We start from the raw sequence: 288358 nt of genomic DNA, 5'->3' as shown, positions 1-288358 counted from the left end.
CAACTTCAGCAGAGACTCCCTCACCCTACTCCTTACTGTCCTAGCACAGTGAGGGCCATCCTTGCAGCTGCCGTCAAGCTTCAGGCACTGATATCTAGAGGTAAGATTGAGGAAGCAGTGATCTGGATAGTGCTTAATTCTCTCCAGAAACCTGATTTTAGGATGAAGGTCCCCAGTTGACTCTGCCTACTGTTGCAGCATTTCCCTTTTTACTTTTTCCCTGTCACTTCCCTGTATCTGTCCTTCTTTAGCTCAGTTTTACACGGCCTCCAATTTACAGGTGCTCCACAAACTGAAAATAGGGTGCTCTACAAGGACCCTCTTGATGTCCTCTGGGGTAGGCCAAAAGTTAAATTAGTCTCACTGATTTGTGGGGAAAGGACAGACCAATTTACCAGAGGTTCTGCTAGGCTGGGAATTTAGATGAAGGGACTCCATGTGGGAACTAGTCCTGATAGCCTGCCTATGATAGTCAACTGTGGTCATAGAAACTGAAGATCTTTTGTTTTTTTATTGAATGTAAATCATTAACATCATCATTAATATTATGGGCCTAACATTATGAGTTTGGTGGGCGGCGGAGGCTGCCTGCCAAACTCTTACCTCCTAAAGGAAGCCTGTGTGGCCTGAACCCTGCCTGCCCTTTTTTGAGTTGTGGCGGTGCAGTGGAATGCGTGACGGGCTGACATGTGCATCCCTGCACTGCCCATGCCAAGTGCATGGGCAGTGCAGGGGCCCCAAGGGCCCCCCCTGACTCCTCCATTCCGCTAACCTTTCCATGGAAGTGTAAACCAACTGCAAGGACCACCAGGCTGCAGATTGGCGGTAATCTGACAGTGTCGGCGGATGGACCGTGGTGGCTCCGTCATGGTCATAATGCCGCGGATGGACCGCCACTTTGGCAGTTTGAGAAGATGATTCAGATAATTACAATGTTTTGAAGGCAGCACTCTTGGATGGACACTATAGGATTAAGTTCAAAGAAACCAGAAAAGAGTCTTCACAAGATTGGATAGACGTTGTGGACTGTTGAGTGAAGGCTTTAGAAGGTTCGTTAAATGGCAGCAAGGTGTCTGATTATCAGGGTCTATATTATTTAATCCTGAGAGAGCATATTCTTAATAATTGTGTATCTGATTTGTTGCACCAGTACTTGGTAGACTCAGATCTGACCTCTCCCCAAGAATTGGGAAAGAAGGCAGACAAATGGGTGAGAACAAGGGTGAGCAGAAAAGCTCAAACAGGGGGTGACAAGAAGACAGATAGTAAGTCTCATGATAAGGGTGGGTACAAAGATAAAAAGTCAGAGACTTCATCCGGTCCCCAAAAATCATCTGGGGGCGGGCCCAAATCCTCCTCAAACCAACAGGAAAAGCCATAGTGTTAACTATTCTTAGACCTGACAGCCTTAGGGTGGTCACCCCTAACTTTTTGCTTGCCTCCCTGCACTTTTTGGATAGTGTTTTTGCACGTTTTAGGACTCTGCACACTTTACCACTGCTAACCAGTGCTAAAGTGTATATGCTGCTCCCTTTAAACATGATGACATTGTATCATACCAAATTGGATTATTTAATGTACTTATAAGTCCCTAGTAAAGTGTGCTATATGTGCCCAGGACCTGTAGATTAAATGCTACTAGTGAGCCTGCAGCACTGATTGTGCCACTCACATAAGTAGCTACTTAACCATGTCTCAGGCCTACCATTGCAAGGCCTGCATATGAAGTTCCACTGCCAATTCAACTTGGCATTTAAAAGTACTTACCAAGCCTAAAACGTCCCTTTTTCTACATATAAATCACCCCGAAGGTAGGCACTAGGAACTCCATAGGGCAGGGTGCTGTGGAGACAAGAGGCAGGACATGTACCTGTGTAGTCCTAAATTTGTTTTTGCACTGCTGTGAGGCTTGCTCCTTTCATAGGCTAACATTAGGGCTACCCTCCTATACTGTTTGAGTGGTAGCTGCTGATCTGAAAGGAGTAGGAAGATCATATTTAGTATGGACGGAAGGGTAATACACAATCCTGCTGACTTGCGAAGTTGGATTTAATATTACTATTTTAGAAATGCCACTTTTAGAAAGTGAGCATTTCTCTGCACTTAAATCTTTCTGTTCCTTACAATCCACGTCTGGCTGGGTTTAGTTGACAGCGCCTTGTGCATTCACTCAGACACACCCCAAACACATGATACTCAGCCTCACTTGCATACATCTGCATTTTGAATGGGTCTTCCTGGGCTGGGCGGGTGGACGGCCTGCTCTCACACAAAGGACTGCCACACCCCCTACTGGGACCCTGGCAGACAGGATTGAACTGAAAGGGGACCTGGTGCACTTCTAAGCCACTCTTTGAAGTCTCCCCCACTTCAAAGGCACATTTGGGTATAAAAACAGGGCTCCTGCCCTATCACCTCAGACACTTCCTGGAGAAGAAACCTGAACCAGAACCTGCACCCTGACAAGAAGAACTACTGGCTGCCTAAAGGACTCACCTGACTGCTTTCCGAAGAGGACTGCTGTCTTGATGTTGCCCTGCTGTCTTGCTGCTCTCTTGCCCTGCTGCAGAAGTGCTCTCGAAGGGCTTGGATAGAGCTTTCCTCCTGTTCCCTGAAGTCTCAGGACCAAAAAGACTTAGGGCCTCATTACGACCCTGGCGGGCGGCGGAGGCCGCCCGCCAGGATGCCGCCCTCCATAATACCGCTCCGCGGTCAGAAGACCGCGGAGGGTATTATGAGTTTTTCCCTGGGCTGGCGGGCGGTCTCCAAAAGACCGCCCGCCAGCCCAGGGAAAAACTCCCTTCCCACGAGGATGCCGGCTCGTAATCGAGCCGGCGGAGTGGGAAGGTGCGACGGGTGCTACTGCACCCGTCGCGTATTTCACTGTCTGCTATGCAGACAGTGAAATACAAGCGGGGCCCTCTTACGGGGGCCCCACGACAATCCTTACCGCCATCCTGTTCCTGGCGGGCGAGCCGCCAGGAACAGGATGGCGGTAAGGATTGTCGGAATCCCCTCGGCGGCGCAGCGAGCTGCGCCGCCTTGGAGGATTCTTAGGGGCAGTGGAAAACCGGCGGGAGACCGCCGGTTTTCCCTTTCTGACCGCGGTCAAAGCGCCGCGGTCAGAATGCCCAAGGGAGCACCGCCGGCCTGTCGGCGGTGCTCCCTCCCCCGTTGGCCCTGGCGGTTCTCTACCGCCAGGGTCATAATGAGGCCCTTAATCTCTACAAGAATAACTCCAAGTGCAGCGCAAATCTATGCACAGCCTGCCAGAATCGACGCACAGCCTGCATCGTAGTGAAAACTTCACTGCATGCAGAACTGGAATGACGCAGCCCGACTTCGCAACAAGAAGATCGACGCAGTGCCAGGGTAGCGCCCAGATATTCGACACACGGCCCAGTGGATCGATGCACAGCCGAGCCGGAACAACGCAGCCTGACTTCCAGAGAGGAATCGACGCAGCACCTGCCATGCAGTAGAAATTTCTACGCAACGTCCACCGGATCGACGCAGCCCCTGTGACTTCATCCTGTCAGCACCGGATTTTAATGCATCATCCCCGGGGAGTCCCAAAACCCCGCAACCCGAAGAGGATCCAAGACCCAGTGCCGGAAATCAATGCAAAGCCTTCCCGGCATGAAAAATTAACGACGCATCACCGTGTGCGCCAGAGAAATCAACGCACACCTCTGTGTTCCACGCATCTCCTCCTCTGGGTTCTTTGTAGAGATTTTGAACGCAAACCAGGTACTTTGAGCTTGCAAGAGACATTTATTGCTTTTAAGAGACTAAAAACATTTTATATCATTTTTACAGTGATATCCCAAAATATACTTATTGCATCTTAATCGTTTTGACCTGCATTTATCCAGATAAATATTATATATTTTTCTAAACACTGTGTAGTGTATTTTTGTGGTGTTCTACTGTGTTATTGCATGATTTATTGCACAAATACTTTACACATTACCTTCTAAATAAAGCCAGACTGTTAAGTGCCAAGCTACCAGAGGGTGGGCATAGGATAATTTGGATTCTGTGTGACTTACCCTGACCAGAGTGAGGGTCCTTGCTTGGACAGGGGGTAACCTGACTGCCAACCAAAGACCCTATTTCTAACATTGGTGATCAGTGGTGAGGATAGGACTTGTATTTGTACAGTGTCATAAAATAGCTAAGTGTTCTGTACCTACCCACAGTTGAAGGTCAACTTGATTTTTTATCTTTTTCAGCAAATTTGTTTCTACCTGACATTTTTTTAACTCAAATCCTCAATCAACATGTCTCTGGTTGGGTCCCAAGCTTGAGATGGAGATTTTGACCTAGCCATGCTGGAGACATATACTGTCAAACAGTTTAAGGGGTTCTGCAAGGAAATGGGAATACCTACCCAAAAGGCCTCCAGAAAGGAGGAATTCCAAATGGCGCAGAGGGCCTGGCAGAAGCCCATTCTGATGAGAATGTTGAGGAGGAGAGTCCAGAGGATGGCCCCTCAGAGGTTTTTTTGCCATTAGTGGAGGATGTTACCACTGTGATTGTGCTTCCTGCCAAACCAGGGAACAGTGTCTCTGATCAGGGCCTGACAACAGAGGAAAGGAGAGAAGAGAGAGAATTCCAATTACAAATGGCAACGTTAAAAACTGAAGCTCAACAGGAGGAGAGGAGAGCAGAGGAAAAGCAAAAGCAGCTGAGAGAGCCTTGGCTGAAAATAAACTTTTGTTGGCTCATGAACTGAGTCTCAAGGTGCTGGAGATCAAGGCAAGACAGTCTGAGTCCAGCAGTGATGGTGGCAGCATACATACAGGACCTGTTGGGGAGAAAAAGGTTCATATACCCAAAAGTGTGGTGCCCAGTTATGTGGTGGGAGATGACTCTGATCAGTGGTTGGCTGCCTATGGAGTTGCACTAAGGGCTCATGGGATCTCTGAGGAGCAAGGGGGCAGCATTGTGGTTTTATGTACCAGCAGTGGGGAGGGAAACACTCCTTACACTAGATCCACATGATCAAAATGTATATGAATCCATTAAAGCCACTTTACTGGCCAAGTTTGGGCTGACTCCTGAAAAATATCGTCAGAGGTTTAGGACAGCACCAAACTTTCCACACAGATTTGGGTAGACTGTTTTGATTTCTCTAATAAGGCACTGGATGGATGGGCGCGGGGCAGCAAAGTAAATGATTACAAAGGATTATATGATTTGGTTCTGAGAGAGCATGTGCTTGGTATATATTTTACAGAGTTGCGCCAGAACTTGGTAGTTAGTAAGCTGACTGATCCCAGGAAGCTTGCTGAGGAGGCGGACCTCTGGGTTAGCACCAGTGTCCAGAAAGGTATCTGGGGAGGACACCCACAAAGGTGGTCAGGGTTCCCACCAGAAGAAAGAGGAGGGAGAAAAACTTAAAGATAAGGAACTCTCAAAAGGCCCCCAAAACAATTCCCAAAGGGGGGTGGTAACCAGTCCACATCACACACATCACACACAGTGACACACAGAAGTGCCAAAGCGCCATTAGTGATTGTTTATGTGCAGGAAGGGACACCTTCCCGCACATAAACAATCACACCCCTCAACACAGATATCCTTGCATGATGGTGCAAGGATGCCTGCGTTGGCGCTGTCAGCTAAATGTAGCGCAAGCACAGGGGGAAACGCAGGAGTGCGCTGTATTCCCTTAAATACGGTGCAGCCCTGCTTTTCTAAAGTGACGCAGCACAGCGCTGCCAATTTCGACTCAGCACCGTGCTGTGCCACTTTTCTTTAGATCTGACCCTGGTCCTTGAAGTACATGAAACAGCCACAGACGTGACCTTCCCGTTTATTGGAATGACCTTTGCTCCTTGAGATCCCACTCAGCCCTTCTATCCTACAGTGGTGACATACCTGGGAATTCCCAGATGTTTTCAGGCTTAAACAGTAGTGTTCAATATCTGCCTACGTGCCTAGCTCAGGCCAGGTAAAAACATGTCACTCAATGACTGAAATCTTCCTGTATTGTGGGTCATATCATCCCATACCTTACTGAAGCCCCAGGCTGCAGCTTGGTTGTCTGCATCTGGCAGAAGGTTGAGACTCATCCATGGAGTCTCCTTTGCCTCCACCACCACCAAGTGACTGCTCGGGAGGACTATTCAGCAGCTCCTTGCTCAGCAAAAGACCGTAAGGGGCTGATTTAAAAAAAGTGGCACTGCACCCAGTGCAGCGCCACTTTCTGTGTGCCCGTTTAGCGCCTCCCTACTAATTAAATTGTTTTAAATGACTAATTGATGATGGTTTCAGAAGCTTCAAAACATGAATGGTTTAAGACCTTAATGAAACTCCAGATTAGAGAGTCTGAGCAGAGAATATCCGTATAGGTCTGGGAAGAGATGGCTTACCTGTTCATTGGAGCACACGTAATCACAAGAAAAGATTTAGCAAGCATTTCATATGTTATGTTGTTATGTTACGTTATGTATGTAATGTTAGGATAGATGTATATGTATAGCACACAACTGACGTAGGAAGGTATACTGAAGCAGAAGCTGGATGGGCTCAGACAGGGTTGGGGCTAAGCTGAGAGCCAGGGCTTTTGCATCATGTGGAAAATGAGGCTATGATATGTTGGCCTAGGTCATTCCAGGCTTTAGTAGCAGGATTGGAGAATGCACAACAACTGCATATGGGGTTGTGTGTGCAAGATATGTGTGTGCATAGGGTTCGGAGGAGCTGAGGTGTCTAGTGGGTTTATGGATGTTTATGTGGTTTTCAATGTATGTGGGGTCAAAGTTGTGTAATACTTTGTATGTGTGAGGAGTTAGAAGAGTGATTGCTTGTGGATTGGGAGCCAGCAGATCAATTTGAGGTGCGGGGTGATGTGAATGCAGGGTGTAAGGTGCCCCTGGCCACAGAGTTATGTATGGTATGACGTTTTCTGGTCATTTGAGAGTTGATTCCAACATACAGTGTGTTGCTATAGTCCAGTAGTCCAGTTTACTGGTGAGGAGGTCTTGGGTGATGGTTCTGAGAGTTGGTAGGGAACCATTTGGAGATCTTCACTGAGCACTTTGAGTGTGTTAAAGCAGGAGACTGCATTAACTTGGCCAGTCATAATGAGTTGGTTGTTGATTAATATTCTGAGGATCTTTGTGTCACGGTTTTAAAGTTCAATTGGCAAGCTATTGGCATTGCCAAAGCTGGTTTGTAAAGCATTATTAAGAAAATTTAAATAAATCAAGCGGAGCAAACACTTTTCGTTAGGCATCTTTAAACTGAACATTGCATTTCATTTTTTCAATCTTTATAAACTTATTTTATTCCTCATATTGCATGCAACAGACTCGGACTAGAATTTAAGAAGCATATTACATATTTGATCTAGATTAAAAAGAACAATGAGAACTAATAACAGGTACTTAAAATAGCATAAAAGCTGTCAGAGGAAGTGTCAAAATTTAAAGGAAAAATGCTTCAATTTCCTTGCCAAATGTCTATGAACAGGAACAAATGCTCTATCTATTTGGAGCCTGCAACAGCCTAGGAAGCAGGTCTATGGGCCTCTGGGAAATGGGTATTTTTCCTGTAACTCTTCTCCCTCAAGCACCAGCTGAGATAGTGTAGCAACCTGTCTCTCTTACGTGTGCCATAAATGCAGCCTGTCACGGTGTCTTTTCCTCAGGATCTGCACGCTGCTGAACAAGAAGGTCCACCTCCCGGCGTCACCAACTCAGAAAGCTTTAATAGCACAGAGTTATGATGAATCCAGGTGGGGGAAAGGGAATTAGGGTAGGGAACAGCTGGGAGAGAGATCTGAAAAGGAAAAGGTTAGAACAAACATGCATATACTCATTAAAGAAAATCTAATTCACCATTAGAGCCTTTGTGTACATGTATCTCCATAACACCAGATTGAAACTCTTTGTGATTGTGCAATAGCCCCCTCTGTAAATTAAAACACCAGAATGAACTGAGACCTCCGAGTCCCAAGAAGACCAGAGCTTTAGACCACGGACAATCTCTTAAATATCAATCATAGAACCACTTATGCATTGATAAAACTCTAAACTTTAGATCTCAGTTTAGAAGACTCGTAAACACTTAAAGAAGTCTTTTCACATAATATAAAACACCTTAATATGTATCTTACATATCATGCATCCTAAAACAATGGAACTGTGATTTCTTTATCTTTGAAACCCTTTTTCGATAAATGTTCTCCTGTACATGAAAAGCGTTTTAAGTATTGAGCCAAGGGCGCTTTACTTTCTGTGAACTGAAGTGCTTTCAAATATTGTGGCCAAAGCGCCTTTTTCTCCTCTGGAACTGAAGTGCTATGCCATTGCGTGTTTTTTCCTTTTGATTGGAGCGCTATGTCAATGCTTGTTATTATTGTGAACTGAAGCGATTTATCAATAGCGCGTTGCTGCCGTGAATTGAAGCGCTTTTACTTGAGCGCGTTGTTGCCGTGAACTGAAGTGCTTTACTGAGCGTGATGCTGCTGTGCACTGTAGCGCTTCAATCAAATGGCCTAAAACGCCATGCTCATTAGGCTAGGGAATGCTGAAAGTTATGGAGAAACAACTCCCTTCTGACTTGGGCTCTTCACAACGTTACCGCCCACGAGTACGACCTACTCATGTCTGAATTCCAAATGGAATAACAGGAACGTTCGAGTTTCTGCCAAGCTGCCTTTGAAGAAATTCTGCTTTGCTCCAGAGGAAGGTCCCTTGAGGTCTGACTGCATCGAAGTCTTCAAAATAGTGAGCCATGAGCCTGGGTGTGGCTGGGCTTTATAGGCCAGCCACACCCCAAGATGGCTGCTGCCTCTAAAGACATGGGAAATGTAGTCCCTTCATAGAATAGCACTGATAAGTGCATCTTGACCACCAATGGCCTGAACCTGCAGCTATGTGAGCTTTACCACAGGGCAAACGATGCTGCTGGCCATTCTTGGAAGAAGCGGGGATGACCAGTGGTGCGCATAAAGCGCCACAAATCCGCGCAGCGGACCTTCGGGTGGAACCTGGACCGCACACAGCCTTGATCCTGACGCTGCCTTTGTTTGCCAAGGCCTGGGCTTTAATACAACATGTGAAAATGAGGATATAAAAAAACAACAATATACTGGGAAGAACACATGGAGGCAGGAGGCAGGATTGTGTGGATGAAACAGCATGTGGGAGAGAGAGAAACAAACTCTTATGGAGTACTGACAGAAACACATAACTCCCTGATGTGAACTGTGGGAGGGTATAGTCTTCCAGTCAAAAGGATTGTAAATATGGTATGCTTCAGGTAAAGGGCAAAAACAAAAACACAGGAAAAGCCATTAAAGAAGAAGCAACAAATGAAAAGCAATGGACTGGTTGAAAATTATTAGTATTCTACCGAATAAATCTTAGATAAGTGACATCTAGAAGCTGCCTCAAGGTGAAACCAAAAAATGCATATATAGTAAGGACCTGGGGCTCTATCCGTTTGTGGATTTTCTTTCAAGTATTTGAATGTCAGCCACTATTCATGACTTATAGAGACAGTGGTATAACAGATCATTAGGCGCTGTGTCAAAAACAGTAGAAAGAGACTTTACATAGGTTGACAAATGCAATAGAAAATTACTTTACATTCTTCTTATACACATTTTTAGTTTCGGAGGTGCTAGTGAGATTTAGGGTCTGATTTAGATCTTGGCAGTGTTACCGCCAAGCCGCGTTCGCAGTGGACCCGAAAAGAATGTCAAGTCGACAATATTCCGCCCAACGTGTATAGATGTTAAAGCTCTGCAAGAGGGCTGGAGATGGATTTCTGATGGAGGGAGACTGTGGCAGGACCCAATGGACATCATACAATGCCAGGGGCTATGGAACAGAAATAAGTGATATACACACACACACACATACAAACTATAGCTTTGCCATATGTGTCCCCTTACACTACACAACACCTTAAATGTGCACCATCATTCATTACAATTTAAGCACAAACTGTCCATGCCATGAAAAGACATTGACATACATTCATGCCACAACAGACACACACCATTGACACTGCAGCCACACACAACACAACTGCACACTCAGCTATACAAACACACTCACACAAATGCACAACTGCACACATCACAGCAATGTCCACCACACAACAGCCCTCGCCTGAATATGTCACACAGCAACACAACATACACAACAATATCGTTCTCACATGTAAGAGACACACACATACTGACACAACCCCACCACTGCAACAGCTCCCTCCACCTCAACCAGCCAATCCACATCCACATACACATACTGACTCACATAAACAACAGATAACACAAACCTACCAGTACAGGTCCCCTTGCAATGGGGACACAGTTGTCAAGTGAGATTGCACCGCCATTGTGTTGCTAGCATTCATTTGGCAAGTGTGTCCCCAGCCATGTGTGACTCACTTGTGATCTTAACAAATGCATGTCACAGTGACTTAACATTACTGTGACATGCGAATGCCTTCAGTGGTCCCAACCTCCCAGGAAGTGCCCCCCCCCACTGAACCCTGGCAATGCAGCATCCCTACCTGTGAGTCCAGCAACATGGGAGGTTGTGCTTTCTCCATGGGACCATCGAAGCAGTGCTGGCAGGTGGTGTCCAGGTGTGTCCACTCATAAACAGAGGTAGAAAGGTAGGCAAAAGGCATGTTTTTACCATCTTTACCCCTAATCTGCCAACTCAGATATAGAGGCAGGACCGCCACATTTTGCTTGGCGGTAAGGCACATACAAATCTGCATGGTGGAAAGGGTGGATGGGCTCCCACTGGCATCCACTTTTCCATCTCCCACTGCCAACACAGGCAGAGTTTCTGGGTGAAGGTGATAGTTCAAATGCAGGCTTTGGGCTATGGGACCTCCAACATCTAAATACAACGGGCGGACCGTTGAGGCAATGGACAGGCTTTAGGTTGAAAAGTCGACGACGCAACCATTTCTGCCAACATTTAAATCAGGCACTTAGTTGTATTGCTTACATTTCTAATTTTCTGCTTACTATTTAGTTATGTGTGGATGAAAATACATTTGCTTTTTAATAGATAAAACACATGCTGCCTTTTAATTTATCAAGTGGGGTTGAGCCATGGCAAACTTCCTAACCATCCACACCATCCCTAAAAAACCCTTGAACTGCTCGACTTTGCTAGTCTCTGGCTTAAGACCGAATGGATGTGCTCGGTGCTCAGTGTAGGTCCAATAATAAGGTGCTCACCACACAACATCACAGGTGAAAGAGTCTTCTTGGCACAGCTGGTGCCCAGTAAGCCCTGATTTTGCTGCTGAGATCCCCACACTGACCTACACAATTGTAATAGCCCACTTTCCTAGAAGAAGCTAGACCTGTAACAATTTCCTGCTATGGCATCTCAAACTCCAATAACTCTGTTTTTTTCTTTTGAAACCAAAATAATGTAGCACATTTTTCATTATGTGGCAGGAGCCACAGGGCTGTTACTTCTTCACACACTGTGATGTTCTGCTATCTTAGGGTATGTGCATTTGAAAAGCACACTAGCACCTGTGAATGCATCTTGATGCTGAGAAGGTGTGTGCGCCAAACCCTGCATGTGATTGTTTGGTTAAGTGAAAAGCTGGATCTTTAGCTTCTTAATGAATTCTAGACGAGAGGAGACAGGGGCTCTAATGTGGTGTGTATATGAATTGTATGCATGTGAGTACAGGCCATGCACAGTGGAGGTATCTGGGTGGTTGGTGGAAGGAGATGCAACTATTCATGTAAGCGGGCCAAGGTCAGTAGTAATTTGAAAGTGTGTGTGTGAATATGAGGATTTGGAAGTATTGCATGGTACGGCTGTTCAGCCTTTTCCACATAAAACACTTGCAAACACTGTCTTGGGTCCAGACAGGATTGTTTGTAAAATATTGACCCTGGGTCACTGTGGCTTCGAACGGCAAGGTCTAAGCAAAGGGAATAGTGTAAATCAATTAACAGCAGCCAAAAAACGTAAGGCAGCCACATTGATTTATAAAAATGAATTATATTTTTATGATTTGTTTAGTGTCCAAGTTGAGCAAAATCTACTGGAGATTTCAGGATATACAGATTTATAGCACAAACTGTGGGTGCTGTGTGGTTCACAGGAGTGCCTTTACAGTTACTCCTCAGTCCATATGTTGTGTGGGTTGACTTTGGCCACAGAGGTTGGGGCCCCTCACACTCCTCTGTGAGACAGTAGAAGACCAGCTGGCCTACCAGTCTCTGTCCACAGCGGTCCCAGTGATATCCCTTGGTGGAGGCCTGTGTCCCTCTTGGGGGATCAATCTGGACTCAAATGACACTCCTGGGTCTAGCTGACTCAGGTGCAACATTGGGCCTTGGAGTAGCAGTCTCTTGGGATGCTCAATGGCAGTAAGCAGAGATTCTCCTTGAGTGGCTACTGAATTGCCGAGTTCGGCTACTTCAGCTTTGTTGACCCAGGTGATGGTTACGGGGGGGGTCAGACGACTGACCCTTGGAGCCACTTATTTGACCTTGGGCTGGGAAGCTACTTTTCCCCAAGACAAAAGCCACATGGCACAGTTCTTTCTTTGCTAGCTCAATTTGCGGGAGGTGCAGTCCAGCAGATGTTACAGCCTCTCTTTGCCAAGTCTGGGTGTCACCAGGACAGTCCTTTTTCTGTCCTCTTTGCAGTTCCAAGATGATCTAGAGTTCAGGGTGCAAAGGGTGCCATATTATTCCTGGGGCATCATGTGGTCACTAGCCAATGGGCTACCAGCCCCCTCCTTCTGGCTATTTGTGACACCTAGCAATCCCAGAGTGCACTATTCTGCCGACTGTCAAGATTTCACATCCCTCCCTCATAGAGGTGTGCCTACATGTGAACTACAAGCCCATGAGAAATCAGTTTGGGCACTGGTCTCTCCTCTCTGTTCCTGCCGCCAACCTGCCTACTTGATTAAAGGAGAGAGTGTGATCACCATTTGGCCACCAAAGATGTCCTCGCATCTGAAGCTCACCTTTTGGGTTAACATCCTGAGTGATTGCGAGGGGGAGGCAACAACTCACTATGAAGCATGCTGTTATTTTTCCTAATTCTGGGAGTCGTTCACACTATTTCACAGGAGGGCAGTAAGCTGTCTGGTGGCCAGTAACCATGTGAGACCACTGGACAATCTAGGTCACAGAGTGGCAAATTTCTAAAAGTTGCATTATTTTGATAGTTACATTAAAATCGACTTGGGTATCAAGTTGGTTTGATGCCATGAATATTTGATAACTTACAATACCCATGTAAGTGGTTTCATTCAGAGGTTAGCCAGATGGAGTGGTCAGCCCATAATCCTGTCTTAGCCAATGGTTCTACTTCTTCTCCCACAGCAAAATGACAAATAGGGAAGTGTTGTTGTCAGGCCATATTTCTAAAATATAAATACATATCCTACTTAGATATATACAGCTCCCTGTCTCGGGGCTCAATACAGAGGTGCAACAAAGGCCCCCGTAGCCCTCACGGTATGGGGGAGCCCCCCTCAGCATAGCACCTGGCCTGAGTGAGTCTGGAGGGGGTCTCCCTCCATGTTCTGTGTAGGGGGGGCCCTTCTATTTTTGTTATGCCACCGGCTCTATAGGCCTTCCTTTGGGGAGATTTACATATTTTGTTAAAGGAAGCGGGAGTTTTGCCAGGGGTTTGAATAACAAAGTTCAAATTAGCAGTGTTACCACTACCCTTCTAGTCTGCATTAGCATGCCAGGAGCCATTTTGTACTTTCTCGCACACAGGGTGGCACAATCAGTGCTGCAGCCCTGGATCGACACTGTGCCTTGCATGCCCTTGGTACCCTGGGTACCATTTATTAGGGACTTATAAGTAAGTGTCTGCCAATTTGGGTAGCCAGTTCCACATACACTGTGTGAGGGGTTAGAACACTGGCATCAAGGTCTGGTAATTTGGTAATTTGTTTTTTCAGACAGCCTCTACACATGGAGGGTGGAGGCAGTGGCGTAGCGTGGGTTGTCAGCACCCGGAGCAGGGTTGTCAGCACCCGGGGCAAGGCAAGTAATTTGCGCCCCCTAACCCGTGGATTTTAGCACTCGAGTCCCCCCCCCAGATGTTGCGCCCGGTGCGGCCGGCCACCCCTTCACCCCCCACGCTACGCCACTGGGTGGAGGTGTCACAGAGGTACATCTATATATTGAATGGTCTTCCTGGGCTGAGAGAAGGGGAGGCGGGCACACTTGCATCTGTAAAAGGCTGTGCCCTGGCCTCACACAAAGGGCCTGTTTACCCCCAACTGATGTCTGGATCCTGTGCTGAAGGAGAGGGGGGACGCTCCTAGATCCAGATGTAACTGGTTGGAACCTCCTCTCCCCATCTTTGTTAATAATCGGCAAAACTGAGTATAAGTACAGGGGGTTTTCCCATTAAAATCAGACACTGAAGAGACGTAAGCGTATGGACACAGAATGCTGCTGGAGGGACTCACCAGGAATTACCTTGGACTGCTGCTGCTGTGCTAACATGTGACCTGCTGGGTCACTAGGAGGAAGTGTCACTGTCTGCATCCTCTTTGTGCTGGCCTGTTGCTGGGCCCTGCCGCAATGTGCTCCACCTTGGTGTCCCCAAAGGGTGGGTGCTGTGGCCACTGCCCTCGGCAGCTCTGAGCTGCCCAGCGCGTGGACATGTTGTGGCTTTAAGCACTTGGAGAGCACTTTTCTTCATACATCTAGCGCCTTGAGAGCACCTTCCTTTCATTTCGTGAAGCACCTGGAGAGCACCTTCCCTTTGCAGAATTTAGCACCTTCAGAAGTGCCTTTTGTTTTATTTGAACACGTTGGTAGTGCTTTCGCTGTGTTGCCACTGAGAAATCACCGTCGTGACCCGGGCGTTACAAAAACCTGAACGCATCAAAAGAGTGCTGTGTCCTGTGCCCCTGGGGCACCGCCAGGTGAAAACTGGACCAAGCACTCTCCTAACATTGACCCCGGGGCGAAGCATGCTTTGAGATTTGGCCCCAACCTACAATGTATAGTACTGCGGACTTGCTAGTGTTTGTTAAGCAGCTACCAAGCATCTCTACATGTAGATGCAAATATTTTCCTTGCCAGACTTGCAAGCACATTTTCTTGTAATATTCTTAGTTTGTTGTTGTGACAATGGAAATCCTTTACCAAGGATGTCAATTTCAGTCCTGCACAGGGAGAAAGCTCCAGAGCTTGATGCAAAGCCACAGTAAACTGGACTTTAGAAACATCTCATAGCACCAGGGGCATGCATGGTCAATCCTGTGGCGCAAGAATGTCATAAAGGTGAGACCCCTGCATCACTCCATTTCTCCGGTGCCCCTAGAACTGCAGCAATGCACCTGTCTGAAGTCTGCATCAGTGTGAGCTGGCAGCATCCATGGTAACCAAGGGGATCTAAATGAGGACACGGAATGGGGATTTCAGATCCAAATAGAATTGGGACTATTGGCCGTGGAATAAATGAGACCGATTTGGATTTCGAGGAAAAGGAACAGAGTAAGGGAAAGATACATTTTGAATCCAGGCATGTCTCATCACACAGAAGTCTGGAGGGGGTGAGAGTGTGGTCTGTAGAAAACAATGGTAGAAAGGTAAAACATACATTACCAACAAGTGTTCCCTTGTCATGTGATTAGTGTTGATTCCAAAACGGGGTTGAATATTTTGAGTGGAGATAAAAGTAGCGACAGCGTGATTGGACTGAGGCATGAACACACATGGACCTTGCTGTGAGGACATGTACTTTTGTTTGAAGAGACATGAGAAGAGTGGCTTTCCATATCTGCCCCTTTCAGCATGTGGCGTGCATTAGACTTGGCTTCCTTGGGGTGATCTTACCCCAGACTTTTTGCATTTACCTCCTGTTTTGTTGCTGTATCTTTTGGATGGCCTTAGGACTCTGAGCACTTTACCACTGCTAATCAGTGCTAAAGTGCTTGTGCTTCTCCAGTAAAACATGGTAACACTGGTGTATCCACAATTGACATAATTAATTTACCTGTAAGTCCCTTCTAAAGGGCTATAGCAATTACTCAGGTCTAGCAAATTAAATACTACTAGTAGGCCTACATCAGTGATTGTGCTACCCACTTAATTAGCTCAGTGAACATGACTCAGTCCTGACACTGCAGAGCCTGTTTGTGCAGTCTCACTGCCACCCCGACGTGGCAGCTAAAACCTCTTGTCAAGCCCAGAACTTACATATAGGTTACCCCTAAAGTAGGCCCTAGGGAGCCCATTGGGTAGGGGGCTATGTAAGCAAAAGGCAGGACATGTACTAGTAAGTTTTTCATTTCCTAGTAATGAAAAAACCTAAAGTTGTTTTTCAGTACTGTGAGTCCCGCCCCTCTCATAGGCCAGCATTGGGAATTCCTTATAATACCTTTAAACTATAATTTCTAATCTGAGAGGAGTAGCTGACTCAGGTTTACCACCATTTGAATGGCAATAATAAATCCTCTTTACGGGTAAAATCAGATTTATTATTACTATGTTAGAAAAGCCACTTTTACAAAGTGGGCATTTCTCTGCACTGACTGCCCTGTGTGCCCGGAGCCTATTTCCAGCACACGTCTACCCTGAGCTGAGTGACAGCTACCTTTGTGCATTCTGTTGGGATACCCGCAGCACAGGCTAATCAACTGCATCTGCATGCATCTGCATACTCATCTTTCTAAGGGGCGAGGTGGGGAAGGGCTTACACCTCAAAGGGTAGTGACAAGAGTCCAGACAAAGGCGGGTGATCACCTTACACTGATAGTCTGGAGCTGAGGCTGACCTGGAAAGGAGACCTGTACACTTTACAAGAACTCTGTGACGTCAACCCCCATATCAAAGGCACTTTCTAGTATTAGTTCCGGATCTATGACACACTCAAATCAGTACACTTCTGGACCCAAGGAAACTCTGTTGGAGTAAAGACTGTTGTGTGTCAGGACTGCCACTCTGCCAGGATTGACTCCTCCCAGGAACTGCTGCCTTGCTGTTGGAAAATGGGCTATTGGTAAGGGCAGGTACGTACCTACACTTACCAAGAGGCCACTAACGTCCACTTAGGGTCAGTTAGGTCTCCATAAATTAAACCCAGCTCAACCCTTGGTAGCTTGGCAACGAGCGAACAGGCTTAACTTAGCAGACACATGCATAAAGCATTTCGAAATCACAAGAAACTAAATAAGTAAAACACAATAAAAATCCAACACCAGTTTATAAAAATAGATTGTATTTGTATCTTTAAAATGACACCAAAGCGATTAAAATTGGATAAGGGGAACCAGAGATATGAATTTTTCAAATAATTAATGCTTTTTAGCACTTAGAAATGAATAGCGCCAATCTGGTCACCTGGCCACACCTCGACCAGGGCAACATCAAAGTTTGAGGACGACTGCGATGGATCCCTGCTCGGCTACAGCTTGCGTGAGGCTTCTGTCAAAAGTTTACCTTCAGACTTAGTCGTTTTCTTGAGGATTTTCTTCAGCGGGACCAAGTCGCCAATCCAATCCGACCTCCTGGAACTCTTCCTCGGATATGCATCACGGTAGCCCTTGCTGGAGATTTTTACCTTCAAACTTAGTTATTTTTTCGAGATGAAAATCCTTCAACCGGGGCAAACCTGAATCTTGATCCCACATCCCTGGAGCCCTCTCCTGATACACTGCCTGGGAGTTCCAGGTCAACTTCCTATGTTCAGACTTAGTCACTTTTTTTGAGATTTTCTTCACCGGGACAAACCTGCACGTCAGGCCAGGTCACGGTTGAGACAAGCCAGCTAGAGTTGCCATGGTGGCTCGGTCCCTTTATTGAGCTTTTTTCCAAAAGTTCTCCAAAGTTCTCCAAACTTCTGGATCTTCTGCCAGATGTTCCTTTAAGGTTCTTTTGAGGTCCACAGCTCACCACAAGGCTCCAGAAGCTTTGAGATGCTCCTTGAGGGTGCAAACTACAACTTACAGAAGGAAACTTGCGCAAACTCCTGTTTGGCCACTGGACAGTGGTCAACTGGTCAGTTTCTTCAGGAGCTGGTGCAGGAGACTCTGGTTAGTAATGTTTTACCTGTAGCAAACAGGGAGTCCCTCCTTGAACCAGTTGAAGCTGGGAAAAGTCCTTCTTGTGGTGAAGCCCAAGTGTGCGGTTGGTGCAGTCCTCCAGAGCGCAGTGTCAAGGTGCAGGCCAGGGGTCCAGAAGGGCAGTCCTTCTTCTCCTGTAGATCCTCGTTGTAGGGATCTGGTAGGGATCTGAAGTGTGGGTGCAGCTCTGCCATATTTATCCTTGCTCCTGGGTGAAAAACAGGGGAGTATGTTCTCCAATCAGGTGCAGGGTCCTTCCCCCTGTGATGACCACTTCCTGGGAAGTGTGGCAAAAATCAATCCCAGGGAGCAACATTCCTCAAAAATCCATTATGGCTGAAACTGATTTTTGGAGGTTACATTTGGCTGAGCCCACCCACTGGGGTGGCTAAAAATCATAAACACACCCCTCTCCTGCTCTCTCGTAATCTAATCAAGGGTGCACCTAATTATCTGGGTTTGCAGGATGTGATGGAGGTGCTGAGGTGCTCCAAATGTCCTCCCCTGCCTTTGAAGACTGGTTTGGCAGCCCTCCCCCTTCCTGCTTCCCCATCTGCTGAGGGAAGATCTCCTCCCCCAGGCACCTCTCTTTGTGTTGAGCCAGGCCATTTCAGACCTCATCAAGGCAGTCTGGCCAGGATGCCAGAGACTGGCCAATCAGAGAAAAGCAACAAATCACTGCAGGGCTGAAGTTCGCAACTTTTCAGTTCAAGTTTAAAAGTCTTTACAAGAACAAGTTATATTAAATCCAGCAATTGTAAGTTATGGGATTTATTATAACAATTAATATGATGCCAAACGTTAGATATCTGTCAGTTAAGGAGACTCTATAAATTAAAATAAGTGTCCTATTTTAGCCTATGGAGGCCATTCACTACAGTGTGGGGGAAACAAATTTGGCTGTTTTATCTCACCAGGGCTTATGAAACTATTTTTATAAGGTCCCTGCTTAGGGGTGACTTATATGTAAAAATAAGGTAGTTTAAGACTTTGGAACTACTTTTAATTCTAAAGTCGAATTTGCATGTACCTTTAATTTAAAAGTAGCCAGCAAGGCAGGCCTGCCTTTAAAATGACACTGGGCACCTCCACAGTGCACCTATGGAAGCACACCTATGCTGGGGTCCCTAAACCTACATGCCCTTCCATGTACTACGGACTTATTAGTAGGTTGACTTATCCAATTATATTTAGTCGATTTGCATACTCATTTATACAGAGAACAGGCCCTGGGACTGGTTAGCAGAACCCAGGGCACCATCAGAGTCAGGAAAACACCAGCAAAAAGTGAAAAATGGGGGCAAAAAAATCAGGGGGTCTCTGCACCACACCTGCCTTGCTCTGCCACCCTGCGGCCTTGTGATCTCTGCCCAGTATCCCAAGACTCATCCACCAAACCCGAGTCACTCCGAGCGGCTTCTGCTTTACTGTGCTGCTCGCTTTCTCCACCTACTTCGAGTGGCGTTGCTGAATGTTGCTGCTCGCTTTCTTCCATCACCCGGAACGGATCTGCTGACCCTCGCCGGCCGCTTTCATCAATTACATGAAGCACCTTTATTAGACGTTGACGCTTTCTTTCTTCATTCACCTGGAGTGACTCTCCTAACCCTCCCTCTCCAAAGTTGTTAACATAACAAAACAGTTTTGACACAACATTTATATTTGCTCTGTTTTGTTTGATCTGCATTAAACCTGACATTCAAAGAGAACATTCAACATTTCTTGGTAAATTAAGACTTTTTGTCCCACCTTAGAAAGGGCTTTCTCTTGATGAATCAACACAAATTTGAAACTGAGCTTTTACAAGTAGGTAAAGAAATAATTGTATCCACCCCTCTAAATCAGGAGATAGGACCTCTTACAACAGAATTTAGATGGATATCTCTATCAATGCGGTGGTGATCTCATTATGGGAAAGTAAAAGGAAAATTATTACATTTTATCATTCTGTATAAAAATTATTAAAACTATTCTAATATATAATGTGCATGCAAAATGATTTTAACAGCAAACAAATAAAACAAAATGTTACAGCACATTATCTCATTAAATTAAATGTGAGTTTAATTACCAGACCAGTTCAGTAAAAAAATGTAGTGTGTATTTACTTAAAATAATTACAAAGAATACATTTCTGAGTAAAATCAATTAATCAAAGTGCTAAGTGCAGGTGCCCAATGTTCACATACAATACCTAATAAAAGCCCGCTGTTGGCAGAATCCACTCAGTAGCTGAAACAATCCAAACACAGTCTGCAAGGGCTAGTAGGCGATATCCATTAGAGTAAAAGGAATACAAGTTGTGAGCATTACCAGTAAGCTTGTTCCTATTAAACCAACAAATGTGTTCTCATTGCCAATGTAGGGGCAGACCATTCTACTGTAGTCTATGCGTAATGGTCTCCCATTCAAGCTAAAGTACTTTACAGAGGCCGAATGACCCTTAATAAATTATCTAACGTAATAAGCTAAAATGTTCAAAGGTGCAGTGAACAAGTGGAAAGTTACAATAACATCTCTTCTATGATAGGCCGAGCTGGCATTGCAATTACCAAAGATTATGGCAGTGCTTAACATTAGTTGGGAGACCCCCATACTTTGTGATTCAGGACTGGCCTTGACTGAGACTAGATTGATTGATTAAGCAGTTGTCTGAGTGCATCTCCCCAGTGCCCAGGGTGCCATGGTATTAAAGCCGATGTAAGATCCATCCTGACATATAGGCCAGAAAGACTAGTTTGAGAAAAAGTCTCCTTTGGTAGTCAAGGGCCGAGCACCTGCATATTGTAACCATGATCTGGACTTATAATTGCATAGCCTGTAGTCTCTGTTATCTCCTAGACCCCCCAAAACTGGAATACATTTTATTTCAGGAACACTAGTAGTCTCATGTAAATGGTCTGCCTTTGTGTTTCAGCCTTTATGGCTTCTGTAAAATAGGGCTGTGGTTTCCCCCAACAGATAAGAATCGTACAGCAATCTGTAGAGTATTATGGGGGTGGGTTTCAAAAGTTTTTTTCTTGCTAAGTCCAACATAAAGGCCTCACTTAAAAGGCTCTCTGTTCTCCTTTTGCTGGCATTTCATCCTAGCTAGGAGCTAACTGGATCATAAAACCTAGATGCTAATGTAATGGAGGTAAAAAAAGATCTCAGCTTGTTATCACTTCACAAGTGCGTAGGAGAAACTATGATCTGGAGGCAGGGTGCACTGTGAGAATGTAAGATCTATTGCCATGTCACTAATTACACTACTAAACTAAAATACTTTGGACATTTAATTACTTTGTCGCTCTACTCATCCCACAATGAGGTAGGGGCCAGAGCGCATTATATCAGAAACTCATATTATATAATGAAACATAGATGTGTATAAATCAATTTATAAGCAACGCAAATACGACAATGTGGGCTACAAGGTGCAGGAGTCACATATTGTCTGCTTAGGAGAAACACACAGTCTAGATTTGACATATAATGCAGTGTTTGGAGTTGTCTATAGCAAGAAGACATTATTTTAAAAAAAAAACCTTTTTAGCAAGCTCAGAATATTAACAAAATTGAAAAAACTGTGAGGATCTCATGGTTCATCATTTATAGCTTACTTAGAAATTTCAAGTATCAAAAGATGTGTGCTTTGGATAAGGCACATTAACCTCCTGCGTTACTTTATGATGAGTCAAAATGGTGACTAAACAAAACACAGATGTCTGCAGTGGGTGCATCAATTACTAGATGTAGCATGGAGCTGACCGTTATGAAGGAGGATACCCAGCTAAGAGTAAGTCCTTGGATGCCAAACGCGTACAAGTGCCTGATATGAATGGGGTGTAAGACCGTGTCATGAGAAGAAGGAGAACTGCTATGTCTCCTCTGTCAAGGCTCATGCAGCTGTCATTTGTGGCAGTGATGAGTGCTGTTTCCATACTGTAGCTGACCTGAATCTAGAATGCATAGTGTTGATGGGCTGGTGGTCCTTTGCCAGGTATAGTAGGAGGGAGATGGATCTGTAGTTAGAAAGTGCGTCTGGGTCAGCAGATGTATCTTGAGCAGAAGCACGATGGTGGTATGTTTCCAGGTGCCTGGTATCATTTCTGGGTTGATGGAGGCCTTGAAGATGAGTGTTAGTGCTTCCTTGATCTATATGCATCCTTATCTGAAGGTGTGGGGGGGCTGGAGCCAGTTATAACCTGGGAGTAGATGGTCAGAATGTTACCAACAATTTCAGCAGTAGTGTTGGTGGGCCACAAGGTCAGGATTTGCTCATTGACTGTAAGGAGACGTTGCGATAGTGGTGGGCTTCATTGGCAACAGCAGTCCGGCTTTGGAACCAAGCACTGCGCAATTTTTTGTTGTGGCAAGGAATTAATCTTCCCCTTCCCTCCCCTCCCCTTCCCTCCTTATACTCTTCGCTTTGGCCCATCCCACAAAAAAGTCTCTGCACACATTTACCATATGCTTAAAGCTCCACCCAAGTTGCAGGGAAAACACATTGCCATAGGGCCTTATACATGCATTTGATTGAACTAGAGAAATAACTTATACATAACTTAAGATTGTTAGGAATCACATGATGCCTCTACATTATGTACTCTGTCAATGAGTGATTGAGGGAAGGACCCTTTTTGGCTTTCTTGCATCCGATACCATGTCTGGTATCTGATGTAATTTCGACTGAAAGTGCACTGGGTTCCTGCTAACCAGGTCTCCGATGACAGATCTCTTTCCCCTAAAATTGCACAGTTGTTTCTCCAAATGGCAAAACCTTTAGCACACTCTGTAAGTCTGTAATAAACGGCACCTCTGGTACCTAGGGTCTGGGGTACTATAGATGGTCCCTAAAGGCTGAAGCACAAATTGTGCCACCTTAATGGACCCCTCAGCAAGAACATGACAGGCTGCTATTGCAAGCTGCATGTTTTGGTGCAGATAAAAGTGAAAACCTGACATGGCACGCAGCCTGCGTGCTATGTCCTCTAATACTACACATAATATATGTAAGTCACCCCTCTTGCATGCCTTCAGCCCTAAAGTGTATTATATTACATGTGAGGGAATATCTGCACACGAAGATATGCCCCTCATATCTCTTTGTCGATTCCCAGACATAGTAAGTGACCAAGGAAGCCACTTTAAACACATGTGCTGGACACTGCGAGTTGCCCAGCCATACCATGGTTTCACTGAAGATAGAAATTTTTGGTATCAAAGATTTTGTATTTGTGAACCCACCTAGGTCTAGTCCCCCTAAAGGTGGGCAAAACATTGGCTGCCATCTAGAACCCTTGTAACACCCCTAAATTGAGTTTTTAGGTGGCCCCTCTGAACCCCGGAACTCTGACCCTGAAGACCTAAGAAGAAAAGGGCAAAGAAGAGAAAAAGAAGAAGCAGCTGACCTGGTACCAACCCCGCTGGCATGTCTGCACTCCTCGATGGAATCTGCACCAGAAGATGCCTCATCCTGCATCTTCTGGAAATCTGTGAGGACTGCCTGCCTTTGAAAAAGACTCAGGTGTCCTGTGAGCGGCGGACATGCTCCCCAACCAACTATACAGAAAGGAATCTGCAGCCTCCAAAACGACAAAGACCCGACAGCTGAAGACACCACTGCACCCGCCATCACTGACCCAAATGGGAGTGTGCCTCCAGTGTCAGCAAGGTCCCGCAGTTCTCCAGAGTCTGATTCCATTGTGACTTCCTGAAGTCACCAACAGCCTCTGCAAGCAGGCCACCTCTCCTGCAACTTCTGTGGTGAAAGAAACCTGATGCCTCAAACAGCCACTGCACCTATTGCTGTCAGCCCGAATTGAAGTGGACCCCTAGTGTCAATGATGCCCCCCAACTCTCCTGAGCACACGTCAACTGTGATTTCAACCACTCAACCACAAAAACTCTCAGACAAGGAAACCTATACCAAAGTACTCCCCTGCATCCATCACCCCTGGGCCTCGGTGAAGAGGGCCAAAGTTACATCTATACCCCAGAGCACCCCATGTTTGCTACTTACCTGTTGGTTGTCCCTGATAGGCCCCCCAGCCAGAGCCTGCAACCTTAATCCATAGGGAGCAATCCCCTTTGAAATACATTGATTACCTGACTCCATACTGCACCTCTGTACCTGGCTGCCCCAGTGCTTCTCGGAGTGAACTGTTGGTGTGGTCCTGACCCTTGCCCAGTATTTACCTACGTCGACACAATTGGGTCCGTTAGTCAACGTAAAGTGTTTGCTAAATGTGTTTTCTCTGCAAAGGTTAACATGGAAGAATTTTGAAATTGCACTGTCGATATTTGCAAGTGAAAATAATTTATACTTAAAAACGTACATACCTTATAACCAAAGTCTTGGGTTCAAAATCTATATAAAAAGAAGTGTTATTTTTCTAATTTATTCTTTGAGTGTGTCTAATTTATTGCCTCTGTGAGTACAACAAATGCTTAACTCTACCCTCTGATAAGCCTAACTGCTCGCCCGCTCTACCACTGAATAGAGCATTAGTCCTGTCTACTCTTGACTCTTCAAACCAATTGGACCCTTGGAGGATGTGCTTCTTTTTAGAGCGTCATATAGAGAGACAGCTTCCTACACACAAAGAAAGGCCTCTCGCGAACCTGCAGTAAACGCAGTGGTAAGTCTCTAGTTGGGATTCTAGGTGGACCCTGGCCATGTCAGTGAGACTACTGAGGCAATTACAGTCTTTAAGGGTGGGGTGGATGTAGCTGCCCTGGCTATGTGGCCCAGTAACCCGGAAAGATATAGACAATTGCAACATATTCATGAGATTAGGGCTAAAGCATGAGAGACACTGGTGCCAGTGTCACCATGGAGATGGAGCATCTTGTGTCCTCAGATCAATACTTGATTGTTAGACATATTCAGTTTTCAATGCTGATAATCAAGCTGAGGTGCAGCCCATGGTGATTGTATATTTAGAACGGGGAGGGGTTACTGTCCAGAAGAAGGTGGTGGTATCTCCTGCAATTTCTGTACAATGTCTGCTGGGCAGTGATCTGGGCTCATTAGCATGGGCTGAGGTCAAAAGAAAGACAGACGCAGCTAAGCTGGAATACCTGAATGAGTTGCATCAAAGCCAGAGCATAAAGCAAAGCCCAGGGTGAAAAAATAGAGTTGGAGTCTAGAAAAATGCCCGAACCTATCCAGAGAAAGGGCAAGAAGTCTGGGAAACCAATTTCTAAGCTGATGCCTGATCAGGTCCCGCCTCTTCAGGGAAAGCACTTCAGATGGGAATAAGCCCCAGGAGCTTAAATCTTACACAGCAGCACTCTTGGGCCCCAGGGGACCTTCTAGGGCAGATCTGTACCAGGGGCAGAGGACCTGTCCCACTCTTGAAGGCCTGAGGCAGCAGCCTGCTGATCAGGTGAAGGGAAATATCAGTGGCTCCCACGGGATCTATTGGGAGGAGGGACTCCTTCTCACTGATCCCAGAGACCCCGAACCTGGTGCCACCAGGGGTTGGTAGTGCCTCAGCACTTTAGAGAGTTTCTTACTACCTTGGTCCATGATATCCCCCTAGTTGTGCATCTTAGCCAGGCTAAAATATAGAGTAGGTTGGTGAACCACTTCTACTGGCCAGGTATGTCCCAGAAGGTGAAGGAGTTTTGTAACTTCTTTTGTAACTTCTATGCCACTTGTCAAGCCAGTGGCAAGACAATTGGCCACCCAAAGGCCCCCTTAATTCTACTTCTAGTAGCTTCGGGAGCAAATCAGGACAACCGTGAAGAAGATTTTGCTCAAGTTAAGAAATAATTAGTTTGAGGCCTAAGCAGATTAATGATGGAAAAGAGAATAAGAATTGCGAGGAAAAAGGATGGGATACTTGGGATTTAAAGGTGAGTGAAGAAGAGGGAAATAATACACAAGGACCAGAGTCATCAAAGTGTAGGCTCACTAATGCACGGTCATCGGTGAAACATTCAGTGGAATTGAACCTTCTACTAGACTCAAATAATTGAGATTGTCTCTTTATGACAGAAATCTGCATCCCACTTTTTCAGCAACAGAGCTGGGCTTTATTTGTCTGTTAGGCTTTAAAGAAATTCACTAACCAAGGATCAGAAAGAGAGGGGGAGGACCATCAGTCGTCTTCAACCCCTTTGCTGCCAGGCATTTTCCCCCTCCTGTGCCGAGCCTTTTTTTGGCTATTTGGAGCAGTTTGCGCTTAGGGCCTCATAACATTTTGTTCTCATAAGCTACCCACGCCAAATTTGCGTCCTTTTTTTGCAACATCCTAGGTATTCTAGAGGTACCCAGACTTTGTGGGTTCCCCAGAAGGAGGCCAAGAAATTAGCCAAAATACAGTGAAAATTTAGTTTTTTTCAAAAAAATGGGAAAAAGGGGATGCAGAAGAAGGCTTTTGGTTTTTTCCCTGAAAAGGGCATCAACAAAGGGTTTGTGGTGCTAAAATCACCAGCTTCCCAGCTTTCAGGAACAGGCAGACTTGAATCAGAAAACCCAATTTTTCAACCCAATTTTGGCATTTTACTGGGACATACCCCATTTTTACGATTTTTTGTGCTTTCAGCCTCCTTCCAGTCAGTGACAGAACTGGGCATGAAACCAATGCTGGATCCCAGAAACCACAACATTTCTGGAAAGTAGACAAAATTCTGAATTCAGCAAGGGGTAATTTGTGTAGATCCTAAAAGGGTTTCCTACAGAAAATAACTGAAAAAGAAAAATATTGAAATTGAGGTGAAAAAAACATCAATTTTTCCCTACGTTTTACTCTGTAACTTTTTCCTCTAATTGCAGATTTTCGAAAGCAATATACCGTTACGTCTGCTGGACTCTTCTGGTTGCGGGGATATATAGGGCTTGTAGGTTCATCAAGAACTCTAGGTACCCAGAGCCAATAAATGACCTGCACCCTGCAGTGGGTTTTCATTCTATGCCGGGTATACAGCAATTCATTTGCTGAAATATAAAGAGTAAAAAATAGCTATCAAAAAAACCTTTGTATTTCCGAAATGGGCACAAGATAAGGTGTTGAGAAGCAGTGGTTATTTGCACATCTCTGAATTCCGGGGTGCCCATACTAGCATGTGAATTACAGGACATTTCTCAAATAGACGTCTTTTTTACACACTGTCTTACATTTGGAAGGGAAAAATGTAGTGAAAGACAAGGGACAATAACACTTGTTTTGATATTCTATGTTCCCCCAAGTCTCCCGATAAAAATGATACCTCACTTGTGTGGGTAGGCCTAGCGCCCGTGACAGGATATGCCCCAAAACACAACGTGGACACATCACAGAAAACAGAGCTGTTTTTAGCAAAGTACTTACCTGTAGATTTTGGCCTCTAGCTCAGCCAGCACCTAAGGAAACCTACCAAACATGTGCATTTCTGAAAACTAGAGACCTAGGGGAATCCAAGATGGGGTGACTTGTGTGGCTCGGACCAGGTTCTGTTACCCAGAATCCTTTGCAAACCTCAAAATGTGGCTAAAAAAACACATGTTCCTCACATTTCTGTGGCAGAAAGTTCTGGAATCTGAGAGGAGCCACACATTTCCTTCCACCCAGCGTTCCCCCAAGTCTCCCGATAAAAATGATACCTCACTTGTGTGGGTAGGCCTAGCGGCCGCGACAGGAGACACCCCAAAACGCAACGTGGACAAATCCCATTTTTTTAAAGAAAACAGAGCTGTTTTTTGCAAAGTGCCTACCTGTAGATTTTGGCCTCTAGCTCAGCCGGCACCTTGGGAAACCTACCAAACCTGTGCATTTCTGAAAACTAAAGACCTAGGGGAATCCAAGATGGGGTGACTTGTGTGGCTCGGACCAGGTTCTGTTACCCAGAATCCTTTGCAAACCTCAAAATTTGGCTAAAAAAAACACATGTTCCTCACATTTCTGTGGCAGAAAGTTCTGGAATCTGAGAGGAGCCACAAATTTCCTTCCACCCAGCGTTCCTCCAAGTCTCCCGATAAAAATGATACCTTACTTGTGTGGGTAGGCCTAGCGCCCGCGACAGTAAACGCTCCAAAGCGCAACGTGGACACATCCAAATTTTTGAAAGAAAAAAGAGGTGTTTTTTGCAAAGTGCCTACCTGTAGATTTTGGCCTCTAGCTCAGCCGGCACCTAGGGAAACTTACAAAACCTGTGCATTTCTGAAAACTAGAGACCTAGGGGAATCCAAGATGGGGTGACTTGTGTGGCTCGGACCAGTTTCTGTTACCCAGAATCCTTTACAAACCTCAAAATTTGGCTAAAAAAACACATGTTCCTCACATTTCTGTGGCAGAAAGTTCTGGTATCTGAGAGGAGCCACAAATGTGCTTCCACCCAGCATTGCCCCAAGTCTCCCGATAAAAATGATACCTCACTTGTGTGGGTAGGCCTAGCACCCGCGACAGGAAACGTCCCAAAGCGCAACGAGGACACATCCAAATTTTTGAAAGAAAACAGAGGTGTTTTTTGCAAAGTGCCTACCTGTAGATTTTGGCCTCTAGCTCAGCCGGCACCTTGGGAAACCTACCAAACCTGTGCATTTCTGAAAACTAGAGACCTAGGGTAATCCAAGATGGGGTGACTTGTGCGGCTCGTACCAGGTTCTGTTACCCAGAATCCTTTGCAAACCTCAAAATTTGGCTAAAAAAACACATGTTCCTCACATTTCTGTGGCAGAAAGTTCTGGAATCTGAGAGGAGCCACAAATTTCCTTCCACCCAGCGTTCCCCAAAGTCTCCCGATAAAAATGATACCTCACTTGTGTGGGTAGGCCTAGCGGCCGCAACAGGAAACACCCCAAAGCGCAACGTGGACACATCAAAATTTTTGAAAGAAAACAGAGGTGTTTTTTGCAAAGTGCACACCTGTAGATTTTGGCCTCTAGCTCAGACGGCACTTAGGGAAACCTACCAAACCTGTGCATTTCTGAAAACTAGAGACCTAGGGGAATCCAAGATGGGGTGTCTTGTGTTGCTCGGACCAGGTTCTGTTACCCAGAATCCTTTGCAAACCTCAATATGTGGCTAAAAAAACACATGTTCCTCACATTTGTGTGGCAGAAAGTTCTGGAATCTGAGAGGAGCCACAAATTTCCTTCCACCCAGCGGTCCCCCCAAGTCTCCCGATAAAAATGATACCTCACTTGTGTGGGTAGGCCTAGCGCCCGCAACAGGAAACGCCCCAAAGCGCAACGTGGACACATCCAATTTTTTTAAATAAAACAGAGGTGTTTTTTGCAAAGTGCCTACCTGTAGATTTTGGCCTCTAGCTCAGCCGGCACCTAGGGAAACCTACCAAACATGTGCATTTCTGAAAACTAGAGACCAAGGGGAATCCAAGATGGGGTGACTTGTGTGGCTCGGACCAGGTTCTGTTACCCAGAATCCTTTGCAAACCTCAACATTTGGCTAAAAAAACACATGTTCCTCACATTTCTGTGGCAGAAAGTTCTGGAATCTGAGAGGAGCCACAAATTTCCTTCCACCCAGCGTTCCCCCAAGTCTCCCGATAAAAATGATACCTCACTTGTGTGGGTAGGCCTAGCGCCCGCAACAGGAAACGCCCCAAAGCGCAACATGGACACATCCAATTTTTTTCAATAAAACAGAGGTGTTTTTTGCAAAGTGCCTACCTGTAGATTTTGGCCTCTAGCTCAGCCGGCACCTAAGGAAACCTACCAAACATGTGCATTTCTGAAAACCAGAGACCTAGGGGAATCCAAGATGGGGTGACTTGTGTGGCTCGGACCAGGTTCTGTTACCCAGAATCCTTTGCAAACCTCAGAATTTGGCTAAACAAAACACATGTTCCTCACATTTCTGTGGCAGAAAGTTCTGGAATCTGAGAGGAGCCACACATTTCCTTCCACCCAGCGTTCCCCCAAGTCTCCCGATAAAAATGATACCTCACTTGTGTGGGTAGGCCTAGCGGCCGCGACAGGGGACAACCCAAAACGCAACGTGGACAAATCCCATTTTTTTAAAGAAAACAGAGCTGTTTTTTGCAAAGTGCCTACCTGTAGATTTTGGCCTCTAGCTCAGCCGGCACCTTGGGAAACCTACCAAACCTGAGCATTTCTGAAAACTAGAGACCTAGGGGAATCCAAGATGGGGTGACTTGTGTGGCTCGGACCAGGTTCTGTTACCCAGAATCCTTTGCAAACCTCAAAATTTGGCTAAAAAAAACACATGTTCCTCACATTTCTGTGGCAGAAAGTTCTGGAATCTGAGAGAAGCTACAAATTTCCTTCCACCCAGCGTTCCTCCAAGTCTCCCGATAAAAATGATACCTCACTTGTGTGGGTAGGCCTAGCACCCACGACAGGAAACGCCCCAAAGCGCAACGTGGACACATCCAAATTTTTGAAAGAAAACAGAGGTGTTTTTTGCAAAGTGCCTAACTGTAGATTTTGGCCTCTAGCTCAGCCGGCACCTAAGGAAACCTACCAAACATGTGCATTTCTGAAAACCAGAGACCTAGGGGAATCCAAGATGGGGTGACTTGTGTGGCTCGGACCAGGTTCTGTTACCCAGAATCCTTTGCAAACCTCAGAATTTGGCTAAACAAAACACATGTTCCTCACATTTCTGTGGCAGAAAGTTCTGGAATCTGAGAGGAGCCACACATTTCCTTCCACCCAGCGTTCCCCCAAGTCTCCCGATAAAAATGATACCTCACTTGTGTGGGTAGGCCTAGCGGCCGCGACAGGGGACAACCCAAAACGCAACGTGGACAAATCCCATTTTTTTAAAGAAAACAGAGCTGTTTTTTGCAAAGTGCCTACCTGTAGATTTTGGCCTCTAGCTCAGCCGGCACCTTGGGAAACCTACCAAACCTGAGCATTTCTGAAAACTAGAGACCTAGGGGAATCCAAGATGGGGTGACTTGTGTGGCTCGGACCAGGTTCTGTTACCCAGAATCCTTTGCAAACCTCAAAATTTGGCTAAAAAAACCACATGTTCCTCACATTTCTGTGGCAGAAAGTTCTGGAATCTGAGAGAAGCTACAAATTTCCTTCCACCCAGCGTTCCTCCAAGTCTCCCGATAAAAATTATACCTCACTTGTGTGGGTAGGCCTAGCACCCACGACAGGAAACGCCCCAAAGCGCAACGTGGACACATCCAAATTTTTGAAAGAAAACAGAGGTGTTTTTTGCAAAGTGCCTAACTGTAGATTTTGGCCTCTAGCTCAGCCGGCACCTAGGGAAACTTACAAAACCTGTGCATTTCTGAAAACTAGAGACCTAGGGGAATCCAAGATGGGGTGACTTGTGTGGCTCGGACCAGGTTCTGTTACCCAGAATCCTTTGCAAACCTCAAAATTTGGCTAAAAAAACACATGTTCCTCACATTTCTGTGGCAGAAAGTTCTGGAATCTGAGAGGAGCCACAAATGTCCTTCCACCCAGCGTTCCCCCAAGTCTCCCGATAAAAATGATACCTCACTTGTGTGGGTAGGCCTAGCGCCAGCGACAGGAAACGCCCCAAAGCGCAACGAGGAAACATCCAAATTTTTGAAAGAAAACAGAGGTGTTTTTGCAAAGTGCCTACCTGTAGATTTTGGCCTCTAGCTCAGCCGGCACCTTGGGAAACCTACCAAACCTGTGCATTTCTGAAAACTAGAGACCTAGGGTAATCCAAGATGGGGTGACTTGTGTGGCTCGGACCAGGTTCTGTTACCCAGAATCCTTTGCAAACCTCAAAATGTGGCTAAAAAAACACATGTTCCTCACATTTCTGTGGCAGAAAGTTCTGGAATCTGAGAGGAGCCACAAATTTCCTTCCACCCAGCGTTCCCCAAAGTCTCCCGATAAAAATGATACCTCACTTGTGTGGGTAGGCCTAGCGGCCGCAACAGGAAACGCCCCAAAGCGCAACGTGGACACATCCAAATTTTTGAAAGAAAACAGAGGTGTTTTTTGCAAAGTGCCTACCTGTAGATTTTGGCCTCTAGCTCAGCCGGCACTTAGTGAAACCTACCAAACCTGTGCATTTCTGAAAACTAGAGACCTGGGGGAATCCAAGATGGGGTGTCTTGTGTTGCTCGGACCAGGTTCTGTTACCCAGAATCCTTTGCAAACCTCAATATTTGGCTAAAAAAACACATGTTCCTCACATTTGTGTGGCAGAAAGTTCTGGAATCTGAGAGGAGCCACAAATTTCCTTCCACCCAACGTTCCCCCAAGTCTCCTGATAAAAATGATACCTCACTTGTATGGGTAGGCTTAGCGCCCGCAACAGGAAACGCCCCAAAGCGCAACGTGGACACATCCAATTTTTTTAAATAAAACAGAGGTGTTTTTTGCAAAGTGCCTACCTGTAGATTTTGGCCTCTAGCTCAGCCGGCACCTAGGGAAACCTACCAAACATGTGCCCTTCTGAAAACTAGAGCCCAAGGGGAATCCAAGATGGGGTGACTTGTGTGGCTCGGACCAGGTTCTGTTACCCAGAATCCTTTGCAAACCTCAAAATTTGGCTAAAAAAAAACACATGTTCCTCACATTTCTGTGGCAGAAAGTTCTGGAATCTGAGAGGAGCCACAAATTTCCTTCCACCCAGCGTTCCCCCAAGTCTCCCGATAAAAATGATACCTCACTTGTGTGGGTAGGCCTAGCGCCCGCGACAGGAAACGCTCCAAAGCGCAACGTGGCCAATTGCCCGTGCTGGCCACTCTGTCAAAGTTTGTGAAGAAGGTGTCAGGATCCTCGGATTCTTGGTAACGCTGGAGTACACTACTTGGCACATTGGGGTGCACTTCTGTATGGGCAATTGTATCTGTGAGTTTGCCCACTGCAGTCTTGTGTACTAACTGGTTGTTCGCCATAATTGTCGCCTGACTCTTCAGAGCCATTTGTAACGCCTCACGTTCCTCTCTTGCTTCTTTCATCTGCTGCTCCCATACCAGTTGGAGGTGTCGCTGCCCTTCGGCCAGCTGGGCTATCACATCGGCCAAGGTGGTCTTTTCCTCCATGGTGGTTCTTTCAATCCCACTTCTGACACCATTTGTGATGCTCTCGGGGTATAGTGAATGCTCAGGAGTCAGTTTTCGTGGACTTTATTCTCAAATAGGCTTGGTACAATCTCTCTCTTTCTCTGTTCTCTGTTCCTGCATTTTGGTTCTGTCCCAGTTCTCTTCCTTCTGGTCTCTGCGGGGTTGTTGGAGGGTTCCTCCTTCTCAGTCTTCTCCTTGACTTTTATCGTCTCACAGGTTTCCCGGGAAAACGCATGTGGAGAGACAGAAAAACACCATGGTAAGTACTGTGTTGTGCGTTTTCTGTCGTCTAGCCCTTTCCTGTCTTCCCTTTTCTGTCTTGTCTTTTCCTGTTTCCTGCTCTCTGTTTTTCCGCCTCCTCTTCTTCTGATCAGATTCCCCTTCTCTTTTCTTCCTTCCCCTGTTCTTCAATTGTCTCTGCTTTCCGTCCCCGTCTCTAGTTCCTGTCATTCTTTACTGCCTAGGAAGCCTCTTCTTCCTATTCTTCTCCTTTTTCTCTGTTCCCGTACCCCCAGTTCTCCTGACTTTCTCCTGTATAAGCTCTTCATCACGATATGTGCTCACTGCCTGGGACTCTTGTGTATTATCGCAACTATTCCGTTTTGTGATAAGGTGCCACAGCGTAACGGTGAGCGGTGCAAAACAAACTATATTAGGTGCAAATACAAGTGCCCGATCCCCTCTCCCCCTCCTCCCCCTTCTTTCCCCTTCTTTTCCCTTCGTTTCCCTCCCGCTTCTTTCACTCCACCGGCCCCACGCACCTGGTAGAGCCACGCTTCTCCAGAAGCGTGGCGGGAATGAGCGTGTCGTCTCCCCGGGGTTTGTTGCTGTAGCGTCCGAGGTCGTTGACGGGGTTCCTCCTGGTTCTGCACGTCCCTGAATCCGGCCACCGGTCTCCCACCCTCTCCAGGTTAGTCTGCTCGTCTTATTCTTGTCCTCAAGTGTCCTCGGTGTCTGCTAGGTCTCCTTCTACATTTTCCCCTAACGCGCCTTCAATTACTGGTGCTGCCGTATTTGTCCTCAGATTGACCCACGAAGGAACGATATTCAGCCAATCACGGGGAATGAGGTCAGGAGAGTCGGGGTTAGCAGGGGCAGAGTCAGTAAAAGTCCCGTTCCTGTGCGGGCGAGACACATTCAGCCCGTCACACCCTCATTGGTTGTTGTGAATCAGAGTCTGTATATATGGCAAGAGCCTATTGGCCAAGACCTTACTCAGAATTTTGAAATCTGTATTAAGCATGGAAAGGGGCCGAAAGTCCTTCACCCCTGCATACCAATCAGTAGTGTTAGGAAGGGAGACCACCAGAACTTCCCTAATCATCACAGGGAGAAGGCCTGCTCATAAGCTTCTGCATACAGTGCTACCAAACTTGGAGCCAAAATGTTTACCATCAATTTATTAAAAAAATGGGGAAGGCCCTCCGTCCCAGGGGTATTACCAGTCGCCAAGTCTTTAATTGACAGTTTCACTTCTCCCTCCGTCACTTCCTCACCCAGCAGGGTGTTGGCCTCTTCATTGAGGACCCTCAGTTCCATCCCAGATCCCAGCCAAGAAGTCATTCAGCGTATCCGGCAATGAAGTTTCCGGGGGGCATACAGTGCCAGGTAGTTGTCACAAAACTCTGCGTTTATTCTTAGGGGTGAATATATCAATGAACTGTCAGACAGAGTGATCCCAGTAATTGGGGTCCCCGCTGAGTGAGGGCAGACCAGCCAGGCCAGTAACCGTCCATAGCTAGCTTCCTCCTCATATACCCATGTACATATACCCTGTGTGGTCATGACATATAGGTTTCTCAAGGGCTACTGCGTATTCCTCATGAACGTCCGATAAATGGCATATGGCCTCAGGGTCATGACCCTGCTCATTGTTCAGAGCATACAGTTGATCTTCGAGACGTTGGAGGTCTCCTTCCAGTGCTCATGTAACGCCTGTCGTCTGACCCATGCAAGAGCCACATACCACCACCTTGAGGGCCTCCCATCCAACCCCCCGCTGTGATGTCGATTCCTCATTACAGGATCAATACTTCGCCACTGTCATGGATAATACATCTCTAAAACTGACATCCTCCAGTGCCATCGGTTGGAGGCACCATGTTAGGATAGAGGCCGGGGCTCTGCCATATGCAGATGTATCAAAAGCGGGCTGTGGTCCGAGAATGTATGGCCAAGGTACTATGAGTGCCTTATCTGCCCACAGATTGACCCATTGCGTACAAACCTATCTATTCTAGTGTGAACCTGGTGGACATGGGAGTAATAGGAATAATCTCGATGCAGCAGGTGATGAGCACTCCACACATCCTCCAAGACCCTGCTAGTCAGCCATGCGGCCAACCACGCAGCTATTCTAATTGAGAGCGCTCCTTGCACCGGCAGAGAGGAACAGTCGAGATCTATATCTAGGACCCCATTAAAGTCACCCTCAATGAGGTATGACCCCCATGGGAAGTCAGCCATGTGTGTGGATAGGGTGTGAAGATAAGCCACCTGGTCTTGATTGGGATGTACACCGACCCCAACACGATGGGTTTACCATGTAGGTGACCTTCCACAAAGACAAACCACCCTGCGTCGTCCACTACCACCCTCATTGCGTCCAGGGGCACCCTGCTCTAACCCATATCAGTGTACCCCAGGCATACGCAAAGTAGGCAGTCCCAAACAGTTGCCCTCTCCAATGCCAGCGGAGACACTCGGCTTCTGTCTGCATCTCTTGCAGCATTGCAATATGTGCTCTGTGACATTTCAAACATGACAGAATTTTATGACGTTTAGCCATGTGCAGGCATTGTAAAACATTACTTGTTCATCGCTGGCAGCCAAAACCCCCAGCAGTACTGCCACTTCTGTCACACTCTGCTGATCAACAGGCACAATCCCACCAGAGATCACTGAGGACATAACAAATAAACAAAACCCCAACTCCCCTGCCAAGGACAGTCCAGCAACAGCCGGCCACCCAAACAGTGCATAATAGCCATAATAGGTGACATACGATGTTGCCTCTACGAAGAGGAGGAGGCAGGGATGGGGGAGGGCACTAGTTGAGACATCATCTCTCAGTCCGGCCCAACCTTTCAGAACTGAGAACATCGTGTAGAATTAGTGGCAGCTTCAAACGATTCAGTGAAGTTCATTTAAATGACGTCTTTAGACGATTGTGTCGTCACATGGGGAGATCTTCTGGTGTGCTTGTCCGAGAGTCAGAGTTCGACAGGTGGGTGTCTGAATCATGATACTGATCTTTTCTTTCTCCTACTCCCACTGAATATTTAGTATCTGTTTATGAGGCAGCAGCACGAAGCGATAGCTTCTTTACCTCTTCTGACTGGGTTGGCGAACGCCAGGTGAGCAGTGGTTGGTGGGCCTGGCTCCAGGATCTTCTCCTTCTCTTGCGGCGCTAGGCTGTCATAACCACCTCTTCTTGGGACCCAGCCATACCCGATCTGTGCGTTCCAGCCATGTCCATGCTTCCTCAGGGTCTTGGCAGAAGTGGGCAGTCCCATCTACCATGAGTTTCAACCAGAACAGAAAGAGTATGCATAGGATATCTTCCTCTCTGAGCACCCCCTTCACTGCCGAAAAGGTGGCCCTTCTGGCGTGCCCGGCCACCATAATGTTTGGGAACAGACTTGCCTGGCCCCCCTCCACTTTGAAGGGTCCAACCACGTCGTCCCTCTTCAGCAGCAGGTCTCAATCACGGTATTGGGGAAGCTTGGCCACAACGGGCCTAGGCGGCCTACCAGGAGGTGGTCTTCATGCCGGGACATGGTGTGCCCTCTCTAGGGCAAAAAAGGCCGTGAGGCTATTCTCGTCCACAAAGGCATGCAGCCAAGGCTTCAGGATTTCTCCCCTCCACTCCTTCTGTCAATCTGACAATGCGGACGTTGTTGATACGACTGCGCCCATTCGCATCTTCCGCCCTTCGTTCAAGGCGGTCCACTCCGTCCTCTGGCACAATAGGAGTAGCCGCCCCTGTTGCCTGGTCATCCTGCATGCCCAGAAGGCTTGTCCCATATGGTCCTGCGACTTGGGCTTCGATTTGCCCATGGCAAACTCCAGTGGTATTCACCTGGTTCATGCGTTGTGTCTCTCCCCCCAACCTTCTACATCAGGGGCCACTAAAGGGACCACAAGCGGGTCTCCCAAGTATCTTCTAGCTGCCACCCCACCCAGAGCGTCTCAGCTCTACAGCCCCAACACTGTCCCACTGAGTCAAGCAGATTCCACTTCTGGTCTCGGGCCCGGCCAGCCCTGCCAAGTTCCTTCCTTCGTAAGAGGGCCAAATGTGTTCGTCCATTCCATTTCTTGTGCTTGTCGCCCCTCTACCAGGTCAGCCGGGCTAGGCCCACCGCTGTCCTTACACTGGTAAGTCATGCTGCCCAGCCGCGCAGACCCCAACATTCGTCTTTGTAATGGGGCCTCCTGCGTTCCGCAGCATGCCGGTCTCCCCTCTTTGTCACTGCCTCCTGCAGCCATGTCACCTGCTCAATTCAGTGAGGCCAGCTCTGTTTCTCCAGCGGGAGTGCCCGGGGTTCCTATGGCTCTCTGAGGGCCTCACATCGGTGGCCCCACCTCACTCCTCCAGGCCTCTTCTGCGCTGATACCAGTGCGTGTTCCTCGGCCCCGGGCCCCATCTCCTTCACTGAAGGCCTCGTGCCGTGCACCGGTCTCCCGACTGGGAAGACCAAGCCGCGATGGGGAGGAGAAAGCAACTTAGGGCCTCACAGTCATTCTCCTGTACTTGTGGCTCCTGGGCGCTTGCGGTCCCATAGGCCCCCACCTCTGCTCTCCTCCTGCAGGGCCGTACCTTCCTTGCCCACAGGCAGCGATGGTAGAGGGGTGTCAGAGGTTTGCTACAACAAGTGCTTGACCACTGAGCTCCGAACTTCGGCCGCTGCTATCAAATTTAGAATTAATATAGCAGGATGGTGCGGAGCAGTGAAATTACACGTCCACCATGTTGGATCTCGTGGCCACGCCCCCGTGCAGGTTGTTGATAATATCGAATAATGCTCATATCCTTGAATACATATACCTGATGGGCTGTGCATTATGGGCAACCTATTGTTGGTAAGATGTTCTACACACATTCTTTTTAGATTTGTTTCCTGTTCCAGTCCTGGATTGTATTTAGATCTGAGGTGCCCAGCTGTAAATTGACACAGCGCTCTCTTGCGGAAGAGAAAAACAACGCATCGCTGGCCTGACCAGAAAGGAAATGATGCACACCCTCACTTGTGAGCAAGGAATTGACGCATCCCTGACTTTTCCGGCTAATGCTCGCCAATGCGGCTTTAGCTTTAACACAAACCAGGTACTTTGTATAAAATCAATCTTTTCATTGTTTTCTATAGAGTAAGACTCTTATTCTTTTAAAAATTAATAGCTTGACTTGTGTTGGATTTTTGTCATTTTAGTCTTGTTTGATTTAGATAAATATTTCCTATTTTTCTAAACTGGTGTGGTGTCCATTTTGTAGTGTTTCACTGTATTACTGTGGGTATTGGTACAAATACTTTACACATTGCTTCTAAGATAAACCTGACTGCTTGTGCCAAGCTACCAAGGGGGTAAGCAGGGGTTATCTAAGTGTGTTTCTTCATTGCCCTGACTAGAGTGAGGGTCCATGCATGGACAGAGAGCAAACTGGCTGCCAACCAGAGACCCCATTCCTTACATTTAGGAATCCTAGAAGCTTGTGCAAACTAAGAACAGGCTGCAGGTCTTTCTTCCATAGCGCAGGTTGTTGATAATAGTGAATAATGGTCACATCCTTGAAAGCTTACACCTGACGGGATGTGCATCAAGCACAATCTATTGTTGGTTAAATGTTCTATACACATTATTTTTCCATTTTTTTTTCTGTTCCAGCCCTGGATTGTATTTGCCCAATAGCCAGATTACTTATTAAGAACATTTAAAGTACTAGTACAATAAAGCAAATAAATAAAAAGCATAACTAAATGCAATTACCTCTATTGACTGATCCCTTATGCATGGATTGAGAATCCGATTGGGTAAAACACAAATAAAACAGAAAGGTCTCCTTAGTATGTCAACTGAGCAAAATATAAGGGCAAATGCACTGCCTGGAGTGTTGAAGGTGTTAGTAGAATTGAAGGGTAGAATAGCCAATGTAGACTCAACAGAAGCCTGAAAGGGATGGATGCATATCTTTGGTTGTGAACCACAAGGCAAAATGGACTTGAATTCCAACTATGTATAATCCATAGATTATTTTGATACTGGGAGCCCAAGACTACACTTCACATAGCTTTTAATGTTTAGTAGTCTGCTTGTTCAGTTCCCATAGTGTTGCGCTGTTGACCACTATTTTATCTCTGTGATGGCTTATAAAGAACCCATGTGTCTCCTTAATACAGGTCAGTAGCCAACTTGTAGTGTTGCTAAAAGGAGAGAGCAGAACTGCACATATCCATTTAGGTGCAGCCCTGCTGCTCTCTTTCTCAGTGCTGGTGCTCTTTGAGGCTGCGTAGCACACACACACACATTTGCACAAAAGTACAAAGATGTTTGTTTAATATCTAGCATAAGTATTATAATGGAAGGTTGCCCTTCCTCTACAGAGTGCTATTCTTACGCATACTTTAACATTTTTTGCACATTAGACATGTGCTGTAGGGAAAGGTCCGGAACAATGACTCTGGAACAATGCTTACGTTGTTAACACAAGTGGAACCAGGCTTGTGTTAACAACAACCCCCTTTTTCTCTTGTTTTTGGGGGTGGGGGCAGGGAAGTTTGGTTTTTGGGTGTTGGGGATCGGGGTAGTTTGGCTTTTGGCAGTAGGGGTATCGGAGTAGTTTGGTTTTTGGGGGTGGGGGAATCAGGGTAGTTTGGTTTGTGGAGGATCATGGGATTGGGGTAGTTAGGTTTTTGGGGGCGGTGGTGGGGGAGTGGGGTAGTTTGTTTTTTTGGTGGTGGGGGTGTTGGGGTTGGGGTAGTTTGGTTTTGGGGTTGGGGTGTCAAAGTAGTTTGGTTTTGGGGTGGGGGTTGTGGTAGTTTGGTTCTTGGGAGGTGGGGGGTCGGGGTAGTTTTGTTTTTGGCAGGGTGGAGGGCTCGGGTAGTTAGGTTTTTAGGGTATGGGGGGCCGGGGTACTTTTGTTTCTGGGGGTGGGGGATGGGGTAGTTTTGTTTTTAGGGGCAGGGTGGGGGAGCAGTTGTTTTTAGGGTGGCAAGGGGAGGTCAGGGAAGGGTTTATGGCTCAGGGCGGGTGGGAGGTATCCTGTGTAGTGTTGTTTTATGGGTGGGGGGTTGGATAATTTTAGTATTAGGAGTGGGGTACTTCTGGGCCTTAGGACAGGTGGGGGTCACATGCTAGAACCACACATGCCGCTCCAACACATGCCTTTACCAGACATTGGCCCTCATTTCAACATTGGCGGTAAAAGCCGCTTATCGCCATGCAGAAGACCGCCAACACACCACTGCAGCCGTGGAAATCCGCCACACGACCCACAGCTCGGAATTCGCCAAAATTCAGACACCCACACAAGTCCGCCACACCAAAGGTCAGAGATAAACTGGCGAAAACAAAACCTCCACCATTACGCCAACAGAAATACGCCCACACTATCACGACACACAAATCCACGCACTTTTACAAAACACAGCCACATTGGACAATTCGAAATACACACACCTGATACACATACACACACCACTCCCACACACTCAATACAAAATAAAACACACACCCACATCACCCAAAAACCCCTATGACCAGAATCACCGAGAGAAGGCCAGAGAGAGACACCACAAACAACTACCAAGCATCCACAGGCACACAATACCATCACCCACATAACTTCCACGCACCTCACACAACACACCACTAAATATCACCACACTTATCACTACACACACCACCCCACACATCACCCACACTACCCCATGGCACGGCAAAGACACCCCAGGTTCTCTGAGGAGGAGCTCAGGGTCATGGTGGAGGAAATCGTCCGGGTAGAGCCACAGCTATTCGGAGCACAGGTGCAGCACACCTCCATAGCTAGGAAGATGGAGCTATGGTGAAGAATAGTGGACAGGGTCAATGCAGTGGGACAGCACCCAAGAAATAGGGATGACATCAGGAAGAGGTGGAACGACCTACGGGGTAAGGTGCGTTCCGTGGTCTCAAGACACCATCTTGCGGTTGAGCGGACTGGCGGCGGATCCCCACCTCCTCCCCCACAACTAACAACATGGGAGGAGCAAGTCTTGGTGATTCTGCACTCTGAGGGCCTCGCAGGAGTAGATGGAGGAATGGACTCTGGTAAGTGAAATCTTAACTATTACATCCCTCACCCTACCAGCATGCTATCACATACCCCCAACTTCGCCCTCACCCCCATCACTCCAATTCCTCACAAATGGCCCAATATCACAAACCACACATCCCAACACCAAGCCCTGCATGCAACAACAAAGCATGAACACCCATCACCAATGCATGGCCACTGCACATACCTATGCACCCCCCTAAACCACCATCACACAAGGTCCCACACAAGAATGCAAGCACTGGGGTACACGGTCACCCACCTATTGCACACCATGGCACACACAGATGTAATAAACCTCCTTTTATACCCTTGCAGGACCCCTACCCAACGTCACCGGACAGGAGGGTCCACACATGTCCACACCACCAACAGAAAAGGCCCACAGTGTCCAACTGGATCTAGATGACCAGCCCGGCCCATCGGGGACCTCGGGTCAATCGGTTCCCCTCACACAGTCACAGGCCACCACAGAGCTTTCCCCCTCTGGAAACACCAGCACAGCACCCACCCAGTGGGCCCACACCTCTGTCCCCAGGACACGTCAAGCAGCAGTGTGTCCACCACTACAGGGAACCCAGGCTAACCCACCACCCCAACAACAACAGGGACCTGGGGGCAGTGGTAGTGGGCACACCATTCAGGGGACAGAGGCCCAGGGAAACAGGGGAACTGGGAGGGCTGCTGTGCTACAGGGGAAGGACAGGCCAAGGGAACCCACTCTCCACGAGGGCCTCTCCAACATCATGGGAGCCTACCACCACTCCCAGGAGACAATGGCAACAGTACTGGCCAAGTTTCAGGAGACCCAGCGCCTGCAGGAGAAACAGTATTTGGGCTTCAGGGAGGAACTCAGATCCATCAATTCCACCCTGGGCACCATCGTAGGGGTGCTGAAGGAAGTACTCAAGACCAGGAGGGACACTGTGGCACAACAAGGGGCCCCTGACACTAGCCTGGATGATGAACTGCCCACCACCTTCGCCGGCGCTAGTGGACAGGACGCCCCACCACAGGACCACCACACCAGCACCCAACCACCTGCAGAGGGAGAACCACCCCGCAAACGGTCCCTGAGATCTAGGACAAAGACAGAGAATGATGCCAAGACCCCTGTCAAGAAATGAGACCACCCTGATTGTCATCCTTTTGTCCCTCTTTGTCACCCTATCCATCCTCAAACTGCCCCAGCTCCACTTCCTATACTCATTTGTGCAATACACCTGGGAGACTAACAGACTGGACTCTGCCATAGACATTCCTCCACCATCACCCCTCACCATTTTACAACCCCCTCCAATATTGAGCACTTAAATAAACACCCTTGAAGCACAATCTGGAGTCAGTCTGTGATTTCGAAATAGTGTATTAGCAATTACAGTGACAAAATGCTCTTTCAATGGTAATGTCAACATACCTCTGTTACACAGCTCTAGTCCAGGAGGAAACACAGCAGATATCACACAGTGGGACCCACATCTGTTTAATCGTAAGGGAAAGTGACAACTCAGTGACCATACACTGGGTGAATACGACAGACAGTAGAGAGGTAGTAGTGTTAAAGTACATGTAGTAGGCAGGTTTGTATTCTTACCGAGTTCCTGTTGTCCTGTGGGATGGCAGATAGCTGACATCAGGTCTGGCTCCAGCTGGGCACACAGTTCCAGGAGTGTGGCACGATCAAGCCTGTTGGTGATGATCACATGTCTTTCCTCCATTGTCGACAGGTCCACCAGCGGTCTGTACACCGGAGGATGCCACCATCTCCTCACATGTCCCGGCAGACAGTGCCTATGAAGGACAACAGTGAGCACAGAGTCAACCAACTCAGAGGTACGTACCCACAGCTTACACAGAACACGAATCATAATCCGAAATTTGGCCTATATGAGTGTTGGGGCAAGGCCTAGGTATGTGTGACGCAGTTAAAAATTAAGCCATGTGGGCCCCTGAAATGGCGGCTGCCTGACCTATAAAGTGGGACAATGGGATGTGATGTAACTGTGCTGGCATTGGACACGTCGCGGTAGGCGGACGAAGACCTCGGTGCAATTCTGCATTGGTTAACATTGGACCCTATGGGTCCCAGGAGCCAATGACGATGTACGCCGGTGGTGACAGTACGCACTGCCGCGGACGTGACCGCCATTTTCTATCTGTTGAATCACTCGATACCTGATCTTCGACAGGAGAGGACCTACACTGCAAGTGCTGCTCTGACCTCGGTCTGGAAGAGACAATGGCGTGTGCGTCTGGGGAAAGGGCCCCTGCCTTCACATCGGAGGAGTTGGAGAAACTCATGGATGGGGTCCTCCCCCAGTACATGCTACTCTACGATCCTCAGACAAACAGGTAAGTACACTGGGAGCATGCTGTATGGGCTATGCCTGTGTGGAGTGGGGTGGATGAAAGATGGGGGGGATTGAGGCGTGCATGAAACTATGGTGAGTGCATGTGCCACATGGCAATGGTAGGGATGGGGGCCAATGACTGTGACGGTGAAGTTGGTAATAACTTTTCTTTTCCCCATGTACAATTGATGTAGGTCAGCGTCCACCAGAAAAAAGATATTTGGCGTGCCATCGCCAAGGAAGTCCAGACCCTGGGGGTCCACCACAGACGGAGCACCCACTGCCGTAAGAGATGGGAGGACATTCGCCGCTGGAGCAAGAAGACGGTGGAGGCCCAGCTGGGGATGGCCTCCCAACGTGGGAGGGGTGCCCGTCGCACCATGACCCCCCTGATGTTCAGGATCCTGGCGGTGGCATACCCGGAGTTGGATGGGCGCTTGAGGGTATCACAGCAGCCACAAGGGGGTGAGTACACGCTCATTCTGATGATTTTGCACGCAGTGGAAGTGTCTGGGTGGGGGAGGTGGGCTGTGGATTTCCCTAGGCCAGGGCGAGTGTGCTAGTTAGGTCCCCTTGTTATGGCACACCCTGTGGCACCCCACCCCACCTGTGTACAGTGCCAAGTTCACCTAGTCAGGCTCCTGTGTCATCCATGTGTGCAGATGTCGGCCCTAGCCTTGTAGGCCATGTCCCAGGGATTGAACAGTGGAGCCCAAGAGTGCGGCATAGTGCAGGGGGCTTCTGTGTCTGTTGTGTCCGCCAACGGTAGCAGTAATGCATGCACTCAACATGTCTTTCTTCTGTCCCCCCCCCCTTTTTGTGGTCTCCCTGTTCTTGTGTGCATTAGCATCATCAGGCGGAGGAGCAGTGGCACCGGAGCAGGAGTGAGCTGCATCCCACATGGCACTGGAGGGGGACACTACGGACTCGGAGTTCACCAGTGGGACGGAGGGCGAGGGGAGCTCCTCTGACGAGAGCTCCCTTGTGGTGGCGGCAACATCTGTACCCCCCCGTCTACAGATACAGCCACCACCCCCTCTACCATCACTGCCCTCCCAGCAGCCCCTCAGCCTTTGCCCCGTGTTCGCTCACCCAGGAGGGTGGGCATCACCTTCGCCCCAGGCACCTCAGGCCCTGCCACAGTCACCCCTGCTGCCCTCAGTGAGGAGGCCATTGACCTCCTCAGTCCCTCACTGTCAGGCAGTTAACCATTTTGAATGCCATCCAGGGTGTAGAAAGGCAGTTGCAACAAACAAATGCATTCCTGGAGGGCATTCATTCTAGTCAGGCGGCCCTTCAGCGAGCTTTTCAGACTCTGGCCTCAGCACTGATGGCAACCATTGTCCCTGTGTCTAGCCTCCCCGCTCCAACTTCCTCCACCCAGACCCAATCCCCTCTACCTCAGCCTATCCCAAGCACACCTTCAGACCAGCATGCACACACCTCAACACACAAGGAAAGCTCTGGCAAACATAAGCACCACACATCCCACAGGCACTTACGCCTCCACTGTGTCCCCCTCTTCCTCGTCTCCCTCCTCCCTCCCAGTCTCCTCTCCACTCACACCTGCATGCACTACATCTACAGCCACTACTTCCATCACCAGCACACACACCACCACATCCCGCTCACGTGCAGTCAACACCCCCAATACCATGCACACGCCCCCTGTGTCCTCTCCCAGTGTGTCTGTGACGCCCCCTCCCAAGATACACAAATGCAGGCACACACCCACCCAACAGCCATCCACCTCATGACAGCCTCCAGCGCATGCACCTTCACCCAAAGTCACCAAACAAACACCTACTACAACCACAACCTCTTCCTCCACTCCCAAACTCCCTCCAGCTACCCGTCCCAGTGTTCCCAAGAAACTTTTCCTGTCCAACCTTGACCTCTTTCCCTGACCTCCCCCACCCCGTCCGTCTCCTAGGGCCCGACTCTCCAGGTCCCATCATAGCACCTGAGCCACAACATCTCTGAGACCAGTGGTGCCAGTAGTCACTGGAATATGGAGTGCACCGGCCACCAGGGCAGCCAGTGTGGCACGGAGCCCCAGTACGGACAGTCCCCCACCTGTCAAGCATCAAAAGTTGGCCAGTGCCTGGCGGGAGAGGGGGAAGACTCCAGCCACCAAAGCCGCTCCCAGGGGTACAGGTGTGAGTGTGGAGTCAGCTGCCACACCTTCCAAGGTTGGGAAGGCCAACAAGAAAGTCAGCAAGTTTGGGAAGAGCAGCACGGCGGAGAAGACCGCCATCATCCCCGCTGGCCAGGAGGCCACCGCCAGCACCAGCCCTGCTGCCCAGGAGGCCAGCACCAGCCCTGCTGCCCAGGAGGCCACTGCCAGCACCAGCCCTGCTGCCCAGGAGGCCACCGCCAGCACCAGCCCTGCTGCTCAGGACAGGACCGCCAGCACCAGCCCCGCTGGGACCGACAGGACTGCCAGCACCAGCCTCACTGGGCCATGAAGGACCACCAGCACCAGCCCTGCTGGGCCAGACAGGTCCGCCAGCAGCTGAGTCACTGGGCCATGAAGGACCACCAGCACCAGCCCCGCTGGGCCAGACAAGACCACCAGCAGCTAAGTCACTGCAAAGGACCCCTCCGCCACAAGCACCGCTCAACAGGGCACTGCCGCCACAAGCACCGCTGAACATGGCACTGCCGCCACAAGCACCGCTGAACAGGGCACCGCCGCCACAAGCACCGCTGAACAGGGCACCGCCGCAACAAGCACTGCTGCCAATGACACCGCCGCAACAAGCACCGCTGGCTCATGACCGCCAAGGGCACTGACGCTACTGAGTCCGTCACGAGCAGGATGAAGCACTCTGGGCACAAAGCCCCCTCCAGAACCAGTGGAGTATCACATCCACTACCTCTATCCTTGGCAGGATGAAGCACTCTGGGCACAAAGCCCCCTCCAAAACCAGTGGAGACAAACATCCACTACCTCTGTCCTTGGCAGGATGAAGCACTCTGGGCACAAAGACCCCTCCAGAACCAGTGGAGTATCACATCTACTACCTGTGTCCTTGGCAGGATGAAGCACTCTGGGCACAATGTCCCCTCCAGAACCAGTGGAGACTGTTATCCATTTGAGAGACTGTGGCTTTGCACTCCCCAGGATGGAACAGTGGGCAAACCACCCACTGTAGAGACTTGAGAGACTGTGGCTTTGCACTCCCCAGGATTGCACAGTGGGCAACCCACCCACTGTAGAGACTTGAGAGACTGTGGCTTTGCACTCCCCAGGATGGAACAGTGGGCAAACCACCCACTGTAGAGACTTGAGAGACTGTGGCTTTGCACTCCCCAGGATCGAACAGTGGGCATGTGGCCCCCTTGTGGACTTGGCGTCGTGCACTCAGCCGGCTGAGGTACCCCCCTTTCCCTTCCCCCTGAGGTGCCTTTTTTATAACTATCTGATGCCCCTGCAGTGTTCTCTCCATCATGTTCGGGGATTGAGTGTGGGCCTTGCCCATACCGTGTGGGCCCAGTGTTCCACGGACTTCAATGGAGCACTATCTGGACTACTATTCTTGGTGTATATTTTGTTTATAGTGTATATCTATATATATTTTTGCGTACTGGATTTTAATATGTTACAATGGTTACACTAATTTCCTTTTGTCCTTGCATTCTTCCCGGGGGGGGGAGGGGGGGGTGTAACGGTTATGTATCATGCTGTATTAGTGTGTGTGTTGTCGTGGCTGAGGGTGGGGGTGGGGGTGTTGCGTGCTGCGTGTGTGTGTCACTCTCTTTTCCTTCCCCCCTCCCTGTGTCGTAGGTGCAGTACTCACTGTGGTCTTCGCCGCCAGCGTTCGTGCTCCTGGTAGAGGAGCAAGAAGATAAGGGCTGGCAGGATGTGGAGTTCGGGTTCCATGGCGTCCTGATTCCTCATGGGGTGTGTAGAGATGAGCGTTTTCCCTTCTAAGTCCTGTTTCCGCTGTGTTTTTGTTCACGGTGAATCCGCCCCGGAAAAGGTGGCAGATTGGTAGGTTGTGATACTGTGGGCGGTACATTGTCTTCCGCCTGTCTTTTGGCGGTGACCGCCAAGCTGTTTGTTTGTACCACCGTGTCGGTCTGAGTGTTAAAGTTGCTGTCTTTATTGGCGGTTTCCGCCACGGTCGTGATTCCATTTTTTTTCCGCCGGCCTGTTGGCGGTCTTACCGCCGCTTTAACACCGATCGCCAGGGTTGTAATGACCACCATGGTTTTATAATGAAAAATCATTGTAAAGGAATGCGTGGTAAAGGCATTTGTGGTACCAACACGGTCGTTCTTCTGACCGTGTTGTCCAGGCATGCATGGTTCCAGAATTCATTGTTCCATCATATATTCAGTGCTGTACAATGCAGCTCACATCTAATCTGTGAAAAGTCTAAAGAAATAAAGCATTTTTAATAAATAATGCTTGCACAAAACCCTGTCTTATAATCTTAGTAAATAGAGCAGTGTATCAACAGCCATGGGTGGTAGCATGGAGAGGTCCGTGTACCACCGTTGGGCTGACCCCTTGATGCAAAGTAAATACAAGTAACAAAAAGTGGTGCAAAGAGCTTTGAATTACTTTAAGGCTACAGGTTTTAGTCTATAAAGTAAAAAGGTTTTCAAGACTTTGCACAGGTTGTGCCATTTTGTATGATTGTGAACTGGAATAAATCATTTATAAATCTACCTCTTAGTTTCAAGTGTTTGTCTTGCTGAATGTTTTAATGCACTTCAAATTACTATTCATACCTTCCTAAATGTTGCTGGGACAGCTAGGGCATCTGCAAAGGATAGAGCGGTGAGTTGTTTTGTGGGTCTACCAGACCTAAACATAACGCACTTGACATTCTTTGAAGCCCACCTAGTATAAGGTCTATGACAATCTTAAACACTAGTGTGAATAAAGAGTCACCTTGTTTAATCCCAGATGTCATTGCTATTTATGATTCATTGTTTTTCCCTTGACGTATGTCCCTGGCTCTTTATAAGGGAGTTTTTGTTTGGTCTCCAGTACATGACAGAACTCACTCACTTTTCATTTCCATGTAACAATTCCATTTCAGTACTATGAAATCACATGTAAAACACATGTGAGTGGTGATTTACCATGTGGTCCCAGAGTTATCTGTAAAAGTCCTTAGGGTTTAACACATCCATTTATCATCTGCTCTGAACAAGTGTTAAATGTATATTTCAGCGTCTAGGTGAGGGGGGATGTCAGAACCAGGTAAGCGAAAAGGCAGGCAATGGGAAAAAGGGTTGGCTGTGGCTGCAGCCAAAACCTCTTGTGATTTTTTACTGATACTCTACAGATTCCAGTAACTCTTGAATCACTACAGAACTGCCACCAAACTCTGTTATTGCCTGTCATATTTTACTGTCACAATGACCACTGGCTTATGTCTGTGCTATACATTGGCTTAATAATGTATGGCACAGACACAAATGTAACTGAATTGTACCTTGCTTTCTTGTGCTTTCACAAACAATAAAGTGCTTCACCCATGCACCGTTGGATGTCCAATCTTGAAATGTGGTCATTGGTATATGTATATATAGGTTTATGTGTTTGTGAAGATGTGGCATATGATATACAGGAGCAGTTCCGTTTGAGTATATCAGAGAGAGGGGACTCACACTTTAGGCCCAAGTACTTGTTTATTCCACATATGACTAGAGATACCATTTTGTTGTTCTCAGAATCTGGCATTAAAGATTTAAAACATCTTAGCAAAAAGGATATATCTTACAAAGGGAAGAAAAAGAAGGAAGGTGAAATTAATTACCTCTTTTCGAATTTATGAGAAAACAAGGATTTTTGTGCTGAGTAACTGGAAGAGGCTCATAGTCATTAGAATGATGTAACTTGTTCCAAAAGGATTGCTATGACTGAATATACAACAATTAAGTTAGAACATCACTGAGTGACTGGTATGAGGAAGAAATGACAACTGATGGTTAATGAACTTTTCTATAAAATGTTTTTTCATGGTTACTTATTTTTTTACCTCATACCTGAAATACATAAGAGTTCAACAGGAGCATCAGAAAGACCCGTCATATCAGCACAGGGCAGTCTGCAGAAGGAATGAGGAATGCCATCACATTTATAAGATTCAACAGACTCCCTAAGTGATATGTTAATTGTGACATTTTACATTATATCACTCTATACAGTATAGCTCATACAGATGGGCTTAGGGTCATCACATATTTTTGAAGAGCAAAACCTAATAGATGTTATAACTAAAATGCAATGCTGTTCAAAATTATTGAGCATCATTTGGCCTTGAATATATTTCTCTTTAATGGGGAGATTTTAGAGGAACAACATAGGACAGCGATGGGTACCTGCATCGCCCCCAGCTATGCAAATTTGCATATTTGCTTGTGGGAAGAGCAGGTGATCAATGAAAAGTTTGAATCACGGTCCTCACACATATGGCCTCATTTTGAGTTTGGCAGACGGGAGAGCCTGTCGGCCAAACTCCCAACAGGGTGGCTGCTGCCATAGTAGCTACCACTCCACCTGACCTATTAGGTGTTTGCCGCTGGGCTGATGGGTGGAAACCGCCTAGCGGTAAACAGGGGGCAACATTGTCTCCAGCTCGAAATCGAGCCGGCAGCAATGCTGTTGCCTAAAGGGTGCACCAGCACCCTCACATTGAACATTGCGAGGGTGCTGGTCAGGGGGACCCCTGCACAGACCATGCCAAGTGCATGGGCAGTGTAGGGGCCCACCTGTGGCCCAGTACCTGTTCTCCACCAGCCTCCTCATGGCAGTGAATCTGCCATAAAAGGCTGGCTGGGAACAAGGCCGTAATCCACAGGGCAGTACTGCATGAAGCACTGCCCTGGCCGATTACGACCTCCATCCGCCATCAACCCGTTAGAATCACCAATCCTGGCAGAGATGGTGGAACCCTGATGGCTTGACTGCCTGGGTCTTAATGTGGCATTCCGACCGTAATGAGGCCCATAATGTTATGGGTGAAATTAATAGATTATTTATTTAGCATCTGGAAAGGTGATGAGTACAATGTGGAAAACAATGTGGAGGCGGTAAGTGAGACATATGTGAATTTGTCATTTACAAGTAAAATTAGTGTCTCAGAAAGTGAATTTTTGGATGCTAGATTGGCTGTAGAAAATAGCAACTCACATCCACCCTGTACAGAAAACCATCTTTAGGTGCAAGCATATTACATGTGCATAGTTACCATCCCGAAACTTTAAAAAAAAAAAAGCATACCTTATAGTGAATATCTTAAAGCCTGGAGAATTTGTAATACGGAAAATGCATATAAAGAGGCAACTAAGGATAAGTCTAATAGGTTTAGGGAGAGGGAATACAGTGAATGCATATTGACAACAGCGCAGAACAGAGACCAAAAATTCACTCAATTCAAAAATTCACTCATGAAGATATATTAACCCCTACGGCGCCCTGTACGAGGTGATCTCGTCCAAGGCACCGGTTCCCGGGTGCCTTGGACGAAATCACTTCGTCCTGCACTCGGGAACTGGGGGAAGCACTAGCGCTCCCCCCATGTGCCCCCTTAACCACCCCCCCAAGGCAGTGATGAAAGGGGAAGCCCTTCCCCTTCCACCCCTGACCCCCCCCACTCCCCCTGTGACGTCAGCGCGCATCGCGTGCTGACAATCACAGAGGGCCTCCTCCCATTGCGCTGGAAGCTCAGCTTCCAGCGTGATCGAAAGAGAAATGCAAAGCATTTCTCTTTCACGTGGGGGAGGCCCACAGAGGCTTCAAAGGGGAGGAAAGGAATTTCCTTCCCTTTGAAGTCTCTCTGAGCGTTTCAAAAGCCGGATTGCTTGCAATCCGGCTTTTGAAACGCCCACTAGACACCAGGGATTTTCTTTTTTTTGTGAAACTGACATAAGGGAGCGCTCCCTTGGGCCAGGGTCGCTCCGGGGGGGGGGGGCATCTTTTTGGAAGGCCCCTGGGGGCAAATTATATTTATGCCATTTCTGCCCCCCTTGGGGGCAGATTGGCCTATTTTTATGAGGCCAATCTGCCCCCAAGGGGGGCGGAAACCACTAGACACCAGGGAGTTTTTTTTTTTTTTTTTAACGTGAATTTCACGCAAGGCAAGGGTCGCTCCCCTGGGGGGAAAATTTATTTTAGGCCATTTTGATTAGGCCGATCTGCCCCCAAGGGGGCAGAAACCACTAGGCACTGGGGATTTTTTTTTCTTTTTTTTTTCACACATGGGGAGTGACCCCGTAGGCAAGGGTCGCTCCTGGGTGGGGTTGGGGGGGGGCAAATTTATTTTAGGCCATTTCTGCCCTCCCTGGGTCAATTTTTCAGGGGGCAGAAACCACTAGGCACGGGGATTTTTTTTTGGCACCAATGTCACACAGGGGGAGCGACCCCATAGGCAAGGGTCGCTCCTGAGTGGGGGTTGGGGGGCAAACTTATTAATTTATTTTAGGCCATTTCTGCCCCCCCTGGAAACGCAATGAAAACGCACTGCAGGGTGCAGCTCATTTATTGGCTCTGGGTATCTAGGGTTCTTGATGAACCTACAAGCCCTATATATCCCCACAACCAGAAGAGTCCAGCAAACGTAACGGTATTATGCTTTCAAAAATCTGACATTGCAGGAAAAAGTTGCAGAGTAAAACGTAGAGAAAAATTGCTGTTTTTTTCCCCCCAATTTCAATATGTATCTTTTTCAGTTGTTATTTTCTGTAGGAAACCCCTGTAGGATCTACACAAATGACCCCTTGCTGAATTCAGAATTCTGTCTACTTTTCAGAAATGTTTAGGTTCCTGGGATCCAGCATTGGTTTCACTCCCATTTCTGTCACTGACTGGAAGGAGGCTGAAAGCACAAGAAATCGTAAAAATGGGGTATGTCCCGGTAAAATGCAAAATTAGTGTTGAAAAATTGGGTTTTCTGATTCAAGTCTGCCTGTTCCTGAAAGCTGGGAAGCTGGTGATTTTAGCACCACAAACCCTTTGTTGATGCCATTTTCAGGGGAAAAAACACAAGCCTTCTTCTGCAGCCACTTTTCCCCATTTAAAAAAAAAAAAACGAAATTTTCACTGTATTTTGGCTAATTTCTTGGCCTCCTTCAGGGGAACCCTCAAAGTCTGGGTACCTCTAGAATCCCTAGGATGTTGGAAAAAAAGGAGGCAAATGTGGCTTGGCTAGCTTATGTGGACAAAAAATTATGAGGGCCTAATCGCGAACTGCCCCAAATAGCCAAAAAAAGGCCTGGGACAGGAGGGGGAAAAGGCCTGGCAGCGAAGGGGTTAATCAGCAAATATGTAAACAAGAGATCAATCAATACTGAGAATAAAATTATATTTATCACCATGTATCACTCTGACCATCAACCAGTTAGAAAACATAGGGGTATAAAATTGTATTTATTCAAAAGTGATCCATTGGTGGATAAGAAAATCCCTGACAAACCTCTGAGTACATACAAGAGAGCATGATCATTCAGGGATGGATACGTGGAGAGTGACATCTGAGTCTGTGAACCCAGAAATGGATTCACTAAATGCAATACGCGTAAGGTGTTTACACATGGGGAAAATGGCACTTCCTGTTAGGACACCATCTGTCAAGGAAATGGAGATAAAATGTTTTACTTGTGACTGTGGCCCTCATTCTGACCCTGGCGGTCGGTGATAAAGCGGCGGCCAAGCCGCCAACAGGCCGGCGGTCCAAAATATGCAATTCTGACCCTGGCGGGAACCGCCAACACAGCCCGCCGCATTAACACTCCGCCCGCCACGGCGGTACAAACAAACAGCGCGGCGGTCCCCGCCAACAGCCAGGCGCCAGACAATGTACCGCCCACCCTATCACGACCCACCAATCCGCCACCTTTTCCGGGGCGGGAGCACCGCCGATAAAAACACGGCGGAAACAGACTACGAATGGGAAAACGCTCACCTCCACGCACTCCACGCGAGATTACGGCAGTATGGAACCAGAGTTGCAGGTCATCCCCGCACTCCTATACCTGCTCATATACCAGGAGCACGCCCGGCGGCGCGGAAGACATCGGTGAGTACTGCACCTACGACACAGGGGAGGGAAAAGATTACCGGCACACACCCACCCACCCATACCCACTACAACACACACATCAATGCATTCCCACAGATCACTGTCACAACCCACAAACCCCCCCCTCCGAAATAATGCAAAGACCAAAAGAAGAGATCATAAACGGGCAGATATATTGAAATATTGACACCAGTAATCCCATTAAATAAATAAACTATGTACAAAATATACACAGCTACTAAATGTAGTCCAACCACTGTCCGTGGACCACAGGGGTCCTGTGCAAAGGGGCAAGGCCCAGTCCCACGACAAGAACTCCACGGAGAGAACACTGCAGGGGCATCAGAAAGAAAATAGGACAGGCACCTCAGGGGGAAGGGAAGGGGGGGCACCTCAGCCACTTGAGTACACGACGCCAGATCCACGAGGGGACTCCATGACCACTGGGCCATCCTGGGGAGTGCAAAGCCACAGTCCATACAGTCCATACAGTGGGTGGCCTGCCCACTGGGCCATCCTGGGGAGTGCAAAGCCACAGTCCAAACAGTCCATACAGTGGGTGGCCTGCCCACTGGGCCATCCTGGGGAGTGCAAAGCCACAGTCCATACAGTCCATACAGTGGGTGGCCTGCCCACTGGGCCTTCCTGGGGAGTGCAAAGCCACAGTCCACACAGTCCATACAGTGGGTGGCCTGCCCACTGGGCCATCCTGGGGAGTGCAAAGCCACAGTCCAAACAGTCCATACAGTGGGTGGCCTGCCCACTGGGCCATCCTGGGGAGTGCAAAGCCACAGTCCATACAGTCCATACAGTGGGTGGCCTGCCCACTGGGCCATCCTGGGGAGTGCAAAGCCACAGTCCATACAGTCCATACAGTGGGTGGCCTGCCCACTGGGCCATCCTGGGGAGTGCAAAGCCACAGTCCATACAGTCCATAACAGACCCCACTGCCACTGGAGGAGGCATGTTGGCCAGAGGACATCCTGCAGCCCTGCCCGAGATAGATCCTGCCCTGCCACGTCTGCCAAAGGGCCAGCGGTTCTTGCCTGGAAGGGCCCAGTTCAGCGCCTCATGTCTTGAAGGGCCCAGTTCAGCAGGTCTTGCCATGAAGGGCCCAGTTCAGCGGTTCTTGAGACGGCGGGGCCCAGCGGAGCGGTGCTCGAGACGGCGGGGCCCAGCGGAGCGGTGCTCGAGACGGCGGGGCCCAGTTCAGCGGTTCTTGAGACGGCGGGGCCCAGTTCAGCGGTTCTTGAGACGGCGGGGCCCAGCGGAGCGGTGCTTGAGACAGCGGGCCCAGTTCAGCGGTTCTTGAGACGGTGGGGCCCAGTTCAGCGGTTCTTGAGACGGCGGGGCCCAGCGGAGCGGTGCTCGAGACGGCGGGGCCCAGTTCAGCGGTTCTTGAGACGGCGGGGCCCAGTTCAGCGGTTCTTGAGACGGCGGGGCCCAGTTCAGCGGTTCTTGAGACGGCGGGGCCCAGCGGAGCGGTGCTCGAGACGGCGGGGCCCAGCGGAGCGGTGCTTGAGACGGCGGGGCCCAGTTCAGCGGTTCTTGAGATGGCGGGGCCCAGCGGAGCGGTGCTTGAGACGGCGGGGCCCAGTTCAGCGGTTCTTGAGACGGCGGGGCCCAGCGGAGCGGTGCTTGAGACGGCGGGGCCCAGTTCAGCGGTTCTTGAGACGGCGGGGCCCAGTTCAGCGGTTCTTGAGACGGCGGGGCCCAGTTCAGCGGTTCTTGAGACGGCGGGGCCCAGCGGAGCGGTGCTCGAGACGGCGGGGCCCAGTTCAGCGGTTCTTGAGACGGCGGGGCCCAGCGGAGCGGTGCTTGAGACGGCGGCCGGTCTATGGCCAACTGCTCATTGCCTGGTGGTGCCCTCCTGGGCAGCGGGGATGGTGCTCCTTCAATGCCCACCTGGGCTGTGGGTGGTGGGGCCCTCCTGGCCAGCTGGGCTGGGTCCTCCCTGGGCAGCGGCTATGGGGGTGGTGGGCTCTCCCGGGGCAGCTGTGCCGGTTCCTCCCGGGGCAGCGGCTATGGGGGTTGTGGGCTCCTCCTGGGCAGCATGCCTGCTGCCTGACCTCTCCGACTTGCTGCCCTTGCACTCCTTAGTCGGGAGTCTGTGGCCCTTTCCTCCCTTTGGAGCTGTGGCTGGTGACTGTCTCTGGGTGGTGTCCGGGGGGGATGTAGAGGGCGGGCTCCTGCGGCGCCCCTTCCGCCTTCTGCTCCTCTTCCCAGGGGGTGGGCTGGCTGTCCCCTTGCTGCTGGGCGAAGATCCAGACATGCGGGCTGGCGGGCTCCAATACCCCTGCACCCTTGTCAAGGGGGCTGCAGGGCTGGTGGTGGCTGAGGTGCTCTTCTTACCCCGACGAGAAGGAGGGGGGGGCTCAGGGTCAGGAAAGAAGTTAGCAGTGGCGAGGAAGAGTTTCTTGGGACAATGGAGAGTGGGAGGTACAGTGGGAATGGTAGTGGAGGGAGAGGATGTGGTTGTAGGTGAGTCACGTTTGCTGTCTTTGGGTGCAGGTGCAGGAGGGATAGGCTGTCGTGAGGTGGATGGCTGTTGGGTGGGTGGGTGGCTGCGTTTGTGTGGTGTGGAAGAGGGGGTGACAGACACAGTGGGAGAGGACACAGGGGACGTGTAAATGGCAGTGGGGGTGGTGACTGCACGTGTGCGGACTGGAGTGGAGGGTGTGCTGGTGATGGAAACACTGGCTGATGGTGAGGTGAATGGAGGTGTGAGTGTAGACGTCACAGGGAGGGAGGAGGGAGACGAGGAGGTGGGGGTCACAGAGGTGGTAGTGACTGTTGGCATGTCTGCATCGGAATGTTGCGTGTGTGAATGTCTGCGTGATCTGTGGTGCTTATGTTTGGATGAGCTTCTCTTGGGTGTTGAGGTGTGTGCAGGCTGGTCTGATGGTGTGGGTGGGACAGGCAGAGGAACAGGAGACTGGGAGGAGGGAGTTAGTAGAGGGAGGCAGGAGACAGGGACAATGGCTGCCGTCAGTGCTGAGGCCAGAGCCTGGAACGATCGCTGATGGGCAGCCTGACCCGAATGAATGCCCTCCAGGTACGCATTGCTGCGATGAACCTCCCTCTCCACCCCCTGGATGGCATTCAAAAGGGTAGTCTGCCCAACAATGAGCGTTCGGAGGAGGTCAATGACCTCCTCACTGAGGGCAGCGGGGGTAACAGGGGCAGGGCCTGAGGTGCCTGGGGCGAAGGAGATGCCCGGCTTCCTGGCAGAGCGGGCACGGGGCGAACGCTGAGGGGCTGCTGGGAGGGCGGAGATGGTGCGCTGGGTGGCGGCTGTACCTGTAATGGCGGGGGGCACGGATGGTGCCACCCCCGCAAGGGAGCTCCCTTCCGAGGACGTGTCCGTGTCGCTGCAGGGTCCAGTCGTCCCCGTCGTGGAGCTCCCCTCGCCCTCCGTCTCACTGGTCCAGTCTGACTCTGTGGCATGGCCCTCCTGGGCCATGTGAGATGCAGCTCCCTCCTGCCCCAATGCCACTTCTCCTCCGCCTGATGATGCTGATGCACACAAGCACAGAAAGACAAACAAAAAGGGGGGGGGAGAGAGAAATAAAGGGATATTGAGTACATGGATCTCCGGTACAGTTAGCGGACATGACAGACACAGATGCCCCCTGCACTAAGTTGCGCACTTGGGGTCCGCTACGCATTCCGTGGAACATGCCCTACACGCCTAGAGTTGACAACTGCACCCATGGATGACACGACCCAGGGATGGCTGTACTGACAAACTACTGAGGGTGGTGGCTGGGGACACAGGGGCTTACGGGGGTGCCCAGCCTACAGATATCGCCCTGGCCTAGGGGGACCCACAGCCCTCCTCCCCCACCCAGACACCTCCACTGCGCGACAACAGAGTAGATAATGCTTGTACTCACCCCCTTGTGTCTGCTGTGCTGCCCTCACGCGCCCATCCAAATCAGGGTAGGCCACTGCCAGGATCCGGAACATCAGGGGGGTCAGTTGACGGCAGGCACCCCGCCTACGTTGGGAGGCCATCCCCAGCAGAGACTCGGCAGTCTTCTTGGTCCCGCGGCGGATGTCCTCCCACCTCTTGCGGCAGTGGGTGCCCCGTAGATGGTGGACCCCCAGGGTCCGGACTTCCTTGGCGATGGCATGCCAAATCCCGATCTTCTCATGGGCGCGGACCTATGTGACACGTACAGGGAGGGAGAAATACCACGTTCAAGTTTGTCTGCATTTTCCCTGCCAGTGGCCCAACGCCCCCCATCCCCGCCAGGCCCCCCGCCATGCCCCCCGCCAGGCCCAACATGCCCCCCATCCCCGCCAGGCCCCCCGCCATGCCCCCCGCCAGGCCCAACATGCCCCCATCCCCGCCAGGCCCCCCGCCATACCCCCCGCCAGGCCAAACATGCCCCACCATCCCCGCCAGGCCCCCCGCCATGCCCCCCGCCAGGCCCAACATGCCCCCCATCCCCGCCAGGCCCCCCGCCAGGCCCCCAAGCCAGCCAGTGGCCCCAAATCCAGATTGAATTAAACTCACTTGTTGGTCTGGAGGACCGTAGAGTAGCGCATACTGGGGGAGGACCCCATCCACAAGTTTCTCCAACTCCTCTCCAGTGAAGGCAGGGGCCCTTTCCCCAGGCGCAGCAGCCATTGTCCCTTCCAGACCGAGGTCACAGCAACACTTGCAGTATAGGTCCTCTCCTGTGAAAGTTCAAGTCGCAAGTGGATTAGTAGATAGAAAATGGCGGTCACGTCCGCGGCGGTGCGTACCGCGGCGGTGCGTCCCGCCACCGCCGGCGCCCTTCGCCATTGGCTCCTGAAACCCATAGGCTTCAATGTTAACCAATGCGGCTTCGCGCCGCGGTCTTCGCCCGCCGCCTGCCGCGGTGTGCCACGCCAGCGCATTGACCTCACATCCCACTGTCACACTTCACAGGTCAGGCAGCCGCCATTTCCAGGGCCCACATGGCTCTATTTCAACTGCGTCACACAGGCCTAGGCCTTGCATAGCCACTCAGACACGCCATTCACTGCATAGAGAATCGTTTACTGTGCTAGCTGTGAGTACGTACCTGTGGGTTGCTTGACTGTGTGCTCCATGTTGTCCTTCCTAGGCACCGTCCGCTGGGTTTGGCGAGGAGACGGATGAATCCTCCTGTGTACCGACCGCTGGTGGACCTGTCGACAATGGAAGAACGCCACATTATCCTGACCTACCGTCTTAACCGTGCCACTATACATGAACTGTGTGCCCAGCTGGAGCCCGACCTGATGTCCCCCATCCGCCAACCCACAGGGATTCCCCCTCTGGTGCAGGTCATGTCAGTACTCCATTTCTTGGCAAGTGGGTCATTTCAGACAACAGTGGGAATTGCTTCTGGGATGTCTCAGCCCATGTTTTCGAAGGTGTTATCCAGAGTGTTGTCTGCCCTGATGAAATCCGTGAGGAGCTACATCATTTTCCCTGAGGTGGGCGAATTGGCTACAGTGAAGGGTGATTTCTACGCTCTTGGACATATTCCCAATGTCATTGGTGCCATTGATGGGACCCATGTGGCTTTGGTTCCCCCAAGAGACAGGGAGCAGGTGTACAGGAACAGAAAAAGTTACCATTCAATGAACATCCAGGTGGTGTGTTTGGCTGACCAGTACATCTTGCATGTAAATGCCAAATTCCCAGGGTCAGTGCATGACGCCTACATCCTAAGGAATAGCAGCATCCCTTACGTGATGGAACAGCTAGAGAGACACCGTGTATGGCTAGTGGGGGACTCTGGGTACCCCAACCTGTCGTGGCTACTGACCCCAGTAAGGAATCCCCGGACAAGGGCAGAGGAACGGTACAATGAGGCCCATGGGCGTACTAGGAGGGTGATCGAACGCACCTTTGGCCTCCTGAAGGCCAGGTTTCGGTGCCTGCATATGACAGGTGGATCCCTAATGTACTCACCTAAGAAGGTGTGTCACATCATCGTGGCCTGCTGCATGCTTCACAACCTGGCTTTGCGCCGCCAGGTGCCTTTCCTGCAGGAGGATGGTCGAGACGGTGGTGTTGTGGCAGCTGTGGAACCTGAGGAGAGTGACGAGGAGGAAGACGACGGGGCTGAAACAGACAACAGGGACAGAATCATTGAACAGTACTTCCAATAGGACACAGGTAACAATTCAAAGATAATTTAGTAAATGTGAACTACTCTCCTGCATCTCTGCTGCCTGTCTATTTGCCCCAGTGTATGATGACTGAGTTGTGGCTTTTCCCTCCCTATTTCAGATCTGGGGTCCCCACTACGAGTCCTGTGCTTCGTTTCCCCATGGACTACAGCTTTGTGGCAGCTGTTTGTTGACTTCACCATGTACAAGGACATATTTGCACTGTCATGTCAATTACAATATATTGAAATCACAGCCAGACTCCAGATAGTTTTGTGCAAAATAGGTGTTTATTGAAGTGCTCAAAATGGGATGGGTGGTTTCAAGTGGGTGGGGGCTATGGTGAAGGAATGTCCATGGCAGAGTCCAGAGTAACAGTCACACAGGTGCATTGTCCAGAGGCCTGTGGAGAGATGGAGCATGGGCAGTTCAAGGATGGACAGGGTGACAATGTGGGACAGTGGGATGACATCAGGTGGTATCCATTGCTGGCGGGGGTCTTGACATCCTACTCTGTCTTCTTGCGAGATCTCAGGGCCCTCTTGCGGGGTGGTTCTGCTCCTGCAGGAGGTGGGGGTCTGATGGGCTGCTGCTGTGCGGGGGCCTCCTGTCCACTAGCGCCGGCGGAGGTGGTTGGCTGTTCTTGGTCCAGGCTAGTGGCAGGGGCCCTTGGGTGTTGTTGAGTGTCCGCCCTGGTGTTGACGAGGTCCTGCAGCAGCCCTACCATGGTAACCAGGGTGGAGGTGAGGGCTCTGATGTCCTCCCTGTACCCCCGATAGTGTTCCTTCTGCAGTACCTGGATCTCCTGGAACCGGGCCAGTACCGTCGCCATCGTCTCCTGGGAGCGGTTGTATGCTCCCATGATGGTGGTGAGGACCTCGTGGAGAGTGGGTTCCCTGGGCCCGTCCCCCCCCTGTCGCACAGCTGCCCTCCGAGTTGCCCTGTTTCCCTGGGCCTCTGCCCCCTGGCCGGTGTGCCCACTACCACTGCCCCAAGGTCCCTGTTGTTGTTGGGGTGGTGGGTTATCCTGGGTGCCCTGTAGTGGTAGACACACCGCAGATTGACGCACCCTGGAGACAGAGGCATGGGCCCGCTGGGTGGTGTTCCCAGAGGGGTTTGGGTCTGTAGTGGCCTGGGCCTGTGTGAGGGGAACCGACTGTCCAGAGGTCCCCGATGGTCCGGGCTGGTCATCGGTGTCCAGGTCGACAGAGCTGCTGTCATCGCTGACGGCCTCTTGGGTGGGGGGTGTGGAGAAATCTGGGCCCTCCGCGGCGGTGTGTTGACGGTCGGGTCCTGCAGGGGTATAGAGGTATGGTTATAGTTTCAATGTGTGGCATATGGGTGTATCTATGGGTTCCCGTGTCCCCAAGTGCTGGCATTCGTGTGTGGGGGCTTTGGTGAGGGTGGCTTGTGGGGGGGATGTGTATATGCATTGGGCATGCTTTGGTGATGGGTGTCCATGCTTAGTGGACGCATGCAGGCCTAGGTTTTGGGATGTGTGGGTTGTGATGGTGAGACATTGGCGGGGAATAGGTGTGCTGGGGGTGGGGGTGAGGATGGTGGTGGGGGTGAGGATGGTGGTGGGGGTGAGGGTGGGGGTGAGGATGGTGGTGGGGGTGAGGATGGTGGTGGGGGTGAGGATGGTGGTGGGGGTGGGGGTGAGGGTGGGGTTCGAGGATGGGGGTGAGGGTTGGGGTATGATTTGGCATGCAGGTGGGGGGGAAGCAGTAGTGAAGCTTCAACTTACCAGTATCCATTCCTCCGCCGACTCCTGCGAGGCCGTCAGGATGCAGGATGTTCAAGACTTCCTCCTCCCATGATGTAAATTGTGGGGGTTGAGGTGGGGGTCCTCCGCCAGTCTTCTGCACGGCGATGTTGTGCCTGGATACCATGGAACGCACCTTCCCCCGTAGGTCGTTCCATCGCTTCCTGATTTCTTCCCGATTTCTGGGGTGCTGTCCCACAGCGTTGACCCTGTCGACAATCCTCTGCCATAGCTCCGTCCTCCGGGCAATGCTGGTGTATTGGACCTGTGTGCCGAACAGCTGGGGCTCTACCCGAACGATTTCCTCCACCATGACCCTGAGTTCTTCGTCTGTGAAGCGGGGTTGTCTTTGGGGTGCCATGGGGTGGTGTGTATGATGTGTGGGGTGGAGTATGTGTAGTTAAGTGTGTTGAGTGTGGTGGTGTGTGTTGTTTTGTGTGTGGATAGTTTGTGGGTGATGGTGTGGAGTGGCTGTGGCTGCTGGTTTGTGGATGGTGGTGTCTCGCTCTGGCCTTCTTTCAGAATTTTTTTGCGTAGGGGTTTGTGGGTGATGTGGGTGTGTGTTTTATATTGTATTGTGTGTGTGGGAGTGGTGTGTGTATGTGTATCAGGTGTGTGGGATTCAAATCGTCCAATGTGGCTGAGTTTTGTTCGTTTGTGTGTATTCTGACCGCGGCGGTGTGTCCCGCCAATGGAATACCGCGTTTGAATGACCGCCGCGTGGATTCGTGGGTCGTAATGGCATGGGCGTATTTCTGTTGGCGTGGCGGTGGAGGTTTTGTCACCTCCACTTTTCCGCCGACCGCTGGTCTGGCGGTCGGTTGTGGCTGTCGGATTTTCGGAGGTTTGCCTTCTGCGGGTCAGAATGACCGTGGCGGGTTTCCGCGACCGCGGCGGGATTATGGAGGATTTATGACCGGCGGTAAGTGCATTTTACCGCCGGGGTCAGAATGACCCCCTGTATTTGTTATTTACATGTTAAAATGTCTGTGTGACAAAGTATATGTGGACAGCACAATACTACAAGCACACAAGAGAATATAACAACACATTGGATCCACCAAAAATAGGAATGAAAGCTACCCAGTAAATAAGCATTTCTGAGAGGACTATTACAACCTGAAGCAGTGGAACAAATAACCTGCACAGACCCTCCACAAAAGTGGTGGGTCAGAAAAAAGGCTGCATCAAGCAACACTTCTGTTGCAAGAAAATGTGTGTACATGGGAATTGTCAAAAGCCACAGCTATCTTGGCATTATGTAATAGTTCAGAGCATTCTAATGCACACACTTCCAAACAATATAGCAAACATGTTTTTGCAGTTATTGCAAAAGAAATAGCATAAAAATGAGTATCAAAAATATATGATTCAGATACATAATTAGAGGTTGGTAGAACCCGTACAGTTTTACTCCAAGGAACTCTGCAATATTCCACAGAGTTACACCCAACCCTAGCCACTTCATTGACTCTGGCTTCAAATTAACACTTAAATCACCAATTGTTGTGCAAGACCAGTAAAAAGTTAGAGCTGAACAAACCTATCCTAAGAAACTCACTTATCCTTTGCTAAGGAGTTATGTTTAAGGGCCACTAGGAAGCAGACTCATCACACATGTATCCGAGATTAAGTCCCAATGTTTAATTGATGCACACCACTCTCTAAATGCTGGCAGATCCAGTAATGAGATACTTAGTTCAGCAAGAGAGAGCAGAGTCAGAAATAGCCTGTGCAATCACAGGAACATGTTTTTCTCATTATTCCTCACTCCATAAAGTGCATGTCTACCACTGTTATCATTTCATGATGCACTTATTTAATTGCAACAAGGATAGACTGGATAGCTCAGCAGGTATCTGCTCTGCTGTACGGTTCTGAGCAGAACCTACTCATCAAAAACTCAGTCCGACTGATTTGCCCACTACAGAGCTCTGTGTTATCTGGTAGACCATGAATTGTAGGCTCCTGCCTTAATAATCTGTGCCTGCCCCTTGTGGTGATTAGTTACAATTTAAGTATGTTCTACTAGGGATATATTTACTTCCTACAAAAGACATCTGTAACATGTAGGTGCTCATTCCAACCCCAGGTAATTGACAGTTTTAAGGGGTGAATGCACCAACTGTTGAGCCTTGTGGAGCAGCCTTACAGGCCACAGTCTACTATCCCTGTAAACTAACTCAGAGGATTATTATACCTGCTGTGGAGCCCTGCTTTGTGAGCAGCTCTGCTGAAAGGGGGAACTAGGTCATGGCAGGCACCATAATTAACTGGGTGGGGAGAGACTTTAGAAGATTCAAGTGTAGGACAAGGTGATCAATCGAGCATCTCCATTAAATACAGTGCTCGCACATAGCATTAAGCTTTTGTTTAACTCTGTATGATAAATAGTCACCAAACAAGACAATCTCAGCCCCCATTGGTGATCTCGGACCCTCAGTGATGTGCACCACTCTTACCTGCGTTAGATGTTTGCCCTCCTCTCCGCCGCTGATCTACTCATGTGGGGTCATCGCTAAACCCCAACAGGATCCTTTATCATTGCACCAACTGGAAGTGCCACCGCAGCATCGTTCTGATAGGACAATAAGGCTGTATCACTGGCAGAGACCACCCAAAACTAGGGGTGTGTACATTTCTATGGTGTTGTACGAGTAAATTCAGAAACTAACTATAAAGGTCCCTGAAAGCTTTGTCTTTTTCAGTGAATTTCTATGTTTTTTTTAACATTACATAATTGTAATTACTAGACGTTATTCCAACCCCCGCCAGGGGATTGGTCACAAGGCCTGGCTTTGCAGCCAAACCATTATAACCACCCAGCCCTGCGCCACGCATGGCCTTTGAGCGTGCACAGTGCAGGTTGGCCAAAAGTCCTGTCTCTGTCAGTGGATGTGTGAGTGGGTGTGTGAGTATCTGAGTAGGTCTGAAACTGGGTGTGTGAGTCTAAATTAGTGATTGTCTGAGTGACTGCATGACAGTCTGATACAATCTGTGAGTGAGTGAATGAGAGTCTCACTCACTCTGTGAGTCACTGCATCAGGACCTCATTGTGCCTCTCACTGTGTGGATCAGTGTCTGAGTACATCTATCCAGGCAAGAATGGGTGCCTCAGTACTACTGTAACTAAAGAAAATTAGCTATTTGACACTTCACAAATGTTTGCATTCGCTGTCATTAGCAAATTTGTCGCAGCGTTACACAGGAGTCCACGCAGAGCATTTGCGATTTATTTACAAATATTGCGTGGTGTCCCAAAAAATAGTTTTTTACATTTTAACTTTACCTACAAACACTTCTATATTAGGGGTCAGACTAACTCCACTCTCACCCATTTTTTCAATTTCTAAAACCACTTGTCAGCCTCAGGGACAATGATCTGGTACATAAAATGACATCTGCAACTTTCTGGTTCAGGTTACTGCCAGCCAATCAGAGAACTCCCTTTGTCACGCGTATTTGCGAATACTTCACTGTCTACGTGAAATAGTCACTAAGTAGCCAGAGATATACAAATCTGAATTTGCCTATATTTCTTAAAACCTACTGAAATAATTCACACCAAATAACCAAAACCATGATCTGCGTACCGACAGCGAGCTTTCTGCCAAATGTGGTGCCATTCCATCCAGTGGTTGGGCCTGTAGTTTGTCTAAAAATTCCTATTGAAAGAACATAGGAAACACAACCTTTTTTCAGCCCCCTTTTTCTTGGCCCTAGCTTGAAGCATCACCCCAAAACTTTCCATGTGCAAGAATCACTGTGACAATTGTTTTTAAAAAAAATTGTTAAGATTCTTAAAAATGGTGCCAAATATATAGGCAAGTCATAAAATGATTTTCCTATGGCAACAAGGTCCTAACTATATATATATATATATATTGCCAGTTACAGTTACAATCTAGTTTCTATATAAAAAAAACATTTAAGTGTTTGTTGACTTGCCTATATCTTTGGCACAGCTGGACAAATCTTAACAAAACATTCCAAAACAATTAGCCAGTTGGGATGATCCATCCGGTGGGGGGGGGGGGAGAAAAATTGGGGGCCCCAAAACACGTTTTCCCTATTCATTTTTCCAGCAATAGCGCCAAAAATACTGCACGACATTTCACCAAGTTTGGCAGAAAGATAGGTCCTGGTAGAGAAACAGTGTTTTTTTTGTTTTGGTGAAATTTCGTTCAGCAGTAAAAAATAAAGAAATGGGACCAGGGTACGAGCACCCTGACCCCTTAGCTCCAGTGGTAGGGTCCCATAGGGACCCCCCAGGGTAAAAAGCATTTTTTAAATTTATTTTACAGACAGCATAGCAGTGGACAAGTGGATCTGCCATAAAAAAAAAAGAAACACACTCTGCCGCGCTTCATTATTATAAAGCCCTGAGGTGGGCCAAGTACCAGGGGCATTTGCCTAAAAAAAGCAAGGGAGGCTCCTGGCACCCTCCCACTACCCTGGGTCTTCAGATAAATATGCAGAGGCACGAGGATCACCTCCTTCCCAGGGTGGCATCTGAATATGCGGGGGATGCGCCCCCCCACTAGCCCAGGGATGACCACCTTTCCAGCGCTTTATAAAATAGATAGGGAATGCTGAGCCCTGCCCCTGGGACCACCACCTCCCTGGGGCTTTGATTATAGTTTATGTGGGGGGCCCGAGGCCTCCCCACACACCAGGGCTTTGAATATAATATGTGCGGGTGGACCCACGGCTGCCCGCACCCCTGGGCTTCCACCTCCCAGAGGCATAGATAAAAAAATTTGGAAGGCGGTCTGTTTTGGACGCTCATTAGCCCTTCCCGGGGCTATCTTCACTTTGGGAGGGTGCTGCGTGACCCCCTTGAGGAGCCTCTGAAGGCCCTGGGGACCATCACCCCCAAAAGGTCCAGCTGCTGCTATGACCCGGGGTGCCCAACCCAAGACATCACTGTTTGCTCTGGTTTGGCTGCAACTTTGCAGCTGCATCCAAGCCACAGCAAACACTTTTGACAAGCAGGACCCCTTGTCAAAATTTGATTTAATCAATGTCCTCTGCATGCAGATACTCATTCAAGATTCAAGGAACAGAGATGAAATGCTTCGGGAAGCAGGGAGCTGAAGGTTTCCCCCGTGGTGCCAGATAACCGGTAAATGGCCTTTTCAATAACCAAAAAAATAATAATAAATATGTAGGGACAGCAGGGGAGCCCTTGAGGGACCAGGTAGCCCATAAAGGGGTTAAACATTTTTTAAATTAAAAAGCCACCAATAGCTTAGTGAGAAGGTTGCAATGAGCACTGGATATATATAGTCATTGAGAAAAACAAAAGTTACAGGGACAGTTACAGCTAGAGTTCTTTCTAGGAACTATAACAGCGCCCTAAGGTAACTTTAACTCATGCCCAGTGCCCAGTGCCATCATTGGCTCCACAATGTGGGCCTGGCTGCTCCATTCCAGCGTGTATTGCCCCACAGGGCTGTGGGTGTGATCTCCCACAAGAACTAAGGCCCATATTTATTCTTTTTTAGCGCCGCATTTGTGCCGCTTTTTGACACAAAAGCAGCACAAACTTACAAAATACAATAGTATTTTGTAAGTTTGCGCTGATTTTGCATCAACAAATGACAGAAATGCGGCGCTAAAAAAGTATATAAATATGGGCCTAAATAGTTGCCCTGGGGGAGAGATAGTCCCGGGGCTGGGGGTTTGTAAAGGATCCCCTTTATTATTTAAATTGACCCCCCGGGAGGTGGTGGTCCCCTACTCTGCAGTGCGTTTGGCAGCACCTCTAAGGCCCCAGCACCAGAGCTAAGGGGTCAAGGTTTCCCTACCCAGGCCCAGTACAAGATTGGGAGGAATTGGAAAGCCTTCACGTCCCTATATCTAATTTGGGATTTTCTTTAATTACTCCAAAACTAATAAACGGATTTACACAAAATAACAAACGAGTTGGTTTCTAGACCAAGAGCTAACTTTTCTGCCAAATTTGCTGTACTTCTGTCCAGTGGTTCGGGCGCTATTTCTGTTCAAAATCCCTATTGGAAAATGCATGAGGAAAAAGTGTTTTGTGACCGCCCTTTTTTCTCAACCCCCGCTTGACATTTCACCCCAAAACTTTCCAGAAGACTCTGTAATTAGCAATTGTATTTTTTGGGAACATTTTCTGAAGATTCAGTAAATGGCGCAAAACAAAATAAAAACATTTTCTATGGAAAACTAGATCCTAACTATAAGTACCTAGGAACTACCATAACTTGTGCCCTAAGGTAATCATAACTTGCACCCCCAATACGCAGTTTTTTTGTCAAAGATTTTACTGAAATATTACATTGATATTATCAATGATGTTATCAAAGATGCCATGAGTGTTATAATTTATGTTGTAATTAGCAGTGCATGACTAGGGTGCAAGTTATAGTTACCTTAGGGCACGAGTTATAGTTACTTGAAGTAATTCTAACTATAACTGGTACATTTTTATGGTTTTGTACGTTTAAAATGTGAGCCTAACTATAACATCCCTGTATCCTTTGGTTTTTTAAGTGAATTTCTATGTTTTCTTTAATTCTATTTCCTAACTATAACTTCCCTGTAATCTTAGTTTTTTTCAGTGCAACATTGCACCATGCATGGCCTTCGCCTGAGCACAGTGGAGGTTGCAAGATCTGGGCTGCAGCCATACTCTGTGGCCAACCCCCTAACCACCCAACCCCATGCTGTGCACAGCCTTTTGGCTGTGTGTGGCGGAAGTTGGCCATGGCTTCTCTGAGTGTTAGAATAGCTATGTGAGGGTGAATCTGGGGGCAAAAGAGGCTTTGAGAGTGTCTGTCTAGGTGTGAGAGAAAGTACATCAGTGTTTTAGTAGGTGCGTCACTGTGTGCACAGGTCTATGAGTGGGTGAATGAGGATGTCACTTGTTTTTGAGTGGGTGTGTGAGGGTCTGAGTGGCTCTGTGAGTGTGTGTATAACTGTTCAAGTAGGTCTGTGAGTGGGTGCTTGAGAGTCTGACTGGGACTGTGAGTGGGTGCATGAGGCTCTGTGTGAATCTATGTGTGTTTATGTAAGAGTCTGAGTGGGTCTCTGAGTGGGTGCATAAGTGTCTGAGAGAGCGTGTGAGTCGGAGAAAGAGATTGAAAGAGAGAAAGTCAGAGGGAGAGACACTTTTTAGGCTTTGATGTATGATCTACTTAGAATGGGATATTTTTGCAATTTGAAAAAAGAAAGTATTTGTTATTTTTAAAAAATCACCTTTCAGCATGAGCCTTAAATATTTTTGATTAAAAAAGAAATAAGGGAAACAAATTAACCTGGACTTGAACCCTGAACGCTCAGTGTGAAGGTTTGTGACCTTCACACTGACCTATTCATTTTTTTTCTTAATTCCTTTAAGGGCTATCTGGGATCATGTGAGAGCTTTCAAGGCCTCCCCCCAGCCCCGCTGCTGCAGCTTGCAGGTGGCTGCTTTTTACAGCAGCTTCCTGCTTGCTACAGCAAGCCTTTCATCTCTGGTATTTGCATGCATACCTGCATGCAGGGGACATAGAAGGAAGGTATGTTTTTTTTACAGTGGGGCATGTTTGACTGGTCCCGCTGTCAAAAACTGGAGTGTTTGCTGTGGCTTAGGTTCAGCTTCAAAGCTGCAGTCAAGCCACAGAAAACAGTTATGTCACAAGGGTGTTTATGCTGGAACATAGCAGAGTCGGCCCTGGAGGTGATAGTCCCCAGGGCCATCAGTGGCTCCTTGAGGAGGGCTGCGCATCGCCCCTCCAATTTGTTAGAAACCCCGGGCAGGTAGTGTTACCCGGGTCTTGCGGGTCCTAAAGGGACCCCTTTGCTTTTTAACTATTTGCCAAGGAGAGGTGGTTGTCCCCCTGCATACAGTTACAGCACTAGGCAGGTGGTAGTCCCAAGGCAAGCAGCCAGGCGGCCCCCCCATACATTATCTTCAGAATGTCCTTGGGACGTTGCCTGACCAGGGGTTTACAAAAGACGAAGCGCCACCCGCACGTCATATTTAAAAAGAAATACGTCATTTCCACTGACCCATCGTGACTCCAGGTCTAAAATAAAAAAAATCTTGATGGCCTCGGGGGGGGTGGGGGGGGGGAGATCGGTGGGGGGAGGCTGTGGGGCTGAGTCCCAACATGGCTGAACACACTTTCTTGTTGAAGTGGTGTTTCACAGGAGATCGGGAGGGGCCACAACTCCTTCGCATCTCTACATATACAAATGTAGATTTCCTCTCATTTCTCTAAACCTACTGAGCAAATGTACACAAAATAACAAAAAGCACTGTTATGGACCAAGAGCTACCTTTCTGTCAAATCTGGCTCTCACTGTTCAAAATCCCTATGGAAAAATGAATGGTGAAAATTAGTTTTGGGCCCCCCCCGTTTTTCTCAATCCCTGCTTGACAGATCACCCCAATACTTTCCAGACAGAACTTGTATATCTTCTGCAGTCCATTTATTTGAACATTGAGCACAAAATGGTGACTGTTTTTGTGATCTTTAATGTTGTATCACATGGTCCTTTATTTAATTTTGTGTTTCAGTTTAATATGTCTTAAACTTAAAATGCATTCAACATTTAACATCATGACCAGCCCAATTGATCTACATTTATATAGCATATCAGGCAATTTATTTTTAGTTGGGTATTGCGTGAAGGTATGTGTACATTTGATGAATGTGGAGGAAGAAAAATAACACATAGGTGTTTTTAAAAGATTGTTATTAAAATTATATGTACATCTCCTGCAATCCTTATATTTATTCAATGAACTTGTGCACATGTAAAAATGGCTGACACTTATGTGAGTTGTACCATCGTATGACACAGTCCTTGGTTTAATTTTGATAATAAAGGGCAGATTAAAGAAAAGTGGTGCTGCATCCAATGCAGTGCCACATTTCTTGCACCTCTTACTGCCCCCTAATGCCACCATGTATGCGCCTTATTTAACATACAGTGCACCATGGTGAAAGTTAAGAAACTAGCATCAACATTTTTGACCTAGTTTGGTGCTTTGTAGGATTAGCATAAAAATTTTTGACACTAATCCTGCAAAGCACTGTGAGGCCCATTATAAATAATGGTGTGCCTCCTTTAATGACCGCTCTGTGCAGGAATAAGAAATGCTGCAAAAAACGGTGCAAAGAAATCTTTTAGATTTCTTAGGGCCAGATGTAGCAAGGTTTTTGCGCCTCGCAAACGGCGAAAACGCCGTTTGCGAGGCGCAAAAGCCCTCACGCGATGCAGAAACGCATTTTGCGAGTCAGAACCCACTCGCAAAATGCGTTTCCGACTCGCAAATAGGAAGGGGTGTTCCCTTCCTATTTGTGACTCGAAATGCGATGTAAGTTGATTTCCGAATGTGAAAGAGGTCGCAAATCAACTCGCAGTTACCATCCACTTGAAGTGGATGGTAACTCATTCGCAAACGGGAAGGGGTCCCCATGGGACCCCTTCCCCTTTGTGAATGGCCAAAAACATATTTTTTCAGAGCAGGTAGTGGTCCTATGGATCACTGCCTGCTCTGAAAAAAAACGAAAAAAGGTTTCGGTATTTTTTTCCAAGTTTCCTTAAGGGAAAACGAGCTGCAGATGGAAAAAAAAAACCTGCTTTATTGAAAAGCAGTCACGGACATGGTGGTCTGCTGTCTCCAGCAGGCCACCATCCCCGTGAGTGCCCAGACTCGCAATGGGGTCGCAAACTGCGACCCACCTCATTAGTATTAATGAGGTGGGTCTTTGCGACCCCATTGCGAGTCACACAAGGTGTCTGAGACACCTTTCTGCATAGCAAATTGCGCCGTACCTACATCTGGCCCTTAGCTCCACTTTTCACCCCCACTTAACAGGGGAAAGCCCCCCTTGCATTCATTATGCCGGGTGCATAATGTGGTGCAAAAGGTGACAAAGTGGTGCAATGCATGCATAACACCACTTTGTAACTACAGCACAGCGTTTTTGCCATAATAGTGCCACATTAGTGTAAAAAAGTATGCTGATATGGCGATATATGGTGCTTGGCCCTTTTAAATCTGAGGCTTAGTTTTTGTACAAAATTCAAAGCAAACAAAGCACCCAACATCATGATCAGGGCTGATGTGAGGCAGAAACACATTGACTTAATGTGTCAGATGTAATATAGGAAGTTTCTGACCGAATTGTGCCTGGAGCTCCATCCATTTATTGCAGAGAGGTTTGAAGCAATCTAGAAGTGTGTGGGTGGACTCACTCTGACGCACACAAGCGGCACACCAACACATGCAGAGAGTTTGAGTATGTGTGTGTGTGTATATATATATATATATATATATATATATATATACAGATATAGATATATTTATATATATATATACACACACATATATGTATATATATATATACACACACACACACATATATATGTGTGTATATATATATATATATATATATATATATATACATATATAAATGCTACCTACTGGCAGACCCCAGTAGTTATAGTTAGGACTATGTTTCCATTGAAATCATGTTTTTCTACTTGCGTATATATTTTTTACACCGTTTGATGAATCTTCACAAAATCTTCAATAAAAAGTGTGCAGTGTTTCTTGTTGTGCATGGGACATTTCAGGGTGCTCAGTTAAGTGGGTGCTGACAGAAAGGGGGGATCAAAAAAGTGCATTTCCCATGTTAATTCCCATAGGGGCTTTGAACACGACTATAGACTAGACAAATGGACAGAATTACAATAAATTTGGCAGAAAGCTAGCTTTCAGGATGCAGATTACAATTGTAGTTATTTGATGTAATTCCATTCAGTAGTTTATGAAAAATTAAAAGAAAACCAAATTTGTATATCAAGCAGCGCAAAGGCTTTGCAAATCAACCTGATCTTGTGCAGAGATCCGATTGGCTGCCAACCCTTCAACCAGAAAGATTGAAGCTGAGTGCCAGAAAAAATATTTTAAAAAAAGAAAAGGTGTCAGGGTAGTGACACCCTGACCCCTTAACGTTAGTGCTGTCATTTCTGAGGGCCCACCAGGGCAAAAAAACTTGGCAGTGAATTTGCGACAGGGGTCACAAATTCACGGGAAAACAAGAGCTGTCTATGGCACTTGTTTTAGTAAAGCTCCTGGGTGGGCCAGGCCCCGAGGACATATAAAAAATAAAGGAGACAGGTACACAGGGCCCTTCCTCCTAGGGATTATTTATGACTTGGGACCACCATCTCCCCTCGGAAAAAATGTATTATATAATATAATTATATACAATTAATTATAGTAGGGGGTATCCTGCGGACTCCCCAGGGACTGCCACGTCCCCATTGCTAACAATCTATTATATGGAGGGGGTGCTGTACAGACCCTTCTCGCAGCCCCAGGGACTGCCATCTCTTCAGGGCTCACTTAAAGTAATTAAGGGGGTCCATTGCGGCCTCCTGGGGACCACCATCTCCCTGGGGCTAAATATAAATGTAGGCCACCTCGAGGAGCCAAAAATGGCCCTGGGGACCACCAACCACCAGGACTGGCTCTTGCTATGTCCCGGGGTACCTACCCCAAGTACATAGCTGTTTGCTCTGACTTGACTGGACCTTTGACAGCTCTCGCCACGTCACAGCAAACACAGCACCGCTCCCAATAAGTGAGAGCAGTCAAACAGCTCTTGCTTGCTAAGAGGAGAGGTTTCCTCTGTTGCCCTGCTCACAGACATGTGGGCATGTTTAGCAGCTCCCTGTCTGTGACAGCAATGCTGGCTCCCTCAGAAAGCTGGGAGGAGGGTGGGTCGCGGGAGCCTTCAGGCAGGCTCCTCCACAGTCACATTGAATATTGAGTGCCCTGCAGGGACACCCAGGACAGGTGACTGGGCTCTGGAAAATGGGGTCCTTGAGGCCGAGATCGGCCTGGGGAGGGCATTCGCATGGCCCTCCTTCCCCCTTAAATAGAGATGGGCCCCAGGGGATGGGGTCCCTGGTGCCAAAATCAGCCAGGGTATGGGGGCCGCATAGCCTTCAGCCCCCCAGGAAATTACAAGAAAGAACACAATTGTCACAGTCACATACAGATTGTACTCCAATAGATCAGAGACGCATTCACCTCCACATAGTATTTCATATCTTAATTCAATATGGAATTGCTGAGTAAATACTCTTGCTATGCCTTCACTAACCCAGCGGTTAGGATCATTTGTCCTTTCTAGAAGTGGAACTTCAATTTAAATTTGTAAGTGCTTCTTATTTAGGTTTGAACTTCTGTGAAAAGAGCTTTATGGCCTGAATGGAAGCTCACCTGCTCATTTATCCATCAAGAGTCCACGGCTTTGCACAAAATGCCTACCAAACTGGAGTATTTTCTACTGGTTAGTTAGTAAGTGCTACCTTTTTTGGATACATTTTCAGTGTACATTCTGAACTGCAGCTGCCTTTTGGACGAAAAGGATATGTCCCCAGCAACCTTGTTTGCATTTGGCAACGTTATTGTTCCTTGTGCACCTTTCTACAGAATTATGTGGTAACATGAACTCTCCTACAAGGCCAACAAGACTACATAAATGCCCCAGAAGGCCCTCCAGTGCATTCCCACCGATTTAGATGGCTTGTGCTTGATGGCAAGAAATATGAGGACATCTCTACAAATTAAAGAAGAGCTTACTTCTTATGGGTGAGAAGAAGGACTCTGGCTTGGTGGAGATTTACGTATTTTTAGTCTCATTGACACCTCTATATCACAGAGTTCTAGAGAAAGATGCAGGAGGAACAATCAAATTGCCAAATGCACACATGGTCACTGGTAATATTTCCTCATGGCCCATTACACAGCTGTTGTGTAAAATACACAGTGGACATTTACCCAACAAAGCAGAAAGAAGTGCACATGGGAGACATTTTGTGCAACACTGTGGGTTCTTTTTGAAAACAAGGAGAGGGAGATCCCTTTGTGGCCGAGTCACTCAAACAGCTACTGATACACCCACACAGCCACTCAGACACCCACTCACAGATGCACTCAGACACTCACACAGACACTCATGCACCCACTCACAGACCCACTCAGAGACTCATACACCCACTCACAGATCCACTCACAGACCCACTCAGAGACTCATACACCCACTCACAGATCCACACAGACACTCCCACTCACAGAGACACTCTCACACCCATTGTCACATCCAGAGGCTCCCTCTCACATCTATTCTCACACCCACTCTCACACCCACATAGATCCTCTCACATCCACTGTCACACTAAGCCACTGCCATACCCATTCTCACACCCAGAGATATCCTCTCTCACCTCTTCTCTCACAGAGGGTCAAGCCTTATGGTCAACCCCCACAGCACACGGCCAACGGCTGTGCTAGGTGTGGGCTGAGTAGTTATAGGGGGTTGGCCACAGGGCCTGGCCACAGGTGTCGTCCTGCAGCCAACCCCCAATGTGCACAGTTGAAGGCCGTGTGCGACAGTGGTTGGATTAATGTATAGTAACTAAAATTACTTTATGTTAAAAAACATAGAAACTCTTTGAAAAAACAAAGGTTACAGGGACGTTATAATTAGGAAATAGAACTAAGAAAAACATAGAAATTTCACTGAAGAAACCAAATGCTATAAGGACATTATTTTTAGGTTATGAATTTACTCTCACAAAACCAAAGAAATGTATCAGTTATAGTTAGAGTTATTTCAAGTAACTGTAACTTGCACCTTAAGGTAACTTGCACCCTCACCATGCACTGCTAACTATTCCAGATATTACAGCACGCATGATAACTTTTATAACATCAATAAAAATATCAATGAAACATTTGCTGTCAAATTATTGAGGAAAAAACTGTGCATGGTGGGGGAGTGAGTTCATTATATGTTTGAATACATTAGCAAGCTTTTCCCTCAGAATGAAATGGCTGCATTGGAGTTTTCACATCCCCAAAAAAGCTATCAGTGCAGTAATGACATACTGTACAAAAAGCAATTAACATCTCGATCATATCTTGTAGGAATTAAAACACATAGGGACAGATTACAAATAGGTCAGTGTATTTCAATCTGTGTGTACTACAACCCTCTGCGTGAGGGTCAAAATTATATATATATATCATTCAATAATTTTGAGATACATTAATACCATAACCTTAGTTACATTTCACCAAGTCAAACCTTTTGGTGCAATAATCAGCAAAATATAGATGTTGTTCCCCAAAAACCCTTAATATGTGCTATTTATCACACCTGATAATAAATGTACCCTGAGTTATGTTTTATGAGACAGCATCTTGTTTCTCAACGCATTCGTACTCAGGCAATGGGAAGATGAGATGGGATGAGGTATTTAGCGCACCCAGTAAACTACCCCAGCATGTGTTATTTTCTGGGTTTGGTAAATACCTTTTTTCCAGTTTTGACCCTGGTAATGTGACAAAACGTTATCTTCATTTTTTGTTCTCTGTGCACTTTCCCTTTTAAATTTCAGCATGCTTGACAAGCCGAAGAATGTGAGGGGAAAGCTGTCAGAGGTAGGGTAATACCCCCATGCAGTGCATGCCACACCCTGGGATCAAAATCACGAGATTAACTTACCAGTTATTCATAATTACTTTTTCTGTACACATTTTTGCTTGTGAAGGAATTGGACTTAAGCCCTGCACTTACAATGATGGCTTCAGTACAAATTGGTATTTATGCAATAAACCTGAATTACATCATACCATAAAATGTATTTTAGTACCTCTAATTGCACTCATTCACAAATAAAGGGTTCATCCACATCAAGTTTATCCTTTGTACAGAGCTCAGATATCACATGCCCAACTTTTCTGTGACAGCATAAAAGGCATGTCCGGAGCATGAGATGTACAAAACACCCAGGCGGATGCAGACACTCCATCACCCAACCCCTTACTCGTTTAGCACCATGAGAGCCATCCTTGCAGCTGTGACCATGCTCCAGGCACTGATAAATGGAGGTAAGACTGACATAACCTTCTATATTCATTAACTTTATTGTGTCCATGCATAAAGGTGCACATAGACATTAGGAAAGTAGTGATCAGGATAATGCTTAGTTCTCCCCAGAAATCTGCTGTAATGAGAAATACCCTCAGTTGACCCTACCTACTGTTACGTCATTTGCCTTTTTTCCCTTTTTTCCCTTTGTTCTTTTTTCCATATATTTGCCCTTCATTAGCTCAGATTGAGACACCCTTTTATCACAAGGGACCCCACTCAAACTAAATTGCTAGTGCTCTATAGGCACCCCCTTGGTGCTCTTCAAAGTAGGCTACAACGTAATCGTGACTCAATGACTTCTAGTCTTGAGTGAATGCTCCACTCTACTATTGGCTCCACCAGGCTGAACTTGGCAAAAGGTTTAAAATGCATACCTGTTCCCTGTGACAATGGAGTCCAATTACCTCATGTAAAGGGACCAGTTTTTCATTAACATTGTCTTGATTGTGTTTTCAATAATGATCTCAAACATTATAACTAGGGCTATGGAAAACTGAGCTCAATCATCTTCAGGGTACCTGTTGCCATGGTTACCATGAGATGATCACTATATATTTTTGCATTAACATTGATGGCGAGATGGAGAAAGGCTGCTGCCAAAGGAAAAGCATCAGATTTTGTACATTCACAACTCCTTTCCACATGAGTAGATACACACTTACATATGTTCATGAGAAAACACAGTTGTTAATTTATTTTAATTTTTCTCAATGAGTAAATCAACAAAATATCCATACAGAACTTGTACTTGGCCTTCTTTAAAGTAGCCTATGGTACATTTGTGTGCTTGTTATTGTTCGTATATAACACAAAGCAGAGAAGTTTCAAATGATCAAGACGAGCGGGAAGTCTAGTTCAGCTGGTTCAGTAGTTCCCATGTGGGTGGTCACAAAATTAACTTTTTTAAGGACCTTTTAGTATCTCCAGCTCAAAATGACAAGGGTGTAAGAAGGCTTCACTGGCAGGACCTTGGCACAAGTATTCTTGAATGTTAGCAAGCGGCTAGATTTGTAACTATTCAGCCATTGGTGATAATCATGAATCACAAAGATCTATCATTGTCAGGCTTTGCTTCTCAAAACTTGTGTTAGTGTGACCCAGTTCCTAAAGTGTTCCTTTGTGGCAAAACATATTCTGTTGTCTCATTTCGCCCAGAGGTGAAATATTGAAATTAGATTTCTGTGTTTGGCTCTTCGAATATCAAAGCTCCTCACTATAATGGATAAGTCATTTTTCATAAAATATGAAACCATCTATGGACAACTCTTTTTACCTCAGGCCTTATTTGTTCTTGGTCTGCAATAATATGAGACTTGCATCCTAATTCGCCTTCAGAGTTTATCCGAAAGGCTATTCAAAGCCAGACACAATCTGGAATACCTGGATCTAAACTCCTTTTCCTTCCTAGGCAAATTGCATTCAATTAGCTTGTGAAGCCAGGAGTTGTCTCGACTTTGACCAGACAAGAAAGTGAAATTTGTGCAGCATTACTGCTGAGCTTTGGCATACTGTGTTTACTATTTGAAAAAATGGTTCAGACTGAAGGTAAACTGACAAATCCAATCATTTTTCCATATTGTATGTTGTAAATAGATTTTTATGAGTGCTTCTCAAAATTGAACAAAAACGTGCTAATCAAGATTTTACATTTAAAACAGCTTTGATGTTCCCTCCCCAAGAAGGGTTCACAATTTAAAGGTAAGTTGCAGCTTAGGTGTCAGTTAGAAGTGTCACACCTCCTTTTCAATGGTGTACTTGGAAAAGTATAGTCACCTTGTAACTGAGGCTTGGTCAGTAGGTCTGAGTCAAGAAGAGGTCAGAATTGCTGTGATGATCCTGTGTCTTCCAATGCAGAGATCCCTTTCATTTCAGTATGAAAAAATGTTTTATTGAACATGCAACCAGGGCTGAACTATCATTCCACCAAATGCACATTTGTACCATTTTATTCTGTTCTGTAAATATGTCTTGATGTTTTAAAAACAAGGTTATGCAAAACAACATTTAGTGACAGTTTAGCTCAGAAGTTATTACAGGAATATCATAAACACTATGATCATTATCTTCATAAATCTATAGTTTTAGTCATTTTAATCACTTGTTTTTGAGTCTTCTTTACTTTCATATTAATAGAATGTTTGAGAGTCTTAAATACAAGCAGGGCTGATTCCAGTTTAGCCTCAGTTTTTACCTAGTGTGTTTGTACTTTAGTTCACAGACAGCATAATTGTCATCTTTTGAGGAGCTTGTGAACGTGGTATCCATGTATAAACACTCTTTAGATGGAGTTTTAGAAGTAGGTGCTTAAAATAAACAAGAGTTAAAGATGACGAAAATGCTTAGGGTCTTCTGAATCCCACTAATTGTGTGCAGTGAGATCTAGTGTACTAATATTCCCCATTGCAAAGTTATCTTTTTGCCCTTTTCACCCCCATTTTGTGTTGCTGACTGGTGCTGAAGGTATTTGACTCTGACTGTGCCCTGGGCTCTGTTCGCCTGACCCAGACCAGTACTATGTCAAAACACACAATTTATCACAACTTGTACAGAAAAGAAGTTTCTTTCTGTAAGCCAAAATCCAGCCTTCTGAAGGTACCCTCTGATTGGTCAGTGCTAACAGAATTAGCAGAGCTGCTTGATTAAGTGATAAGTGGCTGTCCAGGGGAGAGCATATCTGGTGAAGGGCAGCTCTGGGCCTACACAGAAATGCCAGAGCAGGAGAGGGGAATAAAACACACAGCCTACAAGGAAAGCAGGACAGGAGAAAATGAGAGATCACCTAACCCCCACCTTCTGGACCCCTCAGCCAGATAACAGGCTAAAGGAAGGACTTTGTAGATGTTAGGAGGAAGAGAGCTATGGAAATGAGCCAAGGAAATGGTTTAGTCAGCTCTTACTGATCTGCTGACATTTCAGCCATCATGGATTTTAGAATGCTTTCTGGGACAGGGATATGCCATCCTTTGGTTAAAGTGGTCATGCATCTGGGTGTCATTCTGCTTTCTATTGGTCGGGTGCCCCTTCCTGATGTCCAAGAGTTGGGAATACATATGTGAGAGGTACATAGCCTGAAACTACAAGAGGAAGAAGGACTTCCCTGCTGGAATCTGGAACTGCACCTTGGCCTGCACTTCTGAGTGAACTGTGCCTGCTGCACAATCTGGTACTGCAGCCCTGGGGACGGTGCCTTGCTTCAAGGAGGACCCGGGAGTGGACTCCCTGCAGATACAGGTTAACAGAGCTTCACCTATATTACCTTCAGCAAGGGTCCCCAGCCTGGAGTGCATCCAGTATACTTTTAAGATTTTGGCCAGGTTCATAGTGAAAAGTGTGGTCCAACTTTCCAAGGAACATCCAGGAGATTCTAGATAATTATATTTGTGTTTCGGGTCCTTTGTACCTGCAAGGAGGACTTCAGGAAACACCTCCTGAAGTTTGGTATAGTTTGGAGAATGTTGATAAAGGTGGCGGTTTGTGTTTCTAAGCACTAGGAAGTGTTTATTCTTTAACACTTCATATCTGTTTCCAAGGACCATCCAGGAGATTCCAGACAATTGGGTCTGTGTTTTGAACCCGTTGTACTTGCAAGAAGGACTTTGGGAAACACCTCCTAAAGTTTGGAGAATTTTGGTAAAGTTGGCTCTTTGAGTTTCTAAGCACTATAAAGTGTTTATTCTTTAAAAAATCTTATCTCTGGTTCCCTACATTGTTGTTTTGATGTCTGTTTACTCATAAAAATATAGCCTATTTTTATAGATCAGTGAGGGATTTTTATCGTGTGTTGTTTCTCACTTATTTACTGTATTGCTGTTTTTGAATGCTTCACACTCTTGTCTCCTAAGTTAGGCTTGTCTGCTCAGTTACAGGTTGAGCAAAGGACTGATTTACTGAGACCTTGACTGAACCTATATTTTGTTTGTGGCATATGGTCAATGTTAGGTTCATACTCATCATTATCAATATCTTTCCAACAATCCTCATTTGATTTAAACATAAACCCATGGTCAATACCCTATATAGTCCCGGGAAATGGACCATTGATTGGGAGGGAAGCTTCACCTCAATGCAGATCCAGATGTGCACCAGATTCAACCTTAACCAAAGAGGGATACAACGAGACGCATCCAAGGCTCAGGCTGCCCTGAATTGTGCCAGGCAAATGCTTGTTTTAGAAGAAACACAATGGCCCTCATTATGGCTTTGGCTGTCTTTTCACAAGACTGCTGAAGCCATGAGCACCAGAAGACCACCAGTGCTAGCAGTCTTCCGACCACCATATTACGAGTACTGAGGGATTTGGGCAGAAATCCGCCAGTAGTCGTGCTGGCGGTCGGAGGCGCAGGGGCGTTTCCAACACCGGCCCCACCCCACCAAAAGGACTATGCCAGCCGTGTTACGACATTTCATACGGCCTGGCTGTATCCTTAATGTGGGGCGCTGCCGGCGGTGGAAGAGCCAGTTCCCATTCCCTGCCAGGTGACCTCTTTGCTGGGCAAGGTAAGTTGATCATCTGACAGGGACGGGGGTGAGAAGGTGAGTGGCATTGTGTGTTCATGTATGAGTGGGTGTTGTCTGCATGTGTGAATGTAAGTGTGTATGCATGTTTGAATGTGTTTATGTGTAGGAAAGTACTACTTTTTGCCCTGGTCACCCTCATACATTTTGAGCAGACACTGGTTGTTACTGACTCTTGGCTGTGCCCTGTGTACTGCATACCAGTCCCAGGGCCAGTGCTCTGTGTAATGTGGACATGCAAATTAGGCTAATTATAATTGGCAATATTAACCTACCTATAAGTCCCTGGCATATGGTAGGGAATGTAGGTTTAGGGATCCCAGCATAGATAGTGCATCCATAGGTGCACTGCTGAGGTGTCCAGTGTCATTTTAAACACTGGCATGCCTCTCTGACTGCTTTTAAATTAAAGTTAGATGCAAATTCGACTTTGGAATTAAAAGTACTTCCAAAGTCTTTATGTAAAACTTATTTTTACATATAAATCACCCATAAGGTATGCCATATGTGCCCCTAGGGCTGGGTGCCATTTCAGTATAAGCAGGGACCTTATACAAATAGTTTTATAAGCCCTGGTGCATTTTCCCTTATTGTGGTGAATGGCTTCCATAGACTCGAACCATCATTTTAATGCATAAAGTCCCCTTAAGTAACAGATACCTCAAGTTTGGTATCAAATTAATTGTTATAATGAATCCCACAACTTCCAATTGTTGGATTTAATAAAATGTGTTCAGGTAAAGAGTTCTAAACTTTCCCTAAAGCGTTGCCAACTTCAGCCCTGTAGTGTTTTGCTGATTTGCTCTGATAGGCCAGCCTCTGGCAGCCTGGCCATGCTGCCTTGATGAGGTGTGAAGTGGCCCAAAGAGATGTGCCTGGGGGAGGAAATCATCCCTCAGCAGATGGGGAAGCAGGAAGGGGGGGCTGCCAAACTGGTCTTCAAAGGCAGGGAAGGACATTTGGAGCAGCCCAACACCTCTCTCACATCCTGAAAACCCAGACAATTAGGTGTCCCCATGCTTAGATTAGGAGAGGGCAGGAGAGGGTTGTGTTCAGGATTTGTAGCCACACCAGTAGCTTGGCTCAGCCAGGTGTAACCTCCAAAAATAACTTTCAGCCATGAAGGACTCCCTGTTTTTCACCCAGGAGCAATGATAAAACTGGCAAACCTGCACCCACACCTCAGATCCCTACAAGGAAGAACTACAGGAGAAGGACAGCCCTGCTGGACTTCTGACCTGCACCTTAACACTGCACTCTGGAGAATTGCACCAGCTGCACGCTTGGGCGTCACCACAAGAAGGACTTTGCCTGGCTTCAACTGGTTCAAGGAGGGACTTGTTTGCTACAGGTGAAAAATTGCTAACCAGAGTCCCCTGCACCAACTCCTGAAGAAACTGACCAGCTTACCACTGTCTAGTGGCCAATTTGGAGTTTGCGCCAGGTGCCTTGTAGTCCCCACCCTCAAGGAGCATCTCAGAGCTTCTGGAACATTGGGGTGAGCTGTGGACCTCAAAATAACCTCATAAGAACATCTGGAAGAAAATCCAGAAGTTTGGAGAACTTTTGGATAAAAGCGCCATAAAGGGACTGACCCACCGCGGCAACTCTAGTCGGCTTGCCTCAACCGTGACCCGATCTGACTTGCAGGTTCATCCCAGTGAAGAAAATCTGAACGTATGAAGTTGACTGGGACCTCCCAGACGGTGTATCTGAAGAGGGCTCCAAGGACGTTGGATCAAGATTCAGCTTTGCCCCGGTCAAGGATTTTTGTCTCGAAAAACCTTCTAAATCCAAAGGTAAAAATTTCCTCAGATGGCTCCCGCGACGCGTATCTGAAGAAGATATCCAGGAGGTCAGCTTGGACTGGCGACTTGGTCCTGCTTAAGAAAATCTCAAGAAAAATTACTAAGTCCTAAGCTTTTGACTGAGGCCTCCTGCTGGCTGTAGCCGAGCAAGTCTCCTTCATGGTCGTCCCTAAAATGTGACTTTGCTGTGGTCGAGGTACAGCCAGATGGCCAGATTGGTGCTATTCGTTTCTAAGCACAATAAAGCATCAGTTCTTAGAAAATTCATATCTCGGGTGGGTTACCTTTACCTTATTGTATTTGTTTTTTTTGTAATTTTTAGGCTAAAAATATATTTTTATAAATTGGTTTTGGATTTTTAAATTGTTCCCTGTGTTTTATTTAATTACTGTTTTTTGATATTTGAATGCAACAGTATGATTGTTGAAGTGAATGAGTGTTGGAATGTTTGTGAGAATGCATGTATGGATGCGTGTGAGTGAATACGTGTATGTATGCGTGTGAATGAATGCATGTATAGATACGTGTGAGTGATTGCGTATATGTATATATGTGAGTGAATGCATGTAGGTAAGTGTTGGTGAATGATTGTATGTGGGGTGCGTGTGGATGTGTGTGTGCGTGTCTGCTGGGAGGTGGGAACGGGGGTGCTGTTCTGGAAGGAGGTGGGGAGAGGGGTTCCTGGTATGGAAGAGGGTGTTGAGGTTATTGGGATTGCAGGTGGGGAGTTTGGGGAGTCATCTGCCAGTGACAGGAAAGAAATTCCTGCCACCGGTAGCCTTTCCACTAGGGTTTTTGTGGCGGTGCTACAGTTGCGGAAACCCTGGGGGAAAGCCGACTTGTGATGCCACCGGTGGTCTTCAGGGGACCGCCGGGACGGAGATGCTGATCTCTGGCCTGGTTGTCCAACTTCCCTGGCGGTACAAGTGAGGATGTGGCGGGTTGGCAGAGGCCAACCTTCCACACTCATAATGTGGCAGTCTTCACCGTCAGACTGCCAGGCTCAAAATGAGGGCCAATGTCTTTGACTCCACATAGCCTGCAAACTATTCCACAAAGACAAAAATTCTTGCTGTCACAGATAAGCGCACCACCTCTGAACCTCAAAAAATATTCTAATTATCTATTGAATTTGCTAGAATTAGTATAGTGCCTATACACAGCATAGTGTGGCACTTAGGGTTACAAATTGTGATAATGGTATTAGAATTTCTCCCTGTTGTTTTCCCTGTCATGGAAGGCATAGCTGCTTCTAATTGTTTGTCTTCTCTAATGTCACTATACAATTTAGTTTACATTAGATACCACATTTTTAAATCCCTGTTTTAAAATAAATATGTCAAAATACATGTTCTGTTTCTTTTTTGTTTTTGTTTTTTGACACACAGTAATGCACAATTTCATCAAGGAAGAAAAATCATGATCGATACATAGATATCCAAATGTCAATTACTGATGTTATTCATAAACCAGGCGGATAATAAAAAAGAAAAAGAAAATTCATTGATTGCTTAGCTTTCAGTCTATCTGTTCTCGGGGCCCTGAAGCCATAATAGCAAAGGTGCCCAGATTCTAGAGCCTCTATTTCTAGATGTGGCGCCCTTTATTCTATATAGACAGTATTCCAGATGATATACCAATAAAAGCCTTGTAATCCATTGATTCCAGGAAGGGGGGTAAGATTCCCACCAATCAGATGCCACACACCCGCGCAACACAGACCTTGCCAAAAAGAGAAAGTGTTGCGATTGATTCTTGTAGACAGACTCATCAACGCCCAACAGCACCAGCTGGGGTGTTAAATTAATATCCTGTTTCAGCAGTTTTTTTCAAGAATTCCGAAATATCATTAATGAGCCTAGACAATTTCCCACAGTTAATAAACATATGGCTGAGATTTGCCTCCGGACTCCCACACCGGGGACAGGTGCTGCCCTCTGTCCTACCCCAGCTAGCAATCTTAGTAGGTGTGTAATACAAGTTATATAAAACCTTGTAATGCTGAGCTTGCGGGCCGGCTGACAATAAAACATTTTGAGCCATGTCTAAAGACTCACGAACCGCAGACTCATTAGCACCTACCCGCCGCTCCCATTTCCTGACAAGCGCTCCCACACCATCCTTTACTAGATCTAGGAGAAGCAGGTACAGGTTTCTAATAGTGCAGCCTGTGGCTTTACCCACGGCGTCCAATAGTCTAATCCTTCCCCCACAAGGGTTGTGTTTAAAGGTGGTCAGTAGGAAATTCCTGATCTGCAAAAATGTACTGTCTAGGGCAAACTCTACTTTCAAATCCTCAAACGTTTTTAAGTGGCCACTCTCATGGAAAAAATCGCCCACTTTCTGGACCCTATGATTAGCCCATTTTATACAATGTCTGTCTTTAAAAATCTCTGGAAACATTGGCGTGTTCCAGAGATGTGTGTAGTAACAAATTCGACCCATACCTATCTTGCGCTTGGCCTGCACCCATACTTTAAAGGCAGCTCTGATCATTTTACATCTAACTTTCTTAAAGTAACTGGGTTCTAGTGTTCGTAAAAAAACTGCATCAGCCTTCTTTTCCCAAATCAGTGTATAAATAGAGGGGAGAGTGTCTTGCATGGTTCTGCCCATAAAACATAACGTCTGTGCATATTGTAATACGGCCGCCAAATAATATAATTTGAAGCTAGGAAGCGCCCACTCCCCTCTCTCCCTTGGGAGTATTGAAAAGCGGAGAGCCCAGTGTGTTTTAGTATAAGGCCATATAAAATTGTTACTAAATCCTTCCATTTGTTTAAACCAATCCTGCCCTATTTCTAGCGGTATAGTTCTAAAAAAGCAAAGCACTTTAGGCAGAAAGGTCATTTTAACCATGTCGCAGCGCCCCACCAACGAGAGTTGCAAGTTATGAATACGCCGCAGTTTCTTCTTAGCCTTTGCTAAAACCAAAGCCAGGTGTATTTCTACTATCTGATGTCAGCTGAACCCCTAAATACTGAACTTGGGTCATCTTGCGCTTGTCCTCAACAGTTGTCCAGCCATTAGCTAATATTTGACATTTGGTATTTATATATATATATATATTATATTAATATATTATTATATATATATATTTATATATTTGATATTTGTTCAGCAGATATCCGGACAGTCTTCCAAATCGCGCCGCCTCATATTCTATTTCCTTTAAAGCAGCCACAGGGTCAGTTGTGACAACCGCAATGTTATCCGCATAAGCCACGATTTTAGTATCGGCCCCTATCAGTTCCAGCGGTCTGATCAAACTGTTGCTTAATAATTTTCTGATCAATGGATCGATATATAAAGCAAACAGCAAGGGTGAGCACGGACACCCCTGTCTTGTACCTCTCTGAATGATACTGGGGGCTGGCTTTTACCCTGCTGCTTGCGTGTGCGCAATGGGATCATGATAAAGCTGCTAAACAGCCTTAATAAACTCAGGGGCAATATTATTTTTGCGCAAAATTGTCCATAAAAAGGACCACTGCACCCGATCAAATGCTTTCTCCGTGTCTAGCAATATTACTGCCATCAGAAGCTTAGCCACAGCCCTGGCATCCAATAATGTAATTACACGTCTGATATGATGGGCTGTGCCTTTCTCAGGGATAAACCTGTGCTGCCACGGAGATATTAAATTAGAAATCCCTGAGCTTAATCGACTAACAAGTACCTTTGCATAAATTTTGGCATCGCTATTGATTAAAGAAATCAGGCAATATGAGCCCGGTAGGTGCGATTCCTTGCCTTTTTTCAAAAAGACAATTATGTTAGCCTCTTCCCATGAGGTCGGCAGTAGGGACCCCTCCTGTACTCCCAGAAATAGGCTAAGAAGTTCCTTCCTTAGCTCCAAAAATATGATTTTATAAAATTCAAGGGGAATCTGATCTGAGCCTGCTGCTTCCCACTTGCAAGAGCATTGATTGCTGTGCCAATTTCCTTATCCGACAGAGGGGCTTCCAGCTCGCTTTTGTCTCCCTCCTGCAGCTGCCCCACCAAAATGTTAGCCATGTACTGAGATAGTTCCCCCTCCTGGGGATATGCTTCTTGTGAGTAGAGTTTTTGATAAAACCTTCTAAGCACTGCTAAAATTTCAGGGCCGCCGCTGACTAATTGCCCATCTTCATTCTCAAGTGCGCTAATGTTACCATGGGTTATCTTCTGCATTATTTTTAATGCCAGCTGCTTGCCAACTTTCTCGCTATATTCATAGAATTCCTGGTGATGAGATAGAAACTTGGCCGCAGCCATTTCCATATATATTTTTACAGCCTCTGCTTTTGTAACAGTTATCTCATTTAAAATAGCTGACATCTCTGCCTTGTTCACTGCCACCTCCCCCAGTGGTTGCTCAGCTGCAATCAGCTTTCTCTGTATTAGCTCTAATTGTTCAGTACACAGTCTCTCTTTTCTCTCTAAGTACCTCAACGTCTCTCCTCTAATGGCAGCTTTAAACATATCCCATACTATATATGCTGGAGGCAGTGCCTCGATTTATCTAAAAAAACTCCGGCATCCATGCCCTTATATGATGCACATACCTTGGGTCGGCTAGTAATGCTTTATCAAACGACCAAGACCTAGCCTGGGAACCTTCCTTCCCTAAACCCACCACCAAGACCAGCGGGTTATGGTCTGACATTATTCTAGGATATCTCTCAATCCTCAGCCACTCTTGCAGAGATGCTGACACAAAAAAATTATCTAACCTTACTGATTTCTTATGTGGAAAAGAGAAAAACATATGGCCTAATTATAGCGGCCTGCACCTCTGCCAGACATCAATCAGGCCATAATTTAATATTAATGTCTGAAGTGCCAAAAAAACTTTGATTTTCCTCCCCTGTTATGTCGTTTGCTCTCGAATGGGGGTTTTGCTATCCAAATGTATATTAAGATCGCCACATATTACTAGGTTGCCCAAGATGCAAGCTCCCTATTAACAAAATCCCAAACCTCCGGATCATCTACAATTGATCCATCAATTGAGCAGACTGTGAACTTTGACCCTCTGGCCAGACACTCCAGCAACACCACCTGACCCGTTTTATCCGTAAATTGTTTTAAAACCACCAGCGACCTAATGCGTGTAAGTATAGCTAACCCTCTAGTAGTTGTATTCTGATTTGTATACGCCATCAGCTTCCATCCCGGAAATTCCATTAAATGTTTCTGCCCGCCAGCAATATGTGTCTCCTGCATGCAGACAATGTCGGCTTTAAAGGCCTTAAAGCCTTCCTTTACCAGTTGCCATTTTTTTTACCATCATTGAGCCCGCAAACATTCACTGTAGTATACGCATTTTACATTCCTGACCCATATTATCCATCTTCTTCTGCACCCTACTTGTACCAACCACCTAGTTTTTCAAAGATTCTGTGTTGACATTACTGCCATCCTCCACACTGTGTGCCCCTTTACACTCTCCCCCCCCCACCCTGGTCAGCCCCACCCCCTCAAAAAAGATAAACCTCCCCCCCAGCCCACCCTCCAACCCCTACCCCAACAAATGAGATCGCCAGGCCGTTTGGTCCGTAAGATGGAAGTCGTCCACCCCCCTCAGCCCAGCCCACATATAAAACAAACATAACCCAAACTCATATCCACCACGACTGCCACCACCAACCACAGCGGCAGCAAAACAAAAAAAAGAAAACAAAAAGCACAACACAGACAGGCAAAGGGAAAGCCCCTAATTTCTGAGTTGATCAATCGACTTTCTTTTACAGGTCAGTTTATTCGACCCCCAAATACTAGCAGCAGAGCTGCATTCTGAATCAATGTCTGTTATTGGAGTCTCTTCATCTGATTCCTTTGACGGATCAGAAAGAGAGAAAAAACTCTCTGCAGTGTCCACTTGTCCAGTCTGGTGGACCCCCTCAGCTGGTGCTCAATACTTCCACCTTAGATTTTGGGGGGATCTTTTCCCCATCAATAATCTCTTGTAGTGCCTCATGTTGGTTTGAGCTGCTAATCCCTGCTCCCCTGGCGGCCTCCCCCAGGTCAACATTCCCCTCTGTCAACTGCAAGGGGTCTGTTCTGATAGCATCCTGCGGGGTCCAGATCACTGGTCCGCAAACCCCCATGTATTAGAGTCATACCTGTCCCCTGCTGGCTGTCTGCTCCCCTGGCCACCATCCCTGCAGGATCTTCCAAATCACCATTGCATCCTGAGAGCCCAGCTCATTAGTTGCGAGATTTCTTTTGGGGGGGCGTCTGCTTCACCCTCGCTGATTGACCATTGCAGGGACCTGTGCAGCATTATCCTGTGATTTCTTCATCGCTGGGGCGCTTTAGTGTACTCCTTTTCCTTGTGCGCTGACTCAGTCTTTGAGGGGGGCAGCAGACTGTTTCTTGTCTCTTCTCCCTGCGTTGATCTCCAGACTGGGCTTCCCCCGTACCATTCAGGGTGTCCTCGATGTCTTAGGTGCCATCAGGAACCAGCCAAGCACTTCCGCAGCTCCAGCGCGAATGCTAATGCCGCCACAAAATTAAAAAAACAGCGACCGGGGCGGAGAGGCCCGAGCGGCCGCAGGCCGATCCAAGCAGTACACGGCGACCCTGGCTGCACTCCGCCCTCCAGGGCGTCGTGCCATGCGAAGCTAGGAAAGCGCGGTTACAATGTCAGTTCCGCCTGCAAACATCCCCCGAAACGCGCCTGCCAAGAAACGGAGGCAGCCATGGTGTCATCGAGCAAGCGGGCCGAGGCTGAAAGGCTAGTCCGAATCAGCCGATTCTCCCGGCCACCATCTTGGATCCCACCCATTTTCTAATGATCTGTGAGAGTGTAACTTCTCAATAAAAGATCGTTTGGATTACCACTCTGTCCATGAACCCTTTATCAGACTGTGGGTAACTCAGGAAACACATTCACCATGCCTGTAGTAATGCTCAGTGAGTTGTGTGGGCATGCAGTTGAACTGGACTTCCTTACACCTGTCGCTCTAGAACACCAGGGGCCCGATGTACGACACCATTATACAGTCGCAAAAGGCAAATTTCACCTTTTGCAACCACATAATAGCCTATCCCAATGTACTATCCTTATTTTGTGGGCCGGCATGGAAATAGAGGCTCACAAAATATGGATTGCAACTTGCAATTAGGAAAGGGTGTCCCAAGGGCCTACCCTCCTGAATGCAGGGGAATGTATGAGTGTTTTGTTACCACAATTGCGATGGCAAAATAATCACAGTTATGACCAATTTTAAGTGGGTGAATCCCTGCGGAATCCCTTCTCCTTTGTGAATGGGTGCAAAAATATTTTTCGGAGCAGGCTGTGGTCCCACGGAGCACTGACTACTACGAAAAAATTAAACTGAAACATTTCATTTTTCTTTTTGAAATGCATCCCATTTTCCTTTCAGGAAAACAGGTTGCATTTAAAAAAAACAAAATAATAATAATAATTCTTTATTTAAAAAGCAGTCACAGACATGGTGGTCTGCTGTCCATCCCTGTAAGTGTCACCATTCCCAAGGGGGTCGCAAATTGTAATCTACTTCATGAATATTAATTGCGAGTGTGAGTTACATGTTGTGCATTTGGTTTTATGACTTGCAATTTGCGACACGCAAAACTTGAGGTTGTACATCTGGTCCTAGATTCACAACAGTTCAGGAAGAAAAATGTGGGGAAACCCAAATATTGGAAATCTGCCTTTTCCTAATGGTCTTTCCTGAAGATTCCCATGGGTAAAAATGTTAGCTGGTATTATGTGCATTATGACACTACCATTCAGTGCCACAGTGTGCACGCTCTGGCCCTAACCTGGTGTGTGACGATTTGGGTGTACTACATGACATGGTTGTGGGGCCGTAACATTCAGTACACTTACAAATACCATCCTGGGTTCAGCCAGACTCTTGTACTTAACCTTAAGCTCAACCCTGGGTAGGTGTGGCTGCGAGAAAAGGCTTGGCAAAGGAACTCTGTGTAAAGCATTTAACAGAACCAAACAACAAACTAAAGTAATAAGACACCAATTTATAAAGGTAGACCATATTTTAAAGAATTTTAGCGACCTTAATCATCAAAATCCATTGGAGGGTTAAAAAGATTTGAATTTGTATACGCCTATAACTTTTAGATCAGCAGCAAACAAGCATTGGCCAAAAGTTTGAAACAGTCAGTTCAACTACTCTGACCTGAGTTGCAAGGCCAAGTCCAGCAAGACAAAGGTGGAGGGGGACAGAAAGGATACTTTGGATAGTTACCTGGCCACCAGCAAGATTTAAATGTTAAAGGATGCCTGCCGTACACATCCAGGGAGTGGATGTGATGCTGAGGGATGCAGGCACAAAGATGCTCTTAGGATGCTCCAGTTGTGGTGCAGTCAATGGGAATGTCTTTGTGGTTGCTTCTCAGTCCACGGGTAAAGAGGGGCGAAGTTGGCAACAGAGAACTAGGTCCCTCGAATTCCTCTATGTTGCAGTAGCAGGCCAGGAAATGTTGGGCTACTGGTCTGCACCACAGTTAGGTAAAAGAAACTTTGGTGGAGGCTAGTGTCCCTCAGGTATGACTAATCCTGACTTTGACAGCCTTCCTGGATCAAGCAGACACGGGTGCAACTTTTGGCTCTCTTTGATTTGTGCTACTTAGTACCTAGCAGCTAGTAGCAGCAAAACTCCTGCTGTGGCTACCCACTTATTGGTTTGGGCTTCTTTAGCTCTTATGTCCCTGGAGCTGGTTTCAGGACATCAGCCAATGGATCCTTGTAATCACTGCTGTCCAAACTGTGATAGCTCAAAGTGCAGCAAATGACGTCCTTCTGATGTTGCAGCCTCTCTGTATGTGGGACCAATGGCAGCAGGGCAGTCCTTCTTTGATCCTCTCTCAATTCCAGTGTGAACTGAGGGTGAATGTGCCATATTTATCCCAGAACCTTTTCCTCAGGGGACCATGCATTCATTAGCTAATGGGTTACTGGGTCCCCTCTACCTAGTGATGAGGTTCTTGTGATGTGTGCAACACTATTTACCCTTTCAAGATGGAAAAACCCTTCCTCAGTCATCAACAGCTTGGTAGCCCACCCTATACTATTGGCTACCAGAGGGCTACATGCCCATGGCAAAACCTGTCTACATTCCGTCTACCGAAAGAAAAGGAGCTGCGGTTGTCATCCCTTCAAAGGTGCCTTTCCCTGTGAAGCTTGACCTTGGATTTGATTTATGTCCCAGAAGGACTGATCTATTTGAAAAATGACTTCCCCTACTTTGGACTGATCATGCACTGATTGCCTTTGATTTGATGGTGACTGACTTTGGTCACCCTAAACAGCAGAACGTGGGTGTCCGTAAAGTAAGGTCTTGGCATAAGCTGAAGCGGTATAAGTCTCTGTCAAGACCTATTTTTAATTTCGCAAACTCCTTTGAACCTGCAATGTCAGTAGAGACCCATTATATAGTCCATGAACCGAAGATCCTAAATACACTGAACATGATCATCCCATTTAACAACATAAAATGCCGTCGTAAACCCCTAGCACCTTGGTATTCATTGAAAACTCGAAAATGTGCCTGTAAGAAACTAGAACAGATATGGGCAGGGAGTATAATGAGTGAGAAGGAAGGTCTAAAAAAGAGAGAGAGTTAAAGCAGAACATTAAACTAATACAATTCTTGCCTCTACAAATGGCACAAAAAAGATGTTTCACCTTAGCTATGTTAGTTAATGTAAAGCACTTTTTTGCCTAAGGTGAGTAATCCTCTATCAGACAGCTTCGTACCCAGTTCTGAAAAGTTTTAAACTGGCCAGAGCACTTTGGAGGATCTCAGAAGAACACTTTTGATCCATTGTTGAATTAACCTCATCGGGCTCCCCTCTAGTTCGCATGTTACCTAGGATATGGAAATAGATGGGAGATGAGTTTATCCAACCGACACTACGGCTATGCAATCAGTCCATGGAAACAGGGGAGGTCCCTTCAATGTGGAAAAAGGCCGTTGTCCCTGCCTTTTAAAGAAATCCACAGCAGACCCTTTGACGCTGAGCAATTTTAGGCCTATTTCACTTCTCCCTTTTCCCATGAAAATATTGGAGTGTTATGTGAGTAAGATGCTCTCACGATACATGGAAATACAGTCCCTCTCAGAAGAGGAACTATTTGGATGCAAGCCAGGACATGGCACTGAGTCTGCCTTACTCCTTGCCATGGGCGAGTTATTCATGAGAGAAGACAAGGGTCAGTTGACAGTCTTTGTTATGCTAGACTTAGTTGCCTTTGACATGGTCAATCATAAAATTCTCCTTGAAAGACTAGCTGAAATTGGGGTAGTAGGACTGGTTTTGCAGTGGATGAAATCCTACCTATCTGATCGACCTCAGGCTGTTGCCTTGCCTCCCTACTGTTCGAAGTTCAAAAATCTACATCCAGGAGTCCCACAGGGCTCTGCTTTGAGCCCACTCCTGTTATTAATTGTATGAAGACACTATTCTGCCTGGTAAAGGCTCACAACGTCACACTAGTTAATAATGCAGATGACACGGTTGATTCTATCCATCAATCATGAACATCAAGATTTCATGGCAATCTTTCAAAACTGTATTTCAGATGTTGTGAAGTAGATGAACTCAAACTAACTTAAATTAAATGGCGACAAAACAGAATTCTTCTGCTGCTCGACTAATACAATCCTTATGGAGTGCCCCCACTCTTTTAGCCATTACCGACAAAAGAAGATTTGCATCCTTCTAGCACAGTTCGTCATTTGGGGATTCTATTTGATGATAAACTATCTTTGGAAGAGCACTTGTTTTGGTTTGCTAAGAGATCTTAGGAAGGTGCTACCACTTTGACCCAACAAAGTCTGATCCACCATCATGCGCAGTGTGATACTGAGCAGGCTGGATTATTGTAATGCCCTCCTGCTCAGTGCACCAGACTCTCTGGTCATCAAACTGCACAGAGTTCAAGTGGCTACAGCCAAACTAGCCCTAAATAGACCTCACAGGTCATTGGCAAATAAAGCATTGAGTGATCCTCACTGGCTCCCAATTAACTAGACGATTATTTTCAAAGCTCTGTGTATTGCATTTATAGCCTTATATGGTCTGCTTCCATTACAGCGTAAATTGAAGCGCTATACCCCTTGGAGCTACCTTCACTGGACCATTGCTTACTTGGTCACCATAAATACATTTCACAAGGTCAGACAAGGTGGTCGCTTCTTCACAATCAAGGCTACTCACATGTGGAATAAATTGCCCCTTAATCTCAGATCAGTCTTTTTTTTAGCTCTCAGCACGAGGATGCCAGTTTTTAGGGTGGCTTTGCAATTGGTTTGAATGGTAAAGTCGAACTGGTAGTGTAAACACTGTCCTTCTAGTCTGCAGTGGCAGGCTGGGAGCCATTTTGTACTTTGTCATACACAGACAGGCACAAACAGTGCTGCAACCCTGAGGACATTCTGCCTTACATGCCTGGGTACCTTGGGTACTGTTTTGTAGGGACTTATAAGTAAGTCAGTCCTTTGCCAAATGGTTGCATTCAATTCAAAATGCAATTTATATAGAGTAAGAACACTGGCACTGGGGTCTGGTTCGTTCTCCACAGTGCACTCTCAGAGTCAAACAAACAGCAGCATCACTCGAAAAATGTAGGGGTGAATATGCAACAAGAGGCACTTCTTTGCATGATCCCCCTCCAGACTAAAGGTGAGGAGCAACTCAACCCTTGTCTTTGTGATTCTCATCATCTAAGTGGCAAAACCTGGAAAGGCCATCTGCTTTGGCATGGTTGGCCAGGTCTATGTTCCACTGAAAAGTCTATACCCTGTAGGTAAATTGACAACCTCAACCATTTAGGATTCTCCCCTTTTATCTTCCTCAACCATTGAGGGTCATGTGGTCAGTTTAAACTGTGAAGTGAGTTCACAACAAGTGGGGTCTTAGCTCCAAACCACAGCAAAGGCATCCCTCTCAATGGCGCTCCAAAGCTGTGCTCTGTGGAGGGGTCACCTGCTGATAAAGGCAACTGATTGATCCTGACCCTCATCATTCAGCTGTGACAGTACTGCCCCAATCCCTTTTTCTGAAGCATCAGATTAGACTCCAAGGCCCTGATTTATACTTTTTATTGCAAAACTGCACTAACACAGTTTTGCACCAAAAAGTTTAGCATCGGCTTGCACCATTTCCGTGCACCAGCTGTACACCATATTAATGGAATGGTGCAAGCCAGTGCAAAGGGTAGGCTAGCGTAAAAAAAAAATTACGTTAGTCAGGGGGGCTGGCGGTATGGAAGAAGGTTTTGCACCCAAAAATGACGTTAGGCAGGTTAGAGTTAAAAAACAAATACTCTAACATGCCTAGAGTCATTTTCTGATGCAAAACCATCCATACCACATGACTCCTGTCCTAGAAAAGACAGGAGTCATGCCCACCACCCCAGTGGCCAGCACAGGGGACCAGGGTCCCGTGGGCAAGGCCATTGCACCTAATGCCATGTAGAGGGGGCAAATTTCAGGGTCCCCAATGGCACTTTAAGAACTCAAATAAAATACTTACCTGTACTTACCTGGGATGGGGTTCACAACCTCCGCTGTCCCCCTGGTGTGGGTGGGAGTGTCCCTGGGACCTAGGGAGGGCACCTGTGGGATTATTTCATGGTGTTCCACCATGGAAATAGGCCAACAAGTCCCATAACGCCTGCCCTGACCCAGGCATTAATTTTGACCCCTCCTCCCTCGTGCATGATTTTTGCATGGGAGGATAAATAAGGCGCTAGGGCCTTAAAGTAATTTTTTGCCCGGAAACGCCTACCTTGCATCTCATTGATGCAAGGTAGTTTTCCGCAGGACAACTAGACATGTCTAGCGCCAAAATATAAATATGGAGTTAAGTTTGTGACAGATTTGTGTAAAAAAAAAATTGTGCAAATCCGGCGCAAACAGAGTATAAATATTCCCCCAACTCTTTACTAAACTCAGGTGCCTTTAGGACAGGTGCAGAGCATGAAGCTTCCTTAAGGATGTCAAAGGCCTTTTGTCATATGTCAGTCCATATAAGTGTACTTGGCTTTGATTGAGTCTGAGTCTTTGGCACTTCCGAGGCCAGAATTGTGTGGATCTTGGGCTGGAGAGTTTGTACATGGCTTCCACCTACTTAGTGATCCAGATACACTACAGACCCTTGGCCTATCCAGCACTTACTTGCCTTGACTCAACTCTGCCTATTGAAGGGCTTGATACACTTCTTCAGTTGGACCAGGTGATCCATCCAGGTGGAACTAAAGACAGATATGCTGCACTAAAGCTTTCCAAGCCTGAACCCACTCTAGTCACCAATCTCTGGGAAATGGCATCACCTTGAGCACTCACATTGGCCTCCTTTGGTCGAAAAGAAAGACCTTTCCTTGGCTCCTTGTGTGAGGGCTGTCTGCCAATAACCTGAAGTCAGGCCAAAGGTGCTCTGCTATTTTGTAGCCCCCAACATATGAATGCACTCATCAGCTCTAGGTTTGGAGTGAGCATTTGTATTGGTGACCCAGTTCAGTCATCTGTGGTCCACACAGAATCTTAACTCTGGTTTTCCTCATTTTGGATTTGCTTTGGGCACCAGAGCCACTGTTCTAGTTCAAGAACTACTAGAGGGCTCAAACACGACCAACTCTAGAATCATAGCAACCTGAACTTTAATGCATGCATTGACATGGTCTGACAATCTGTAAATGTTACATTTGACAGATAAACTGTCACCTGTGCCCACATCATGGGTGCACCATGTTGTCAAACCTGGAGTCAATGAAAACAGTCTAGAAAACTGTCCAGGCAAGTTATAATAGTCTCTCTGTTATTGGCTTGTCAAAGTGGAGGAAAGAAATACTCCCTTCAATTAACCATCTTTGATATTGGTTGTCATCAGGTTGGGGTGAGGTTCACTTTCTTCCTCTTCTCTTCCATCTTTCACCATGAGCACAGTAACGTCTGCTCTATCATGATGTAACTTTTGCTTATTCACATGTATTACCTATGACGGTCCCTTGGGGTGCCAAAGTCCACCAAGTATGGGACTTTTCCCTTCTTTTCCAAGATAGAGGCTTTAACAACCAAACCAATTGTCCAGCCTGGTATTCTACCAGGAAATATTCTTGGTCATAGCAGTTTTTTACACGCTGCTAACTGGCCTCCAAACTTCTGTTGGTGTTTTTCATGTATTCCGGTCTAGTTCATAATCTTGTATGTTGTGTTTGGGTTTTCTGAGAGGTTTTCCCAACCTTCTCTGACCAAGAATAAAGGACCCCTGAAAGGGTGTCCAAAGAGTAACTCAAAGGGACTGAAACCTACTCCCTTCTGTGGAATCTACCTGTGAACGAACAGTAGGCAAGGGAGAGTAATATTCTATTTCCCCCTGAGTTTCTCTGGTAAACCCACATTCATACCTTTCATGCTCTTGTTAAACCTTTCAACAAGATCGATGGCCAGCAGCAGTAGGTGGGTGTAGAGGGACTAACATTATCAATCCACACCCTCTCAAAGGGGGTCCCAGCCACAGGCAGTGGTATTAGAGGAGCCTTAGGTTGCCACTTGGCTTCCCACTGGCCTGGCAGGTAAAACAGGAGTGACAAAATTCCTTCACTTATTCTGACATCTGAGGCCAATAAAAATGGTTAACTCAGCTGTTCCAGGGTTTAATCTGACCCACATGTCTACCTAAGGGGGTGTCATTGGCTATGTTAAGGAGAAAATATCATTACTGGTTGCCTTTAGTGTGGGTTCCCTTGTCTTACTGAACAGGATCCCTTTCTCCAAGTATACCTTATGGGTACCACTGACATCACCTTCTTCCTGTTTGACAGCCAGCTGTCTCAGGATCCCAAGAGTGGGGAAAATCTTCTGTTCCTGGCTCAAAACCTTGCTGGAGGGCCCACCTGTTCCTTGACATTTTGCCAAGACAGGCAAGTCTCTTGAGGCAGCACCTTCCTCTTTAGAGACTGGCCCTCCCCCGAGCGATAGGATCCTTCTGATTCTGATGACTTTTTGAAGAAGCCTTCCCAGGCTTCCTGACCTTCCTCTTGATACTAGGGTTTTGGTCCACTATTTCAGGATCCACAATCCCTTTCCTTTCCCTTAAGGCGTTCTGTGCTCTAATGGAGATGCAAACCAATGCAGAGAGACCCAGCATTGCTGCATCAGTCTTTCCACCTCTGCCCAGGTAGATGTTTCAAGGTCATTGCCCAATAGACACTCCACTGGGATGGCAGTGGGCACAGTTACTTTCTTAGGGCCAGTAACCCCTCCTAACCTAAAGAATACCACAACTATGTGATGTGACTTTGTAACATTGTGAGAGTTGACTATCTTATGCACCTCATCATGTAGGATCTTGGGGAAACCATCCTGGTCATAATCATGGTTATGCTAGCGCCCTAAAGGCCTGGACTTCCACCCCACTGGGTTTTGTCCACTGCCTGTACTTTATGATACTGGCTGGCCCGTGGGCCAAATTTTCAATTTCTTCACCACCCAGGGAAAGTAATGTAGCTTCAGTGTACCCCTTGCAATTCCAAGGGATAACTTCCACCATTATCCCTACACTGGTAATCCCCTTGGAAGTGTCACCAGTGGGTGACATTTTGATGCAGAGAGAACCAACCCTCTTGTGCCCTGTCAACCTACAGTCAAAGCAACCACCAGCCCAGGGTCATAGTGATTTCCCTGAGACCCCCTTGCTTTTGCCCCCCTGGCTTCATCTAGGCACTCTTTGGTCTTCTTTAACTTTTTAAACTTGTCCCCATCTTCCTCCTGAAGGGGTCTGTCCTAATTTTGTTTTTCACCACCTTGGGAACATTTTGGGCACCCTAGTGCATACCCACTCAACAAGCATCTTCCCCAGCTCTTTAGGGCAAGATAGCTTGAAATCTACTAGAAGCTGGTGTAACTGTGTTGACCCCTTGTGTATGGCCCAAACTTTGTCTGAGCTCAATGAGTGCTGCCTTTGTTTGTGTAAGTCTCTGCCACCACATCCTCAGGTGCCAGCAGCATCTCTCTCCCTAATGTTGGAATGAGTTCCCACAATAAATAACTCACCCCTCTCATCCTAGGAGCCCTCTCATAGGATGCCAGGCACTTCCCTATGCCATCCCCCTCTGTGTACTTGAGAACAATATCCTTGGGCAACCTGGTATCATAAGCACCATCAGCAGTTACCTCTGTCACTCTGTTGCTGTCACCATTTTCCTGGGGTCTCATCCCCAGCATGATCCTTCTCTCTTCCAGTGTCAGTCTCTTCTATTTTATGGCCCATTTCCTCTCCCTAAGCTCCAGCTGGATCTCCTCAATTATGAAAATCTCCTCTCACCCCTAGACAGGGAGTCTTGCCTTGAACACATTTTGGGGACCAAACTCTCCAGGTCCCCACATGTTTCGAAGGGATCATGATTATCTTCCTACTCCCCACTCTCAGGGGCAATCTCATGTTTTATACGCCCTGTAAGGAAAAGCAGACAAAGTTGTGTTTCCCTATTGTAGTGCTGCTAGCCCCACAGGCTAACAGGGGAAGTGTTTATTAAACTCAATAAAGTGTAACTTTTGATTGGAGCTAGCTGGGCATGTCATTTAAAGTATCAACATAATGGCTACAGTAACTCCAACAACTTGAAAATGCTGGAATTATTATAACTATTAGAGAAAAGTATTTTATATCTTAGTACCCTGTAGCAGCCTACTTCTGATTGGTCAGCATTTTACAACCTGAGCCAAGCTGCTACCTTAGTAGGCATGACGAGGCCTGGGGCTGCAACAATACAGCCATCTGGTGGAAGGAGATTTGCTTCCTGGAAAAGCCAGGGGACAAAACTAAAGCAAGGCGATGCAAAGCCTCTCAAGGCTTTGCTACACAACTTAAAAAGAGCCGGCGGGAGTCGACTGAAAGCCTTGCAAAGCCTTACCACACAGCTTAATTGGTACCGACGCAACATGACACAGAACCTCACCTGGCACATGGCAACCCTCGCAGCCCCCTGGAACTGACACCGGATGACGCACAGACCTGCAGAGCAACACCGCGCAGACGGTGCGTCAAGGACATGAGATACAATACTCAGCAGTCCTAACTTGGCCCAGTGCTTGGCCTATGCTCCATCACAGTTGGTAGGAACTTGGTCTAGCGCAACCAGATGTCCTCAGTTGGTACTTTGCATCCTTTGGGACTATTTTTATCTAAGTCTTTAGAAAATCATGTCTTGTGTTTCCTATATTGTATTTTTGCTGTTTTGATGTTGTTAAAGATAAAAATATGCTAGAGTTTTATAGATTTGTGTTGGTTTTTTATGCTGTGTCTTTTCCTTATTTACTGAGGTAATGATATTAAATACCTGAAACATACCTGTCTCCTACGTTAAGCCTGCCTGCTCACTTGCTAAGCTACGAAGGGTTGAGACAGGATTCATTTACTAAGGCTTTACTGGACCTATTATAGATTGTTGTATTATTACTAGCGGAGGGTAAATATCCCCACCCACTAATAACATAAACAGCTAATAAAGAAAAAATGCAAAACTTTGAAAAAGCAGAAAGAATAAACTACTGCTTCGAAGCCAAAATGAATTTAAAAATTATTTGGCAGACTCATAATTCCTACATTACTTTCTGAATGCCACAAGCAAACAATGTTTCTAACGAAAATCTTGTTATTGTCAACCTATAGTCACATAAGACATCTTCCATGACTTCTCACATACTATCTTACAACAGTTATTCTCTTGTCATTCATAAAATCTGAAAGATAAGCTTAACTTCTGATGATAGGCCCTCTCTGATCTGTGCCAGGACTGAAACCCTTTCACTAATGAAGGTAGTCCATCACTTCATACCTTTGATCCCATCATTCCCCAGGGTGTCTCTTCTTCTTTGGGTACTACTAAGTCTGGATTCCCATTGAATTCCCATTGGATTCCAACCCACCTCAAATTCTTGCATTAGACTCAGATTTAATCCCAACTGCACTGTGTGATTTACTTCATCTCTCCCTTTCGTCAAGGGAGGTTCCAGTCTGTTGGAAATATGCCAGAGTTCTGTCTCTGCATTTAAGGTCTTGGGTATCTTCCGTCCTATCTCCTTATTACCAAGATCTTGAAGAAGGAAAATATAATACTCAACTATCTTCATGCTTGGAATCTTTGCTACATGTCTTCAACTCAAGCTTCAAACCATTATATAACTCAAAAGGATTTACACTTGCTGTGTAGGATGGTCTACGTATCACCTCACATTATCACCTCACATCATATCAGGGAGATTCAGACACCCTTGTCCCTCAGCAGCCTCTGAAACAATCTTGCACTGAATTCTAATCAATTGGCTGTGTGAAAAGGTCGTGGTTGCTCCAGCACTGAAGTAGTTACAATTATTTCTGAGTAAGCAGACTCAGTCAGTCATGATCCCTCCACAACAAGGGATCCGAATACCTCAACCGTGGCCTCAGTTTCTACACGCCCACCCGTCAACTTCGCTCCGCCAACCTCGCACTCGCCGCCGTCCCTCGCATCCGCCGCACTACGGCAGGTGGGAAATCCTTCTCCTACCTGGCGGCCAAGACATGGAACTCCCTCCCCGCCAACCTCAGGACCACCCAGGACCACCTCGCATTCCAGAGGCAGCTCAAAACCTGGCTCTTCGAGCAGCAGTAACCCCCTGCCCCTAGCACCTTGACACCCTCACGGGTGAGTAGCGCGCTTTATAAATGTTATTGATTGATTGATTGATTGACTTATTGTTCTCTGGAGAAATTATTAACACATGGAGTTTACCTGGGCTCCTTGTTGGTGCCAGCTCCATTCCATCTCTATGTCTGATCTTTAGCCTCTCTCATCAGGTTTTCTGCTTTCCCTGATGACACTCAAATTGCTTTGTCACTTTGTGATGGAGTTGCCTCTACCCAGTATTATTTCTGCTCCTGTATGTTGGTAGTTGGTGGGTCAAGGAACCTTGAGATTATTATTTTTTTATCGCAATTTCTCTATCTATTCAGGTAAATAGTTCCACAGCTACATGCTTTTTTTTGCTTAAGATACTTTATTGGGCGCCAGTGCATTTTAAACAACATAAATACATAAGAGAGAACTGAGATTAATTCTGATTCAGATTGTTCGGAAAACTACAATATGAATCGTAAGAGGCTTCCATGCTCAATGTTGGGGGAAAACAGATGTGTGAGTAGCCTTAGTGTGCATTCAAGAACATAACTAGCTTGTGAGATTAAACTAAGAGGATGTAAGTCATTAATAGTAGGTGACTACGGCTCACCATTTATAAGTGTCGATGAGAGGGTGTGGGGTCGAATGCTTGTCGGAATGTTGGGCCCAAAACTGTTACCCTTCTGACATCAGACCAGACAGCTTTACTGGTGAGCTGATCCCCATAGTTGGGTCCAGGACAGCAACCTTTGAATTTAAAAAGTGGAAGTAACTTATATGCAGAAAAAGAAGGCCCACCCATCTGTGAGTGGAGAGATCTGTGTGTTCTGAATATAATTTTAAGCTCAACTGCCCCAGAACAAGTGTTATTAGCAGGAGAAAGTGTTATTATTGGTGATAATATGCAGGAAGAATGCCTGGTGTTCTTAGGAAATATTGGTACATTGAAAGAAGTGTCACAGAGAATAGTGTTAAAGGATAGGACTAGTCTCACGACACATAAAGTGAAAAATATCTCCATTAATTGTGAGGGAAGAAGTCAATTGAAAATCTGAGGAGGTTTTGCAGGCTGGCATCATTTAGCCTAGAGAGTCACCAGAGTGGTTGGCACCTCTTCTTGCAGGGGGGTGTGCCAATGGCAAGACCCGTCTCTACATTGACTTGAGGGATCTCAGTAGCAGATCATAGTAGATATAGTAATCATAGTAGAAATGATCATAAAGGAAATGATTGCCATGATGCGGGGAATTATATGATTTTGTGAATTGGTTTATCTTTGGCTTGTCACCAGCTGTATCCTGTGAGAAAGTAGCGTCTTTCTAGCATGGTTACCCCAATGTTTGGCCTGGTTGGCAGTGCGTTTGACTGTGTCACTGGGATCCTGCTAATCAGGACCCCAGTGCTTATGCTCTCTCCCCTTTAAAATTGGTTGTTGGATACTGCTAACACAGTTTTCCCCTCATAATTTGAATACTGGTGCCCCCTTATAAGTCCTTAGTATATGGTACCCAGGGTATGGGGGTGCCAGGGGATCCCTATGGGCTGCAGCATTTCTTTTGCCACCCATAGGGAGCTGATGCAAAGGCTTTGGCAGGAAAGCCATTGCAGCCTGTGTTGAACGGTGCATGCACCACTTCACAGCCGTTTACACTGCACCAGGTCACATATAAGTCACCCATATACTAGACCTTCCAACCCTGAAGGCTGGATGCAGAGTACCTGTGTGTGAGGGCACACCTGCGCTAGCAGAGGTGCCCCCACCTCGTCTAGGACCCTTTCCTCAGACTTTGTGAGTGCGGGGATGCCATTTTACATGTGCAATATACATAGGTCACTACCTATGTACAGCTTCACAATGGTAACTCCGAATATGGGTATGTTTGGTATCAAACATGTTGGAATCATACCCTGTGGCTTTTGGAAGCATTGGTTGAATGATTCCATGCACTCTAGGGGCTCCTTAGAGGACCCCTAGTACTGCCATTACAGCCTTCTGAGGATTCCCAGACAGCCCCAACTGCTGCCCCCTCACAGAGAGGTTTCTGCCCTCCTGTTGCTTGAGAAGCTCAAACCCAGGAAGGCAGAACAAAGGATTTCCTTTGGGAGAGGGATGTTACACCCTTTCCCCTTTTAAATAGGTGTTTCAGGCTGGGGAGGGGTAGCCTCCCAGAGGCTCTGGAAATGTTTTGAAGGGCACAGATAGTGCACTCCTTGCATAATCCAGTCTTCATCATTCAGGGACCCCCAGTCCCTGCTCCGGTGCAAAACTGGACAAAGGAAAGGAGAGTGACCACTCCCCTGTCCATCATCACCCCAGGGGTGGTGCTCAGAGCTCCTCCAGAGGGTCCCTGAACTGGAAAGAGCAAAGAGGACTTCTGCAACATTGTATCTTCAGCTCCTGCCAGCAACTGCAACTGTTTTCAGGTTGTGCATCCTCTGAGGACAGCCTGTCTTCAGCCTGCACCAGAAGAGCAAAGGAATCTCCCTGGAAGTGAAAGAGTCACATCCTTGCTTCAGCAGGCACCCCTTTGCAGCGAAGAACGGTGGATTGGGTCCCCTCTCCTGAAGAAATGCGTAGATCCAGCAACACGGGTGGTGGACTGAAGTGGTCCCGATGGTCCAGACGTCTAACTGTCCAACTTTAGTGGAGATAAGAGCTTGCCTCCCCACACAAGCAGTTCCTCCGTGCACTGCATGATTTGCAATTTCCAAGGCTTGTGTGCGACTTTCCACAAAGTTCTTCATGCACAGCACAGTTTAGGCCCCCAGCACTCATCCTGTGATGCACAGCTTCCTGAGCGGTTCTCCGGCGGCGTAAGATCCCTCTGTGTCATTCTGCATGAGCCTCCATTTGCACCTCCTTTGTCCCCATGCTGTGGGGCTCCTGTGCACGCTGCCTGGTCTTCTGAGGGCTCTCTGTGCTGCTAAAAGGTCCCTCTGCCTCCCCCTCTTGGGTAGAGGCCACCTGGTCCCTCCTGGTCCCGGGCAGCACCATTTTTGGCTTACTGCGAGCTTTGAGTGTGCCAAGGCTTGTTGGCAAAAGCCAGCAATTGAAACCAGACTGCATTCATCCTTCCGGCGTAGGACATCATCTGCACCAACCAGAAACCTGCATCCATCTTCTTGGGTGCAGTACTAACTGTTCTTCTTCACCAGTGGTTCCTCTTTTGCACCTTCATCTGGGTTAGCAGGGGCTCCTGTTCTCCCTGGACTCTTCAGTGCTTCTTGGACTCGCTCCCCTTCTTCCTCAGGTCTTCAGGTCCAGGAATCCATCGTTGGTGTCTTGCATAATCGTCTTTTCCTTGTTCTCGGAAAGTTACTGTGATTTACTCCTGCCTTCCTGGGCCCTGGGGTGGGTTCTATCACTTACCTTTGGTGTTTTTTAATACTCCCGGCGCCCCTCTACACACTACACTTGCCTAGCTGGGAAACCGGGTTTCACATTCCACTTTTCTAGTATATGGTTTGTGTTCACCCTAGGCCCATTGCAATCTGTTGCGATTTTCACCATTTGCACTGTTTTCTAACTGTTTTTACAGCTATTTCTGCATTCTAGTGTATATACTGTGTATATTACTTACCTCCTAAGGGAGTATAGTCTCTAAGGTATTTTTAGCATTTTGTCACTAAAAATAAAGTACCTTTATTTTTGTATTTTCTTTCATGTGTATGAGTACTGTGTGACTACAGTGGTATTGCATGAGCTTTGTATGTCTCCTAGATATGCCTTGGCTGCTCCTCCACAGCCACCTCTAGAGAGCCCGGCATCTAGACACTGACTACACTACACTAATACGGGATAACTGGATCTGGTATCAGGTGTAAGTTCCTGTGGTACCCACTTCAAACCATGCCATCCTCCTACATATCCACACCATGATGGTAAGAAATTCATGGTCTATATAACACCAAGAGGTTGTTTCCAAAACGTATGTATGCTGTTAGCTCTAGCATTGATGGCTGCAATCTTCCTCCATATGATGTTTCAGCTACTTCAAGATTGCTGCATGACATCTTAGTTACTGGGATGGATAAAGCCGAACACAATTGGAGATGAGGAGAGGTAGTGGATGCACTACAAAAACATTTTAACTGCAGAGCATGTGATGTATAAATTAGCACTACAAAGCCTGATGTATCTAGGACAGTGATCAGCCTTGAGGGAAGTAAAACCAAACCAGACTTATTGAAGGCTTTAAAAAGGCACTCGGAGGTAGGAGTGAAGATTATTTGAGATCTTTTCTTGGGACAATAGCATATTATACAAGCTTTGCAAGGAGTTTTTAGAGAAAACAGGTAGTCATAGGGAGTTGTTGAAAAACAAGGGCAGGTTTAGCTAAGCACCACAATGCAAAATGAGTTTACTAGGATCAAGGAAGACGTTTGTTTAGCTAAACACTCCAATGTTATGATCCTGCAGCAAGGAACATTTTAACAACAAACCAAGCAAGTTTGAATCGGAGCCGTACCCTCCCAGATTAAGGGATCTGACACTCTCCACAGGGTCACCCCCAGACTTTTTGACGTGTTCCTTCCATATTTTTGCAGATTTTGTTTTTTCATTGGCTTTAGGTCACTATGCATTTTACAACTGCTAATGAGTGTTAAAGTGCTTGAGCTCTCTTCTTTAAATATGGTTAACTTGGCAAATACTCGATTGGCATTGTTTTACTTATATGTCCCTTGTAGAGTGTATACCTTATACCCAGGACCTGAAAAATTAAATGATACCAGAGTGCCTGCAGCACCTATAGTGCCACCCACTCAGGTAGCACCTTAACATTTGTCCCAGGCCTGCCACTGCAGCCTGAATGCAGTTCTAAACTGCCATGCTGACTTGGCATTCAAACTCCAGTGACAAGCCTTCAACTTTACTTTTATTACATATAGGTCACATTTATGGTGGCCCTAGGTAGCCCATATGGCAGGGTGCTGTGTAATTAAAAGTTTGGGCATGCACATTTAGAGTTTTACATGTCCTCGTAGTGAAACAACTCCTAAATTAGCTTTTCACTACTCTGAGGCCTATTCCTCATATTCCTATTCCTATTCCTTCCATAATGTGTAAAGAGAAACCCTTGTTAATGGTAAAGTTACATTCCTCTTTACAATTTGGAAAATGGAACTTTTTGAAACTTGACATTTTCCAGATGTTTAACCTGTATGTCTATAGCCCGTCTTTGGTCACTTGACTGGGTATAGCTGACATTAAGACTTTGTGAATTCCTTGCAGACACTCACACAATAGAGGTATCAGGTGCGCCTCAATGGACAAATGGTGGCAGGATGGGGGCGCAGAGTAGAGCACAGTCCCACTTGCAACTGAATGGCCTATGCTCTGCCTTCACACAAAGGGTCTATATTGTCACTGCAGCCAGCTTGAAGACAGGGTAGGGCACTTCACAGACCCTTCTCCCACATTGTAGACGATGGGAACTAGAGTATAAAAATAAGACCTTCAAATCTACTCTTCAATTCATCACTGAACCTGAGAAAGGACCCTCGGGGGACCTTCTCTTCTCTTTGCCAGACTGCTTCTGTGCCTGGAAGGACTGTTTTGATACCTGGAGCTTGCCTGCCGTCAACCCAACAAGGCCATCCCTGCTGCTGAACCCCACATTTTTTCCTATACCCTTTTACTAACAGAGTGACTCCAAGAGCTAGTTTGCTGGCCTTCTATTCAGAGCCATAGGACTATAAAAGGCTCCCATCATCTTGAACTTACACATGGGCATAGCCTGAGTGAGTTCTCAATCTCTGCCCGCCCACCAAGTGGTATCACAACAGTCCTAAACTGTTGGCTCTAGTGCTACAAGAGCCCAGATGGCCAAAATCCAAAACTGAGGACATACACAAATGTTGACATAAACTACTTCCCGAGGATTAGGAGGAGACCGGGACAAACCTTCTTGTCTATCTGCTTGAGGTGCATCATTGATTGATTTTGCAGCTTCCCCTACTATGTTCTTCGCTGCAGCAGCAAATCCTTTTCAGTGGTCCTTCAGCAAAGGGGCACAGACCTCATGGAGCAGTCTTCAGCTATAGCCCTCTGCCTTGTACAGCTGCAGATTTGCGACTTAGTCTGAACATAGTCATTTTCACTGCAGCTTCAACCCAAGGCCATCCGCTCCCCCGTCTGACACTTCCTGCAGCCTTGGTCTGCTCCTCTTTACCTACTCAGACATTTTTTCTCAGAATTCCTGAAGGTAACTGCTCACCAGGCCTAATGTACTTCTTGTATCAAAACTAAATGGAGCTTTGATCTTTTAGACACTAGGTTTTACACAACACCCATTAACATTAATAACTCTGGTTCTACTGATTGGTTTTTTGTTGTCTCAGTGTGAAATACTTACTAGAATTCACTGTATTTTGATAAATTAGCTTTGGATTTTTCTTGTGTTGTGATTTTACTTTATTACTTTTTGTGTGCTGCATAAATACTTTACACATTGCCTTTGAGTTAAGCCCGGCTGCATTTTGTGCCTGGGTATCCAGGATTAACCACAGGTTAATTTTCTGATTTGTTGTGGTTCACCCAGCAAAGGGTTGTGGATGTTGCTTGACAAGGGCTCACACCTCAGGCAACCAACAACCCAATGTCTCACACAGGGGTATAAAGGTGAGAAGGTGATTACTATAGTATTCTCCTCAGTGGCATTGACGAAAGCAGAACATCACTACTCTGTAATGGAAAAGTAAACCTCAGCAGTTGTATGAGGATTGGAACATTTTTTCCAATCCCTGTATAGAACAGATATGCTGATCAGATGTGATCGTAAGCCTTTCATGAGTGTTTTAACCACTGATTGGCTAACACATACTATGCCTGGGATTGTGTGGCTGTCAACCGAGTGTCATGTTCATCAAACTAAAATGGTCAACAGAAGGTGTGAAGGAGAATATTAGGAAAGTTCAGGACGTGAGCAGAAGTTATTTTGACAGTAACATTGTTGTTGATAAATTTGGGGAGATTGGGGAGTCTGTAAGAAACGAGAGGTTCCTTACACCTGTAAAAATGAGTGAAGTCTTTGGAAATTCTGTAAAATTGAGTGAGGGACTTTAGAATGTTGACCAAATGTAGAGTGTGACTTGGTCAGGGCCTTGCAGAGATGAAGTATCTTGACTAGTTAAGTGGGGAGGATATAGATGAGCGAGAGAAAGGTGGCGGTGTTTCTGGTGCACGTGGTTAAAGTATTAGATCTACCTCAGTAAGAAATGTCTTGCCTAGTACATGCAGATTTTGGATATCAAAGTCTGCATAGGGTTTTTTGATGTTGTTTTTACGTCTTCAATTAGCTACTGTGACTATGGGGCATATTTACAATGAATTGGCTAAGGGAAGCACTCGGGTCTTTTTGCGGAGCTGCCTATTCCTATTTGAAAGGGCAGGAATGCACCGTATTTGTGAGATAAGGAGCATTCCTCTCCCTTTAGCCAGCACGGGTGCACAATTTGATGCCTAGCGCCAGAACAGGCACCCTTGGACCATGTACAAGGGTGTCTACGTTGTTAGCAGGATTGTTTTTGTGCAGGAAAGGACACTTTCCTTCACAAAAACAACCCATGGAGGCTTTTTCCATCTTGTATAGGTGTACTGTATAATTCAGTACATAGAAAGAGGAAAAAACAAGGAGAAATAAAGATATTTCTCCTTTTTACACCCTTGGGGAGGTACACGGTTTTGACGCAGTCCCAGGTTTACAGATCCTTGTAATTCTGGGAATGCATTAAAACCTATAGGTGTTCCATAGAAATATCCACTACAACGCCCATGGATTGCCCTCCTGATGCAGTGTAAGGCACGGCAGCGACTTATGCTGCGTTGCCTTACACCATATCTACGAGGTCTTGAAAAGCCACACAAAGTGGCTGTGCGTGGCTTAGTAGATATGGGTCTGCACTCTGCGCTGCTGGAGTGTCACAAACAGTCCATGGTGCAAGGGTGCCTAGACTGATGCTAGGCAACCAAAACGACACCAGCGCAGGGGGAGGGGGCAGAAATGCACCATGTTTTGTAAATACAGAGCATACCCTTTCCCGCTGCAGCAATGCAGGTCAGCAAGTTAACTCAAAAACAAAAAATTTACATAACAAAGGAGGGACCCAATGAGTGTTGGAATGATCAGGCATTTAACTTGAAAGAACAGAAAAGTGCAGGTGTTCTCCTCAGAGGACACTTGACCTGCCACCGGCTCTATGAATGCTAAACACCTTAACACAGGGTTGTGTGTCAAAAAAGTACATCTCCTTGAGTTAGGCATAATATTGGGAAAACATTTTATTTTCTCCAAACTTTTCCAAATTTGATTGTTTGCTGTAATGTACAGAACATATAGGAACATTTTAAAAGTATGTTTGAGCATCAGATGTTATTCTGGAAGGGTGGTCTTCCTGTACAAACCTATTCTTGAGATCATGGTCGCACTTTTGCACTATGTTGCAGGCGTGTGTGTGTGTGACACAATGCAGCCAAAAGTATTCCAGGACAAAGGGGTGGGGGGAACAGAACCACATCTTAGTAGTTATGACACTGTTTTGCTCTGTCACTTCGCCACAAAGCAGCGCATCAACTTTGGTTGCTGCCCTTGGTTGTGTCAAATGTTAATAATACTAACCCACGTTCATTACTTGTCTCTGAGTCCGTCTGCCTTTACCTCGGTGATATAGGGCCAGATGTAGCAAACAGTTTGCACGTCGCAAACAGCGGTCCCCTTCCTAATTGCGAGTCGCAGTGCAATGCCAGGTGCTTTGTGACCACGAACGCGGTCGCAAACCAATCGCAGTTTCACCCTTCGTGAATGGAACTGCAAAAAAAAATCAGAGGCGGCAGTCGTCCTATGGACCACCGCCGGCTCTGAAAAAAAACGTTTCATTTTTTTTGTTTTGTAATGCATCTCATTTTCCTTTAAGGAAAACGGGCTGCATTACAAAAAAAAAAAATGCTTTATTTAAAAGCAGTCACAGACATGGTGGTCTGCTGTCTCCAGCAGGCCACAATCCCTGTGAGTGCCGCGAGACTCAAGGGGGTTGCAAATTGCGACCCACCTCATTAATATTAATGAGGTGGGCCTTTGCGACCCCCTTGCAAGTTGCAGATGGTGTCAGGGACACCATCCTACATTCTAATTTGCAAGTCGCTCTGACTCGCAATTTGCAAGTCGCAAAGTGGAATATACCTACATCTGGCCCATCGTTTCTGCCTGGCGCTATATGCCTCTGCCTATCCATTTCTCTGTTTCTGTTTAACTCTTTCTATCTCTTTCTGTTGTTATCTTTATTCTGCTGTTTTTTATTATCTTCAGTCCTTGTCTCTCCCTTATGTGCTCTGTTGTGTTTACGGTCCATCGCCCTTCTATGCACCAAAAACTGAAACTCGCTGCCACATTCAATCCCATCCCATCCTGTCCTTGATGTATGATTGTGCGTTACACTTTGTGCTGTTCAGCATCAGGACATTGTGAATGGCCCCACTCGAAGCGTACAGACATCTGTTATGGCCTGGCTTGACAGCTCAGCTGTCACCAGAAAAGCATGTGAGAATCACCAGGAGAGGGGTTTTGGCCCCGTCACATTTTGGGGGCCAGGAGAACATGTCCTGGTTGGGAAGCAATTGTGCACTTCCACAAAAAAGTGCTTTCTTCCACACAGCTGTGATGAATTTGTTTATTTATCCAGGTGCCTGACTGTGAACTTTCCAGGGGCACACACCACACACATGACAATGTAATGCTGAGAGAGTGTTTTAAATATTGAGATAATTTGTTGTGTTTTTCTGTGGAAGCAGCACAGATGAGATGAGGGCATGGATTTTTAGGTCTGACTTGACAGCACAAATGTCATCTGACTGTTTAACCTATACTAATATTATTTTACAGTTCTTTGCTTCCACACAAAGACATATCCATTCCCATGCTATCTACTCAGAATACTTCACATTACAATACAACATTTCTTCAAAGCCAGACCTATTGACATTGCCAATGCCTGTTTACACTTGCATCTCTCTGCTTAAATGAAAAACAAAATTGTGAACAGAACACTAGATTCTCTCTCTTTTCTGCAGATTGCCTATTTTGCGAGCAATGCTTTGCTGTACACACCAGTAGCTGCTCGGGTATCTTCACTCAGTGCCCTCCTGACGTCACTCACTGTGTTAAAGGTCTTGAGAACAGCACACTGGGTGAGTGCCACATATATGCAACATGTGTCCCCACTGGAAACCATTGTGGCCATGTGTGAGTTGGCTGCAAGCTCCCTGTCTGACCTCCAGAATAACCCTCCCTTGTGTGTGCACTTTCATCAACTTGTGATTGGCTAATATGTGCTGTTCGGTATGACTTCCTCAACATGCCAACCCAGTTTATCTTTCTTGACTCATTTCACAGTCATAATGTTCAAGCAATCTATGGCAGACAACAAGCACATCAAGGGCTCAGCTATAGAAAATATTTTAAATAAACATCAATTAAAAATCAGTGAAAGAACGTCATTGAGTAAGCATATTTGCGGGAGGGGCAAGGTGTGTCATGCCATGCACAAAAAAGTTCTGAAAACATTTTTTCCCTATTCAAAAATTGACATTTTTGTTACAGACAGAACCCTTTCCTGGCCTCATTAATTACAGGCAGGTCCTGGGTGCACCAGTTTCACCTGGATTACTTCAAGATGTCAGCTCTGACACTAAAGCTAAGATCTAGTTTATGTTAAATCTAAATCTTAATTTTTACCAACAGGGACCGATGTTATTCTATCTGTGTTTAAGGACTGCCTGAGTCCTTCCCAGAAACCAGACTGCGGCAGAGAGTTCTCCTTCAAAACTCCAACAGCCTTTTTCCGAATTAGCCGAACGTGCTGCGACTCCGACTTCTGCAATGCAGGGGATGTGCAGGGTACGTACAGTCTGTGACTCTGATATCTGTAACCGAGGGGATGTGCAGGGTATGTACAGTCTGTGACTCTGATATCTGTAACCGAGGGGATGTGCAGAGTATGTGCAGTCTGTGACTCTGATATCTGTAACAGAGGGATGTGCAGGGTATGTACAGCCTGTGACTCTGATATCTGTAACAGAGGGATGTGCAGGGTATGTACAGTCTGTGACTCTGATATCTGTAACAGAGGGGATGTGCAGGGTACGTACAGTCTGTGACTCTGACATCTGTAACCAAGGGGATGTGCAGAGTATGTGCAGTCTGTGACTCTGATATCTGTAACAGAGGGATGTGCAGGGTATGTACAGTCTGTGACTCTGATATCTGTAACAGAGGGGATGTGCAGGGTACGTACAGTCTGTGACTCTGACATCTGTAACCGAGGGGATGTGCAGGGGACGTGCAGTCTGTGACTCTGATATCTGTAACGGAGGGGATGTGCAGAGTATGTGCAGTCTGTGACTGTGATATCTGTAACAGAGGGATGTGCAGGGTATGTACAGTCTGTGACTCTGACATCTGTAACAGAGGGGGTGTGCAGGGTACGTACAGTCTGTGACTCTGATATCTGTAACAGAGGGGATGTTCAGGGTACGTACAGTCTGTGACTCTGATATCTGTAACACAGGGGATGTGCATGGTATGTACAGTCTGTGACTCTGATATCTGTAACACAGGGGATGTGCAGGGTATGTACAGTCTGTGACTCTGATATCTGTAACAGAGGGGATGTGCAGGGTATGTACAGTCTGTGACTCTGATATCTGTAACAGAGGGGATGTGCAGGGTACGTACAGTCTGTGACTCTGATATCTGTAACAGAGGGGATGTGCAGGGTATGTGCAGTCTGTGACTCTGATATCTGTAACAGGGGGATGTGCAGGGTATGTATAGTCTGTGACTCTAATATCTGTAACAGAGGGATGTGCAGGGTATGTACAGTCTGTGACTCTGACATCTGTAACCGAGGGGATGTGCAGGGTACGTGCAGTCTGTGACTCTGATATCTGTAACAGAGGGGATGTGAAGAGTATGTACAGTCTGTGACTCTGATATCTCTAACAGAGGGGATGTGCAGGGTATGTAAGTCTGTGACTCTGATACCTGTAACAGAGGGGATGTGCATGGTACGTACAGTCTGTGACTCTGATATCTGTAACAGAGGGGATGTGAAGAGTATGTACAGTCTGTGACTCTGATATCTCTAACAGAGGGGATGTGCAGGGTATGTAAGTCTGTGACTCTGATACCTGTAACAGAGGGGATGTGCATGGTACGTACAGTCTGTGACTCTGATATCTGTAACAGAGCGGATGTGCAGGGTATGTACAGTCTGTGACTCTGATATCTGTAACAGAGGGGATGTGCAGGGTACGTATAGTCTGTGACTCTGATATCTGTAACAGAGGGGATGTGCAGAGTATGTACAGTCTGTGACTCTGATATCTGTAACAGAGGGGATGTGCAGGGTATGTACAGTCTGTGACTCTGATATCTGTAACAGAGGGGATGTGCAGGGTATGTAAGTCAGTGACTCTGATGCCTGTAACACAGGGGATGTACAGGGTACGTACAGTCTGTGAATCTGATATCTGTAACAGAGGGGATGTGCCGGGTACGTACAGTCTGTGACTCTGATATCTGTAACAGAGGGGATGTGCAGGGTATGTACAGTCTTTGACTCTGATATCTGTAACAGAGGGGATGTGCAGGGTATGTATAGTCTGTGACTCTGATATCTGTAACAGAGGGGATGTGCAGGGTACGTACAGTCTGTGACTCTGATATCTGTAACAGAGGGGATGTGCAGGGTACGTACAGTCAGTGACTCTGATATCTGTAACAGAGGGGATGTGCAGGGTACATACAGTAAGTGACTCTGATATCTGTAACAGAGGGGATGTGCAGGGTATGTATAGTCTGTGACTCTGATATCTGTAACAGAGGGGATGTGCAGGGTACGTATAGTCTGTGACTCCGATATCTGTAACTGAGGAAATGTTCATGGTGCATACATTCTGTGACTCTGACATCTGCAGCAGAGGTACAGTAGCAGAGGGGTGTGCAGGGTATAGATAATCTGTAACTCCAACAAATATAATCGAGGTGTTGAACAGAGTATGACCATCTGTAACAGGGGGTATGTGTAGTCATGTGCAGTCTGTTATTCTGACTTCTGTAGCAGAGGAAATGTGCAGAGTGGGTATAGTATGAGGTGGGATGTAAAATGTAACACAGGGTATGTATAGAGCATGTGCAGTCTGAGACTTCCACATCTATAACAGAGGAACTGTTCCTGGTATGTACAGGCTGTGACTCTGACATCTGTAACAGAGGGGATGTGAAGAGTATGTACAGTCTGTGACTCTGATATCTGTAACAGAGGGGATGTGCAGGGTATGTACAGTCTGTGACTCTGACATCTGTAACCAAGGGGATGTGCAGAGTATGTGCAGTCTGTGACTCTGATATCTGTAACAGAGGGATGTGCAGGGTATGTACAGTGTGTGACTCTGATATCTGTAACCGAGGGGATGTGCAGGGTACGTATAGTCTGTGACTCTGATATCTGTAACAGAGGGGATGTGCAGAGTATGTACAGGCTGTGACTCTGATATCTGTAACAGAGGGGATGTATCTGTAACAGAGGGGATGTGCAGGGTATGTACAGTCTGTGACTCTGACATCTGTAACAGAGGGGGTGTTCAGGGTATGTACAGTCTGTGACTCTGATATCTGTAACAGAGGGGATGTGCAGGGTACGAACAGTCTGTGACTCTGATATCTGTAACAGGGGGATGTGCAGGGTACGTACAGTCTGTGACTCTGATATCTGTAACAGAGGGGATGTGCAGGGTATGTACAGTCTGTGACTCTGATATCTGTAACAGAGGGAGTGTGCAGGGTATGTACAGTCTGTGACTCTGATATCTGTAACAGAGGGGAGTGTGCAGGGTATGTACAGTCTGTGACTCTGATATCTGTAACAGAGGGGAGTGTGCAGGGTATGTGCAGTCTGTGACTCTGACTTCTGTAACAGAGGGAATGTGCAGAGTGGGTATAGTATGAGGTGGGATGTAAAATGTAACACAGGGTATGTATAGAGCATGTGCAGTCTGAGACTTCCACATCTATAACAGAGGAACTGTTCCTGGTATGTACAGGCTGTGACTCTGACATCTGTAACAGAGGGGGTGTGCAGGGTATGTACAGTGTGTGACTCTGACATCTGTAAAGGGGGCATTTGGTTTGTCACTGTGAAGTCTGGAGCGGAGGAACTGTTCCTGGTATGTACAGTCTGTGACTCTGATATCTGTAACAGAGGGGATGTGCAGGGTATGTACAGGCTGTGACTCTGATATCTATAACAGAGGAACTGTTCCTGGTATGTACAGGCTGTGACTCTGACATCTGTAAAGGGGGCATTTAGTTTGTCTCTGTGAAGTCTGGAGCGGTGGGACTGTGCAGAGTAGGTACGGTAACTGAGGGAATGTGCGGAGTACATGCACTCTTTGTCATCTGTAATGGAGGAAGTGTGCAGAGTGCATGCAGTCTGTGACACTGATATCTGTAACACAGGAGATGTGCATGTATGCACAGTCTGTAACAGAGCGGATGTGTGACGTACTTGCAGTCTGTAAAGCCTTCTGTATATGGTAGGATGCATGGGCACGTGCAGGATACGTACAGTCAGTGAAGGTGGTGAGCAGTTGTTGTGAAAGAAGCAGGATAGGGAGGGGTGAGGTCGAGAAGTGGTGGCAATACGGCGAGTGTGGTCAGATGAGTGGTGTTTGCTGTGAGTGTTGTGTGTGTTGCATGCAGAATTTGTGAGAGGGTGAAAGGTACAAGAGGCACTGGAGAAATCTCCTTTGTTATAGTCTGGCGAGGCTCGGTCTGCCGGCCAGGGAGGAGCAGCTGAGACTGAGTTTGTGGAGGTCATCGGAAGAGGTCCTGCCACTGGGCCCGGGCGGGGCACAGGCATCAAAACATGGGCTTGCCTTTGGCACACAGTTAGTGGAACCACGATGTGTCTGCTGCATGCATCCAATTTGCGTCTGTGCTGCGGCGGGTGAGATGCAGAGGATATTCGGGGTTATGGTTTGGGTTTGGCGGGTGACAAAAACCAGTAGAGAACCACCACACAGGAGAAGAGGCTGCAAAAACTGCTAAGTTTAGGGGGCAATGGAGAGAAAAAGTAGAGGAACTGGAAGAGAGGTGAGATGCAAAAGATGGAGAGAGAAAGTTCTTAGAAACCTTGCGGAAAATAAAAGGAGAGCCAACAAAATACATAAAAGACACAGAAGGGCAACCAGAAGGAATGAGTGACACCAGTAAGAGATTGCCCAGAAAGCAGCATAGAATGATTGGGAGGATCTCAAGGGGCATCACAGGATGAGAGAGAGTGGAAAAAAGACAACTGAAGGCTTCAAAATGTGAAAAGGTGAGAAAAGAAGACTTGAAAATGCAAAAAAGAGAGAGACAAAAGCCCAGTACAAGAAGGCAGCAAGGGGTGTGTGTAGTGAGAAAAAGTTAAATGTGCATAGAAAAGAGGTAGAAAGAAGAGATAAAAGGCTAAAGAGAGAGCAGGAGAGAGCGAGAGAAGCAAATGGGCAGAAAGAAAGAGAGGAGGAGGACAAGGTGTGGCGTCTTGGACAGCACTAAAACTGGGCCTGAACGGGCTATGCCTGGTCAGAGGACCAGGCACAGATACGGATGATGGTGCTAGGAAGGGGCGGGCAATGCCTGCTTCACGGCTGCTATGCAACTGCCATCTTGTAGGATTGGGGGAGTGGATTTTGTATTTTGTATTTGTATTTTTTGAGTATTTACAAAGCGTGTTTTTGAAAAAAGAAAAAAAAGAGCCATCAGAGTCTGAGGGGAGGGACAAGGCCAGAGCAGAGATAAAACGGCTAACAGGGAAACAACCAAATTTTCACCAGCCTTCTGAAAATGAGGAAGTTGCCCTCCTTTCTAATATCCCCGGGGAGTGAATTCCAGTGCTTAGCTGCTGCCACTGTGAACACTTTGGGGGTGATTTTAACCTTGGCGGACGGCGGAGGCCGTCCGCCAAGGTTCCGCCGCCAAATGACCGCACGGCGGTCAAAAGACCGCGGCGGCCATTCAAACATTTCCGCTGGGCCGGCGGGCGCTCTCCAAAAGAGCGCCCGCCGGCCCAGCGGAAATGCCCCTGCAACGAGGACGCCGGCTCAGAATTGAGCCGGCGTAGTTGCAGGGGTGCGACGGGTGCAGTTGCACCTGTCGCGTATTTCAGTGTCTGCAAAGCAGACACTGAAATACTTTGTGGGGCCCTCTTACGGGGGCCCCTGCAGTGCCCATGCCATTGGCATGGGCACTGCAGGGGCCCCCAGGGGCCCCGCGGCACCCCCTACCCCCATCCTGTTCATGGCGGGTTTCCCGGCATGAACAGGATGGCGGTAGGGGGTGTCTGAATCCCCATGGCGGCGGAGCGCGCTCCGCCGCCATGGAGGATTCAATGGGGCAGCGGTAAACCGGCGGGAGACCGCCGGTTTACCCTTTCTGACCGCGGCTGAACCGCCGCGGTCAGAATGCCCTCGGGAGCACCGCCAGCCTGTTGGCGGTGCTCCCGTGGTCGCTGACCCTGGCGGTCACCGGCCGCCAGGGTCAGAATGACCCCCTTTGTCTCCTCATCTCGCCCTACGAGTACGACAAACTCAGGTTTGCGTTTCTAGACCTCGGTTGCCGGCATGGATTGTACCACCGTAGTCTTCCAGCTAAATATTCTGCTCCACCTCCGTGCGCCACCTTAAAAGTAAGGCATAGCGTCTTAAATATTATCCGTTTCACAACCGGAGCCAGTGCAGTTGTTCAAGGCTCCTACTGGCGGAAGCTGAGCGCGATAGGTCAAAAACCAAGCTGTCCGTGTTATTTTGGATTAGTTGGAGCTTTCTCAGTGACAGTTTGTCTAAATCCAGCAATAGAGAGTTACAATAGTCCAGCTTGGACATAACTAAAGCCATAATAACCGTCACTCTTTCCTCCTGCTGCAAAAAAGTGAAAAATGTTCTCAATGTTCTCAAAGTTCAGTAACTTGCTCTAACCATGGCATTCACTTGAGGCTGTTTAGTAGCCGTGATAGGGATGGGAAGCTCTCCACATTCCATGGGCCACCAACGGGAGTTCCATAACTCACTACAAGCTCCGAACAGCACTATTTCATTTTCATTACTGTTAAGCTTCAGCCAGTTCAGCGCCATCCAGCCACTAATCTCACGCATACAGTTACAAAACCGGTCAGCCACTTCCTCCCAATTCTTTCTAGACACCGGTATGATCAATTGGGTGTCATCCGCATAGGAAGTGGGCATAAAACCGTATGAGCGGATTAATTTGGCCAGAGGGGCAACATAGATATTAAACAAAGTAGGACTGAGTGCTGAGCCCTGTTGGACTCCGCACGGTAAACAGAAGGCAGGAGCTTTAACACAGGCCCAGTTTACCGCGATGGATCTGTCTCCTAAAAAAGATTGAAGAATTTTAAGGGCAGAATCTCTAATCCCTGCTTGGTAGAGACGAGATACCATAATCTGAGGAGAGATGGCATCAAATGCTGCCGAAAGGTCTAACAGGACCAGAATAGCATCCTGCCCCTCATCCCGTAACCTGCGGGTAGTGTCAGATGTCGTTAGTAGCGCTGATTCAATACTGTGGGCCTTCCGAAAGCCATGTTGAGACCGGTCAAAGCAGCCTGAGTGATGCAGGAAGGTGGAAAGTTCATGGTTAAGATGCTTCTCAAGGATTTTAGCCAGCATGGGAAGCAGAGAAATAGGACATAGGTTAGTAAGGTCTTGGGATGCTTGGTCCAGTTTCTTTTTCAAGGGTATGACTGTAGCCTCTCTCCACGGAGACGGGAAGACCCCAGTAGATAGTACCTCCTGATAAACTGTGGCTAACTCCAGAGCGATCTGTAAGATATAAGGAGGGCATGGATCCTTGGGAGAGCCTGACTTAATTCCCATTAGAAGTGCTAGGACTACTGTGTGGGACTCAGCAAGTGGCAGGAAGAAGCAGACATGACAGGCCACAAGAAGGGGAAAAAGGATGCAAAGGAGAGCAACATTATAGGATGGAGGAGATGAATTAAGATTAATAATAACGTGGTAAAAGGACCTGAATCACAAAAGCAAATTACACATTTTAGTAGGTTTGCTCTTTTGGCTGTTCACAAAATCTGAGGGTAAGTTTTGAAGGAAATTTAACAAAAAAAACAGTATTATGTCCAGCAATATTTATGGCCAAACACTGGTGCTGCAAACCCATCCCTTAGAAAATAATGGAGGAAGGGAATTAATATAAAATCACGTACGAAATATTGTAAGTGAAATGATTTAAAATAGTCAGAAACATAAATACATGCCAATTAACGTTATTGTTGCATTGTTTTATTAAACTCAAAGAAAGTTTTTAAACGTATTTTATAATTGAATAATACATATTCTCTAATTTTATATATTCGAACATATTTATTTCTATTTTTAACTATTGTAAATAATTTAACTAAACAGCTTGAAACTCAACAGTACATTGCATCCTTTAGCATGGTTGATGTCTGAGTGTATTGTTACCCTTACCACTGACAGACTTAGAGAATACAATGTACCAGGCCCAGTGAGTTACTGAAAACACACACAATTCCACAGCACTCAATTGTAACAAATGCATTTTTGGGCAAACATAAAGTTGAAGAATCTGAGCTTCAAGAGATGGTTCTAACAATTCTGCAATTTCATGCAAAGTGAGGTGTCTAATGCTAATGTTATGAGAATAGGGGATTTAACCACAAATTTCCATGGACAGAATTGGGCTTCTCACTTTCTTTCCTGTGGTGCTTCAGTGCCTGCTGTAGACGAGACGCCCAATGGATATAAATGTGAAGAATGCTTTATTTACCAGTCCACTGATGAATGCTCGCCGACTGGAGAAGTTCAGTGCACTGGGAAGCAGAACACTTGTGGCAGCCTCTCTGGAACTATCCTCAGGCCTGGTGAGCTAGAAATATTTTTTTGTAATGTTGAGGTATATATCCGACTCCACCAAACTACTAGGTTCCCAACTATTTCTTCCCAAAGAAATGCTGTTCATGGTAATTAATTGGAACACTTAGGGGCATTTTTATTCTTGTTTTGCGCTGAATTTGCATCAATTGTTTTTGCTCAAATTCGGTGCAAAAATAACTCCATATTTATACTTTGGCACTAGACCCATCTGGGGCAAATGTATGGAGTTAAAGTCATTTTTTGGACGTGGAAACCTACTTTGCGTCAATGTGATGCAAAGTAGGCATTCCCGTGCAAAAAATGACTCTGTGGCCTTAGCGTCATATTTATCCACCTGTGCTAAAATCATGCACAGGAGGAAAGAAGGGTCAAAAAATAGTGCAAAGCTTGCTTTGCATCATTTTTTAATGCCTGGGTGTGGGCAGGCATTAGGGGACCTGTGTACCTATTTCCAGCCTACCCACACCAGAGGAACAGCGGAGGATGGGGGACCCCATCTCAGGTAAGTATAGGTAGGTGCAAGTAAGTATTATATTTTATTTTATATTTTAAAGTGCCATTGGGGGCCCTGAAATGCCCCCCCCCACCACCCACATAGCACTGGCTGCAATGGCCATACCCCGGGGATCCTGGTCCCCTTGTCCTGGCCATTGGGATGGTGGGAATGACTCCTGTCTTTTCTGAGACAGGAGTCATGTGGTATGGATGGTTTTGCATCAGAAAATGACTCTAGGCAGGTTAGAGTCATTTTTTTTTTACTCCAACCTGCCTAAAATATTTTTTGGGTGCAAAACCCCCTTCTTCCAAACCGCCAGCTCCACCCAACTAACGTAATTTTTTTAACGCTAGCCTACCTTTTGCACCGATTTGCACCATTCCATAAATATGGTGCCCGGCTGGTGCACAGAAATGGTGCAAGCCGGTGCTAAACTTTTTGGTGCAAAACTGCGTTAGTGCAGTTTTGCATCAAAAAGTATAAATCAGGACCTTAGAATCCACTGAATATCATCTGAGTGCACCGTTCATCTCGTTGGCCAACTATAACCTGGTATTTGATCAGATTGTCTAAATATCTCACTAATGTCCTCTCAAAAAGTCATTTTCGTTGGTGGTCATCTTCTTCTTTGTGCCAATTGAGCATAAAAAATGGGATTCAGATGCCCCTGGGTCCTCCTTCCAAATTTGTATGTATGTATCTATATATATTTGGCATTTGTATCATACAAACTTACACAAAAGGAAGAGGACATTTATAGAATCAAAAACAAACTAAACCTAGGCTTAAATTTGGAGTAACCACACTGTCTGGGAAACTGAGTCCAGGGGACCTTGAATGTGTGTGTTTCGCTACATGCTTTCTAAGCCTATAAAACGGCTGCTGCTCTGCACACAACAGGTCCGTCAGGCTCCTTTATAAGCTTGATCTTTGTTGCATTGGTTGGTGCTTGTGAATACATCCTAGTTCAGACTACATGCAAATTTGATAAAACATGTAATGGATACGGCTACCCCTTACTTTGAATAAAATGTCATCTTTTCATCACACCCTTCAGATTTGTCCTCTCAGATTTGTGCTGTAGGTCTCAATAGTAAGCCACCTGTTGTAATGTGAAAGATCAGTTCCTACTGCCGGAAGGCCACCTGCTTTAACAGTCTTATATGTAATATAAAAATACTATTCCATGACATGGCATAACATACTATGATACCCCAGTGTGGCACAGCAGGACATCACTTTGCTATCAATGGAACTTGAGGCTGTTAGAATGGGTAATTACAACCTGGGCGTCCAGTTCAGCCCCAGATGGCAAATGTGCTTTGTTGCATAAATATGGTGAACCACCTGGCAAACCTCCAAACATGCTGAAGCTGATGATGCATGTCACAACTTTATCTAATCTAAATAAGTAGATGCATCGTATGACTAATTGAACTGGGCTGGGACAAGCACATTCTGATGATTCCCTTAGTACTGTTGCAACAGCTGAGTTGATCAATCCAATGAGAGTTTCAATTGAATGTGAAAATCTTACTACCATGGGATGTCATAATTAGAGATAGGCAAAACATATGAGCACATTTCAAAAAGTCAGCCATGTTTTGTAAAATTTGCCTGGATCCAAATATCGCTCCACAAGTGAACTTAATTGAGGGGCATGTTGACCATTAAGAATTTTGTGTCACAAGTAGCGATATGAAGAAAAAATATCTAATTCCAATGACTTGAAAAATAAAAGTTCCTAGCCTTACTCATATTTTATCAATCAAGTCCCACCATCTACAAAATCAAAGGTGATTGAAAGCTTAAATACAATAGGAATAGCTGCCAAATATTTTTTGCAATCCAAAGGTATGATTCTTTGGCAGTGGAAAAGTGTATCACATCCATGCTGTATTAAGGGCCAGAGGTCAAATCTTCATCAGGTGATTCAGAATATAAGATGCAAATGTATGTTTCATACTTTGCCAAATTTCTGAAATGCCAATTAATACCCAACCTAAAAACAACATCTCCTAAGGAGTATAAATCCAGAGGTTTGCTTTCCACATTATTTTTAGCTGTTCTGCCTGTTGGGGGAAGAGATGATACGATATGTAAGTAAATGCCAAACAATATTATTCCCTCATTCTCTGCAATTCTTACCTTTCTTCCACGACTCATGCAATCCTACACTCCATCCCAAAGGAACGTATCACACAAGAACAACGCTCTCAGAAATAATGAGTTGCTATAGAAGGCAGTGAGTTGCAGGTGAGCTGGAAGGTGATAATCCAGCTTTACCAACAGTGGTGTTCTTCATCATGACAGTGTCCACAACTGTGTCCAACAATCACCACAAACTATTCTGTAATTCACTGTTGGTGAAACATCTGACATTCTGGCATCTCAAAAATGCAGGGCTGACTTTAAACTCTCCTAGGAAGACAAAGCCCATTCTGTTTCTTCCAAATTACCTGCAGGAGCCACAGGAAACACAAGTTCGATTGATGCTGCTGTATCCCCCACAAAAAGAGAGATGGGTATTTTTTATCCTTTCTTTGGAACACTGGTATCCTAGAGGATAACAATATGACGAATCACAAGGATGAAATGTTATCTGTGAACTCATATTTATGGACATACAATTGAAGTGTAGTTTTATTTTAAATACTATGTGGGAATGTCTAAACCTACCATCAGAGATAGTTCTATTTTCTGCCATGAATATGTTACAGGTCATAAAAGCACACTTCGGTCTTGGTAATCATTTGATTTAACTATGCAGAGTTTTCAAAATTCATTGAAAAAGAAAAAGGTAAAAAAGGGAATCCAAAAACAGAAAAATATAATTTATTAGATAATCGCAATCAATTAATGTGATGATTATTGTTAAAAGTGAAAAGCTCTAATTGTTATTAACAAGTCAGGCTGACAAGTCCTTGTCCTGTGCATTGCTCTTGATTCCCTCCATGAGATCATGTATGGACCTTCTGTAACACTCACAATCCATCATGGAATCCCTGGCCCTGCTACCTGGGCCAGGTGGCCTCCAACAATTAGTATTGTGGGTCAGTGGCCAACCTGGAACCTTGGGGACTGGGATGGTAGGTAGACTTCCTTCTTAAATGCAGAAAACATTAATATAACAGCAATGTTAATGACTGATATTGTGTGTGTTTTTCAACAGGTGAAGCTGGGAGACAGTATAGCTTCAAAGGATGCACTACCCGAGATTTCTGCAAACTTGGAATTTTCAACATGGCGGGATCACAAGCTTACAATTATCGTTTGAAGTGTTCACCTGCCCTGGAACCTTGAGAGCATTTTCCCTATAGCAGTTTAGTGATTGTCAGTAGCAACATTTCTAAAGCTTTAAAAGTACCTGAAATCCAGAGTATTAGCTTGTGAAGAGGAAAATCATAAGAATAGAGCAGATTAAATCCTGTCCGACTCTCTGAGACACAGTAGGCAATGTACTACATACTGTTCATGCTGTTTATGGACCAGTGGCCTCACTATTCAGCCTTCTTTGGTACCTGGGTACCGCAGAGGTTTTCCTCTCCTTGATGTATTACGTGATCCATCCCAGGCCCTGCAACCAACCAAAGATAATAGTTTGTGGTTGGAGAAGGAACTTCTCCTGATGTGCTACCAATGTTGATTTTATGAGCAACCTTGAAGGAAGCTGAAATCAATTGTTACCTCTGTATTAGAAATAACATCACATGATTTATTTTGAAAAACAAAGTGTGGCTACTGTAGATTTATATGACTCCATAATAAAAGTATAACCTGGTAATAAATGTATATAGATATATATATAAAAATTTCCTTATGAACAGATCTTTCTCTGAACAATCCAGAAAATGTGTATCCTATCATCTGGGAAGCAGCGCAACTATTTTAGCCAAATGTTGATAATCAGCCAGTGGGACCTGATGTTGAGTGCTTCCTTCTCTCTTTCCACCTTGACAGCAATCAGTGACCACTCTCTGGAGACTCCCACTTATTTAACTAGCTTCTAAGAGTGAGACTAATACTGCTTTGCTTCTGTTTCTTGGCTTTAGAGATGAGTACCTCCTATGATGTTAAATGATGCAGAATATCTGTCACTGTTGTGTTGAAGTCAAAACACAAGAACCCAGAGTTATTGGTTCATACCCTCAAGACCACTAATGCAACCTTCATTAACATTAAATCAATGTGGATGCCTTGAAAGATATTACAGTGATGTTGAATGGAGTACAGGCTGCACAAAAAATTAAGTTGGAGTCAAATTAATAGAGGATATGATGTTTGCCATGAGCTTAACTCCGTGAAAGTCCAAATCTGAAAAACTGAGTCTACTATTTGCTGATTGACATTTTGTCATTATTCCCAAAATTGACACATGTTAAATATCCTTACCATCATTGGGGAGAAGACAAGAATTTACTGGGGTGGTGGTGACGCAGATGCCTGGCAACTTCAGACAATATTCTCAGTTTACTTGTTCTGAAGATTCCATTAAGTTTCAGATCTTAAAAAAATGAAGGAGGTGAGATAATACAGATGACACAGAACATAAGTAACATCAGAATACCAGTAACTCTCCTGTGCAACATCTCCTTTGATAAATAAGTAATAGTGGTCACTTCTTCATAAACATCGGTATCTGTGGTAACAGGCAAAGGACCAGATGTACATTGATTGTTTTCAGGTTGCAAATGCCCAAAATCACAGAATAGGGCCACTTTCAACTGGACAAATGCCTTTTTTCTTTGTACCAAAGCTATATAGTGATTCGGTAACCTATTACTGAATCTCAAAATAGATTTGCAATTCGGTATTAGTAAGGGGCGTGTTCAGGGCATCCTTACTAATAGCAAATCTCAGTGGTACGTGTGAATGTTTTGCATCAGATATTTGGTTGCAAACATTCGCAAAACAGACGCATTTTACTACATACTTCAAGTAGATGGTAACCCATTCACAAATGTAAAGGGATCCCCTAGGGATACCTTTTTCTTTGTGAATGGTTGAGAAAGCATTTTTTTAAGAAAAAAAAGTTGCTTTATTTATTTATGCTCATCTGCTGTCTGCAGAAGGCGACAACACCTGTGGTTTTAGCTATTCCCAATGAGTCACAAATGGTGACGTACTGCATGAATAATGATGAAGTATGTCCATTGACAATCCATTGGGAGTCCATTGGGAATTGCAAACAGTGAGAAACACACTGTTGTACATCACTGTTTGTGATTTCCTAATAGCAAACCCCAAAAATTTGCTATTAGCAAATCGCAAACCAGAAATTGTGTACATCTAGCCCATAATCCTTTCTACTCAATAAGCAGTAATTCATTTAAGTGGGTTCTTCGAGATCACCAGCCCTCTCTGTAAAGCGTGGAACTTTTCAAGGGTTGCATTTTTTACAGAATGGTACGTATCTTGCATATGCAGCCCTAAGTGCCATTACTGTCCAGAATATAATTTGTACCCTCAAAACATGCAACTTTACTTTCCAGTTATCATCATCATAAATGCCTAAAATAATTAGCCGCTGTTTTCATCATGGATGTCCATAGTTTCTATCAAACTAATTTCCACCAAAATGGTGTCATCATTTCGGAAACACCAGCAACACAGCAACATGTATCTCAATATCTTTGCCTCCCCACATGTGTCCCTTGGCCTGTATGTCAACACAGGATTCTCCAAAAATGTGTGGTATCACTTGCTCTCATGTACTGCATTTAGCCTACCTTCTCAATAAACGTGTTCATGCATTAATGGGACAATTTCATGCTCACCAGTTTTTTGCCCCCATGCGTAACACTGTGTCTGTCATACCCCTCACCACACCCACACTTTTGAGGATCTGCACTGGCTTTAATTCCTAATGTACATAATATATCTATGTATTACTTGCAAGGACGTCTTCAGCAGCAGACACCTCAGCTCATACTGTTCATAATGGAGATCTACAAACATCTCTTCCTTTTCCCTTTGATTTGCATGGATGGATCAAGTTGAATCTTGATCCTCATTTTAAATCATGGATCCAGTAAGCCAAGTTCTCCCATTACCTCCCATTACCTGCTATAACCTCCATGTTACCTGCACAGGTCCAGTTGTGTCCTTCTATTACCTGAATGTTATCTGCACAAGTCCAGTTGTGTCCATGTCTTGTCTGAGCTCAGGTGCAAGCATTCATAGGTGAAGGGTCATCACCTGAAGTCTGGATCTTCTGCCAGATGATCTGAGCAACTGTTTATTGGTAAAGTCGTAATTTAAATTATGATTTTGAAAATTACACTTTTAGAAAGTTGGCATTCTCCTGCCGTTTAGGTGTAGGTTGGTCACATGACCGGGTGTAGTCCTACCGGGCAGTCACACATTAGATGGATCAGGTGTGCCTGTCATCTGTTGGCAGAATGGGAGGGGGCGGAGCTGGGCACAGCCCAACTTGCAACTGAAATGCCTGTGCTCTGCCTACATACAAAGGATTTATCACCACTGCATTGTCCCTGCAGTTCCCTTGGAGCCAGGGCAGAAGGAGAGAATGCTCAGGAAGGAGCAAGGTGCAGAAAATTCATGTTGGCTCGGGGTCACTTAACTTGGGTTGAGCGTGTGCAGGCCTTAGTGTAGGCCAATTGTCAGACTCAAAGGCCCATGACACATACCATTGGTCAAGGTGGCGCTGCACTGTATAGCAAATACTGTCGTCCTTGAACCAGGTGACTCAAAGCTGGCACAATGCTGAACGTGGCCCATCACCTGAGGCAGGTGACACTCAAAGACTCCAACCAGCATGCCACCACTGATCAAAGTGAGTTTGTTTCTCTAGCGGCACCACAGATGCAGCATTACCTATGAGACTCGATTCCACCAGTTTGTAAAAGAATGAAAAGACTGAGCACACATAATGATTTAAACTGCACTTTTATCCCTGCTATTTATGTTATTTCCTAGAGATGGATGGGGATACCCAGAGCTAAGAATAGAACTTGTGGATAGTGAGGACAATGAGGGTGTTAAACCTGATAGCCTTAAGGTGATCATCCTCCAACTTTTTGCCTGCCTCCCCCCACTTTTTTGACACTGTTTTTGCTGGTTTTAGGACTCTGTGCACTTTACCACTGCTAACCGGTGCTAAAGTGCATATGCTATCTCCCTTAAACAAGGTAACATTTGTTTATTCCCAATTGGCCTATTTGATTTACTTGTAAATGCCTAGTAAAGTGCACTATATGTGACTAGGGCTTGTAAATTGAATGCTACTAGTGACGCTCTAGCACTGGTTGTGCCACACACATAAGTAGCTGTAGAAAAGTAGCCTCTTTCTAACTTGGTTACCCCCACTTTTGGTCTGTTTGTCAGTGTAATTGACTAACTCTACTGGGATCCTGCTAACCAGGACCCCAGTAGTTATGCTCTCTACCCTAAATTTAGTTGTTGGTAACTGTTATCATTGTATTTCACCCACAATTGGCACACTGGTGCCCCTTTATAAGTCACTAGTATATGGTACCTAGGTACCCAGGGCATTGTGGTTCCAGAGGATCCCTATGGGCTGCAGCATATATTTTGCCACCCATAGGGAGTCCAAGCAAAGGGTTCATCATGACTGCCATTGCAGCCTACGTGAAAAGGTGGAAGCACCCTTTCACTGCCATTTTTCACTGCACCAGGTCACTTATAAGTCACCCCTATGGCAGGCCTTCCAGCCCAGAGTGCAGGGTTCAAAGTACCTGTGTGTGAGGTCACCCACTTCCAGTCCAGTTTTTGCCCACATGCGGTGAGTACCTTTGTGCACTCTATGGGCCAGATGTAGCAAAGGGTTTTACCCATTTTGTGTCTATGGGAAAATGTGTTCGTACATAATGCCCTATGACCAGGAACAAAGCCTGTCCTGGGTGGAGGCGCTTGACACCTCCCTCCTGCAGGAACTATAACACCTGGTGGTGAGCCTCAAAGGCTCAAGCCTGGTGTTACAACGCCCCAGGGCACTGCAGCTAGTGGAGATGCCCGCATCCCGGACACAGCCCCCACTTTTGGCAGCAAGTCCGGGGAGATAATGAGAAAAACAAGGAGGAGTCACCCCCTCAGCCAGGTCCACCCCTAAGGTGACCAGAGCTGATGTGACCCCCTCCTTATAAAATACTCCATATTGCTTTGGAGGATTTAGCCCAATAAATCTCCTTCCCAAAGGTAGGAGGCACAAGGAGTATGTAGCCACTCTCAGTGACAGTATCTATTGGCTACTGCCCTCTAGCCCTAACCACACCCCTACATTTAGTATTTATTGGCAATCCTGAACCCAGGAAATCAGATTCTTGACAACCCAACAAGAAGAAGGACTGCTGACCTGAAAACCTCACAGAGAAGAAGGAATAGGATAACTGTTTTGGCCCTAGCCCTACCAGCCTGTCTCCTGATTCAAAGAACCTGCAATAGCAATGCATCCTGCGGGCCCGGCGAACTCTGCCAACTCAGAGGACTGCCCTACAACTCCAAAGGACCAAAAACTCCTATGGACAGCGGCCCTGTCTAAAGCAAGAAGAAGAAACCATCTTTAAAGGGACTATCACCTCACTCAAGAAGCGTGAGTCACCACCACTCTGCACCTGACACCCCTGGCCTGTGTCCCAGGTGACTCCAACGATGTGTCCACCCTGAGCCGACCTCTCTTCACCCCCGACGACGACGCCTGCAGAGGGAATCCAGAGGACCCTGTGGTAGGCCGGCCTGGTTTATAGCGGGTACCTGATGGTACTTACACCTTGTGCCAGGTCCAGTTATCCCTTATTAGTAGATTCGTAGTGTTCTATCAGCTTAGGCTGATAGAGGTAGGTATAGTAGAGCAGCTTAGGCTGAACTAGGAGACATGCAAAGCTCCTACTATACCACTTATATCATATAGCACTATATCATCAGAAACACAGTAGGTATGTAAAATACACAACATATACACACAAACCAAAATCAGGTAAGTAAACAGTTAGACACGTAGTGCAAACACTGTAGAATACAATAGGATGCAATAGGCCTAGGGGCAACACAAACCATATATTAAGAATGTGGAATGCGAAGCACTTAGGGACCCCAGGCCTAGTGTAGTGTGTAGACGGTCGCAGGGAGTGTACGTAAACAGTAAGGGTGTCCAAGATACCCCACCCCAAGACCCTGAAAAGTAGTAGTAAATTTACACTACTTCCCCAGAAACACACTAAAGTTGTGATGGGAGATTCTGCAAAGACAACAACCGACTGTAAAGCATTGAAGATGGTTTCCTGGACCGGAGGACCTGTAAAGGAAGGGGACCAAGTCCAAGAGTCACGAAAGTGTTTTCTGGGGGGGCAGGAGCCCACTAAACCCCATTTGAAGGTGCAAAATGGCTGCCTCTGGATGGAAGAAGCTGAAGATTCTGCAACAACGGAAGATGCCAGGAACTTCTCCTTTGCCCAGAAGATGTCCAATGGCATGCTGGAGGATGCAGATTTGTTTCCACGAAAAAAGACCCCAAACAAGCCTTGCTAGCTGCAAAGGTTACAGTTGAAGAAAATGGGTGCTGCCCGGGCCCAGGAAGGACCAGGAGGTCGCCCCTTGGAAGAGGAGGCAGAGGAGGCGCTCAGCAATACAGAGAGCCCACACAGAAGCAGGCAGCACCCGCAGAAGCACTTGAACAGGGGTTCAAGAAATATGAGCATGGCTGTCATCTCAAAACTACAAAGGAAGGTCCAACGAAGCCTGTGGTCAACTCAGCAAGTTGAGCAATGCAGGACGGAGTGCTGGGGCCCTGGGCTGTGCTGTGCATGAAGGATTCCTTGCAAAAGTGCACAGAAACCCTAGCAGCTGCAGATCACACAGCACACAGGATTACTGTCTGGCGTGGGGAGGCAAGGACTGACCTCCACCAAATTTGGACAGATGGACCACTGGAATATCGGGGTTACTTGGTTCCAGCTCCTGTGTTCCAGGGACCACACTCATCAAGATGAGAGGGGACCCAGAGGACCGGTGAAGTAGAAGTTTGTTGCCTGTGTTAGCAGGGGAAGATTCTGTCGACCCACAGGAGATTTCTTCTTGGTTTCCAGTGCAGGGGTGAAGGCAGACAGCCCTCAGAGCATGCAATACCAGTAACCAGTAAACAGTTGAGAAAGCCATCAGGATTAGGCGCTACAATGTTGCTGGTAGTTGTCTTGATACTTTGTTGTGGTTTTGCAGTCAGCAGTCGATCCTTGGCAGAAGTTGAAGAGGGAGATGCAGAGGAACTCTGGTGAGTTCTTGCATTCATTATCTAAAGAGAAACCCACAGGAGAGACCCTAAATAGCCCTCAGAGGAGGATTGGCCACCTAACCAGGTAACCTGTCAGGAGGGGTCTCTGACTTTACCTGCTGGCACTGGCCACTCAGAGGCCTCCACTGTGCCCTCACACCTCTGCATTCAAGATGGCAGAGGTCTGGGACACACTGGAGGAGCTCTGAGCACCACCCCTGGGATGGTGATGGACAGGGGAGTGGTCACTCTCCTTTCCTTTGTCCAGTTTCGCACCAGAGCAGGGGCTGAGGGATCCCTGAACCGGTGTAGACTGGCTTTTGCCAGGAGGGCACCATCTCTGCCCTTCAAAGCATTTCCAAAGGCTGGGGGAGGCTAGTCCTCCCCAGCGCTTCACACCTATTTCCAAAGGGAGAGGGTGTAACACCCTCTCTCAGAGGAAATCCTTTGTCCTGCCTTCCTGGGACTGGGCTGCCCAGAGCCCAGGAGGGCAGAAGCTTGTCTGTGGGTTGGCAGCAGCAGTGGCTGCAGTGAAAACTCCAGAGAGCTTGTTTGGCAGTACCCGGAGTCCATGCTGGAGCCCTGGGGATGCATGGGATTGGCACCCCAATACCAGATTTGGCATGGGGTGACAATTCCATGATCTTAGACATGTTACATGGCCATATTCGGAGTTACCATTGTGAAGCTACATATGGGTATTGACCGATATGTAGTGCACATGTGTAATGGTGTCCCCACACTCACAAAGTCCAGGGAAATTGCCCTGAACTATGTGGGGGCACCTTGGCTACTGCCAGGGTGCCCTCACACTTAGTAATTTTGCACCTAACCTTCACCAAGTGAGGGTTAGACATATAGGTGACTTATAAGTTAGTTAAGTGCAGTGTAAAATGGCTGTGAAGTAATGTGGACGTTATTTCACTCAGGCTGCAGTGGCAGTCCTGTGTAAGAATTGTCTGAGCTCCCTATGGGTGGCAAAAGAAATGCTGCAGCCCATAGGGATCTCCTGGAACCCCAATACCCTGGGTACCACATACTAGGGAATTATAAGGGTGTTCCAGTGTGCCAATCAGAATTGGTAAAAATGGTCACTAGCCTGCAGTGACAAAAGACAGAGAGAGCATAAGCACTGAGGTGCTGGTTAGCAGAGCCTCAGTGACACAGTTAGGCAACATAAAGGGAACACATAAAGGCCACAAACTATGAGCACTGGGGTCCTGGCTAACAGGATCCCAGTGAGACAGGCAAAAACAAACTGACACCCAAGTAAAAATGGGGGTAACATGCCAGGCAAGATGGTACTTTCCTACAGACCCCCCCTGACAGCGACTGCCCGGTAACAAAGAAACCCGATGACTGGAAGAAGCACTGCACCCGCAGCCCCCAGGCCCGTGAAGAACCAACCACCGGTGCAGCAGTGACCAGCAGGTGGCCCTCACCCTTGCCCTGTCGGTGGCTGGCCCGAGAAGCCCCCCTGTGTCCTGCCATCATTGTAAGAGTGACCCCTCGGTCCCTCCATTGATTTCTATACAAAACCTGATGCCTTTTTGCCCACTGCACCTGGCTGCCCTTGTGCTGCTGAGGGTGTATTTTGTGTGCGTGCTTGGGACCCCCCCAGTGCTCTACAAAACACCCCTGGTCTGCTCCCCGAGGGCACAGGTACTTACCTGCTAGCAGACTGGAACCGGAGCACCCCTTGTCTCCATGGGCACTTATGTTATGCCCCTCTTTGACCTCCGCACCTGACCAGCCCTGTGTTGCTGGTGCTGGGTGTTTGGGGTTGACTTGAACCCCCTACAGTGGGCTGCCTGTGCCCCAGAGACTGAACTTGTAAGTGATTTACTAACCTCAAAAACTAACCTGTACTTACCTACCCAGGAACTGTTGAATTCTGCACTTCGACTTTTAAAAAAAGGTTATTGCCATTGTATGCCAAACTGTGTATGTTATGTAGGAGCACCAAACACATCAGCACTTTTGAACATATGCGTGTTGTGTGTGGTGATGTGTGTAGCCTGTATGGTTCATGCATGGTGTATGTGAATCACCAGATTAGTAGCAGCCAGTGAGATTTATTATGAATACCCCTAGACTAGAGCAGTAGCTGGGGTGGAGGAGGCATATACACTGAATTTGAGGGGATTGAACACAACGATTCTTTAGCTCTACAATGAGGATTTTTGTTTCCAAGGAACTGCTGATTAGTCTGAGAAGTGGCCACATGGTGCCATTTAGAATGCAACAGCCTTGATAAAAGGGACTTTTTTGGCTCAAGAAAAGTACAACTACAGATCCAAGGGCCCTCTACAGCTCTGATAGTTTGATTAGATTTTAGGCTTGGTAGTTTGGTGCTGGAACATGTCTGAACTATTATTTTACAAAGATACCAGTCCTGAATTGATGGTGCTGTCCAATCTAATCCATAATATCAATACAGAGAAGTCATGTAGCTATTGTGCACACAGTGGGAACCTAGCTAGAAACAAATCATGGGATTTTGCTCTCTGTTCTCATGACATCTTGTTTTCTGGCTAATTAAAGCGTTAGAGTCCTGCCGACAAATTCAGTATGAGTTGAATCACTGTTGACGAACTTAGTTTTCATATCAATTTGGTCCTCCTTATGTTGTATTACTTTTTAATGAACATTTTTTAAAAGTTCATGAACTAAACATGTAGGACCACTGAGCACATTGGCACTTTCAAAAAGCCTGTAAAAAAGTGTCCTTAATAAAATCAAAACTAAAAACAAGGACATTCAGGCAATATTAAAGAGGGATAACATTAGAATTCTGGGGCTTCCATAAAACACGGTTAAGAGCAAACCAAAGAGGTATGTGTGGACTATACTGTGTTAGATTTTTAATGGTGAATCAATACCAATGAGGACATGGGACATTTGCCCTCTACCCCGTGCCTGGGTGCCTCCCAGGCCAGTAATATCTAATTTACTAGCTAATTTGTTAAACTACAGAGACTGAGATCCTATCCTCAACATGACATGAGACAAAGGCAATATTAACTATAAAGGATCCCACCTGGCTTTCTACTGCGGCTTCACTCAAGCAGTTTTGGATGCCTGTCACAAGTTCATCCCTGTCAACAAGAAACTACAGTCCCTGGAAACAACATATGCCATGTGGTACCTGGGCAGACTGAAGTTCCAAATTGCTGGCAAAAATCATGCTGCAGCTGACCTCCAACTGGCAGACACATTACTAAATAAACACTTGCCTAAGTATAACACCCAAAAGATGGATGACACCAGTCACAGAGCCAACCGACGGATGAAGTAGAATTAAAGATCAATAACCTCCACAGTATCCATCTGCATTGCCACATTACCCAGTGCCGGAGGTTGCCACTTGGGTACTAACAGAAATTTGCCTAACACAAAAACTGCAGGGCACTATTCAACAAAGGTAATTTGCAAATTATTATGTCAACTTTCAGCTGCACTGTCACATAAATAGGATAATACCACAGTGTGAACCAGAAAGGAGGCACTCTCATGGTAAGTGTAATAAGACATTTGATACATGCACCACAAATGTAATAATGTGTGCACAAGCTCGGGAGCAGACTACGTATTATTAAAAGTTGCAGTGTGAAACAGGGGAATGAACTCAAAATGGAAAATAATAAACAGCAGCTCCCCAAGATATTCACTTAGTGGACATTGTTACAATGGGGAACATAGCTAAAGAGTTTAGGTCCAGTGTGAGTGTCTTTGGGGTTTACAGTGAAAGCAGCAAATATGGTGCCAACACAGAAGACGAGGGATGTAGTTTTAACTGACAACAACAGGCTTGAAATTTTTAATGTTTTGTTCTCTTGTTATGGGCTGAGGTGTGTGATACAACTACAGTCAATCACACCTATAGTGCCCGATTATAAACATATGTTCTTATGAAAATCGAATGTATTATCACTGTGTTGTGGTGTGTCTTGCAAAAAGTCACTGCACATAGCTGCATAATGGGCTGAGTTTTTTAAAGTCCTGTATTGCAGAATCCATGAATCAATCACTTGATCAGCAAAGATCTAGGAAATCTGGGAACTTGCTGTTGGTATGAATGGGCTGCTAGACTTCCATCCATATGGTCAGGTTGATGACTAGTAATAAACACTCATGTCCTTTTAGTTGGGGCTTCTTGTACCATGAACAGTTCCTGCTTGAAAGTTTACATCTGAGGGGATGTGCATCATGGAACAACCGTGGTTGGAAAATGTCCTATAAATACTATTTTTCCATTTGAATCCCTGTGCAGTGCCAGTTTGTGTTTGGCCAGTACCCAGATGACTCATTAAGGACATTTGAAGTATACATTCAATAAAGAAAATAAATAAAAACAGAACTGAATGCAATATCCTTTATTGACTGAACCACTATGCTTTCATGATTGGTCAGCCCAGTCCTCAGAAATTTCCTTTTTTGACCAGAGCATTGGGGTCTTATTATTGTGTGACCAAGCATCCCAGACTATGCCCCTCATTACGAGTCTGGCGGTCACTAGATTACCAGACTTGCAGATGACGGTCGGACTGCCACCAATGGCGTGGTCAGTGTGCCATACTTCAATCCTGGCGTTCGTGCCGCAGTGGGACCACCAGCTCCTCCAGGATCCTGGTGGTCTGGCTGTAGGTGGCAGTAATAATCCACCAGGGCAGTGCTGCAAGCAGCGGTGCCCTGGAGATTACAACCTTGTTCTCCGTCAGCCATTTCATGGCAGTAGCACCAACATGAAAAGGCTGGTGGAGAATGGGTGCAGGGGGCCATAGGTGGGCCCCTGAACTGCCCATGCACTTGACATGAGCAGTGCAGGGCCCTCCCTGACCAGCACCTCGCAATGTTCACTTTCTGCTTTGTTTTGCAGACCGTGAACACTACGAGGGTGCTGGTACACCCTCCATCCTACAGCACTTCGCTGTCTTGATTATGTGCTAGAGACAATGCTGTAGGCTGTTTCCCACTAGGCCAGTGGACAGAAACTAGGTCAGTGTGGTGTCTACCTCCCCATCGGAGGTTTGCGGGCGGTATAAACCATCTGCAGAACTCATAATCAGGCCCTATGTGTCATGAGTGTGATTGATAGTACTGCTTTGTGTGCTCACCAGAAGAAGGAACATCTTATGTTGGCTGTGTTCTTTTATTGGTTGCACCTGTATATAATTACTAGGCAATGTGCACAAGCTGTATGGACAAGTGCTGCAAACCATGTTCCCAAATAACCAAACATCTAAATGCTAGTTGCATGAAAAAAACTGTTTTAACCCACTGATAGAATTATTTGCATTCTAGATGTCCCTTCTTGACAAAACATGTCTGCTTTCATATCTGCTAATCATTGTAGGCTACAAGCAAATGTGTATTTTGAAGATAAATTTCTAAGTAAAGGAGTGGTTGTTAATTTACACTTGTGGACCATCATGGTCTCTACCACACATAACTTCTGATTGAAGATGGAGAGAGCAAATTTGAATGACATAACATTACTATATACAAGCTTGAACACTGCTCGTCATCGAATGCATTGTGCCTGATATTGCATCTTTTGCTGTGCTGAGCTGTATGTTAGTACTTTAAGTTTTCCTAAGAAAGGAGTATGGTGCCTAATGATGACAGTGGCACGTATGGAGTCCTTGGATTGCCCCTACCACTATATGTAAATAATGTATTGTGGTCAAACAGCCTGTCCAGGTGATCTTTCGGATATAATTGGAAAGACATATGAAATCAGGCAAGAACCTCATTGGATCTAAGTGCTTTACCAATTTTGAGGGAGTTCATTACTTTGATGATGTCAGCTTTGCTATTCTGTTTATTCAGCTCTGCTTGTGAGTCTGGGCTTATACTGGGAAGCTTGATGGTAGGTAGGTAAGCCTTTTATTCATGAGATGATAATATTTTGATTTCTTGATTTGAGGTACATGCTAGCATCTATCCAGCCTTGTTAAACTCACAGAGTTTCTTTACTTTTATGTTGTTGAGTCCACATGAGCTCTTCCACTAATTAATTTATTGTAATCATATTTTAGAGTTTTGAGGTAATTTAGGGCCACATGTACAAATCATTTTTCTGCAAATCGGCCCCGTTTGTGACTAAAAAAATCCTTTTTGGGATGTACAAGGCCCAAACTGCGATTCAGTGTTTTGTTACCGAATCGCAATTTGGGTTTGGCGATTCGGTATTAGGAAGGGGCGTGCTCAAGGTGTCCCTTCCTAATGCCGAATGGTATGTATGATTGTTTTGTGGCCATGAATGCAGTTGCAAAACAATTGCAGTTAGCACCAATTTCCCCTTTGTGAATGTATGCGAAAACGTTTTTGAAAAGCAGGTAGTAGTACCAAGGACCACTGGCTACTCTTCAAAAATGAAACTGAAATGTTCCTTCTCTTTCCTTTTAAACACAGCCTGTTTGCCTTTAAGCACAAGTGCGTTTAAAAAAAAGATGCTTTATTTAAAAGCAATCTCAGATATGATGATCTGCTGACACCAACAGGCCACCGTCTCTGTTTGTATATTTGCGACCCACTGAGAATCACAAAAGGAACTTAACAGAGTTTCTTACATTAGGATTTGCGATTTCCTAATTGTGATTCAGATGGAATCACAATTAGTAAATCGCAAATCCATATATTTGTATGTGTGTCCCTTAGTGTCAAGTGTATCATTTTGATTAATAAATGTTTCACATGTTTAATTTCAAATTCACGTTCATCTAGTTTCTTGCTCATTTCTTTGTTTTTGTTGGTCATGATACTTACAATAACAATGGTAGGCAATCTAATATTTATCAAACATTTATGTAGTCTGTATAGCCTTCAGAAAGTAAACATTTAATAAATTGGTAATAATGTTGCTTATAGTTTCTTGTATTTCATTTCTAATTATTTACATAGTTGCAAGGATGTATTGCTGAGTGAGAGTTACATTGACCTAAGTATGTTGATACTCATCTTGCCCTGCTGGGTTACACATAGAATGTGAGGATGCAAGCATGTAATATGATATGGTTGAATTCATTCTGTACATAGGGTCAAACAAGAGATCTTAATTGACTGTTATATAGACACTATAGTATAATAGATTAATTTATTTCACCTCAATTATGGGCAGCTATCCTCATGTTTAAGAGTCCCTTTGCATTACGGGGTCTTCTGAGGTTATTTCTAAGCTTAGAGTGACCTGCAAAGGATAAAGGAGATCAGAAGTATTTCCTGCTAGAAATTGTTTCTTTAGCTTCTTGAAATATTACTATTTTCCTTTTCATTTTATTGATTTGATTTTCTTCATTCATTCCAGTATCTTTTCTGTGTAGGCATACCTGAGCGTTCCAAGTACAATATGTCTTTGTGACTTTGAGAATTATGTCATTCTCTTTCTATTTAAAATGATTTCATCAAAGGTAATGCCTGAGTTCATGGAATTCCTATTTCCAAGAATGAGGACCTGCATTTTGTAAATTTTTCTGCATTTTTGGGGAGTCCAAACATCTTCAAGTTAAATTTTCTGTCTCTATCTTCAAGTTCAGTTGTTTCTCGTGTTAATGTGTTTAGATTTCTTGTTGCAAGATCTGTGTAGCTGTAGATTGTGGTCTTTAAATCTTCGTATTCATGTGCCTACTTCTCCTAATCTAGATGAAAGTTCTTCAAATAATTTCTTAGACACAATATTTCAACTTGTAGTTGATCAGAATTAGTTTTAGCACATTGTGATTGCTCAACAGGCACTGTAATATTAGGTCCATATTTGTGTTGATATTAGTGTTTGGTTCTTATTTGCTTTTGGATGCAGATTCCAGTGTTGGTGGGTCCAGTTTTGTTCTTTTTGGTGGTGCTTTCTGTTCTTTTTTTGGTTATTTCCCTTTTTTAACCTCAAGTTCTCAGGCATGTTTTTTATAAATGGATATATAAAGATTTTTGTTATATGGTTCAGCTGGCCCTAGGGGTAAGTGCAAAGAGATTGAAAGTCTAGGGGATAGCGAATCTTATATGTATTGCCAGTAACGTGATATTTTCCAGTAGAGGATCTTAGGCTTAAGAATATTGCTTCCAGGCCAGTACCTTATAGTAAAAGGATTTGTTCACTTGAGCCGTGCACTTGTTTGCTAGTGTCTATTCTTCTAAGTGTACTTTAGATTATAACTTGCAATGTAAAGGATGAAATGGAATGTGGTTGAGTCAAATGACTCCTATTCACAAACTGGTCCTTTCCACTGGTATGCAAGTGTTGTGTTAATAAAATAAGGGATCTCATAGCACCGCTGGCTCTTACTCCGTTGTTCGTGTTTGGGTGTTAGACTCCTTCTCAGTTTAGCCTGTGGTATGTCCTGGACTGTGTTTGGACTTGTGAGAAACTGGGGCTGATTGCAGAGGCCCCATAACTTTTTGCCCCCATTTTCCACTTTATGCTGGTGTTTTCCTGACTCTGATGGTGCCCTGGGTACTGCTAACCAGTCCCAGGGCCTGTGCTCTGTGTAAAATGGATATGCAAATTAGGCTAATTATAATTGGCTAAGTAAACCTACCTATAAGTCCCTAGTATATGGTAGGGCATGTAGGTTTAGGGACCACAGCATAGGTGGTGCACACCTAGGTGCATTGCTGAGGTGCCCAGTGTCATTTTAAAAGCAAGCCTGCCTTGCTGGCTGCTTTTAAATTAAAGTTATATGCAAATTCGACTTTGGAATTAAAGGTACTTCCAAAGTCTTAAACTACCTTATTTTTACATATAAGTCACCCCTAAGGTGTGCCCTATGTGCCCCTAGGGCTGGGTGCCATGTAACTATAAGCAGGGACTTTATAAAAATAGATTTATAAGCCCTGGTGAGGTAAAAACAGCCAAATTCGTTTTTCCCTCATTGAAGTAAATGGCCTTCATAGGCTAGAATGGGCAGACTTTATTTTAAATTTTAAAGTCTTCTTAAATGTTACATACCAAGAATTTGGTATCAAATTGATTGTTATAATAAATCCCACAACTTCCAGTTGTTGGATTTAATATAACTAGTGCAGGTACAAAGTTTAGACTTTACCTAAAAAGTTGCCAATTTCAGCTCTGCATTGTTTTTGCTCCTGTGCTCTGATTGGCCAGCCTGCAGCAGCTTCTGCCAGGCTACTTTAATGAGGTGTGAAGTGGCCTGACTTCACACAAAGGAATGTGCTTGGGGGAGAGAATCTCCCCTCAGCAGATGGTGAGGCAGGAAGGGGGAGGGCTGCCAAACTGGTCTTCAAAGGCAGAGAAGGACATTTGCAGCACCCAGCAATACCCCCACATCCTGCAACCCCAGACAATTAGGTGCCCCCTTGATTAGATTAGGAGAGGGCAGGAGAGGGGTGTGTTTATGATTTTTAGCCACACCAGTGGGTGGGCTCAGCCAGATCTCTCCTCCAAAAATCAGATTCATCCATTTTGGATTTTTAGAGACTGTTGCCTTCTGGGATGGATTTTTGCCACACTTCCCAGGAAGTGGTCATCACAGGGGGACGACCCTGTCCCTGATTGGAGAACCAGGGCCCCCCTGCTTTTCACCCAGGAGCAAGGATAAAACTGGCAGACCTGCACCCACGCCTCAGATCCCCACCAAATTTCAAGAAGAAAGAACTACAAGGAGAAGAAGGACTGCCCTGCTGGACCCCTGGCCTGCACCTGGACCCTGCACTCAGAAAGACTGCACCAGCTGCACACTTGGGCTTCACCACAAGAAGGACTTTGCCTGGCTTCCACTGGTTCAAGGAGGGACTCCCTGTTTGCTACAGGTGAAAAATTGCTAACCAGAGTCCCCTGCACCAACTCCTGAAAAAGTGACCAGCTGACCACTGCCCAGTGGCCAAAAAGGAGTTTGCGCCAGGTGCACTCTGGGAGTTGAAGTCCGCACTTCCCAAGGACCATCACAGAACTTCTGGACCCTTGGGGTGAGCTGTGGACCCCAAAAGAACCTTAAAAGAACATCTGGGTGAAGCCCCAGAAGTTTGGAAAAGATTGGAGAAATTTTAGAAAAAAGCTCCATAAAGTGACCGACTCGACGCGGAAATTCTAGCCGGCTTGCCTCAACCGCGACCCGGCCTGACTTCGTGGTTCGTCCCGGTCAAGAAAAACATCCGAAAAAAAGACTAAGTCCGAACGTAAAAAGTTGACCGGGACCTTCCAGCCATCGTATCCGAGAAGGGCTCCACGGACGTCGGATCAAGATCCAGGTTTACCCCGGTCGAAGGATTTTCATCTCGAAAAAACGACTAAGTCCGAAGGTAGAAATCACCACCGAGGAAACCGACTTCGCGTATCCGGACAAGGGCTCCAGGAGGTCGGATCCAACTGGCAGGTTCGTCCCGGTGAAGAAAAACATCGAAAAAGAGACTAAGTCAGAAGGTAACTTTTTAACCGAGGCCTCCCGCGACCTGTAGCCGAGCAGGGCTCCATCGCGGTCGGCCTGAAAGTTTGACTTTGTCCCGGTCCTGGTGCAACCAGATGACCCGATTGGCGCTTTTCGTTTCTGGGCGCTAGAAAATAATAATACTTTAAAAATTCATATCTCCGGTTCCCCTGAACCGATTTTAATCGTTTTTGTGTCATTTTAAAGATAAAAATATAAGCTATTTTTATAAATTGGTTTTGGATTTTTAAACTGTTTCCTGTGTTTTATTTAATTACTGTTTTGTGATATTTGAATGCTTTACACTTTGTCTCCTAAGTTAAGCCTTGACGCTCGATGCCAAGCTACCAAGGGTAGAGCTGGGATTAATTTACTGAGACCTAACTGTACCTATGTGGAGGTTAGTGGCTTGTTGCTAGGTGTAGGTACCTACCTGCCCTACCAATAACCCATTTTCCAACATAATTGGAAGCAGCGACGGGATCCTGTACTTGTGTTCAATATCACGTTACAGTTTTAGATAAAACAAATAAAAAATCCTTTAAATTGTCCTAGTGCAAAAATTGTTTTTAATTTTTAATTTAAATTTTTTTTTTTTTAAATTAATTTGGATTAATTTCAATTATTGAATTTTTGTAATTTTTCTAAATTCTTGTTTCCAATTTTTGCAAAAAGTTTTTGTTGACACAAAACTAGGGAACCATGGAGCTTGATCTGGCTAGCCTACCTACACTGACAGTAGTCCAGCTTAGGGGGTTGTGTGTTGAGAGAGGGTTGCCTGCAACCACTAATCTCAGGAAGGAAATCCTAATTAAATCCCTGACAGCATGGGCTGAGGCCCAAGAGGTAGAGACAGAGGAAGCTCCAGAGGAGGAAGAAAAAGAGGAAGATGCTAACTCTAACCATTCAGGGGAGGGAAAGCATCAGACCCCAAGTGAGGAAGAGGAGGAACGGTCCTCACTGGATACAGTCACTAGGGGCAGACCCAAAGCTAGTGGTAGGAAGAGGGTCCTTTCAGGAGGAGAGAACCCATCCATCAGGGAGAGAGAGCTGGAAGCCCAGCTAGCCTACATAGCTTTGGAGGCAGATAAGCTTGCCCTAGAAAAAAAGAAGTGGGCAAGCAAAGAAAAAAAAGATGGAAGCAGCGATAAAGAAGCTGAGGTGTCCATGGGTGGGGGAGTTTGCCCCAGATTACCCAAGGGGGTGGTCCCTGCTTATGTAGAGGGGGATGACATAGATAAGTGGCTGGGGGCCTTTGAGAGGGCACTCCAAATGAGAAGGGTTAGGCCTCAATACTGGGGTTCCCTTTTGTGGGAGTTGGTCCCCAACTCAGGGAGGGATAGGCTTCTGACCTTAAGGGGGGAGGAGGCAGATTCATACCCTAGTATGAAGAGGTGCTTAGCCAAGAAGTTTGGTCTGACCCCAGAGCAATATAGAATGAAGTTCAGGGACACCCAGAAGGTCAGTACCCAGTCTTGGGTTGCCTTTGTGGACATTTCACTAAAGGCACTAGAGGGCTGGATTATTGGTAACAAAGTAGATACTTATGCGGGGTTATACAATCTGATCATGAGAGAGCACATCTTGACCAATTGTATCCAAGAAAGGTTACGCCAGCATCTAGTGGACTCTAAGCAGACCAACCCTAGAGAGCTAGGGGAGGCAGCTGATGAGTGGTTGAGAACCAGGGTGGTTGTCAAGTCCCAGGGGGGAGACTCCAAGAAGGGGGGGTCAGGTCCCCAAAAACCTAAGGAGGGAGGTGGTAAGCCCACCACAGAGACTCCCTCTGTACCCCAGAACCCTAAGAAGGAGGAGAGAAAATCCCACTCCCACTCTGACAAGCAGAGACAGGGAGACCCAGGGTTAAAAAAACTCTTGGACAGTAGGGCTTGCTTTGACTGTCAGCAGACAGGTCACTTCAGAGGAGATGCAGCCTGTCCAAAGAAGGTGGTTAGCACTGGGCTGTCCAGTGTAGCCATAGAGGAGGATTCCTCAGATGATGAAGTCCTCATAGCATTGTGCTGGGAGACAGGACCAGATGGTAAGCTGGTGATCCCTGAGGGTGGGAGTAGGCACTTCCACCACATTCAAGTGAATGGGATCCCTACCACTGGCCTGAGAGACACCTGTGCCAGTCACACTGTAGTGAGTGACCGGTTAGTGACCCCAGACATGTATGTCCCAGGAAAGACAAAGAAAGTCAGGATAGCCACAGGGGAGGTCACCTCCAAACCTGTAGCCATAGTGCCCCTAGAGAGGGAGGGTATCCTTGACTGGATTAGGGTGGTAGTCAGTGCTGACCTTCCCCTAGATTGTATCCTGGGCAATGACCTCCCAGAGGTGAGTCTGGTCACAGATGGGGTGGTCGCCCAGGGCGCCCCCCCAACCCAAAGTCCTGGGGAGTCAGTCCCTATAGTTAGGAGACAGGGGTCCCCAAGAAAAGGAAAGAAGAAAGGGAAGGGTAGGCCACTCTTAAAGAGAGTTCCAGGGAGCCAAGGGCCCTCTGCCCCAGTAGGGGGGGAGCCCAGAGTTGGCACTGGTGAGGCCTCACCTGACCCCAAGGAAGTCCTGAGTAGTCAGGCAGCTGTCCAGATGCAAGGTGTTGCCCCTGCACTGACAGAAGGGAGAGTGGAAGGAGGGTGTCTGCCACAGGAGGTGGTAGCCCCCCACTCTAGACAGCAAGAGGGGTGCCAGTACCCCAAAGATGCCCCTAAAGCAGCTCAGCCACCTGTCAGTGGAGAGCTTAGGGTGTGGTTCTGGGTACTGACAGCTGTCAGTAGCCTCTGCTGGGTGCTAGCCTTCCTGGCAGCACTGTACTTGGCCTGGGAGGCAGACCCCAGAGCCAATAGCAAAGTAGGCCCCCTGACCCTATTGGTCATGGTGGGGTTGCTCAAGTGTTGGGTGACCTCTTTGGGTAAGCTAGGTGTTGCCCTAGCAAAGTTTGGAGTAGGGGAGGTGGGCACCTCACTACCCAAGTTGGCAGAGAGAGAGGAGGAAGACCCCCCTAGAGGGAAGTTTCAGTTTGAGTTGGGTCCTTTTACTGTTGGGATGGCTTTACTACCCAGAGGGAGTGACCCTGACAGGGGGATGTAAGGCAGAGTAGGCCCTGCAAAGGGACAGCCAGTTTTCTTCACTGTCTTCCTCGCCTAACAAGCCAGGAAGACTCTCCCAGGGTTGGGCTGAGTCTCCTGGGCGTGTGGGCTGGGGGGGGGGTTGTGTGAGAAACTGGGGCTGATTGCAGAGGCCCCATAACTTTTTGCCCCCATTTTCCACTTTATGCTGGTGTTTTCCTGACTCTGATGGTGCCCTGGGTACTGCTAACCAGTCCCAGGGCCTGTGCTCTGTGTAAAATGGATATGCAAATTAGGCTAATTATAATTGGCTAAGTAAACCTACCTATAAGTCCCTAGTATATGGTAGGGCATGTAGGTTTAGGGACCACAGCATAGGTGGTGCACACCTAGGTGCATTGCTGAGGTGCCCAGTGTCATTTTAAAAGCAAGCCTGCCTTGCTGGCTGCTTTTAAATTAAAGTTATATGCAAATTCGACTTTGGAATTAAAGGTACTTCCAAAGTCTTAAACTACCTTATTTTTACATATAAGTCACCCCTAAGGTGTGCCCTATGTGCCCCTAGGGCTGGGTGCCATGTAACTATAAGCAGGGACTTTATAAAAATAGATTTATAAGCCCTGGTGAGGTAAAAACAGCCAAATTCGTTTTTCCCTCATTGAAGTAAATGGCCTTCATAGGCTAGAATGGGCAGACTTTATTTTAAATTTTAAAGTCTTCTTAAATGTTACATACCAAGAATTTGGTATCAAATTGATTGTTATAATAAATCCCACAACTTCCAGTTGTTGGATTTAATATAACTAGTGCAGGTACAAAGTTTAGACTTTACCTAAAAAGTTGCCAATTTCAGCTCTGCATTGTTTTTGCTCCTGTGCTCTGATTGGCCAGCCTGCAGCAGCTTCTGCCAGGCTACTTTAATGAGGTGTGAAGTGGCCTGACTTCACACAAAGGAATGTGCTTGGGGGAGAGAATCTCCCCTCAGCAGATGGTGAGGCAGGAAGGGGGAGGGCTGCCAAACTGGTCTTCAAAGGCAGAGAAGGACATTTGCAGCACCCAGCAATACCCCCACATCCTGCAACCCCAGACAATTAGGTGCCCCCTTGATTAGATTAGGAGAGGGCAGGAGAGGGGTGTGTTTATGATTTTTAGCCACACCAGTGGGTGGGCTCAGCCAGATCTCTCCTCCAAAAATCAGATTCATCCATTTTGGATTTTTAGAGACTGTTGCCTTCTGGGATGGATTTTTGCCACACTTCCCAGGAAGTGGTCATCACAGGGGGACGACCCTGTCCCTGATTGGAGAACCAGGGCCCCCCTGCTTTTCACCCAGGAGCAAGGATAAAACTGGCAGACCTGCACCCACGCCTCAGATCCCCACCAAATTTCAAGAAGAAAGAACTACAAGGAGAAGAAGGACTGCCCTGCTGGACCCCTGGCCTGCACCTGGACCCTGCACTCAGAAAGACTGCACCAGCTGCACACTTGGGCTTCACCACAAGAAGGACTTTGCCTGGCTTCCACTGGTTCAAGGAGGGATTCCCTGTTTGCTACAGGTGAAAAATTGCTAACCAGAGTCCCCTGCACCAACTCCTGAAAAAGTGACCAGCTGACCACTGCCCAGTGGCCAAAAAGGAGTTTGCGCCAGGTGCACTCTGGGAGTTGAAGTCCGCACTTCCCAAGGACCATCACAGAACTTCTGGACCCTTGGGGTGAGCTGTGGACCCCAAAAGAACCTTAAAAGAACATCTGGGTGAAGCCCCAGAAGTTTGGAAAAGATTGGAGAAATTTTAGAAAAAAGCTCCATAAAGTGACCGACTCGACGCGGAAATTCTAGCCGGCTTGCCTCAACCGCGACCCGGCCTGACTTCGTGGTTCGTCCCGGTCAAGAAAAACATCCGAAAAAAAGACTAAGTCCGAACGTAAAAAGTTGACCGGGACCTTCCAGCCATCGTATCCGAGAAGGGCTCCACGGACGTCGGATCAAGATCCAGGTTTACCCCGGTCGAAGGATTTTCATCTCGAAAAAACGACTAAGTCCGAAGGTAGAAATCACCACCGAGGAAACCGACTTCGCGTATCCGGACAAGGGCTCCAGGAGGTCGGATCCAACTGGCAGGTTCGTCCCGGTGAAGAAAAACATCGAAAAAGAGACTAAGTCAGAAGGTAACTTTTTAACCGAGGCCTCCCGCGACCTGTAGCCGAGCAGGGCTCCATCGCGGTCGGCCTGAAAGTTTGACTTTGTCCCGGTCCTGGTGCAACCAGATGACCCGATTGGCGCTTTTCGTTTCTGGGCGCTAGAAAATAATAATACTTTAAAAATTCATATCTCCGGTTCCCCTGAACCGATTTTAATCGTTTTTGTGTCATTTTAAAGATAAAAATATAAGCTATTTTTATAAATTGGTTTTGGATTTTTAAACTGTTTCCTGTGTTTTATTTAATTACTGTTTTGTGATATTTGAATGCTTTACACTTTGTCTCCTAAGTTAAGCCTTGACGCTCGATGCCAAGCTACCAAGGGTAGAGCTGGGATTAATTTACTGAGACCTAACTGTACCTATGTGGAGGTTAGTGGCTTGTTGCTAGGTGTAGGTACCTACCTGCCCTACCAATAACCCATTTTCCAACAGGACTTTATTGATAGTGACCATTAGCGTTAAGCTGTTAAGGTATTTCACCATGAGATAAAGCCTTGCATAACGGTCCTTTGTGAAGGACCTCACGTATAACTCAGGGCTAGCTTACTTAAACTGGATTTGCATAATTTCGTGTTCACTCATGTACTGTCAGATATCTCCCCTTCTTGTCACACATGGGCTTTTGCTTATTTTTGTTGGATCTGGCAGTAAGTAGTGTCAGCAGGAGGAATCCCTGTTTGCATAATTGTATGAGATAGATGCCTTTAGCCGTGTCATAGTAAGCATGCATAAGCAGAGAAGCACGGGCAGTAAATACACTTAGTATTGTTCCAAGCAGCACTTTGCTGTGCAAAAGAGGGGATGCGTTATTGAACACAAGCACAGATGATGGTCATGTCCAAAGGGGTCACAGTGAGCGTGCATATGCAAGGAAGCAAATGGGCAGCAAATGTATGTATCAAACAATACTTTCCATTCAACACTTTTCTTTAGAGATGTTCTGGCCTATGTTCTATGTCCATGCACCCATACACTTAAGGGAACTGATAAAAGTATTGAAACCATTCTCCTTTTCTTAGTTGTGGAACAGAGCAGTCACTTAAGAATGACAACAATGTTTTTCTTAGAAGCCACTCAGAATTTTACCAAAATGTCAGTGTTAGTTTGATCCTGGTTTGGTGTGGATATATCCAGTGCTGCTCGTTATATTGGCTGTTATGGAATGTCTCTAATTACGCTTCATGGAGCAACACTCTTCAAAATCATTATTTACTTCTAAAATGCCCTGAAATTCGTATTCTCAGGCGGTCATGATGTGGGTTGAGAATTAAATTCCTTGTGTTTACATTCCTCTTTGCATAGAACAAATTGAAACACAAAACAAATGAAATGCTTGAAGTTAATGGTAAGAGATGGTGGTGGCCTGAGTCAGAGAAAGAGAAATACATGTCAGCAGCTTAATGAAGTTGATTGTTAGTTGCTTGCCTAGGCTGCAGGACAGGAGGTGTATGGTGATATAATGCGTGGTGCACATAATGGATGCTGTTGCCTGTGTGAAAAAAGACACCTAGTAAATGCAAAGATGTGTGTATGAGCCATGTTTCTGTAATGACGATGGGGTCAATCTTGTGATAGGTGAGAAGGTCTATGATGGCTAGTAAATGGAGTACTACAGCATGAGCATTAATGGAATTGAGTTGGAATATGTGTTCTATAGTTTGAGGGTACTTGAAAGTTAGCGGATGTGTACAAGGTTGGGGCGATGTGGTGTGCGAAAGCTATCCGAAAGTGTGGGATGTCTTTGTCTGCACTGGATTGTGGGGATTGGCAGTTTGGGATGCTGGTAAAACAGATGAATGTATCTTACCTTTGTAAGTTTAAGTGTAACAGGTGTTCTGGAACAAGTCCCTTCCTAATGCTACCAGGACAACAAAAGCATGACCATTGTCTCTGTCTGCTCTTTGCTAGAGACTCCTAGGTGATGGGGCGCTAAATAATGCTCTTAAAACTTAAAATGTGTTTGCATTGCTAATCTGCTGTAATGGCAATTTTCTTCATTCAAATCACATAATGTTTGGGTCAAATTGTTTTCTTCTTCCTAACATGTTTGATTGCTGACGGTGAAATGTAGGGGTGGATGAAGAATTCTGCTCTGCTGGTGGAGTTTGCTGAGTTTTGACAACTCCCCTTGGAGCACAGAATTCTGAAAAAATTCTGCCATCCGCTGAGTGTTGGAGATTTTTTACATGTGGATTATCAACTTTAAGTTCCCAAGTGCAGGCAAGAAAATTGAGTGCTGGATTGCTTCTTAGTGAGATTTCTCAATGCAGATGGTCACGCCAGGTCACTAACTTTGTGTTGAGAAGCTACTGCTCAAATCGAAAATATACTTGCACAGCAGAAAGAAGCAGTAGTGTCTGGTATGCCACGTGGTGCCATTCACACGACTTTCACAGTGCTGCACAAGCTCCTGATGGTAAAAATCAGTGCAATTGAAGGAACTCCGTGGAATTCTGTGGAATGAAACTCCGCAAATTCTGCCCACCCCTAGTGAAATGGCTAATTTTCTTTTGCCCATAGCGATGGTGACTGTTGAACATAAGGGAGGCTAATCTCTTTTAGGGCAATGATGGGCCCGTCTTTGGCCTAGTATTCACATGAACATGGTCTACGCTCGCCATGCACATGTCCTGGGCACGCAGCATGGAAGTGCTTTTTCCAGTACTAAATAGCATGGTAGTGGTTTGTAGTTAACTCCCACTCTCCTATACATTTCAAGAGACTCTGGATGTTATAGTCCCTAACATAACTCCAACAAGGGGAAATGTTGTGTTCAATGCAGTTGGGTATGGATACTCTTTTTCTAGTTCTAAGCAGCACAAGTGTGTTCGATTTGCACTATTTTTCAAATGTATTGTCCCCCCTGAGGTGTCAGTAAAATAGTCCTTTTTTTCGACTGGATTTTGGTTACGAAACATTGAAAAATTAGATGCCAATTGACTTACAACACACTCCTGACAGATTCTGAATCAGTATCCATTTGCAATCCCATTTAAAAATATTTTCAACTCCTAAAAAGAAATTTGTACACAACACAATACATTTTAACTGTTGCAACAATGTAATACATTTATCCCTACGTACCTCTGTTACATTAAGTTAACCTTACCATTGTGTTTCAGTAATGGGTATTCTAAGTCACGTTTGTGCTTTCCAATTAGTTAACAAATAGGTTTTCATATGCCATCTAACCTGATTACACCTTTGCTAATCCAATGGGGGGGCCTAGCCAGTGCCTCCAACAATTAGTGCCTGTTCTGGCAAGTTGTCTTTAGCTTATTCTTTGAAAAAGACTCGTATATTCCCCCTGATATGTTGATGACTCAATGTTGTAGTATTTATGGCCTGCTGTGAAGACCATTAACAATGGTGTTCAGCCATAGAGTAAGAGGCTGATCTTTAATACAGAAGAGGAGGTCAAAGCAAAACATGGGTACCATTCTGAGAGAGCCAGATGCCTATAAGAATGCCGATAGACCTACAAAAGGATGTCACAGACTTGTAGACTCCCGTTGTGACCAATGTCCTGAATGTAAGACGGAACTCCAACATGCCCAAATCTTTGTCAGGGTTTTAGGGTATCTACATTGTTATCAACCATGATCTGTCATTGATTCCTTAGTAAAGTGGTATTGAGAGTAATTTTGAAGAAAATTCAGTCTCAGGCCCCAGCTAACAATGTTCTTGTGGAAACTCAATAGGGTTTTAGAAGTGGAGTAGGAACAATTGAGCAATGTTTAAAACTTAAGCTATTGATTATTAAATATACACTTGCCTCAAAAGGTACATTTGGCCTTCATGAACCTTTGCGTGTTCTTGGATTGCATAAGGATGGTCAATATAAGGTCAGTTTTGATCACACTAGATATTAAGAACATTATAGAGTTCATGCATATCCTAAATTTGGACCTTACAACTAAGGTCAGATATGGGAGTAATGCAGGGTGATCTAGTTCTTACAATATATTTGTAGGGGTGACTCAGGGCTGTATTCAGACCCTGTCATCTTCATCTTGTTCACTGATGGATTGGAGAGCTTTTTATAATCCCTAAAGCAGGACATACCTAAGGTGGGAAATCAGGAGGTATGTCTTCTTTTATATGCAGCCATTTTTGCATCCATAGCCAACAGTAAGACATAGCTTTCTATGGACAATTTAGGCTTAAAACTAATCTTACTACGGCACTTGCTATGACCTTAAGACCAAAGAAATTGAGTATTGTTTCACAGTTTAGTGTTTTGGAAAAGAGAGGGTGCTAGAAAGAGTGGCCTTGACAGGGACTTGGGTTTACCTAATGTAGACATTCCTTGGGTTGGACCGAGTGCTTAAAGTGGCCATTGGTTGAAAGGATTATGGATTGCCAAGATCCTAAGCTCATGATAGTGCACTGTGGTGCCAATCACCTAGGCACAATTACTGTGATAGGACTGGAACTCCTAATTAAAAAAGGTACTTTTGGTAAATTAATGCCACTATTTCCCACGCACTGCTTTGGTCTTTTCAAATTTTTCAAAGGCAGAAGTTGGAGTGGTCAACTGAATTCTGTCCACAGATGTCAATAAAACAGTTTCTATGTCCCGCTGAGACCATAACATGGGAATATAAAGAAAGGATGGAGTTCATTTCACAGAGTGTTGCTCAACAACGTGTAAGACCGCATCCTGTTTTATGTGTAGTTATAATTTTCACAACATAAACACAAAGGTTATCTTCAGAGACAAACATCTCTCCATGGACAGGTTCATTTACTTTTTAATCCTTATGTTTTAAATTTCATAGAATCTGTGGATCCATTGCAGATTCAAAAATTAAAAGCAGTCATGCAATGTACAACAGCAACACTTAAGGATGTGTTTGTTGGTAAGTGACTAATTGTATAAGTGTATAAGTGGGTTCTTCAGTGGCACTATGGGTCTCTGACTGTCTAGGTGGGTCTGCAAGTGACTGATTAGGTCTGAGAGTGGGTGAGTAAGTGTCTGAGTGGGTCGGTGTCAGAGTCACCAGATCCTCGGGGTCTGTGCACGTTCCCAACACGTCCACCACTGAACAGCTCCAAGACTCTGATAGATAAATCACAGAGACTGAGAGAGTTTAAGAGGGGAAGAGGGGATTAGGAAGGGAACAGCTGGGAAGGAGACCTGTAGTAAGAAAAAGGTTAGAACACACGATATGAAAATTATATTTCCTGAAATCAATACTAGACTATGATTCTAAGCCTAGTCACTCTGACAATGAACAATCTAAGAGTTAAGTTTAAAATGATTAAGTTTCAAGATGGCCGGATACCTGTAGGGGAATCAAGATGAATTAAATGAAAACTTTCTTATTCGAGTTCTTTCCTTTACATGAGAATCAGAAAAACATTCTGACCAAATTTTAAACCAGTCATATAAATCCTGTTTTGAGAATGTATACTAGGACCATACAATATTGCATCTAGAAACTCTGGCCTTCTGTGTACTCTTAAAATGTTTCAACACAAATTGCGCATATTGCAGATATATATATAGTAAACACCGTAAAAGGATTGTGCACCATGAATAACACAATATGGATTCAGGAAACAAATCACATAACTTGTCAACTCGAATATTACATAATAAATTTTTTAGAATAGTGGCATACAATAAACAACATGAAATAAACTTGAGAAGAGAATCGTGCGTCTTGCTGATTCGAGTCTCACCATGTAAAATACCAAGAAATGGTAACACGCAATGAATATCAAGGTCAAATCATCATTAATCGAATTGCGCGTCTTGCCGATTCGTAAAACACGATGTAAATGTTAAGAAATAACAGCTCACAATAAATAACAAGATCAAAGTACAATGAAACGAATCGCGCTTCTTTTGCCGATTCTTAAGCCACCTTGTAAATGTCAAGAAATGGTAGCGCGCAATGAACAACAAAGTTAAATCCTCATGAAACGAGTTGCGCGTCTTGTCAATTTGTAAAACATCATGTAAATGTCAAGAAATAGTAGCGCGCAATGGACAACAATGTTTAAACATCATAAAACGAATTGCGTGTCTTGTCGATTCTTAAGCCACCATGCCAATGTCAAGAAATGGTAGCACGCAATGAATAACAAAGTCAAACCTTTATGAAACCAATCACACGTCTTGCCTATTTGTAAACTACCATATAAATGGCAAGAAATGGTAGTGTGCAAGTAATCTGCTACTCATTTAAGAATTAAACCAAGAATATGAAAATTTTCAATAACGGTGTCGGGACAGTCCAACCACCGTCTTACCGCCTGGAACAATGATCACCAATGAAGGATGAAGGGCAGAAGAATGGAAAATCCAAATAGGCCGCCGGAACAGGAGCTCAGGAAGAAGCTGCTGCTCTGCACCTGGACCTCTGAATAGTGAGCACTGGGAGTTGGGCTGGCTCTCTTTTATAGAGTCTTGGCCCAGCCCAGAACCATGCCCAGGCATGTTGCAGGGAAAGCCTCTGGAAGGCCCTGGAAAGGGGCCACACCCTAACACAGTCTGAAAACCTGCAGCAATACATTGCAAAGGAACAGTATTTGTAAGCATATTAAAAATACATTTTCAGGATTGAACTCTGCAATGCAAAAGGTTAAACCACAACATATCAGCACAATGCATAAATTACTTTGTTTTGAGAGTGCTGGGTTTTTGCATTTTTGTCGCCAATAGAGCGCGTACTCCTCTGGTTTTGACAGTCGGTCAGTGGGCATACATGTTTCTGAGTGGATCTGTGAATGGGCATGTCAGTTGAGTGGGTGTCTGAGTAGGTCTATGAGTGGGTGTGTGATAGTCTGAGTAGGTCTGTGAATGAGTGTGTGAGTGCATGTGTGGACCTGTAAGTGAGTGTGTGTGTGTTTCTGTGGGACTGTGAGTGGATATGAAAGTGTCTAAGTGGGTCTGTAAGTGGTAGTGTGAGAGTTTGTGTGGGTCAATGAGTGGGTGTATGTGTCTCGTGAGTCTGTGAGTGGGCATATGATTGTCTGAATGGGTATGTGAGTATCTGGGTGGATCTGTGAGTGGGTCTGTGAAAGGGTGTGTGAGTGTCTGAGTAGTTTTGTGAGTAGGTTGGTCATTGGGTGTGTGAGAGTCTGAGTAGGTCTGTGAGTTGATGTTTGACTGCTTATGAGAGGGACCATGTCTGGGTACATAAGTGTGCATCTGAGTGGGTGTGAGTGTCTTTGTAGATGTGTGACTGTCTGAGTGGGTCCTTAAGTGGGTGTGTGAGTGTTTTAATTTTTATGAGTCTGTGAGTGGGTGTGTGAGTGTCTCTGTGGGTCAGTGAGTGGGCTTGTAATTGTATGAGTAGGTCTGTGAGTGGGTGTTGGAGTGTTTGTGTGGGTCTGTGAGTGGGTGTGTGAGTGCCTCTATCCTTGTGTAAGGGGAGCATGAGTGTGTGTGTCTCTTACTGGAACTGGGAGTACCTCTGTGGGTCAGTGAGTGTGCTTTTAGTTTTTAATTGACAGGGATCTGAGGATCGTTCGTGAATTCACATGGGCCTACACTGAGCGCCAAGGTGGATCTGCAGATTTCGTACAAGGCTAAAAAAAAAATTTAAGACAATTTCTTGCCCATCATAAGTACTTTTTACATTCCCACAAGGTCAGGGTAACTCTACTCTGACCTCTTCATAAATATCACATGCAATGTTTCATGCCCCAGGACCATTTCCTGATAGTTTGGATGACGGCTGCAACTTCCCTGTCAGGTTGGGGCCAGTCAATCACACCATTGCTAGTGGTGTATGAGTCTGCAGATCTACCAGTGTGGATATAGTATATATCTACTGAAAAAACATAGACGTTCACTGAAAAATCAAAGGTTATATTGATGTTCTAGTTAGGAACAGACATAGGAAATAGGAAATAGAATTACAAAAAGCCTTAGAAATTCACAGAACAAAAGTTACAGGGATGTAAGAGTTAGTTACATTTTACATGCACAAAAACATAGAAACCGTAGAAATTTAGCAGTTATAGTTACTTGAACTGCCTATAACTTACGGCCCCACAATGCACTGTGTATGACCTCACATATTATATCACTTATGGCATGGTTAGTTACATCATTGATTACATCTTCCACCAAATCAAACTTTATCAAATGCTATTATCATTCTTTTTAATTTAAAAGCAAGATGGATGGCAGACATATAGCACAGGGTTTGTTGTAACCTTACCAACTACTAAACTCAGGTATTACCTAGGAGAGAGCTCTTATCATATAGACCCAGCTCTTCTAATTCACTATTCTAATAACTAATTACCAAAGTAACAAATCTTGTATGACAAACACCAACAACACCATTTGCCAACATGGGCTCAATTTTTGATGGCAATGTCAGTTTTATACATTTAACTACAACACACAAACACAGACACACACAGTACATGGCTTAGTGGACAAGGAGCTATGTCAAACACCACTAGTAGAATCATGCTTGATCCTAGAGAAAAGTTTGATTACAGGGGTCAGTATGTTGAAAATGTCTACTAGACTAAGCTATTTCTCTAAACAAATGTATTAGTGAGGTGTTGGAAGGTGGTTTATCAGTAGGGATTGGTAAGTACTCACCACTAGTAAAAAAGTCACAATTGCAATATAAGGTCCAGTCAAGGTCTCAGTTAATTAATCCATTGCTCACACCTTGGATGGTAGCAATGAGCATGCAGACTTCACTTAGGAATCAGGTGTGTAAAGCATTTAAAATCAACAATACATTAAGTAAGACACAACACACAAAAAAAGCTAACACCAATTTATAAGAATTGGAAATATTGTTATATTTACAATGACACTAAAATAACAAACATCCAATTTATGGAACCAGAGATATACATTTTTAAAGAATAGATATCAAAAAGTGCTTTCCAGTACCTAATCTAGTAGTATCTTTTATGTGTTATTGGGGCCAATCTTCTGGGATCATTGTGGTGTTGCTGCACCTATCTGTTATCTGAGCTTCCTGCTTGTGCGTTTGTCTGCCGGCGACGTACTGCCCCACCTGTGACCTGTCAGACAGTAATCTCAGGCGTAGGACTCAGAGCCTGCGTAACCATGTATCTTGGAGTCAGGGTTGATGGAAAGTGCATGTCAGGTGAATTTGCAAACAATGGTGAGATTTTGTTCTAATATCTGACTGTATCATTGTGTACATCAACATTGCCTTTTTCAATATTAACACCTTTTAATCGGAATCCTGGCTCTCTGGTTAGCAGCACCCCCAGAAAACCAGCATCTAGTGGTCAAAGATGTGGGCAAAAGGTGTGGCGGGGCACTTCAAGGAGGCCTTGTTTCTCACATGGGGAAATCATTTATTTTTTTCCACTGTGGTCATTCATCACACGGGAAGAAGCTCTAACAAAACTGGTCTTTATGTCCTAAAACAGAACTACATTGCGCCATTACTAAGGAGTAAAGCACAACCATATACATACATCATCAGTGAATGCATGTTAGTGTAGAGGCAGTTGACTAATAATCAGCACATCCATGTTAATAGCATGATTACACTTCAGACAACATATATGAAAAATAATACAACTTATTAGTTGTACAGAACTATTTATTTATACAGTACATTAGCATATGTACCAAAGTCTCAGACACTTTTTATGGAACACTCACACTCACTGGATGAGGTCATCTGTGATGTCATCAGTGACATCATTTGAGATATCATCAGTGATACCACTGAACTTGTCACGAGTGATAGAATAAGTGTAGTCATGAGCAGTGCATTGTTGGAGGGTATGTTAGCTCAGGTAACTAGAACTTCCGCATTTCTATGATATTGTGCTGGTAAAATCTGATATATAGATATGTATGTATGTATATCTATGTGTCTATATATATATGTGTGTGTGTGTGTGTATGTATATGCATATACTTATATACGTGTAATATATATGTGTGTGTGTGTGTATGTATATGCATATACTTATATACGTGTAATATATATGTGTGTGTGTATATATATATATGTATATATATATATATATATATATTATGGCCCCAGTCTGGGCGCGATCCATTAAGTTGGTGCTCGTGTCAGGGACAGGCCAGCCCTGAAATCAACTCTCCACCAAATGACACAACGTCATACACGGCACTCACAGGAATCCTTATGTTTAATTTTTATTCTTTCACCAGAAACGAGTAACCCAAACAACACCAACGCGTTTCGACCAACAAAGGTCTTGATCACGGTTAATAAGTGATCCATCCACACATAATTTATAGTATCTCCTATTACATGTCATTGTGGGGCATTATGGCATATGTAGTCACACCAACTTGAAATTATAACACAACATAGTGAAAAAAACCTAAACTCATCACAGACCCCATAAGTAAACAAGACTAGGTATATACAAGACATAAACAACAATAAAACACAATTTTTGACCTCCTCTCATTTGCAAACACCAATTTCTAATTTTAAAATCATACACAGCATTAATTAGAAAAGAAGGGGGTCACAACTTTTATACCACTTTAGAGCTGTTTCTCAATTATACAGTTCAGATAGTCTGCTAACAATCTAGTACTTTCAAAAGGATTTATCTTTGTATAACTATCCCTTCTTTTACTGTCTGAACTTACTTCACATTTACTATGGTATTATTCATTTCTCTCAAGGTAATGATGCCACATGATTCTGTATATCAAACATCAAACGCCTAATATAAATATAAAAAAAACAAAGGTAAATATTCAGAAACCAAAATTAGAATTTTAAAATTTTGAACTTTTTGAATTTTTTGAATTTTTGGGGGAAAGAAAATATAAATTAGAGATGGCAATACAGTTCTTCATCCCCATTAATCCCATATGGAGTCTTAGGGGGTTATTACAACTTTGGAGGAGGTGTTAATCCGTCCCAAAAGTGACGGTAAAGTGACGGATATACCACCAGCCGTATTACGAGTCCATTATATCCTATGGAACTCGTAATACGTTTGGTGGTATATCCGTCACATTTGGGACGGATTAACACCTCCTCCAAAGTTGTAATAACCCCCTTAGTTTTTAATCTAATAATAAGCCTAAATTCTAGGCGTCTCAGCTATTGTACTATGCCACCTCCTCTTTCTTGTTTTTTTAACCACAGCTATACTAAAAATTCTCATATGTAGCCAATCAGCTCCTTCATGATTTTTTTAATGTTTAGTCATTGCATAATTACGGTCACCATTTTCTACTGCCCTGATGTGTTCTAAGGTTTGTTTTTTGTTTTATGTATATATGTATAGTTATATCTGTGCGTATATCAGTGGTCATTCAAACTTTTTAGTGCCGTGCCCCCCCATCCAGTGAAAAAAAAATCATCAGACCCGCCATTTGTATTTTTCACATTTATCCTATTAAATTAGCAGTGTTTAAATATGTCTACACTTATTTAAACATTGCAGTTACAGTGTTACTGTTTTAAAACTGCAATCAAATTCATGATGCCAAGCATACCATTTTGGTCAGGTCATATCCACAGCATGATTATTAGAAGTCGGGTGGCGCTGACTTCTTCTAGTAAATGTCTGTTTTTATTGCTGCTAAAATTCCACCATTACATATTTTAGCTACAATACTGGCCTTGTTCACCTTACATGCAGAGCCATTTTCTGACACTTTTTATGCTATCCATGTGATCAACACCATAGCAAAAAGATCATATCACAGTAATCAGTTTTTCACTATCATTGTTATTTATGATAAATATATACTCACACACACACACAATTACTATAATAAATTGTTTGCAGACCTGAGAAAGCACTGGGCCTGCAAACCAGAGAAGGGTAAAAGACAGTTCACTCTTCAGTTTATTTCTGAAGTTTATAATGTGACACCAAAAAAAAAAAAGAAATAATACATGTCATTTAAGTGTGAAACATGTCCATCCTGTGCATGGCATCATTATTCTTATTATTTTTTTAATTCATTAGCAAGCTTTTCCCTCAGTGTTCAAGTGGTTGAAGTCCAGTTTACACATTCACCAAAAAGGTATCAGTGTATGAATGACACAATATACAAAAATCAATTAACATCTGGAGCACATCTTGCAGGAAATAAAAGACATAGGGACTTATTACGAGTAGGTTGGTGTACTTCAAACTGTATGTACACCAGGGGTGGTTTCTCCTTTACAACTCATATGGCTGCACCCAACTGAATTTCTTACACATTCTTCGACAAACATTAAATAGATCGATTTATTTAGAAATACAAGTGTATCTCTAATCAAATCAATGTATTTAATTCTAGGCTAGCTGTCTGTCCCAGATTTCCTGCCCCACCTCGCTCTAAGGCAGGAGATAGAAGTCAGGCTGTAAATCAGCTTTCTGAACTGTGAGTCATGACACAGAGCTTACCATTTTAAATCCCTTCTTTGTCATTGTCACCGTATTACCCACTCTAAGCCATTGACCCTTTCAGCATCACAGTTTTGGGCATTGGAGTCTCTGTCCATGCAAGAGGGCAGCAGTTTGTCATTCCCAGGCATTGGTCCCACCCTTTTCCATTTGTCACAGGTAGGAACGTATGCAAGCACACGTGAGGTGGTGTCTTATCTTCGGTAAGGGTGAGTGTTATAATGCTAATCGTATGTTCAGTATATTGCAATGAGAAGCCTTACACACTAAGCTCCCCACCTGTAACACCCCAGGCCCTGGCTGCATGCTGCTGGCACCTTTAGCAGTAAAACTACTGTATTTGTTCCCACACAAAATCTGTCCAAAAGAAGAGTAGGGTTTTTGTTCCCTTGCAAAGTTGATTCAAATATTCAAGTCAAGCTCAAACTGAGAAAAATGTGCTTATAGTAAGGACAGTTATCTGTTGTATGGCGATAAAACTGGCCCTGTCTTCATGCCATTAACATTAATGCCAAAAATATGTATTGATTTACAAACAATGAGTCTTAAAAAATGTTAAGGTAATGCATGTTAGCGTTTTAATTCCTTTCTGAATTCATATGCTTTTCTTAACCTTGCATTCTCCCAGAGGGTTAGCTATTTCATCATGTTGTTTTTCTGTATTTTGTCATGCATTTTATTACTCCTGCATAGACCATACTTTGAGTCAAGCCAAGTGTTTAAGGGGCTTTGATTGAGAACCTTGGCGCTGAGACTGAAGCCTGATCAAAATGCCTGTCAGTGGATTGGCTTCTCTGCAGAGCACACAGAACAATCGGCACATATTCAGTTGCAATTGAAAATCTGTGGAAATGTGTATGAAGGTGCAACACAGATGTCAACATATTAACAAGTCAAAAGCATCAGGAAATACATAGCTTAAAAGTGATTGAGTACAGTGTATATTTAGAAGTGGTGACATGAAGGTGATGCAAGGACATGAATTCAGGCAAGGATAAAAGGAGGGTGCTAAAGAGGAAAGAGATGGGCCCGGAAGATGGGCAGATGGACGAGATATGCAGAGAAAAGTGGAATACGTCTCTAACATAAAACACACATAACTGAAGGCCAAAACTCCTTCCAATGGCATCAATACTATTCAATTCACAGACTCACAATTTCATAATTGAACCCTTTCCAATGTTAATTATTTATACCAAATCATTATCGTGACTTATATATTTTAACCAGCTAACAAGTATTGACAAAGCCAATCGTACTGACAAGTTCCAGGTTTATGTCAGTTGCGTTATATATCAGAATGCAGTTACATCTTGGAGACAAACCAAAATACTGATCGGGTGTCACACTATGGGAATGACAGAAATGTATTTTACGTGCCCTCTTTTAGAAAGCCCCTACCATTTTCCTCCTAATTAAAGAACCTTCTGCACATTTTTCCATATGATTGCAGCCAGCAGTTGTGAGCGCTTCCCGAAGCCTGATTAAAGTATTTTCTTCCAAAATTGATGCAGCGTACAGTGCAAGACACTGGAGAAGCACACAGTTTGAAGGGCTGAAGTTGTCATACTGTGCAATTTATACATTAAAGTAGCTGTTGTACAAATCAATGCAGCAAGATATGGAGCAGTTTTCAATGTGTTTTTTATTTCATGACTTTACGTTACCACTGCTTTACAAACCTCGTGTTATCACTAAATTCATGTGCTTTAAAAAACCACCATTTGTCAATATTGTTTCATCTTTTTTCTTTTTTTTTCCATTAAGTTTGCTTGTGTCATTCACTACATAAAATTCATGCCCAACTTTTACGCCCCCCACTCCAAATGTCACCAGGCACACTGGTGTAAACCTTGGTTTATGCAAGGGTCAGAATCTGAGTTGGGAGTATTTATCTCATCCAATGATTAGCGGAAACGTTAATACCACAACCTTAGTTAAATGTCATTCCCTGAGAACCCATAATCAGTGCTATTAATTGCAACCAATAATTAACAAAACCTGGGTGATTTTTGATTAGCTAGCATCTTGTTTCCTGATGCATTCATATTCAGGCCATTGAAAGGCAAAATGGGATGAGGTATTTAGTGCACCCAGTAAAGTACTCCAGGGTCTGGTGTTTTCTGGGTTTGGTAAATACCTTTTCTACAGGTTTGGCTCTGATAATCTAACAAAACATGTGGTTACATCACTTACCACACCGTGGGGCAGATTTAGGAAAAGTGGTCCAGCGCCCAGTGCAGCACCACCTTACTTGCACCCCTTAGCGCCCCCCTCCCGCCAGCCTGTGTGCGTTGTGTTTAAAATAGGGTGCACCATGATGCTATTGATGTATTCTCAGGGTTAGCGCAAACAATTTGGCGCTAACCTTGAAGTGTACATAGTGCCCATTATAAATAATGGTGTGCCCCCTTTTAATGCCTGCAAGAAATAGCGCAAAATATAATTCTATTTCTTTGCACCATTTGTTTGCCCCCCCTCCTCCCCATGGGGGAACACTCTCCCTTGCATACATTAGGCCTGGTGCATACATAATGTGGCACAAGGGGTTACAAAGTGGTGCAATGCATGCATTGTGCCACTATGTAAATCTGGTGCGGTAATTTTGGCCTTGTTGGGCCACATTAGCATAAAACAAATACTCTAATGTGGCGCAAGGAGGCCGTGGGCCTTCTTAAATCTGGGCCCAAAATCTTCAATTGTTATTCTCTGGGCATTTCCCCTTATAAGTTTCAGCATGCTTGACAAGCCAAAGTGTGTAAGAGGAAAGCTGTCAGCATGCAGTAAATACCCCGTCCTATGGTCAATCACAAGAAGAAATTAGCAGTTATTAATTATTACTTTTCCTGTACACATTTTTATTTGAGTAGGAAGTGGACTTTAGCCCTGCAGTTACAATCATGGCTTTAGTACAATTTGGTGTTTACGCAATAAATCTGAATTACATCATATCATAAAGTGCATTTTAGCAGATCTCTAATTGCACTAATGAAAGGTTCAGCCACATCAATTTTTTTCCTGTGTACAGAGCTCAGGTATCATGTGCCCACCTCTTCTGTGACAGTATAAGAGGAATGCCCTGAGCATGAGATGCAGAGACTCCATCATCACCCTTGTCCTTACTGTCTCACCACCATGAGGGCCATCCTTGCAACTGTTGTCATTCTCCAGGCACTGATAACAGGAGGTAAGAATGACTTGACCTTCTATATTCTTGATTTTTGTTTTGTCAATGCAGAAAGGTGCACATAGATATCCAGAAAGTAGTGATCAGGATAATGCTTAATTCTCCCCAGAAATCTGCTGTAAGGAGAAATACCCCAGTTGGCTCTACCTACTGTCACATCACTTGGTGTTTTCTTTTTTTCCTTGTATTTCCTTGTATTTGCCCTTCTTTAACTCAGTTTTAGACACCATTTAATTGCAAGGGACCCTCCTCAGTCTGAACATCTGATGCTCTTTCGGCTCCCCCTTGGTTTATTTGAAAGTAGTCTATAAAGAAGTTGTGTCTTAATTACTTGTGGTCTTGACTGAGTGTCCCTCTTGGCTATGGGTTCTACCTGATCTGAACCTGGCTAAACAGTTGAGATGCAGTAGCTTTTCCTAAAGGACCAGTCCTATGAGCCGCCCTGTGACACAACAGTCTCAAAGAAACTGAGCACCTTTTCATTGTTTATTGAATGTAAATCATCATAAAGATCAACAGGATTGTGTTTTAATAATGATCTCAAATATTGTAACTGGTGCAATGGAAGATTGGGAGCACTCACTTATAGAACACCTGTTGTCATAGTTACAATAAGATGATCACCAACATAATTTTGCATGAAATTGAATGTGAGATAGAAAATGACTGCTGTCAAAAAATAAACCATAGGTTTTGTAAATTCACAACTCCTTCTTCCAATCTTGTAGTCGCTTGTTCCCAGTGTATCACAGAGGAAAGTAACAAGGGTCCTCCAAGAGCTGCAATGCATTCATCTCAAAAGCGTTCAGTAGGAAGGAAATCTGCTTAACATCTATTGCTCAATATTTGCACTTTTGGAATAGAGCTGAACTGATTAAAAATAGCTACGTCTAGAGCGATGCTGGGGCATATTTAGTAAGTTTTATTACTGTGTTTGTGTCAAATTGACGCTAAATCTTTTTTACTAATGTACTTTCCAGTGCTAAACTTGTTTAATGCTGGAAAATCACCCAACAGTGGCTCATAGCACTGCTTTGCTGAGCACCAAGGGGTCATTCCATGGTTGGTGCATGCACCTTCCCATAAAACCACCAAGGTTTCTGATGCTAAGCCCTACTTACTTTAAAAAGTAGAGAAGGTTTAGGACCAGAAATTAGCACACACTTAAACCAGGCGTTGTCCCAGAGGATTGCTTTCATTTCTCCTTTCTTTTCCCACTTCGCATGTGTCCTGCACTGTGCAGCACGCATGCAGGGTGGGAAAAGGTTTATGAATAGTCGAACCATACTCTTTTCTACTGGAAGCGTATCTCCCAGTAATACAGAGTGCAATATTCTTGTAAAACAAATTGCTCTATCTTTCACGTGCAACACATCACTGTGTGGCTGCTGCTCTGCATTTCATGAGATTTTAGTAAATCTGCCCCTCTGTCGTTCCACACTGCTATCTTGGATTTTTTTTTATTTATTTCATATTTTCTTCATACCATTCATTAGCATTTAATGTTAAACACTGAGCCTGATTCAGTAAGAAATTGAAAATCTGCACTAGTTCGTTCACCAGGAGCATTTGTGGGGGATTCAGTATTAGTATTTTACAAAGGTTTCTAAGAACACTCCTGGAGCCCTGTGAGAGTCATATGATTCCTGGAAATCTGTTTGTCACGTGATTCTAGTAAGTCATATTGTGAATTCGAATTTGATATGAGCAGATACAAACACTTACATATGTTATTGAAAAACACATAATTAAACATTTATTTTTATTTTTTCTCCATGAGTAAAACAACAAAATGTCCAGTCTGAACTTTCCCTTGGTCCTGTTTAAAGCAGCATTTGCTATCTTTGTTTAATTGTTATTCTGCACTTCCAACGCACAGCAGAGAGGTTTCAAAGGATCAAGCTAACAGGACATCTAGTTTTAGCTGCTCCAGTAGTTCACATCTGGTGGCCACAGAATTCACTTTTTGAAGGACCTTTACCTATCTCCAGGGTGTAGGCAGGTTTCACTGGCAGGACCTGGGCACATGAATGTCAGGAAGCGGCTAGGCCATCTGTACCTCTAAGGTCAACACAGAGCTCAGATCTGCCCCAGTCCTCTTTTAGGCTATTAGGAACTCCTCATTTCTTCATCTGATCCAGGTACTTCTATGCTGGGAGTGGGTAACATTTTCAGTGGTTTGATTAGTCAGCCCTTACAGATAACTTTAAATGGAGAAGCACTATAAATGTCAGGCTTTTCTTCCCACTACTTGCATCAGTATGACCCAGTTTCTACATGTTTCTTTGGTGGCAACATCTATCCCATTGTCTCATTTAACCCAGTGGCGAAATAGTGAAATATTTATCTTGTGTTGGGCTCTTCAGATCTTAAAGCTCCCCACTATGATGGATACATTGGATAAATTGGTTTAATGAAGTGTGCCACTATTTATGAAGAACTCTAATTGTACTCCTGAACTTATAGGTTCTTAGGCTGTACAAATATAAGACTTGTGTCTTAACTCAACTTCAGAGTGTGTGTAAAAGGCTATTCAAAGCCAAACATAAACTAAAATGCCTAAACGGCTTTTCCTTTCTAGGAAGTCTATGTGCAAATTCTTTGTAAGGCCAGACATTGGCTGGACAAAGAATAGTCAAGAATCTCTGTGCATCACTCCAGCTAAGCTTTGGCAGACAATGTTTGAGAAATGGATTCAACTCTAGGTAAACTCTGACTAGTCCAATCATTGTTCCATATTGGATTTACCTGCATGTTGCAATTTGAGTATTATATGACTGCTTAACAAAATGTCCAAAAAAGTTTTACATTGGAAACAGCGTTGGCATCCTCCCTCCAAAAAGTATTAGTTGCAGTTTAGGAGTCAATGAGAAATGTTGTGCCTTCTCCTCAAAAGTGTACTTAGTCAAGTATGGTCACATTAAACTATATTTGGCTGCTTCCTCTTTTAAGAACAACACATGCAACTGAGGCTTGGACAAGAGGTCTGACTCACACAAGAGGTCAGACGTGCTGTCACGATCCTGTGTCCTCCAATGTAGAGACCCCTTTCATTTCAGTATGAAAAATGTGTTATTGAACATGCAGCAAGTGTTGAAGTATGTTTCCATCAAATGCACATCAAATACACATTCTTAGCATATTCTTGTGTTTTGTAACCGTGTCATGAATTAAGATAATCAAAATTATGAAAAACATATGTAGGGCCAAATGTATGAAGTTAGTTTGCATTTCTTAATGGTCCGAATCGCTCTGTCGGGCCATTGGTCTCCCCCTATTTTTTAGGGTGTACTAAAGAGTGCCTTCTGCCCATTGTCATCCTTTATTATGCATTTCCTAAATAGTGATTTCCTAATAAATCAAGATTTGGGAAATGGAAAACCAGCCAATTGATTCAAATCCAATGGGATTTCATTGTGCAGTTCCTAAATAGCGATTTTTATGAAGTTGCTATTTTAAGAAATGCAAAATTGCATTTTCGCACATCTGGCTCTTACGGATTATTTAGTTTTAAATTATTTCAGGCTAGCATAAGCACTATGACCATTCCCCTTCATAGTTTTATTATTTTAATTATTGTGATCACTTGTATTTTTAACCTTCTTTAATTTCACGTTAGTAGAATGTTTGAGATTCTTAAATACATACAGGACAGGTTCCATTTTACACTGCACTTTAAGACCGCATTATTGTCATCTTTGCAGAGCTGGTGTAAATGATATTCATATCCAAATAAACCTTTAGGCTGGATTGGGACATAAGAGTCCACCAGTCTAGTACACTTTCTCAAAATCCACATCTCAAAGTTTTATAAGTAGATGCTTGAAATAAGCATGAGATAAAGATGACACAAATGCTTAGGGGCTTTTTACAAGGTGACAGATTTTGAATCCTATTATTTTAGGGCAGTTTGATCTAAGGTCTCCCCATTTGTTTCTGAAAAAGTAACATACAAATCCTTGGTCAATACCCTGTTCAAACCCCAGGAATTGACATTGCTTGAAAGAGGAAATTCCCCCAGGGTTTAGATCCAGATAGGGTGGCATCAGATTCAGCCTTAACCAAAGAAGGTTGCAGAAAGACTTCTCAATGGCTCAGGTTCACTAAATGTTGCCAGCACAATGTTTGTTCCAAAATAAATATGATGTCTTTGCCCATGGAATAGCTGGCAAGCTATTACAGACTGGCCACAAATTTTAATATCCAAGGTATGCTCAACACCCCCGAAACTCAAGACATAGGCCCTCATTCTGACCTTGGCGGGCGGCGGAGGCCGCCCGCCAAAGTCCCGCCGTCAGATTACCGTTCCGCGGTCGAAAGACCGCGGCGGTAATTCTGACTTTCCCGCTGGGCTGGCGGGCGGTCGCCTTCAGACCGCCCGCCAGCCCAGCGGGAAAGAGGCTTCCACGATGAAGCAGGCTCGGAATCGAGCCGGCGGAGTGGAAGCTGTGCGACGGGTGCAGTTGCACCCGTCGCGTATTTCACTGTCTGCGCAGCAGACAGTGAAATACTTGTAGGGGCCCTCTTACGGGGGCCCCTGCAATGCCCATGCCAGTGGCATGGGCACTGCAGGGGCCCCCAGGGGCCCCGCGACCCCCCCTACCGCCATCCGGATCCCGGCGGTCCGACCGCCGGGATCTGGATGGCGGTAGGGGGGGTCGGAATCCCCGCGGCGGTGCAGCAAGATGCGCCGCCGCGGAGGATTCAATGGGGCGGCGGTACACTGGCGGGACCCCGCCAGTGGTGCCGGTCCGACCGCGGCTTTACCGCCGCGGTCGGAATCCCCATTGGAGCACCGCCGGCCTGTCGGCGGTGCTCCCGCGGTCCTCCGCCCTGGCGGTCAAAGACCGCCAGGGTCAGAATGACCACCATAGGCCCTTATTATGACTTTGGCGGTCTACACTGAAGACCGCCGTGGTGACGGCTGCCAAAAGATCGCCGTGGAGGCGGCAAGCCACCTGCCGTATCATGAGTCACAAAAACAAAACTGCCAGAAAGCAGCCATAAATTCAATGCTGCCAGATCTAACGAAGGTGGGAGAGAGTTGGTCCCACCAACCAACAACAAACCACCCTCCAAATTACAACCCCACAAATCACAACAGTGGTCTATCAAGGATGGTAACCCATTACCGGTGTGGGTCGCCGTGGTTGATTTTGCCACTCTACAAGAACAGAAGCCAACATTGGGCAGATTTAATTACCAACACCTGATACACATACACACACTGTACACACCCACCAATAGCACTATAAAACACACTCCCACACAACCCACAATTCCCAAATTCTGCTACATGTTGCCAGCCCACATATCCCTAGAACTTCACACACAAACCACAGCCACCTATACACCCTTCACACATCACACACCAAACATCATACCTCTACACCAAACACACACAATATCAATGCACTCAAATGCTACTTCACAGCATCCCATATACTCACACAGCCTGCACCCCACCAAACATTCCACTTTCTGCACAACACTGACACTGCACCCACTAAACAATTGGCATGTCCCGACAAAAGAACCCCCATTTCACCGATGAGGATTTGCGGGTAAATAGTAGATGAAATCGCCAGGGTAGAGGTACAGCTGTTATGTGCACAGGTCTAGCAGATATGGTGCCTGGATGCCAGGAAGATGGAGTTAAGGTGGAGAATCGTAGACAAGGTGAACTCTGTGGGAACCTACCCACGCCCTGGGCTGATACAAGGAAGAGGTGGAACAACCTACAGGGAAGGTGCATGCAATGGCATCCAGGCACCACATTGCCGGCATGAAGACTTGCGGTGGATCCCCACCTCCTCCCACACAGGTGACAACACAAGAGGACATGGTCTTGGCTATCCTGCATCCCGAGGTACTCACTAGAATAACTGGAGGGCTGGACACTGGTAAGTCACCTATACTTCTCTACCACCACATACAACTGCATGGCATGTCTCTCTGTCACTATCTCCATTCAACCCTCTTCAGCCCAAACTTAGAACCACCCCCAAAATCACCCGCAACAATTTTCCCCTGCATGCCCAACCCACTTAAATCACACCTCTCCAAGGTCATCATTCACACACATAAGTAATGCATGGTCAGCATGAAGCACTACCAATCCCACATTGCATCACCATACACAAACCAAAGGTGGAAAAACAACACCCATCCCATAGGGAAACCCAAAAATGGTTAACAGGCATGTGAGGATGAAATTAACAAGTATCATACATGTCCACAGGTACCCCAGCCAATGTCAGCTAGCAGCATGTGCCACTTCTACCCAGTCCTCCACCAGAAAAAGCCCCCAGTAATAAAAGCTCCTCTGGATGTCTGGATCTGGGAGATGTCCCTGGCCCATCTGGTACCACTGTCAGTCAGACACCACAAGCAACACCCAGTCCACCCTGGAGCACCCCACATCAGACTCCAAGAAAACAGCAGCCAGTCTACATCCCCAAATTTCTATCCCCAGGACATGTCAATCAACAGTGTGCACACCTGTGCAGGGACCGGAGTCAACACCTCTTAGGCAAGACAAAGAAGGTCCTGGTGTCAGAGGGAGTGGGCACACAGTTTAGGGGACACAGGTAGCCTGGGCCAGTGGGAGGATATCTGTGCGCCAAGGGGTGGCCCAACCCAGGGAACTGACTGCCCAGGGGGCACTGTCACAATTCCTGGGAGCATACCAGAAATCCCAGAACAGGATGGGCCAGGTACTTACCACCTTGCAGGAGAACCAGAGGCTGCAGAGGGAACACCACCAGGAGGTCATGCAGCAGTTGCAGGCCCACAATGTCAACATGGCCTCCATTGCAGGGGTGCTCAGTGAAATTTCCACCATCATGCGTGAATCTATAACAAACCAGCGGGCCCCTTCCAGTAGCCAGAGTACTGACCAGCCCTCTAAATCTGCTGCAGCTAGTCAACTGGTGTACCTACCACAGGACTCACAGCCCACCAGCACCCCTCCCTCCGTAGCAGAGGAACCACCCCGCAAACGTTCCCTGTGAGCCATACATCCTACAGAGACTGTACCCAAGACCAAAACCACTGCCAGGAAGTGTGCCTGACCAACTTGTCTCCCTTGTGTGCCACTGATACACCTTGTTCACTTTGGACTGCCATTGCCCCTTTGTCCTATAGCCCCATAGATACTGGACCTGTGCTACAAACTAACTGGGGCTCTACACTGAAGATTTTGTCGACCATCACCCCACTCAATTGCTCTACCCATTCCTTTTTGTAATTGTAATAAACACACTTCAACACAACAGAAGGATTTGTGCATTTCTTGCATGTATATGCAAAGTCTTCACCTTTATTCCATGTGCAAATATCAAGTGAAGTGTGAATCCATCCAATGTACAGCCAGCTTGGGGTGAACATCACCAGTGTAACTGCTTGTCACAATTCACCATCCACCAAACTATATGAATGCAGTCTGTAGGCACTCCATGAGTACACAGTAGTGACCACACCAACATCTGAAGAGAGAAAAACTTTTAGTGACATTGAAATTAGAAGTAAAATGAAGCAAAGAAACATGAGCCCATGTAACATGACCGCCTACATGCACCTGGTCACATAAACCTAATATTTTGCACTGAAATGAATTCCAAACACTAGTTGTGAGCAATACATAACTTTTATAAGTGCCTTAGACAAGATACAACAGTATGAACTATGTCATGTTCTCAGTAAGCCAATCCCTCCTCTATAACAACAGGTCCAGCCCCAACTGTCAGGGACAATGAAATCACAGGGAAGTTGCGTAAGCACATTCAAACTCACACTCATTTAGAGCAACAAATCTAAAGTACTGTATGGACTTAGGACACAGTTGAACTTGAGCATGTGTGTGAAACTGAAAAACAGCTGATAGATAGCATAGGCAGAATAATCTTTTCAATCAATCATCACACCATTGGCAACAGTAACTACAGAGGGAACAGTGTGAAGTTTCATCATGCACACATTGGAGCTTCGAACATCATTGCTGCCACACAGCTCTTCGTTGAACTGATGGTATGAACAGAACTACAGTCTTACCTGTATGTCAATGGAAGTACTGGTGTATCAAATTTGTCCTGTTGTCCACATCCTCTTCCTCCCCATCTTCATCACTCTCTTCAGTTTCCTCTGCTGCCACAGGTGCATTGTCTCCCCCTCCCCCTACAGGAATGGCACATGCAGTCTGAGGGCCAAATTGTGAAGCAAGCAGCAAGCCATGACTATTTGGCAGACCCTTACAGGGGAGCAGAATAGGGATCCACGAGTAAAATGTAGGCACCTGAACATGGCTTTCAGTAGCCCAAATGTTATTTCGATGACTCTTGTGGTTCATCCATGTGCCTCACTGTACTGATTCTCAGCCTCTGTCCTTGGATTCCTCACTGGTGTCAACAGCCAGGATAGGTTTGGGTAGCCGGAGTCACCTGAAAATAGTTAGAAGCTTACAGAGTACAACTCCAGGTAACATACTGTGTCATACACTGTGTGAAACATCATGCTCACCAATCAGCCAGACTCTCTCTATGTAGTTGTGCCATCACTTGTGCGACACTGTTGTTCCTCATTACGTAAGCTTCATGTACAGATCCTGGAAACTTGACAGTAACGTGAGAAATATACTGATCAACAAGGCACACCATCTGCACATTTATAGAACAATACCTCCTCCTATTTCTGAACACCTGCTCATTGATCCTGGGAAGGACCAAAGCAATATGGGTCCTGTCAATTGTCCCAATCAATCGCATGTGGAATATGTCCTATTGTATAGAAAGCAGCCTTAACAGTAGGCAATTCATCACTTTAGGGGACTGTGACATAGATGTTCAGACATTCAGTCATTCAGAACTCTTTTCAGCACTTTAGTAACAAATGGCTGAGACATACCTGCAGCCAAGCCCACTGTCACCTGAAATTATCAGCATCTGTACTGTAGGAGCTACTGCAGTAGGACTATGAAGAGCAGGAATGAGATATTGCTCCAGTTGTTTACACAGTTCAGTGACTGTGGCACTGTCCAGACGATAGGTGAGAATTAGATGGCATTTCTCCAGTGTAGTCAAGTCAACTAGGGGTCTGTACATGAGTGCATTCCTCCTCCTCCGCAGTGGTTAGTATCTGAACAAGCCAACATCACAAGTGTGTGATAGCAGGAAGGATAAAAACACACAAAATCACAGTAAGTAGAGCTGTCTCATACATTTCAGGCAACCAATGGTTGGAATCTGCTCAGATGACCTCTACATACAAACAGACTTCCAATACTATACAATTTCATTAAATGGTCATACTGCTTCACAGATGTAGTCTAAATTGTGAGACGTGATTTCTATCATTACTTTTAACATTGTTGTCAACTACTCTTCAGCAAGCAGAACAGTTGCATGAGCTCTAATTTATGAGCCAGATGCTGCCATCAAATGTATATTGTAGACATGTAGGAATTGCATTGGTGTGTACCATAAGTATTCATGATGCACATATCATTGACTACCATGATGACAATCTTCAGAAAATGGCATCCGTCTGTCCTGCATGCAGAGGACAGGTGGAAGTGACCTCACTCTGCTGGCATTTGTCGTCATGGCGGAGGGTGGTCTGAACTGCTGTGCAACTCCTTATTGGTTAGCATTGAAGTCTCTGGAGAACAGGGGCCAATGATGATCCTCATCCGTGGTGACAGTAAATACCGGCATGGATGTGACCGCCATTCTCAGAAGCCCATGTCACTTGACTCCTGACTCTCACCCTATCAACACCTCTACTGCGTGAGCTGCTATGTCCTGTGTCTGGAAGCCACAATGGCCCATGCTACAGGGGATAGGGCCCCAGCCTTCACATTCGAAGAACTAGAGAAACTTGCTGATGGGGTCCTACCCTTGTATGTTCAATTGTATTGGTGTCCAGATCAACAGATGAGCACCTTTTAGATATTTTGGATGCGACATGGCTTTATGTTGATGAATGTGTGTGCATCCATTGTTTCCTTTAATGAGTACACAGAGGTACGAGTGATGTTTTAGATGATTGTGGGATCTATAAAGAATGTAGTCCATTACTGTAACTGACTCTAGTGTGTAGTTAATGGTGTCCTTCTGTCTGTGTTTCTTATGCAGGTCAGCGCCCATCAGAAGAAACGGCTATGGAGTGCCATCACCAAGGATGTGCGGACCCTGGGGGTCCATAGTCAGCGGAGCACCCACTGCAGAAAGATGTGGGAGGACCTGAAACGCTGGGGTCGGAAGACCACAGAGGCCCAGCTGGGGATGTCCTCCCAACGACGGAGTGGTGATTGCCAGACCCTGACCTCTCTAATGTCCCGCATATTGGTGGTAGGCAACCCAAAGTTAGATGGGCGCTTGAGGGCAGCACAACAGCCACATAGTCTTTGGATGCCAAGGTAATAGTCAGTGTATGCCTCAGTTTGCCCTTTTAGGTGAGGTTTTATAGTTCTGCTTTGCTATGGTGAGTGGTATGTACAATAGGTATGAGTCATTTGCTGGGATTTCTGCTTCAGTAAAGGCCTACATCCTGACTCACCAGTGTTGGAGTGAAGTTCTGATGTCCACTGTCTAGGTGGTGGGACCTGGCAAATGCAAGTTGTACAGATACTGTAATGGAGTAAGTGAAGCTGTGCCTTTGTCAACAGGCAGACATGGATTAGGTATTCAGAGTTAATTTCAGCTGTTGTTCCCAGGCAATGGTGTGGTACTGTAGTTGTCACTGCATAGTGTAAATTACCAGTGAGTCATTGTGATGTGTATGCCACATGTGCTGTTATTGCTGTTATTAACCCTGTGATCCCTTTCTTTCTCCCTCACCCTCCCTCCTTTTCTTCTCCTGTCCTTGTGTGCATTAGCATCATCTGGCAAAGGAGCAAGGGCACTGGCGAGTGAGGGAGCTGTAGCCCACAGGACCCAGGAGGCAGTGTCCACTGCCGCCGAGGGGACCAGTGGGTGGGAGGGTGAGGGAAGCACCACAGGGAGTCTGGAGCTGATACTACTGTCTCTGATTCCTCCTTCAATGGCAGCTCTCTGGTGGTGGCAGACCCCTCTAGGACCACCCCACGCAACATCATCTCCTGCCACCCCCGTTCCAGCAGCACCCTCCCAGTAGCCCCCCCACCCAGTTGCCCACGCCCGCTCACCCAGGAGGGTGGACGTCTCCTTCGCCTCAGGCACCTCAGCCCCTGCTCAGTCAGCCCTGCTGCCCTCACTGAGGAGGCTATTGACCTCCTGAGATCCGTATCTGTAGGACAGTCAACCATAGACAATGCCATCCAGGGGCTGGTATCCCATATGCAGTAATGCAATGCCTACCTGAAGGGCATTCACATTGGCTTGGCTGGCCCACAGAGATCATTTCAGGCTCTGACCTCCTTTCTGAGGGCATCCAGTGCCCCTAGTTCTTCTGCCCCCCCCCTCCAACTAGCTGTACCCAGTCCCAGAGCCCTCCCCCCCACCCATCCCAAGCACACAATCAGATGAGCAACAGACAGGACCCGTAAAGAGAAGCATAAGCACCACATATGACACTACAAGCATACACACAGCCAGCACAAGGAGGCACACACAACAGCAGCCACTGCCTGCACTGTCTTCCCCTCCACCTCCTCTCTCACATACACATCAGCACTCACACCTGCAAGCACTACATCCTCAGTCCCAGATCCTGCCACCTGTTAAGCCCTACCCACAGTCTCAACAACAGCAGACACACAGAATAGCACTCAATTCAACACATGTGTAGCCACCTCCACCACCATCACAACCAGATGAAGAACACCCACCTTACTTGCAGACACCACCCCAACATACATTCACACAACCTGTTTGTCCTCTTCCTCCTTATCAAAACACATATATGTTCCCAGACACTCAACAGTCATCCACCTCACACATGCACCTACAACTCAGTACAGCATGCCTACACCTCCTACAGCTGCTCCCTGTACCTCCTCTATGAAACTGCTGTGGTCATAATATGTCAGACCTCACTGCCAGCCTGGCGGCGGTACTACTGCCATCGCCGGTGTGGCGGTCAGCTGACCACCAAAGTCGTAATGAGGGCCAGTCTTATTATTTATTGAATCTGCTAGAATTCACATGATGTCTAGACTTCTGTGTAAACTCACATTTATTTTTTACAATTTCTACCCATGACATATCATGCTTGTGGGAAACAGGTGATTTCTCTGTACACTGCCTTTTCTAATTTTGGTGCAGATCATAATGTTGAAGTATGAAATATGGATTTGTGTGCACCATAACCATGAGGCTTCTGTTGCCAGGCTGGCTTAAACAGAGTGATAGAGTTTTCTAGTTAACAGCACGATTCCATAAATGCTGTAGGTGCTATGTAAACTATTAATTACTTGCAGATGTATAAAATCTACATTATTATTTTTAAATAGCTGTGCACCGATGGTCTGATGGACTGAAGCATCAAGATGCAAGTCATCATCAGCAAATAATATAGCTTAGCTTTTTAGTGAGGAAACGCAGTGGCTTTGTCAATGTTGTTAGACCTGGCATCCTTGGTGTGGTCTCCCCTGTCTTTTTGCCTCTGCTTCCTTTGTTTTGACTGTGTGCTGGACTCTGTTTCTGCTGTTTTTGGTACTCTGGGCACTTTACCACTGCTTACCAGTGCTAAAGTGCAAGTGCTCCTGTGTAAATTATATGTGTAATTGGCTTATCCCTCATTGACATATTTAATTTACTGGTAAGTCCCTAGTAAAGTGCACTAGAGATGCCCAGGTCCTGTAAATCAAATGCCACTGATGGGCCTGTAGCACTGGTTTTGCCCACATCAGGAGCCCTATAAACATGGCTCAGAACTGCCACTGCAGTGTCTGTGTGTGCAGTCTTGCACTGCCAATTCACGTTGGCAAGTGTACCCACTTGCCAGGCCTAAACCTTCCCTTTTCTACATGTAAGGCACCCCTAAGGTAGGCCCTAGGTAGCCCCATGGGCAGGGTGCAGTGTATGTTGAAGGTGGGACATGTATAGGTATGCTTTACATGTCCTAACAGTGAAATACTGCTAAACTCAGCTTTCACTGTTGCAAGGTCTATCTCCCTCATAGGATTAACATAGGGGCTGCCCTTAAATGATTGTTAAGTAAAGATTCCCTTTGGGACCAGATAGAAATATGGAGGTTAGTGTCTCTGAACACACCATTTAAAAATACATCTTTGGTAAAGTTTGTTTTTAAATTATCAGTTTAAAATGTCACTTTTAGAAAGTGGACATTTTTCTTGCTTAAACCAGTCTGAGAGTCTGCCTGTTTGTGGATTCTCTGGGTCAGACTGACAGTTGGGCTGGTGTGAATACTCTCTAAACAGTGAGACAAAGAGAGCAGGGAGTAGCATGCATATCCTGATGGGCCATCTGAGCTAGAGTGGAGGGAGGAGTGGGCACTTACACCTGAATGGGCTGTGCCTGCCCACACACAATGCATTCTCCAACCCCCCAGTGTGAGCCTGGAGCCTGGCCTTGGCAAGGCAGGATCTTGCAAACAACAGAGACTTTCCTGTGGCGAAGGCTTACTTCACAGGCACAGGCAGGTATAATAAGGGCACCCAGAACCCCTGAAAATCAGATTTCTTCAATGGTTCAAGAGGAACCTCTGCCAAGGAGAAGACCTGAAGCGCTGAGGAGAAGTGCTGCCCCTGCCTGTGACTGAGCTTTGTTGGGCTATCCTGCAGTTGCTGCTTCTGCCTGAGAAGCGTGGCTAGCCCAGGTACGTGGGCATCTACTGGGACTAACTAGTGTAGTGAATCCTAGTTTGTTTTAATGGGATAACGGGAGTTAGCTTTGCTTTGGCTTGCAGACTCGTGCCCCCGTCACCTAGTGACTTTTAACCTACATAGCTTGCTCTTTCTTAGACCATTTATTTAATTAAATCTCTTAAGATGGCTGCCGTGTTTATAGTTGGCCTCTTTTGTTTAGAGTTATGTTATCAGTGTCACCTCGCTAAGGCGTCAACTCATACAACAAAGACAAACAAACTATAGTGGCTCACATTAGAAATTACCGTCCCAAGCATGCAGCGTTATCTATTGTTTTGGAACAACCTACATCAGGGGTCCAAGTAGATCTGTATAAATACATCACACTTTAGACAGATAATCAGAGGGATTCCGAGCAGATACCAATGCTGCTATCGATGCTGCACGTCACCTTGACGCTGACCCGGACTTCGCGTTCTGCCAAAGTCTGAGCTCGAGACCTCATTCAAGGTAACCAGGGTTGGGGGCTCCTTCCAGGGACATGGCATTGACAGATTAGGTTTAACATACCCAGCTCTTTTCTAGGTAGAAGGTTAGGCCTATTGTGATAGGGTACACGGACATATGATACACTTTATGTCTTTCTATGCTAATACAAGATGGAAGGGGTCTTCATAATCATGACCCTCGTCTTTACAATTCTATCTCTTGTACTGTTCATTATCCTAATCATTGCAGCAAATAAAATTTACAGCGTTATGTTGAATAAAAACTATTGAAACTTTACTGCATCTTTTGTTATTGCCTGTGTTTGGTTGAGATATAATATACCTGTGAGAAAGGGGTAATCTCCGTTTAACCATGACACTCCCTGAGATGTCATACTTCTGAGTCCAGGCATAAAGGCTGCCACAAATCACCTTTGACTGTTTGGGTTGTTGGTGCGGTACTGCTAGTGAGCCCAAAGGGTTGGGACTAAAGTTGTGAATTGTTGTAGGACAGGCATGGTCACCTACAAACATAAGTACTGTAATCCCCAAACCAGCCGTCTTGCCCAGGGCAAGAGTCAAAACTACGACACTAGTAGTTAGGAAACAGGTAGCTGCAGGGACAGGAACTTTTCTACTGGTGTCACCCGTCTAAGGGGTGGATTTCCTGTCTTGGTTAGGAGACAGGACTGAGAGTTGCATGCACAAAAGAAAAGAAAGGAATGCACAACAACACTGTGACAGGTTAGGACAAGTAGGTGATTATATCCCTCACACCCACCCAATACAATAGTTAAGTTTAAGGGACATCCACTTACTTAAGGTTCTTTCCACTTTTAGGGAGCATGCCAACCATGGTGGTCCAGTCCAGGTGATCCTAGAGGGAAGAGGATTGTGACGAAACAAAGGTCAAAGGAGGAAATCGCAAGATGTATAGAGAATAATAACGAGATCTATAAGCAAATAACTAAGGCGTGCAATACATTTTGTTATCTGTCCACCGAGCTGTTTGCCAGACCATGTGACTGAGGCACAGATGGTATGCCTCTGTCCACCTATTCTCTGCTATAGATCTTTAACATGAGTAAACAATTACCACTCAGTGAGAAGAGCTTTACCCTGGTAGTACTTCTGAAAATGAGATGTAATTAATCTTTGTGTTCTAGATGACATTGTGAGCGAGGAAGGGTGATGTAAAAGGTTTCATTGATATGACATTGATTTAATCTCTCCCTTTAACACAAATCTGTGCATTAACCTTGGTTGCTACTCTTTGGTGTGCAAAATGTTAAGAAATCTACCTTGAGGTCTTTGCTTGTCTCTAAGTCTGTCTGTCTTTATCTCCAGGTATTTGTCTCCATCTCTGCCTCTGCCTACCTGTTTCTGTGTATCTATCACTTTCTGGTGTATTCTCTCTCAGTTTTTACTTGTCTTCAGTTCTTCTCTCTCTCTCATTTGCCCTTAAGTGTTTATGTTACCTGCCTCTTCTATTCACTGGCCCACTCTGCCACATTCAGTCCCACCCTTTTGTCACATATTTGCATTTATTTTGCAAAATACTTTGTACTGCATCAGAACACTATCTTCTCCTTAATCCTAAAACATTGCAGTGGGCTGCTCTCTAAACACCCTGGCTTATCCAGACAATTATGTGAGAATTACCAGGCACGGGGTTTGGATCTGGCTACATTTCGCGGGCCACAAGTACGTTTTGATTGGGGAAAAATTGTGTGCTTCCGCAAAAAAGTGCTTTATCTGCTTATTAACCCGGCTGCCTGAGATTGAACTTTCAGGGTACACAGCAAACATGGTAATGCTATTAAAATGATTTGAATAACTAGATAAGTCAGGATGTTTTTCTCAAGGAACAGCACAGCTTGGGCAAGGGCAGCCATTGACCAACATAGATTTTTAGGTCTGGCTTAACAGAGCAACTATCACCTGACATTTAATCTATGCCAACATTATTCTACAGTTTTATGCTTCTACACAAATACTTGTCTATTCTTATGGTGTCTTCTTGCAATGATTCACATTACCATATGACATTCCTTTAAAGCAAGACTTATTGGCATTGCCAATGCCTCTTTACACTTGCACCACTCTGTTGAAATGAAAAACAGCATTGTATTGTAGGACTCTTGATTGAAGTTCTCTTTCCTGCAGATTGCCTGTTTTGTGAGCAGTGTTTCGCTGTCCACACCAGCAGCTGCTCGGGGGTCTTCAAGCAATGCTCTCCTGACGTCACTCACTGCGTCGCAGGCCTCGAGAACAACACACTGGGTAAGTGTCACGTGCGTTTGTATCTATAACGTGTGACTCCATCATTCTTGTCTGCAACTCACTTGTGTCCAGATAGCACTACCTTGTGATTGGCTAATATGTACTGTCTGGTATAAACTCCTCTGCTCACCCAGTTTATTTTTCTTGCTTGAGTTCAAAGTCATAATTTGCAAAGAATCTATGGCAGAAAACAGGCACAGGAAGGGCAAAAATGTTCCTTACTTGAAATTGAAATTTGAAGACAAATATTGACGTAAAGTTATTTAATGGACAGAACCCTTTCTTGTCCTCCTTAATGACAGGCAAGTCCAGAGTGCACCTGCTTCACCCAGACTCCTTCAAGATACCCATGTAGGCTCTGACACTAAATCTAAGATCTGCTTTATGTTAAAACAAAATATGCATTTTTGCCAACAGGGAATGATACTATTCTAACTGTGTTCAAGGGCTGTCTGAATCCTTTCCAAAAGGCAGCCTGCAGTAGAGAGTTCTCCATCAAAACTTCAGTGGCATCTTTCTGGAGTAGCAGAACGTGCTGTGACTCTGACTTCTGCAACGCAGGGGATTTGCAGGGTATGTACAGTCTGTGACTCTGATATCTGTAACAGAGGGATGTGCAGGGTATGTAAGTCTGTGACTCTGATATCTGTAACAGAGAGGATGTGCAGGGTACGTACAGTCTGTGACTCTGATACCTGTAACAGAGGGGATGTGCAGGGTATGTACAGTCTGTGACTCTGATATCTGTAACCGAGGGGATGTGCAGGGTATGTACAGTCTGTGACTCTGATACCTGTAACAGAGGGGATGTGCAGGGTACGTACAGTCTGTGACTCTGATATCTGTAACAGAGGGGATGTGCAGGGTATGTACAGTCTGTGACTCTGATATCTGTAACCGAGGGGATGTGCAGGGTACGTACAGTCTGTGACTCTGACATCTGTAACCGAGGGGATGTGCATGGTACGTACAGTCTGTGACTCTGATATCTGTAACCGAGGGGATGTGCAGGGTACGTACAGTCTGTGACTCTGATATCTGTAACCGAGGGGATGTGCAGGGTACGTACAGTCTGTGACTCTGATACCTGTAACAGAGGGGATGTGCAGGGTACGTACAGTCTGTGACTCTGATATCTGTAACAGAGGGGATGTGCAGGGTATGTACAGTCAGTGACTCTGATGTCTGTAACCGAGGGGATGTGCAGGGTATGTGCAGTCAGTGACTCTGATGTCTGTAACCGAGGGGATGTGCAGGGTACGTGCAGTCTGTGACTCTGATATCTGTAACAGGGGGATGTGCAGGGTATGTGCAGTCTGTGACTCTGATATCTGTAACAGGGGGATGTGCAGGGTATGTACAGTCTGTGACTCTGATATCTGTAACAGAGGGGATGTGCAGGGTATGTACAGTCTGTGACTCTGATACCTGTAACAGAGGGTATGTGCAGGGTATGTACAGTCTGTGACTCTGATATCTGTAACAGAGGGGATGTGCAGAGTATGTACAGTGTGTGACTCTGATATCTGTAACAGAGGGGATGTACAGGGTATGTACAGTCTGTGACTCTGATATCTGTAACAGAGGGGATGTGCAGGGTACGTACAGTCTGTGACTCTGATATCTGTAACAGAGGGATGTGCAGGGTATGTGTAGGGTACGTACAGTCAGTGACTCTGATATCTGTAACAAAGGGGATGTTCAGGGTATGTACAGTCTGTGACTCTGATATCTGTAACAGAGGGCATGTGCAGGGTACGTACAGTCTGTGACTCTGATAACTTTAACAGAGGGGATGTGCAGGGTACGTACAGTCTGTGACTCTGATATCTGTAACACAAGGGATGTGCAGGGTATGTACAGTCTGTGACTCTGATATCTGTAACAGAGGGATGTGCAGGGTATGTACAGTCTGTGACTCTGACTTCTGCAACGCAGGGGGATGTGCAGGGTATGTATAGTCTGTGACTCTGATATCTGTAACATAGGGGATGTGCAGGGTATGTACAGTCTGTGACTCTGATATCTGTAACATAGGGGATGTGCAGGGTATGTACAGTGTGTGACTCTGATATCTGTAACAGAGGGGATGTATCTGTAACAGAGGGGATGTGCAGGGTACGAACAGTCTGTGACTCTGATACCTGTAACACAGGGGATGTGCAGGGTATGTACAGTCTGTGACTCTGATACCTGTAACAGAGGGGATGTGCAGGGTACGTACAGTCTGTGACTCTGATATCTGTAACAGAGGGGATGTGCAGGGTACGAACAGTCTGTGACTCTGATATCTGTAACAGAGGGGGTGTGCAGGGTATGTACAGTGTGTGACTCTGATATCTGTAACAGAGGGATGTGCAGGGTATGTACAGTCTGTGACTCTGATATCTGTAACAGAGGGGATGTGCAGGGTATGTACAGTCTGTGACTCCGATATCTGTAACAGAGGGAGTGTGCAGGGTATGTACAGTCTGTGACTCTGATACCTGTAACAGAGGGGATGTGCAGGGTATGTACAGTCTGTGACTCTGATATCTGTAACAGAGGGATGTGCAGGGTGTGTACAGTCTGGGACTCTGATATCTGTAACAGAGGGGATGTGCAGGGTATGTACAGTGTGTGACTCTGATATCTGTAACCGAGGGATGTGCAGGGTATGTACAGTCTGTGACTCTGATATCTGTAACAGAGGGGGTGTGCAGGGTATGTACAGTGTGTGACTCTGATATCTGTAACAGAGGGATGTGCAGGGTATGTACAGTCTGTGACTCTGATATCTGTAACATAGGGGATGTGCAGGGTATGTACAGTGTGTGACTCTGATATCTGTAACAGAGGGGATGTATCTGTAACAGAGGGGATGTGCAGGGTACGAACAGTCTGTGACTCTGATACCTGTAACACAGGGGATGTGCAGGGTATGTACAGTCTGTGACTCTGATACCTGTAACAGAGGGGATGTGCAGGGTACGTACAGTCTGTGACTCTGATATCTGTAACAGAGGGGATGTGCAGGGTACGAACAGTCTGTGACTCTGATATCTGTAACAGAGGGGGTGTGCCGGGTATGTACAGTGTGTGACTCTGATATCTGTAACAGAGGTATGTGCAGGGTATGTACAGTCTGTGACTCTGATATCTGTAACAGAGGGATGCGCAGGGTATGTACAGTCTGTGACTCTGATATCTGTAACAGAGGGGATGTGCAGGGTATGTACAGTCTGTGACTCTGATACCTGTAACAGAGGGGATGTGCAGGGTATGTACAGTCTGTGACTCTGATATCTGTAACAGAGGGATGTGCAGGGTATGTACAGTCTGTGACTCTGATATCTGTAACAGAGGGGATGTGCAGGGTATGTACAGTCTGTGACTCTGATATCTGTAACAGAGGGGATGTGCAGGGTACGTACAGTCAGTGACTCTGATATCTGTAACAGAGGGGATGTGCAGGGTATGTACAGTCTGTGACTCTGATATCTGTAACCGAGGGGATGTGCAGGGTACGTACAGTCTGTGACTCTGATATCTGTAACAGAGGGGATGTGCAGGGTATGTACAGTGTGTGACTCTGATATCTGTAACAGAGGGGATGTGCAGGGTATGTACAGTCTGTGACTCTGATATCTGTAACAGAGGGGATGTATCTGTAACAGAGGGGATGTGCAGGGTACGTACAGTCAGTGACTCTGATATCTGTAACAGAGGGGATGTGCAGGGTACGAACAGTCTGTGACTCTGATATCTGTAACAGAGGGGATGTGCAGGGTATGTACAGTCTGTGACTCTGATATCTGTAACAGAGGGGATGTGCAGGGTACGTACAGTCTGTGACTCTGATATCTGTAACAGAGGGATGTGCAGAGTATGTACAGTCTGTGACTCTGATATCTGTAACAGAGGGGATGTGCAGGGTATGTGCAGTCTGTGACTCTGATATCTGTAACAGGGGGATGTGCAGGGTATGTACAGTCTGTGACTCTGATATCTGTAACAGAGGGGATGTGCAGGGTATGTACAGTCTGTGACTCTGATACCTGTAACAGACGGGATGTGCAGGGTATGTACAGTTTGTGACTCTGATACCTGTAACAGAGGGGATGTGCAGGGTACGTACAGTGTGTGACTCTGATATCTGTAACAGAGGGGATGTGGAGGGTATGTACAGTCTGTGACTCTGATATCTGTAACAGAGGGATGTGCAGGGTATGTACAGTGTGTGACTCTGATGTCTGTAACAGAGGGATGTGCAGGGTACGTACAGTCTGTGACTCTGATATATGTAACAGAGGGGATGTGCAGGGTACGTACAGTCTGTGACTCTGATATCTGTAACAGAGGGGATGTGCAGGGTACGAACAGTCTGTGACTCTGATATCTGTAACAGAGGGGGTGTGCAGGGTATGTACAGTGTGTGACTCTGATATCTGTAACAGAGGGATGTGCAGGGTATGTACAGTCTGTGACTCTGATATCTGTAACAGAGGGGATGTGCAGGGTATGTACAGTCTGTGACTCCGATATCTGTAACAGAGGGAGTGTGCAGGGTATGTACAGTCTGTGACTCTGATACCTGTAACAGAGGGGATGTGCAGGGTATGTACAGTCTGTGACTCTGATATCTGTAACAGAGGGATGTGCAGGGTATGTACAGTCTGGGACTCTGATATCTGTAACAGAGGGGATGTGCAGGGTATGTACAGTCTGTGACTCTGATATCTGTAACAGAGGGGATGTGCAGGGTACGTACAGTCAGTGACTCTGATATCTGTAACAGAGGGGATGTGCAGGGTATGTACAGTCTGTGACTCTGATATCTGTAACCGAGGGGATGTGCAGGGTACGTACAGTCTGTGACTCTGATATCTGTAACAGAGGGGATGTGCAGGGTATGTACAGTGTGTGACTCTGATATCTGTAACAGAGGGGATGTGCAGGGTATGTACAGTCTGTGACTCTGATATCTGTAACAGAGGGGATGTATCTGTAACAGAGGGGATGTGCAGGGTACGTACAGTCAGTGACTCTGATATCTGTAACAGAGGGGATGTGCAGGGTACGAACAGTCTGTGACTCTGATATCTGTAACAGAGGGGATGTGCAGGGTATGTACAGTCTGTGACTCTGATATCTGTAACAGAGGGGATGTGCAGGGTACGTACAGTCTGTGACTCTGATATCTGTAACAGAGGGATGTGCAGAGTATGTACAGTCTGTGACTCTGATATCTGTAACAGAGGGGATGTGCAGGGTATGTGCAGTCTGTGACTCTGATATCTGTAACAGGGGGATGTGCAGGGTATGTACAGTCTGTGACTCTGATATCTGTAACAGAGGGGATGTGCAGGGTATGTACAGTCTGTGACTCTGATACCTGTAACAGAGGGTATGTGCAGGGTATGTACAGTCTGTGACTCTGATATCTGTAACAGAGGGGATGTGCAGAGTATGTACAGTGTGTGACTCTGATATCTGTAACCGAGGGATGTGCAGGGTATGTACAGTCTGTGACTCTGATATCTGTAACAGAGGGGATGTACAGGGTATGTACAGTCTGTGACTCTGATATCTGTAACAGAGGGGATGTGCAGGGTACGTACAGTCTGTGACTCTGATATCTGTAACAGAGGGATGTGCAGGGTATGTGTAGGGTACGTACAGTCAGTGACTCTGATATCTGTAACAAAGGGGATGTTCAGGGTATGTACAGTCTGTGACTCTGATATCTGTAACAGAGGGGATGTGCAGGGTACGTACAGTCTGTGACTCTGATAACTTTAACAGAGGGGATGTGCAGGGTACGTACAGTCTGTGACTCTGATATCTGTAACACAAGGGATGTGCAGGGTATGTACAGTCTGTGACTCTGATATCTGTAACAGAGGGATGTGCAGGGTATGTACAGTCTGTGACTCTGACTTCTGCAACGCAGGGGGATGTGCAGGGTATGTATAGTCTGTGACTCTGATATCTGTAACATAGGGGATGTGCAGGGTATGTACAGTCTGTGACTCTGATATCTGTAACATAGGGGATGTGCAGGGTATGTACAGTGTGTGACTCTGATATCTGTAACAGAGGGGATGTATCTGTAACAGAGGGGATGTGCAGGGTACGAACAGTCTGTGACTCTGATACCTGTAACACAGGGGATGTGCAGGGTATGTACAGTCTGTGACTCTGATACCTGTAACAGAGGGGATGTGCAGGGTACGTACAGTCTGTGACTCTGATATCTGTAACAGAGGGGATGTGCAGGGTACGAACAGTCTGTGACTCTGATATCTGTAACAGAGGGGGTGTGCCGGGTATGTACAGTGTGTGACTCTGATATCTGTAACAGAGGTATGTGCAGGGTATGTACAGTCTGTGACTCTGATATCTGTAACAGAGGGATGCGCAGGGTATGTACAGTCTGTGACTCTGATATCTGTAACAGAGGGGATGTGCAGGGTATGTACAGTCTGTGACTCTGATACCTGTAACAGAGGGGATGTGCAGGGTATGTACAGTCTGTGACTCTGATATCTGTAACAGAGGGATGTGCAGGGTATGTACAGTCTGTGACTCTGATATCTGTAACAGAGGGGATGTGCAGGGTATGTACAGTCTGTGACTCTGATATCTGTAACAGAGGGGATGTGCAGGGTACGTACAGTCAGTGACTCTGATATCTGTAACAGAGGGGATGTGCAGGGTATGTACAGTCTGTGACTCTGATATCTGTAACCGAGGGGATGTGCAGGGTACGTACAGTCTGTGACTCTGATATCTGTAACAGAGGGGATGTGCAGGGTATGTACAGTGTGTGACTCTGATATCTGTAACAGAGGGGATGTGCAGGGTATGTACAGTCTGTGACTCTGATATCTGTAACAGAGGGGATGTATCTGTAACAGAGGGGATGTGCAGGGTACGTACAGTCAGTGACTCTGATATCTGTAACAGAGGGGATGTGCAGGGTACGAACAGTCTGTGACTCTGATATCTGTAACAGAGGGGATGTGCAGGGTATGTACAGTCTGTGACTCTGATATCTGTAACAGAGGGGATGTGCAGGGTACGTACAGTCTGTGACTCTGATATCTGTAACAGAGGGATGTGCAGAGTATGTACAGTCTGTGACTCTGATATCTGTAACAGAGGGGATGTGCAGGGTATGTGCAGTCTGTGACTCTGATATCTGTAACAGGGGGATGTGCAGGGTATGTACAGTCTGTGACTCTGATATCTGTAACAGAGGGGATGTGCAGGGTATGTACAGTCTGTGACTCTGATACCTGTAACAGACGGGATGTGCAGGGTATGTACAGTTTGTGACTCTGATACCTGTAACAGAGGGGATGTGCAGGGTACGTACAGTGTGTGACTCTGATATCTGTAACAGAGGGGATGTGGAGGGTATGTACAGTCTGTGACTCTGATATCTGTAACAGAGGGATGTGCAGGGTATGTACAGTGTGTGACTCTGATGTCTGTAACAGAGGGATGTGCAGGGTACGTACAGTCTGTGACTCTGATATATGTAACAGAGGGGATGTGCAGGGTACGTACAGTCTGTGACTCTGATATCTGTAACAGAGGGGATGTGCAGGGTATGTGCAGTCTGTGACTCTGATATCTGTAACAGGGGGATGTGCAGGGTATGTACAGTCTGTGACTCTGATATCTGTAACAGAGGGATGTGCAGGGTATGTACAGTCTGTGACTCTGATATCTGTAACAGAGGGGATGTGCAGGGTATGTGCAGTCTGTGACTCTGATATCTGTAACAGGGGGATGTGCAGGGTATGTACAGTCTATGACTCTGATATCTGTAACAGAGGGATGTGCAGGGTATGTACAGTCTGTGACTCTGATATCTGTAACAGAGGGAGTGTGCAGGGTATGTACAGTCTGTGACTCTGATATCTGTAACAGAGGGAGTGTGCAGGGTATGTACAGTCAGTGACTCTGATATCTGTAACAGAGGGAGTGTGCAGGGTATGTACAGTCTGTGACTCTGATACCTGTAACAGAGGGGATGTGCAGGGTATGTACAGTCTGTGACTCTGATACCTGTAACAGAGGGGATGTGCAGGGTACGTACAGTGTGTGACTCTGATATCTGTAACAGAGGGGATGTGGAGGGTATGTACAGTCTGTGACTCTGATATCTGTAACAGAGGGATGTGCAGGGTATGTACAGTGTGTCACTCTGATGTCTGTAACAGAGGGATGTGCAGGGTACGTACAGTCTGTGACTCTGATATCTGTAAGAGAGGGGATGTGCAGGGTATGTGCAGTCTGTGACTCTGATATCTGTAACAGGGGGATGTGCAGGGTATGTACAGTCTGTGACTCTGATATCTGTAACAGAGGGATGTGCAGGGTACGTACAGTCTGTGACTCTGATATCTGTAACAGAGGGAGTGTGCAGGGTATGTACAGTCTGTGACTCTGATATCTGTAACAGAGGGAGTGTGCAGGGTACGTACAGTCAGTGACTCTGATATCTGTAACAGAGGGAGTGTGCAGGGTACGTACAGTCTGTGACTCTGATACCTGTAACAGAGGGGATGTGCAGGGTATGTACAGTCTGTGACTCTGATACCTGTAACAGAGGTGATGTGCAGGGTATGTACAGTCTGTGACTCTGATATCTGTAACAGAGGGGGTGTGCAGAGTATGTGCAGGCTGTGACTCTGATACCTGTAACAGAGGGACTGTGCAGGGTATGTACAGTCTGTGACTCTGATACCTGTAACAGAGGGTATGTGCATGGTATGTACAGTCTGTGACTCTGATACCTGTAACAGAGGGACTGTGTAGGGTATGTACAGCCTGTGACTCTGATACCTGTAACAGAGGGTATGTGCAGGGTGTGTACAGTCTGTGACTCTGATACCTGTAACAGAGGGACTGTGCAGGGTATGTACAGTCTGTGACTCTGATACCTGTAACAGAGGGTATGTGCAGGGTATGTACAGTCTGTGACTCTGATACCTGTAACAGAGGGGATGTGCAGGGTATGTACAGCCTGTGACTCTGATATCTGTACGTACAGTCTGTGACTCTGATATCTGTAACAGAGGGGATGTGCACAGTATGTACAGTCTGTGACTCTGATATCTGTAACAGAGGGATGTGCAGGGTATGTAAGTCTGTGACTCTAATATCTGTAACAGAGGGGATGTGCACAGTATGTACAGTCTGTGACTCTGATATCTGTAACAGAGGAGATGTGCAGGGTACATACAGTCTGTGACTCTGATATCTGTAACAGAGGGGATGTGGAGGGTATGTACGTCTGTGACTCTGATATCTGTAACAGAGGGGATGTGCAGGGTATGTAAGTCTGTGACTCTGATATCTGTAACAGAGGGGATGTGCAGGGTAAGTACAGTCTGTGACTCTGACATCTGTAACAGAGGGGATGTGCAGGGTACGTACAGTCTGTGACTCTAATATCTGTAACAGAGGGGATTTGCACAGTATGTACAGTCTGTGACTCTGATATCTGTAACAGAGGGGATGCGCAGGGTACGTGAAGTCTGTGGCTCTAATATCTGTAACAGAGGGGATGTGCACAGTATGTACAGTCTGTGACTCTGATATCTGTAACAGAGGGGATGTGCAGGGTATGTACAGTCTGTGACTCTGATATCTGTAACAGAGGGGATGTATCTGTAACAGAGGGGATGTGCAGGGTATGTACAGTCTGTGACTCTGATATCTGTAACAGAGGGGATGTATGTGTAACAGACGGGATGTGCATGGTATGTACAGTCTGTGACTCCAACATCTATAACAGAGGGGATGTGCATGGTATGTACAGTCCATTGCTCCAACATCTATAACAGAGGGGATGTGCATGGTATGTACAGTCCGTGATTCCAACATCTATAACAGAGGGGATGTGCATGGTATGTATAGTCCGTGATTCCAACATCTATAACAGAGGGGATGTGCATGGTATGTACAGTCTGTGACTCCAACATCTATAACAGAGGGGATGTGCATGGTATGTACAGTTGAGGAAATTCGATTTTTAATACGATCGTATCGACCCGCCATTTTGTGGCCCGCCGCCATTTTATGTTGCCTTCACTCAGGCAGCACAGCGAACGAAGTCCATTCTGCCTTTTCTGCTTATTCTGCAACATGGTGTTCAAAACAGCCTTCTGCCTCTATCTTTACAAGGCTGGTATTAAGGTCTGACCGAGTACACTAATCCCTGTCTGGTTTTCTAATCCTTGTTTCAACTATCTGTAGGCTCACACTATTCTCCGCCGATCTTATCTTATCGTCTGGCCTTCGCTGTCCTTTGCCAGTATTCTCTCATTTCACAACTGTCTTCCAAACGCACACAAACTTATCGCACCACATGCAACTTCGTTGTGGATCGGTTAATGAATTAGTTCAAGGGAGGGGTGACAAACACAGCTGGAGGGGAGGCAACCTTAAGTCACTTGATACTTTGTTCTGTCTTGTTTTCCGACATTTCTATTGGCTCTGTTCTATCTTTACGTTATTCTTACTGGCTCCTTTCTATGTGTTCTGGGAGTGTATGTAGTTAATAAATGGTTTTTATACGGTATATAAGATTGTGCGCCACAAAGTAAAGTGGCAGTCTCCTGAGAACATACCTTGTGTACTTCTTGGACAACTGTACTAGCTGCAGCTAATAAAATCTGATCTTTTACGCCTGACAGAGTGTCCCGTGTCTCTGTTAGTTGAGGCAGGTGAATCCAAGGAGATTTCAGGCGTACCCTGCGCCGCCAGGCCCATAAGGTTCTGGTTCTTCAACTGGCGCCCAACGTGGGGCGGCTTCAGCGGTACCGGTTCTACCTGAAGGTCGTGAGGAACCCCGCAAGAAAATTCTGGAGGAATCGCAAGCCACGTCAAGCGACCCCTGTATGTCGAAGTGGTCCGAAGGTCTTTTTCAGCGCGGTTACTCCTTCCTGACGGCTACTGACGACTGCTGCCCTGACTGCCGCCCTGCCTTGGCCCTTTCTTTGATGATGTATGGTAAAGCGAGACGATAGACGGGCCTCTGTTGGTGTAAGAAGACATCCTTAGTTAAGTATTTGGTGGGTCGCGCCCACAAATTTTGGTCTTTGTTTTGTCCTTAGGTCCTTAGATTTGGCCATTGCAGTGGCCAAAGCCGAGGGGTAAGTGCATTTGTGCTGTGTAAACTGAAAGTTTTACCCCCTTGATGTTTGTGAACAGCCAGTAAAAATCGTGAGATGTCTGGTCTGACTAAGTTTGGAAAACTTTGTTGCTTTGGTTGTAATAGGGACTCCCAGCTTGAGGACTCCTGTCCGATTCCTTCGGTTGGAACTCCCACATATGAGCTCTATTCTAAACATGGTGTTGGTCCTATTGCCTTTAATAAGACATGGACCCGATATACAAAGAAAGATGGTGTTTTAAAATGGCCAGAAAATGGTAGTTTCGAAACTGATGTGCTAGATAATTTAGAAGCAACGTTATTTAAAAGAAAAGCCCGGCCGGCAATGTTTGACTCTTTTCGCCTTTGGCGTAAGGAAGCCAAACAGAGAGAAATTAAACAAGCGAAACGAGATAGGAAAACACAGGGAATGACGATTATACAGGCTGCTCAGCAATTCAAAGATGATGAAATAGATAATGCAATGGAAATTTCAGACAGACAGCATCGAATGGCAATAGATAAATGCTATCCGACGTTGCCTATCTCTTCCCTTGATAAGAGAAAAGATTTTGAGGAAGATTCCTTAATGTCCCACTTATTGAAATTGCCTCCGCCCTATGTACAAGGTGCTAATGCACCCCCGATGTTACAGCCTGTTCGGCCGCCAGTTGTGCTTCCGCCTGCTCCAGCTTTTCCACATTTGCCTCCTCAAGTATTGCCTATGCCAGCTTTGCCTTTAACTCCTTTGCCTTCTGCTCCTTTGGCAATTCCTAATGCTCCTTTAGTTAATTCACCTAATACCTTGTCCCCTATCCTTATGTCAAATTCTCCATCTATGCGTAAGCGATTTGCAGATACTGTCTCTGGTCTCTTATCACCTTTCTTTGAAGCTTTAAACGTGTCTCCAGCTTTTTCTCAAAGACAGTCTCGTAGTCAATTCCCAGACTCCGAAGAGTGAGAAAAATTGGACTCACTTGCTTGTAGATGGATCAAGAAGGGTCCTCAATATAGTACGTCTGATATTATGTCCACCTTTCTGCAATGGAATGCACCTACGCAGAGGTATGTTTTTAAAGTTATGTGCGATACTCTCGCTAAAGAATGGGAGGATATGAATTTGGGTTCGGTCCCACAGGATCTGTTAGATGTTCAGGCTGACTTTGACAAAGGACTTATTGTGGGTCCTAAGGTTGAAAACGCTGTCAGAACACTTATTTCTTTCAGATCCCTATTGTTCTCACAGACTTTTCCTGATTCTGATCCTTCAGTTAGGACAGCACTGAAAAACTATCCCATGAGAGAGGTTTCTCCAATATGGAAGGAAGAAGTTGCAGCAGCAGGTGCTAATCCAGCTATTCCTGCGCATTTTCAGCGCATATGGATACATGTCCCCTGGAAAAGGTCTGAAGTTTTAGCACTTAAACAGTCACTACCAGATCCACGCAAAAATCCTGCTGGTTACTATAAAGAGTTGTCGCAAACAGTTGATGCATGTACTATGAATCTAGCAGATATTGACATGTTGATGGGAAATGTAGTTCCACAGACAATATGGGCTAAAATTCGTAGAGAGGATCACGCTCACGAATTAGGCGGCGATTGGAATGCTATTATTGCCGCAGATAGAGGTCAAGTAGGTGGTGCAAAGCCCGACGCTTTGATCTCAGAACTCCCTGGTAGGATTATTACATTAATGAAAACAATGATGCCTGCTTTGAGAGTTAATTGGGATAAGCTAGCAGCATGTAAACAAAAGAAAGATGAAAGTGTTTCCGATTTCTTTACCCGATTCGAGGAGACATTCATTGATCACAGTGGTCAAGATATGGCTACAGAAGGGGGACAGCGATTATTTGTGGATAAGTTCGTATATAACTTGCTTCCTGAACTATCACACAAGCTAAAAGACTCCGAGAGTTCATGGGCAGTTTCTTCTTCCGCCCAGATATTGGCTACTGCACAATATTATGAAAATAGAGACAAAGAAGAAAGGGAAAAACAAGAGAAAAAGACGAAAGAATTAAAAACTAAAGTTCTCTTGCAACAGGCTTATCCTCCTCGTTATGTTCAGCCTCAGTTTCAACAGCCTCCGCAGTTTCAGAGGTTGTATCAAAAGCCTGAACCATTCATTCCAAGACCTTTGCTAGGTCCCAATCAATGTGCTTATTGTAGGGAGGAAGGTCATTTTAAGAACAGTTGTCCGGCATTGTTGCAGCGTAATGGAGCAACATCTGCTTCACGAGGTCGTGGTGGTCTTCAGTCAGCAAATAGAGGTAGAGGTCGAGGTGTGTTAACCCAAGGGCAGCGTTCTTTTGTTCCTCCAAATTCCGGAAATTACTTTGATCAGCAAAATGTTAGGTCTACACAGTATTACAGTGAGGATCAGTATATTGAAGGAGGGAATGAAAGTCTTCATTTTGAATAGGACAGCCATGGACAAAGTAAGGGGGTTACGTCAATTCCAGTGGATCAGAATGGACCTTATGTTAATGTCACTACAATGGGTGTTTCAGAGCCATTTCTTTTAGATACTGGTGCCATGAGAAGCTCAATCATTCATTCTAAACTCCCTGGCGCACCTTTGTCTGGCTTAACGAATGTATCTGTAGGATTTTCTGGCGCCCCTGTTCGCAATCCAGTTTCTTGCCCTTTGCCTGTTTCAATAGGCCCTTATGATTTAGAAGCTCCGCTTCTTCTGACGAATGGTTGTGGTGAAAATCTGTTGGGTTTAGATCTATTAAAAAGAATGCATGCTACGATATATTGTTCACCTTCTGGTGTATACCTCACTCTAGGACAGAAAATGACTAGTCCAATGTACTTATCAAAAGATCAATTCCCACCTGAATTGCTTTCTCTTCCCGAAACGCTTTGGGCTACGGGTCCGAATGACGTTGGTTGTCTTGAGATCCCACCTTATGTTGTTACTCTTAAGCCCAATGCTGAAATGCCACGTATTCCGCAATACAGAATCTCTACTGAAGGTGAGAAAGCACTTCTGGAAATTGTCCATGATTTGATTCAGAAGGGTGTGGTTGAGGAAACGAGAGGAAATACATGTAACAGTCCTGTTCTTCCGGTTCTTAAACGCACTGATCCTTCTCAGCCTCCTGTTTATCGTTTTGTAATTGATCTTCGGGAGGTAAACAAGATTGTCGTACCGCAGTTTCCTGTAGTCCCAGATATCACTGCTCTGTTGACGATGATACCTTCTACAGCGACTTGGTTTTCAGTTATCGATTTAAAGAATGCTTTCTTTAGTATTCCCATCGCCGAAGAGAGTAGAGATATTTTTGGTTTTTCCCTCGGAGGCCGAAGCTTCCGGTTTAAACGCGCACCTCAAGGTTATTGTGAAAGTCCCTCTGTTTACAGTCAAGCTCTAAAATGTCATCTTGATGCCTTTTCCTTACCGTCCGGTGCCGCTCTCATTCAGTACATGGATGACTTATTAGTTGCCGCTGATTCAGAGGAGATTTGCAAAAACGTGACCGTTGCACTGTTGCGTCATTTGTTTGATCTGAATCACAAGGTTTCTCCTTCTAAATTACAATATGTCTGTCGCGAGGTGACTTATTTGGGTCATCTCTTGTCAAAGGAGGGACGACAATTGACCCCCGAACGAATTCAGGCAATTGCACAAATGTCAGTGCCATCCACACAAAGAGAGGTACGTGCCTTTTTGGGCATTACTTCTTATTGTAGACAGTGGATTCCGAGTTTCTCTTTATTGGCTAAACCGCTGTTGGCGCTAACTTTAAAAGATACGCCTCAGCCTCTTCCGTGGACTGACGAGTGTCAGAAGAGTTTTACTGATTTGCGTATTGCTTTGTGTTCTGCTCCTGTATTGGGTACTCCTGATTACAGTAAGCCCTTTACGCTCTATGTCCACGAAAGAGAGGGTTGTGCATTGTCAGTCTTAACGCAGCGTTTTGGAGATCAACAGCGACCATGCGCATATTTCTCAGCTACGTTAGATCCAGTAGCTAAAGCATTGCCTAGTTGTCTTAAGGCGACAGCGGCAGCAGCAATTTCTATTCGACAGTCTGCTGGAGTAGTGCTAGATAATACTCTCATTGTTATGGTGCCACATGCAGTGGATACTTTACTAAATAGGACAAAAACGCAGCATCTTACGAGTGCTCGGTTGTCCGGATATGAGCTGACGCTTTTGGCTAGTCACATACACATCAAACGATGTAATACCCTGAATCCAGCTACTTTGTTGCCTCTTCCAGAAGAGAGAGATGTCTCTGAACAGCATGATTGTTTTCTCCGTACTGAAGAAGAGACTAAGGGTAGAATTGACCTAAAAGACACGCCATTGGTGAATCCAGATGGAACACTATGGGTAGATGGTTCTTGTTTCAAGCTACCGAATGGAGATACAGTTTCAGCCTACGCTATTACTACTTTGCATACGATTGTGGAGACAGCACGCATTAGACATAATTCAGCTCAGGCAGCTGAATTGATAGCCTTAACTAGAGCGTGTGTGTTATCCAAAGGAAAAAGAGTAAACGTGTACACTGATAGCCAATACGCTTTTGGTGTAGCGTTTAACTTTGGGCGCTTATGGAAGGAAAGAGGATTCTTTACTTCCCATGGTACTAAGATACAACATGGTCAATTAGTGACTGAACTTCTTGAGTCACTTACAATGCCTACTCAGATAGCGATCGTGAAGTGTAGTGCACACAAAAAGATTGTGGACGATGTTGGTCGAGGAAATGCATTTGCAGATGAGGTAGCGAAAAAGACAGCCAGAGACAACACAAGTCGAATGTATGTTGTAGGTCCCGCAAACTGCGTAAGAGAAAAGGGAATGTGTGAAGATACAGTAGAGAGTGTGAAATCAATTCAAGGAGAGGCTACGGAGAATGAGTTGAGAAAGTGGAAGGAAAGTACAGGAATGTTAGATGAGATGGGATGTTGGGTTGAATTATAAGAACATCAACGTTGGCTGTTACCAGATGCTTATGTACTACCTGTAGTTACTATGGCACATGGTCCAGCTCACCTAAGTGCAAAAGGAATATGTAAACTTCTGGCTCCAGTGTGGCAAAATGAGGGGATCCCAAAGTGTGCAAATAATGTAGTAAAACATTGTATTGTTTGCTTGATGTACAATCCGGGAAAGGGAACCCCAACTCCAGCAGGTCATTTTGCTCCTCCAACATATCCATTTGAGGTGTTGCAGATCGATTATATTCACATGGAACGATGCAACAACCTCAAATATGTTCTGGTGGTAGTATGTGCTTTTTCTAGATGGGTAGAAGCCTACCCTCTGAAGGACAATACTGCTTTATCAACTGCCAAAATACTTTTGAAAGAATTCTTCCCTAGGTTTGGTTTGCCGCGCATTGTCTGGAGTGACAATGGGAGCGAATTTGTGGGTCAAGTCATGCAAAAAGTTTGTGCAGGTCTTGGCATAAAACAGAAGTTCCACGCGGCGAATCACCCACAGTCGGCTGGTTTAGTAGAATGCTACAATGGAACCTTGAAGCTTAAAATTGCTAAGGTGCAAGCTAGCACAGGACTTAATTGGCCTGATGCTTTACCATTGGCTCTTCTGTCCACCAGAACAGCAGTACACTCTCGTTTGGGGCTTAGCCCTTCCGAAGTGATATTTGGTCGCCCAGCTAATGTATGGGGAGTTCCTCGCCCTAAGAAATACTCAGACTTGCCATACCCGATGTTGATTGACTACTTGCATGACCTTACAACTAAATTGCGTGTTCTTCATCAACAGGTTCAGAGTGCTCTACCAGAGGCTTCCACAGACCCAGGTCATTCCATCCGACCAGGTGACTGGGTCTGCACGAAAAATTTCCAACGACAGAGAAATTTGGAGCCCAGATGGAGAGAGCCACGCCTGGTTCTTTTGACCACAAGAACAGCAGTTAAAGTCGAAGGAAAGAAAAACTGGGTGCATGCCGTGCACTGCAAGAAAGTGCCTTTGCCCTTGCCTTTCGATCAGTGGGTCCGTAGAGGCATCAGTGACTCTGAAAGTGAGAAAGTTCCGCAATTTGTACCATTCAGTGATGCGCGTCTAATTGGAACACTTTCTGAGAAAGAGGACGACGACATCCTTCAAGAAGCAATACCATCGCATCGTCGCTTGAACACGACAAATCCAGGAACATTGTTTCAAAACCAGACTGCCTCTGGACAGGAACGCTATAATTTGAGACCAAGACCAAAGAACTTGTAACTTTCTCTCCTATGTAGTACTCTATCCCGGTTGCAGGGTCACGGTAGGAGTCTTAGTTACGACCTGAGTAAGTGGCAATAGGCCTGCAGGACCTCACAGTGTCATAGGACGGTAGATAATCGTGACTACAGTGATTGAGGAAGATTGCCGTGAGCATCCACTTAGAAAGATGGAGGCTACATTAGATAAAAGAGAAAGTAAAAATGTAAAGAATAATTGTAAAGAAATATATAGTCGTTGTAGTATTGCTCTATGCGTCATTATATTGTCGTGTATTCTTTTGGCATCTGTAAACTGGATCATTATTACTCTGCAGCAAAAAGTTGTCTCTTCTCCTACCTCTACATCTTCTTCTACTATCTCTCCGCACCTATTTCACACTCTTCCCCAGCATGAACTCATCAGAAGAACTGAATACTTTAACAATTCCTTCGTCCAGTTGTTACATCAACATCAGTTAGTGATCAATACAACTGACTGTTGGGTGTGTGGACTCATACCACCTACGGTAGAAAAAGGAATGCCATATTTAGTTCTTCCATTCTCCTATGAAGGTTCCGCTTGGGCTTATTTTGTCATTTTCAATAATGCATATCAAAGTAAAATTAAACAACCTGTCAGTTCACATAGTGTTGGTTCAGATTTCAGTCATAGTTTATTGATAAAGGGAATGGTAGCTATGGCTAAAATCATGGAAAAAAGTGAAGCTTCCATAGATGAAAGAAAAGCATATACCAATTGGAACATAACTAATTACATTTCCAGCCTCAATGATAAGATTGAGCAAGGAAAATCTCCTCCGATACGGGTCATACCCCAACAAGGAAATTTCTGTCTGCAAATAAATGGTAGAACTCCAAACACCGGACAAAGAGAAAGTTTATGTTCCCATACATATGTTTATTCAGCCCTGAATTCACTGCCGTTAGTACCATCTCAAGGTACATACTTCGTTTGCCACGATAGGGCTTTTACATGGTTGCCAGCTGATTTCTCTGGTACTTGTTATATAGCCTTTCTTCTTCCCCCTACATACACCGCTCCTGCGAACCATCATAAAAATAGATATGGCAGAGGGATTGTGGATTCGAAAGACACAGCAGGACAAGAGGGAGGAGATTTCCTCAAAGGATTTCTTCCCTTCTGGGGTCCAATGGCCAACAGCAGAAATATAAGGCAATTAGTTCGTGTCGTAGAAACCACCATAGACATCACTGTAGGAGCTTTAAGTAACATTACAGCTGAACTACAGGCTGATCGTCTTATGACCTTGCAGAACCGTGTTGCCTTAGACTTTGTTCTTGCGGACCGTGGTGGAGTATGCAAATTGATCGGATCAAGTTGCTGTATTTTCATACCTAATGACGCTCCGACAGTATACCAAGCTATCTCTAAGTTACACATAATCTCCGAGTCGATTCATCAGGACGAAGGAGATTGGTCCTTTTCAGAGTGGTTTTGGGGATTACTGTCCAAATGGGGTTGGAAGGTATTGACATTCTTTGGAGTAATTTTAGCTTTTATATTCTCTTGTTGTCTTTGTATGCACTGCGGTCCTGCCATCTGTAACCTATGTGCTACTACATGTATTCCCAAACCCAAGTCACAAAGAGCAGAGAATATCAAAATGATGGTACAGCAACAGCTTGATGACCTCATGGCCATAGACATCGACTCAGATTAACATGAGTTTGTGTATCTTGCCTGAGTTCTGGCAAAAGGAGGGTCTGAGGAAATTCGATTTTTAATACGATCGTATCGACCCGCCATTTTGTGGCCCGCCGCCATTTTATGTTGCCTTCACTCAGGCAGCACAGCGAACGAAGTCCATTCTGCCTTTTCTGCTTATTCTGCAACATGGTGTTCAAAACAGCCTTCTGCCTCTATCTTTACAAGGCTGGTATTAAGGTCTGACCGAGTACACTAATCCCTGTCTGGTTTTCTAATCCTTGTTTCAACTATCTGTAGGCTCACACTATTCTCCGCCGATCTTATCTTATCGTCTGGCCTTCGCTGTCCTTTGCTAGTATTCTCTCATTTCACAACTGTCCTCCAAACGCACACAAACTTATCGCACCACATGCAACTTCGTTGTGGATCGGTTAATGAATTAGTTCAAGGGAGGGGTGACAAACACAGCTGGAGGGGAGGCAACCTTAAGTCACTTGATACTTTGTTCTGTCTTGTTTTCCGACATTTCTATTGGCTCTGTTCTATCTTTACGTTATTCTTACTGGCTCCTTTCTATGTGTTCTGGGAGTGTATGTAGTTAATAAATGGTTTTTATACGGTATATAAGATTGTGCGCCACAAAGTAAAGTGGCAGTCTCCTGAGAACATACCTTGTGTACTTCTTGGACAACTGTACTAGCTGCAGCTAATAAAATCTGATCTTTTACGCCTGACAGAGTGTCCCGTGTCTCTGTTAGTTGAGGCAGGTGAATCCAAGGAGATTTCAGGCGTACCCTGCGCCGCCAGGCCCATAAGGTTCTGGTTCTTCACAGTCCGTGACTCCAATATCTATAACAGAGGAGATGTGCATGATATGTACAGTCTGTGACTCCAACATCTATAACAGAAGGAAGTGAATGGTATGTACAGTCCATTGCTCCAACATCTATAACAGAGGGGATGTGCATGTTATGTACAGTCCATTGATCCAACATCTATAACAGAGGGGATGTACATGGAATGTACAGTCTGTGATTCCAACATCTATAACAGAGGGAATGTGCAGGGTCCGTACAGTCTGGGACTCTGACATCAAAACAGAGGGGATGTACAGGGGACATGCAGTTTGTGACACCAAAGTCTGTAACAGAGTGGATGTGCAAGGTGAGTACAGTCTGGGACTCCATCTGTTACTGATGGCATGCGCAGGGTGCACACAGTCTATGAAGTGAATGAGCTGATGTTGCGGAGGAACCAAGATAGGGAGTGGTGAGGTCGGGGAGTGTTAGGGTGTGATGAGTGTGGCTGCTTGCTGTGAGTATTGTGTGTGGCACAGTCAGAGGGTGTGAGGGGTTGTAAGAAATTGCACAAGAGGCATAGGATAATTCCCTTCTCTGTGTCTGGTCAAAGCATGGAGAAGGAGGTGGGATTGAGGACATAGAGGAAGGCAGAGGATTAGCAGTGCTGGTTGAGGGGATGACCATGGATGTGGGTGGGTCACAGGTGACCAACAATGGGCTTGTTTTTGGCACCCTTTTGTAGTATCTACAGCTGGAATCTGCACTGTGGCCATTGTTAAGCTGAGGTTGGAGGTGAAAGTGCTTTGGGGGTTGTGAGCAGTGCTCAGAGGTTGGCAGAAATTGGTAGAGAAGCACAAAATGGTACAGGAAGTTGTAAAAGCTGCCAAGGGGGCGGGAGGCACAAAGGAGAGCAAAAGAGTGTGAATGGGGAGCGGAGGTAAGAGGCCAGAGATGGGGAGAAAAACATTAAAATTTGGTTAAAGTGAAAAGGGAGCAAAAAAAGGAAACAAGTCATAGAAGAACAGCAACAAGAAATGAGTGAGAGGAGTGAGAGATTATTCAGAAGGAAACAAAAGGTGATTGCAAACCCTCAAGAAACATCATAGGATGAGGGAGAGTGGACAAATCACAAGCAGAAGAAAGTTACAAAGGTGGAAAAGGGAGACTTTGAAATGCAGTAAATCAGGAATGACAGTGCAGAAAGCCACATAGAGAGAAAGGCACAGGTCAGCACAAGAACGCAGGAAAGGGTGAGTGTGGAGAGAAAAAGATAAAAGTTCCTAGAAAAGAGGCAAAAACAGGAGGGTAAAGAGACAGTGGAGACAGCAGAGAAGGAGGACAAGGCGGGGAGTCTCATGCTTTGCTGTGATTGGGTGCAAAAGAGAGGGGGCAGGCGTTTCCTTCTTCGTGGCTGACCTGATCTGTGACTGCAATCATGTAGGTTATGAGGCCATGGAGCTTCAGGCAGTGGGCAGGGTATAGCAGGTTGCAGGAAGAAGGAGAGCAACATTGCACAGGCGAGGGGGGGAAGACCACTAAGAATAGCAAAAGTTCAGTATGGGGGAGAAGAGGTGAGAGGCCTAAGCTAGGGGTATGAATAGTCCAAAGAAAAGTAGAAGAAAGAGGAATAATAAATAGACAGGGCACCATGGGCCTAAATCACAAAGATAGATTACACTTTTTAACAATTTTACTACTTTTGGCTTTTCAAAATCTGGGGGCCTGATTCACAAAGGGAAAGTTTGGACCAAATTTGTAACCAAGACCAAAACTCAGACTTAGACCAAAAGTCTAACTTTAATAGTAGTAAACTTAGAAATTTGGTTTAAGTTTAGACCAAAAGTCTAACTTAGACAAAAAGTCTCACTTTACTATGAGTAAAGATAGACTTTAGATTTAAATTTTGACTTCATGACTAACTTAGGCTTTTGGTTCAAGTTTACCTTTGTGAATTGGGCCCTGAGTGTATGAGTTGCTACTAAAAACTGTAGTAAGTCCAGCCCCACACATGGCCAACAACTAGTAATGCAACACCTTCCCTTAGAAAATAATGAAAGCACGGAATACAACTCCATAAGAAATCAAGTAAATTAAAGTATTAAATTATTTAAAATAGTTAGAAATATGTAAATATCAGTAACTGTCTTTTTTATTATATATGTTTTAATATTTATTTTATATAGTAGTGGTCCTTACTGTCAATACAGTAGCTATGTAGAATTACATTGTATAAGTGAGTCGAAGACATTATCTACCCATACATAGTTCGACAATATTCCTCTTCATGTACCACGTGTACATATATCAGGTAGTAAAGGCGGCAAAAAAGAAAGAGAGGAAAGAAGTGAAAGTAACTGTGTTCTTCTATGTTACATGCACAAATCCTGAACATTAGCATGGCAATTAGTTAAAAACGTGTCTTATAACAAATCCTTGGTTTCCATCTAAATTATCCATTCCTTAATACCAGTGGATGGTTTAATGACTCCACCCCAGATCATAATGTGTCCCGTACTGGGACAGTAACAGATGCTGTACTATAATTTCATACAAAGTCAGTTGTCCAATGCTACTGATAATAAAATGACGGGATTTAGCCATGACTTAGCACCTCTTTTATGAACAGAATTAGGCTTCTCAATTTCTTTTCCGGGTTGTTTCAGTGCCTGCTGTAGATGAGATCCCCAATGGATTTACATGTGAAGATTGCTTCACTGACCAGCCTGTGGATGAATGCACAGTGACTGGAGAACTTCAGTGCTCTGGGAAGCAGAACACCTGTGCCAATTTCTCTGGAACTGTGGCAAGACCTGGTGAGCTATACTCCTTCTTTCCAAATATTTCTTTCAAGTTAAATGCTGTTCATTCTAATTATTTGCAATAGATAGATTCTTACTGAATATCTTCAGCATGCACCAATCTACCAAGTACAAGTAAAAATCATGTCAGCTCAAAAAGTGCAATCTTTGTTGAACTTACCTAAGTAGTCTTTGTCTTTTTCTAGGTGAGCATGCAACAAATGGGGGGGCAGACTTTCCTGTGTCCTGCTTCTAAATTTGTATGTATGTATTGGCATTAGGCAGGCCACTATGCGCCAGTACAGGGAGAAAAGGAATGTGCTGTGTGCCTTAAATCCAGTTCATTCCTGCTCTTTACCATTGACCAGTGCAGTACAACAAAAGAAGATCCCACGCCGCCGGAGAACAACTCAGCGAGTTGAGTGTCGCAGGATGGAGTGCTGGGGAAGTGGCCCAGGGTGTGCACAAAGGAATTTTGCAAAGAGTGCACAGAGGCCTCAGGAGGCAAAGAAGACGCATTACACAGGGGTACCGTCGCTATCAGGGAAGGGAAGGTCGGACCTCCTCCAAATTGCATGCTCATTGCTGTGAGAGGAGTCTTGTAGATACTATGTTGCAGTTACAGCATTTCTTGGAGCAGGTTGCGGTTGATCCGAGGTCAGAAGAGTCTGAAGTTGTTGCAGAGGATTCATGAAGGAAACTTGCAAGCCGAATCTGAAGAGAACCCACAGGAGAGACCCGAAATAGCCCTGAGAGGGGGATTGGCTACCTTATCACCTAAGGACCTATCAGGAGGGGTCTCTGACGTCACCTGCTTGCACTGGCCACCAGAGGCCTCCAGAGTGCCCCACACCTTGCAAAGCAAGATGGCTGAAGTCTGGGACACACTGGAGGAGTTCTGGGTACCACCCCTGGGGTGGTGATGGACAGGGGAGTGGTCACTCCCCTTTCCTTTGTCCAGCTTCTCACCAGAGCAGGGGAGAAGGGGTCCCTGGACCGGTGTGGATTGGTTTATGCAAGAAGGGCACCATCTGTGCCCTTCAAATCATTTCCAGAGGATGGGGAAGGCTATCCCTCGCCAGTCTGTAACACCTATTTCCAAAGGGATAGGGTGTGGCACACTTCTCTCAGAGGAAATGCTTTGTTCTGCCTTCCTGGGACTGTGCTGCCAAGACCCCAGGAGGGCAGAACTCTGTCTGTGAGGTGGCAGCAGCTGTAGCTGCACCGCCAAGCCTCAGAGAGCTGGTTTGGCTGTACTGGGGGTCCATGGTGGAGCCCCCAGGATGCATGGAATTGGCTCCCAATACCAGATTTAAAATGATCGGACAATTCCATGATCTTAGACATGTTACATGGCTATATTCGGAGTTACCATTGTGAGTCTACATATAGGTATTGACCTATATGTAGTGCACGCATGTAATAGCATCCCCACACTCACAAAGTCTGGGGGAAAAGGACCTGAACTATGTGGGGGCACCTTTGCTAGTGCAAGGATGCCCTCACACTTAGTAACTTTGCACCTAACCTTCAGCAAGTGAAGGTTTGACATATAGGTGACTTATAAGTTACTTAAGTGCAGTGAAAATGGCTGTGAAATAGTGTGTGCACTGTTTCACGCAGGCTGCAGTAGCAGTCCTGTGTAACGGTTTGTCTGAGCTCCTTATGGGTGGCATAAGAAATGCTGCAGCCCATAGGGATCTCCTGGAACCCCAATACCCAATACCCCAATACCCTGTGTACCATATACTAGGGACTTATAAGGGGGTCCAGTGTGCCAATTAAAATTGGTAAATGAAGTCACTGGCCTATAGTGACAAATTTAAAAGCAGAGAGAGCATAAACACTGAGCCTCAGTGACACAGTTAGGCACTACACAGGCATACACATTAGGCCACTAATTATGAACACTGGGGTCATGGCTAGCAGGATCCCAGTGAGACAGCCAAAACACACTGACACACACTCACAACCAGGCCAAGTGTGGGGGTAACCATGCTAGAAAGAAGCTACTTTCCTACAACTCAGCACAAATTGCTGCATTGCCTTCCTCTGCCCTGGGAAGATGTTTCATGATTGGTGTGTGGGTGTTACCATGCACCTCCCAGCGATTTTGAAACATTCCCAGTTTTACAAGAACTTGTAAACCTGGGAATATGTCAAAACCTTATTAATTCAGAGGAAAGTCATATTGAAAACTATCCTTTAAAAAAAAAAAATTGTTGTCTATAAAAACATCTCAAGCAGGGCCAGATGCCCACTTTGCTTTGCTATCCAAGGAAACCACTGCCTGGCTGTTTGAGCAATCACAACCAGGGCTTCCTTTTTATACCCAAATGTAGGTGGGCTTTGCTTAGATGAAGATGGTGGTTAGAAGGGTGGTTCCTCTTCCTGATGCTAGATGGCAAACCTCCAAAGATAATAAGGCTGATGATGCATGTCACAACTGCAGATAATCTAAATCAGCAGATGCAAAGACATAACTAATTAAAATGTGATGAGACAAGCACTTGTTTATGATGTCATCAGTACTGCATGTGTGTATCATTCCAAGGAGAGTCTCCAATGGATGTCAGAATATCACTTCCATGGGCTGTCAAGAGAGATAGGTAATTTAAAAAAGGCAGGAACCCTTTTATGAAATCTGGCTGAATTAGAAAATCATTCCACAGGTGAATTCCAGGGAAGGGCACATTGACCATTAAGTATATTGTGTCACAAGTAACAATATAAAAAAGTAATGACTAATTCCACTGATTGGAAAAATACATTTACCTAACCTTACTCATGAAGTTTTCATCATGTCCCATCATCTGCAGAATTGAAGGTGAGTGAAAGGTTGAATACAATAGATATAGCTGTCAAATGCTGTTTACAACCTAAGGGCATTGCTCTTTTGCAAGGTGGAAGATATAAAATCCATGCTAAATTTAGGGCCAGAGGTCAAGTCTTCATCAGGTAAAGAGATTCAATAATGTTTTTGATATAGATTATGTGCTACTGCATCCAGTATGTTTTATAAAAAATCCTAAAATTCAAGTCAATACCAACGCAAAAAGCTAACTCTTTTCATATTACATTTGGCTTTCCTGCCTGATGGGGAGAGAAATGATAGGATACATTAGTAGATGTGAAACAGTATGTTTCCCTCATTTCCTTACTTTGTTACCTTTCTGCTTTGACTACATCCCAAGGGAATGCATCGCACAAAAACAATATCCTGAAATAGTGAGAAGGCAGTGAGTGGCAGGGGAGCAGGAAGGTGACAGTCCGGTATTCATCATGACAATGTCCACTACGGTGTGTAATGTGAATATTGTGAGCTACATACTCACCATGGAGTGTTCTGTAATCCACTGTTGGTGTCAGATCCAGCATTGACATACCTGACATGTTAAAATCTATGTATCTTTCAGCTATTTGAGAGAACAGCTGTTTACCAGGACATCTCATAAATTCAGGGCAGATGATGTAACTCCCTAGAGTGGCAACGCCCAGTCAGGTTTCTCCAAATGTCATTTTGGAGCCGCAGGCACCATGGGATCACTCAATGCTACTGCAACCCCTACAAAAAGAGAGATGGGTCATAATTATTCTTATTTTGGATCACTGGTAGCCTAAAGGGCAATTGTATAAAGAATCGCAAAGATGAATTATTTTCAGTAAACTCACAATAATTAACACACTATTGAGGTGTAGTGATATTTTAAGTGTGCTGGAATGCCTAGATCGTGCACCAGCATTATCACAAACAGATACAACTAAAAGTTAAAAATTGTACTATCTGCCATGAACATGATACAGATCATGATTATATTTGCATAACAACAGCTGTGCATTCTTTGGTCTTGGTATTCAATTGAATTCGGTGTTCACCATTCATTATAAAAGGAAATTGTCAAAAAAGGAAAACAAAAACACCAACAAATAAAGAAAGAATATTAGATAAAATAATATGATAATTATTGTTAACACTGAAATGCTGAAATTATTACTTACAAGTCAGGCTGACAGTGTCCTTGTCCCATGTAATGGTCTTAATTTCTACCATAAGGACACGCATGGACCTTTTCAATACCTGCAATTCAGCATGAAAACCCTGGGCCCTGAAACCTGAGCCAGGTGGCTACCAGCAATTAGTATTCTGAGTCAGTGGCCAATCTGAGATTTTGAGGACTGGTTTAGGAATGATTTCCTTGCTAAATGCCCATAACTTTTATCTAACTGCATTGGTCATGACTGATTTCTGTGTGTTTTTTCAACAGGTAAAGTTGGGAGACAGTATAGCGCGAAAGGATGCACTACTCGAGATTTCTGCAAACTTGGAGTTTTCAACATGGAGGGATCACAAGTCTTCAATTATAGTCTGAAGTGTTCACCTGCCTAGGAACTCTAAGATCCTTCTATATAGCCACTAGACAGTCCTACCCAAGCTTTGCAATTATCAGTAGCGATATTCCTAAAGCTCTACAGGCACCTGAAATCCAGAATTTCATCTTGAAAAGAGCAACCGTTATGAATAAAGCAGATAAACACCTCAGCCTCTCTGATACACAGTATGCAAGTAGACAATTTTCTTACTACAGTTCATCCTGTTTACGAACCACCTGCTTCAATACTCATCATTGGACATGCCTGGGTACATCAGAGGGTTTCCTCTCCTTGATGTATTGAGTGATCCAAGCCAGGCCCTGCAGCCACCCAGAGATGCTGGTTTGTAGTTGAGGAAAGAGCATCTACTGATGTGCTAATAATTCTGATTTCATGAGCAACCATTATGAAAATGGAAAATCATGCTACCTTTATATTTGAAGTAATATCACCTGATTTAGCTCCAAGGACAGAATGCAACCACTTTAGATGTATATGATTGTATAATTAGTGTATATCCTGGTAATAAATGTGCATTCAAATTTCATATCAAGTCCCTGTGTTGACATGTGATATACTGCTGCATGCTCGAACACTGAATGACTATTGTACTTCGGACCTCTTCAGTTTTATCACTTCCTTTTTGCAATTAAGTGCTGTTTAATTATTAATAGATCTGTCCCAGAACCATCTAGAAAATGTTTATCCTCTTGTTTGGTTTGCAGCTGGACCCTCTGGAGAGAATATTGATAATCAACCATTTAGATTTGACCTTGTGTGCTTCCTTCTTCTTACCTCAGTGATGGCCAATCCTCCTATTCAGCCAGCTTCTAAGTGAACCCGTATCAGGTGCTCATAGCCATTCCTGCATCTCTTCTACTTCTTGTCTTTAGTGATGACTACCTTACCTAACAATAAATCATAAGAATATCTGTCTGTCACAGTTGTATTCTTGCCAGAACACAAGAACACAGGGTTTTGTTTTACATACACAATGTGAATGTGTTCTATAATCTAACAATCAGTGGGTTTTATGTTGGAGTAAAACCCATGATTAGAAGAAAATATCAACCTGCTTTATACCTCACATTGCAAAAATGACTGAAAAAAAATGTCACTACTGCATCTATGATTGGTCTGTGTCTTTTCTGACGAGCCAGGAGTTAGCTGTTTTAATGACAGAGGTGTTGTAAAAGGAATGAAGATAGGCAGCAACATGGAACAGTTTAAGTCAAAGTCAGGATGAAACATCAAACAGAGACCTTCTATGCTATGCACACAATGTAATGAAGACCTGAAGTCTTACCTACCAGACCTCTGATGTAACCCTCATTAACATCGAACCACTGAGGATGCCAAGACTGATTTTCTGTGAAGCCGGAAGGAGTACAGGTTGAGCTAAACTGAAGTTCAAGGCTCTCAGTCTAGTTCGTAGAAGACATGATATTTGCCATGAATTTGACTACTATTATCTGATTCAAATGTAATATTTTGTCAGTAATCCCAGAATTAAGGGCCTGATTTAGAGTTTTGCAGAGAAGTCTCTGTCACAATGGTGACGGATATCCTGTCCGCCGAAATTTAATAAGTATAATAAATAAAATAAATAAAATATAAATCCCATGGATATAATGGGATTTATATTTCGGCAGACGGGATACCCATCACTGTTGTGATAGACAACCCCTACGCCAAAGTCTATATCAGGCCCTAAGTCTTTCAAACACATGTTAAATCTCCTTACCATAACTGGGAACAAAACAATAATTAACAATTTAAAGCTCAGCTTACTTGTTTCAGCAGATTCTATTAAGTTTCAAAATCTGCAAAAAAAAGGAGGTGAAAGAATACGGATAATACAGAAAGTCCCCTCCTGATCAGCAACTGATAGTGGACACCTCTTCACATACATAGGGGCAGATTCACAAATGTAAAGTTAGAACAAAGTCTAGCTTAGACCAAAAGTGTGACTTTACTACTTGTTGGTATTCACAAAGGTAAGGTTAGACCAAAGGTCTAAGAAGTCTATGAATCAGTAGCAAAGTTACAATTTTGTCTAAATTAGACTTTTGCTCCAAGTTAGACTTTTGGTTCGGGTTTGCAGGGTCCCCTCCCGGTTTCTTAAGGAGCAGAGTGACCTGCCCTAACTTCACACAGTTTTGCCATCATATATGAGCAATACTCGTCATCTTCCTGGAAAACCAATTCTGTCAGGGTGTGGTTCCATTCTGAACTACTTGGAGGATTTATACAACATTTTTCAAAGACTATGGAGTAGATGTAAGAGCCCCTACCACCTCCTTGAGCCACATTAGCTTCATTTGTTCTTTGCTAATGTGGCCCAACATGCCCAAAATCGTCGCACCAAATTTAGAAAATGGTGCAATGCATGCATTGTGCCACTTTGTAACCCTTTGCACTACAGTATGCCTGTGCCTGGCACAATGTATGCAAAGGAGGTGTTCCCCAGTTAGGGAGGCCAACAAAAATGGTGCTAAGAAATCTAAGAAATGTCGTTGCCTCATTGTTTAGGCACATTTAACACCTTCTCAGAGCAGGCATTAAAAGGAGCACACCATTGTTTACAATGGGCCTCAATGGGCTTTGCACGGTTAGCATCAAAATACTTTTTCATAATTATGCCCCTATGTCCCACAGCTGGAGACCTTTGCACACCCATGACAGCACAGACAAGGTGAACCTGGGAAACCAGACAGGGAAAATGTAGTGGCATTATTTTAAAAAATATATGTACCCCACGGAGATGGCATTTGTCCAGTTGAGCAGCTTCTAAATACCAATCCAAAACCAGTACAGGAACTCCCTTTGTTCCTTATAGCCCCCTTAAACTTAAAATCGCACTTACATTAAATTGTTTCTGATATGAAGACCAATAATAACATCAGATTTGCAGCACTTTCTGTGGATACCATCTTTTCCACAAATCTGAATCATTCGCACTGAGAGATAATAATCCTCTTACCCAGCCCTTAGCACTAACATCCTGAGTCTATATTTTGCGTGGGATGTGTGTAGCCTGCGTGGTACATGCATGGAGTGTGAGTGAGCCAGGTTAATGGAGGGCCGTCTAATCTATCTGAAAGGGTATTGTTGATATTCCTATAGGAGGAGGGATGTTACCTAGAGGATGAATTGACAGGACAGGACAGATGGTGATGAGCCCTTTTGGTGAACAAGCAGCTGTTGATCAGTCTTCCAGAACACTGACAGGGATGGGGGTGGAACTGCAGACTCTTGTGAAAGGTGAGCAAACCTTTAGGTGGGTCCTGCTGTGTTGTGTTTCCATGACTGCTGCTTGAGTTTGGCTGATGACTGCAAGATGTAAAAACATCACACCTCTTTACACCTCTGTTGTGGATACTCTCGCATGGAAACAGCCCCACAGTGAGAAATATAACTCTAACAGCATGGGAAGGACACTGGAGAGAGATCCACCCTCGTCCAGTTCTACATTTTCAAACAGAGTATCCAAATCTCCTCTCACCAGCTGTATTTAACATGTTACCCTACTTGTTATTCATATTCAAATTCCTATATAACTAAGGCATTAAGTACTCCACAGAAACCAGGGTCAGAGGCTGCCTGACAGTCTGGCTATCCCAGAGGTAGGGAGAGATGCATCTCAAGCAGGACTGTCTGCAGAAAGAGGGAAAAAGAAGCCTGCCTACCCTGCAGAAGGAGAGAATGTCCAAGAAGGAACAAGGTGCAGAGCATTCCTGGGGCAGGGAACCCAGACGAGCAAGTTACTTTAGAGAAATTTTGGAGGACGTTTGCATACTCTTCGTATCCTTTCAGAAAGAAATGTGAATCAGAAATAACAACATTTCTGAGATTTGATCAGGGCTGTAATTGCAAGTTATGATCAACCTATATGGCTGCAGCTGTTGAAGTTGTGCTACGATTATGCAGGGCAATGAGCACCAAAACATGATCAGCCCATGCTGGGCTGCAACTGTGGAAGTTACAATCAACCTGTTGTGGACTGTGACTGCTGAATGTGTGATGATTCGTTCTGCATTGGTTTACTCTGGGTGTAGTAAGCCATGCAGAGCCATGCAAGATAGCTTTGCAGGGGTTAGTAAATATTACTTAAGCCCTTGTACTGCCTTGCGTTGTCTTGCATAACACAATGAAAACCAAAGGGTTTAGTAAATTTGGGCCTAAACATTTCCAAATTTGTGTTGATTCATGAAGGGATGGCACAGTTAAAAGGAGGAGCAAAAAGTATTCATTCAGTAATACATTTGGTACTGTTTCTGAAATCCTAATAAAAGTAATTAGCATTTTTAGGCTTCTCTTTGAACATTAAGTTTAATGAGTTTATTGAAAATCAAACAAAAAGAGCAGATTTAAATGGGAGTAAGAAGATCTTTGATATTTTAATGACTTTGGTGCCTTATTATACACACACAAACACATTTAGTGAAATTCTGTTTGGTGGTTTCTTGTTCCGTTTTGAGGAACAGAGAATGAAAAAAATAATGGCAATGTCACCTTTACCCCCCCACTATTTTTGGCCCTACTACAAATGTATTAGTTCTACATTATCAAAGCATTGCAAGTCATATGTACAGTTAAATATACTTTGGAATGACCTTTGGTGGGCAGCAGTACACATGGCAGGAGCCAGAGTGGGACACAGAGATCTGAAAATAGAGATGCCAAAGGGTACAGTAAGTGGCCATAGACAAAGGGCAATTAGGCTGCCATGTACAATGTCCAATAGAAAACTGAAAAGTTAAGTGAAGTTAGTGTCTTAACTGTATGTCACTGGCAGTACTGCTGTGTTATATTACTTCTGTTGTCAACATCTTCTTCCTCTGCCTCCTCTTCCTCACTGTCCACAGGCTCCGCCGCTGCCACAAGACCATCTCCATGCTCATCTTCCTGCAGAAAAGGCACCTGGCGTCTCAAGGCCAGGTTGTGCAACCTGCAACATGCAACAATGATCTGGCACACCTTCTCGGGTGAGTAGTACAGGGATCCACCTGTCAGATGGAGACACTGGAACCTGGCCTTCAGGAGACCGAAGGTCCTTTCAGTAATCCTCCTTGTACGCCCATGTGCCTCATTATAACATTCCTCTGCCCTTGTCCTGGCATTCCTCACTGGGGTCAGTAGCCATGAGAGGTTGTGGTAACCAGAGTCACCTGCAAATATTGAGGGACACCTGTTAGACACACGCTAACCCTTAGAGACAACCCCATACCCGGACATCTACTTATACTGTGCATCTGGAGTTGGTCCATCACATATGGGATGCTGCTATTCCTCAAGATAAAGGAGGCATGCACAGAGCCATGATATTTGGCATTCACATGGGAGATGTACCGGTCCACCAAACACACCATTGCACATTCACAGAGTGATAGCTTTTTTCTATTTCTGTAAACTTGTTTATTTCTCCGGGGGGGGGGGGAACAAATGCCACATGTGTACCATCAATGGCCACTGTGGCCAAATCATCCTCCTGGGGGAATACGTTGTAGCTGCGCATGTGTTTCAGCAGGGCTGCCAACACTCTGGTCAACACGTTGGAGAACATTGGCTGTGACATCACTGATGCCATGGTCACTGTTGTTTGGAAGGAACCACTTGCCAGGAAATGGAGCACTGACAGGACCGGCACTAGAGGGGGGATACCTGTGGGCTGGCTGAAAGATATCAGGTCTGGCTCCAATTGGGCACACAGCTCTTGGATTGTGGCCTGATCAAGTCCGTAGGTCATGATAATGTGTCTGTCCTCCATTGTCACAAGGTCCACCAGAGGTCTGTACACCGGAGGATGTCGCCATCTCATATTCAGCCTCAGCGGTTGAAGTCTATGGAAGAAAACGGTGAGCAGATGGTCATATTCACACATCTTTTGCACTAATGATGATGTTTTCCTTTACGGAGTATGTGAATCCGACAGTCAGTTGCTGTGCCAGTGTCTGCTGTGACGCAGTTAGGTGCCATGCCTTGTGCTCCCCTGAAATGGCGGCTGCCTGACCTGAGAGGAGGAACAAGTGGAAATGAGGTAATTCTGCTGGCGTTGTGCGCCGTCGCGGTAGGCGGTCAAAGACCACCGCACAACTTCACATTCGTTATCATTGAGCCCTATGGGTTCCAGGAGCCAAAGAAATGTATGCCGGCAGTGACGGTACATACCTCTGCGGACGTGACTGCCATTTTCTATCTGTTCACTCACTTGTTACCTGACCTTCAACAGGAGAGGACCTACACAGCAAGTGCTGCTGTGACCTGTGTCTTGAGGTCACAATGGCTCATGTGTCTGGGGAAAGGGCCCCTGCCTTCACTGCAGAGGAGCTGGAGAAACTGGTGGATGGGGTCCTACCCCTGTACATGTTACTCTACGGTCCTCCAGACAAACAGGTGAGTACACTGTGAGCATGATGTGTGGGCCATGAATATATGGAGTGCTGTGTGTGTAAGCCACATGTTGGGGGGGCTGAGGGGACCTGGTCAGAGTGCTGCGTGGACGGTGGTCAATGTATGTGTGTAAGGGGATGGGAGGGATATGGTGAGCCATGAAGATGACAGTCCCGACGGTATGACTAATCCTTTTTCTGCTGTCTTTTCCCTGCAGGTCAGCACCCACCAGAAAAAGGGTATTTGGCGTGCCATCGCCAAGGAGGTGCGGACCCTGGGGGTCTTTGACAGGCCGAGCACCAAACTGCCGCAAAAGGTGGAAGGACCTGTGCTGCTGGGCAAAGAAGACAGTGGAGGCCCAGCTGGGGCTGGCCTCCCAACGAGGAAGGGGTGCCCATCACACCATGATCCCCCTGATGTTCTGCATCCTGGCGGTGGCCTATCCGGAGTTGGATGGGCGCTTGAAGGCATTACAGCAGCCACAAGTGGGGGTGTATAGATTCTAAATCATGACTTTGCGCATGTTAAGAGTTACCTGGGTGGGGGATGTGGGCTATGGCTGACCCTAGGCCAGGGCAAAGATTGCAGGGTAGGTCCCTTGTTGGGCATGCACTGAAGCACTCCTTCCCCAATAGTGTTAGTGGGCATCTACTACTGGGCAGGGTCCTGTGGGTTTCAGGTGTGCAGCTAGTGGTGGTAGGCATTGTTCCCCATGGGCTGGTGATTATCTTAGCAACTGGTAGTGCATGGCCTAGTGCTCCCTGTGTGTTGTGTTCGCCAACAGTAGTGGTGTTGCTGTCACTGACCAAATGTATCCTCTGTCTCGTCCCCCCTTTTTGTTTTGTCACCCTGTCCTTGTGTGGAGGAGCAGAGGCACCGGTAATGGAGGGAGCTGCATCCCACATGGGCCTGGAGGCCGAATCCACCGAGGGTGAGGACACCCGTGGGACGGAGGGCGAGGGGAGCACCACGATGGGGAGTAGAGGGGAGACCACAGACAGCAACTCCTCCTCCGATGGAAGCTCCCTGGCGGTGGCGGGCACCTCTGTGCCCACCCCAACAACAGGTACAGCCTCCACCCTCCCTACCAGGCACTGCCCTCCCGGCAGCCCCTCATCATGTTTCCCGTGCCCGCTCACCCAGGAGGGTGGGCATCTCCTTCACCCCAGGCACCTCAGGCCCTGCCCCAGTCATCCCTGCTGCCCTCAGTGAGGAGACCATTAAACTCCTGAGATTCCTCAGTGTTGGGCAGTCACCATACTGAATGCCATTCAGGGTGACAAGAGGCATTTGCAACAAACAAATTCATACCTGGAGGGCATTCACTCTGGTGTGGCGGCCCAACAGAGAGCTTTTTAAGGTCTGGCCTCAGCACTGATGGCAGCCCTTGTACCTGTCTCTAGCCTCCCCTCCAACTTCCTCTACCCAGACCCAATCCCCTCAACCCCAGCCTATCCCAAGCACACCTTCAGACCAGCATTCACCCAAATCAACACACAGAAGTGGCTCAGGCAAACACAAGCACCACACTTCATCTCACAGGCACTCACACAAACACCATCCCCATGCAGACACACCAACATCCACTACCTCCACTCTGTCCCCTCCTCCTCATCGTCCACCTCCTTCCCAGTATCGTCTCCACTCACACCTGCATGCACTACATCCTCATTCAGTACCTCCATCACCTGCACACCCATCACAACACACCCCTCACGGGCAGTCACCACCCCCACATCCATACACACATCCCCTGTGTCCTCTTCCAGTGTGTCTGTGACCCTTCCTTCCAAAGTACACAAACTCAAGCACCCACCTACCCAAAAACCATCCACCTCACAATAGCATCCAGTCAATGCACCTGCACCCAAACTCATCAGACAGACACCTCCTACAATGACTCCCTCTTCATCCACTCCCAAACTCTCACCCTCTTCCTGCCCCAGTGTCTCTAAGAAGCTTTTTCCTGGCAAACATTGACCTCTTCCCTCCCCCTCCCCCCATCCTTCCCCTCAGGCCAGGGTGTCCAGAACCCAGGCCAGCACCTCAGCCACCAAGTCGACGTCTGCTGTGGCACCTGCAACTCACAGAGGCTCAAAAGGGGGCACCCGTCAGCCCAGCCAGTGTGCCACCAACCCCTGCAAAGGACAAAACCATTCTGCCACCTGCCAAGGTGAAGAGGGGGACAGCATGCAGCAAGGGAAAGGAGCACGAACCACCCAGCAAGGCCTCCCCAAAAAATCTATCTAACAAGGTGAGAAAGGGGCAGAAAACACCAGGCAATCGTTGGCGGCTGTAGGTGAAGGCCTGGTGGCTACCAGCACAGCCGCTAGCCCTGCCACCTGCACCTTGTCCAGCACCACCCTTACTGTCAGCAGCAGCAGCCCCAGTGGGCAGCGGTCTGAGGCTGCAGGAGAAGGGCTGGAGCCTCCCTCCACCACTGGCAGCACCGCCTTCTGCACTATCGCTAGCATCGCCGCAGGCCCCGCCGCAAGCACTGCCACCTGCGCCGCTGACAATAGGACTACTACCAGCAGCAGCAGCCCCAGTGGGCAGCTGTCCGAGGCTGCAGCAGAAGGGCTGGAGCCTCCCACCACCATTGGCACACCCCCACCAGCACCGGCACTACCACCAGTTTGCAGCCTTGGCCGCCGTAGGAGTCTAGCCCTGCCTCCATGGACTATCATGCAACCTGTTCCCTGCAAATCTCGTGCCTCAGACACCCAGGTGAGAGACTGTGACCTTGCACCATCCAGGATGAAGCACACCGGGCACAAAGCCCCCTCCAGAACCAGTGGAGGAAGGCATCCACTCACCCTAGCCTTGGCAGGACGAAGCACACTGGGCACAAGGCCCCCTCCAGAACCAGTGGAGATATGCATCTACTCACCCTATCCTTGGCGGGATGAAGCACACTGGGCAGAAAGCCCCCTCCAGATGCAGTGGAAGAAGGCATCCACTCACCCCCTCCTTGGCAGGATGAAGCACACTGGGCACAAAGCCCCCTCCAGAACCAGTGGAGACATGCATCCAATCACCCTATCCTTGGCAGAATGGAGCACACTGGGCACACGGCCCAGTCCAGGACCAGTGGAAGAAGCCATCCAAAACTGTGGCCTTGCACTCTCCAGGAGCAAGCAGTGGGCAAACCACCCACTTGAGAGACTTGTAAGACTGTGGTTTTGCACACCCCAGGACCAGGCAGTGGGCAAACCACCCACTTGAGAGACTTGTGAGACTGTAGCTTTGCACTTCCCAGGACCAAGCAGTGGGCAAACCACCCACTTGAGACACTTGTGAGACTGTGGCTTTGTACTCCCCAGGACCAAGCAGTGGGCAAACCACCCACTTGAGAGACTTGTGAGACTGGCTTTGCACTCCCAGGACCAAGCCGTGGGCAAACCACCCACTAGAGAGACTGTGGCCTTGCATTCCCCAGGACTAAGCAGTGGGCATGGAGCCCCCTCGAGGAGCAGGGGCGTTATTCCATCTCCTGGCTGAGGTGCCCCCCCCCCTTTCCCATCCCCCTGAGGTGCCTGTGTGTTTTCGACCTGATGCCCCTGGAGTGTTCTCTCCGTATTGAGGCAGGAGTTAAGTGTGGGCTTTGCCCATGATTTTTGACCCAGTGGCCCACGGACATTTTGAATGGACAGCGTACAGTCTTATGTACATATTGTATATTTTTGTAAATACTATTTTTCTATTTATTACGTATATCTGCCTATTTCTAATATATCACTGTTTAACTCAACTACTTTTGTCCTTGCGTTCTTCCAGGGGGTTAAAGGGTGTAAATGTAATGCTGATGCTTGTGTTTTTGTGTGTGGTGCTGTTGGTGAGGGTGGAGTGGGGGTGTTGCGTGTTACGTGTGTGTGTCACTCTCTTTTTCCTCCCCCCCATCCCCTGTGCACTAGGTGCAGTACTCACTGTGGTCATCGCCTTTCGTATTCCTGATAGATGAGGAGGTAGACCAGCATGGGCAGGACGTGCAGCTCTGGCTCCATGGCATCCTAGTTATTTGTTGAGTGTCAAAGGGTGAGTGGTTTCCCTTCCAAGTCCTGTTTTTGCCATGCTTTTGATGGCAATGGTACCACCCCGAAAAGCTGGCGGATTGGCGGGTTGTGATGGGATGGGCAGTACATTGTCTTACGCCTGTCTATTGGCAGTTACCGCCGCAGTGTTTGTTGCTACCGCTGTGGCGGTCGGAGTGTTAAAGTAGTTGGCTGTCTCCGCCGTGGTCATGATCCCATTTTATTTACCACCTGCCTGTTTGCGGTATTACTACCGCTTTAACACCGACCACCAGGGTTGTAATGAGGGCCAAAGTCTTGTAAGTCTGTGTTTTCTGACAAGAGACTAAGTTGTTCTTTAATGGCTGTTAATGTGGAAGATTTAAACCATTGTAGGTTGCCCACGCTATATATGGTGATGATGTCAGAGTGTTGTAGTGAGATTTCATGAGAGTCGGGTTGGCTTGCTCTAAAACTCCTTGTGGAGTTTACAAAATGCTCATGACAACCATTTGTGTCCACTGGCCACAATAACCACCCATTTGAACCTGAAAGTGTTGAATTAAATGTTCCATTTGGACCCACCCTTTGAGCTGTTTAGCAGTGACATTTAACATATTTTGTCATTTGTCAAATTTAGCTGGTGATGGAATACTGGGAACATTCTAGTCCTTAATTTTTGCTAAGCCTTACCAACTTGTGTTCTGTACTATTTCATTCAGAAATATAATTTAATCAAGGTGCTGCAGAAGATGCTGAAGAGTTTGAAAAGAATTGTTGATGTCGCAAAATATCCAGCAGCAGTTCAATGTTGGAGAAGGAGAACTGGCAGATGTATCCCATAGTGGTTCATAGTAAACAATGCTGTAGTGGATCCTATTTAGTTTTAATGGGAATCAGAAGTTTAGCCTTTGGCTTGCAGGCTTGTGCCCCTGCGAACTAGTGACTTTTAACCTACTTAGCTTGCTCTGTTTTAGCACATTTATTGAAATATGTCTTCAAGATGGCTGTCATGTTTATAGTTATAGATGTTTTAGGGGGCACATGTGCGAAGATCCGAGTCTTAGTGAGTCGCAGTTTGCGACTCGCAAAACCGGATGTACAACAGTGTACTTAACACTGCGATTCCCAATGGGGTCGCACATGACCCCATTGGGAATGGCCACCCTCACAGGGATTGTGGCCTGCTGGAGACAGCAGACCACCATGTCTGTGACTGCTTTTAAATAAAGCAGTTTTTTTTAATGCAGCCTTCCTTAAAGGAAAGCATTTCAAAATCAAAAATGAATAGTTTTCTTTTCATTTTTTCAGAGCAGGCAGAGGTCCGTGGGGCCACTGCCTGCTCTGAAAAAATATTTTCACTGCCATTCACAAAGGAGAAGGAGTTTGAAACTGGTGCTAACTGCAATTGTTTTGCGACCGCATCCACAGTAAAAAAACAATCGTATATACCATTTGAATTCAGTATTAGGAAGGGAACCCCTTGTCACGCCCCTTCCTAATACAGAATCGCAAAATCGCAGTTTGGGTTTTGTACATCCCAAAAAGCATTTTTCAAGTCGCAAACTGGATGATTCTGTGAATCGGCCCCTTTGCAACTTAAAAAATGCTTCGTACATCTGGACCTTAGTTTTACCTTATCAGTGCAACTCTGTAAAGGTGTCACTATCAGCGTCAAAGATAAATTACATACGTAAGTATTTACGTGATGTACTTTCCCACTTTTGTGTGACACCAACGTGATGTGCCTTTTCAGGGAATGGTTTATATAATTGTCATCCCAAACATGCATTCTTATCCATTGTTTGGGAACATACCTGTGTCAGAGATCGTACCAGATCTGCATAAATACATCTCACACAGACAAGATAATCTGAGGAATTCCTATCAGATGCCATCAAGGCTATCTATGCTACACGTCACCTTGATGGTGGTCCAGTCTTCGTGTCACCACGGAGTCTGACCTAGAGACCTCATTCAAGGTAACGAGGGTTGAGGGGCTCTTCTCATGGACACAGTACTGGCAGATTAGGTTGAACACACCTCGCTCTCTTTAGGTTAGAGATTAGGTTCATCATGCTAGCGTATTAGGGCCTACTTTACATCTATTTCATATTACACCTTATTGCAAGATGGTGGGGATCTTTGTATTCATGACTTTCATATTTACCATTCTATTTCTTGCATTGTTCCTTATCCTAGTCAGTGCAGCCAATGCAATTTACAGTAGATTGCAGTCTTGTTAAAAAAACCTATTGAAAACTTTACTGCATCTCCTTCATTGCCTGTGTTTGGTTCAGACATGTTGTCATGTGAGAAAAGGGTAATCTCCATTTAACCACGACCTCCCTGAGATATCACATTCTTGAGTCCATGCGTAAAGCCTGCCACAAATCACCTTTTACTCTATTAATTTTGCTCAAAACGTTTAGAAGTTCATCCTAACTGGCAGTGACAGCGGTGTGGGAACTGCCCTGGAGTCTTTGTGGTCTACTGTGTATGACTGGCCACATAGTTAAACTTGATAGTGTTAATCGAAACAAAGCAGGTAGTGCTTGTAGGATGACAGTTCTGGAACCATGTACTCCCAGGACCGGAACTGTTGCTCAATATGAAGTGCCAAATTTCTTTTTGTAAATGTATTTTTACTGACAATTTTTGTACAACAATATTAACATGTCCAGTCACATGATATCGTAGGCTACCCACTGCAGTTCTATCCTCTTGTAGTATTTCCCCATCTGGAGTAGGTTTTACATTGTTCAATGAGAATACGCAGCTCTAAGGGACGATTGTCATCTTGCAAGTGTTAAGCGTAGCCATCAATTACAGTAAATGATACAAATAAAAAAAAATCAACTTTAAACATATAACAAATAATCCCTCCCTGGATATGTCTGGAGTAACTGATAGGAGTCAGTGGTTGTGGGCTCCCCTATCAAGTCCCCTCCCCCTGTCTCAGAATCTGGTTCCTATATATGGAAGAGGTGTAAAGCTCTTAGCCGGCGACCACATGGCGGTAGGGGAAGACCCCTGGAGAGGAACCTAACCGGGGGTCCTAGATACATTCAAAACTTCTGCATGAGCCCTCCCCGTTGTCAACCAGACGCTCCATGGCGAGGCTCCTCCACAACCTAGTGAACCACAGGGCTATAGGGGGTGGGTCCGCTCTTTTCCAGAAGGATGCTAGTGTTGTCTTTGCCGCACCCAGAGCTAACCAAAGAATGGCCCAGTCCCCGTGTGATTGGTGCTGTAGTTCCTGAGCCCGAAGACCCAAGAGAATGTGTTCCGGCACGGTCGGTATGGAGTACCCCAACATCTCTTTCAGATGTGAGAGAATTTCGTTCCAATAGGGGCGGATCGCTGGGCAGTCCCACCATATGTGTTTAAAGTCCCCCAGCATGCCACAGCCCCGCCAACATCTATCGGACACCTGCGTGTATAGTTTCTTAAGCTTCTCGGGATAGTGGTACCAGTTATTAAGCAGTTTGTAGTGGGCTTCCCTAGCTGCCATTGAGCGGTTGTGCTTGGATATATCTTGGTATAGATGACGCCACTGGTCCTCCCCCACTGTGATGCCCAGAACCTGTTCCCAGAAGGGGATGTGTAGAGGAGTTGGGGCCTTCTGTGCAGTGGCTAGAATCAATCAATCAATCAAAAGAATTTATAAAGCATGCTACTCACCCGTGAGGGTCTCAAGGCGCTTGGGGGGGGGCAGGAGGGTCACTGTTCAAACAACCATGTTTTGAGGTTTTTTCTGAAGAGCAGGAGGTCTTTGGTTTTGCGGATGTTGGTGGGGAGGGAGTTCACGGTTTTGGGGGCGAGGTAGGAGAAGGACCTGTCTCCTGTGGTGGTGCATTGGATGTGGGGGACTGTGGCTAGGGCTAGGTTGGCTGATCAGAGGTTGCGGGTGGGAGTGTTTAAGTTCACTCTTTCGTTGAGGTATGTCGTGCCGGTGTTGTAGAATAGAATATAGCGTAGAAATACTGCCCCTCGCCACTGCCCCTCGCCACTCCTCCCCTTTGCACAAATCCCTCCACCGGAAGAAGATCCCTTGTGGCTGCCTCCCTCACATGCAGATGTGAGACCCAATGCACTAACTGGGTGTAATGGCAATGTTCGGACTGAGGAAGCTGAAAATCTCTGCAGCAGTTATTGAACGTACGTAGTTGGTCCCCATGGTATAAATCTGCAATGCGTAAGCAGCCCCCTTCCCTCCATCGATCAAAAGGTCCTGGAGACTCCCCTGGTGGGAATGCCTTGTTAAAATGGGTAGGCGTATGTGGCGAGGGAAAGGATGTAAGCTCATAGGTTCTAGTTACCTTGTCCCACACTTTAAGGGTAGTGGCGGTGGGCGTGCTAATGTATGCGTTTTGTGGTCGTGCCCCCTTAGGCTTCCATGGGACATCCCACAAGGTCTTGCCCGTCACCGTCCTGTCCATATGCAACCATATCTTGTCTGACTCTCTGAGGGACCGCTCTATAGTACTGCAGGAGGTCAGGAAGTGCCAATCCTCCCTCCTGGGGCGCACCAATACTTAATTTGATACTCTAGCTCTTGTTCCCTGCCAAATGAATTTCGTGAACAAAGTCCGTATCTCAGCAAAGAAATCTGGCGGTATCTCAGTAGGGAGGCTCTGGAAGAGATAGAGAAATCTGGGGAGCACTGTCATCTTGATACTATTGATGCGCTCCAGCCAGGATAACCATAGCGGAGACCACCTCCTAAAGTCTTCTCGTAGTGACCTGATCAGGAGGGGATGATTAGCTCTGAACAGATCAGACACCTGGGGAACAATTCGAATGCCTAAATAAGTGATTTTTTTCTTGGCCCATGCAAATGGGGTCAGGGAGGCTACCTGGGTCATTTCTCCTGCGGGCATCGACAGGTTGAGGAGATATGTTTTTTCTGCGTTTCCTTTAAACCCTGCCACTTGTTTAAAGAGTGTCAATTCCTCCTGGATTGCTAAAAGGGAAGGGTGACGTTCAGTGACGAATAATAAGATATCGTCAGAGAATAGGGAGATTTTATGGTTATCGGCGCCGAATTTAGGGGCATATTTATACTCCAAGGTAGGCGTTCCCATCCAAAAAAATGGCTTAAACGGCCGTGCGTCGTATTTATGCTTTCGGGCAAAAATTACGCACAGCCGGGAGGCGGAGCCAGAAAATGACGCACAGCCCGATTTGCGTAAAAAATTAACGCCTGGGTAATGGCAGGCGTTCAAATGGGGCAAACACACCTGTATTTAATCAGAACACACAGAACAAACAGCAGATGAGCAGAGCAGCAACAGGGAGACATGGAGGTGATTCTAATCCAGCGTGCACGCAGACGCAGATCCCAGCAGCAACAACAGGAGCTACAACAACACCAGCAGGGACCCCAAAGGCAGCGCAGAAGGCAGGAGAGGATATTCCGCCCAAGAACAACCCTTCAGGGCCTCAGGGAACACAACATCATACAGAGGTACCGGTTGAACTAGCAGGCCATTCAGCAGCTGCTGCGAAACATTGAACAGCAGTTGGCCCCCACTTTGGTGACACCCCGCACCATCCCAACAGAAACAAAGCTGCTTGCCGTACTTCATATGCTGGCCAGTGGCTCTTTTCAAACAATTGGTGCCCTGGTTGGCGGAATATCACAACCATCATTCTCCGCCTTTTTGCCCAAAGTACTGGACGCCATCATTCGACTAACACCTCGCCACATCTGCTTCCCTAACACACTGCAGAAGCAGCAGGAAACTAAACAGGGGTTCTACGCAATCAGTGGCTTCCTACACGTCCTTGGTGCAATCGACTGCACACATGTACGCCTTGTGCCACCTGCTGCAATTGAACACCTCTACCGCAAAAGGAAGCACACACATTCCATCAACATGCAGGCCATAGTCGAACACCGGGGATTGATCACCAACATAGTGGCTAAATATCCTGGGAGTGTACATGACTCATGCATCTTCCGTCACTGCACCATCAATGAACACTTCCAGGATGGACGGTATGGCAATGGACTACTTGTTGGTAAGTACAAAAACCTACATATATATACACTGCACAGCAACCCTCTAGGACACACAACACATACACCACAACAGCAACATGTCGACAGGAACACACTGAGGTCGTAACATCACTAGCCATGTTTGTTAAGTCACCATTGAACCTGTCACACATCGGAATTTACTGTACAGCCTAATGTGAAGACGTCAATGAGTGTGGTTGCCGAAATGTCACCTTGCAATTTGTAAGTGTCCCAATGACCTTTACATTAATACATTGCCTAAGTCTAAAGGTATGGGATGTCCAGGGTACTTTGATATGAACGTGTTAACAACACTTTCAATTTTAACTGTGCATGGAACTATCATCTCACCCCCAGTGAAGACACACGGACACCTGTATCACAAGTCACAATGCTAGGGAGGGCACACTGTACTGCAAATCCCAAAATATACTGCTGACAAACGGTTAGCAGACAAACACTTGTTCAGCCAAGGAAACAACACAATGCAGATGGTATAGCCTACAAGCATAGGATGTCACATTAGTACACAAAAGAGTCACAGACAACACAAGACAACTACTGCCATTAAAGGTCTTTTCAATAGTGCCATCTACATCAACATGACCCCATTCATTTTCTCTTGCAGCTGATCAGGGGTATGGCATCCAGCCATGGATTATGACACCATTTGGCAACCCGAGTACAGCTGCAGAGCGTGCATACAACGAGGCCCATAGGAGGACACGCAGCATTGTCGAGCGGACCTTCGGCATCCTCAAGTCAAGGTTCCGCTGCCTCGACATCAATGGTGGTAGCCTCCTATATTCCCCCGAGATGGTCTGTAGGATCATCCTCACATGTGCAATATTGCACAACATTTGCATCAGAAGAAACATTCCCCTCCTGGAACCAGAGCCACACATGCCTGAAGAGGAGGAAGAGGAGGATGCTGGCCTGCAACAGGAGGGGGAACTACAGAACACAGCTGCTGGTATACGCAGGCGGCAACAGATTGTAAATAATTTCTTCTGAATATGATCACCTTCACCACTTTAGTTAACTAATTTAAATAAACACCTATTATAATCACCACATCATGGTCTGGCTATTCCTTTTTACACACCTTCATCTCTACTTATCAGAATAAGAGTGTTGCCTCATGGAGCATTGCTGAGATACTGAGTAGGACACGGAACATTCCAGAGCTTATGTGATGCCTAACATACAATGGTCACATACACTCTTCATGACATATATCATGTACATATCTCCTTTGAAGGCCTATAGCAGAGGACCACAACTATTTCACACATACATGTTGAAAGCAAGGTCCAACGCAGCATATGACACACAACTATGACACCATCACTCAATAAGGGGAAAACAAGCCTCATACATGAGGCAGTCAATGTGCTTTGGCATCACTAACAGGAATGTCTGACAAGACCCTTGACAGCAGTTAGTCCAACTGCATCCAATATTTGCAAGGAATATCTGTGACTAGAGCTCCATAGAAGCAGAACATAGACAGCACAAGTGCCACACATATGACATGCATTGCGCACATGACATTCCATGCACATGTCAGCCCATTTCCTAACTCCTGACACACCCATGCACCTGGTCACAACCCACCTGTCGGAAGAGGTCCCTGGAATACTAAGGTGTGTACCCTGATAATACCTCCTCTATACACACAGACCAACATTAGCAAACCAGTGTGCAACACCCTTTCCTAAGGTATGCCACTGTCATAGAACATCTGACTGCATGGACGTCAGGTCACTATATACACTGTCTTCTAGTTTCAAAGCCCTGTTAGCACATGTAGATTGCTTCCCCTTGTGAAAATGTCTGTTGGCCCTTAGAATGCAAGTCTCACCTACAGGACTGATGAGAAGCAGATGCAGCCCACACCTGTAATCACCTCCATGCACACCACCCATTACAAAAAGCACTGCCCCTGATGATGCCTGGAACAGCATAGGAGTCGCCATTATGTCAAATACACCGTCAACCATTGATAGTAATTAAGCCGTGTAACACAGCCCTTGGGTTCATTTGTCACCTTCAAAAACACAGGACGTACACAGATTGACATGTCAACTGTCTAGTTTGTCCTCCAAACAGTCTCAGTCAGACCACTGATTATGTAACTTGTCCAGTAGCTGGCTCCTGAATCATCTTGCATTCTGTCAGCCTGACTGGCAACTGTCTGTGCGTCACACTAAAGTATCCCTGTGTCTACATATGTATCACACTTGCGTTAGCAAACCTGCCATTCATCAGGGGGCATTGGGCATGGGCTTCTTCCATGCATACACAAATACATTGTATAGCATCATCTGCCTTTTAACTGTACCATCTGAGTTACTTCCTCTTGGAAATGCAAAATTCATGGCCCATCCCTTGTCTGGGTTGCATTTATGCATGAATGACAAAGTGTGACAGTGTCCCAGGGTCATAGGCAGGGATTGGGTACGGGGCTTTCAGCACAACCAGCAACCTCTGATAATGTACATGACTAATACACAAATGTCAGAACCATGACAGTTCACACACAGCATCACAGTGCGCACAACATAGTGATGGGCCGTCTGTGGTGAATAGCTGCAAGAAAAAACAGCACAGAGGCTATGATGTTCCCAGATGCAGTGGGAAGTGCAGAGGCCAACCTGTGTACAAATTTTGTAATGACACCTGCCGGAACATGACAATTGAGACATTATCTCACTCAGCACACCAAGGTTGCCCTGTTGACTGTCTCATTACACGTCTTTAGTGACACGGTGGGACCATCCACATGTTGGTTCACATGTCCACATCTACGTTACTCACATTGATCAACAAAGGATACTCAGTAGTTACAGGAAAAGCTGCCACTGACTCATGATGAGTCCTGGTCCGAACTGTGACAAATTACACCCCAAACAATCTACAGGATCATCATTGGACCACACACATGAACAAGACACCTATGTGCAATTGATCACTGGAAATATGTGGACACATGCTATCTTGTATGCTGGTCCACCACAGCCACTTGATAGTTGGGGCTTACTTCTATGGCCTCAACTGTGGTGTCATCATACATATGAGATTGACCCTTGTCTGTCTGTGCAAACAACATGGTACCCACTTCCTCAATGCATGTGTATGACTCACTGTGGGATTCATCAACTAGTGCCTAGGAAGCTCTTACCAATACTCTAGGACATAGGATGTAGAAATTGTGGACCTTTGACATGAACATGCGTCTGCCATCCATCTGGTGCATGCTATGTCACATGTGGTGTCTACGTGACCCTAAAACTTGGAAGTATACTTTGCGGGTGTTGTTACATTTATGACTAACACATGCTCTTGCTCATTCCAATTTTTACTTGCATCTTAGGGTTGGACACATGGACGTCACATTCATACAACCAAATGTACAATAATGCTTCATGTGATGTACACACACACTTGGTCAACCAACAAATTAGTTGTCAAAGCACACACTTTGAGCCAAAGGCAATTAGGTTATGTACATATGTGCGTCACATTGCTATCCTCTCCTTATGGAAAACATGCACAATTTGTGCCCCACATATGTAGGGCACACTTATGACCATCTATAACGTCAGCCAACTGTGAACATACTGTGAAGGGTGTAGTGGATGATGTCCCGCTGCAGTATGATGTCACACATGTGAACATACACCATCAACACCATACTGTCTTCAATTAGCCAATCTCTGATGTGTTCCAAATGTAAAATAACCAAAAAAGAAGTAAAAATGCCCCAAACCAGTTAATGCACTGTAATTTTGACGTCCCTAGCGGTGTGCATCATTTTTTGTTTACCAAAACTGTATTTGCGTCATTTTTTTTGACGCACAGGAGTGAAATTTAGCCCGCATCCAGATATTTGTACTGTCCATGTATCATTATGTGGATGCGAGTTAATATTCACATCTGTGCGTCAAAAAAAAGACGCAAATACAGTTTTGTGCAACAAAAAATGACGCATAACGCAAAAAAGACGGGACTTTTCATACAGGAAGTGATGTAATAGGATATCCTGTTTACAGATCATGTACAATGGGTGTACTTTCACTTTCACTTTGCAGTCTATGATCCTTCTAGACTGTGTGGCTGTGTAGAGAGTGTTGTCCAGAGATTTTGTGCTGTATTTGTCCTGTGTGCTATCTGTAAAGTCCTTTTGTGAAATAAATATTGTTTGTGTATACTGTAGTACTGTGTTTTGTCTACATTTGTCCATTTATCTTGTATATTTCTTGTTTGTGGGAGTCTGTTGTGGGTAGTGTTAATTTGGGGATAGTTGGGCTCTTTTAGTGTTTAGGTTTTTTTTTTCCTGTCTTTTTACCCCTACTTTCACCCATTTCCCCTTTCTATTTCTTTTACCCCTATTCCTTCTCTTCAATTATAAGTATGTCTGGTAGGCAACGTCTTGGCAGGATGGGGGAAGAGGAGTTGGGGGGCTTCATCTGGCTGGTGACACATTTCTTGCCACTCATGATCCAGGCAGGGTCATACAGGGGTACCCGACAGAGGCGCGCAGAATCCGGTGGGGAAAGGTGCTGCATCACCTCAGCGTGTGTATGCCAGCCAGAGGAGTGACCACCAGCTGAAGCACCGGTGGGCTGACCTCAGCACCAGGGAGCAGGATCTCTTGGACCACCTGGGAATCATGATTGGTGCCACTGTTGGTGAGTACGACTATTGTTATTGTGCACGATTAAATGCTCTGTAGTGACATCAGTGGATTAGTGCAATGTCTGCCAGCTAACTTGATGACTGTGTGTAATTTTGGGGAAATATAAGGGGATCATTGATGCACTATGGCAAGGATCACAATTGCTAGCTGTCAGGTAGCACATGCTCAGCAAACTTACAGGTAACTTTACCATGAAGGAAATTGGTGCGGCCTTTTTGTCAGCACAGCTAACAAAATGGGAGCCAATCATGTCGATATAGGGTATTATTGACAGAGAAGTACAGATGTACCAACATTTAGGCCAACAATGTTGACGCAATTGCTAGACTGACTTTAGAATCACTACATGATGCTGAAAATGAGTGCTGCCTTCACGTCAATTGATAATAGCAAAGTGGCTCAAACATTGGTCTCATGTTAGTCTGGTGAGTGTGGAAGGAAAGCGTTCACAGAAGTATTATGAATGTGTGGGATTATTGTGTTTCTTGATCTTTTTGGATACATGCCTCTTTTTGGATACATGTCAGTTAATGATTTGAAAACATCGTGAAAAGGTTAAAGGTGCCCTCAGCTAACATCTTGAGATGTTTGTTGGAATCGTATGAGCCACAATCCAAATATGGATGGCAGTCCAAGTGTATGCACATGGCTTTACATCTCCATGGTTGGTGCAAATCACCATAGCTGGACCCCATCAATTGACTATACTGTAATAACAGGATGGCTTACAGGAGTCCCTGCCCCTCCCTCTGTACATTGGGCCTATGTGCACTAAATGTGTCATGGCCACAAGGCATGTTTGACTGGTAATGCAGTCCTCAAGTAACCAGGCGTTGGATGTTTCTCTTGGATGCACATGATGAGACGATTACACTCCATATTTTTTAGTGCTCACCAATTATGGGGCAAGTTTGAAACCACATGATAGTTAGGGCCAATGTATGTGTGCAGATATGTGTGTAACTGTCACAGGAGACCCATGCTATGTACAAGTTGACTGTGAAACATCAGATGCAGTACCATCATGTCTGAATGGCTGCCATGTCCTTATTCAGCCTACATATTGTAAATGATACTGAAAATGTTGCACTGTGCACAGATTTTGAGCACATTTCTTCCTTCCATACCTTACAGGTGGACCGGTGCCCTACACTGTGGAAGAGGTGGCGACATTTGAGGACCTCGACCACTACAGTAAGTGTTGATATGTCTGTTATGTGTTGTGTTTGCTGGTTATGGACTTGTGTGAGTTGGACGCATAGCAAGGTGTGATGCGGTGGGCAAGTTTTTCACTTGTTCCATGAGTGGGAATGCAGTTCTCACATGTTTTGAGTTAGCCAATGGGTATCCAATGGTATCATGTAGGGATTGTAGGACATCCCTGTAGGCCCCACTGTGAGTACAGGGGATAGTCATGTCTCTGACACTTGTATCACCAAGAGTCGCAATGGAAGTCAGCCCCTATTTAGTCAGCCTGTCAGACCCACATTCTCTAAGATTGGTGGAGCTAATAGCTTCCCAATAGACATCTGCTTCACTATTTACCTACGTAAGTTTGAAACAGTAGGTAGAACCTCCTAGCAGCATGTACTTCCACATGTAGTGCATCACGTGTGTGGACCCTGAGTGTAATGGCCTAGGTGTACATGCAATTCATGATCATGGGTGTTCTAGCAACTCTGTGTCTGATGTAAGTCAGGCCTCACTGGAAATATATGTTGTGTACTAAGTTCTGATTTTCCTGACATGTCTGACCCTATGAGTGCTCTAGAGTTTGCTGACTCCAAATTGTAGATAGACCTTACCTGTGGTGTGTCTGTATAGACAAACATGTGTGGATTAGCCTATACACTCCTCGGTGTACATGTTGTTGGCAAATTATAGTTGTGTATCCACCGCCCCCCCTCAAACACGGCCATGGGTTTGTGAATGGGGTACCTAGTATTGATACTACCAGTATATTACACATACCTGTGAATACGTGACGGTTTGGTTGCATAGTAGAATGCACACTCAGGTTTGGCACTTGGTACCATACTAGACAGTCCAGTTACAACTTGCAGACCATGTGGCTTTAGTTTTGCTTTCCGTACACTGACATTTGTAGCCCAGCTCTTGGTGGAGGATATGCAGCATGATTCTTGGATGTTAACTGTCAGAACTCAGATTGCAAGTCAAGGCCAGTTGTTACACATCTTGTGGGTTATGGATGTGCTTTGTGTGATGTGACCTTTGTTGTCTGGCCTGCCATGTACTTCCTCAGGGACAGTCGGTGCTCTGTATCGTGATATGAGCTGTTAGAAGTACAGTAGATGTAATGTCTGATTAACTTGCTGTGCCACTTCACACAATGCAGTTACTAAGGTGGCATATCTGCATTTGCCTTCACAGCAGCTAACATGACTCCAGACCAGGTCCGTGAACTTCAGCGTCGGGCCATGCAATACCAGCACATCCTGCTGGTGGAGTTGGGGTTCCGGAGGATGGCCCGGCGATATCGCCATGAACGTGCCTCTGGGGCATGGCGAGCCTTCCCACAGGGTGGGCCTACTGTGCCCACCACAGCCACCACAGAAACAACCACCAATCAGAGCCAGGTGGCCCCACCCACAGTTGCCACTGTTGATCCAACACCTGCAGGACTTCCTGGGCCCAGCATTGCCACCGGTGCAGGACAGCCCACACAGACCTCCTCCACCAGTACCCAGACTGCCACTGCTCCAGCTGTTGACCCTGCAGCCTTCAATAGACTTGAACACAAGATGGACAAAGTGCTGCGCAAGGTGAGCCACCTGAGCCGGGACGTGCGGCACATTAAACGGCGGGTCAAGGATATAAAGAGGACTCTCCGGAGGGCCAACCTCTAGACAGTTGAATAGATGGACATAAATACCCTCCCCTCCCTCCTCTTTCCTTGTTCTTATAGTTAGTGGGCTTAGGGGGCTTAGCGTTAGGTTAGTATAGGCTGTTAGTTTAGTCAGTGTTAGTGGGTGGGGGGTAGGGGGTCCTGCTTGTTTCTTTTTTGACGTATTACATGCGTTTAGGGCTATGTTGGGGTTCTTGTGTGTAAAAAAAAAAAAAAAAGCAAAACAAAAAAAAAAAAATTACCAAAAATATATATATTTGTTTAGGATAGTATAGTATGTGTTTAGGTTAGTATGTGTTGTCCTCAATGTGTCCCGTCTCATAAGGGGGTTGGAGGGTAGATGTTTAGAACGTTTCGTTACATGTGATAAGTAAGTGTAGCTTAGGTTAGTTAGGGACAGTTGTTGGTAATGAGTAGTCATGGTAGATTAGGGTAGGTAAGATTTTTCCTTCAGTTTCCTCATCTATGGTTAGCTTTTAATAAATATTTGGTTACCCCTTAATAGTATGTGTTGAATGGTACTTGATTGTGGGTTTGGATTCCGTGTACATCTCTTTTGTACTATAACATCTGTGTCCAATGCTACAAACAAATCCCAACTGAGCTGTACGATTGGCAGCTAACCCAGAGCTACCTTGCAAAGTGCCTATCCTTTGTTGCAACCACCAATCACAGTTAATATGGTTCCCAATGTGTTTCTGTTGATAAGTGTGTTTTCAAAGTCACTAACAGTGCTTCCAGACTTGATATTGGGGAAACAGTTTTAGGTCTGATTGCAGTGTGATGATCATGCACACCCTTATAAGATGAGTTCTCATTGGCAATCTTGTATTCTTGTCTTCATGACCCTCATACATCATTTGTGACACAGTTCGGCATGATTACCTATTTGTATGTTAACTCAGACACCTTCATTTGTGCAGTTTTTTCTTGTATTTACTTTGATTAGTGTGGCATGTTTATTGTGTTATTTTTGCATGTTGACAACATTTAGCGGTCACTATTTGATGACTTAGTTATCCCCTGAGGAAGCATTCTTCTGTCCAACACAGCATGGTGGTGTATGGTTTCTCACTTCATCAGATTATTCCCTCAGGATGCGCGGAGTATGATGCAAACATGGTCACTGTGCAGATTTCTCTAACTACATAATATCTGGACAGTTGTATTGACAAGCTACGTTATTTGACAGTAGGGACATTTCAATGATCTACTGCGCAGTTGATATGTCACATTACCCAGAGACAGATTTGTTGTGTAAGTGCTATTTATTGAAAAGTGCTGTAGTGCTATATGTACATTGTCCATGATTGTGAGTCCATTATAGTGATATCTTCCAGTGTAATCAAACACAAGGGTTTACCAAAATGCTTTTGTCATGCTGGGGTTGCTGTTTCAGACAGTGCAGAGGGACAGACTTAGCCAATGAGTAGGAGAGAGACAATCACTGGGCTGGGTGACAAGATATACAGTGGTTAGCAGAACAGTGCTTGAGTACAGTTGTTGTAAGACTGTCATGTTTCAAAACGCAGGACTTTGGTAATAGTTGGCCATGTGGCAGGGACTAGTGCTTCCGGGTCATTTTCCTTGTGAATGTGATCTGTTCCATGTCTTCTTCTTCTGATGTGTGTGTTGCCTGCTTTGTCCTTGTTGTTGGTTGTGAAGGGGCAACCCACACCTCAGTGTTAGAAGACGTGGTCAGACATCCCGGTTGCTGCTCCCTGTGAAGGTCTTAAGGGCAGTACTGCTGCAAGGAGGGCCTGCTGGTTCTTGAGAATAGCAGCCACATCACGATGGTAGGCAGCCAGGTCGGCCCTGAGGGGTTCAATGTTGCATTCGTGCACGCGTTGACAGGATTGCTGTTGTAGGTGTTGGGTCAACTGTATTACAGCTGTGCTGATTTCCTTCTGGGTTTTCTGCACTTCCTGCAAGATAGATGTTAGGGCTTGCATAGCTGCTGCCTGATATGCAGATGACATCATGCACAAACGCATTCCCTCAAGGCTGGCTGCCATATTTTGCATCCCCACCCTCACCTCCTTGGCCAGCTCCCGCTGTACTCCAACTACAGTTCTCTCAAAGCTGGTGCCAGTATTGTCTGAGTCCTCAGCTGTATTGGAGCTGGCGGGTCTTACAATTGGGGTGGTTCCTCTGCGATGGCTGCTTGTTCTGTGCTCCTCCTTGTGACTGAAGGTGGGGTCTGGAGGGTTTCAAGGACCTTTTGGATAGTCTCCTGGGGAACGTTTATTGGCTCGTCATCCATGTCATCAGGGAAATCTGGGACAGGCATATCGGCAGGAGATCCATCTTCCTCTGCAATGAAACAGGGTACAATTAGTGTGTCTGTGTTGTGACAATGTTGACGTGATGTGCCTGCCTTTTGATGTATTCACTTTATGATCTTGTTTTGTATTAATATCTGCAGTCCTTCAGATGGGCATTGTTTCAGGCCTATGGCCCACCTGTGTGTCACATGTATGTTACTGAGTTATCAGACTTGTCAGCCTCATCGCCTCTAGGTGTTGGTTTATGCCAAATAGAGAACTGCCACCTTCTTGTCCTACTCGACCCTCTGTGTATATCCATTCTCATGGTGAGACCTTTCACTGGCTGTGGGTGTTATGATGGCCCTGGCAGCACACTTAACAATCTGGACCTGCCCCAATCCCTGATCGTTCACATCGACTTAAATGTAATTGACATGTTGCATATCCTATGCATGGCAATGTTATGATCTGATATGGATGTTGACATTGTTAATGGGTCCTGCTGATGTTGGGTAATGTGTGTTACATTGGATTGCCCTGATAGTCGTATCAGTGTCCTATTTCGTCCTCTGACTGTGCAGGTGTATTTAAGTGACTAGGTACATGTGTCCCCTCCTCAATGCTGTTGTCTGAGCAGTATGACATTTGGGATGTTGCCTTGTTACCCAGGCACAGGATGGACCCTGACATATGCAGCATGGGTGTGTCCTTAGTGCTGTGTCGCTCCTATTATTGTTTACTTTGGCTGATGTTTGTGACAACTATGGCCATTGACATTTGAGTGTACTGGGGCCTTTGTCTTGTTTCTGGGGATTGTTGCAGATGTCATCCTCACCCCCTAATTTAGGTGTGTATGTTCCATGGGGAGGTTACTGCCATTGGCTACTTGAGCTGCACACAGATCAGAGGTGGTAGTGGCAACTGTTGTCGCAGTTACATTGCAGTTTTCAGTTTGGCTAGAGGATTGCTAATAGGGCTCTAGTTAATGTAGGAGGTATGTTGGCTGATGAGTGCCAGGATGTAAGTTTGACGTAGTGGCCTTCCCTCCTGTTGTGGCTTTCCCTTTGCTCCATCGTTGGCATGACAGCATGCACCCATGGGACTGTTGTTGGTGTTGTGTAATGGTGTGCACCAGGTCTTGTCAGAACGGGCCATACTCCCATGCCGTGCCCCTTTATCCATGCCACTCCATGTATTAGATGACTTCCATGCATTTAGTGGTCGGTATCCACCCCCATGCTCACAGTTGACATTATTGCATTATAATTCCCCATGCGACTTACCCTGCATGTGCGTTGTCTCCTGGTAGTCTGCGCTGTCCTGTCCTTGAATCCCTGTGACGATCTCCTCAGGGATGACGGCTGCGACCATCTCCTCCATGTGGTCCAGGGCCTCCTGGTGTGCTGGACTCCCCCCTCCAGTCTGCAGTGCTGCCTTCCTGTTCCTGGCCATCTTTTCCTTGGTCCTGCGCTTGCAGTCATGCCAGCGTTTCTTGCACTCGATGACTGTTCTAAGTACTTCAGCCACACTGTTAATCTTGTCGACAATTTGTTACCATGTAGCCTCTCTCCTACTGATTAGCAACTTTGATGTAACAAGCAGTTGGTGCTGGTGTTCCGTCTGCTCCTCTGCACTGAAGCGTCACTTTCTTTTCTTCTTAAAAGTGTCCTGGTTCTTGTGTGGGTCCTCCTGGCTGGTTCCTGGTCTGCTGTCATCTTCCTGGGGTCTGTAGTGGCATCTGGGATCCATTTTGGCTCTCCTCTGGTGAAATGGTTGGGTCCTCTGTTTTTTTTTACCCTAATGCGTCCAAAAAAATGGCGCATATCCGGTTTGCGGTGTCGTAAATCGACCCACAGTAATTTCCGCCGCGTTAACGTCGTTTTCCTTTACGACTTGACGCCGCAGTGTGCGTCAAAAATAATGACTCCCACCTGTTGTTTGCGCTGCCGTGCGTCAAAGTATAAATCTGACGCCCGCACGGCGCACCAAAATGGCGTTAGCCGGCGGTAATATTTTTGGCGCAAAACTGCGCCGGCGCAGTTTTGCGTCAAAAAGTATAAATATGGGCCTTAATGTCTGGGAACGCAGGGCAGTCCCTCACCCGAACTGCCAAGGGTTCAACACTTAGCGCAAAAAGCAGCGGGGAAAGAGGGCATCCCTGCCTCGTGCCTCGTGATAGATCAAAGAATTCTGAAGTCACCCCATTTACAGAGATGCGGGATCTAGGGCATGCGTAATTGCTCATTACCATGGTTATAAATTGTTCCCCGAATCCGAAGCTTCTCATGGTTGCCACCAAGAAAGACCACTCGACTCCATCAAATGCCTTCTCGGCATCTAAGGCCAATAGAAGTCCCAGGACCTTTTTCTTATGAACATTTTCCATCAAATGGATGACACGCCTCAAATTGTCATGAGTCTGGCGTCCCTTGATAAAGCCTGATTGGTCTGGATGTATCAGCACTGGCATCACTTCCTCCGTCATCTGCGCCAGGATTTTAGAGTATAATTTGGCGTCAAGGTTCAACAGGGCAATGGGTCGGTATGAGGCGAATAATTGAGGATCCTTTCCCGTCTTGGGTATGAGAGATATCAGAGCCTCCCCCATAGATGGAGATACCGCTCCCTCGCCTCATATAAAATTGAACAGTGCAGCGAGCTGTCCCGCCAGTTCCGCACCAAAGGTTTTATAGAAGTGGGCTGTGAAGCTGTCAGGGCCCAGGGCCTTATCTAGGAGAAGGGCGTCTATAGCCGCCTGTACTTCCTCTGCTGTAAATGATGCCGCTAGCATTTAATTCGTCTCTTGAGAGACCTGTGGCAGGTGGGTATTTCGCAGGTAGGATTCTTGAGCGTGGGCGGGTGGATGATCTGAGTGATAAAGACGCTCATAGAATCGTCTAAATGCCATCGCCTTTCCCTCTTCCGTGAGGTGTTCTCCGAGTCTGTCTGTGACCTGCTCTATGTAGTCTCAGGCCTGTTGGGCTTGAAGCTATCTTGCTAGAGGGGTGCCCATCTTATTGCCCTTTTCATTTGGGATTTCTGTAGTCTCAGCAGTGTCAATTTCGCCCTGTTTGTATAGGTAGCTTGTAGTTTACCTTTGATGGACACCACCTTCCTTTGAGCTTGCCAGGTCGGGGATAGTTTATGATCTCGTTCAGCTATCTTAAGTTCATTTTCCAGAAGAAGTTGTTCTTTAGCCTTTAATCGGTGCATCGTGGATGCAAGTCAGATGCATTTGCCTCTTATGACCGCCTTAAAGGCATCCCAGAGGGTATGGGGGTTAGAATCTCCCACCCTGTTATGTTGGAAGTATTCCCTGATCAATATGCGCAGATCGTTATTGGATGTTGTGTCCCGGGAAAGCACATTGGGTGCGTGCCAGTGACCAATTCAAACTAAACACCACCGAGGCATGGTCTGATATAACAATTGGATTAATCGCTACAGTCTTAAGAATCTGTCTTAACGGTTTGCTCAAAAATATGTAGTCAATCCTTGAAAATGAGCGGTGGGTATGTGAGAAGAAGGTATAATCCCTCTCCAAGGTTTTCAGGGCCTGCCAGGAATCGAAAATCCCCAAACGGCGAAAGGTGGACTTTCACTGATTTTGTAAAAGCACTTGTCTGTGATCTCTGTGGAAGTGCTGTGTCCAGATCTGGGTCACACACCAGGTTAAAGTCTCCCATCAAGATAATTTTACCCTCTGCATAGCCCTCTAGTTCTCTCAAGAAATGTAACAGAAAATGGGTTTGACCGCTGTTAGGGGCGTAAACAGTAGCTATCATACATATTTTCCCATCTAGGCTGCCTTTCACCATCAAACATCTTCCCTCTTTATCTTTCTTAGGACCTATTTCCCTGAAGTGGACTGATCTGCTAAACAGCAAAGCCACCCCACAATGTTTAGTTGGTGCTGAAGCTAAAGCAATCTGTGTGTAGTGTTTGTGACGGAGACGGTGTCCCTCCCCCTCTTCAAATGTGTTTCTTGTAGGGCCACTATGTCGTAACGGTGATCCTCGAGGTACTTTCTCAATTATGATCGCATAATGGGGGTATTGAGTCCTTTCACATTCCATGAGAGTAATTCCAGCATCATCTCCCCGAAACACCAATGCTCTCAACTAGACCTCTGATAGTATCTCCAATACCCCGCACCATGTTTCCCGCCCTCCTCTTTTCGGAACTCTTAGCCTGCTTTGGACTTTCCCCATGACTCTTTGGATATCGGAAGGGATGGTAGACAATGAACAAACCGAAAGAACATCTCAAAAGAGAAATACAAACATAGACTTGATAATATAAAACAACAAATTTCCCTACAATCTTCATGTCGTGAACAGGGTCCAAATCCGCCTCCTCTCCCCCCCAGGCCACGTCAAATCAAGGTACAATTCAATGGCGGGCCCCCTCCGAACCTCCAGCGAACATCAGGAGCAGAGTATGCCCGAGTGACAAGAGTCGCTGACTCACTTCCACACCTTCTCTTCGGAGGGAGGCACCCCCTGTCCTTCCGTGTCCCCCAGAACCCCCAACCGGGGTCGCTCCCCAGCTCTCTCCAGTTCACCAATGAGGCCCTCCCTGATATCGGACCTTCAAGTGGCGTTATCTTCTGGGGGTCTTTCTAACTCTCCTCTGTTGTTTCCATTGGTCCACTGGTGTGGGAGGTATATATTCTCCTCGCCTCTCTCCATCAGCAATGTCAGTATAACCCCTCTCTCCTCTAGACTCTATGCCCAACGCGGCTGCCGCCTCGTCCACCTTCGAGAAATGGCACGCTCTATTGTGTAGTTCGAAAGCCACACCAAAGGGGAAGGTCCAGCGATACCTTATGTTGTCTCTCAGAGCCTCCGTCAACGGACGGAACTGTTGTCGTCTGGCCAGGGTCGCTGGAGCTATATCCTGGAAGAGGGAACATCTTGCACCCTGGAAGGAGATAGGATCTTGTTGTCTTGCCTTTAAAAGGATTCGTTCCTTTATCTTGAACGAGCTTAATTTAGCCAGAACGTCTCTAGGCCTTCTCCCTTCACCCACGACTCAATTGCCCACACAGTGCACTCGTTCCAATTGCACCTCCGGTTGATCCTCTCCCAGGAGGGTGGAAAACAGCCTGACCACAAAGGCCTCCAGATCAGTCCCCTCGGCAGCCTCCTCCATGCTTCTCACCCTTATGTTGTCTCGACATGCTCGATTTTCCAAATCTTCACATTTTAGTGTGGCAAGATGTAATTGCGCTTTAATCTTTGTAATCTCCGTCTCCACCAGGGCAACTTTCTGCTGTAAGTTCTGCATTTGCGTTTCCAAGTCTATAGTATGGGCCCCTACTGAGTCTACATCTGTTTGGAGTGCGGATAGCTTCCCATTGACGTCTGCTTGGAAGGCATCCAGCGTCGCTCTGATATCTGTTGTGAGCTCTCCACGCAGTTCGGTTTTGAAAGTGCGAAGGGAGGACAGGAGGTCCTCCTTTGTAAGCGCCATCTCATCCCCCTGTATCCGGTCAGCGCTCTCCACTATGGCCGGGGAAAAGTAGCTGGAGACTCTGTTGGCCTGGAGTTTGCGTCGTGGCATATGTGACTGTCAGGGACCGAGCCTCAGTGCTTATTAGGAGGCTTTCACTCTCCTCAGACCTGCTCTCTTTCTCATCGGGAGCCTCCTCTAAGTCTCCACTCTTGTCTTGCAACTCACTTCTCAAGGGGGGGCTATGGGGCTCTCCTCCTCCCTTGCATCACTTTTGTTTTGTGGCCCCCATTGGGAGCGTCCTGCCGGCTGTCGCCTGTGCTTGCACCGTTGGGCCCTATTCTCTCAGGGCCCCTTTTGGGTTGCTCTCTTCAGCTCTGCGCACCTCAAGATGGCCTCCTTCTCCCTTCCCCAGTCCCCCATGTGCGTAGCCGCGTCGTCGGGGCTTGGGGTTTCCTTCCCCAAAGTTTTTACTTTCTCCCTCCAGGGAAGATCGTCCTGTTGCTGCTCCAGTTTGCCGGTGGGCAAGGGGATTATTTGTGGGGGGCAGCCGCACACCCCGATTTGGGACGCCACCCCATGGACCACACAAAAAGAGGAAGGAGGCCCTTCCTGAACCTCACCTCGCCACTGCTGCACGTGTAGTCGATCACTTCAATGTGGCCCTTCCCGGGTCACGCGCGGCTCAGCCGTTGGAGATACCTCCCTCCCCTTGTCCTCGGGCCCCGCATCTCTCACCTCCATAGTAGGACGCCGGCCTCTCACTGGTTCCACTCAGCTCCGACTCAGCCGATGCGGGGCTGCAGGGCCGTGCCCCGACGTGGGCTGCGCACTCGATCGTCAGGCCCCGCCTCAGGCGACGCACCTCTCGTGGCCGGTAATTTCGCCAGGGTCTCCCCCTCTGGGGGTCCCGAAGCAAGTTCCCAGGTTGGGGGGAATCCTTTGGCACCTCTTTACCGCCTCACTCCATCGGGTCTGGGGGGATTTGGACGGAGCCGAAGGAGCTCACGTCCGATTGGCCATGTTGGTTGACCCCGCCTCCCCCAAATTATTTGTTTACAGCAATCTTATCTTGCACTAGATCCCCAATGTTTGGAATCCCAGCAGTATGTGTTGTTGATGAATCCTTCATTACCAAGGTTGCAGCACATGCATTTGAGTTTACATCACGGAACAGTTGCAATTCCTGCAAGACAGTGACACATTCATTTATGTCAAAAGGGGTGTGTGCCGTCCCCGCATGAGAGCCATCAAGATCAGTAACTCATATCAGGTATGCCTTTCCAAAGACTTTCTCGACAAATTATTAAGGGCTCCCTGGACTCCATACAGGTGGTTTAGCCAACTACGACCTGTAGCTAGTACTCTTGCTGTTAAGGATTGCTATAAGTCTCTGTTTTCTGTGCCCTACCTCGTTTCTCTCGGGATGGTAGGGAGACAAGAAATTGAGTTCAACGCCATGGTGTGCATCAATGCCCTAGAGGCAAGGGCAGTGCCCTGGTCCAAAAGGAATGCCGCAACTGCATATGTCCTGATAAATGCAAATCTTTAATATCAGTTTGAGCATCAGCTGATCATTGTGGCCATACTTGTATAAATCTAAAGGAAGAATCAACACTGACTAAGATGTATATGTATGCACTATCAGGTGTTAAGGGACCACCATGGTCCAAGTACACACATTGTAACAGTTTGTTTGAAAATAGGAGGGTTGTTTGCAGTGGGACAAAGGACATACCCCACGATCACCCACCCCTGCCATGCCTGCAAATCTAGCATTTTGGGCTCTAAGGTGGTAGATATATATGTTGGGATACACCTTTGGCAAGCCATTGCTTCATCATCCAACCTCATACGACAATGAGTAATTGCACAAAAGCAAAAACAAAAATCCCAGCTATTGCTAGCTTGGCTACTTCATCAGCCAAAGTGTTTCCTACAGTGTGCACTCTTACACATTGATAGCCCAGATTATGGACTACATGGGCATTTGGTAGCAATTCCTTCAGGTTTGCTACCTTTCCCCACAGGACAATAATGCGTTTCCCATGGGCCAGATGTTTCACTTTTATGACAACCATCTGAACAGCAGTCAGAATTTTTTCAGTGGGATCAAAGCGTTGTTCTGCTGTGGAACACAAATGCGATTTGTATGCTATTGGAACGGTGTCACCTTGCCTGAATATTTCATAGGTGGGTCTGATGACACAGCAATTACTCTGATGACCAAGTTTGCTTTGTTATCACATGTGAGTGTTTTACTTCAAACATGTCCTGTTGTAGTGCTTGAAATATGCATGTATGTTCAACTGTGAAATATTTACTTGAAAAGTCTGGACATATCAAATCATAAAGTGGGTTTATTAGTTGTGCATAATATGGACTGTATGTTCTGTCAAAATCGTAAAAGCCTAAGCTTTTTGATAGTATTTGGTGTTCTTAACTGTGCGCACTTTTCTAGAAAGTTGGGTGCCAGACTCTTCCCTTCATCGGATAACTCGTATCCTAGAAATACGAAACTGAGAAAGGCATTTTTTTTCTTGAAATTGATTTTATAGCCTATTTCAGTGAATCCAACAACGAGGTGCATTCTTCTTATGTGTGTGACCAGCCCGTCATTTGTAAGGTAGATATCAATTACATAAGACAGCGCCTCAGGGTCAATATTGTGTAATATTGATGTTACACGTGCTAAGAAATATCCAGGACTGTTCTTATACATTCATTTGTTCAATTCAACAAAATATCCTTTGTGAGCTGAGTGCACCTACGGAACTTAGATGCCTACTGACAGGCGCTTATTTTTGGCACAAGAAACGATTGGAAACATCCAAGGTTGTTTTGTATTTTATGTGCCCTAAATTGTTAATAAGTGTTGTGCTGTGGGCCTTTTGTATAGCAAATGTGTGTGTGACTGTCTGAATGTCTGTAATCTAAGACTACTCTAACTCAATGGTCCGGCTTATCTATGGGTATTAAGGGGTTGTTCATTGGTGATACGCAGGGTTCTATTACACTCTGGTACTCAAGTTGTGTGAGTATTTCTCTCATTGGTGTTTTCACCTCATGTTTAATGGGGTATTGTGGTTGAAGTTATGGTGTGGATCTGAATGGTATCAAATGGTAGGGGAGTCTTTACCCCATCCTACATGATTGCAATAAAGCACTGGTGCTTGTGCCCATGCCTTTTCTATGGTGTAAGCCTTTCTTAATTCTTCACAAACAAGAACAGAGAAAGATAGCAAAACAACATCTTCCCCTAGTGGGAGAGTATGGACAAGTTCTGGTAGACAGTCTTTTTCTACAAGATGATGTCATAACTCAATGTTAATCTTCCCCAAAATATAATTTTCATTGTGTGCTCAATGTCTCCCTCTAATAGAATTTTCACTTAGCTAACTCTGTCTGGATGAGAGACACACCGGTTGTGACCTCTTACTATGCAGTATAGCAGAGTCACTGCCCACTTCGTGACCTTCAACCAAGTTCTCATTATCTGTGGCATTTTTATCCAACATTTCTGCCATTTTATTTCTTTTTGAATTGTGCCTTCCGTTGGGGAAGTCTCTCTTCCTTTTTTATGGAAACTTCAGATGAACGTTATGAAGTTTTTCTCAGTTTCATGTACTTGTTTCATTGCTCTGAACACCCTCCTCTCTCACTGCATTTATCCGGTGAGTCCTGAAATGAATCAGAAGTTACTAAGGTGTCCCTGTTTCTGAATTTATATTCTTTCTTAGAGGTCTCCAAATGCAGAGATTCTCCAGTTTTACACTGTCTTTATTTTGTTATTGCTTTGCTCAGTATTTTATAGAATCCTCTGGTGCTTGCTTGATAGAATCCTTATTGGATTTTGCTTGTAGTTGTGGTTTACTCTCTGGACCTATACTAGAAAAGGTCTCAGCGATGTTCTTTGGCAGCTCATGTTCTTGATCCTGCGCAGGAACATCTCAGAGCTGCTGGTTTACGGCCAATGCTACTGTTTCCCCTTTAAGATTACTAAATATCATCGAATATACTGAAGCAAAATTGCCCATTAATTGCATCCACAAATCTAGGCCCTAGGCAGCCCCATATTCATCTTGAATCTGCTTTCTTTACAAAGATTTGCAAGTGTTGTGTGCCATAGTGTAGAGTGCACCAAACACTGCACCCCAATTGGTGCATTGGTCCACTGAGGGGACCATCCAAAATTACAAGTGTCACATAGGCTCTCATTATCCTAATGAGACTACTGGATTTTGAGCGGCAAGATCGTTCGCAGTGTGGGGGACTAAGTCTGACCCACGGTGAAGGACCCTTGTCACTCTAGATCCGGGTTTTGCTCCGGCTAACTAGCAGTGCCTCATCTCTCCCAAAGGGAAGAGACAATTGGGCAGCCAAGCGCATGACATCTTAGCACTTCCCAGGGAAGTCGTGGTCACTCAGGTCACAACCGGTTCTCTCATACACAGTGCGGTCTCATATATAAATGACAGAGGCAGTTTAAGTTTTAAAGATTGGTTTGTTTAATAAAATGACTGCATTTTAGATAGCAAAGCGTGAGCTGCAATAACCAGAACTACACAACACAGTAGGATTAAAATAGTAACGATGAGAGTGAAGCACAAGAATAAAGCTATCATAGTGCCGCTAAATGTTCTTCTCTCTAAGTTATATTTCGAGCACAGCATGTGAAGCTCCAAGCCTGCCTTTCAGGTTTCCCCAGGAGGACATCAACCCTCATACCTGAGCAAAGGCCTGTATTCTGCATCAGCATCTGCAATGGGGCAGTCAGCATCTAGTTGTAGGTTCCTGGCCGGAATCTCCCTCTGACCTGTACTAGGACTAGGAAGTGTTTTTATAACTAACACGCAGATGTTCTAAGAAAATGTCCCTAAGTAAGGATGTGTATTTTCTATGAATACTGGAGACTAAACTTCTACCACGTTTACTGGCAATGTACCAGACTGTAGCCTTGACTGAAGCACAGGGTGATCAAGAATGTATTATTTGAGAACACAGTGCTGAACTAAGCTAAACAGTGTGATAGAGGGAAATAAAAATAAGACCGTAAAACTGGTTATTGTAAAATAACAGTGCGAGGCTGAATAAAATGTATTTAGGGCAAAGTGCACAGTGGCCTAGTATGTTAAGGTAACGTGCATGAAGCTACATCAAAAATGGCTACACTACACAAGCACATTGTGAAAATTCTATCTTTATCTTGGGGTTCTGTAAGGGGAAACACTGCCTCCAAAGCACTTCTTTTTTGTGCTAACCAAACCAGAATTTTATCATATTTTGTGGGTACTTTACCTATAATTAAATGCACAATAGCAGGATTAATGCGCACTATAGCCACATGTGGTTGCTCTGGAGCAGCCCTTCTGGGACAGTGTTTAAAGTCCACATTGCGAATTGTATTAAGTGTCTGTATATTTTTACTAAATTAGTGTAGAGGGGGAATACTTCTGCTACCAATGCTGTACCTGCTTTAAATTGTGGTGTATATGTGTCAGGCTCTGGCCATGCAGGAAAGTCATTACTTAAAGGGCCAAATCCAACATTCTGTGGAATGTGTGGTAGGGTGCTATCAAGCCAAGTTCGGTGTTCTTGATAAGATGGTAGTATTTCTAAAAATGCATGTGGTCTATATTGTGTCAGTGCATTTGATGGATTGTGCTGGTGAACTTCAGCTCTACATGTTGTATGAGCCTCAACAACAAATGTAACTTCTCCTCTCTCATCTGTGAGGCCATTATTTTGCAAATGTGTTGTAAGGGGGAGTCTCATGTTTGCTGCAATTATGACCCTAATAGTCTCACATCTTTAAAATGGAATTGTTCAGACATAGAAACACCACTTCCGGAGAGCCTTTTAAGGGTTCAAGCTTGAACAACCAACAGCATCAAATATGTGCTACTTTTCTAGCCAAGGAGGATATTCCCTTCTACCACGGGCATCTCTGTATAATGTAATGAAGATGCCTTTTGCACGTAATGAGACATTGAACAGTGTTAAGTCTTCTTGTAGGTCCTTTATTTGGTCTCGAATATGTGACAGAATTTCTTCCATCTCTAGACCACATATAGGGGCTGATTATAAGTTGCTTGGCACTGTCGTGGCAGTAAATGTGTATTCAAATTTACAATTTCCATGTGGTAACTTTGAGAAATTGGGTTATTAATTGAGTGTCAGGGTGAATCTCAAAAGTTACTAAATTAACCTGTGCTTAACCCTCTACTAGCTTGCCACAAAAGCAGTCAGGCGTATCTTACAGGCAATGTGTAAACTATGTATGGAGCACACAAACAGCAGTAAAGTGAAAACACAACACACAAAAAATGCTGCACTAACTTATAAAGTAGAGTTCATTTTAAGAACATATTTTTGACAACAAAATGAGTAGAATGATGATTTTTAAAGATTTTTTAGTATTAACTGGCACCTAAACTATGAATGCACCAACCACTGGCATCTAGTCGTGGGAGATCGGGTCAATGTATAAAAATATAGCTGGCCGCGATAGAGCACGTGTCGCATACAAGAAGTGTATTGGATCCAGTCGACACACTTCAGACTTTTGAAAGTCAAAAATTTCCAGGGGGATGAGGCAGTAGGCTGTAGCCATAGACAGATCCAGAAGGTTGGATACCCCTTTGCCATAGGATCACACAACAGGAATTGCTCTGTGGTGAAGAGCATAGAGGGAGGACCCGTGAACTCAGGGTGACCAATTATGCACCTTGAGCAGATCGAAGAGCAGGTTGGTGGAGTTTCCTTATGTTCTCAGAGCAGGTTCTAGTCCCACGCTTTGGATTCTGTCTGTCTGGTACACTTAGCATCCGAACTAAGAGTCCAGGGCTAGATGTGTACCACGTGGGGAGTTAGGACTCACTCAGGTTGGGCCCAAGTGTGGGTTCAAGATTATGTAACTTTGGTTCTGAACAGGAATGGAAACAAACTAGCCCTTGGAGACACTCTGTTAGTCCTTGGATCAAGTAAAGAAGCAGGGCTCAAGCAGCACGGTAGGCCTCTGAGGGTTCAAGTAAGGCTTTAGGCAGAAAATGAGTTCTTCCAGCAATGCAGCCTTGTGGAGTCCAGAGCAGGCCATAGCAGGAGGAAGCCCTCTGAGAGTTCTTCCAGAGGTCCAAAAATTGAATTTAAGAGTGGGTCTGAGGGCCCTGTTTTTATAACAGGTGGCTTCTTAGAAGTTAGGAGAAGTTACTAGATGTTTCTCTTTGAAGTGCTTGGAACTTCCTGACTCCCCTGTCCTGGCTCTAAGATGGCTGCAGCAACAATTCAGCATATTCAGTTGCAAGTCCCCAGCCCCCTCCCCCTCGTCACTGTGCCAGCAGCCCATTCAGGCACACCTAATCCCTCTAATATGTGACTGTCTGGGAGGAATTCACAAGGTCTAACTCCCAGTTACATCTAATTATGTGACCTGAAATATGCTTCAGACAAAAGGCTATGGGTAGGAACATGTCCTGGGGAGTGCAAAGCCACAGTCTCTCAAGTCTCTACGGTGGGTGGGTTGCCCACTGCTGCATCCTGGGTAGTGCAAAGCCACAGTCTCTCAAGTCTTTTCAGTGGGTGGTTTGCCCACTGCTTTATACTGGGGAGTGCAAAGCCACAGTCTCTCAAGTGGATAACAGTCTCCACTGGTTCTGGAGGGGGCATGGTGCCCAGGGTGCTTCATCCTGCTAAGGACAGAGGTAGTGGATGATAGTCTCCACTGCTTCTGGAGGGGGCATGGTGCACAGAGTGCTTCATCCTGCTAAGGACAGAGGTAGTGGATGACAGTCTCCACTGGTTCTGGAGGGGGCATGGTGCCCAGAGTACTTCCGCCTGCCAAGGATAGAGGTAGTGGATGGATCTCTCCACTGGTTCTGGAGGGGGCATGGTGCCGAGAGTGTTTCATCCTGCTAAGGACAGAGGTAGTGGATGACAGTCTCCACTGGTTCTGGAGGGGGCATGGTGCACAGAGTGCTTCATCCTGCTAAGGACGGAGGTAGTGGATGACAGTCTCCACTGGTTCTGGAGGGGGCTCTGTGTCCAGAGTGCATCATTCACCCTGTGACGGACTCAGTTGCGTCAGTGTCCTTGCCGCTCATGGGCCAGCGGTGCTTGAGACAGCGGTGCCCTGTTCAGCGGTGTTTGAGATGGCAGTACCCTGTTCAGTGGTGCTTGAGACAGCGGTGCCCTGTTCAGCGGTGCTTGAGATGGCGGTGCCCTGTTCAGAGGTGCTTGAGACGGCGGTGCCCTGTTCAGAGGTGCTTGAGATGGCGGTGCCCTGTGCAGCGGTGCTTGAGACACCGGTGCCCTGTGCAGCGGTGCTTGAGACGGCGGTGCACTGTGCAGCGGTGCTTGAGACGGCGGTGCCCTGTGCAGCGGTGCTTGAGACGGCGGTGCCCTGTGCAGCAGTGCTTGAGACGGCGGTGCCCTGTGCAGCAGTGCTTGAGACGGCGGTGCCCTGTTGAGCTGTGCTTGAGATGGCGGTGCCCTGTGCAGCGGTGCTTGAGACGGCTGTGCCCTGTTCAGCGGCGCTTGAGGCGGCTGTCTCCATTGCAGGGACTCAGCTGCTGACGGTCCTTCATGGCCCAGCGGGGCTTTTGCTGGCGGTCCTTCATTGCCCAGCGGGCCTTGTGCTGGCGGTGGCCTCCTGGGCAGCTGGGCTTGTGCTAGCGGTCCTCTCCTGGGCAGCTGGGCTTGTGCTGGCGGGCCTGTCCTGGGCAGCTGGGCTTGTGCTGGCGGTTCTGTCCTGGGCAGCTGGGCTTGTGCTGGCGGGCCTGTCCTGGGCAGCGGGGCTTGTGCTGGCGGTCCAGTCCGGGGCAGTTGGGCTTGTGCTGGCGGGCCTGTCCTGGGCAGCTGGGCTGGTGCTGGAGGTGGCCTCCTGGGCAGCGGGGATGATGGCAGTCTTCTCTGCCATGCTGCTCTTCCCAGACTTGCCGGGTTTCTTGTGGCCCTTCCCCACCTTGGATGGTGTCACAGCTGACTCCACACTCCCACCGGGACCCCTGGGAGCGGCTTTGGTGGCTGGAGTCTTCCCCCTCTCCCGCCGGGCACTGGCCAACTTCTGATGCTTCACAGGTGGGGGACTGTCTGTGCTGTGGCTCCGTGCCACACTGGCTGCCCTGGTGGCCGGTGCACTCCAGATTACGGTGACTACAGGCACCACTAGTCCCGGAGATGTTGTGGCTGAGGTGCTAGTTCGGGACCTAGGAGACGGACGGGGTGGGGGAGATGTGGGAAAGAGGTCAAGGTTGGACAGGAAAAGTTTTTTGGACACAATGGGATGGGTATCTGGAGGGGGTTTGGGAGTGGAGGAAGAGGTGGTGGTTGTAGGAGGTGTTCGTTTGCTGACTTTGGGTGAAGGTGCATGCGCTGGACGCTGTCGTGAGGTGGATGGCTGTTGGGTGGGTGTGTGCCTGCGTTTGTGTATCTTGGGAGGGGCCGTCACAGACACACTGGGAGAGGACACAGGTGACGTGTGAATGGTAGTAGGGGTGGTGACTGCACGTGAGCAGGATGTGGTGGTGGGTGTGCTGGAGAGGGATGTAGTGGCTGTAGAGGTAGTGAATGCAGGTGTGAGTGTACACGAGACTGGGAGGGAGGAGGGAGACGAGGAGGAGGGGGACACAGTGGAGGAAGTGGATGTTGGTGTGTCTGCATGTGTCTGATGCTTGCGTGAGTGCCTGTGGGATGTCTGGTGCTTATGTTTGCCTGAGCTTCCCTTGTGTGTTGACGTGTGTGCATGCTGGTCTGTAGGTGTGCTTGGGAAAGGCTGAGGTACAGGGGATTGGGTCGGGGTGAAGGAAGTTGGAGGAGGGAGGCTAGACACAGGGAAAATGGCTGCCATCAGTGCTGAGTCCAGAGTCTGAAAAGCTTGCTGAAGGGCCGCCTGACCAGAATGAATGCCCTCCAGGAATGCATTTGTTTGTTGCAACTGCCTTTCTACACCCTGGATGGCATTCAAAATGGTAGACTGCCCAACAGTGAGGGACCTGAGGAGGTCAATGGCCTCCTCACTGAGGGGCCTGTCCTGGGCAGCTGGGCTGGTGCTGGAGGTGGCCTCCTGGGCAGCGGGGATGATGGCAGTCTTCTCTGCCATGCTGCTCTTCCCAGACTTGCCGGGTTTCTTGTGGCCCTTCCCCACCTTGGATGGTATCACAGCTGACTCCACACTCCCACCGGGACCCCTGGGAGCGGCTTTGGTGGCTGGAGTCTTCCCCCTCTCCCGCCGGGCACTGGCCAACTTCTGATGCTTCACAGGTGGGGGACTGTCTGTGCTGTGGCTCCGTGCCACACTGGCTGCCCTGGTGGCCGGTGCACTCCAGATTACGGTGACTACAGGCACCACTGGTCCCGGAGATGTTGTGGCTGAGGTGCTAGTTCGGGACCTAGGAGACCGACGGGGTGGGGGAGATGTGGGAAAGAGGTCAAGGTTGGACAGGAAAAGTTTTTTGGACACAATGGGATGGGTATCTGGAGGGGGTTTGGGAGTGGAGGAAGAGGTGGTGGTTGTAGGAGGTGTTCGTTTGCTGACTTTGGGTGAAGGTGCATGCGCTGAACGCTGTCGTGAGGTGGATGGCTGTTGGGTGGGTGTGTGCCTGCGTTTGTGTATCTTGGGAGGGGCCGTCACAGACACACTGGGAGAGGACACAGGGGACGTGTGAATGGTAGTAGGGGTGGTGACTGCACGTGAGCGGGATGTGGTGGTGGGTGTGCTGGAGAGGGATGTAGTGGCTGTAGAGGTAGTGAATGCAGGTGTGAGTGTACACGAGACCGGGAGGGAGGAGGGAGATGAGGAGGAGGGGGACACAGTGGAGGCAGTGGATGTTGGTGTGTCTGCATGTGTCTGATGCTTGAGTGAGTGCCTGTGGGATGTCTGGTGCTTATGTTTGCCTGAGCTTCCCTTGTGTGTTGACGTGTGTGCATGCTGGTCTGTAGGTGTGCTTGGGAAAGGCTGAGGTACAGGGGATTGGGTCGGGGTGAAGGAAGTTGGAGGAGGGAGGCTAGACACAGGGAAAATGGCTGCCATCAGTGCTGAGTCCAGAGTCTGAAAAGCTTGCTGAAGGGCCGCCTGACCAGAATGAATGCCCTCCAGGAATGCATTTGTTTGTTGCAACTGCCTTTCTACACCCTGGATGGCATTCAAAATGGTAGACTGCCCAACAGTGAGGGACCTGAGGAGGTCAATGGCCTCCTCACTGAGGGCAGCAGTGGTGACTTAGGCAGGGCCTGAGGTGCCTGGGGCGAAGGTGATGCCCACCCTCCCGGGTGAGCGGGCACGGGGCGAAGGCTGAGGGGCTGCTGGGAGAGCGGTGCTGGAAGGGGGTGGCGGCTGTACCTGTAGATGGGGGTGGCACAGATCTTGCCGCCACCACAAGGGAGCTCCCATCAGAGGACGAGTCTGTGTCACTGGTGTCAGCTCCTGTCCCCGCTGTGGAGCTCCCCTCGCCCTCCGTCCCACTGGTGAAGTCCGAGTCCGTAGTGTGGCCCTCCATAGCAATGTGGGATGCAGCCCCCTGGTGCTCCGGTGCCACTGCTCTTCTGCCTGATGATGCTAATGCACACAAGAACAGGGAGACCACAAAAAGTGGGGGGGGCCACAGAAGAAAGACATGTTGAGTGCATGCATTACTGCTACCGTTGGCGGACACGACAGACACAGAAGCCCCCTGCACTACGCCGCGCTCTTGGGCTCCACTGTTCAATTCCTGGGAAATGGCCTACAAGGCTAGGGACGACATCTGCACACATAGATGACACAGGGGCATGACTAGGTGTACTTGGCACTCTACAGAGGTGGGGTGGGGTGCCACATGGCCTGCCTTACGGAGGGGCCTTGCCTACGGAACTCACCCTGGCATAGGGAAACCCACAGCCCACCTCCCCCACCAAGACACCTCCAATGCGCGCAATGTCAGCAGAATGAGAGTGTACTCACCCCCTTGTGGCTGCTGTGATGCCCTCAAGCGCCCATCCAACTCCGGGTAGGCCACCGCCAGGATCCTGAACATCAGGGGGGTCATGGTGCGATGGGCACCCCTCCCACGTTGGGAGGCCATCCCCAGCTGAGCCTCTGCTGTCTTCTTGCTCCAGCGGCAAATGTCCTCCCATCTTTTCCGGCAGTGGGTGCTCCGTCTGTGGCAGACCCCCAGGGTCCGGACGTCCTTGGTGATGGCACGCCAAATATCTTTTTTCTGGTGGGCGAAGACCTACATGAAATGTACAGGGGGAAGAGTAAGTAATTACCAACTGCACCGTCAAACTGATTGGCCCCCATCCCTAAGTGGGAAGGGTATGCCCAGACGTGGGTCCCGTGCTCACTATGCCACCAGATTCAAGCTAGCCTGGCTGAAGAGGGGTGATACCGGTCCCACGATGCTTGTTTCTGGTCCAGGGAGGACCTGGCCTAGCAGTTCGGGCTGGACTGTTCCCATTGGGAACAGGGTCAAGACTGATTTGCATATGGCTGGGTCCAAACTGGGACGGCATGGTGAGCAAAAAAACTGATGGATTAAACCCAGATCTGTGACTGGGGGTGAATGTTTGATTTGGTCTACATTCCGTCCATCAAATGTTGTTTTTGCATTCCCCATCCCTACCCTTGCCATGTGGCACATGCATTCACCGTCATTCATGCACGCAGCCCTGTCCCCCCTTCCTTCTTACATCTAGCCCTCTCCACACAGGCATATCCCATACAACATGCTCCCTGTGTACTTACCTGTTTGTCTGGAGGACCGTAGAGTAGGGTGTACTGGGGGAGGACCCCATCCACGAGTTTCTCCAACTCCTCTGATGTGAAGGCCGGGGCCCTTTCCCCAGACACTCGAGCCATTGTCTCTTCCAGACCGAGGTGACAGCAGCACTTGCAGTGTAGGTCCTCTCCTGTCGAAGATCAGGAATCGAGTGATTGAACAGATAGAAAATGGTGGTCATGTCCACGGCAGTGCGTACCGTCACCGCCGGCGTACCGCTTCATTGGCTCCTGGGACCCATAGGGTCCAATGTTAACCAATGCAGCATTGCGCCACGGTCTTCGACCGCCTACTGCGACGGTGTACAACGCCAGCGCAGTTACCTCACATCCCATTGTCCCACTTAGAGGTCAGGCAGCCGCCATTTAAAGGGCCCACATAGCTTCATTTTCAACTGCGTCGCACATACCTAGGCCTAGACTCAACACACATACAGGCCACCTTTTGTGTATGAATGGTGTTCTGGGTAAACTGTGGGTACGCACCTCTGAGTTGTTTGACTCTGTGCTCGCTGTTGTCCTTCATAGACACTGTCCGCTGGGACATGTGAAGAGATGGCGGCATCCTCCGGTGTACCGACCGTTGGTGGACCTGTCGACAATGGAGGAGCGACATCTGATTATCACATACAGGCTTGACCGTGCCACAATCCAGGAACTGTGTACCCAGTTGGAGCCAGACCTGATGTCAGCAATCCACCATCCCACAGGAATCCCCCCTCAAGTACAGATGCTGTCAGTGCTCCATTTCCTTGCAAGTGGGTCTTTTCAAACAACAGTGGCCATAGCATCAGGGATGTCCCAGCCTATGTTTTCCAACGTATTGTCCAGAGTGTTGTCTGCCCTTCTGAAACACATGCGGAGCTACATCGTTTTTCCTCAGGTGGAGGATTTGCCTACAGTGAAAGGTGATTTCTATGCCTTGAGACACATCCCCAACATAATAGGTGCCATTGATGGGAGTCATGTGGCTTTGGTCCCCCCCCACAGGAGTGAACATGTGTACAGAAACCGGAAGCGTTATCATTTAATGAATGTACCGATGGTATGTTTGGCAGACCAGTACATCTCCCATGTGAATGCCATGTTCCCTGGCTCAGTGCATGACGCCTACATCCTGTGGAAAAGCAACATCCCTTATGTGATGGGTCAACTCCAGAGGCACCGTGTAGGGCTATTAGGTGAGCACCTGGAGCAAGACAGTGGGAATGGTTGTCTGGGTCTGGGGATATCCCTACAGGTTAGTGTGTGTCTAACAGTTGTCCCTCGCCATTTGCAGGTGACTCTGGTTACCCCAACCTGTCATGGCTACTGACCCCAGTGAGGAATCCCAGGACAAGTGCAGAGGAACGCTACAATGAGGCCCATGGGCGAACTAGGAGGGTGATCGAGCGGACCTTCGGCCTCCTGAAGGCCAGGTTCCGGTGCCTCCATATGACAGGTGGATCCCTATTCTACTCACCAAAGAAGGTGTGCCAGACCATCGTGGCCTGCTGTATGCTTCACAACTTGGCTTTGCGACGACAGGTGCCTTTTCTGCAGGAGGATGGCGGTGTTGTGGCAGCTGTGGAGCCTGGGGACAGTGAAGATGAGGAAGCAGAGGAAGAAGACATTAACAACACGGACTCAGTGATCCAGCAATATTTCCAGTGAGACACAGGCAAGAGTACAGACCTGCCTACCACATGTACTTTAACTCTACTACCTCTCTACTGTCTGTCATTTTCACCCAGTGTATGGTCACTGAGTTGTCACTTTCCCTTATGATTTCACAGATGTGGGTCCCACTGTGTGTCATCTGCTTAGATTCCTCATGGACTAGAGCTGTGTGACATAGGTATGTTGACATTACAATTGAAGGAGCATTTTGTCACTGTAATTGCTAATACACTATTTCGAAATCACAGACAGACTCCAGATTGTTTTGTGCTTTAAGTGTGTTTATTTAAGTGCTCAATATTGGAGGGGGTAGTGAAATGGTGAGGGGTGATGGCGGAGGAATGTCCATGGCAGAGTCCAGTCTATTAGTCTCACAGGTGCATTGCCCATATGGGCATAGGAAGTGGAGCAGGGGCAGTTTAAGTATGGACAGGGTGACAAAGTGGGACAGTAGATTGACAATCAAGGTGGTCTCATTTCTTGGCGGGGGTCTTGTCATCGTGCTCTGTCTTGTTCCTGGATCTCAGGGACCGTTTGCGGGGTGGTTCTCCCTCTGCAGGGGGTGGGGTGCTGGTGTGGTGGTCCTGTGGCTGGGCGTCCTGTCCACTAGCGCCGGCGGAGGTGGTGGGCAGTTCATCGTCCATGCTAGTGTCAGGGGCCCCTTGTAGTGCCACAGTGCCCCTCCTGGTGTTCACAAGTTCCTTCAGCACCCCTACGATGGTGCCCAGGGTGGAGCTGATGGTTCTGAGTTCCTCCCTAAAGCCCATATACTGTTCCTCCTGCAGGCGCTGGGTCTCCTGAAACTTGGCCAGTACCGTTGCCATCGTCTCCTGGGAGTGGTGGTAGGCTCCCATGATGTAGGAGAGGGCCTCATGGAGAGTGGATTCCCTTGGCCTGTCTGCCCCATGTTGCACAGCAGCCCTCCCAGTTCCCCTGTGTTCCTGGGCCTCCGTCCCCTGGACTATGTGCCCACTTCCACTGCCCCCAGGTCCCTGTTGTTGTTGGGGTGGTGGGTTAGCCTGGGTTCCCTGTAGTGGTGGACACACAGCTGATTGACGTGTCCTGGGGACGGAGGTATGGGAAAAGCTGGGTGGGTGCTGTGCTGGTGTTTCCAGAGGGGGGAAGGTCTGTGGTGGCCTGTGCCTGTGTGAGGGGAACCGACTGTCCAAAGGTCCCCAATGGGCCGGGCTGGTCATCTAGATCCAGTTGGGCAGAGCTGCTGTCATCACTGTGGGCCTCTTCTGTTGGTGTTGTGGACATGCGTGGACCCTCCTGTCCGGTGATGTTGGGTAGGGTTCCTGCAATGGTATAAAAGGATGGTTATTACATCTGTGTGTGGCATGGTGTGCAATGCGTGGGTGACCGTGTACCCCAATGCTTGCATTCCTGTGTGGGACCTTGTGTGATGATGGTTTAGGGGGTTGTATGGGTATGTGCAGTGGGCATGCTTTAGTGATGGGTGTCCATGCTTTGTTGTTGCATGCAGGGCTTGGTGTTGGGATGGGTGGTTTGTGATTTTGAGACATATGTGAGGAGTTGGAGTGCTGGGGGTGAGGGAAAGGGTGGGGGTATGTGCTGGCATGCAGGTAGGGTGGGGGAATGTAATAGTTAAGATTTGACTTACCAGAGTCCATTCCTCCACCTACTCCTGCGAGGCCCTCAGGATGCAGAATCGGCAAGACCTGCTCCTCCCATGTTGTTAGTTGTGGGTGAGGAGGTGGGGGTCCGCCGCCAGTCCGCTGAACCACCAGGTGGTGTCTTGAGACCACGGAACGCACCTTCCCCCATAGGTCATTCCACCTCTTCCTGATGTCCTCCCGATTTCTTGGGTGCTGTCCCACTGCATTGACCCTGTCCACTATTCTTCGCCATAGCTCCATCTTCCTTGCAATGGAGTTGTATTGCACCTGTAACTCTACAATAGCTGTGGCTCTACCCGGACGATTTCCTCCACCATGACCCTGAGCTCCTCCTCCGAGAACCTGGGGTGTCTTTGACGTGCCATGGGGTGGTGTAGGTGATGTGTGGGGTGGAGTGTGTGGTGATAAGTGTGCTGATATGTAGTGGGGTGTTGTGTGAGGTGCGTGGAAGTTCTGTGGGTGATGGTGTTGTGTGCCTGTGGATGCTGTTGTTCTTGCTGGTGCTGTCTCTCTCTGGCCTTCTTTCGGAATTTTTGGTAGTAGGGGTTTGTGGGTGATGTGTGCGTGTGTTTTATATTGTAATGGGTGTGTGGGAGTGGTGTGTGTATGTGTATCAGGTGTGTGTATTTTGAATTGTCCAATGTGGCTGTGTTTTGTAAAAGTGTGTGTATTTTGAGCGTTGCGGTGTGTACCGTCAATGGAATACCGTGGTTTAAAGACCGCCGCGTGGATTTGTGTGTCGTGATAGTGTGGGCGTATTTCTGTTGGCGGGACGGTGGAGGTTTTGTTTTCTCCAGTTTATCACTGACCTTTGGTGTGGTGGACTTGTGTGGGTGTCTAGATTTTGGCGGATTCCGAACTGTGGGTCATAATACCTGTGGCGATATTCTGCGGCCGCAGCAGTGTGTTGGTGGTCTTCTGCGCGGCGGTAAGCGGCTTTTACTACCAATGTTGTAATGAGGGCCATTGTCTTGTAACAGCTGCAATGTGAAGAAGGGGAAATGGGGATTAAAACAAAAAGGGGCAGATTTATGAAAAGTGCTATTGCACCTACTTTAGCTGCACTTTTCTTGCGCTTCTTATTGCGCCCCTAACGCCAAGTATTTAAAATGCAGTGCACCATTGTAGGAGGCTGGCCTGGTTTGTAGTGAGTACCAAGGTGTACTTACACCTTGCACCAGGTCCAGGTATCCCTTATTAGTGTAGAGGGGTCGCTAGCAGCTTAGGCTGATAGAAAAGGTAGCTTAGCAGAGCAGCTTAGGCTGAACTAGGAGACAAGTGAAGCTCCTACAGTACCACTAGAGTCATATGCACAATATCATAAGAAAACACAATACACAGATATACTAAAAATAAAGGTGCTTTATTTTTATGACAATATGCCAAAGTATCTCAGTGAGTACCCTCAGTATGAGGATAGCAAATATACACAAGATATATGTATACAATACCAAAATATGCAGTAATAGCAATAGAAAACAGTGCAAACAATGTATAGTCACAATAGAATGCAATGGGGGCACATGGGGATAGGAAGAACACAAACCATATACTCTAGAAGTGGAATGCGAACCATGAATGGACCCCAAGCCTATGTGACCTTATAGAGGGTCGCCGGGACTGTAAGTAAACAGTGAGGGTTAGAAAAATAGCCCACCCCAAGACCCTGAAAAGTGAGTGCAAAGTGCACCTAAGTTCCCCAAAGAGCACAGAAGTAGTGATAGGGGAATTCTGCAAGGAAGACCAACACCAGCAATGTAACAACGATGGATTTCCTGATGAGAGTACCTTTGGAACAAGGGGACCAAGTCCAAAAGTCACGATCAAGTAGGGAGTGGGCAGATGCCCAGGAAATGCCAGCTGTGGGTGCAAAGAAGCTGCCACTGGATGGTACAAGCTGTAGATTCTGCAAGAACGACAAGGGCTAGAAACTTCCCCTTTGGAGGATGGATGTCCCACGTCGTGAAGAAGCTTGCAGAGGTGTTTCCGTGCAGAAAGACTGCAAACAAGCCTTGCTAGCTGCAAGGGTCGTGGTTAGGATTTTTGGATGCTGCTGTGGCCCAGGAGGGACCAGGATGTCGCCAATTGTGTGAGGAGACAGAGGGGGTGTCCAGCAAGACAAAGAGACCACTCAAAAGCAAGCAACACCTGCAGAACTGCCGGAACAGGCACTACGAAGTGGAGTGAACCGGAGCTCACCCAAAGTCACAAAGGAAGGTCCCACAATGCCGGAGGACAACTCAGGAGGTCGTGCACTGCAGGTTAGAGTGCTGGTGACCCAGGCTTGGCTGTGCACAAAGGAAATCCTGGAAGAATGCACAGGAGCCGGAGCAGCTGCAAAACATGCGGAACCCAGCAATGCAGTCTAGCGTGGGCAGGCAAGGACTTACCTCCACCAAACTTGGACTGAAGAGTCACTGGACTGTGGGAGTCACTTGGACAGAGTTGCTGAGTTCAAGGGACCTCGCTCGTCGTGCTGAGAGGAGACCCAGAGGACCAGTGATGTAGTTCTTTGGTGCCTGCGGTTGCAGAGGGAAGATTCCGTCGACCCACAGGAGATTTCTTCGGAGCTTCTAGTGCAGAGAGGAGGCAGACTACCCCCACAGCATGCACCACCACAACTCTGATGAGCTCTTGCATTCGTTATCTAAAGAATTCCCCAAAGCAGAGACCCTAAATAGCCAGAAAAGGAGGTTTGGCTACTTAGGAGAGAGGATAGGCTAGCAACACCTGAAGGAGCCTATCAGAGGGAGTCTCTGACGTCACCTGATGGCACTGGCCAGTCAGAGCAGTCCAGTGTGCCAGCAGCACCTCTGTTTCCAAGATGGCAGAGGTCTGGAGCACACTGGAGGAGCTCTGGGCACCTCCCAGGGGAGGTGCAGGTCACGAGAGTGGTCACTCCCCTTTCCTTTGTCCAGTTTCGCGCCAAAGCAGGGCTGGGGGATCCCTGAACCGGTGTAGACTGGCTTATGCAGAAATGGGCACCATCTGTGCCCATGAAAGCATTACCAGAGGCTGGGGGAGGCTACTCCTCCCCAGCCCTAACACCTTTTTCCAAAGGGAGAGGGTGTAACACCCTCTCTCTGAGGAAGTCCTTTGTTCTGCCTTCCTGGGCCAAGCCTGGCAGGATCCCAGGAGGGCAGAAACCTGTCTGAGGGGTTGGCAGCAGCAGCAGCTGCAGTGAAACCCCGGGAAAGGTAGTTTGGCAGTACCCGGGTCTGAGCTAGAGACTCGTGGATCATGGAGTTGTCTCCCCAATGCCAGAATGGCATTGGGGTGACAATTCCATGATCTTAGACATGTTACATGGCCATGTTCGGAGTTACCATTGTGACGCTATACATATGTCGTGACATATGTATAGTGCACATGTGTAATGGTGTCCCCGCACTCACAAAGTCCGGGGAATTTGCCCTGAACAATGTGGGAGCACCTTGGCTAGTGCCAGGGTGCCCACACACTAAGTAACTTAGCACCCAACCTTTACCAGGTAAAGGTTAGACATATAGGTGACTTATAAGTTACTTAAGTGCAGTGGTAAATGGCTGTGAAATAACGTGGACGTTATTTCACTCAGGCTGCAAGGGCAGGCCTGTGTAAGAATTGTCAGAGCTCCCTATGGGTGGCAAAATAAATGCTGCAGCCCATAGGGATCTCCTGGAACCCCAATACCCTGGGTACCTCAGTACCATATTGTAGGAAAGTCCTTTTTTTTTGCCTGATCACCCCCACTCTTTCTGGATAGGTACTGGTGGTTACTGACTCTTGGCTGTGCCCTGGGTACTGCTTACCAGTCCCAGGGCCAGTGCTCTGTGTAAAATGGATATGCAAATTAGGCTAATTATAATTGGCTAAGTTAACCTACCTATAAGTCCCTAGTATATGGTAGGGCATGTAGGTTTAGGGACCACAGCATAGGTGGTGCACACCTAGGTGCATTGCTGAGGTGCCCAGTGTCATTTTAAAAGCAAGCCTGCCTTGCTGGCTGCTTTTAAATTAAAGTTATATGCAAATTCGACTTTGGAATTAAAGGTACTTCCAAAGTTTTAAACTACCTTATTTTTACATATAAGTCACCCCTAAGGTGTGCCCTATGTGCCCCTAGGGCTGGGTGCCATGTAACTATAAGCAGGGACTTTATAAAAATAGATTTATAAGCCCTGGTGAGGTAAAAACAGCCAAATTCGTTTTTCCCTCATTGAAGTAAATGGCCTTCATAGGCTAGAATGGGCAGACTTTATTTTAAATTTTAAAGTCTCCTTAAATGTTACATACCAAGAATTTGGTATCAAATTGATTGTTATAATAAGTCCCACAACTTCCAGTTGTTGGATTTAATATAACTAGTGCAGGTAAAAAGTTTAGACTTTACCTAAAAAGTTGCCAATTTCAGCTCTGCATTGTTTTTGCTGCTGTGCTCTGATTGGCCAGCCTGCAGCAGCTTCTGCCAGGCCACTTTAATGAGGTGTGAAGTGGCCTGGCTTCACACAAAGGAATGTGCTTGGGGGAGAGAATCTCCCCTCAGCAGATGGTGAGGCAGGAAGGGGGAGGGCTGCCAAACTGGTCTTCAAAGGCAGAGAAGGACATCTGGAGCACCCAACAACACCCCCACATCCTGCAACCCCAGACAGCTAGGTGCCCCCTTGATTAGATTAGGAGAGGGCAGGAGAGGGGTGTGTTTATGATTTTTAGCCACACCAGTGGGTGGGCTCAGCCAGATCTCTCCTCCAAAAATCAGATTCATCCATTTTGGATTTTTAGAGACTGTTGCCTTCTGGGATGGATTTTTGCCACACTTCCCAGGAAGTGGTCATCACAGGGGGACGACCCTGTCCCTGATTGGAGAACCAGGGCCCCCCTGCTTTTCACCCAGGAGCAAGGATAAAACTGGCAGACCTGCACCCACGCCTCAGATCCCCACCAAATTTCAAGAAGAAAGAACTACAAGGAGAAGAAGGACTGCCCTGCTGGACCCCTGGCCTGCACCTGGACCCTGCACTCAGAAAGACTGCACCAGCTGCACACTTGGGCTTCACCACAAGAAGGACTTTGCCTGGCTTCCACTGGTTCAAGGAGGGACTCCCTGTTTGCTACAGGTGAAAAATTGCTATCCAGAGTCCCCTGCACCAACTCCTGAAAAAGTGACCAGCTGACCACTGTCCAGTGGCCAAAAAGGAGTTTGCGCCAGGTGTATTCTGGGAGTTGAAGTCCGCACTTCCCAAGGACCATCACAGAACTTCTGGACCCTTGGGGTGAGCTGTGGACCCCAAAAGAACCTTAAAAGAACATCTGGGTGAAGCCCCAGAAGTTTGGAAAAGATTGGAGAATTTTTGAAAAAAAGCTCCATAAAGTGACCGACCCGACGCGGAAATTCTAGCCGGCTTGCCTCAACCGCGACCCGGCCTGACTTCGTGGTTCGTCCCGGTAAAGAAAAACATCCGAAAAAGAGACTAAGTCCGAACGTAAAAAGTTGACCGGGACCTTCCAGCCATCGTATCCGAGAAGGGCTCCACGGACGTCGGATCAAGAACCAGGTTTACCCCGGTCGAAGGATTTTCATCTCGAAAAAACGACTAAGTCCGAAGGTAAAAATCACCACCGAGGAAACCGACTTCGCGTATCCGGACAAGGGCTCCAGGAGGTCGGATCCAACTGGCAGGTTCGTCCCGGGGAAGAAAAACATCGAAAAAGAGACTATGTCAGAAGGTAACTTTTTAACCGAGGCCTCCCGCGACTTGTAGCCGAGCAGGGCTCCATCGCGGTCGGCCTGAAAGTTTGACTTTGCCCCGGTCCTGGTGCAACCAGATGACCCGATTGGCGCTTTTTGTTTCTAAGCGCTAGAAAATAATAATACTTTAAAAATTCATATCTCCGGTTCCCCTGAACCGATTTTAATCGTTTTTGTGTCATTTTAAAGATAAAAATATAAGCTATTTTTATAAATTGGTTTTGGATTTTTAAACTGTTTCCTGTGTTTTATTTAATTACTGTTTTGTGATATTTGAATGCTTTACACTTTGTCTCCTAAGTTAAGCCTTGACGCTCGATGCCAAGCTACCAAGGGTAGAGCTGGGATTAATTTACTGAGACCTAACTGTACTTACGTGGAGGTTTGTGGCTTGTTGCTAGGTGTAGGTACCTACCTGCCCTACCAATAACCCATTTTCCAACATAATTGGAAGCAGCGACGGGATCCTGTACTTGTGTTCAATATCACGTTACAGTTTTAGATAAAACAAATTAAAAATCCTTTAAATTGTCCTAGTGCAAAAATTGTTTTTAATTTTTAATTTTAATTTTTTTTTTTTTTTTTTAATTAATTTGGATTAATTTCAATTATTGAATTTTTGTAATTTTTCTAAATTCTTGTTACCAATTTTTGCAAAAAGTTTTTGTTGACACAAAACTAGGGAACCATGGAGCTTGATCTGGCTAGCCTACCCACACTGACAGTAGTCCAGCTTAGGGGGTTGTGTATTGAGAGGGGGTTGCCTGCAACCCCTGATCTCAGGAAGCAAATCCTGATTAAATCCCTGACAGCATGGGCTGAGGCCCAAGAGGTAGAGACAGAGGAAGCTCCAGAGGAGGAAGAAAAAGAGGAAGATGCTAACTCTAACCACTCAGGGGAGGGAAGGCATCAGACCCCAAGTGAGGAAGAGGAGGAACGGTCCTCACTGGACACAGTCACTAGGGGCAGACCCAAAGCTAGTGGTAGGAAGAGGGTCCTTTCAGGAGGAGAGAACCCATCCATCAGGGAGAGAGAGCTGGAAGCCCAGCTAGCCTACATAGCTTTGGAAGCAGATAAGCTTGCCCTAGAAAAGAAAAAGTGGGCAAGCAAAGAAAAAAAAGATGGAAGCAGCGAGAAAGAAACTGAGGTGTCCCTGGGTGGGGGTTTTGCCCCCAGATTACCCAAAGGGGTGGTTCCTGCCTATGTGGAGGGGGATGACATAGATAAGTGGCTGGGGGCCTTTGAGAGGGCCCTCCAGATGAGGAAAGTCAAGCCTCAGTACTGGGGTTCACTCCTTTGGGAGTTAGTTCCCAACTCTGGGAGGGATAGGCTCCTAACCATGAGTGGGGAGGATGCAGACTCATACCCCAGTATGAAGAGTTGCTTGACTAAAAAGTTTGGTCTAACCCCAGAGCAGTATAGGCTTAAGTTTAGGGACACCCAAAAGACAAGCACCCAGTCCTGGTAGGACTTTGTGGACATTTCAGTAAAAGCACTGGAGGGCTGGATACAGGGCAACAGGGTAAGTACCTTTGAGGGGCTGTACAATCTGATTATGAGGGAGCACCTTCTAACTAATTGTGTCCAAGAGAGGCTCCGCCAGTATCTAGTAGACTCTAGGTTGACCAACCCCAGAGAGCTGGGGGAGGCAGCAGATGACTGGTTAAGAACTAGGGTTAACCAGAGACCCCCAGGGGGTGATCAGAAAAAGGGAGGACATGGTTCTTCTCAGGAGAAGAACCAGGGGAAAGATGACAAAAAACCCAAAGAGTCCTCACAAGAGTCCCCAAAAACTTCTCAGGGAGGGGGAGCCCCGAGCCAATTCACTTTTAAAGGGAAAGGGTATCAGGGAAAGAATTTTGATCCTGCTAAAGCAGGAAAGTTTCAGGAGCTTGCTAAGGCCGGCAAGTGTTTTGACTGTTATCAGCCAGGACATAAAAGAGGAGATGCTATCTGCACCAAGAAGCCCCCCACTGGTGGGCAATCCCAGGGGATTGCTAGTGTAGGGTTGGGGGTGGAAGTTGGCCCAGGGGTGGAATCAGGGTACACTGAAGTCACCTTAGTATCCGTGGGTGGGGTGGACATTGCAACTATGGCCACCTTACCTCCCATCATGCAGAGGTATAGGCAGAGGCCTAAAGTCAATGGGACTGAAGTGGAAGCTCTGAGAGATACAGGAGCCAGTGTGACAATGGTTGCAGAAAAGCTGGTTTCTCCAGAGCAGGTCTTACCTGGTGTCTTCCACCAGGTGACTTATGCAGATACCAGAACCAAACTCCATCCCATGGCTATGGTGAGTCTGGAATGGGGAGGTGTGACTGGCCCTAAAAAAGTAGCTGTAGCTCCTGCCCTCCCAGTAGAGTGTCTGCTGGGAAATGATCTTGAAGCATCTGAATGGTCAGAAGTGGAGAGAAGGGTCCATGCAAAGATGCTGGATCTCCCTGAATGGGTGTGTGCTGTGACCAGGTCACAGGCAGCACAACAGGGAAATGCTGGACACTTGGACCCTGGAACAATGGGCCAAGCCTCCAAGAAGAAGAGAAAGGGCACTGGGTCTGGCTTACCAGCCCCAACAAGTACAGAGGGTCAGGAAGAATCCAACCCTGAGGGGGAGGATCTGAACTCTGAGGGAGGGACACCTTCCCTGCAAACTCTGCCTGACTTGACAGAACTGCAAGGGGCAGGTGGGCCCACCAGAGAAGATTTGTGCCAGGGACAAAGAGAGTGTCCCACTCTTGAGGGCCTGAGGCAGACTGCTGCCAGGCAAGAACAAGGGGATACCAGTGGTACCCACAAGGTTTACTGGGAGGATGGAGTTCTCTACACTGAGGCTAGGACCCTTAAAGAAGGGGCTACTAGGAGAGTAGTGGTCCCCCAAAAGTATAGAGAATTCCTCCTTACCTTAAGCCATGATATCCCCTTGGCTGGTCATTTGGGACAGACCAAGACCTGGAGCAGGCTGGTCAACCATTTTTTTTGGCCTGAAATGTCAGAAAAAGTCAGGGAGTTTTGCAGCTCCTGTGTCACCTGTCAAGCCAGTGGCAAGACAGGGGGCAAACCAAAGGCTCCCTTGATTCCACTGCCAGTGGTTGGGACTCCCTTTGAGAGGGTGGGGATTGACATTGTTGGTCCCCTAGACCCACCAACTGCTTCAGGTAACAGGTACATTGTGGTGGTAGTGGACCATGCCACCAGGTACCCTGAGGCAATACCCCTCCGGACAGTCACTGCACCCACAGTGGCTAGGGCCCTACTTGGTGTGTTCACCAGAGTGGGATTCCCAAAGGAGGTGGTCTCAGATAGGGGCACAAACTTTATGTCAGCCTATCTGAAAGCCATGTGGGAGGAGTGTGGTGTTACTTATAAGTTCAGCACACCCTACCATCCACAGACCAATGGTCTGGTGGAAAGATTCAATAAGACCCTGAAGGGCATGATCATGGGTTTGTCTGACAAACTCAGGAGGAGATGGGATGTCCTCCTCCCATGCCTGCTGTTTGCCTACAGGGAGGTGCCACAGAAGGGGGTTGGATTCAGCCCCTTTGAGTTACTGTTTGGGCACCCTGTAAGAGGCCCATTGTGCTTGGTGAGAGAGTCTTGGGAAAAGCCTCTCAAGGAATCCAAGGAGAATGTGCTGGATTATGTACTAGGCCTGCGGTCTCGCATGGCTGAGTATATGAAGAAGGCAAGCAGAAACCTGGAGGCCAGTCAGGAGCTCATGAAGCTCTGGCATGATCAAAAGGCTACCATGCCTGAGTATCACCCAGGACAGCAGGTGTGGGTTTTGGAGCCCATGGCTCCTAGGGCACTACAGGCCAAATGGACTGGGCCCTATCCAATCCTAGAGAAAAAAGGTGAGGTCACCTACTTGGTGGACCTTGGCACCCCCAGGAATCCTCACAGGATCCTGCATGTTAATAGGATGAAACCCCACCAGGACAGGGCAGACATGACCATGCTGATGGTCACTGATGAAGGGAAGGAGGAGGAGGGTGAACCTCTGCCAGACCTCCTGTCCTCAAAGGAAAAAGATGGGTCAGTGGAGGGAGTGGTACTCTCTCCCAAACTGACAGATCAGCAACAACAAGACTGTAAGCAAGTCTTGGGACAGTTTGCTAGTCTGTTCTCCCTGACCCCTGGACTCACTAATTGGTGTGTCCATGATGTTGACACTGGTGACAGCTTGCCTGTCAAGAACAAGCTGTACAGGCTGTCTGACCAGGTCAAGGCCAACATCAAAGCTGAAGTGGCTAAGATGTTGGACCTGAAGGTAATTGAGCCCTCTGATAGTCCTTGGTCCAGTCCAGTGGTACTGGTACCCAAAGCTAATCCCCAAGGTGGGAAGAAAGAATTAAGATTCTGTGTGGACTACAGAGGTCTAAATGCAGTCACTAGGACTGATGCTCACCCCATACCTAGAGCTGATGAGCTCATTGACAGGTTGGGGGCTGCCAAATTCCTGAGCACATTTGATCTGACCTCAGGATATTGGCAGATTGCCTTAAATCCAAGAGCTAAGGAGAGGTCAGCATTTTCCACACCAGAGGGCCACTTTCAGTTCAAGGTGATGCCCTTTGGGATGAAAAATGCTCCTGCCACCTTCCAACGGTTGGTGAATAGAGTCCTATCTGGGTTGGAATCTTTTAGTGCAGCTTATCTGGATGATATAGCTGTATTTAGTTCCACCTGGAGGGACCACCTGGTCCACCTGAAGGAAGTGCTTCAGGCCCTGCTTCAAGCAGGCCTGACTATCAAGGCAAGCAAGTGCCAGATAGGGCAAAGTTCTGTTGTGTACCTGGGCCACCTTGTTGGTGGAGGCCATGTACAACCTCTCCAGCCCAAGATCCAGACTATCCTGGATTGGGAGGCTCCAAAAACCCAGACACAGGTCAGGGCCTTTCTTGGCCTGACTGGGTATTACAGGAGGTTTGTTCAGAATTTTGGGACCATAGTGGCCCCTCTGACTGAGCTTACCTCCAAGAAACAACCCAAGAAGGTCATTTGGACCCCAGAGTGCCAGAAAGCTTTTGACACCCTAAAACAGGCTATGTGTTCAGCACCAGTGTTACTGGCCCCTGACTATAACAAGGAGTTTGTAGTGCAAACAGATGCTTCAGAGGAAGGGATTGGGGCAGTGTTAGCACAAGTTAATGAAGAGAGCCATGATCACCCAGTTGCCTTCATCAGCAGGCGACTATTCCCCAGAGAGAAAAAATGGAGTGCCATTGAGAGGGAGGCCTTTGCTGTGGTTTGGTCTCTGAAGAAGTTGAGGCCTTACTTGTTTGGCACTCACTTCCGTGTACAAACTGACCACAGACCTCTCAGATGGTTGATGCAGATGAGGGGGGAGAACCCAAAACTGTTAAGGTGGTCCATTTCCCTACAGGGGATGGACTTCACAGTGGAGCACAGACCTGGGACTGCTCATGCCAATGCAGATGGCCTTTCCAGGTTTTTCCACTTAGCTGATGAGGACTACCAGGGTGTAGGTTAGTACCCATCACCTTTCATCTGGGGGGGGGGCAGTGTAGGAAAGTCCTTTTTTTTTGCCTGATCACCCCCACTCTTTCTGGATAGGTACTGGTGGTTACTGACTCTTGGCTGTGCCCTGCGTACTGCTTACCAGTCCCAGGGCCAGTGCTCTGTGTAAAATGGATATGCAAATTAGGCTAATTATAATTGGCTAAGTTAACCTACCTATAAGTCCCTAGTATATGGTAGGGCATGTAGGTTTAGGGACCACAGCATAGGTGGTGCACACCTACTGTAGGTGCATTGCTGAGGTGCCCAGTGTCATTTTAAAAGCAAGCCTGCCTTGCTGGCTGCTTTTAAATTAAAGTTATATGCAAATTCGACTTTGGAATTAAAGGTACTTCCAAAGTTTTAAACTACCTTATTTTTACATATAAGTCACCCCTAAGGTGTGCCCTATGTGCCCCTAGGGCTGGGTGCCATGTAACTATAAGCAGGGACTTTATAAAAATAGATTTATAAGCCCTGGTGAGGTAAAAACAGCCAAATTCGTTTTTCCCTCATTGAAGTAAATGGCCTTCATAGGCTAGAATGGGCAGACTTTATTTTAAATTTTAAAGTCTCCTTAAATGTTACATACCAAGAATTTGGTATCAAATTGATTGTTATAATAAGTCCCACAACTTCCAGTTGTTGGATTTAATATAACTAGTGCAGGTAAAAAGTTTAGACTTTACCTAAAAAGTTGCCAATTTCAGCTCTGCATTGTTTTTGCTGCTGTGCTCTGATTGGCCAGCCTGCAGCAGCTTCTGCCAGGCCACTTTAATGAGGTGTGAAGTGGCCTGGCTTCACACAAAGGAATGTGCTTGGGGGAGAGAATCTCCCCTCAGCAGATGGTGAGGCAGGAAGGGGGAGGGCTGCCAAACTGGTCTTCAAAGGCAGAGAAGGACATCTGGAGCACCCAACAACACCCCCACATCCTGCAACCCCAGACAGCTAGGTGCCCCCTTGATTAGATTAGGAGAGGGCAGGAGAGGGGTGTGTTTATGATTTTTAGCCACACCAGTGGGTGGGCTCAGCCAGATCTCTCCTCCAAAAATCAGATTCATCCATTTTGGATTTTTAGAGACTGTTGCCTTCTGGGATGGATTTTTGCCACACTTCCCAGGAAGTGGTCATCACAGGGGGACGACCCTGTCCCTGATTGGAGAACCAGGGCCCCCCTGCTTTTCACCCAGGAGCAAGGATAAAACTGGCAGACCTGCACCCACGCCTCAGATCCCCACCAAATTTCAAGAAGAAAGAACTACAAGGAGAAGAAGGACTGCCCTGCTGGACCCCTGGCCTGCACCTGGACCCTGCACTCAGAAAGACTGCACCAGCTGCACACTTGGGCTTCACCACAAGAAGGACTTTGCCTGGCTTCCACTGGTTCAAGGAGGGACTCCCTGTTTGCTACAGGTGAAAAATTGCTATCCAGAGTCCCCTGCACCAACTCCTGAAAAAGTGACCAGCTGACCACTGTCCAGTGGCCAAAAAGGAGTTTGCGCCAGGTGTATTCTGGGAGTTGAAGTCCGCACTTCCCAAGGACCATCACAGAACTTCTGGACCCTTGGGGTGAGCTGTGGACCCCAAAAGAACCTTAAAAGAACATCTGGGTGAAGCCCCAGAAGTTTGGAAAAGATTGGAGAATTTTTGAAAAAAAGCTCCATAAAGTGACCGACCCGACGCGGAAATTCTAGCCGGCTTGCCTCAACCGCGACCTGGCCTGACTTCGTGGTTCGTCCCGGTAAAGAAAAACATCCGAAAAAGAGACTAAGTCCGAACGTAAAAAGTTGACCGGGACCTTCCAGCCATCGTATCCGAGAAGGGCTCCACGGACGTCGGATCAAGATCCAGGTTTTCCCTGGTCGAAGGATTTTCATCTCGAAAAAACGACTAAGTCCGAAGGTAAAAATCACCACCGAGGAAACCGACTTCGCGTATCCGGACAAGGGCTCCAGGAGGTCGGATCCAACTGGCAGGTTCGTCCCGGGGAAGAAAAACATCGAAAAAGAGACTATGTCAGAAGGTAACTTTTTAACCGAGGCCTCCCGCGACTTGTAGCCGAGCAGGGCTCCATCGCGGTCGGCCTGAAAGTTTGACTTTGCCCCGGTCCTGGTGCAACCAGATGACCCGATTGGCGCTTTTTGTTTCTAAGCGCTAGAAAATAATAATACTTTAAAAATTCATATCTCCGGTTCCCCTGAACCGATTTTAATCGTTTTTGTGTCATTTTAAAGATAAAAATATAAGCTATTTTTATAAATTGGTTTTGGATTTTTAAACTGTTTCCTTTGTTTTATTTAATTACTGTTTTGTGATATTTGAATGCTTTACACTTTGTCTCCTAAGTTAAGCCTTGACGCTCGATGCCAAGCTACCAAGGGTAGAGCTGGGATTAATTTACTGAGACCTAACTGTACTTACGTGGAGGTTTGTGGCTTGTTGCTAGGTGTAGGTACCTACCTGCCCTACCAATAACCCATTTTCCAACACATATACTAGGGAATTATAAGGGTGTTCCAGTATGCCAATGTAAATTGGTGAAATTGGTCACTAGCCTGTTAGTGACAATTTGGAAAGAAATGAGAGAGCATAACCACTGAGGTTCTGGGTAGCAGAGCCTCAGTGAGACAGTTAGTCATAACACAGGTAACACATACAGGGCACACTTATGAGCACTGGGGCCCTGGCTGGCAGGGTCCCAGTGACACATACAACTAAAACAACATATATACAGTGAAATATGGGGGTAACATGCCAGGCAAGATGGTACTTTCCTACAACCATGGCGATAGTCAGGGGTACTAGCGCCACACTTGTTTACGCAAGTCTGGTGCTTTGCAGGATTAGAAAATGTTGATGCTAATCCCGCAAAGCACCCAGAGGCCCATCAAAAAGTCTCCCTTTAATGCCTGATCTTATCAGGTGCAAAAAATGCTGATAAAAATGAAGCAAAGAAATCTCTTAGATTTCTTTCCACCATTTTTTCAGCCCCTCCTAGCGCCGGAACGCCCCCCTTGCATACTTTATGCCTGGCGCAGGTATAATGTGGTGCCAGGGGCTACAAAGTGGCGCAACGCTTGTAAATATGGTGCCGTGTTTTTGGCCTTCCAACATCACATTAGCGTAAAAAAACGATGCTAATGTGGTGTTAGAATGGCGCTGGACCCTCTTAAATCTGGGTCTGAGTTCTGACTGCCACTCAAAGCAGGTTGCTTTTTTGATGAGGGCATAATAGGGAGCACCGCTGGGAGTTTGGGTCAGGTGTGGGTGGGGCCTACAGAGTATAAAGCGTAAGCAACAAATATGGTGCCAATATAGTGATTGAGGAAAGAATGGATAGGGAGTGGAGATGACGTCCCACAGAGAACAAACTAGTATTCACTGCCAGTCTGATGGCAGGAAATGACACAGAACTCTCCCTGCCCTTTAGATTACTCCCTTTGAGTATTCAGGCCCATATTTATACTTTGTTTTACACCGCATTTGTGTCATTTTTTGACACAAAGCGACACAAACTTAGAAAATACAATTATATTTTCTGAGTTTGCGCCGTTTTTGTGTCAAAAAATGACACAAATGCTGAGCAAGAAATATATAAATATGGACCTCAGTGTCTAAAGAACCCCTGTAAAACTAGGCAAGTTATGGCTTACACTAATCATCACCAATTAGACATATTATTCCCGCAGGAAATCTATCTTTACAAGAAAAACACTGCCAATGCTGCAGGGTAATGGGTGGCACACAGGTACTTCTCTGCATATTCCACATGCATAGAGGAGTTAGTATATTAATATAGATGTAGTCTTCAAACATACAAACACTGATGTGATCCCTGCAGTCAATCCATACAACACTCATAAATACTTCTTGACTGAATCAGGATGATCCGGACACTTTCTCCTGAGTATTAGGTAGAAGTATGGTCAAAAAACCACCCCCATTTATATGGGGAGACAATTAGAATGGTACATTCCACTCCATCCTAGAAAGTTCAACAGGCAGACTAAATTATTCTCAACGAAGGGTGGATACTTCCAAAGAGTGAAACTCTAAACCCAGGTTTTTCAATATCATTTTCCTTGTTTTTGGTTTCTTTTTTGGGCTGAGGTGTGTTGTAAATTACAGTTAATCACTCCAGTGGTGCCCAGTCATAAATGTATGTTCTTCTGAAAGTTGAATGTATGATCACTGTGTTGTGGTGTGTCTTGCAGAAAATAACACCACATAGCTGCATAAGGGGCTGTGTTTTTTAAAGTCCTGCATTGCAGAATCCAGGGATCAAGCACTTGACTGGCTCTGATCCAGGAATCCTGGGAACATGATGTTGTTGTGAATGGGACATCAGACTTCCATCCATATGGTCAGGCTGTTGATGCTAGTAATCCACAGTCACGTCCTTTTAGGTGGAGCTTCTTGTACCACGAACAGTAACTGCTTGAACGTTTACACCGGAGGGGATGTGCATCATGGGCCAATTGTGGGTGGTAAATGGCCTATAAATATTATTTTTACTTTTAATTCCATTTACAGTGACAGATTGTGTTTGGCCAGTACCCAGATGACTCGTTAAGAACACTTGAAGTACAAGTTCCAAAAAGCAAATAAATAAAAACAGAACTTACTGCAATAACCTCTATTGACTGACCCATTATGCATGCATTGAAAATGTTATTAGGTTAGATACAGAGGAAACAACAACGTTGTCTTAGTATTTGATATGTGCAAAATCTGAGGTCAAAAAACTTGGCAGGGAATGATGAAGGTGTTTCTAAAAATGAGACAATGGAATAGCCCATGCAGTCTGAAGAGAATGCTAGAGAGAAGGATGGACACACATTTTTAATTGTGAACTATAATGCACAAAGGGAGTCAATTCCTGACTGTGGATACGCCGAGAATCTTGTTTACCTGCCCGCATTAGTGTGCTTCAACAGGGTTTCATTGGTGGACTGCATGTCTCAGCAACCATTATCCGATGCGAAGGGGATGGACTAATGCTTTCACCATATATGCTTGTACCATATTACGGGACACCCAGAATCCTGTTTCCTTGCCCGCATTGGTGTGTTCCATCAGGAGTTTCTTGGGAGAATGCATTTATAAGCAATCATTAGCGCACGAGGTGGGGCTTGACTGATCAAAGTGCTTTTAAGCACTCTTGATGTATTGCTGCTAAGACCAGGCCTGTCTGTGCCCGTCAGAGCCAGGAGGACGCTGGGCTGGGCCCTGTCTCTTGGTTTTGGTTTTTTCAGCTCCAACTAATCCAGCTTGTAGGTAATTGATTACTTATTTATATATCTGTTGGGGGTAAAATGGGCAAACACAAGGGGAATGCGCTCTCCATCCTCGGTGACGGGGTTCATTGACTCAGAGATAGGCTGTGCATAGTCCCAATTGGATGCTACCTTGAGAGATCCAGGCACCCCAACAACAAAATGTTCAAGGTGAAGCAGTTGCAGTTATGTAGAGGGAAAATGAGATCCCCTTTCAGTCACCTGATCCCTTGCAGGAGGCAATTCAACCTTGCAAGGAGGGCTCTGTAGCCCCCATTGCACCAATCTGTGAATTGATGATGACCCAGAGGCGCAAACTATCTTAGAGATCTCAAATGCCTCTAACAGTCCCCCCTCAAAAGGACCAGGAAGGAATCTCCAAGAGCTAAATGCCCTACCTCCCCTTGCACTGACTTATTGGTGCCCTCTCAAAGGCTTGCTAGCTTCTTAGGCAAGAAGCTACCACCAGGCTTGTCAGATCTTGAAGTTAATCTTAAAGAGTACCGCAATAGGTGTATTGGGAAGCTGGACAATTTAGGAAACATGCTTAGTAATATTTGCACTAGAGTTGTTTCCAAAATGAAGGATCATGATCTAAAACTAGAATCTATTTGCAGTGCCTCTGGGGTAGGCCAACGTTCATCTATTCATCCCTTATCCCACAGTGAACAAGTAACAGCTTCACACAGCCAGACACAGACTCATTCTCAGCCACATTCATGGCCTGTTGTTCGCTCAGGTTTCAATATTCCAGTTCTAAAGGGGGGCGACATCCCTTTAGGAGGCCAGACAAATTGCAGGCCACCTTCAAGTGGTGATTCTCAAAGGGTCAACAATGACCATATATCTCCATGCAAGTCTTTGCATTTGCAATCTAATCACATTTTCAATCAAAACAATGCCCCTGGTATCTACCCCCAGATTCTACCCCAATGCACCCCATATATTATTGTACTTGACAATGTTCCAGAACTTTTGTCTTCTCATGTAGAAACTCACAGCTCTCTCATGAACAAGTTAGTCTACTGGCTTAGGAAACACTCATGCCGAGATTTTGACAGTAAGAAGTGTGCTGTTTTTAAGTTTAAAAAAACATAATTTACTAGAGCTATGTTATATTGTCTTCACCACCTTAGAAACCAATATGGTAACATTAACGCTCATCCACTTGGTTTCTTTCATTTCCTAATGCTTAGTGGATTTTGTTTTTACAAAAACCAGATTGTTAATAGTAAATATCATGGCTCAAGAGAGTTTTTACCCAACCAGCCAATAACTTCTAGTAGATATGAACCCTCTTCTTCTGTAGATCAGATGGACTGACTTACTAGGTGGAGTGCTGATTTCAGCCACGAAGCCAATATCCCTGCATATCAGTCTGTGCCTAGATTTTCTATTCTTGTCTGCCAACTTCACCTTTCAAGGGCTCAGGAGCTGGATAGGGCACCACTTGGCAGGGCAGAAGTCTTTTATGGCCCTGCGACTTCAACAACAGAAAGCAAGCTCAGTTCAAGCACTTGGGGATTCTTCTCAAGCAGGAATGCACAACAAAGTCCAGTCTTTGTCCCCTCTCACAGGTAGAAGCAGCAACTGCAGGATAGCCTAACAAAGCACAGTCACAGGCAGGGGCAGCACATCTCCTCAACTCTTCAGAGAAGTGATCTAATCTTCAGGGGTTTTAGGTGCTCTTCTTATACCCCTTTCTGCCTTTGAAGTAGGCCTACTTCAAAGAGAAGTCTCTGCTCTTTTCAAGATCCTTCCTTGCCCAGGCCAGGCTCCAGACACACACCCAGGGGTTAGAGACTGCATTGTGTGAGAGCATGTATAGCCCTTTTAAGGTGTAAGTGACCACTCCTCCCCTCAGCCCAGATCAGGATATACAGGCTACACACCAGCTCCCTTTGTGTCACTGTCGAGAGGAGAGGTGCAAACAGCCCAACCGTCAAACTGACCCACACAGGGAATAAAGCAACCAGCAGAGTCACAAAATGGTTTAAGCAAGAAAATCCATACTTGCTAAAAGTGGCATTTTCAAACACACAATCTAAAAACAAACTTTATTAAAAGATGTATTTTTAAATTGTGAGTTCAGAGACCCTAAACTCCATATTTTTATCTGGTCCCAAAGGAAATCTGCACTCTAATAATATTTAAAGGCAGTCCCCATGTTAACCAATGAGATAGATAGGCCTTGCAACAGTGAAAACCGAATTTGGCAGTATTTCACTGTTAGGACATGTAAAACACATAAGTACATGTTCCAACTTTTATATACACTGCATCCGGCCCATGGGGCTGCCTAGGGCCTCCCTTAGTGATGCCGTACATCTAAAAAAAGGTAAGGTTTAGGCCTGGCAAGTGAGTACACTTGCCAAGTCTAATTGGCAGGTGGCACAAACAGTGCTGCAGGCACACTAGTAGCATCTGATTTACAGGCCCCGGGCACCTCTAGTGCACTATACTAAGGACTTACTAGTAAATCAAATGTGCCAAGCAGGAATAATCCAACTACACATACATTTTACATAGGAACACTTGCACTTTAGCACTGGATAGCAGTGGTAAAGTGCCCACAGTGTCAAAAACAGCAACACCAGAGTCCAGCACACATCAAGAACTTGGGAAACAGAGGCAAAAAGTTAGAGGAGACCATGCCAAGAAGTCAAGTCTAACACCGCCATAGTAGATCCGCTGGTTCCATCATGGCAGGAAGCACTTGTGGTCCCGATATTTAAAAAGGGGACAACTCTCAGCCCATTTGTTACTACCCAGCTCATTGTTGGATAGCACCATTAAAATTTTGGTAGGGTGGTACTTTTAAAACTTGAACAATGGGATCATGAGAATAAGGTTTTGTCTGAGGTACAACTAGCTTCCGTCCAGGAGTTGGAACAAAGCCTAAATCTATACCTCATTACTCAGAAAAATGTTAAGGTCAAGAGAAAATCCAAGTAGTCAGCTTTCATGGATCTCACCTGTGCCTTCAATTCTGTGCAATGCCCAACTTATAGATCATCGAGGAAGGCATGGGGTGTGATAGAGCCATCACTGACCTACTATGTTGGTTACATTGGCCAACAACTGCCAAGATCCATAAATGTAAACAGGGTAATTTATCGCCTAAAATGAATTATGGTGCTGGTGTATGTCAAGAGTGTGTTCTGGCACCCTTTTTGTTCCTGTTGTGTATTAATGGTCTAGAAGAATGTGTGTGCAAGAGAGGTAAAGACATGGCCAGGACAGGTTCTCGTTCCATACCAGTTCTTTTATATACAGATGAACTTCCAACCATTTTTATATTTTTTTAGATGATTTTAACACTTTTATTTCCGATTTGGGTCTGAAGATAAACTTCTCTATGATAGTCAAGGTCCCTAATTTCCCGTATCTGGGAATTCCATTTGATGAAGCTTATATCTGGAAATTCCTATTGAAAATTAGATCACTTTTCCTTAATCTTTGAGAGCTACATAGGGGTCAAATACATTGTGTGGAGAGTAAACAAATGATTTTTAAGGGAAGCAGATTTTACTGTAGGCTATAACAAGCTCAACATTACCTGCCAGAGTTCATGTAGCTCATCTTTGTCTCGGCTGCTTTTAGTAAATGCGAGTACCAGTTGGCTACTTCTTTATTCATGGGCCTTACATGCTGCAGCTCCGTTTCGATCATGCTATTAGGCTCACAATTTATTAAGTCTCCAGCTTTAAACCAAGTGGAAAGCTGATAATATTTCAATCTGGAGATTCTCGACTCTACGAGTTCTTGACCAATAGGCCCATGACTGCAAGCTATTTATCTCCATGAACTGACCCCATCTCTTTCTCCTAACTTTCCTCAGGGGACCCGCTTAGAACAAACACTCCAAGGTTCCTGGGGAATCCCATATTGGCACCAGTTTGTTATAATATGGGATTCCTAATAACACTCTGGCATTTAATCGCAAACTGGCAGCTGACCTCAGATACTTCAGTCTTACTTTTTTGAAGAAATTTAGTGCTCCAAATTTGGAATAAACTTTCACCCCTTGTGCTTTCCAACATGGTTCCATATAACGCACCACCCAGGTCTATCAGGGCGAGGTAACAGCATCATCCAAAGTTTCAGTTTTCAACGAAATGCCAAGCAGTAGAGCTGGGGCGTCAAGGAGAGGTAGGCCACCTTTGTCTAATTTCCTTCTGAATGTCTTCCAAGAAATCTGAATACCTTTGGAAGCTCAAATAAATGATGATATTCCTCCTCAAGTTTTATCTAGTGCTTTCTTCTTGAAAGTAAGTAGAATATTATTAAAAAAGAAGGTACATTTTTGCAGTATCACGATCTTCATAAAATTAACCTGTACATATATCGTGAGAGGCAGAAACTACCATTTAGCCATCAACGTGTTCTCTTACTTTCTCAACTCTCCCAAGCTTACCTCCACAAGTCTATCGAGATTTTTGAATATGTCCAGTCCCAAGTATCTTATAATTTCCTTGTTATCTCCATCTTCCCATTACATGTTCCAAAACATTAACTCCGTCTTAGTTGCAATTACTTAATAACCTGAGAAACTTCCAAAAAGAGCCAGTTTCTGTACTATGTGGGGGACTGATGACATAATATCTGAAGTAAATGCCAGTGGATCAACCGCATAGAGCGTAACCTTCCTAGCCAATTTCCCCCACCTAAATGGAGTTACACCATGTTATGTCTTAACTTTGAGCCATAGGGTCTATGTATAGGGTGAAAAGAAGTCCTGATTTTATTGTCTTTAGACAATGAGCTTTTTACTAAAACCCATGCTGTGGGATAGCTATAGATGTTCCATAAAACCTCTTCTATTGTGCCTCCAACTCCCAGGTGGTTACAGACTAACCGAAAATATTCCCAATTAAGTCTGTTGAATGCATTGGTAGCATCGCAAGTAAGAGTGGCTAAAGGTAATGAGTGTGCCGTAGCTATATATCGATACCACATATCATACTGTGTGTTAACTATTTCAAGTGTGCTCCTGGCAAGAACCCATTTTGGTCCTGGTGTCTCAAACTGCCAACTACCATACTCAAGCGGTTAGCAAGGATATTTGTGAACACCTTCTAATCACAGTGTAACAGAGAAATGGGTTGTATGATGGATAGTCCTGAGGGCTTTTATTTGGTTTTAAGATTATGAAGACATTTGCCTCATTCCAGTTGGGGGATGAGAGAACCTTCCAACAATATGGAATTAAACAAGACTATCCAAATTATCTCATTGGCTAACATAATGTAAATATCATTTCGGATACCATCTGGGGCAGATGCCTTTCTCGGTTTCAGCTTTTTAATTTCTGGCAACACCTCTGATCCACTGATCTCCTAATTGAAAAACTCCTGCTGCGCTGGTGGGTATAGAGGGTAAACCTTTGGCCCCCAAGCATTCTCCTATTTTGCCTAAATATACTGCAGTGGGTTCTGAATATAGGTTTTATAAAAAAAGTTCACAATTGTGCCTTCTGTCCCTGGATTGTCTTCTAACACTACCTTCATTCCCTCATTTTGTATTCCTCTAATCTAGTTTCTAAATCTATCTCTTTTTGCTGTCTATGCCTACATTCTCCCACAACCTTCACCATATTCAAAGTTGCTCAATCTACTGGATTCTCACTGCAGTTTCTCCTTACTTTCCTTACTTAATCTTAGCTTGGCATTGTCTCCTGTTCTATGCTCTTCATCTCTCTCCCCCCTTTCCCCAGCTAACGTCCTTCCAACTTAACTAAATCTTCCTCTAGATGGGTCATCACAAATCTTTCTCTTTCTGTTAAACAATATTGCCAAACTCTGCAATATCCATCTTAAATAAGCTTAATACACATCCCACACCAATCCCATCCTTGCCGTTCCCTCATTGAGTTCAAAGAAGTCTGCTGTTTTAGCCTGGATCTTCAGCACATTTTCTCATTGGGGAAGAAGTTTCCTATCCCAAGTCCATCCAGGTTCCCTTTTATGACTTGGTAGGGTAAAGCTTGTGTCGATTGCTGCATGGTCGGAGAGATGAATATGCAGTTGCTCCAACCTCAGAATTGCAATAATTTCACTACTTTCGACGAGTAAGAAATCCAGCCTTGAGTAATGGTCATACTTTTTACTCAAGAATGTATAATCCCTATGCTTCTCCTCTCTCTTTCCCCAAATTAATGAGGAGTGTAAATCCAACAAGAATGCAAAAAGTTGCTTAAGGTGTGTTTTCTCATACACGTTAGGCCCATAATAGCTGACTGTGGTAAACCAATATTCATGCATCTTGACTTTGATAGCATCCCATCACCCCTCATCATCTCTCTGGCTTTTTATAACCTCTATGCCTGTATTGGCTCTAATTAGGATTGCTACCCCAATAATGCAATGTACTTGATTCGCTGTGAACACCTGCCCAGCCCAGCTCTACTTTCTCATCTGCTCTCTACAGTCCATCCCCAGCAGGTGAGGTCCTTGTAATAGCGTAACATATGCAACACTTTCTCTTAGCTCAAAATCAAATGTGGTTTCCTTTTGACCCTAAATCCATTTACATTCCAGCAATTCATCTGTTATATTGACCTCTGTTGTCCCACAGCTTTAGACATAGTCCATTTGATTTAATCTTAGATTGTGTCAGAACACAGCTGGTGCGCGATCTAGGGCCCGCCCCAGCTAAGTTACCTGCGCACTCATTGTTACCATTGTGTGCCAAACTATCTTGTGGGAAATCTGATGCGGCCACCTGCAAAGCCAACTGGTGATCTCATTGTTTGTTTTCTTATTAAACTGTGTTATTACCTTATGAGATATTTTATGCATTATATGGCATGTCTTGTATGTTAAACAGATGTTTGTTCCTCCACATGGCTGTTTGCTAGGGTTGTGCTGCTTCATTGTAGTAGTCTGAAGGGGACTACAATTCCCAGCAGGCTGTGCAGCCACCATCTTGGGCGTATAAAACTGGCCCCGCCCAGCAAACAATGCTCACTCTTATTCTGGGGCTCCCCGGTGGCAGTCAGGTTTGCTCTCATCTCGGAGAAGGTGTTCCTGGAGGTATTTCCTCAACCCATCAGGCAGCTTTCGTATGGAGTCTCTCCTGTTATCACCTGCTGTCATCTCGCTCATTAACCTTCGTGTGAGCATCTAGCAGAGCACATTATCAGAGCAGGCCGTGCTCTGTCCCTAAGATTATTCTCCCCAAGAAAGTGCATCTGGTTTGTGTCCTGAAGTCTGTGTTGATTTATTACGGGGCCACTCAGAGTTCAGCACCTTCCAGGCAGAACATTTTCATATAATTTAAAGTGCACTGAATTCTTTTGAAAATATTGTTTAGCCCACAACTAACTCTGAAGTCAAGAGTTTTATAAAGATGATAAATGGGATTACAAGATGAGGAGTTTTACTGCTGATTTATGATGTTCAGGATGCAAGCATAGCGCAAGTGGGTGATTGTTGTGATATATTTATTACAGCAAAGGAGGTATCATAAGACAACTAATTTGCATGTTTATTAGGGAAAGGCTCAACAACACCCACTGCTGAAAGGTCTATTGCCTTTTCATTTTCTCAATCACCTTTTCCATACAGTAATGCAAAATTCAAAGTAAGCTGAAACCCTTACGCCTGCCTGCAGTTCAAGTCTGTTCAGAATTGTTAGAGTGATTTGTATTGTTTTCCTGTGACCTTTTGTTTTTCTTCAGCTCTCCTTCCCTGCTGATCCCATCCCACATCCTTCCCCTCATCGGATCACTCCAAAAATCTTCACTATAAGAGTATTCAGATTTGGAGGTACCTGGAGGTGGGCCCTGTTGAGCTTCATACGGACCCCGAGGAAATGTAGCCCTGATAGACTGAGGACACAATTTTTAAATGTGTTTTTCTCCATGCTCTTCACCTCATGCACCTGCCCTGAACCCCCCCACTCTTGTGGGAACCATCCGTTGTCAGTATCTTAGACATATAGAATGCCCCTATTTAGGCCCTTCCTCCACTTGGCAGTCAAACTTCATACTTTTTAGTTTTTAGAATTCCTCCTTGCCCATTATTAAGCTTTGAATGAACTTGTCAACTTCCACCAGGTCAGCAAAGCTGGGAATTTTATTGTCTCTCATAAATCTTAGCATGGCTCAGAATTTCGACTGATCCCTGGCTCCCCTTTTTGTTAGTTGTTAGTTGTTACCACCTGCTTGCAAAGCTCCCACTGTCAATCCAGAGTCAAAAGACCCACCAAAAATATTTTCAGATCAGCTCCTTCTGCTCCCTCAGCTATATTCAGGATTCTAATATTGTTCCCCCTTCCACTATTTTCAAGCCTTTCCATTTTCCCTGTTAGGCCCCTCTCTTTCTGCTTCAATCTTCTTTGTGTTGGTATTTACTTCTAACCTAAGGCTGCGTACACCTTTCTCCAATATTTTGCTCTTGATCATCCCCTCTAACTCTGAGCAGGCTGCTTAGATTTCCTTCTGGTTTGTAACTGATACAGTAAAACAGTCTTTAATCTCCACTAATAAAGTATCTATAATTTCCTGTACTGTTTGCTGTCCTTCTGCTCTACTCATTGCTGATGCCTCTCTGCCTGAGCTCTGGAGTTCTGGTCTCTTCCTTACTCCTTTCTCCCTGTTCTAAGCTCACAGTAGCAGACTTATATGTCACTCCCCATGTATCTCACTCTGCTCTCTTAATTCTTGTGTTATAAGAGTGATAAATCAATTTGTTGTTGAGATGTGAGTTATTGAATTACCTTTAACTTTGTTGCTAGCTTTCTCTAGCTTTCTCCATCTCTTTCCCACCGTCACTGCCAGTACTGACTTCTATGTTCCCCCCCCTCCAGGGCTTTTCCTTCTGTCTGCTTGAAATTGGTGCAAGGGTATGGGTATCGTTGTCAAACTTAACTCTGAAGTAAGACTTAAATGAGGGTATCATCTACTACTTTAAGGTTGTTTAACAGGCCTTCTCCCTGTCGGCTGCCATTCACCTAACAAATGATCCCTTGTGCTTTGTGGGTACTTAATGACCGACTCTTTGTTCTCCCTCCCTGTTGGCTTAGTACAACTTCCTGTTGCTGTTACTGGTAGATTTAATGGAGACTGGCCGATCATAAGGCATACTTTTTCCCCACCTGTCCTTTTTCCCCTTCGCAGTTTCTGTCCCCCCATTAGGCAGCTGCCTGCTTCCCTTCCTTCTGTGTGATTTCCACTGGATTTGCTGTACCTAGTGCCTTCCGCTAACCTTCCTTCAATCCCTTAGAGCTCACACCAAGAAAAAATAGCCAGCTACTGCGAGAGGGCGGGCTCCACTGGAGGCAGCAGGAGCCAGTCCTGGGGGTTGCACCTCTAGGGCCATCTATGGCTCCACGAGGGGGACAGTTTGCCCCCTCCATTTCTTAATATAGCCCCAGGGAGGTGGTGGTCCCCAGTGCAGGGGGGGTCTTGACAGACCCCTTCTCATATGTTATTGGAGCCCTAAGGCGGTGGCAGTCCCCATGGCCCGGGTGGTCTGTAGGATCCCCCTATTTTTATTTTTTAGTGTTGCCTCAGGAGGTGGTTGTTCCTGGGGTGTGGGGGGCTGCAGGCCCCTCTGCTTGTTTATAAATTATGTTGCCCCAGGGAAGTGATGGTCCCAGGGTCTGCAGAGGGGGCACATGAGCTCCCCCCAATATTTGTTTAATTACATTTGCCTTGTGGAGATGGCAGCCACCGGGGCGCATGAAGGCTGAGTGAGGCCCACACACATACATAAAGAGCAGTGCATGAGGAAGTGGTGGTCCCCGTGGCTGCGGTAGGTCTCCCAAATTATTTTAATAACCCAGAGTGCTAAGGGGCTATGCCCACCCTCCACATACTATATTAACACAATCCCAAGGAGGTGGCATACCCCAGGGCTGTAGGGGATCCATTTGGGCCCCCCTGCATTTATTTCAGTGCATTTGCCCTGAGGAGGTGGCAGGCCCATAGACTGGGGAGAGGCATGTGGGCACTCCTGCATTATTTTAATAACATGTGCCCCAGGGAAGGAGCAGTCCCTGGGGTGTGGGAGGGCCGAGCCAGCCCTCCCACATACACAATACCCTGGGGAGGCACCCCCTCATTCATATAATAACTGTTGTTCCAGGGAGGAGGTTCCCCTGGGTGGGGGCTGGCCCCGGGTATGTTGTGGGGCTTTGATAAGTCAATGTGCACCCTTTCTATATTTTTGGAATGCCCCAGGCACAAACAACTCTTAAAAAAAAAGGTTACATGGACGTTGAAGTAAGTTCTGAGTTTACTCACACAAAACCAGAGAAATTCATCAGTTATAGTTTGAAGTATTTCAAGCAACAATAACTTGCAGCCGAAGGTAACGATAACTCCCAGCCAACCCCCTATAATCACCAACCCACACAGTGCATGACCTTTGGCTATGCGTAGTGGGGGTTGGCTGTAGGACCTCTTGCTCTCTCTGTGAGAATAGGTGTGAGAGGGTATCTCTGGATATGAGAGCGGCTGTGAGAGTGGTTGATTGCGCTTCAATAAATGAATGATGAATTCACCACCACAAAGGATTTCAGATCGTTTTTCACTATGGAATTGCTGAATAAAAAAACTTGTTTTGCCTTCTCTCAGCCAGGAGTTAGGAACATTTGCCTTTTCCAGAAGTGGAGCTTTAACTGGGGCACCTGCTACTTTTCCATTTGTAATTGCTTCCTATTGAGGTTAATTTCTGTGAAATGAGCATCATGGTCAGAACAGAAACTCCTCTTTAGTTTATTCAACAAGAGAACACAGTCTTGCACAAAATATCTAACCAACTGAAGTAAATTCTACTAGTTAGTTAATAGGTGCTAACACGTTGGGTAAATAACCAGTGTGGGGAAGGGGGCGATGTGTGGCACCCTAGACCCCGGATTTTGGCCCTATGGACCCTATCCCTTGAGGCCCACTGCAATTCAATGGGGCCCCACCTTCCATAAATGGAAGAAGGGGGCAATGCGGACCCCTCCCTTGGACGATTTTGGCCATGGGGACCCCATCCCCTGGGGCCTAGCCATACAATTTATTTTTTTGGGGGAAGGGACAGTGCGGCCCCCTCCACTGGTTGATTTTGGTTCTGGGGATCACAAGGGGCCCAGCCTTAGCATAATTCTTTTTGGGGGATGTGTGGCACCCCTCTGTGGGCTGCTTTTGGCCCCTGTGAACCTATCCATTGGGGCCCAGCCATCTCTCCTGGGTGCCCTCCAGGGCAGACAGCGTGAAATGGGACCATGGGGGGAGCTTTAAGGCACCTGTGATCCCTGCTGGCTCCCAGTCTTCTGTAGGAGCAGGCACTGCTTTCACAGACAGGGAGCTAAGAAACCTGCTGCTCCCTGTCTGTGAGAGAAATTGTTTCCTCTGTTTCCCTGCCCTTATGTCTGCATACAGGGAAACAGATGAAATCTCCACTCCCACTTGCAGGGAGCAGACTTGTGTTAGCTCTTACTTGGCAGGAGCTGTCAAAGCTCCTACAAAGTTTGAGCAAACAACTATGTTCCAGGGTAGGCACTGCAGGACACAGCAGAAGCTGTCCCTGGGGGTTGGTGTTCCGCAGGACAATATTTGCCTCCAGGAGGGGGGCTGCGTGGCCCCCCTCCATCATTTGTATTAATGTGAATGAATAGTGAATTGCCCCAGGGAGCTGGTGGTCCCTGGGGCTCAGGGAGTCCACAAGTCCCCGCGTACTATAATTAAAAGAAACAGCCTCAAAGAAGTTTTGGTCCTTAGGGCACAGGGAGGGGCACACACCCCGCTGTTTCATCTAAGTCTGGGAGATGGTGGTCACCAGGGCTGTGGGGGGCCACGCTGGCCACCCAGCATTCATTTCATGATTTGCCCCGGGGATGTGGTGGTCCCCTGGGCATGGATGGGCTCAGCAGCCCACCTACATCATTATATTTATGAGCCCCAGTGGGGTGGTGGTCCACGGAACATAAAAATTCCCCCAGAGAGGAGCCCAATGCACCACCTCTTTTAATGTTCATATGCCCCCGGGACCAGGTCCACCCTTGGGCTTTGGGATTTATTAATGCAAGCTCAGGAGACTGTGCTAATTTTCTTTCCTTAATTTTCGCTGCAGATTTGCTAGCACCAGAGCAAAGGGGTCAGGGTGTCCCTACCCTGGCCCCCTTTTTTATCTTCTTTTTAGAGACTTGACTGAAGCAGAGTCCTAAGATGGCTGCCAACACTTCCTTGTTTAAGTGCAGCCAATCAGATCTCAGCATGAGATCAAGAGGGTTCACAGAGCCTTCCGATCCCTATATATACAAATTTGAATTTTTCATAATATCTCAAAAACTTTCTGGACCAAGAGCTACCTTTCTGCCAAAATTGGTGTAATTCTGTCTTGTATCTTTTCCACCGTTTGACAAATTCCAAAAACAAGTGCCCTCCAGGGTCAGGTTGTGCATCAAACATTTTGGAATGATCCATCACTATTCGTAAGGAGAGTTCCAATGCTGTCGTAGCGAGTCGTGGGGCCATGTATGTCTGTTTTGCAACTGGGAATAGAGTTGCAACACAATCGCAGTTATCACCAACTTCTAGTCACAATGGGAAGTTTTTCGAATGGGGAGGCAAACATTTTTTAACAGCAGGTAGTGGTCCCACAGACCACTGCCCACTCTTAAAGAATTAAGCGAAAACTCGTCAGTTTTAGTTTTGTAATGCATCCCATTTTCATTTAAGGAAAACAGGCTGTATTACACAAAAATGATTGGTTTATTTAAAAGCAATCACAGACATGGGGGTCTGCTGACCCCAGCAGACCACCATTCCTGTGATTGTAGCCATTCCCAATGGGTTGAATATTGCGACCTGCCTCATGAATATTGATGAGGCAGGCCTATTTGCGACACCCTGCTAATCACTAACATAGTCAAACACACTGCCTTACATTACAGATTAAGATTTCCTAATACTGAATCACTAAGATTTGCTATTCGGAAATCACAAAGGCCCTCATTACGACTTTGGTGGCCTTTAGACTGGCACATTACAACTAATGGTGACTTTCTGCCATTTTCCAGGCAGAAACCCATGAGCAGTCCGCAGTCTAATGGCAATTGCACTGGCGACACCCCACACCAACAAAACACTGCCCGCCGTATTTCAATTAGAAAAACGGCATGGCAGTGTTGTGTTGGCGGGGCGCTGGAGGCAGTGCAAGCACCAGGACCCGTTCCCTCCCAGACAACCAGGTAAGGTGACTGTACGAAAGGAGAAGGGGGGTGTGTGAGTGTGTATATGGATGTGTGTGTGTGTTGCATGTGTGTGTGTGTGTGTGTGTGAGTGTGAGGGTGTTGTAAGTGTGAGTGAGTGTCAGGGTGTGCATGTCTGTGGGTGTGTGCGTGTATGCGGGAGGGTTGAGGTTAGTACAGGGATTGGGTGGGGCGTTACTTGGAGGTTCGGGGGTGGAGGGTGACAATGTTGTAAGGGAAGTGGGAAGGTGGGCTCTTGGGTGGACAGGGGATGGATGAGTCATCTACCGGTGACAGGAATGCAAATTCCTGTTGCAGGTAGCTTTTCGGCCGGGTCGGTAATGCTTATCTCCGGCCCGGAGGTCTGATGGCCCTGGCAGTAGGAACGGGAAAGTGGTGGTTTGGTACAGGCGGGACACCACAAATCTGGCGGGCAGTAGACTGCCAGACTAGTAATGAAGGCCAACGTGTTTTTTGGTTTATCTGGCCCTAAATTCTTTTCAACTTCAAATATTTAAGGTACATACAAAAAGGTGATCTCATTATTTGCCATTCTCAAATACCTCTTTTTCCAATCTGTCAGAACATTTCTCATTAAAGTGGCACATGGTTGGGTGCAACCAACCTTTACCAGGCATGACCAAAGGCCGTGAGTATCACAGGGTTGGGTGGTTATAGGGGTTGGTTGCAGGGCCTGGCCGCCGGCAACGACAGTGGTTGGATTAATTTATAGTAATTACTTTATGTTAAAAAAACATTGAAATTCACTGAACAAAGGTTACAGCAGGGTTATGGTTGGGAGATCAAATTTAAAAAACTTACAAATACACTTAAAAAAACAACGGTTGCAGGGATGTTATAGTTAGGTTCGCATTTTCAATGCACAAAGACACAGAAGTTATTTCAAGTAACTATAATTCTTGCCCTATGGTAACTATAACTCACACCCTCGCCATGCACAGCTCATTACCCCAGATATTTTCATTAATAATATCATTGTAACATTTTCTGTAAAAATATTCATTAAAAGTGAGCACAGCAGGGCACGAGTTACAGGTTTGCATGCCACATAAGGGCCAAAACACATGTTGGCAACATATGAATGTGTAAAATACCAAAGAGAATTCTCCCATGAACCCTTGACATTGTCAACTTAAGGATTTTCTATTATCATCCATCAAGACACCTCATTGCCATTCATGGTAAACTAATATGTATGACAAATTGAACAAGACTGAGCTATCGAGTCATGTTTAATATCTAAACTGCCTGCTTCATTTTCCAGTAAATGTGTTACTAAGCATTGTATACACTTGGATAATATTAGTGTATACAGAGTTTAGAAATACACACTCACATCATTAGCAGTGAATCTAAAATTAAACAGCTTTTACAACATTTCATAATCAAAGAGACAAACAAGGCCCTAAATAAACTAAAAACGCTGAAATATGAATACAATAACGAATTAGTGGAAGAGCTCATGTGTGGGTCAGCAACATAAAAGTGAAAACATTCTGTGTATTTAACAAGGCAATGAAATCATCAGCATGTACCTAAAATCAAGAAAGTGAAATACTATCATTTCAGGAATAAAAGTCGTACTTAGCAACTAATAAACTCCCTAGGACCAGCTAAGACCCTCAACAGGCGCTGAACAACTAGATCAGTAATCCCAAAATCATCAAAGTAGTCCTCTCCTTTAAAATGAGTGAAGCACCCAGACCTGATGGGTATCCTGCCTGTTTTCACACATCCTTCCAATTATATCTGATAGATCTGATCCATCACCTGGACAGGCTTTTTGATGCTGCACATGCCACTGTCACCAATAATTACTAACCAGTCAAGGGGAGCAGCCACCACACCCCCATCTGAGGAAAAATAATCTCCAACTTCAAAGTGCTAAAAAATATCTCAGCACTATGTATTATATAGATGCAATATTAGGCACAATACATCCAATGACAGGTCTTGTCCAAGCTTATGTATTATAATGTTATTTCAACCAAACTATCTCTCTCCATCTTCAACTTTAAAGAAACAAACATATAAATGCTAATTTCATGTATTTATATAACTAAATCTATCTATATACAATCTTGTAAAACCCTTCCAACATTCCTTATATCAGAGAACTAATAAGGTTAATTGAGCACCATACATGTCTAAAGGAGAATTCTAATACATAGTTTAGTTCTTCTATATATTTACATAGACATGGACCATCACAAAATAATTAAAAATCAGATGCTCACAAAGTGTCTAGGTCAATGCAATAGGAAGAAATAGTACCACACCTCATAAAATATTCCAAGCATCCCTAAACCAACACACTATTCAAAATTTTACAGTACCTCATAAATTATTTGAAACATTCTTGTCTCTTTGAGGAAATGTGTTTCAATTAAAAACTGTGTCTTTACATGTCATGCTACTGCAATCAAATAAAAGGACATAAATGAATTATGAATCACAAATATAGAATCAGTAAATTATATGTTTGAAATATACATTTCTATACATAGAAATTCCTTCTGATTCAAAGTTATAAACAGTGATCCCATATTTGCTATTCAGAAGTAATCGCAAATAGTGACTCACTAATTCCTAATGTTTAACAGACTGCATTGATGATCTCACAAGCAGGAACCAGGAAGTGAGTTACCTCTCTCTCACTGCTTGGTTAGCACTTTCAAGATACACATCTCTGTGGAGAAGGACAGCATTAGGGACATGCCCCAATGTCCATCCACAAGAAAGGCAAGGATGATGGAGGGCACAAAAGGAACAGAAGCTTTGGGACGAAAACAGAGATTTTGGTGGAGGAATATGTCTTCAACTATGACAAAAGTTTGGAGAAAACATCTTTGACTGTGCCAGAGGCAACCAAAAAGAAAATCCGGGTATCAATCTAAGAAAGAAATATTGCTGTTACCTAGCCCACCATTCATGAAATATGTAAACAGCGGCTTGATTTAAGGTCTCACAAAAAGAAAAGCTTGCACAAAGAATATCTGATGCTCAGCATACTGGAAATGATTTTTCATCTGTCCCCTCGCAAATCCGATGGAGAAGATAATCAAAAGTACTTTTGCAGCAGACTCAGTTTTGAGATTTACAGGTATAGATGCATCAATATTCCACTATCAAACACAGGTTAGAAATGTACCTTAAACTAATAAAAGAAAGCAATTGGGTGTGGTTTATCTAAAAATGTTTATGAACTCTAATATATATAATTCTAATGTAAATGTTAATTAATTGTAAATTCATTTTGGGATAATTCAATTACTAAGGGCCTGATTCACAACGGTAAACTAAAACCCAAAATTTCAGTTTACACCAAAGGTTTACGTTTAGACCTACAATGTAACTTTACTCATAGTAAAGTTAGACTTTTGGTCTACGTTTACACTTTTGGTCTACGTTTAGACCAACTGTGTGAACTTAGACAAAAAGTGTTACTTCATACATAGTAGCAGGGACCACAACTTTGGGTGCAGGCGGAGACACGGAGTCAGGCAGCAGCGTCAGTCCTGGAGTCGTGCACCTAGTTCTTCTTGTTTTTAGGCCAGCTTTTAGGGTCCACAGCAAACAAACCCAGAGGCTGGTAGGTGATGTCTTTGATGTCCCCGAGACTTCTTAACAGGAGGCAAGCTCAGTCCAAGCCCAAAGAAACTTAACAAACAGCATACACAGCAAAGTCCAGTCTTTGTCCTCTCTAAGGCAGAAGCAGCAACTGCAGGCCAACCCAGCAAAGCACACACAGAAGATGGGCAGTACTCCTCCTCCAGCTCTTCAGCTCTTCTTCTTGGTAGAGGTTCCTCTTGATCCAGAAGTGTTCTATAGTCTCGGGTTTTGGACCCACTACTTATACCCATTTCTGCCTTTGAAGTAGGCAAACTTTAAAGGAAAGTCTCTGTTGTTCACAATATCCTGTCTTGCCCAGGGCTGGCTTCAGACCCACTCCAGGGGGTTGGAGACTGCATTGTGTGTGGATAGGCACAGCCGTTGCTGGTGCAGGTGTCAGCCTCTCCCTCCCACAATATTAGTATGTGTTTATTTGAGAGGAGGATATGTGAGTTTGTTAGTTGGATTGAATACAGTGATGAAGGGATAGACGAGGGAATAATCCAGAAGAGAGAATTACAAACAGCCCAACTGTCAGTCTGACCCAGATGTGAATTCCACAGGCAAGCAGAGGCCCAGAATGGTTAAGCAAGAAAATGCCTACTTTCTAAAAGTGGCATTTTCAAGTAGACAATATAAAAAACAACTTTACCAAAAGATATATTTTAAATACTGAGTTCATAGACCACAAACTCCATTTCTCTATCAGCTCCCAATGGGAAACTACAATTAAGATATATTTAAAAACAATCCCTATGTTAACCAATTGGGGAGATAGGCTTTGCAATAGTGAAAAGCTAATTTGGCAGTATTTCACTATATGGACATGTAAAACACACCAGTACATGTCATATCTCTTAGACTGCACCCTGCCCAGGGGGCTACCTAGGGCCTACCTCAGAGGTGACTTAAATGTAGTAAAAGGGACAGTTAGGGCAGTGCAATTGGCTACAATTGCTAGGTTGAATTGGCAGTGAAAAACTGCACACACAGACACTGCAGTGGCAGGTCTGAGACCTGTTTACAGGGCTACTCATGTGGGTGGCACAACCAGTGCTGCAGGCCCACTAGTAGCATTTGATGACAGGCCCTGGGAACCTCTAGCATACTTTACTAGGGACTTACTAGTGAATCACATATAGCAATCAAGATTAACCAATTATAATCCCAATTTACACAGGGAGCGCTTGCACGTTATCACTGGTCAGCAGTGGTAAAGTGCCCTGA

At 46.0% G+C, this 288358-nt stretch overlaps 2 protein-coding genes across 3 annotated transcripts; both read left to right on the top strand.

The window, feature by feature from the left end:
• Nucleotides 1-76393: 76393 nt before the first annotated feature.
• On the top strand, nucleotides 76394-126793 carry LOC138283059 (phospholipase A2 inhibitor and Ly6/PLAUR domain-containing protein-like). 2 transcript variants are annotated; one of them, XM_069221200.1, is made up of 5 exons: nucleotides 76394-76564; nucleotides 111637-111753; nucleotides 112307-112462; nucleotides 120378-120527; nucleotides 124209-126793. In XM_069221200.1, exons 1-5 carry the CDS (start codon nucleotides 76450-76452, stop codon nucleotides 124337-124339), a joined length of 669 nt encoding a protein of 222 aa, XP_069077301.1. In that variant the 5' UTR covers nucleotides 76394-76449; the 3' UTR covers nucleotides 124340-126793. The 2 variants fall into 2 exon arrangements, with proteins under 2 accessions (XP_069077301.1, XP_069077303.1); XM_069221202.1 differs by lacking the exon at nucleotides 111637-111753.
• Nucleotides 126794-127759: 966 nt separating this feature from the next.
• Nucleotides 127760-206948, top strand: LOC138279233 (uncharacterized). Its single transcript, XM_069219391.1, has 6 exons — nucleotides 127760-127832; nucleotides 151715-151795; nucleotides 178891-179007; nucleotides 179425-179580; nucleotides 201511-201660; nucleotides 205911-206948. Exons 1-6 carry the CDS (start codon nucleotides 127760-127762, stop codon nucleotides 206030-206032), a joined length of 699 nt encoding a protein of 232 aa, XP_069075492.1. The 3' UTR covers nucleotides 206033-206948.
• The last annotated feature ends 81410 nt before the right edge of the window (nucleotides 206949-288358 follow it).

The sequence above is a fragment of the Pleurodeles waltl genome, chromosome 2_2 (genome assembly GCF_031143425.1).
Source record: "Pleurodeles waltl isolate 20211129_DDA chromosome 2_2, aPleWal1.hap1.20221129, whole genome shotgun sequence".
Taxonomy (NCBI): Eukaryota; Metazoa; Chordata; class Amphibia; order Caudata; family Salamandridae; genus Pleurodeles; species Pleurodeles waltl.
The sequence above is the reverse complement of the archived record's forward strand: the minus strand, read 5'-3'. Positions and strand labels throughout refer to the sequence as shown.

Excerpts from the sequence above, each read along its gene's own strand:
- LOC138283059 (XM_069221200.1), top strand. The coding sequence starts at position 76,450 with ATGTACAAAACACCCAGGCGGATGCAGACACTCCATCACCCAACCCCT. Across the intron at positions 76,565-111,636 it reads CCAGGCACTGATAAATGGAG|ATTGCCTATTTTGCGAGCAA; the intron begins GTAAGACTGACA and ends TCTTTTCTGCAG. Across the intron at positions 112,463-120,377 it reads CAATGCAGGGGATGTGCAGG|TGCCTGCTGTAGACGAGACG; the intron begins GTACGTACAGTC and ends GTGGTGCTTCAG.
- LOC138279233 (XM_069219391.1), top strand. The coding sequence starts at position 127,760 with ATGCTGAACGTGGCCCATCACCTGAGGCAGGTGACACTCAAAGACTCC. Across the intron at positions 179,581-201,510 it reads CAACGCAGGGGATTTGCAGG|TGCCTGCTGTAGATGAGATC; the intron begins GTATGTACAGTC and ends GGGTTGTTTCAG. Across the intron at positions 201,661-205,910 it reads TGGAACTGTGGCAAGACCTG|GTAAAGTTGGGAGACAGTAT; the intron begins GTGAGCTATACT and ends TTTTTTCAACAG.